General features: G+C 49.4%; 3 protein-coding genes and 1 pseudogene across 10 annotated transcripts; 1 reads left to right on the plus strand and 3 right to left on the minus strand.

Annotated features, from left to right (window-relative positions):
• Nucleotides 1-33713: 33713 nt before the first annotated feature.
• Nucleotides 33714-78234, plus strand: UNC5A (unc-5 netrin receptor A). 4 transcript variants are annotated; one of them, XM_016188680.2, is made up of 16 exons: nt 33715-33958; nt 68689-68910; nt 71461-71604; nt 71723-71826; nt 71911-72091; nt 72435-72602; nt 72959-73123; nt 73712-73900; nt 73982-74284; nt 75352-75439; nt 75595-75763; nt 76054-76287; nt 76390-76539; nt 76618-76782; nt 76920-77098; nt 77231-78233. In XM_016188680.2, the coding sequence occupies exons 1-16, from the start codon at nt 33889-33891 to the stop codon at nt 77394-77396; spliced, it is 2697 nt and encodes an 898-aa protein (XP_016044166.1). In that variant the 5' UTR covers nt 33715-33888; the 3' UTR covers nt 77397-78233. The 4 variants fall into 4 exon arrangements, with proteins under 4 accessions (XP_016044165.1, XP_016044166.1, XP_016044167.1 ...); XM_016188679.2 differs by having other exon boundaries at nt 33714-33958; nt 76390-76782; nt 77231-78234; XM_007524351.3 differs by lacking the exon at nt 72435-72602 and having other exon boundaries at nt 33718-33958; nt 77231-78230.
• Nucleotides 77525-94721, minus strand: HK3 (hexokinase 3). The gene is made up of 20 exons (XM_060197213.1): nt 94581-94721; nt 91395-91506; nt 88237-88399; nt 87909-88063; nt 87700-87819; nt 87524-87619; nt 85517-85616; nt 85251-85434; nt 84630-84785; nt 84236-84469; nt 83744-84039; nt 83506-83645; nt 83308-83427; nt 82122-82217; nt 81827-81926; nt 79252-79435; nt 78894-79049; nt 78547-78780; nt 78285-78467; nt 77525-77540 (listed from the first exon to the last, which is right to left on the minus strand). The coding sequence occupies exons 2-19, from the start codon at nt 91458-91460 to the stop codon at nt 78323-78325; spliced, it is 2745 nt and encodes a 914-aa protein (XP_060053196.1). The 5' UTR covers nt 91461-91506; nt 94581-94721; the 3' UTR covers nt 77525-77540; nt 78285-78322.
• A 5534-nt stretch (nt 94722-100255) lies between these two features.
• UIMC1 (ubiquitin interaction motif containing 1) lies at nt 100256-185276 on the minus strand. 5 transcript variants are annotated; one of them, XM_060197233.1, is made up of 15 exons: nt 185115-185276; nt 180649-180789; nt 177205-177289; nt 165913-166037; nt 164801-164900; nt 163731-164476; nt 152009-152073; nt 149599-149675; nt 135671-135771; nt 127285-127438; nt 108550-108628; nt 105664-105838; nt 102748-102811; nt 101696-101738; nt 100256-100832 (listed from the first exon to the last, which is right to left on the minus strand). In XM_060197233.1, exons 2-15 carry the CDS (start codon nt 180781-180783, stop codon nt 100622-100624), a joined length of 2160 nt encoding a protein of 719 aa, XP_060053216.1. In that variant the 5' UTR covers nt 180784-180789; nt 185115-185276; the 3' UTR covers nt 100256-100621. The 5 variants fall into 5 exon arrangements, with proteins under 5 accessions (XP_060053216.1, XP_060053214.1, XP_060053215.1 ...); XM_060197231.1 differs by having other exon boundaries at nt 177205-177292; XM_060197232.1 differs by lacking the exon at nt 185115-185276 and adding an exon at nt 184477-184841 and having other exon boundaries at nt 177205-177292.
• LOC132540130 (uncharacterized protein C11orf98-like) lies at nt 127594-130556 on the minus strand (annotated as a pseudogene).
• Nucleotides 185277-207432: the final 22156 nt, after the last annotated feature.

A 207432-nucleotide genomic window follows, 5' to 3' on the forward strand; every position in this document is an offset into this window, starting at 1 on the left:
ACCTCTTAAAACCCTCCTCACGCATTTTTTGAGCTCTCACACTTTTCTAAGCTTGCAGTAAATTCTTCAAAGGCAGGCTAGGCTTTCCCACTTGTCTCTCCCTCTGCCCTCCACAGCCCGGCTCTGACTCAGCACCCACCTGTTGGCCCTGCCGGTGTTGGGCACAGTGGCACACCCACATTCTCATTTCTCTGTCAGGTCAGAGAAGAGCAGCTATTTTTCACTTTGTTCAGCCTTTTCTCCTGTTGTTTGGATGGTAGAAGTGACTTTCTTGGTCCTTCTGGAAAGTGTGGGGTTTGTGTCCATCCTCTTGGTGTTTTCTGGTGCCTCTTTCTCAAGTTTTCATGGTGGTAGAAAGGGGTAGAGAAAGAACCCCCAAGTCTATAGCTCTGATCTCCCCAAGCCCTGTGCTGACCTTCTCCCACCTACCCCTCTCTCGGGAACACACTTTTCTAACACGTGTGTCATAGCCTCTGACCTGCTCTTTTACCCTGAGGAGATGCACACATGTGAGCAAATGACTTATGCCCCAAATTATTTGTTGTGGCATTGTATGGAAGAGCCAGAGACTGGACACAGACCAGTTGTCCAGCAGCAGGACACTAGAATGTCCACTGGGAGGGACACCCAGATATGAGAATGACCAAGAAGCCTGTAATCACCAATATGGGTCAGTCTCCAAAGCACAGCCAGGAAAGGAGAAAGCAAGCCAAAGGCCCAGGGCTACATCTCATTCACTGCCATTTGTGTAACACAAAGGAATTTTTTCCCCATGGGTATATGAAACATTCTTCAGAAAGATAAACAAGACATGGGTGGAACTGATCCCCTTTGCAGGGAGAGCTGGTGCCTGATAACAGAGGCTTTTGATTCATGAGAGTGCATGATCACTGTGAGGAGTGAGTGAATGAATGAATGAATGAGTGAGTGGGTGAATGAATGAATGAATGAACGAAATTCTACTTTTCTTTTTCACTAGAGCTCTGCTCAGATCAGCTCTGGCTTATGGTGATGTTGGAAATTGAACCTGGGACTTTGGCGTCTTAGGCATGAAAGTCTTTATGCCATGTCCCTGAAAAAAATTTAAATAAGAAAGAGAGAATAAGAGAAAGGGAGGAAAGGAACAGGACCTAGGAAACCAGCACAGAAGATATATAACAGCTTTTTATTTATCCTTCTCATTTTCTCTCTCTCTCTCTCTCTCTCTCTCTCTCTCTCTCTCTTTCTTTCTCTACTTTTTTCTTTCTCTCACTCTTTTTCTTTACTTTGTAATTACTATGGCTTCATAGGTCTGGGATGACCTTTTTTCTAATAGAGAGATAGAGAAAGAGACTGAGAGAGATACAGAAGGATCCAGAGAGAGACCCGGGCACCAATACTTCCTTCAATGCGGTGTGGGCTGGACTCGAACCTAGGCTGCTCACAAGGCGAATCAGCGCGCTATCCACGTGAACTATTTCACTAGCTCAAAACAGCCTTTCCTGCCTGAGGCTCTGGGGCCCCAAGTTCAATCCCCATCACCACCATCAGCCAGAGCTGAGCAGGGTTCTGGTAGTGATGACATGTTATTAAAAGAATAAGTCATTAGAGAAAAAGGAATATGTGTCTCTTGCAGTAGCCTAGAGGTGGATCTGAGGACCCCGCCCACCCACCCACCCACCCTGCCCCTCAGCGTTCTCCCCTGCAGTGGCTTATCCCCACTCACAGAAGAGGAGGCCTGGGACAGGCTGTGACTGCAGGTGGTTATGGGCCTGCTGTGACCCCAGTGCCATGCAGCTCAGTCCCCTGGAGATGAGACAGGGGGCTTGATCTGGGCTTTGCAAGATGTGCCCAAAGCAGGTCAGTCCAGTGCATACCCTCACTCTCCAGGTGGGGGTCCCCTCTCTTCTTCCCCAGGGACTATCAGCTGCTGGCTGAGCCCCAGCAATCTCACATCCCCCCTCCACCCTGGAAACAAGAGCCAATCTAATTTAGAGAGGGGAAAACCCCCACAAAAGCTATAATACTCGGTTTATCCCTGGAAATGCGATCAGGCTGAAGGAAATAATTAATTCTTAATTCCATCTTAATTACTCCAAGAAGTAAGCTATTGGCACAGACTGGTCCTGGGGTGCCCTGTCTGTGGCCGCCAGGACCTAAGGAGCACCCCTTACCTGGGCCCCCACGAGAATGATGAATTAGAGAAACTCAGGTGTCGTTTTCCTTCAGCTTAATCCCAGGGGTTTTTTTTTTTTTTTTTGATCCCAGGTTTTTTAAGTGAAGCCAAGAGGTTTTTTTCCTCAGAGATTCAAGTGTATATGTATATGTACATGTATACATATATGTATTTTTCCTTTTTATTGCCCTTGTTTTTATTGTTGTAGTTATTATTGTTGTTATTGATGTCATCATTGGATAGGACAGGGAGAAATGGAGAGAGGAGGGGGAGGCAGAGAGGGGGAGTGAAAGAGAGACACTTGCAAATCTGCTTCACCACCCGACTCCCTCAAGTTCCTTTTTTAACTCTTGGCTGGAACACAGCATAGCTCTAGCTATGCAAAGTGTCAGAGATCGAACCTGGATCCTCTCAGCCTACAAGTCCTATGCTTCACCACTGTGCCAGCTCTCTGGCCTGGGAGGTGCATGTTCTTAAAGAAGCCTACAAATCATGAACGGCAGGGAGGTCTAGCTTCTCAGCACCATCCATGTCAGTCTTGGGGTTTTGCTGTAGTGTTGAGGAACAAACCAGGCACTTCACGCATGCACTTCACCTCTGAACCACCCGGCCCCACAACCCCTTTGTGTGCTTTATAAGAAACACCATGGTCCTTGGTGCTCCCTGGATTTGAACCCAGAGCCTGATGGGTGGTAGGCATGCTCTTTCCCCGCTGAGCCATCCCCAGCTCCTCCCATGTGTGAACCCAGACAAGTCATCCCTGTGATCACCTTTCCTGCTGGGGGCTGTCAGTTAAATAGGACCTGGAGTGGAAGGAGGGTGTTTCCAGGGTAGACTGGGAGGCAGGGAAAATCTGTCCGAAGAGTTTGAGGCTGACATCTGAGGAGAGCACACCAAGCAGGAGCGCCCCAAGTTAAAGACAGGGTGTAGAGGTGGGCAGAGCTGGAGTGGCTAAGGGAAGGGAGTGGGTGGCTTTCCACTATCCACCATCATTCTCTGCTTTTTAAAAAATTGCTCCCAGGGCTATCACTGGGGCTCAGTGCCTGCGTGACAAATCTGCCACTCCTGGCAGCCATTTTTTTTCCTTTTTTCTTTATTTGAACAGAAAGAAATTGAGAGGAGAGGGGAAGGTAGCGGGAGGGACGCAGAGAGACACCTGCAGTAGTAGCTTCTTTGCTCATGGAGCTTCTTCCCTGTGGGTGGGGAGCAGGGGCTTGAACCTGGGATTCTGTACATGGTAATGTGTGTGCTTAACTATGTGTGCCACTGCCCAGCCCCCCATTCTCCTCTCTAAAAGATTTGTGTTTTTGTCTTTAAATTGAGAAAGAGAGGGGGCTGGGTGATGACACACCGGGTTAAGCTCACATATCACCGAGCGCGAGGGCCTAGGTTTTAGCCCTCATTCCCCACCTGCAGGGTCTGCTTCACGAGTGGTAAAGCAGGTCTTCAGGGGTCTATCCTTCTACCCCTCTTTGTATATCCCTATCCTCTCTCAGTTTCTCTCTGTCCTATCTAAAAGATGAAGGAGGAGGAGAAAGAGGAGAAAAGAACAAATGGCCACTGGGAGCAGTGGATTCCTAGTGCCAGTACTGAGCTCCTGCAATAACCTTGGTGACAATCAAAAATAGGTTAAAAAAAAAAAGTAAACCAAGAAAGGGGGGAGGGAATTAGGGTACCACTCAGGCACATGCAGCACCAGGGCTCAAACCTAGAGCCTTGGACATGCAAGTCCTATGCCTCACCTGCTGAGCTGTTCCACCCTGAGACTGCCCCAGGGAAGGCCAGTATCTGCACGTGCCTGTACACAATCCGTGTTTGGCGAGTGCTTGCTGTACCCCCCCCCCCAGCTGAGCTGTGTAGGAGCCCCCAGCCCCAGCCAGAGTGTTGAGGGAGGTTCAGACTGTCCCGGTACCACCCTCCCCGCTCCCCACAAGGCTCTCACCAGCTCTGTTTCCTGTGCTAAGGGCTCTTAATGAGGCTCCTAATGAGTCGCTGAAAGTGGCATCATTAGGTCGGAGCAGAACAGTCTGCAGACAAGCAGCCTTTAACCCAGCAGCCTCTCCACTCCACCCCCAGACAAGGGGGGAGTCCCTATCCCTCCCTTGTCTCACAGGGCTGTGATCCCCGTCACACAGGCCTTCACAGACATTTGTGTTACCACCACCACAGGAAACTGTTAGTCTAAGACCTGAGAAAAATGCCTGAGGCAAAATGAAAGGCCTAAGGATTTGCCAGAAATGTCCAGAACATTTACATTTGCTTCCAGCTTCACCTGTATGGGAGATCTCGCCCAAGTGGGAAGCTGGGGGTGGCTTCCCCTAGTTCCCCCGTCAGTCAATATCCCCACATGGTGACAGCCCTGAGCTGGTCAGGCTCTGGTCCCTTTGCCACAGTCACCACCCCACCCCAAGGCCTCCCCATCCTGAGACCAAATGGCAGCCAGCACTTCTCATCCCCGTGCCGTGCCGGCTGTCTTTCTCTATAGATAGTGAGGAAGAAAGGAGTTTCTCCACACACCTCTTCACCAAAAGGAGGACAAGTTAACCCCAGATCAAGAGAGAAAACAATGGCGCTGAGGGTGTGGAGATAATGTTTAGCTCTCAGTGTCATCTTTTTTTTTCATTTTATTCGATAGGACAGAGAGAAATTGAGAGAGGAGGGGAAAATTGAGAGAGAGGAAGACAGATATCTGCAGACCTGCTTGACCGCTTGTGAAGTGTCCCTGCACAAACCTAGGTCCTTGTGGGTAGTACTATGTGCACTTAACTGGGTGAACCGCCACCCAACCTCCTATTTATTTTTATAACAGAAAGAAAAACAGATATTAGAACTCTGGAGACCTCAGATGTGCAAGTCCTATGCTCCACCACTGAGCTTTCTCTCCAAGATTAAGTCATGTCCTTCATGAACTAAAGATTACCTTTTTTTTTTTTTCTCATCTCAGTATGGATTGTGAAGTCCAGGGGCAGAGCCTTACTGACAGGACTGCAGCAGGGGTAGGACTTTGAAGACCTTCTGCCCAAGCCTCGCATGGGGTCCCCCAGTGGTCTGTGCAAAGACAGGTAGCATACAAAGGGCCTTTCTGGGGTGCTCGGAAAGCTGGGTGACTCTGTATCATTTTAAATTTGTAAAATAATAGAATATGTGTTCATGGAAAAGACAGTAATGCTGAGAATGCAAAACAAAAAAGCTTATCAGGGGCATGAGGGTTCATTCTCGCCCATTCTGGTCTCATTGCTTCCTTCCCAGAAGCCTCTGCTCTCCCACGGGACAGAAGTGGCATCAACAGTGGCCCCCAAAGATATTAGTCTCAGGTGCTAATACCTTATTTGGGGGAGGGTGGTGTGTTTGTGGGTTTAATTAAGACAGAAATCTGGAGATTAATAAATTAGCCTGGGCTATCCAAGGGGCCAAGAGAGCAGCCTCATAAAATAGACACAGGCAAGAGGAAGAGGCAGAGGAAGCTCCACTGGTGTGGCCACAAGCCAAGGCAAGCTGGCTGAATGGTGTCTCCCTCCAGACCTCTGGCCTGCTGACACCTGGATTCAAACCCTTGGCTTCCAGAGGGGGGAGAGAATACATTTCAGTTCTTTTGAAGCTGGCAGCCACAGGAAATGAGTGTCTAGTCTCAATCTCTCCTCCCCCCCCCTTCTGCCTTCCTTTGTGGCATCTGCTATGCCCTGGGAAGTCCCTCTTGCTTGTTTCTTCTTGTCATTGAACCTCTTGTTCACAGGTAGCCTCATGTCTCCCTGTGTGTGTCCCATTGTTACTCTTTGCAAATACACACACACACACACACACACACACACACACACACACCCCACAAAGGACATCATCTGTTCCCCCCCCCATAGCTCCCCCCCACCATCCCCCGGAGGTGAGGCCACCAAATTCCCTTTTAAAAAGCACATTTCCCCCATCATTATAAAAGCAATCTTTTAGTAGGATTCTTAAGTGTGATTTGATTACACCCTGTAACCAAAATCTTTTCTAGCAGAGCACAGTCAATGGGAAAATCACATCAATTACCTGAAATTTTCTTGCCAGTCTGGCGGGAGTAGGGCTGAGCTGGGATGGGTGGGGTTCTCCAGAGGTGGGGGGGCTCTGTTGGGGGGGGCTCCAAATGAGAGCCCAGACAGCCACCTAGCAGAGTCATGTGCCCACCTGGAGGGCAGGCACTGGTTGACCAATGTTCCTTTTGTCCTTGTGCTCTGGGAACTGGCTTCTGGCTGGGACAAGGGTAAAGGTAAGGGAGGTGTGCCTCAGTGCCCCCATCTCTTGGTTTTTAGTAAGACCCCCCCACACACACACGTGGGGCTGAGAGCTGGACAGGTCTTTGGGGCCATCTTGTCTGCCACCCCCTCCTCAGGAATGGACAAGGTAGACAAGGTAGGCCTGGAGACTCAACAGCTACCCTCTAAGCCACAGTCACAACCGACCAAGGTCACAGCTCCTTCTGTGGATGAGTGACCCGGATGCCATCCTCCTTCCTCTCCAACCCCCTCTGCACTGGCTGGAAGAGCTCACAGGAATTTCAAATCCTCCTGTTTCTGCCCAGGCCCCCAGAGCACATGACCCCATGTTGTACCTCAAGCTCAGCTCACGGTCACCCCCTTTCCCTCCTCAGCACTGTTTGGCTGGTTCCTCTCCCCCCTTTTTTATTCAGTTCAGGTACCCCCTTTTCCAAGAAGCCTGCCATGATTTCCCTAATAGGGTCAGGCCCCTCCGTTGGGTGCCTGAGCGCATCTCTAAGGCCTCATTTACTACACTGATTAGTGACCTGCTTGCAACTCTTGTGCTCTGCTGCTGTGCAGCCTGCTGGGCCAGGATAGCAAGGTCTGTGTACATGCACTGTCACCTTTCTGGGGCCTCCGTTTCCTCATCTGTAAAGTGGGTGCATTTTGACAGATGCTGAGCATCTGGACAGATGCTCAGGCCCTGAGTGACAGGCAGGGTGTGGGGGGTATGGCAGGTCCCGGAGGTGGCCCAATGGTTCTGCCTCTTTTCTATGTCCCACTGGTTGAAACTTGTCCCAGAGCATGAGTTCACTCAGCTTTGGGGTCAGGGAGGAGACTGAGTCACAGAGGAAGAACAGAGTCATGGGAAGTGTGCGACACCAGGGCAGAGGTCTGTCCCCGTCGGCCATGGGCTGTGATCCTGAGCCAGTCTGGTCTGTGCTCCCTGTCCACTGCTCCCACATCACCTCACTTTCCCCTCAGCCTGGCCTAGGGGTTCAGCTTGTGCATAAACTCTAATGATCACTGCCTCCAGGCTGGCCCCCGTCCTGTACTTCACCTCCTGCGCCCATCACCACAGCCCCCCTGTTCTGGCCTTCCTCTATCTCCTCTTTCACTCTCAATGTTTCTCTGTCTCTATTAACAAAAGAAAGGAGAGAAAAAAGAGGAGGAGGAGGAGAAGGAAGGAAGGAACTGGACACAAGCAGATAGGCATGGGAGCCAGCTGCTGCAGGGACTGGGGAACAGTTGAGTGCCATCTGCAGATTGCCAAGGGCGACCAGAAGTGAGGAGAGAGAGAGAGGGAGGGAGGGAGAGAAGCAGATTGTGCTTTTTTTAAAAAAAAATTTTAAATGTATTATCTTTATTTATTTATTTGATAGAGACAGTCAGAAATTGAGAGGGAAGGGGGAGCTAGAGACAGAGAGACACCTGCAGCCCTGCTTCACCACTTGTGAAGCTTTCCTTCTGCAGGTGGAGAACGGGGGCTTGAACCTGGGTCCTTGTGCATTGTAACAGGCGCTCTTAATCAGGTGTGCCACCACCTGGCCCCAGCAGATTGTCCTTACAGCCCCTCAGCAGGCAAGGACCTCTGCTGTTCAGAATTGTGTGACTATAAATGACTGTTGTTATTACCACAGCTGGGCTGTGGCCACCCTGGGAGACTAACACAAATAGACAGACAGACAGACAGACAGATACAGCCTTAGCACAGCAGGCCAGACATGACAACAGAAAGGCAGTAGGGATTGGGGCCGGGGGCAAGAGGCCCACAACTGACAAAATGGAACTCCTGTGCCCTCATCTCCTCTCTGCCTCTCAACCTCATCCCCTCTTTCTCTGTCTCTCTCTCTCTCTGTCTCTCTCTCTCTGTCTCTCTCTCTCTTTCTCCCTGGCTCCCTCAAGGGAAAAAAACAAGTTTTCAATACAAAATAAAAGGCTGTGGCACCATACTGAACTGAGCAGGACTGACAAGATACAGAACCATGGCCCCTGGCTGGCCTACTGCTTGCTGTGATAAATAAAGTTTTATTGGAGAGTGAGGGAGACAGCATAGGGACTCTACAAAGAGACTCACACACCTAAGGCTCTGAGATCCCAGGTTCAATCCCCTGCTTCACCATATGCCAGAGCTGAGCAGTGCTCTGGCAAAATTAATTAATTAAAAAAATTAATTTGGGGGCCTGGGTGGTAGCGCACTGGGTTAAGCGCACATGGCACAAAGTGCAAAGACCAGCATAAGGATCCCAGTTCGAGTCCCCAGCTTCCCAATTGTAGGGATGTTGCTTCACAAGTGGTGAAGTAGGTCTGCAGGTGTCTTTCTCCACCCCCCTTCTTCCCCTCCTCTCTTGATTTCTCTCTGTCCTATCCAACAACAACAACAGCAATAACAACAACAACAGCAGCAATAACAATAATAGCAGCAATAACAACAACAACAAAATGGAAAAAATTGGCTGCCAGGGGCTGTGGATTTGTAGTACAGGCGCTAAGTCTCAGTGATAACCCTGGAGGCAAAAAAAAAAGTTTGGAGGCCGGGCAGTGGCACAGCCAGTTAAGTGCACACAGTACGAAGTGCAAGGACCCGCACAAGGATCCCGGTTTGAGGCTCCCCTGGCTCCCTACCTGCAAGGGGGTCACTTCACAAGCAGTGAAGCAGGTCTGCAGATGTTTCTCTGCCTCTCTCCCCTTTTCTCTCTCCCTCTCCTCTCTCAATTTCTCTCTGTCCTATCCAATAAAAATGAAAAATGGTTGCCTGGAGCAGTGGGTTTGTAGTGCCAGCACTAAGCCCCAGCGATAACCCTGGAGGCAAAAAATAAAGATAGAAATAAAAAATAAGCAAGTTTTATTGGAACACTAAGGTGAATTAGTTTACACAGCCACCACGTCCACTTGACCCTGCGGTGGAGCTGTCCCACCCCTGTGGCCAACCCTGGCCATACTCAAGGTCCATCATCTCGGGTTTCATAACCTCTGACCTCTGACCTTCAGGGAGGTAGAAGAAGCCTTGGGGAATGAGGGTGTGGCAGTGTCTCCCCAGGCTGGCAAGGGAATCCAGGCTCCCCAAAGTCAGGGTCAGGGTCTGGTCTTCTTGAACCCACTAGTGGTGTCTGCCCGGCCACTCCTCCCACCTCTAGGAGAGTTTTATCCCCTGCCCCTGGTGACAGTGTGTGTGTATATGGCGGGGGGGGGGGGAGTGACATGTGGGCCTCCTGGGTGATGCAGGAGGGACCGAGGGACTGGGGGCTCTCGGCCCTCAGGCTTAAGGGCCAGGTGTGTGTGGGGGGTGGTCTGTGAGCTGGGCAGAGAGATATATCTCTGGAGGAGGGAGGCGGGGAGGGGCTGCTGGGAGAGTTTTGAAGGCTAAGTCTTCTTGGCTGATTTCTCCAGAGCCTTCTGGAAGCCATCTGTGCCTTGTTTTCTTAATCCAGCCCGTGTCCACACCGCAGGCCCAGAGCTTGTTCCTTCCTGGGTGACGAGTGGAGCACCACGGGGGTCCTCCCATGCTCGGGTGTCCTGCAGTGGGGCAGAGCACAGCTGACACAGCTGGCCCAGGAGACTGGGATTGGGGGTCCCCACCTTCTTGCCCCTACACCCCTAGGCATGGAGTGTGTGTGTGTGTGTGTGGGGGGGTGCGTGGTCAGTCTTTGAGTCCCTGCTAACCAAGGTTCCTGCTGTTTCTCCTGAAGGGAAAGGAGGGGAACCCTGATGCAGATAGCAAAGTTGTACAGGGATATCCCATAAATGAGGCTGGTCGCTTGAGTTCCAGAATGTTCAAAAGCAGCACAATGGCATGGCACCGTTTTCTTGACCACAGCTCCTCCGAGAGGCCCGTGTCCTGGTGTGCTTCATCACACCCTGTTATTTTTCCCAGCTGTGTCACAGTCATTATCTGACTCTGGCAGCTTGCAGTGTTGTCTTCTCATTTCCTGAAAACGACTGATTTTGGGTTATTCACATTACTCCATGGTTTGTTTGTTTGTTTGCAAGGGTCAAATCCCCAACTCAAAATGCCTCCAAAAATAATAAATAGGTAACAAGGGGACTGGGAAACTCAAAGACCTCAGATGCAGCGTCAGGTATGGCTGGATCCAGGCGCAAACACACAAGCAAGCATCAGAACTCTGCTCCTCTCTCTCTGGCTCGGTCTTTCCTCTGCACTGGCTTCACATTTATGACAGCTTCCTTCTTCACAGTGGTTCTCAGGGGCTCTAGATTTCTATTCCACAGACCACAGAATCCCAAAAGAAATAAGAGGGTGGGAAACAGGCCTCATTTTTCACAGACGTGATGAATGTCCCCAAATGCCATTCTGTCCTAGAGGAGACGTATCTAGGCACAGGGCGGTGGAGGAAGTTGGGTCTCACCTGGCCAGGAACCCAAAGGCCCCGTATGTTCAATCCCTATCCCCTTTGTCATTGACACCAGTCTTAAGTGCCTTCTATCATGGATGACAGATGCTGGAATGGAGCAGGGTGTGTGTGGGGGGGAGTGAGAAGCAGTGGGGCCAGTCCTCTTACTCAGAGTGACAGTCACTGCACACACCCAGGACACCCAGCCCCATTCCCAGTATGCAAACAGCGGTGATCACCAGCCTTGATAAGTGCTATGTGACTCCTAGCCGAAGCATATAATAGAACCATGAATAGTCTCCCAGATATTATTTCCTGGCTCATAGAGCAGCTTCAGGAGCAGCTAGATCCAGGTGCTCAACAGGCACCCAGGGAGTCCCAGGCCTCTGCCTCAGGTCCAGTCCCCTCTACGTTGGTTTCATTGTCAAGTTCGGCAGCATCAGACTCAGGCATGTCTCAGCAGCTCCTCGATTGATAGAGTCCCCCATTCCTGGAATCCCAGGATTCACATGGCTGAGACTTTGGGGTCCCTCTGTAATTGGGGGACACGCCACCCCTACCCCTGCCAAGCCGTCAGCTCCCAGCCTCAGGGATTGAACAGAGGAGGTGGGGGAGGGAGGGCAGCTGCAGAGGGGGATGCTGACTGCTTGGAAAAACAACAGCTGTCCCTCACTCAGGGAGGGACTGTGAGGAGTGGGGGGGGGGAGGCAGGAGCGGCCCTGTACCGGGTGGGGAGGAGGGGTGCTGAGGGACAGAGGTCCCATGGAGAGGTGGGTATCAGGTGGGGAGCAGAGTGGGGTCACAAGTGCAGTCAAGCAGGTAGACAGCCCCGAGGGTAGGACTGGGGCAGCCAGGAGTAGGGGTTCAGAAAGCTGGGGAGCAGGCTAGTGTGGCCAGAAGTACCTCTCAAATGGGACACCTGCCCTATGCCTCCTCACTCCTGAGGCCCTTGGTTGCTGGCCCTTGTCTCCCTGGGGTGCCCAAGTGACAGACAGTGAAGGGGACACTCCACTTACAACCAGGGTTTTGGGCGCTGCTTGGAAGTCCCCTAAGTGTGACCTGTAGGCAGGCTTTACTCTGGGGACAGGGACACAGCATGATGGGGACACGGGCATGAGGACAGGCTTTGTTTTGGGCCATATCTCTGGAATCAGGACAACAAAATGCTGGCAGTGACTTCACTTCCAAGTGCTGGGTGCCCTCCTTTCTGACCATGTCTCCCACCCCCGTGGTCCCTTTCTGTCAAATGTGTCTAGGGGGCAGAGAGGCCATCTGTCACCAAGTCCCAGCATTACCATCCTCACCCCCTTCCTGCAGCCCTAGTTGCCCACCCCTTCTCCCCAGCGGGGTCCCCGGGATGCCTGTGCTGAGGGCCAGGGCAGGAAGGACAACCCTGTAATTATTGTAAGGAGGGGACTGTAAGTGTCTAGTTTTACGAGGTGGCGGCCTCCCTCCCTTTCAGTGTGAAGCCGCACTCCCCAGATACGAGTTAATTTCCTCAGAGGCTCGTTCTAGCGCAGCCATCATCCTTCCTCGGCTGCTTTCAGGGCAGCCCTGAGCTATACTGAGGTGCAGAAGCCCTGCTCACCCCTGCATCCAAGAACCCAAGAGCATAGCCCTGCCACAGAAGGGGGAGGGGCATGGTGACCTCTGCGGTGGCTGGGCTAGATCGTCCCCAGCCAGCCTGTGACCAAGCTGCCAAGGAATATGCTCAGTCAAGCACCAGCCACTGTCCCCAGTGCCCCAATTAAACCACCAAGATGTGGCCCTGGTAGCCGCAAGGCTGGGGTGCTCTGGTCCACCCCTGTGGGGGCACCTGGAGTGAGTGGCTGTTCTGTCCTCACCTGAGGAGTGGGAACAGTGGGTGGCACCTGCTCAGTGGCACTGAGGGGGCAGATGGTGATCACCTGTGCAATGTCCCCAGTTGGCAGTCCTGAATCAGACCGTCTTTCCCACTTTTTACACAGTCAGGGGAGAGACTGCGATCTTGGGGGAAGACCCGCCAAGAGCAGCCTCTCACCCACGGGAGGCCTGAAAAGGCACATGGCATTGCCACCTGCACCCACGTGCCCCCCGAAGGCCACCATGCAATGCGTGCGAGAGCTGCCAGTCCTATTTGGGGCTGTGGGACCCGGAGCCTCAGAGGAGCAGCTGTGTGCTGAGACCTGCCAGGCCAGACCTCTGGCAGCCTGGGGGTGGGGGTGGGGTACATGATGCAGGCACAGCATAAAGGCAACCCCCTTTTTTCTTTTTCTTTTTTTTCTTTTTCGCCCCCAGTGTTATTGCTGGGGCTTGGTGCCTGTACCATGAACCCACTGCTCCTGGTGACCATTTTTCCATTTGTTGTTGGATAGGACAGAATGAAATTGAAAGAGGAGGGGAAGACAGAGAAGGGGAGAGAAAGATAGACACCTGCAGTCCTGCTTCACTGCTTCTGAAGTGACCCCCCTGCAGGTGGTGAGCCAGAGCCTCAAACAGGGATCCTGGCACTGATCCTAATGCTTTGCACTGTGCACTTAACCCGATATGCCACCACCCGCCCCCCAGGCACCCTTTTTTGAGGCAGTAGACTGGCCATTTTGAGACTCTACCTGACAACCTATGAGGAAGAATGGGGTGCAGGCAAGACAGCCAGCTTGCACTGCTGTGAGGAGGGTGCTATGCATTCAAGCTGACCTCACACCATTGTTCCCCCTATGACCTCCACCAGGCTCAGGTCCCCTAGTCTGCAGGGTTGGGAAACAGTGGCTGCGTTAAGTGGGAAAGGGTGCGGCACCTCAGCACACGAGGACAATGGGAGTAGCAACAGCATCCCCCACTCCAGATTCCCAGGGAGCTGGGGATGCAGCTGGTGCCCAGGTTTGACCATGGAGCTGCCCCAACAGCCACACAGACCCCTGAAAGGCTTGATTCTGTGGTGAGTCTGCTGCCCACAGGTAGCACATGCTTGGGGCTCCTCAGATGGGGGGGGGGGCTAGTGTTCTGAGATCCTTGCACCTCCGAATCAGCCCGTGCATCCTTATTAAGATCCCTGAGTGGGTCCCTCATCCCCCCATTCCCTCTTCTTTGTCTTGGGTTCCAGAGTCCTGCAGGTAGACCCCCTTAATTTATTTTTCTCCACCCAGCAGCACCTGGGTCCACAGAGTGTTCCCACTTAGCTGCATTGAGGGGAAGCCCAGCCAGCCACCCAGCCCCCACCCACAGTGGTTTGCTCCTTGACCTTGGCCCCAGCACCCATCCCTTCCTCTGGAAACAGAGATGCTTGGGAACGCCCCTCTTCTGGCTCAGCCTATGGCTGGCGAGCTGGTACCCCACCCACCATCGCGGCTGACTCCGATAGGCCACTTGGCCTAGCCCCGCCCCCTGGCTGTGGTTATTGGCTCAGAGGTGGTCAGGCAACCCAATCAGAGTCCAGAAGGCGGGAAGTGGCCCCACTAATCAGGAAAACAAGGTCTTTCTGGTCACAAAGAGCTAGCCTAGAGCTGCCCTGGAGGGGAGGTGTATGTGTGTGGGTGTCCCGGAAGTTCTGAGAAGAGGTAGGGAGTGAAACTCTGCATGGAGGTCAGTCAAGAAGGTGGACAGAAATAACGTCTCTGGCGACATCTCTGGAGCTGCTGGATCAAACCTGACCTGATGCGAAACACTTCCCGATTTTAACTGTGCAGCTCAATAGAATCCCCTCGCTGCCAATGTTACTACTTAGCCTGGGCTTTCCTACACATGCAACCACACACAAAGCATTCTCAGTGAGCTGGACCAGACAGAGACAAGATGAGGAAAGAGAGCTCAGGACTCAAGACGATTCGTTCAAAGGATGTGAGACATCAGAATACCCACCTCATTCACTTAGTGCTGGGAAATCCTCAAGAAAAAGTCCGGGCTGAGAGAGTGGGTGGGATTGTTGTTGTTTGGGTGTTATTTGGACAGGAGGAAATGTTGGCTATTTGGAATTCAATTAATCACCAGTCCTGTCCAAGTCTGCAAAGGTTTCCTGAAAGCTAGTCACATGTGTTGCTCTGAGGAGTGACAAATTATACACGGGAACAGGACCGTTCCCTTGGGACTGGGAGGAGGAGAGTCTCAAGGCCCAGACAAAAGTTTACCTTGACGCATGCAAAATGGAGTAAGTGCCGAGATTTGGACCATCAGGTCCTAGGAAGCCAGAAGGCAGGTGAGAGGGGTGGGGAGGGGACTTTTCCCTGCCCACCAAGCACTATATCACCTCCGCCCAGAGAAAGCTCCTCTTCCCCTCATCTGTGCAAAGACTCTTGGGGACCAAGAACAGCCTCAGGTGCCAGCTGTACCCCAGGAGCAGCCTCCTAACCCCACAGAATTCTCCAGAGTCTGTGCTCCCCAGAGCGTGGGCTGAGGACACAGCAGGGAGGGGACGAGAGGAGGTGCCAGGATTGGAGCTCAGTCACACTGTCTCGCTTGGCGGTGAGTAAGCAGCTCCTTCTGCAGCTCCTTCCAGAACCTTCCATGGAAGACCAAGTCTGGCTGGGTGCTGGCTGACCTTCTGAGACCTCCCCAGCACCCCAGCACCAGTTCATCTCCCTTCTGGACAAGAGGGAGCGCAGCCTGAGTCTGTGGTCGCCCCACAGGCAACAGGCTTTGCTGGAATTTTCCTCATGCTGTTTTGTTGTCACGGCATTTATTTTAGCAGTTGACTTCTATTTATGGCAAGTGATATTGACTTTCCATTTATGGAGTGATAAAAAAGCTTGCTTTTACATCTCATCTCTGTAGGTTCTTTTATTTAAAGTGGGGGGACTGCTCAAAAGGCAAATAAATTTTAGACAGTATATAAGGACACAGGACAGACATGGTGACAATGGACAGCAGTGATGAGGGGGCTGGGATGAGCTGGCCTCTGGGGCTCCAGGCCCAGGGATTCTTCCTTTCTTTCTCTCTCTCTCTCTTTGCCTCCAGGGTTATTGCTGCGGCTCAGTGCCTGCACTGTGAATCCACTGCTCCTGGTGGCCATTTTTTCATTTCATTGTATAGGACAGAGAGAAATTGAGAGAGGGGAAATAGAGAGGGAGAGAGAAAGATAGACACCTGCAGACCTGTTTCACCACTAGCGAAGCAGACCCACTGTAGATAGGTAGTGGGGGGGGGGGCTCGAACCCGCATCCTTGCGCTTAGTACTATGTGCACATAACCACATGCACCACCACTCAGCCCCCCCAGGCCCAGGGGTTCTCCACTAGCTGGGTTGCATAGCACAGGGTTCCTGCAGCCCCAGAGCCATGAGTTCAGGATTCAGACCCCCAGCTTTCTGAAATCACTGAAGCCACCAACTTGTGAGCCTCAGTCCTCCATGCCTTTGAACACTGATTTCTGTCCATGATCCATACAACTTGCCAGATGGTAAAAGGGAGGGATTTGAACCCCAGTCTTCCTGCTGATGGATAAGGCTTCTTTATGGGTTATTTTTGGTCCTGGGGATCAAACCCAAGGCCTCAGACATGCAGACTTACATGGAGCTTGTCACATACAACCCCCACCCCATTATTCCTTGCAGTTGCTGTTTCTCAGAGCATGAGGTAGGGTGACACATTGATGCCACATGTACCACTTTAGCCTTGGTGGCCAGCCAGCCCCTGCCATCTTGTCCCTCCCCGCCCCCAATTTCTCTGTAACAAAGGGTAGCTGACAGAGGCTGGGAGGGAGACTCATTCTTCATTCAAGAGCAAGTATCTGTCACTGTATGCCCAGGGCTGTTGTCAGAGAAACACTGTGCAGAGCATCAAACTCAGAGCCACAGGCACACAAAAGTCCTGTGCCCTACCTGCTGTACCTCCCCATCCCCTTCTCCCCCAGATAGGGCAGTTTCCTTTTGAGCAGACCCCGTGTTGGAGTAATCTCCCTGACTCCTGGCTCTCTTCCACCTCAGAAGAAACCTCTGTGGTTTGCAAGCATGAAGGGTTGGGGACAGCATGCTTTTGCTGGCAGAGGCCACAGGTGCTGGAAACCAGCCCAAGTATTTAGAACTTAAAAAAAGAAAAGAAAAGTGAGCATATGGAGTTTGTAAAGTGCACTCCGTCTTCAAGGAAAGACAGGACTTCCTGGGGACCCTGGAGACCATAGGGGAGGGATGGAGCCGCATCTATCAAAAGGGGAGAGGGAGGCAGGAGATGGGGACACACTGGCCCAGGAGCCAATGGGTGGTGCGTTTGGAAGCCCAGAAGAAGGTCCTCTCTGGCCCCTCCTCACCCCCACAGGATTGCCCTGATGACCTCCCTCACTCCAACTCAACCCCCAAGCTCTCTCCACCGCTTCCTCTTCTGCATCCAGCTCTGGGGACAGGCGGCCTGCAGGCTGGTCCTCTGACACACACTCGAGTCTGGCTGCTTCTCACTGACCCCTGTCCACCCTGCTCTCACCCCTGCCTACTCCTCCGCATGGTCCCCTCTGTCCTCCTCAAAGTCACCAGACATATTTCTCCTTCAAAGTCTCCTCATCCCATTTTGGATAGAAGCCCCCATCCCACTCCATGGGCTTCAGGTCCTGCATGATCCAGGCTCTACCTGTTCCCCAGTGTTCTCTGTGAAGGATTCCTTCTCCAGATAGCAATCCAGATGGCATCTCCTCCTAGAAGCCCCTCCATCATTTCAGTTTCCCCAAGAGAAGAACCTTCATGGACATCCCCCCAAATGGGCCCTGAAAGACTCAAGGTCACCTGGTTCACCTAGGCTTCAGCCAGGCACAAGCTGGCAGTACACCCCACCTGGAAGGCCAGGTGCCTGGCTCCAGCCCAGGTGCCCGGCACGGCACAGAGGAGCAGAGATGGCTGGCAGCTTCCCAGTGCCCCCCTTCTGTGCTCCCCCTCCTCTGGCTGCTTCTCTCCCACTCCGCCACGCTGCCCGCCCGGGATGGATTTTCCTGCCTGTGCCAATCTTGCTGCCACCTGTTCGCACCATGCAGGAGCCAGCAAAGTGGCTCCGCTTCAAACCAGAGCAGCTGGGACAGCGCCTGCCAAGCCTGCCAACCCCCCCCCCAAACACACCCCCCTCCCTTTGCCTCTGCCAGCTTGGGCTTCGCCTCTCACACCTGTGGGCAGCCCCAGTCCCCTGCTGATGCCCCAGAGCCCTCCAGGCCTCACTCCTCACAGCCAGACTGCAGAGCAGGGTCCAGACTAGGGCCTTCAAAGCCACACTGCCCCCTCCCTCCAGACTCTGCACCCCCTCCACTTCTCCCTACTTCATTTAGGAATCCCTCAACATTCTGCATCCCAGGACCTCAAGGGTGGAGCCTGGGACCAGGGCAGGAAGAGCCAGGGTGCTCAGCTGCTCCCCCTTCAGCCTGCAGTACCCCCAGACTGAGGGAGCTTCTGGGGGAGGGCAGGTTCTGGAAACTTCCTGCAGTAGGATTCTGACCTATATCACAGACTGGGTCTGGGGCTGCCCCTACCCACCTCCCCACATACACACCCTGGCCCTCTGGGCTCCCTGATGGGGTCCCATCCTGATCCCTGGTTCCTGGGCTGCCCGCCTGCCTGCAGACTCTCCGCTGAGTGCAGCAGAGCAAGCGCCAGCTCCTGGGGGAATAAGGCAGGGATATAATTAAACACATGCGTGGGACAGAGCTGTGCAAACTATAGAGCACAGTGCCGCCCGAGGAGCTGTTTCTGTGCAGGCTCACGGGAGTGGACTGGGTCCCAAGAGGCAGCCAGCCCCCCCCCCCCCACTTGTCACCCCCTGCCAGCATATATGAGAGTCCCTCAGGAAGAGAGAGAAAGAGAGACCAAGGGATCACATCTGCCTGCAGCCCAGGGGCCCATGACGAGTCAGACACAGGAGAAGGCGGACGGGTTGCTGATGGACCAGGCGTCGAGGTTGCCCTGCTGATGGGGACAGACAGCCTTGGGGGACGGGCATTGCCCAGGCCTTTCTCTCCCCACCCCATCTCCCACTTCCTGCCCTGGGTCATTAGCTCTGCAGTGCAGACCCATGAGAATGGGGGGTGTCTACACTGGCATGGCCTGTGTGTTTGGGGGCACAGGAATGTGGGAGCAGGGCAGAGAGGAAACTGCTGCAGATTCTCCGTGGGATGGTGGGGGACCAGGATGCGCTCAGCCTCAGAGCTGAGTCACCACGAGAAGCTGAGGAGGTTGGCGAGAAGCCATGGTGGGTGCCCAAGCCTGCCCACCTGCTCCTTCGCCCAGGCGGCCAGAGCCGTCCATGAGGTGTGGCGGCTGGTGCCATGGAGGAGGCAACCGCAGCCCTGCTTCCTCTCTGCCCCTGCCCTACGTCCTTCCCCAGCCACTAGGAGGCTCCATCCCTTCCCTGCATATGGCCCCTCCAGCATGAACTACACAGTTCACGTCCTCTGTGGTTGGTGGGAGCCTGGGACCTCCAACCTTCAAATCCCCATTCCTGAAGACTTGCCTTGCTTCTCTAAGCAGCTTCCCCAGGACCTTTGCACATACCATGCTCTCTGCCCAGAACACTTGAGGCTCCAGTTCTCTTCCTGCTGGTCTCAGCAGAGAGTCCCCTCCTCCCTGTGGCACTAAACCCCCCTCCCTGAGTTTTGCCTGTGGTTTTCTACCTTGTGTGAAAGTATATCATATTTGTTTGTTGGTTTTGTTTTGTTTTTGTGACTCTGAGGAATGAACCCAGGGCCTCAAGCATGTGTGATAAAGCTGAATTGCCTCAGTCCAGATGTATTTAGAGGGAACTAGAGAGGAAGGATATAGAGGAGGTGAGATGGCAAAGCAACACTCCACCTTCACACACACCCCCTTGGTGCTGTCCATGGCAGGTCAGGCATGGGCTCTGGTGGACGAATTGGCTGCCTCTGTTGTTCACTCCCCATGACAGGCTCCTAATGACTACCCCCACCCCAGGCTGAGTGCAAGGGCCAGACACCCTCACCCCAGAAGATGGTGTGTTTTCTGATCCAGTTCACAGACAAGGCTGTGGAAGTGCAGAGAATCACAAGGTTCCAGAAGAAGAGAAAGATATGATTCATGTTCCACATCTCCCCCTCCCCTTCCCCTTCCCCTTTCCTTTCCTCTTCCCCTTCCCCTCCCTCCCCCTCCCCCTACTCCTCTTCCTCCACCCTGAGTGAGGAGGGATCCCAGGGCCCCATCTGTCAAGCTCTGGCTCCCAGGACATGATGGCCAGGAGAGAGCACTCAGTCACTCTCAGCAGCTCCTGAGTGGTCTGCATCCCGCCCCTGCTCCCCACAGCACACCCAGTCTTCCCACCTCACTGGCTTGTTGTAGGGGTGGGGAGGATGACGCCGAGCCCCCAGGGCTGCCCCAAGCCTGAGCCAAGCATGTCCTGTGTGAGTGGGCGTTTCTACAAGCTCCTCAGAGCTGCTGACTACACATGAGGCCCCACTGACTCCAAGGGCCAGAAAACCATGCCAAACTGGCTCCAGCTCCAAAGGCCTGGGCTCCAGTCCATAGGATCTTGTAATCAAAGCGCTCTTGAGGTGAGGGAGGTTTGGCTTCAGGCATGGCTGGCTCAGGCTGCTAATCGCCATGTCTCCCTGTTAGCTCTCCTCCTCTGGGGCTCCCTCCTTTGGCAGGATGTCTTCAGGGTTCACACACACACACACACACACACACACACACACACACACACACCTGAAGGAGCATGTCTGCTCTGGGCTTCCATATTAGTCCAGGAATGGATTCTCACACCCTGAACCCACCACCATGGGCACCAAGACCCCAGGACCTCGACTGGTCACCCCTGGTCTGGAGGGCAGGGCCAGTGCCATCCAAATCATACCAACTGCAAAAAACGAGATCTTGCAGAGCTGAGCCTGGTGGAGGGTCAGGGGGCAACTGGAAGCCAGGGTGTGGGGAAGGGGTGGTGGGTAGTTAGGTGGACAAGTAGATGGTGGGTGAATGGGTGGGAGAGTGGATGTATTGCTGGGTAGGGGGACACATGGTGGGTGAGTGAGAGGGAGGATGGATGAACAGGTTGGTAAATGAATGGATGAGTGGATGGAGAGACAGATGGATACGTGGGCAGCTAAAGACAGGTAGGTTGATGAATGAATGATTGAACGAGTGGAGGATGGATGGATGGGTGTGTGGATGGATAGTTCGATATTTGCATAAATAGGTGAAGAGTGGATGGGTGAATGCATACATGGATAGGTGGGTAGATGGCTGGGTGGGCTAAGTTCGTAGCTCACCTAGTGTTTTAATTTTTAAATATTTTATTTGTGTATTTATATGTAGAGAGAAATTGAGAAGGAAAGAGGATAGAGATAAAGAGACTTGCAGCACTGCTTGTCCACTCATGAAGCTTCCTCCCTGCAGGTGGGGACCACAGGTTTGAACCCGGGCTTGGTGCACTGTGGTGTATGTGCTTATCCAGGGACCCGCTGCCAAGCCCCTATACCCTGTCTCATCTTTTTTAAAATATTGATTCATTCTTTTTTGTTGCCCTTGTTGTTTTATGGTTGTAGTTATTATTGTTGTTGTTATTGATGTCATGGTTGTTGGATAGGACAGAGAAAAATGGAGGGAGGAGGGGAAGACAGAGAGGGGGAGAGAAAGGCAGACACCTGCAGACCTGCTTCACCGCCTATGGAGCGACTCCCCTGGAGGTGGGGAGTCAGAGGCTTGAACCGGGATCCTAACACCGGTCCTTGTGCTTTGCACCACCTGCACCTAACCCGCTGCACTACCGCCAGACTCCCTAGCCTGTCTAGTCTTAAGTTCACGCTTTAACCAATTTCTTTTTCCTTTCTCTTTCTTTTTTCCCTTTCTTTCTTACTCTCTCTCTCTTTCTTTCTTTCTTTCTTTTTTTACTACAGAAGATTTTGCTGGGGCTCAGTGCCTACATGAATCCACAGTTACCAGTGATCTTTTTCTTTTTTCTCTTTTTGTCAGAGGGTACGACAGAGGTATATACAAAGAGGGAAAGTTAGAGGGAAAGGGGTCAAGATGCCTGCAGCAGAGCACCCTGCAGGCAGAGACCAGGGCCTTGAACCCAGGTCCTGGTGCATAGTAACAGTGCTTTCCATGCAGAGCACTGATGCCTGGGTCCCAGCTCTTGTCTTTAGACTGGGGGCTGATGGGAGCTCTGGAAGATGGGCACCCTCCCCCCTTCTGTGGGCTCAGACTCTGGGGCCCTGGGGCATCTGCTCTGGATGCTGGATTCACCTGACGTCAAAGTTCCTGAGGCCACTGGCTGTGACATTAGTGGAAGCCCGTCTCCTGTATGGGTCACCCCACCATGGAGGCTGCCTTCTGTCAATCAGCAAGAGCCTACGGCCTCTCTTACCTGAAAGCCATACAGGTGAGCGAGTTAGCGCTCTTAACCTCACACAGCTCAGGAAAGGGAATGCTCAGCCCTAGCCCCTCCAGGTCTGGAGGTGGAAAGGGGGGCCCAACCCTGAACTTGGGAGCCTGGCAGTGTTCACCATGGGGTTGTGGCGCGTGCGTGCGCGCGCGCACACACACACACACACACACATCTCCAAACTGGCCTTAGCAACAGGTACTGCAGGTAGAAGGGCCCCCACTGGGACTTGGAGCCTCAGCAGTGAAGCAACGACTCGAGTGTGTGTGGGGAGAGCGGGGTACATGCAGGCAGGGTAGAAGGGCAAGAGCACATTAGGTAAACACTTTGGTGCAGACCCCCAGCCATTTTTAGCATGAGATCCCCTGGGCAAGGGCTCCTACTCTCTCTTTTTGGAAAACCCCACCCAGGAGAAAGCAGTTAAAAAAAGTCATTAAGTAAGTGTTCTCATCATGGCTGGGAGTGTGGGGGTCACACACTGAGGGTGGAAGGTACAGTCAGGTGCTACATTGCGGGCAGCCTAAGAAGGAGTTAGACGGGGACCAGGCGGTAGCACAGAGGGTTAAGTGCACATGGTGCAAAGTGCAAAGACCGGCATAAGGATCCCAGTTCAAGCCCCCGGCTCCCCACCTGCAGGGGTTTGCTTCATAAGCAGTGAAGCAGGTCTGCAGGTGTCTATCTTTTTCTCTCCCTCTCTGTCTTTCCCTCCTCTCTTGATTTCTCTCTGTCCTATCCAATAGCAATGACAACAATAGCAATGACCATAACAGCAATGACAGCAATAACAATAATATCAACAACAAGGGCAACAAAAATGGAAAAAAAAAATGGCCTCAGGAGCAGTGGATTCATGCGGCAGACATCAAACCCCAGCAATAACCCTGGAGGCAGAAAAAGGAGGAACTACACAGTGTCTGTTAGAGCCACCCTTAATGGGGGTGCAGGCAGCCATGACACACAGACTGTAGTATGGTCTCCCCCTGTGTGCCTGGCCCTAGAAATTCCCAAGACTCCAGGCAGACTTATTTCAGTAAAATATTTTATATTCATTTATTTATGAAAGAAGGAGAGAGAGAGAGAGAGAGAGAGAGAGAGAGATTGGGTGCCAGAGCTTGACTCTTGTACATGTGATACAAACTCAGGACCTCACATTTGAGAAACCAAGGCCTCACCACTACACCTAGACTACTATAGTCATAAATAAATAAATGGTATCATGTCTTATATGTGAAATTGCAATGTGTATCTTTTTTTAACATTTTTATATCTTTATTTATTCATTGGATAGAGACAGCCAGCCAGAAATCAAGAGGGAAAGGGGTGATAGGAAGACAGAGACACCTGCAGCACTGCTTCATCACTCATAAAGCTTTACCCCTGTAGGTGGTGAGTGGAGGCTCAAACTGGGGTCCTTGCACATTATAACACGTGTGTTCAACCAGGTGCACCACCACTCAGCCCCTATGTGAATATCTTTAAGGAAATGTCTAAAGGGCTTATATGGTGGAGGTCAAAAACAAGCTTTTGTTTTGTTTTTCTCTTCGGGATTATCACTGGAGCTAGGTACTGGCACTACATGAATCCACTGTTTTCCATTGTATTGGATAGGACAGAGAAAAATTGAGAGAGGAGGGGGAGATAGAGAGGGAGAGAGAAAGAGAGACACCAGCAGACCTGCTTTGCTGCTTGTGAAGCATCCTCCCTGCAGGTGGGGAGCTGGGGGCTCGAACCTGGATCCTTGTGCGGGTCCTTGCACTTTGTACTTTGTGCGCTTAACAGGTTGTACCACAACTCAGTTGCCAAAATAGGCCTTTGAGGGATTTAGGGGCTAAAGTCACAGAAGGGGGTTCAGAACAGCATGGGATGCCCCTTGTGACCAACCATGCCTGAGCTGCCTGCCCAGAACTGAGCCTGCTGACAGCTCCCCTCCCAATCCAAGCTCCCACCTTGGGGTGTTTGAGCAGACTCAGGAGTTGGTTCCAGGACTTGGGGGGCAGGGTGGCCAGGAAGTGGAGTGGGCTCTGGGTGGGGGCAACCGCCTGCACTGATCCCATAATCACAGGTTGCTGGTGACAACGTCCACACTCCTGTGCAAGGGGGGTGATTTTATTAACCAGATGGATTAAGTCTCTTTCTTTCTAATTACCAGTTTAATTAACCTTGGCAGACAGCATGCACCAGCCCCCAGGGACTGAGTCAGAATGGCCGGCTGGGTGTGCAACGCCCATCTGCTTTGAGCTGCTTCTGCCTGGAGGGGCGGGGCAGGACAGCAGCCTCTGGGGTTAGAGGCCTGGGATCTGGTGACCCCAGGGAGGAGCTAAGCATGCAGGGAGGCAGAGGGCTCTGGACTCTGCAAGAGAACCTGGGCCGCCTGCCAGGTGTTTCAAGGTGGCCGGGGAGCCAGCCTGTGCCCAGGTCTCCTTCCAGGGCGGTGTCAGCGACACAGGTGGTCTCTTAATTCCTAAGCCTCAGTCTCCTTTTCTGAAAAGTGAATTCATCAAAACCAAGGTCATGGGTGTGAGGTTCCCCAAGGGGACCAGAGCTCAGGGTCTCTGCCAGTTGCATTCATTCATTCATTCATTCTCTCCACTCAGGCATATGGCACTTGCTGGCTGCATGGGTGGTGGTAAGTGACACAGGGACAAACAGGGAGCAGTTAGAGACTCAGTTGTCTGGAAATTGACAAGGGATTGTTGAGAACCGAGAGTCACCAGCATACACACACACACACACACACACACACGCACACACTGACACACATACCCTCCTGCTTGAACTGTTACCCAGGACACCCACCCACCCACCAGCCACCTCCCAGCACACACTCTCTTTGATACCACAGCCCCCTCTTCCCTGCATGCAGACATCCCCATCACATGAAGCTCAAGGCTAGGGGTGTTGCTTTCATAAGAAGCACAAAGGCCCCGGCAAAGGGGGTTGATGCAATTTATTTATTTTAAAGCTTATTAAAATCCTCACCCAGTCTCTTCCCTACCCGCCAATACAGTGTCTCCAGAGCCCCCATTAGCTGTGTGGGATGGTTGGGGGGGGGCTATGGTGTGCATATGTGTGAGGGAGGGGTGTCCAGGCAGCCATGAGTGTGTGTGTGTGTGTGTGTGACCTGCGGCAGGGTGTGTTCATCTCTGTGTGTGCATGTCCAGAGAGGGGGTGCCTTAGGCTTCTTGGAAACACTCAGCACGAGCAGTGATCCCCATACTATATCTCACCATCACCCCCCAAAACAGCCTCCTAGACATTTTCCCTAAACGCCTCCTCTCTGAAATTGTCATTCCACAGACTCACTTGTTATCTGTTTATGTGGCACGTGTGCATGTGCATATACTTTATATAGAGAAAGGGAACAATTATTTTTTCCACTCATCCCCCCATGAACCTATTTCTGCTCCCTGGAGGGTGAAGCTGTCCCTTCTAAAATTTGTGATGGAGAGTACGAGTCTCTGAGACCAGGGACCTGAGACCCTATACCATATTGGAGGTTTCTGCCCTTAAGGATCCTGCTGAAAGCCTCTGTGAATGCAGATTCCTGGCCTTCTGCAGAGCCTGTGAAGGAACATAGAGGTCCAGTTTTATCAAGCTGTGGGGGGGATATTGCTCTAACAGGTGTTGGGATAGTTGAGAGAGGTCCGCTAGTCTTGGAGGAGAGGGTCTATCTAGAGCCTTCACTTAGTCCCAGAGAACTTGAACTCTCAACCCCCCAAATGCTGCCCCCCCCAGCAAGGCACCATAGACCAGAGCTGCTCAGGGTTCCCCAAAGGCAACTGGGGGGTAGACTGGTGGATGAACTGATCACCCCTCCCCATCCCTGCCGGCCCAAGACTTGGAGAAGGCACTGTCAGCCATGTGTCCCCAGGACAGGGATGGGTAGCAGGAGCCCAGTGCTCATTGACCAGAGATGTCCAGAGCCTCATTTTCCATATGCTCAGTACAGCCAGCTGTGCCCACACTGAACCAGACCCCACATGTGCCTGGCACTGGGGGAGGGGCACACACCATCCACTAGCCTGGGCTCTGGGCTGGGCAGGGGACCCCTATGCTGTCAGGGATCAGAACCCCTGGAGTTGCCAAGAACCTGGTAACAAAACAGGAAAAAAGCCCTCTTTGAATTCCCTTCGTATGGCCCCGCCTTCTGGGGTTCCAGAGAAGGCCTCTGCCTCTTTGGAGGATTGGCCTTGTGCCAAGCTTCAGCCCTGGGAACGATGGATGCTCTGTGGGCAGTGGTCTAGTATGGGACTGCTGGTGGGAAGATGGGGGGGGCAGCATGGTGGCTGAGGAGCTGAAGTGCAGGGCACGAGTGGCATGTGAGGGCATGATGGCGGGAGAGGGAGAGGCAGCAGAGTGGGAGGGAGATGGAGAGCAAGGAGGGAGAGCGGGAGAGGAGCGCCGCGGCTGCTGGGGGAGCCAAGAAGGCATCCTTCTCCCTCTCTTAAGCTTTTAAAGGCATCAGAGCATCTTGCTAATTGTTCATCTCCCAGAGACGCTAATGAAATTAACTCTGCAAAATGCTGGTCAGGTCATTTGTAGAGGGCAGAGCGCCAGGCTGCTGCCGAGTCCGATCCTGCTCCCCACCCAACCCTGCCCCAGATCCTGCCTGACCACTACTGTACCCCTCGCCCCCGCCCACACCGGTTCTGAAGGGGCACCGCACCTTCAGACCTGCCTCAGAGTGCCCAGTAGGGGGACAGGAGCTGGGGCTGTGTATCCAGGGCAACCCCAGAATCTGAGATATTGTGGGGCTTGAGATGCTGGGGAGGATGTGTGTGTATCGGGGTGGGGGGAGTGTTCCTCTCTCGCTCGCTCGCTCTCTCTCTCTTTCTCTCTTTGTGTGTGTGTCTCAAATAATGAAGCCGCAGACTGAACACCCTCCCAGTCACTCAGCAAACCTTTCCTGGGCAGCTTCTGGGTTAGAGTCCTTGTCTCATTGCTCCACAGGAGTGCCGGGGGGCGACAGGGGGCAGCACCCCCTCTCTGTGCACATCGGTTTCTGTGTCTGCGCAATGGAAAGGATGAAAAACACCTGTTGCTCACGGGGTTGTGAGAACCTGTAGAGAAAGCCCCGGGAGGAGCTTGGTCCCTGGTTGGGCATTTGACTCTGGGAGGCGCCGGCTGCTGTCTGTGGTGCTGAAAGCTCGATTTTGCTTTGGCTCCCAATCGCATTCTTGCAGGACAGGAGCAGGGCATTTGGGTGTGCTCTGAGGTGCATAGAGACCAGTGTATGTTATTAACTGTGGTGTCAGGAACAGCATTTGTGCTGTGGGCAGAGTGCTGGTATGCTCTGTGCTGAGTTCTGGGCATAGGTGTAGGGGATTACTTTGGGCAGAAGGGACTGATCTAGGTGTTGCTGGAGGTCTCCCTAAAGGGCAGGGGGCTTGTTTCTGGCCTTCTCTACCCCTGAAGCCCCCACATAACCATCACTTGTCTTGTGACCCAGCTCTCACTCCTCCCCTGACCCCCACTTGGAGGACCCCGATGTCCTTCCACACAGGCAGTGAGCCAAGGAGACAGCAAGATGACTGTGCAAAAGACTCCCATGCTTAAGGCACTAGAGGTCCCAGGTTCAACCCCCAAACACCACCACAGAGCTGAGCAGTGCTCTGGTGAAAATAAATATGTAAATAAATAAATTCTCCTAATGGGTAACAATTAATGCATACTTCCCAAACCTGGAAAAGACTCAGATTTCATAAAGAATGAGTCGGGGGGGGGGGGCATCAGGCGGTGGCGCAGTGGGTTAATACACATGGTATGAAGCGCAAGGATCACCATAAGGACCCCGGCTCGAGCTCCTGGCTCCCCACCTGCAGGGGAGTCGCTTCACAGGCAGTGAAGTAGGTCTGCAGGTGTTTATCTTTCCCCCTCTCTGTCTTCCCTTCTTCTCTCCACTTCTCTCTGTCTTATCCAACAATTATGACATCAATAACAACAATAATGATAACTACTACAACAATAAAACAACAAGGGTAAGAAAAGCGGGAGAAAAATAAAACAGGGGGAGTCAGGTGGCAGCGCAGTGGGTTAAGCTCACGTGGCACAAAGCACAAGGACCGGCCTAAGGATCCTGGTTTGAGCCCCCGGCTCCCCACCTGCAGGAGAGTCACTTCACAGGCAGTGAAGCAAGTCTGCAGGTGTCTATCTTTCTCTCCCCCTCTCTGTCTTCCCCTCCTCTCTCCATTTCTCTCTGTCCTATCCAACAACAACAAGAATAACTACAACAATAAAACAATGGCAACAAAAAGGAAATAAATAAATATTTTTAAAAGAATGAGTCTGGGGGTTGGGTGGTAATGCTCCTGGTGGAGTGAACACATTATCATGTACATGGTCTTGAATTTGAGCCCCTGCTGCCTGCCTGCAGGTGGGGGGGAGGGATATTTCATGAGTGTTGAATCAGGTCTTCAGGTCTCTCTCTCTTGCTCTCTCTCTATCTCCCCTATCCTCTCAATTTTTCTCTGTTCTATCAATAAAAATAGAAAGAAAAACGGAGGGAAATTACCTCCAAGAGCAACAGATGCATAGATCCAGCATCAAGCCCCAGCAACAACCCTGGCAGCAATAAAAAGAGAATAAAGAAAGAGTCTCTATCATTCTTTCAAGTGTAAAAGGGAAAAAAAGCCCATATGGATCTCAACAACAATGATGGTTCGTGTCTCTAGAAGACAGAAGTGTGTCTGGCAGCTTCAGCAGCAGCTGGATCCAGAAGACTTGGAGCATGAGCCAGGGTCCAGCACCTGTCTCTTCTCCAGGCTCCAGTTTTCTCTGTCCAGGCTTTATCCTGGGGTGAGGGTTTCCCACTTGAGGCGGCTCCAGGGTCTCCATAGTCCAGAAAGCAAAGAATTCCTCTCCCTTATTTTCTCTGACAAAAGCCCCCCTAGTCCCCAGAAATGAGCCATTCCAGGGAGTGGTGGCTTTAGAGTGGCCAGGTCTGGAAATGCCACCCCCTGGAACTGGATGGGGGTGACCCCATGTGAGTCTCCTGCACTGATGGGGCATGGTGATGGGAGGGCTGATTCCTCCAAGGAAAAGAGAGAAAGAGAGTCACAACTTAAAGAAGTCAGAGGCTGAGCAGAGACCAGTGAGCAGATGTGAAGGCTGGGACATGGGGTCAGGCAGTGGTGCACCTGGGTGAGCACACGTTACCATGTACAAAGATCCAGGTTCAAGTCCCCAGTTCCCACCTACAGGGAGGGAAAGCTTCGTAAGCAGTGAAGCAGCAGAGGTGTAGGTGTCTATCTTTCTCTCTCCCTCTCTATCCCCCCTTTCCCTCTGGATTTCTTTCTGTGTCCAATAATAAGAACAGCAAATGAATCCTGGGACAAGCAGACAGAAGCATCAACAATTAGCCTGAAGTCACCAGACCAAAGGCAGGAATGACTTCCTGGTTAGTTGAGTCATTGGCCTGGGAGATGAAGGGGATTGTAGAGGAAATTGTAAGAGACTGGGGCTCTGGGAAGTGGTCTTTTGGCTTCTTCTGTGGATATAGCAGTGAGTTGTGAGCGGTCAGAGGCTTCCTGAGAGGGTGAAAGAGAAACTGCCTTGTTGTCCCAGTGGGAGGGACCTCTGGGCTCTATTCTCTGTCCTGCCTTCAGCAGCAACCTGTTTGGATTTAAAGATGTGACTACTCATATCTCGTGTGAGAATGACAGGGAGCCGGAGAAAATAACAAGTGCTGTGTGTGAAAGCCTTCCCACCCCGGGAGGGCTCCAGATGGAAAAGAGGAATTAGACGGGAAGCGATGGGATTGAGTTGAAATGACTTGGAAGCTCTCCATTTCAATGCAGGAAGCCAGCGACCCAACATGAGATGGGGACTGGCCAGTAAACTGTGACAGAGATGCAGGGCTGGACTGCTCCTCCTTCAGGTTGCTGAAGGGCTGTGGGGGGCTTGGTAAAAGCACAGGTTCTCAGAGACCCCACACAGACTGAACCTGCGCCAGATGGGGCATGAACTGGTCACCTGTGTTTCAGAATCACGGGCACTTCTGGCTCATCGAGTAGACCAAGGTCCCACTGTCCAGTGGAGAAAATCCAGAAACAATCTAGTTTTGTTTTGTTTTGTTTTGTTTTCTGGAGGAAAAGAGGAATAGTTTCTGGAAGTAACAGCAGCCAAAGTGAGAACCAACATGCTTGATTCCTACTCTCTGAAAGAGAGGAGGGTTTCACAGCAGGGCAGCTGGGAGTGGGTCCTTCATCCCTGTCACTACAGAGGTGTGTCAGACTGGGCTTGGCCCCTCCCTCCGTGGAAGTCTGGGGATCAAGGCAAGGATATTAGGCTTCCCAGAAGCCCTGCTTCTCTTTGCCCTTGGGGCCTAGCACGAGCCATTCTTGGCAACCCTCCAACCTGACTGGTTTTTTGTTTGTTTGTTTGTTTGTTTGTTTTTATTGTGAGAAAGAGAGGCAAGAAACAGCCCAACTCTGCCACTTTCTGCAGTGCCTGGGATTGAACCCAGGGCCTTATGCACTCGAGGCTTGTGCACTACCACTGAGCCACCTTCCTGGCCTCCGTGCTGGGTTCTGAAACAGAACCAAGGTGAGCCACCCTCTTCAGTCTCTCTAAAGGTGTCTCTGCTCCAAGCACCACTTGGGAAGGGATGACAGAACTGAGGCCTGGGTGACTAAAGGAAGCAGCCAATGGGGGGTCAGAAGAGGGGGTCCCTGGAAGAAAAGCAGCTAGGGTGCCCGGAGTGGGGAGGAGTGTAGGCACTGCAGAGCCAGAGGGATGGAGGATGCCAGGGCCACGGCCGAGGCTTGGCTTCAGGGGCAGGATCATGCTGGTCTGGTGGCCACAGCAGAGGTGCACTCCCTGGCCCTCCAGGACAGGGCTGTGGGGCAGCTCTGGCCCATGATTTGTGAGTGGAAGTGATATGTGTGACCTTCCTGTGTCAAGCTATCAAATGCTAGTGGTGCAAAGTTCAGATTCCCTTCTTATTGGCAAATGTTGGTCTCATTTTCAATACTGCTGTTTCCTTGACTAGTGGTGTCACAGAACCTGGCTACTTTGCCAGCCTGGGCCTCAGAGTAGAGATTATTCAGAGAAAAAGACCCAGGATGGGGGGCAGAGATGGCAACTCAGTGGGTAGAGCCCTGGGTTTAAGCCCATCACAACACTTGAAGGCAAAAGAGATAAAAAGCAAGTGTCTCTCCTTCTCTTTGACTTTTCTTTTATCCCCTTTCTCTTGTTGATAGAGACAGAGAGAAATTGAGAAGGAGAGAATCAGAGAGACACCTGTAGTCCTGCTTCACCACTCATGAAGCTTTCCTCCTGCAGGTGAGGACTGGGAACTTGAACCCTGGTCCTTGCGCATAGTAACATGTACTCTCTACCAGATGTGCTGCCATCTGGCGCCTCTCTCTCTCTCCTTTTTCATAAAAATATACCTGGTGGCAATTTTTAAAAAGAGGACCAAGGAGGTGGCTCATGCATGAGGTCCCAGAATTATTCCACAGCAAAAAGGAAGAGAGAGAGAGAGGTGCATGACAGAAAAGGAGCCATAACCCTTTGTGGGCATAAACTAGTGGGGTCTGGGGACTGTCCGTTGCCATGGCACAATCACATATGTCCCAGCAGCTCTTCTGGATGAAGAAAGAAGACCAGAGGGGGCTGGGCAGTGACACACTGGGTTAAGTGCACACAGTACAAAATGTAAGGATCCGCCAAAAGATTCCAGTTCAAGCCCCCAGCTCCCCACCTGCAGGGGGGTTGCTTCACAAGCAGTGATGCAGGTCTGCAGGTGTCTACCTTTCTCCCCCCCCTCCATCTTCCCTTCCTGTCTCAATTTCTCTCTGTCCTATCCAATAAAAAAATGGGGGGATGGCTTCCAGAAGCAGTGGATTCATAGTTCAGGCTCTTAGCCCCAGCAATAGCCCTGGAGGAAAAACAAACAAACAAAAAAAGAGACATGAGCAGAGCAAACTCCAAATCTCATCCCTAGTTCTAGCCCCAGAACAGAAACTGGCAGAGCAGGAAATACAAGGAGAAATGCTGCTGAAATCAAGCTTCCCAGGGACCCACCCCACTTTACCCTACAATCACCCTGGGTCTCAGGCACCTCCTCCCCTCAAGCATCAGTTGGCGTATCTATATAATGGGCATTCAGTGTCTTTGGATATGACCGTGTCTGAGTCTCAGACAAAATTGCAAATGTGGGCAGGGACATAGCAGAGGTGGGCACTCACACCACCATCATTTCTGCCCAACACCCTATTCCATTTTCTCCACACCCCTCCTTCCTGAGCCTGAACCCCCATCCTGACCATCTCCCCCAAATCCAGAGTCCCAGTCCTGCATCTGTTTCACCACCAAGGTACAAACTGCTCCCCCCACCCTCATGGCCACAACCAGCTTTCACAAAGACAATCCCCCCAACCCCCCACCCCCGACCAAAGCAGAGTTCCCAGTGCAGAAGCTGGGAGACACTGGGGGGCATTTTCACTTGGACTCACATGAAGTGATTTTATCCATTTAAAATGTGAAAGCAGGTTTCACATAAAATGGCTTCTATTGAGAATCTGGAAGCTGATGGTCACACTGCCCCCCTATCCATCCCCCCTCAAAAAAAAAAACTATAACAAAAAGACTCTAGCACCTGGAGCAGTGGTGCTGACAGCCCCAGAGTGTGTGTGTGTGTGTGTGTGTGTGTGTGTGTGTGTGTGTGCAGGGGGGGGTGGGGGGGGTGGGGTGTTCAGTGTCATCCCATCTCTCCCACACAGGGCTGTCTACACAGAGACCTACCTGGGCCTGGCTGCTGTTTTTTTAGAGTGATGAGGAAAGCTGAACACTTCTCATAACCCTTCTCTATCAAAAGTGGGAAACAAAAGACAGACCAAGAGAGGGCCTCGTGCTTCAAGAAATAGAGGCGAGCTGCTATCTCTTTGTGTGAGCAGGGCCCATTCCGCTGCCCTGCGCTCTGCCCCCACCAGACACACACACACCCTCCCGTCACTCCTGGCCCAGAGCGGGACCCTCCCCTATATCCACCCCCTTCGGAGTGACATTCCCCTTGGGTTTCCAGGCCACATTGTTTATCTGATCCCGGCTGTGGAGGAGGGTGGGGCCCGCGGGCAAGGATGCGACTGGCCCAAGGTCACAGGGCTTGCTGCAGCTTCAGGGACCCTACCCCAGCCTCCCAGTGCCCGGCTTTGCCCTCGGGGGGGCGTCAAGCCCTGGCACCCAGCGGAGTGCGCTATGCCCCGAGACTGTCCCCCTGGGCAGAGGGCACTCAGAGGCTGGGAAAGCCTGGGTCCCGCTGGGGCCGTAGAGGGGGCAGCTTGGCTTGAAGTGCGGGGGGCAGATGGGAGGGACCCCGAACCTGGCCTGTGGGCGCCCGGGGGGCGCGTGCAGTGCGCTGGGGGCAGGCGTGCGGATCCCGCGGGCCGGGGTGTCCACAGCCCCGGGGCCACCTGTGCGCGGACTGGCGCCCCCAGAGCCGGGATCTAGAGCCCAGATCCGCGCCAGGATCCAGCCTCCCGCCCAGCCTGGGGAGACGCCGCAGGGCGGTGGGAGACCTCCCCAGCCAGCCCCACGGCCCGCCCAGCCCCGTCCCGCCCCGTGGAAGTCTCAGGAGTCGCAGAGGGGTGGGGGGATCCCCCGAGCCAGGGGAGCGCGCAATGCAGGGGGCTCTTCGGCGCCCCGCCCTGCGCCCTGCCAGCCCCTGCGCCCCGCTCCGCGCTCCAGTCCGGGTTTTGCGGCGCCGGCGGCCCCGCGGCTGCGGGCTGAGCGCGGCTGGCGGGCTGCTCCGCCCCGGCTGCATTGCTGCTCTCGGTGCCGGAGCCGCGCCGCGTCGCGTCGGCTGGCATGGGCCCCGGGGCGCCCCGGACAGGGGCTCTGGGCTGAGGCGCTGCCGCTCCGCCCGCCCCGAGGCCATGGCCTTGCTGCCCGGCCTGTGGCCCGCGCTCCTGGGCATCGTCCTCGCCGCCAGGCTCCGCGGCTCCGGTGAGTCACACGCCAGGGGGGGGGGGTGGGAAGCTGAGGGGCTGGGGCGCGCGAGAGCCTCTCTGCTGGTGGAGGGACCCCAACCCGCACGGCCCGGCCCGGCTGGGAGCCCCTGGAGGCCAAACTTTGCGCAGCCGGCCGGGGTCGGGGGGCTGCCCCGTGGCGCCGCAGAGCCCCGCGCTCCCCCGGAAGCCCCGCTTCTGCCAGGTCGGGGAGCAGCTGACCGCGGGAGTGTAGACCCCCAGCCTGCGGGCGGGCCAAGTTTGCTGCGCCCCCCCCCCACACACACACACACAGAGCAAGGTCCAAGGTTGGATCCGCGCCTGGGGGCGGGGGGGGTCGGAGCTTGACTTGGGGGGCCACGCACTGGAGGCTTGGGGCCCCTTAGCCGCCCAGGAAATCCTGGTTGGCGGGTTTAGGGGAACACGCGGGGGGTGGGGGGTGGCTCTGACGCCTCTTCCCCGGGAGCATCTGCCCGGAGCAGCTCGTCGCCGTCCCCGCGCCTGGCACCTGATCGCTGCCCACGTCCAGAACACAGTGTCCTCCCCTGTCCCCGCCACACGCGCGCAAGCACATCGGCCCGGCCCTCGCCGCCGCCACAGTCCCTGCACCGGTGGCCCCTGGCCTCCCGGGGGGCGGGAGGGGTGCAGAATCGCCTGCAGTGGGGTCCACAGCCCGTGCCTCTCCACTCCTTCCCTCTATCCCCGCAGCCCGTCTTTATGTCCCCATGGCCACCCTAACCTGCCCACCAACTAAGCCTTCAGCCCTCAGCCCACTTCCTGCGTGTGTGTGTGTGTGTGTGTGTGTGTGGTGGGAGGGGGGGGTCCCCTGCATCCTTTGTTCCCCAGAGCTTCCACCTTGGCTAAGCTGGGGCTTCCATATCTCTGCCCACCCCAAAATACACACGGGCACTTAGCTGGACAGAGCTTAGGTGTGTATGTTTGTGTGTGGGGAAGGGGTATGTTGAAAGGGCCTTGGGGCTTGATTCCCGAGCCCTTACAAACCAGGGAGTGCCCCCAGTCTGGCCAGACCACTGTTAGCCCCAGGGATGCATGAGGGGGCATTGGGGCTCCTGCGGTACAGAGGCAGACTGATGGCAGATAACCTGCAGGCCCAGCTGACCACCTCCTCTGGGGGTCTCTGTGTGGCCCATTTCCTCCCACCCAGGCACTTCCCCACTCTGCCCTCTGCCTACCCCACCCACTCCAGTCCCCTTCCCCAGGTACCCCTGGGGAGGGAGTCCCCTTCCCAGTCCCCTTCCCAGCCCTGGGGAGGGAGGCTGAAGGCTGCTCCCCAGCTGTGATGGCTTTGCTCACATGTGCTTGTGCTGGGGGTGGGGGAGGTAAAGCTGCCACCCATGCCCACAGTGGTCTGGGGCCATCCATGCTGCACACACAGGAAGGCGCTGCTGATGGCCCCTGGTAGAAGTGTGATGGGCCATGTGGTCGTGTCTGCATGTCACCTATGTGAGCACGTGTGAGAGCTGCGGGCTGGCGTGTGCCCTAGCCTCGGGTGTGAGTGTGTGAGTGTGAGTGTGTGTGGCCTCCTGCACGTGCGTGCCGGTTGGGGGGCAGACAGGCGAGCCTGTGGAGATGGGGGTGATGGCGCTTTGAGTCAGGACACCACAACACAGGGCTGGGGGTGCCACCTGCAGGAAGCCGGGGTGAGGGGAGCCTGGCTGGTGGTGCACCTGTTGGGGGCTGGTCCCAAGGCCCCCCAGGCAGATATAGTTCACCATGGCTCTGGGCATCAGCTGGAGAAGGAGCCCCAGGAGGAGAGTAGGGGCTCCTGTTCTCACCTGGGGTCTCTGGCTGCCACCTGGCCCCACTCCCAGGCTCTGGGCACCTGAGCCAGGCAGGCTGGCCAGAGGCTGACCCCCACTCCCCATCAGCAGCCTGTGGGTGAAGAAAGCGGCTGTAGGAGGGCGCTCCCATGGGCGGCCAGCAGGGGGCGCCAGGGGCCAGCGCAGTCAGAGACTCCTGCATCCCCAGACCCTGCACCCAGCCTGTCCCTCCAGTGCTCCTCCTCCCCAACACCCCTCTTTGTGCAGGCACACACAGGCACCCCGCTGTCCCCAGGGCTGCCACCTGCCCCTGCCCCTTTCCCTCTGTCCTGTTTGTACCATCTGACCCCCCCCACACACACACACAAACCTAGGGGTCCACAGGAAGCTGAGGCTAGGTGGGGGTACCCTTCAGTACCCCAACAATCTGTCCAGGTGACCACTTCCTGCGGCCTCAGGGACCATCAGTGCACCCTCTCATCCCCCCGTTCATAGGGGGAAGTCATCTTAGTTCTGTGGCTAAGGCCCTTCTTAGTTGCCTTGCCTTGGGGATGGAGTGCAAGGAGGAGAGGCAGGATTTGGGGTACCCTAGATACCCCAGGAAAGGGCTGATCTCCCAGGCCTGTATTGGGAGGGGCTTCCCTTCGGAGCCGGGATTGGCAACAAGCTGGATCACAAGCCCCAACCAACAGGCACAGGCCTGATTCCCACAGGAAGCCTTGATCTCAGCAGAGTGGGGCCCACTGCCTCCTCTACCCCCCATGCCCCTTCCTCCTGCCTGGCACTGCCCTGTGCCCCCACCTGGGGGTGGGAGACTCCTTTTCTAGAGGAATGCCCTGAGGCTGGACTTGGCTGCCTCCCTGGGGCACATGTGACCACACACCAGTGTGCCAGCATGCGCGACCCAGGCCAGCTCCCCCAGCTGCCCCCACTCCCGGGGAGCCCCCGGCACCCCCACCCCCAACCCAGAGCTGGGAATCTTGGTCTCACGGAGCTCTTTCTCCTTCACGCTTCATGTCTAATCTGTCGCCCAGTCCTCCAGCCTCAGCCCGGTTGGTGACATTGCCTGTCCCCATCTCCCTCTGTCACCCCAGCCCCGTTCTCCTTCACCCTTCTCTTCTGGATTGGAGCAGTGGCAACACCCTTCCTCCCAGTGCTCCCCCCAGACTAAGTCCCTGGTGCCTATCTTTGGCTCTCTGCAGGCCCTGGCTAAGCCTCCACACTGTCTTGGGGTTCTGCTTGACTCAGCCCCCCAGCTTTAATCCAGTGTCTTCCCCAGGTCTCTCCAGCTCCTCCCATAGGCCCTTGCATGAACTGAGGGAAGGAGATGCTGATTCCAAGGGCCTGGGAAAGAATGGGGTACAAAGAATGGGGTAGCAACCGCCACCAACTTTGACAGCACCCTCACACCGGGTCCTAGTCAGTCCTGCTACCATATTTCCTCTCTTATTCCCTCAGCTCAAGTTGGGGTTCCTGGACTGAACAGGGAAGGCTATTGCTAAAACTGCTTAGAGGTTGGGAGGTTTCCTTGTTGGCCCCTGGTGGGAAACAAAACCCCTCCTTCTACTCCACGAAGACAGGGGGTGGCTCCTGGCCAGGACCTGAATTGGAGGTACTGTCCCCGAGGGTCACATGATCATGAGGGTTGGGGGAGGGGTGTTGAGCAGGAATCACCTGTCTGCTACCCTCAGCTCAGATGCTCCCATGGGTGGGGGTGTCCTCTTCTGCCAGTAGTGAACATTCAGGCCCCTGCACCTCAGCGTCCGGCAAAGCTGGCCTTTCCTCATCTGCATCCATAGGAGCGGCCTCCAGGGGGGGCCTCCTGCGTTTGGGGGAACCTAGGACACCTCTCTTCCCCTCTTCATCCCATCAGGTGGAATGGAAGGGGTGGGGCCTAGGAGGAAGACAGTTCTGGGGTACAGGCTGAACCAAGGGGCCTCAGACAAGGCACGGTCCCTCCCCACCCTGTTGCCAAGTCTGTGACATGGGGGTCACAAGAAAAGGCAGAGAGGCAACATAGGAAGAGCACTGTAGGGCGACTGCAACATGAAGGGGCTGCCTGAAGCCTGTTTATGTCCTCCCTCCAGTTTCCCATCCTTATCCACCTGCTGTGGACATCTGCTTCCCAGGCCAACTCCTCAGTGTTGGGGTGGGGCAAGAATGTTCTGTGAAGTCATGAGGGGTGCCCAGCTTGTGCTAGAACTATGTGCTGGTGACCAGCCATGTCACAGAGAACATGACGGCAGAGGCCAATGGCTGCCCAGGATGGAACCCACTTCCAGTGTCATTTGGTTGTTGTGTCATCTTCGGCCAGTCGCCTGACCTCTCTGAGCTGCTTGCCTCTTTATACTTGTAAAGATTGGACTTGAAGATATTTCTGGGGCTGAGACTAGCCCAACTGGGAGCCTGCTAAGACCTGCTGTCAGCACAGGACCCCCAGGAAGCGCTCACATACTGCCTGTGTGTGTGTGGGGGGGGGGCTGTGGTCCTGGGAGTCAGGTGGCTGGGGGAGGGGTGAGCACCCAGGAAGCAGGGTGCTGCTTTGGCTGGACAGCACCACCAATGGCTAGAACTGACATGGGGACAGTGATGTCACAGGCCCAGGTGGAGGAGGTGGTGGTGGGCCTGGCAGGTGCTGGGGAAAGGGATGTTGGGGTACAGTATGGAAGGGGTCAATGCAGGGCCAGCTGCTGCCCCCCACAGACACAAATGCCTTCCCAGGAGAGATGTTGGGGAGGGGGCTGCACATAGTAGGCCTCGCTCAGTCAGCAGATGGCACTGGTGATGTGGCGGGCACTGCTTTGTCCTCTTCTTGGGGTGTGGGGGCAGGAGAGGTGGGGGAGTGGAGGGCAGGCCTGCCAACTTTCCCTCTGCCCCTTTTGATGCCCAGAGCAGGGTGTGTAGAAGTCCCCACTGCAACTGAGGGAAGGAGAGATTTGGGAGCGTCCGGGTGGTGGGTGGGGGCACTGTATCCCCAGGGTAGAAGAAAGGGGCAGGAATTAGGTCCTGTGTACTAGAGGGGTCCTGACACCGTCTTACTTGGTCACAGGAGCGTCAAGACCCAGGCCCCCCAAACCTGGTGGCTGAGCCCCATGTCCCAGAGACACCTGGGGCTGAGTCTTGCCCCCCAGAGCTAGGGTCCCCCAACACCTAGTGACTAAGCCCTGCTCCCTAGCTCCCCAGAGCCAGGTGTCCCCCCCACACCTGGTGATTGAGCCCCAGTTCCCCAGCCCCCCAGTGCTGGAGATCTCCATACTTAGTGGCTGAGCCCCACCCCCAGATCTCCAGATCGCGGCCCCCCAACACCTGGTGGCTGAGCCCCACCCTCCAGGCTCCCAGAGTCAGGCCTCCTCACACCTGGTAACTGAGCTTTGCCCCCCCAGAGCTATCCCCCCCACTCCTGGTGATGGAGTCCTGCCCCCCTAGGCCTCTAGAGCAAGACCCCCCCACCTGATGACTGAGCCACGCCCCCAGCCCCCCAGAGCCAGACAAACCACACACACCTGGTGGCTGAGCTTTGTCGCCTGTAAGGCTCAGGGTCACCTTGAGCTCCAGGCTAATCTGTGGCCAAGGTTTGGGGAGGGGGTGTCAGTCTAGACTGTCAGAGTGGGGGTGCTGCAGGGCCCCTGGGGAAAGAGCTGTGGTCCCTACGCATCCTCTGGCCTGACCCTGCCCAGTGCGGGCGGCAGGTGGGGCTCTAGGCCCCGCCCCCGCAGGTGCAACAGAGTCCGCAGTGGGGTACACGTGGCTTCGCCCCCACTTCTCCTGAGGGGGGCGGAGACCGCACGGAGTTGAGGGGCTGCTGGTTCTCCCCATGTCTGAATCTCCCAACCCCCCTCCCAGAACAGGGACAGGGACAAGCACCCGCCAGCCGAAAACCTTCCTTAGAGCTCCCCACACACACGCATACCGCGTGGCTGTGACAGTAGCCAGCCCTCCCAAACCTGCCTTGTCCGGGTAGTGGGCGGGGGTTCTGGGGCGCTGTGGGAGAAGGTGTCCTGCGGGTTGGAGGTCCTGGGGCGCAGGAGTGGGGGTGTCCTGCGCCTAGGCGGAGGTCCTGGGGCGCGGGGGGGGTGCTAGGGGTGCCCTGCGACTCAGGTGGGGGGTCCTGCGGTGCTGGAGGGTGCCCTGCGACTCAGGTGGGGGTCCTGCGGTGCTGGGAGGTGCCCTGCGGTTCAGGTGGGGGTCCTGCGGTGCTGGGAGGGTGCCCTGCGACTCAGGTGGGGGTCCTGCGGTGCTGGGAGGTGCCCTGCGGTTCAGGTGGGGGTCTTGCGGCGCTCGGGGGCGGCCTGCAGGCGCGGTGGCCCGGGAAGGGGCGGACTTCCCCGCCCGCCGCCGCCGCCGCCGCCCGCCCGCCGGATTAGCGGCTCTTTGTTCGGGGCCTGTTAACAAGTTCCCGGCTGAGCGCTCGGCTGCCGCCCGGGGAGCACGTCCAGCCGGCGGGAGGCGCCTCTGCCCCGCCCCGGGTGCGCTCTGCGGGGCCGGCGGCGGCGGGCGGGACAGCGCCTCCTCCCCGAGAGCCCCCTGGAGGCCGGGCCGCCAACTACGCGCTGTCTATGGCCCCAATTCACAGGCGGGGAGGCTGCTCGGACCCGAGGCCGTCCTGGGCGGGTGGGGGGGAGGGTAGGGGGTGGAAGGGCAGGGGCTCCCATCCTGACGCGTTCTCGCTCTGCCAGGAGCGGAGCAACCTGGGGCAAGAGGGGGCTTGGTGGCTCTCGACCCCCCCACCCCGGTTTTATTTTGTTGCACTCTAGGTGGGTCATTGGGTGGGGACACTGGGGAGTGACCGCACTGGGACCTTGTGACTGCTCAGTCTGACCCCCTCGCCTCTCTGAGCCTCATCGGAGATTCCCTGGCCTTGCCAGGTGACGTTTGTTTTCCATATGACCTTGGGCTAACCCTTCCCCTGTACCCCTGACTACACCTGCCGACCCCCAACTTGCCCCCCTAGCCGCGCCCAGGCACCCTCCCTTGATGCCAGAGTGTCACAGGGCTACCTACTTGTCACACAGCTTCAGGGCCCTAGACTTTCTCATGATAAAGGACGGCCCCAAACAGCTCTGGGCTCTTCTATTTGGGGTCACACAGAATGACTTCTTCTTTTCCGTAATTTGGGACAAGGGTCCTTCCTGCCTGACTTTGTCTGCCGTGCCCCAGGCTGGGCTTCCCAACTAAGCACTTCCAAGCTCCCCTCTTTGCCCCCTACTGTGTGTGTGTGTGTGTGTGTGTGTGTGTGTGTGTGTGTGTTTCTCTGCAATCTTAGTGTAACACCCTGTCCCAGTGAGGATGGGCACTGTTATCAAATTCTCAGGCAGAGACACAGGACACCCTGAGGCTCTAATGCAGGGAGCAGTGTTTATGATGCCAGCAGACCCAGCCAGACTCGTTTCCACAAGAGACTGGGCCCCAAGCACCATGGTGCTGGCCCTTTTACATAGTTACCAGCCTTCCCATAGTCACTCACAGCAATAAGTTGAGCAGGTGACTTTTTCTTTTGTGTATACAGAGAGTGCAACTTGTTTGGGTTATCAGCAGACTAGGGCAGAAGTTGCAGTTCACAGATTCTTTTTTTAAATATTTTATTTTTAATGAGAGAGATACAGAGCGAAAGACCAAAGCACTTCTCAGCTGTGGGTTATAGTGATGCTGGATTGAACCTGGGACCTCAGAGCCTCAGACATGTAAGATTTTTGCAGAACCATTATACTATCTCTCCAGCCCAAAATAGCAGATTTTAAGGCTACCAACCAAAGACCACTTTGATTACAGCAGCAGAAAACCCTGTTTATGCTGTGAGGAGAGGGAATATTGCATTTTTCTTTAAGAAGTTAAACCTTGGGGGCCTGGAGGTAGTGGAGCAGGTTAAGCGCACGTGGTGTGAAGCGCAGGGACTGGAGAAGGGATCCTGGTTCAAGCCCCTGGCTCCCCACCTGCGGGGGGGGGGTCATTTCATGAGCAGTGAAGCAAAGGTGAAGCAATGAAGCAGGTCTGTGGGTGTCTTTCTCTCCCCTCTGTCTTCTCTTCCTCTCTCGATTTCTCTCTGTCCTATCCAACAACAACAGCAGCAATGGTGACAATAACAATAAATACAACAAGGGCAACAAAATGGGAAAAGATGGCCTCCAAGAGCAGTGGATTCATAGTGCAGGCACTGAGCCCCAGCGATAACCCTGGAGGCAATATAATAATGATGATGATAAAGTTAACCCTTACTTTTCTCGTTAGAAGTTAACCCTTGCGGGGAGTCGGGCTGTAGCGCAGCGGGTTAAGCGCAGGTGGCGCAAAGCACAAGGACCAGCGTAAGGATCCCGGTTCGAACCCCGGTTCGAACCCCGGCTCGAACCCCGGCTCGAACCCCAGCTCCCCACCTGCAGGGGAGTTGCTTCACAGGCGGTGAAGCTGGTCTGCAGGTGTCTATCTTTCTCTCCTCCCCTCTGTCTTCCCCTCCTCTCTCCATTTCTCTCTGTCCTATCCAACAACAACAACAACAATAATAACTACAACAATAAAACAACAAGGGCAACAAAAGGGAATAAATAAAATATTTTTTAAAATTCAAAAAAAAAAAAAAAGAAAGGTCAGGAGCTATAACAGTCAGTTCCTCATTCTGAGGTCTCTCAGCAGGTTGGTACATGAATTAAGGGGATGACTGCCATCCAAGACTGATAGTCATATTCTGGGATGCAACCCTTCAAAGGTCAGCTGTTTCTCTGCCCTGGAGGACAGGCTCAGGGCCAGCAGGTGAGAGAAGCAGAGACTGAGAGGGTGACCCTGGCAGATAGGTGGCTGTGCCAGGTGGTGAAGGGAATGTGGGTTCTTGAGTGGCCTGGCTCCACTCTCAGCCCCTCCCTTGCCTGCATATCACCTCCTGTGTACCCCACCTCCCATGCACCCCACCAGCGCACTGGATGTGTGACAGACTCAGAGAGCAGGGCAGTGTCTTCCAGCAATGAGAGCCCGTGTGCAAGGCTGCGGTTCACCTGTTCAGCCTGAGGTTGTGGCGGCTAATCAGGTGGAAGCTTCTGGAAGATGCAACTGGAGCAGGAAGTGGGAATGAGAGACTCCTTCACAGGGAGCAGGGGCCTCCTTAGGGCAGCTGGGCAGTGACTGTAGCCCAGATGGGAAAGGGAGACTTGGGGAGCCATTCCAGGGAAGACAGAGGGACACCACAGTGAGGGTGGTGGGGGCCTGAGGAGGAGGTGCTGGGAAAGGCTGGTGGTAGGGCTGCCCCAGGGGAGGAGGCCAGGCCAGCCACTGGGAGCCTGTGCTGAGAAGCAGGGCAGAGCTGAGCTTGCAAGACACAGAGGTCATCAGGGGGTGGGGTGGAATGGGTGGGGTGTGTCAAGATGGGCAGAAGGATCTTGGGGTGGGAAAGGCTTCCCCAGAGGAGCCTTGAACACAGGGATCCACCAGAGAGGGCAAGCTGGCATTAGCTGAGGTCTGTAAAGCATAGCTCCCTGCCCAGAGGGAACCACTGCCTATCTGTGCACAGGGTGAGGGGGGGCACTAGAGGGCTGGGAGACCTCACTGAAGCACTGGCTGTGGGCTCATACCCTGGGGGCTGATGGGAGGTGTTCAAGGACCATAAACAAGTGGGCAGACACAGGCAAGAAGGATGCTGTCTGCAGCCCCGGGGAAGGTGGGCTGGCACACGTGACCGCCACCTTGATCAAGTTGGCTGCAGGTGTGTGGGTGGCTGCAGCCCTGACTGGGAAGGCCTGGCTGCTCTGATACCTGGTCTGGAAGTGGGCATGAACTTGGGGGGCCAGGAGAGCGGCTTCATCTTGTTCTGGATGCAGGGAATAGGGGTGGGGTACTGGGTGAAAAGAGTGCACAGACTGGCCTATGTCCATTTAGGTCACGTGGCCCCTCGGCTTCCAGAAAGGTCTGATCTGATGGGCCCATAGGTGACTGGGCTTGGGGAGGGGCAGACTATATAATTAAGCTGTAGGAGGGGGTGGGTCCCAGTTAGTTATGCTTTGTGCTCAGAGGGTGTGTACTGGGCCAGACTGGCACCTCCAACTCCTGGGGAAATGGTCAGACTCACTCAGGCCTGACCTCTCACAGAAAGACTTGAGGGCCTTGGGATGGAGAGCAGGGAGAGTGCTTCAGCCCTGCCCTGCAGGCTCAAGGTCACAGTCCCCACAGAATGGGCCGCAGAAAGTCCCACGTAGTTAAGTTTCGCTGGCTGCTGCTGCTTCTCCTTCTCCTTCCTCTCCCTCCTTACCCTTGTCTCCTCCTCCTCTTTTTTTTTTTTTTTTTTTGTCTCCAGGATTATAGCTGGGGCTTGGTGCCAGCACTATAAGTCCACTGCTCCTAGCAGACATTTTTTCCATTTTACTGGATAGGACAGAGAGAAATTGAGAGAGGAGGGGTGATAGAGGAGAGAAAAAGATAGACACCTGCAGACCTGCTCTACTGCTTGTGAAGTGGACTCCTACAGGTGGAGAACCTAGACACTTGCGTGGCTTAGTACTATGTGTGCCTAACTGGGTGCACCACCGCCTGGCCCCCATTTCCTTCTTCTAGGATAGAGAGAAATTGAGAGGGGAGAGGGAAGAGATAGAGAGAGACCTGCAGTACTGCTGCTTCACTGTTCCTGAAGCATCCCTCCTGCAGGTAGAGAGCAGGGGCTTGAACCTGGGTCCTTGTGCATGGTAACGTGTGCATTCAATCAGATGCACCACCGCATGCCCCCCCTCCAAGATTTGCACGCTTCTTGAGACCTCATGCACGTGCCCACCATGTCAAAGCTCACAGGTTCAGCCACCCCCTCTGTCAGGTTCATTCTCACCAGCCCTACAGGCAGCAGTAGTGGCACCCATGCCCTCTCTCCCCAGCCCCTGTCAACACCAGCCTGCTATCCCCCCCCCCATTTCCTGTTCCGAAAAGTTCAGAACAGGAGCCATGCAGGGTCCACACTGCTGTGAGTGACTTCTCTAACTTCAAGGGGTGCTCCTGCCCCCACCACCAGGTGTGGTGTGGATCAGCCTGTCTTTCCTCTTCATAGCCGAGGAGTGTTCCTTTGTATGGGAGTGCCTCTGTTTATCTGTTCTCGCCCATAAATGGGGCTGTGTAGGTGGTCGGTCGCTCCTTACCCCCCAGGCTCCCCACAGCAAGGCTGCTGATCTGAGCACACGTGCACATGTGGTCTGGGCCCTCCACTTCAGGTCTCTTGGGGGGGGGGGTCGCATTGGGGATGGAGTTACGAGGCATATGGCAACTCTAGATGGAATTTTATTAAGAACTGCCACCCTGCTTTCCTCGGTAGCGTTCCATCCATGCCCCCCACCCCCTGCAATGTCTGAGGGTTCTGCTTTTGCCGTGGTCTGTGCTAGTTTCTGAAGTATTATTCCAACCATGCAGAAACTGTCTTCCTCCTCTCTTGGGGCTCCAGCCTTGCTGCATCTGGGTCTGCATGGAGCCTACCCACCAGGTCAGCCAACCCTGCCTGTGTGGCTCTCCAAGCCCCAGGCAGGCCTCAGGGGACAGCTCAGGGGAGTCTGTGGCAGCTGGGTGCAGCCCCCAGGCAGAGGGCCAGGCCTTCCTCTACCCCCCCCTTCCACAGTGACGCCCCCAGATAAGGGCTGCCCTCTCCACCCCTCTGCTCTGTTCTGCTCCTGTCTCGTCACTGGAATAAATGCAGCTACAAACAATGCAACGGGCTGGGTGCTAATTTGTCAGACGCAGTGCTCGGCTGTGATTCCGAATACATTAACATTTTCACATGAAATCATTTCAATTTTTAGTGATTAAGAAGTATTTGTTTTAAAGCATCAGGGTGATTTGCTGCAGGCCTGGAGGGTGTTGGGTAGGCGGTGGGGGGGGGGAGCCCCCAGGTGTGATGTCATTCTTAGACACTTGAACACACGGGGTTCATACCACCCACCTCCCCCACCCCCACCCATGATCCATGTGGGCTGGGCCAGTGGGAGGCCCAGAGCCTCAGCACCTCATCTCCCCATCTTCTCCATTGTCGTTCCAGTGCACTCAGGGCCCTCAGGGTGGCCCCCTCCTCCACCCCCAGACTCCAGCATATCACCCTTCACTCTCAGTGTCAGACTCCATGTGGCACTTCAGATGGTAGATGACCTTCCTCGCTGGCTTGTTTACACCCTTATTTTCTGCCCACTTCCATCTGAACATAAGCTTCTTGAGTGACAGTGGCCTGCTCACTGCTGTCTCCCTGTCTGGAGCCATCAATGGCACTAAGAAGAAGGTCCACATGGATGGACGGGTGGGTGGGTGGGTGCACATGTGAGTGGATGAGTGACTACATCATAGATGAGTGAATGGATGGTGGATGGATGGGTGGACAGATGGATGAATGAATAGGGATATATGGATATGTGGATGGATGAATGATTAGGTGAATAGATGGGTGGATGGATGGATAGATGCTGGATAGATATGTGAATAGATAAATCATTAGATGAATAGGTGGGTAAATTAATGGATGAGTGGATGGATGGATGGATGGATGGATGGATGGATGGATGGATGATGGATATGTGAACAGACGAATGACTAGATGAGTAGGTGGGTAGATTAATGGACTGGTGGATGGATTAACTAATGAATGGATGGACAGATAGGTGGGTGGCTGGGAAAGAGAGAAGATGGATGAATGATAGATTGTTCAGGGACACAGAAGACCCCTCACCATCCTTTGTCTCCTGCCATCCTTGAGCCAAGCTCTGTGAGTGAGGGACCAGTCTTTCCCAGACAAGCCACTTCCCGTGTGTCAGGCTCTAGGAACCCAGAAGCACAGGTGCCCCAGCACTGGGCTGATAATTGGGTCTCCCAGGCCCCATCACCCCCTCTTCAGATCCTGTCAGTGCTTCCTCTCCTTTGGGGGTGAGCCACTATGAAGGGTCCCAGAGGCTGCCAGCCCTCTCCTGTGCTCCGGGGGCCCCAAGGCAGCTCAGGCCTGGCACGAGGATGCCCCTGCAGGGAGACGTGTGTGGCTGTCATTGCTGGGGCGCTGGCCAAGTGTGCTGGACATGCTTGGAGCTTTATGAGCTCACACAAGCCTCTCTCCCCACACCTCACCCTTCTGCGCCCCTCAAACTTCAAGGAGGCCCCGCCCCCCACCCGTACCCCCAGACCGGGCTGCTCCCCCCCCACCCATCCCCATGAAAGGAAAATAACTGGAAGCTTTTATAGTTCGGCAGCAGCAACATCAGAAAACAATCATTGTTTTAATTACCTGCTGTCGCCGTACAAGACAGGGAGGTTGTGAAGTGCGATAAAATCTTTCATGTTAATGGACTGCCAGCCTGGGCTGGGGCACGATTTATGGGCCAACATCTGGCAACTCCAGGCGGCTGGTGTGACGCTCCGGGCACCCCACCCCATCCTGGGGGCCAGCTCTCCAGCACCAGGGGTCCCAGTACCCCCTTTAGTCTGTGACACCTCCCCTGTGCATCAGGGACACCCCAGCTCGCAGGCAGCAGACTCCATCCCTGCAGGTGAACCTGGCAGTCCCCCGCTTGCTCTGGGCCCCTTCCTAAGAGAACCCTCATTCTCCCACCACACCAAGCAGGTGCCCTGGGCATCTTGTGGACTCCTGTGCTGCTCAGAACTGGCCCCATTGCCTTGAACCTGCCCCCTCTGTCAACCAAAGCCTGGTCGCTAACTGGAGGCCTCATCTGTCCTCCTGTCCTCAACAGCCTGCACCCTCTGCTGTGTCCTTATCCTCCCAGCCACCGTGGTGGCACCTCCTTGCATGGGAACCAGCTCTCACTTCTCTCTTTTCTTAAAAAAAGTTTTTTTTGTTATTATATTTGTTGGATAGTGACAGCCAGAAATCGAGAGGGGGAGTGGGTGATAGAGAGGGAGAGAGACCGAGAGATACCCGCAACACTGCTTCACCACTCACAAAACTTTCCCCCTGCAGGTGGGGACTGGGGGCTTGAACCCGGGCCCTTCGACATTGTAACATGTGTGCCCAACCAGGTACAGCAACACCTGGCCCCCTTTTCTTTTGCTGATAGGCCTTCGTGCCTGCACAGTCCCACTGCCCCCCTTTTCCAGTTCAGTTAGAGACAGGGGGGAGAAATAGAGTGACAGAGAAATGACAGCACTGTTCCACCATCTATGATGCTTGTCCCTGGTGCTGTGCTTAGTACTCCCAAGAAATTGCCAGGACTCCAGCCCATGGCATGTGGCAAAGTGTGTACTCTGCCAGGCGAGCTGCCTCCCAGTCTGTTTTTCTTTAAGGGTGTCCAAAGGCTGTTTTATTGGAAAGGAGGGCCATCATTCTACTCCCCACTTTGCAGGTGAGGAGACTGAGGTTGGTGGGGTCATGTGAGGGGCCCCCAGCCTGATGCCCAAAAGCCACTGTGAAGCCAGATGCAGTAGGTGGCATGAAGCGGGGCCTGGAGACCATCTCTCTGCTGGCTCAGGGCACCTCACTTTCTTCACCTGTAAAACAGGGACTGCAGCATGGTGAGGTTGAATAAGCCTGGGTCCTGCCTGTTGCCATGGTGATAGAAGCAGCAGTAGGGACCTTGTGCAGAGCCCGAGATGCCACCCACAAGGCCGCTGCGGACTTGAGGCTGTAGGAGGTCTGAGGGCAGCATGTCCAGATCCAAGTTCTCAAGGAGTCACCGTGGCCCCACGGCAGATCTAAGGGAGAACATTCCAGAAGAGGCCAACAGTTCCTACACTGTGACCATGACAGCTATAGCAGAAATGGCCCGGCAGAGTCTGGGACTTGCAAGGGGCTGGCCTCTTCCCAGGTTCTAACTTGTTAGAGCTTCCTTCTCACGCAGTACCAAGCCCAGGAATGGCACACATGGTGGCCACATGCATGTCCAGGACACGGTGGCTGGCTGAAACAGGTGCAGCAGAAACTCTGAGGTCATGACCAAGTCTGGCAGGCAGGGAGCCAGGCTGGACACTCTAAGCCATGGCCTCAGGAGCCTTGCCTTGTCTCTGAGTGGGCTTGAGTGCCTGTCTACCCTGACAGCCTCATTCATTCATGCACTTATCCATCCATCCATCCATCCATCCATCCATCCATCCATCCATTCTTTCATTCCTCAACCTAAGTGTCCAACAATGTAAGTTGGGTGCCCTCTGTGCTGTGTCTGGGATGCTGGAAGGTTCAGTGGCTCCCAGAGATTTCTCTGGCAAAGAGCCAGCCAGCAAATGAAGAAATGAAATAATTGCGCACTGTTGGACAAAGGAGGCTCCAGGCTGCCCCGCCTCTTCCGTGTGCCCATGAGAAGTGGCTGCGGCCACCGGGCCTGAGGAGATGCATGGCAGGCATTAGTGCCTGGCCCGCCCAATCCTTCTCCCTGTCGTGGTCGGATGGCTTGTCCCATTCCACCCATCACTTCGGAACTCTAATCTATTCCCCTGGGCCCAGGAAAGACCATTTGTTTCCAGATCTTTCTGTGGAGTCTTCTCCTTACAGGCCCCCCCAGGAGGAAAAAAATGCCAGGAGGAGCCGGAAAAGAGATCAGGATGGATGAACAGAACAGGGAGGAATGGTGTTGCCCCCCAGCTCCCTGTCTGTACCCCTGCAGGAGCCTGAGCCTCTAGCCTGCCAGTCCTAAGAAGCCGCCCCCCTCATCTCAGATCCCTTATCCATTGTCCCTCCTTCACTACCAGCCCCCTTCACACACACACACACACACACACACACACACACACACACACACTCACCCAAGTGAGCTCTCTGAGGGGTCCCACATGGCCCAGCCACAGCAGGCTCTGTCCCCTGTCACTGGGCCAGAGGACTGGCAGGCCGTGCCCAGACTATGACTGTGCCAAGTGGCTGGGGCAGGCAGTACCAGTATGGTAGCCCCAGGCAGAGTGGAGCAGGTGCACCGTGGGCCCTGGCTGGCGCCCAGAGCTACTGTTGAGAACCTTTCACACCCTATACAAACCCCAGGGCCCCAGCTGGCACCATGGAGATCCCCGCACTATGCAGACAGTGTGGCTGGGCAGAGCAGTGGTCTGGCAGGTGACAGGTGTTGTCACACGTCCTGTAAGTCAGCAGTGGATGTTAGTGCAAGTATTAACCAGCAACAGCAAGTGTGTCTTCTGCTGGAGGTGGCCTGACCATGTGCTTGATGAGCAGGGATGCCTGGCCCTGGGGACTCAGGGCCACCGGCCAGGCCTGCCTGTCTGCTAAGTGTCAGCAGAGGTCGTCTTCCCAGCCCACCGTGTGTGGAGCTAGTGTGACACACATGACGGGGCAGCCCAGATGCCAACTGGGCCACCTGCCACCCCAGCCCAAACTCCAGTGGTCCCTGGTCCCCTCCCAGCCACTCCAGATGTTGCAGAGCTGTCAGTGCGTTTCTCTCCTGTACTGGCATTTCACTGCCTGGCTCCGTCCCCAGCCTTCCCACAGAGGATTGGGGAATCACCGTGCTCCTCAGAGGACAGTGCCTGCTCCCCCCTCAGTGGGCATGGGATACACACCTGGAAGCCTGAGCCTGGCATGGAAGCCCCATGCTTTGTCTAAAGGGACAAGTTGGTAGAAGGTGTGTGGGGGTGTTCTTGCTCTCTCTCTCTCTCTCTCTCTCACACACACACACACACACACACACACACACACACACACACACACACACACACACGCAACGCTCTCAGCACTTAGGCCTGTGGGTCCCTTGCATCCGTGAGTCTTAAAAACAACGAATCTGTCCAGAATGGACTGCAGCTGTTTCCTCGTTGATAAGACTCCGACCAAGCAAGGAAACAAAGGGTCTGGATGAATCAACAGTCTTCGGGATAGAGAAGTGTAAGATGTGAGCTCAGCCAAGAATGGGAGCTAATCCATTTTTTTTAACATTTAAATAAAAGATCTGGGAGAGGCTGTGTACAGTGAAATCACCAAGTTTGCGCCTCAATCTAAACTCTCCCGGGCGGTGGTGAAATGCCAGGCTGGTGAGGGATAAGCTTTAGGAAAATCTTATCTCCAGTGGCAGCAGGCTGGGCAGACAATGGCCAGCATGTGTTGGTTTGGGGGTTGGGAAGGATGCCAGAGGGTTTGGGGGTGCAGATATAGAGTTTCTTTCTGAGGAAAGGACTCAGAGAGCACTTGGAGGCTGAACAGGGCTGGAGAGGGGACCCAGGAACTCTCTTCTTGGCACACACCTGAGTTGTACCTGGCGTCTTAGGGAGCACCAGTGCAGTCTAAAAAGGACCTGGGACTGCTTCTGACCAATGTGACTGGAGTCGTGATGAGAAGGGTGTTGTCAGATCAAATCAGACCTGCGCTCCTGGGTCAGCTCCCGTGGGAGAGCTGGGTGAACAGGGATAACAGGGGTGGATATCTCTGAAAACCAGGAGAACACAGAAGATTCAGGGGCCCCCCCCTCCACCTCTCACCCCTGTCAAATCCCAAGAGAGGCAAGTCTCAAACCAGTCGTATGAAATCCTGCTGCACTCAGCAGGGAATAAACTGGGAAAATCATTTCCCCCAGAGGTGATACAGGCTGCAAATATAAATTGCTTCCAGAAAGACTGAGATAAGATCATGCATGGCAGATTCAGAGCTGGGCAAAATTAGAATGTTGGGGAGGCCTCTATCCTGGGAGGATGACGTCACAGAGGAAGTCCCTTTCGGGGGCCAGTGCCCAGTCTAGGCCAGCACCCCTGGACCTGGTCCCTAGTCCCCTAGCACCTGTATTTACGACCCACCTGTCCATCCCAGGGGAGGCTGGCTCACTCTCTCTTCTCCACATCTGTTCTGGAACAGAGTCTGTCCCTCTTCCCTGCTGCTGTGCCCAGCCCTGGCCATGCTCCGTTCCAGAGTCCCCCCTAATCCACTCCCAGATTTCCACTCTCCCAGTGCCTCCAGCCTCTGTCTCTCCAGCTCGCCCCTGTCACCTCACCTGTCACCACAGAACAGCCACCCCTCCCTCTGCACACTGTCTTCTAACACAGGTACATTGCCTGGCAGTGCCCATGAGCTGGGGGTAGGGGGCTACAGGGTGCTCCTGCCAGGCCCTCCTGTGAATACTGCTGGCACTCTGCCTGTCTCCGGCTGCCTGCCCAGACCTCGTCTCTGCCTGGCTGCCTCTCCCAGGGCCCCCAGCAGAGACCAGCTGGATGGAAGCTGACGTCTGAGCCCTCTGGGGATCCACGAGTCTGGAGAACTTGGGCACCTGAGCCTGGACTGATACCCTCTCAGGGGGCAGAGTCAGCATCAGGAAGCAGACCTGCCTGAATGTGTGCCAGGTTATGCCCCATGAAGAAGGTGGAGGGGAGGGAGGGTGGCGGTGGGATTAGCAGGGCAGGCAAGGTTATGGAGTCTGCATCCACTGTGGTCTCTAAGATGCTCTGAGCACCTTCCGAGTCGTCTGGCTGGACTGTGTAGCCTGGTGTGTGCTTTGTTTTAGCACCACGGACAGCGGTCCTGGGCACCCTGGTTGCAGCACCGTGGACAGCCCCTGGCCATGTGTGTATTTAGGACCCACAACATAGCTGGTGCTGTGTGGCACTGGCTTATGAGCAGACTGTCCCTCGCCTTTGTTAAGCTACCTTCTGCTCCCCTGGGGAGGTTCCCACTGCCACCTTCAGAGAATGCACTTAGCCACTTCTAAGATTCATTGAGGACCACCTACTAGTGGGGAGTGTTACTGAATGAAACAAAGATTCATGAGAGTGTCTGTTCTTTGGGGTGTGGACTCTCGTCCCAAAGACTTCTACTGAAGTTCCCAGAGTGTGGTCCAGGCATGGTGGCCCCACAGACCCTTGGAGAGAGAAGAGACTGCACTTTCTTTTGAACCTAACTGTACCACTGAGCTCTGGTGGCAGGAAGCTGGAGAGATAGGGAGTAGAAGCTGGTGAGAGCCCATTCAGATGTTATTTTAAGAACTCAAGGAGTGGGGGGGCCAGTTGGTGGCATACTTGGTTGAGCACAGACATGTTACAGTGTGCAAGGACCCGGGTTCAAGCCCCTGGTCCCCACCTGCAGGGGAGAAGCTTCACAAATGGTGAAGCAGTGCTGCAGGTGTCTCTCTGTCTCTCTCCTTCTCTATTACCCCCATCCCTCTCAATTTCTGGCTGTCTCTATCCAATAAATAATTAAAGATAATTTTAAAAAATTTTAAATAACTCAAGGAGCAGGACTTATGGGAGGCACGGCCAGGGAGCAAAAGGGATCAGATTGGTTCTCCCTCCAAAACAACAAATAAATATAACAAGAAACCCAAACAGAATTCACCAACTACAACTGAAACATCTGAAGCCTCAGACAACAAGTTACAGATGCTCCCATGATTCCATCTTGACTTCTCTGGGCAGATGACCTCACCAATGTGTCCTGAACTTCACCTCTCCAGAGCCCTGCCCTACTAGGGAAAGATAGAAACAGGCTGGGGGTATGGATTCATCTGCCAACACTCATGTCTAGTGGAGAAGCCATTGCAGAGGCCAGAACTTCTACCTTCTGCACCCCAAAAAACCATTTTGATCCATACTCCCAGTGGGGGAGAAGTGATAGGAGGAAAAGGATGAGAGGCCTCTGAACTCCAGCTCCATCAAGACCCATAGAGAGAAGAGGAAAAAGGGAGGGGGTAATGGGGTCATGAATAGACTGGACCTGGAAGAAAAAAGGGGCAATTATGTACAAATCTGACAGATAGTTGTAGAGATGATAGTTAACCCATGTCTGCATCCTTGGGAGAACTGCTATGGTTTGCGATGGAAGGAATTGGAGATTCAGAACTCTGGTGGTGAGAGCGGTGTGGAAGTACACCTGTTAACGTGTAATTTTGTAAATCAATGTTAAATCACTAATTTAAGAGGAGCCCACTATGATCCAGTCATGCCCCTAATGGAGAACCTTCCATGGCTCCTCAGTGCCTGTGGAAATGAAACTGCGGCTCCCCAGCCTGTCAGCTGGGTCTCCTGGTAAACCACTCTGGATCCATCTCACAAGTCTGGGCTTCTTACCTCCTACATGCCAGCCAAGCTGGCTTCTCAGTTAAGCGTCTTCTGGTTGCAATATGACAGAAACTCAACACAAACAGACTTAAACAGTAAGTGGATGTTATTGACTGTCGTAACTGAAAAGCCCAGCAGTGCTGCTGACTGGGGGCGAGATGGGATCCTCTGGCTCAGACGGTGTCACTTGGCACCACCTCCCCTCCCTAGTGGCCTCCCTGTTGCAATCAGGAAATGACCGCTGACCTGGTCCCCCCACAACCTTGCCCTGTACCACTTGGGAAATACAGGGACCTGGATGACAGGCTTCTATGTCTCCTGCCAACCCATCACCATAGCCAGGACAAGAAAGAGTATTGGTGGCCAGGGAGATAGCATAGTGGTTATGCAAAAAGACTTTCGTGCCTGAAGTGCCAAAGTCCCAGGTTCAGTCCCCCAAACCACCATAAGCCAGAGCTGAGTTGTGCAGTGGAAAAAAAAAATCAGTTTAGGTCAATCAATCAGAACTGATTCCTGGAGCTGGAGTGGGGGGGGGGAGCTCATTTCCACCCAAATTTCCTGGGTGACTGAAGTACAACAGGGGATTCCCTCCACACACACCCCCAAAAATGGGGTTATGTTTTGAAGGCTGGGGAGATAAAGACTGGAGAGACACTCCTCAGGCAGTCAGGCAGGAATCCAGGCCTCACTGCTGCTTCTCCCTCTTCAGTTTTCCCCCTGGAAGTTGGAGATTAAATTGGCTCCTAGAACAGTTGGGAAAGTGTCAGCAAAGAAACTTTGCTGTTATTTACGTGTGTGTGTGTGTGTGTGTGTGTGTGTGTGTGTGTGTGTTTCTGTTTGTACTGTGACTGTGAGTGTAAAACTGTGTGAGAGACTGTTGAGAGAGAAACTGTGTTTGTGTGTGACTGTGTGAGGGAGACTGTGTGTGTGAGAGGCTCTGTGTGTGTGTGTGTGTGTGTGGGAGAGAGAGAGAGAAAGAGAGATACTGTGGCTGTGTGTGAGACTATGATGTGTGTGTGTGTGTGTGTGTGTGTATGTGTGTGTGTGTGTGTGAGAGAGAGAGAGAGAGAAAGAGAGATACTGTGGCTGTGTGTGAGACTATGATTGTGTGTGACTCTGGTGTGTGTGTGTGTGTGTGTGTGTGTGTGTGTGTGTGTGACTGTGTGTACATATGCCATCACTGAGTGTGCCCTTTTCCTTTCTGTCTGTGACTTGGCACCTGCCGGTCCCTTGTGCCACCCTCGAGGGCCTTTTCCACTCGGCCTAGGTCACTGCTGTAGGGCTGGTCTTCCCCTTCTTCCCACTCACTCTGCTCACTTCTCGCCACCAACCAGGGAGGGGACATGAGTCCCAGGACACATGTGCTGGTGCTGGCTGATGAATGGCCACTGTCACCTTGGCTCAGTGGGGTGGGATAACAGTGTCACAGAGCCATGGGTGGGCCAGGCTGTGTGGCGTTCAGGCCACACACAGGGCAGTCCACTGCCACCGCCACCCAGTGACAGTGTGGTTTGCCCAGTGGACAGGTTGTGTCCTTGTCTTCAAAGCTGCGGTGTAAGCCAGGCCAAGTGTGACAGGAGTCAAAGCATGTGGGGGGGAGGCAGCCTGGGTGTGGAAGGGCTGAGGAATAGCTATCTAAAGGGAAGAAGAGGTTCCTGGGTTCAAGTCTTCAGTCTCCACCTGCAGGAGGAAAGTTTCACGAGCGGTAAAGCAGGACCGCAGGTGTCTGTCTCTCTTCCTCTCTATCTCCCCTTACCCTCTCTATCTGGCTGTCTTTATCCAATAAATAGAGTTTTAAAAAATGAAAGAATGGGGGAGTCGGGCTGTAGCGCAGCAGGTTAAGCGCAGGTGGCACAAAGCACAAGGACCGGCATAAGGATCCTGGTTTGAACCCCGGCTCCCCACCTGCAGGGGAGTCGCTTCACAGGCGGTGAAGCAGGTCTGCAGGTGTCTATCTTTCTCTCCCCCTCTCTGTCTTCCCCTCCTCTCTCCATTTCTCTCTGTCCTATCCAACAACAACAATAATAACTACAACAATAAAACAACAAGGGCAACAAAAGGGAATAAATAAATAAAATAAATATTAAAAAAAAAAAAAAAGAAAGAATGGCTTCCAGGATCAGTAAAGACATGCAGCACCAAGCCCCAAATCTACAAACAGCACCCAAGATGGGTCAACCGGCCAGGGACACGCTCAGGCACACATGGCGGGCCACCAGCAGCAATGAAAAGGTACTAACTTCCCAAGTGACGGTGTCCAGGACCCTTGAAGGTGTGGTGCTGAGGCAGAGGAGCCAGCCACTGTCTCATTCATTTCTAGAGCATTCTAGAAAAAAAAAAAAAAACAGAACTAGAGTGAAAGAATCGAGTCCTGAGGCTGGGGTTGCCAGCTGAAGGGTTGGGGCTAGGGTTGTTTTTTGTTTGTTTGGGGGCTACAGAGGAGGTATATTTGTCAAAACTCACTAAACTGCAGATTTAAGGAAAGGGAGGAGCTTAATTTTATAAGCTTCAAAAAACTGGTCTGTGAAGAAGCAGCAGGGCTTAGTAAGCACTCTGAGTCTGAGTGTGAACTCCGGTGATGTTCAAGGTGACCACTGCAGGGTTGGCCCACCTGCTGAGTGAAATGGGGTGGGCGTGCAGAGAGTCACGCAGGGGGTGGGGTGATAAGTGGGGTCCCACGGGGCACCAGAGTTGTCTGTGTGGGCCAGGGGAAGACTTGGGGTCCCCCTCTCCCAGAGCCCCCAGCCTTGTTCAGCCAGCGGGTGAGCATTGGGGACACAGGGGTGACATTTCAGATGAGGTACCCAGCACCCTCGGGAACAGCAGGTGGGACAGCCCCAGGCAGGATGAGCTTGGAGGGCTGAGCAGTGGATGGCAGGCCTAGAGAGTGGAGGGGACAGGCCTGTGACATTTAAAGGGACAGGAGAGAAAGAGGCAGAGCCAACAATTGCACAGTGGGCCAGTGAAAAGGCTGTCTGTACCACAGGAGCTTGGGGAAAAGGGTTGCACCTTGTTCCCATTTGGGGGGCAGCCACACAGGAGGGCTGTGGCTTGGGAAGCTTCCTGGGGTGGGGGCCTGGGGCTTTGTGCCCTGACATTCCTCACAGAAGCTGGAGGTAGGAGCCCCACAGGCCAGGCCAAGAGGGGCTGAGCAGAGCAGACCTGGGGCTGGGAGGGAAAGGGAAGGGGTGGCTGAGGCTGGAAACAGAATTGAACCAGTGACTTTCAGGACTGGCAGTGGCACACCTGTTGGAGTGCACACGTTACCATATGCAAGGACTCAGGTTTGAATCCCCTCTCCCCACCTGCAGGGGGGACACTTCATAAGTGGGGAAGCAGGTCTGCAGGTGTCCATCTTTCCCTGTCTATCTCCCCCCTCTCAATTTCTCTCTGTCCTGTCAAATAAAATACCAAGGGAAAATGAAAAAAAGAAGAAAGAAAAGGCTTCTGGGAGCAGTGGATTCATAGTGCTGGCACCATTTTCTTGTTCTCTTTGGAAAAGAATCAGACAACTTGGACACTCTGGGCCATCGCCCAGGGTTCCTTTCTGTTTATTTTTTTCCCATTTTGTTGCCCTTATTGTCATTATTGTTGTTGTTGCCATTGATGTTGTTGTTGTTGTTGTTGTTAGAAAGGACAGAGAAATCAAGAGAGGAAGAGAGACAGAGGGGGAGAAAAAGACCTGCAGACCTGCTTCACCTCTTGTGAAGTGACCCCCCCTGCAGGTGGGGAGCTGGGGGTCGAGCCGGGATCCTTACGCCGGTCCCTGCGCTTTGCGCCACGTGCGCTTAACCCACTGCGCCAGGTTTTATTTTTATTTATTTATTTTTATTTATTTATTTATTGCCTCCAGGGTTATCACTGGAGCTCAGTGCCAGCACTGCAAATCCACTGCTCTTGGAGGCCATTTTTCCCTTTATTTTTTTTTTGCCCTTGTTGTGGTTGTTATTGTTATTGTTGTTACAGTTGTTGTTGGACAGGACAGAGAGAAATGGAGAGAGGAGGGGAAGACAGAGGGGGAGAGAAAATAGACACCTGCACACCTGCCTTACCGCTTATGAAGTGACCCCCCCCCTGCAGGTGGGGAGTCAGGGGGCTTGAACCAGGATCCTTAAGCTGGCCCTTGTGCTTTGCGCCATGTGTGCTTAACCCATTGAGCTATCACCCAGCTCCCTTATTTATTTATTTTTACATATAGACAGAGAGTGAAAGAAATCATAGCATGGAAGCTCCTTTCAATGCAGTGGGGGCCAGCTGAACCTGAACCACACACATGGCAAAGCAGCACACTATCCAAGTGAGCTATTCATACATCCCCTCATTCCCCCCATTCATTCATCCATTCATTCATTCATTCATTCATTCATTCATTCCTCCTGTTTCCAATAATGTGGGTTGAGTGTTTTCTGTGTTGCATTGGAGTTGGACCTGGGATGCTAGAAGGTTCCATGGTTCCCAGATGATCTCTTTTTATTTTAAGAAGGTATTTATTTATTCATGAGAAAAACAGGAAGTGAGAGAGAAAGAAGCAGACATCACTCTGGTACATGTGCTGCCAGAGGTCGAACTTGGGACCTCATGGTTGAGAACCCAATACTTTATCCACTGCGCCACCTCCCAGACCATGAGCTGATGATCTCTACCATCTAATAGTGCTACTGCCTCCTGGAAGCCCTCCTGTGTGCCTCAGATTAGGCCTCCCCCTCCTCTATTACCTGCTCTCCTACCCCCAGCTTTTGCTCTCCGTTAACCTTGGACTTGGACTTTAATGCTGCCCTCTATGGGGACTCAGGGCCCTTGAGGCACAGTTCTGGCATGAAGGCCCTGGGGGAGCAGAAGCTGCTGGGGAGGGTATCAAAGGCCCAAAGTAAGGTCACGATGACCTTGAGGCAAACGGGCTGTGGACTGCTGGGCTCACTGACATGTCAGGCCCGGGGAGGGGGAGGAGTACGGACACCCCACAGACGCTCTGCCCTGCTGTCAGACCTGGGATGGAGGGGACACGCCATTCCTTCCTGCCGGGGGGGGGGGGGGGGGGGGGGGAGGGGGGGCGGGGGGGGTGACAGAAACAGAACTCGCACTCTGTGGTGACCTGATGGGGGCACCCTAGTTCTGGTCTGGGGCGCCAGGTCCAGCTGGGGTCTATGTTGGGTGCACAGATTCTCCATGAGACCCCCCCCACCTCCCCCCCTGCCTCCCTTCTGAAAAGGGGCTTGAAGACAGGACGGGCAGGGCCAACTGCATGTGATGGGCCTGTGAGCCCCAACCTGAGCACCAGCCACCCAGAGGGAGTTCTGGAGGGGGGGGTGCAGGCAGAAGTGCGGGGGTTGTCCCGGGCCACCTCTCTCACTCCCTCAATTCATTAAGGCCCGTCCATTTTCTCATGAATACACTCAGTTGGCTTTCAGGAGAGCCACTACGGCGTAATTGCTGCTAAGTTGCGCTGACACCCTCGGCTGGCTGTGTGTGATTTATGTCTGCGGGGGGCGGGTAGGGGGCCTCGGTCTCTGCCCATCACCCACTTAGCCTCCATACCCACTCTTCCGAGGTCCAGCCCTATGGCGATAAATACTGGGCCAGGGAGATTCGCCAGGCCCTGAATTTCTTTTATTAAGATTTAAATATTCATGCAAATTATTAGTGATTTATTGAGAGCTAATGACCCCTTCAAGAGGCTCTAAATCTTAGCCTAAAGACACCCTGGCTCCCCGCTTCCCCTTCACCCCATCTTTCCTTACCACCAACACCCCCCCAAAGTCAGGAACGTGCTGCTTCACCCTGGTGACATCACAGCAGCGGCCACGTTTCCGTGGCAACCACAGGCAGGTGTAGAGGCTGGGGCTCGAGATCCAGTCCAGGCAGGAGCTGGGGGGGGGGGGTCTTTGAGGTGTGCTGGGGGTTGCTGCTACTCCCTCCCCCATCAGGCCCGGTGCAGAGGGGTTGAGGCTGCTCTCTCCATGCCCTCACTGACCAGCAGACCTGGACCCTGCAGCCTCCTCCAGGCTGGTCTCCAGGAATGAATGCCCCCTCCCCACCTCTGTTTCATTCCTCCTCTCATACATGTCTTGGTGTCTATCTCCTTGGATCCTTGGAGACGGGGGCCAGGGACTTCTCTCTCCCATGTTACCCCCCCCTTTCTGTGAGTTTCAAGCCTCTCCAAACGGACTGCATAGAGAATGAGAAGGTGTGCAGGGACAGGGTTCAGAGATGGCAGCAACCTGCTCCAGGCTGCACAGCATGGACCTGGCTGCCTCCTCGCCCTCCTCATTCCCTGACACCCTTTCCCACCCACCCACCCACCTACCTACCCACCTACCTCCTCCTCCATTTTCTCCAAGACCTCCAAGTGCATTAAAGGGGCAGGAAAGATAATGAACAAAGCAGGGAAACATGAAATCAATACCAGGAGGAGAAAGGACCGCCGCCATTAAGTGAAATAAACAAGCGGGTAATTATTTGGACAGCGGGTAATTAACACGGGGTGAGGGCTCATTACTGACTGGGGGTGTGGGGCGTGGCCAGACACCCTCTGCTCTGCGGGAGGGTCACAGCCAGGTGAGAATTTCTGCCCTCCCAGATTTGGGGGGCCATCAAGGGGGATCATCCCTGGGGGTGATGCCCCACCCTTCTGGATCCCCTGTCTCCAGCCACAGGAGAGTGGGCAAGGGGCCCAACCCACTCTCCTGCCCCATTCTCCTGAACCCCACTGGTTTGCCAAGCAGAGGGCCACTGAGACCCTTGGTCTCTGGGTAGTGCTCTCCAGCCTCAGCTAGGATTGGAAATCTTACAGGAGAAAATGAAAAAAAAAGACATTTCCAGCCTCTTTCACAAGAAAACTAGCCTGCGCCTCTGAGCCTCGTGACCACCCATATGGTGACATTTGGCTGGGCTAAGTGGGGCTTTCAGCTCCTACTTCTACTGGGGTCCCCTCTAGCCCTGATGGAGGTGACCCCACAGAAGGTCTGGGAAGCACTTTTTGGGGAGTGTAGGTTGAGCTGGGTGGCCATGAATCGAGAAGGTGGGTACGTCGGAGAGACTGGGGGTCACACCAAGCTTTTGATAGGAAACAGCCAGGGAGCACATTGAGGACAAATCCTAACAGCAGTTGGGGGCCCCACCGAGCCCTGTTTGGGACATATCCCGTGTGAGGTTCTGGTGTCCAGAGACTGATGGAGCTCAAGGCTGCGGAAGTGGGGGACAAAGGACAAAGGACAAAGAAGTTGGGGTGCCAGGGGTCAGGCGGTGGCGCAGTGGGTTAAGCGCACGTGGCGCAATGCGCAGGGACCGGTGTTGTATGCTTTACATTGGGTTGTTCTAGCTCTCCCCCTGCCAAGAAAATTGGATCAGTCCTGCTAGTTTCGTGGGCCCCCTTGGCCCCGCCCCAGGGAACCCCGAGAGAGTTCTAGAGTTCCAGAGTTAGAGAATGCTTGGCACTGCTGCGGGGGTAAGAGGCAGCAGAGTTCTGTTTGGTGATTAGTTTGTCTTAGTTTATAAATCGTTGATCTTAAATAAAGAAATACAGCTTCCCTGCCCAGCCATATGTCTCTGGTCGTCTCCGTTACCCGCCCGTGAAGCTAGCCCGGCCAGCTGAAGCCCCAAATTTTAACAACAGACCGGCGTAAGGATCCCGGTTCGAGCCCCCGGCTCCCCACCTGCAGGGGAGTCGCTTCATGGGTGGTGAAGCAGGTCTGCAGGTGTCAGTCTTTCTCTCCCCCTCTCTCTCTGTCTTCCCCTCCTCTCTCCATTTCTCCCTGTCCTATCCAACAACAAAGCAACGTCAACAATGGCAATAATAACCGCAACGAGGCTGCAACAACTAGGGCAACAAAAAGGGGGAAAAATGGCCTCCAGGAGCGGTGGATTCATGGTGCAGGCACCGAGCCCAGCAATAACCCTGGAGGAAAAAAAATAATAATAATAAAAAAAAGAAGTTGGGGTGCCTCTGGCCACTGCTGCTCCAGGGACTGGCAGAGTACCCCAAGTGGGAGAGGGTCTCTGCCTGGGGAACTGGGTATTTTGTGGGTCCATGGTGGGAGGGGGGTCCAACAGAAGGCCAGCATCGAGAATGAGAATGGATACTACTGACTGGGGGTGGGGGGCTCTCCCTGCCTCAGGTTCCCCCCTGCAAGTTAGCTCCTGGAACAGTAGGGAGAGTGTCGGCAAAGACAGTTTGCTGTTGTTTCAGTGTGTGTGTGTGTGTCCGTGTGAATATGTGTGCGTGACTGTGTGTGTGAGAGACTGTATGTAACTGTGTGACTAACTCCATGTGTGACTGTGACTGTGTGTGTCTGTAAGACAGTGTGTGTGACTTTGTGTGTGAGACTGTGTGTGTGTGTGTCTGTGATTATGTATATAACCGTGTATGTGACTGTGTGACTCTGTGACTGTGTGACTCTGTGTATGTGTGTGTGTGTGTGTGTGTGTGTGTGTGTGTGAATGTGTACTCCATGTATACTGTGTGTGTGAATGTGTACTCCATGTATACACATGCTAGTCAAGGGCAGGTGGCTGCATGGCCTCTTCCGGTCTCGGGGCTAGGCCCCTGACCAAGCCAGTCTAGAGGATCTGGATGGCTGGGCCCTGACCCTGGCTGGGCTGTTGTTAAACCACTGAGCCACACAGCAGCTGGACACAGTCTTTAATTAAGTGAATCACCAGCAACATGGTAAATTGCTGATGGGTCATAAACGCATTGGTGATGCGGCTCATTATCCCCTTGGACTGGGGTGGGGGTACTGGCCTGAAATGGGGGGGAAGTACAGCAACCAGGGCTGGGGCCACAGGGAGTCAGGGGGAAGGGGCCAAGGATGCTTTGTCCTCTGCCCTCAGTTTAGCCAGTGAATAGAGGGGCGTTGCTGGGCTGGGGAACAATCAGTCACTGTCCTGTCAGTGGCCTGAGAACCTGTCCTATCCAGGTGCATGTGGGTGGCTTCCCCTCGGGGCTGTTTCTTCCTTAGCAGGTCAGGCCGCCCCCCTCCCCCTGGCTCCTGAGCTCCCTGCCACTGTGTCTCTGCTGGGGTGGGTGGGGGCGTGGCTAGTGGGGTTCAGAGCCCAGGTCACCTCCCTGTGGGGCTGGCAAGAGGCCTACGCCTACGTCATCCGCCTGCCTCTGCCAGTGTCAGGTGGAGGGGACACAAGCCCCCAGGAATGCGCCCACGGTGCCCACACTGGGCCGGAAGGTTCTAGAGATGCCCCCCACCCCCCCCAGCTCTCCGCCTGTGTGACCACATAATTAGCCCAGATTCCATTCTATCTAATTGCAGCTTATTAAATTCTAACCAGCCAATTATCAGCCACAATTACGATTTAATTCAGGGACACAATAGCTATTTTATCGTTTGTTAATCAAATGCTTATTTAGACCTCCGCTTTATTAACTATTTCTCAGTCCTGAAGTAAGATTCCCCCACAGCAGGAAGGGGCCCAGGGTGGGGGACTCCCAGGGGCCTGTCCCCCCATGGCCATGCTCTCACCCTGCAAATCTGCATAGTTTGGGGCCCCCTCGGTGCTGGGCATGGGGGATCCTAGTGGTGGCAGGGTGCCATCTGCCTTGGGGATGCTGGGTGTCAAGAGGGGAGACCAAGTTTGAGTGTTTTTGGGTTTTCTGTCCAACACCTGCTGTGCAAAGAGCTCTTGTCCTGAATCCTGGTTGGAGTTGCAGACAATAACATAGCGACAAAATACACATGCAAAATGGCTTCCTGTGGTGCTGAGGGCTGGGAGAGGTTTGGGGCTCTGCAGGGGAGAAAGGGATCCTTTGAGGAGCTGAGGCCTGAGGTTGAGGAGGCAAAGGAAGGGGTAAGTGCAAAGGCCCTGTGGCTGTGGGTCTGAGGAGTGAGACCAGGGGAGCGAGCAGAGGGTTGGGCCCCATCCAGAACACCCAGGGCCCTGTCCCCAAGTCTGGCTCCTATGTCCAAAACTCAGTCTGCCCTCTGGCCTGTGACCTTGGGCAGGTCTTTGGTGCCACCTTCATCTGTCAAAGGTGAAGGCGCCCAGTGCAGGTCCCAGTGACAAGCCCGGCACGTGACGGGCAGTGGCAGCTGGGTGACTGTCTCGTGAGGGGAGGGGACATCTGTCCTGCCTTTCTGCTCCACTGCTGAAGCCCAGCCTGTCACCTGTCCTTCTCTGTCCTGTCTGTCCCTGTGACCCAAGCCCAGGCCCCTGGGGAGGAGAGGGTGACTTTGTTCTTGTCTAGGGGAGGTGGCTGCAATTCCTATCACCATGGAGATGGAGAGCCAACTGTAGGTGTGCAGAGGTGGGGCCTGCCCTCCCTCAGAGGGGCACACAGTGAGGGCTCTATCACACCCTCCTGTCACACCCCTTCAGTCCTAGGCAGCAGAGACCTCAGCCACCCCCAGCTCAGAGACCACTGGGAGTAGCAGGCAGCAGGAAGGAGAGGCCCAGCCTGCGGAGTGACAGCCCTGAGCCCTTTCTCTGTGCCTAGGCTTAAGAAATGGGGGAGACGCAGTGGTGCACACTATTGAACACACATGTTATGTGCAAAAACACAGGCTCAAGCCCCTGCTCCCCACCTGCATGGGGAAGCTTCACAAGTGGTGAAACAGGTCTGCAGGTGTCTCTCTGTCTCCTTCTATCTTCCCCTCTCAAATTCTCTCTATCTAATAAAATAGAAACGGGAAAAATAGCCACCAGGAGTGGTAGATTCATAGTATCAGCACTGAGACCCTGGTGATAGGAAGGGAGGAAGAAAGGGAGGGGAAAAGAGAGGAGAGGAGAGGAGAGGAGAGGAGAGGAGAGGAGAGGAGAGGAGAGGAGAGGAGAGAGGAGAGAGGAGAGGGGAAGGGAGGGAAGGGGAGGGAAGGGAGGGAAGGGGAGGGGAGAGAAAGAAAGGGGGCAGGCAGAACAGCATAATGTTATGCAAAGAGACTCTCATGCCTCAGTCTCCAAAGCCCAAATTCAATCCCTGCATAAACTTAAGCCAGAGCTGAACAATGCTTTGGTGAGAGAGAGACTGACTTTCATGCCTGAGGCTCCAAGTCCCAGGTTCACATCTTGCACCACCATAAGCCAAGTTCTTAGTGCAGACCCCAGATCTGTCCTGGGGGCTCGCCTGCTCACCCCCACCTGCATCCCTGCTCCCCATCACAGAATGGTTCACCTTAAATAACAAATTACTCAGGCCTGAGAGATAGCTCACCAGGTAAGACAACTGCCTTGCCAGCCTCACGGGCCAGGATGAAGCCCTGGCACCACACAGGAGGTGCTGTGGTACTGGAGGAAGCTCTGGCACGATGGCTCTGGATCAAAAGTCAGCCTGGGCTCCACAGGAAATAAAGCCTCCTGAGTCTTAGGGGTGGCTGAGCTGTAGAGCACAGGATGTGCACACTTGAGGACCTACCAGCAGCGTCAGATGCTAGAGCTGAGCCATGCTCTGGTGTATGTCTCCTTAAAAATTATTTTTATGGGAGTCGGGCACAGTGGGTTAAGTGCAGGTGGCGCAAAAAACGGTTCGAGCCCCCGGCTCCCCACCTGCAGGGGGTTCACTTCACAGGCGGTGAAGCAGGTCTGCAGGTGTGTCTACCTTTCTCTCCCCCTCTCAGTCTTCCCCTCCTCTCTCCATTTCTCTCTGTCCTATCCAACAACGACGACATCAACAACAACAATAATAATAACTATGACAATAAAAAAAAACAACCAAGGACAACAAAAGGGAATAAATAAGTATTTTTTTAAAAAGTATTTTTATACAGTTGTATTATTGGACAGAGACAGAGAAATTGAGGGGGAGAAGGAGATGCAGAGGGAAAGAGACAGACACCTGCAGCTCCACCACTTGTGAAGCTCCCCAGCAGGCGGGGACCAGGGGCGTGGAGCTGGGTCCTTGCACACTGTAAATGGGCATTTACCCAGGTGTTTCCGCCTGTCCCCCTGGAGCACTCGTCTAGCTCTAGCGTTAGCTCTCTCTTAAAAATAACTCATAAGCCATGTCTAGCTACAGCCCTGGGATCCTACAGGCCTTCTCTGGGATGGATTTGTGGGTGGGTGAGGGGGTGGAAGGATGGATGGATGGATGGATGGATGGATGGATGGATGGATGGATGGATGGATGGATGGATGGATATGTAGAACTGGCAGAGGGCCAGATTTGAATGTCAGCCATTCATACCACACCCCTTCTCTGGGCTCTGATCCCCTCAAGGGACTAATGCTCATTTAGCACTCTCTGGGCATTCCTACATCGGCAAGGAGTGAGGGAGTTCCTAAGTCCTGACAGATTCAGAAATGGGGCTGGCATGATGTGCCAGGTGCTCAGGTCAGTTCTCGGTCTGCGGGTAGGGGGTGGGCAAGCTCAGAATGATATGCCTGGCTCAGTCACCACCACCCCCGCAAGAAACTGGAGCACTGCTCCACCTTTTGGGGTGCTCCATTTGCTTCTGTCAGTCTTGCTTTCATGCCATGTCAGGTCTGGGCCCTCACAGGCTCTACCTCTCGGTGCTCCCAGCCTGAAGGGGTGCTCTGAGCCAGCCCCAAGGAGCACAGATGGGTAGTGGGTGCCGTGAAAGGACTCTGACTGGCTTCACCCAGAACCAAGAGTTCAGGGCTCCTCTGCCTACCACCCCCCACCCGCCACCACAGGGGCTGGGCCTCAAACATGGCCAGGACACATTGGTCCCTCCACACCCTCCTGTCCTCATCCCCCCAGGCCCCTACTTTGGAGCCTGGGTGCACCCCCTTTCTCCCCAACTCCCTGTGTCCCTTTAGACCCAGCAGAAGGAGGGGTGCTGTTTTCTTGGGACCCCATCTGTGGGGCATTGCTCAGGGAAGTAGAAAAAGCAGGAATAGGGGCCAGGCAGTAGCACACCTGGTTAAGTGCACAAATTACAGTGTGTGACGACCCAAGTTCAAGCCCCTGGTCCCCACCCGCAGGTGGAAAGCTTCGCAAGGGGTGAAGCAGGGTTGCAGGTGTCTCTCTGTCTCTGTCCCTCTCTATCTCCCCCTTCCCTCTCAAGCTTTCTGTCTCTATCCAGTAATAAATTTAAAAAGGTATTTAAATTTAAAAAAAGAGAAGGCAGGGGCAGCCCCTCTCTGTGCCCCCTCAGAGTACCCCCACCCTGGGCCATCCTTGAGGAGCAATGTGCACCCCCCCCCAACAAGGCCACAAGACACCCTGCCCCCACCCCCACCCCCCTTGCTCAGTCAAACCTGAGTTCATTAATAGCTTGATTAATCACACCTCATAGCTCCATGGTGCTTTTAAAAATAAAACATTCGAAAGTGCTTTCACACCTGCCCTGGGCCTCAGAGCTGAAACCCCACCCCCACTCCAGCCCACCCCCGACCGCAGGTGAGAACCTAGGAGTGGCATCCTGGCCCGGGGAAGCCCAAGGGACTGCAGCAGAGCACCCTCTGGGGTGCTGGCCAGAGGATCCTAGGTCACCGCACACTGGGCTGCGCTTCCCTGGGGAGAGGCTGGGTGGGCACACAGGAGCACCCCCTGCAGGCCACAGGAGGCAGCAGAGTGGAGGGAGAGCAAGAGCCCTAGCAGTGGAGGAAGCTTCCAGAAGCCCTCAGAGGACACCTGCTGGGGAGGGGGGTAGATTTACCTCCCCCCATCACCACCACTCCCGCAGGGTCCTTGCTAGAGGGCAGAGCTGCCGGCCAGAGGGTCCCCCCTGGGTGCACCCTGAGTGCCCCCCAGTGGGGGGGAGGCCGCGCCAGCCTGGCATGACGGAGGCCGAGCAGTGAGCGATGTCCCTTACTGGTCACAGTACATTTCTTTTTCATTAGCAGTTAAATGCAGACATGAGGGATTGCTCGGGGTTCAGCAGGCGGCTGATGCGGACCATGCTTGGCACTGCGACGGGTCCAGGCTAGGGGGTCAGGAGCACCCCAACCCCTTCTTGACCCTACACCCCATCTGGTGCTGGCCAGGCCTCAGGCACTCTGGAGACTGTGACTGCACCCCCACTTTCCTCGGCCTCACAGCCTTCTAGAGAAGGTGCCACAGCTGAAGTGGGGTCCCCAGGAAGCTTGTGTGTCATCCCTGGGATGACATTCTGTGCCCTCCCCTTTATCCTCACAACTGCTCTCAGGAGGGACACTGTCTCCCCAACTTTGCTGGGGGCTCCAGGGGCCTCATCTGAAGTCCCTGGGGATTTTCAGCATCTCACGGGCCTTCCCAGCTTCCCCTACTCTGGGCTGGCTGCACAGCCAGACATCCCACAAGACCCACAGGTCCCCACAGTCATGGTTGGGGGTGGCAGGAGACTGAGCACCCACCCACTGAGCCTTGGAAGGAGAGGATCTCTGTGCAGCATGGGGGCCCCCTACTGGTGGTGGTGGTGGCTCCAGTACCGAGAACAAGGTCTCCCCCTTGCAAAGCCACAGTGGGAGAGGGGAAGGACAGAGGACGCTGGGGTCCCCTCCAGACTCCCCCATCGGGTGCCGGGGCCTCAGGGCACAGTGTGGGCACTGGCTCAAGGTCGCCCTGGAGGAGCAGAACAGGCAGAGCTAATGGAGTGCAGGGAAATCCGCCTGTGGGGGTGCTGGGGAAATCCAGGTAGCCCTGCAGGGGCCAGACCCTTAGGGAGCTCAGGGCTGAGAGCACCCCCAGCCCCCTCTTCCTCCACCCCCTTCCTCACCCCTGCTAGAGTTCTGCTGGTGGGCAGAGGGTCATCCTGCTGAGGGGGCTACCAGAAGTGAGGAGCTCCAGACATGAGCTCCTGCCCCTGCCCCACAGTCTCTCTCTCCCTTCCCCTCAAACACTGGGTATTTCCTGAGCACCTGCTACGTGCAGGGCCTGGGGCATGGAGTCACGGACATGGCAGAGAAGTGTGTCAGAGAAGGGGAATTCTGTCCCCCAGCCCAGGCTGCCCATGGGGGGGCCTCCTCTGTCCACCTGCCCCCCAGGACCACCCAGGCATGGTGTGCTATGGCTGCTACAGGTGGACGGGTCCCTGTGACTGCTTCTCCCCCCCACATCACAGCAGGGGACACTGAGGCTCAGGGAGCCCCCTCCACCACCTCCCCGCTGCCCATGATCTTGAGCTTGCTCCTTGTGTCCTTTCTGCCACAGGTGCCCAGCAGAGCGCCACAGCGGCCAACCCCGTGCCAGGCGGGCCCCCCGACCTGCTGCCCCACTTCCTGCTGGAGCCCGAGGACGTGTACATCGTGAAGAACAAGCCGGTACTGCTGGCCTGCAAGGCCACGCCCGCCACGCAGATCTTCTTCAAGTGCAACAGCGAGTGGGTGCGCCAGGCTGACCATGTCATTGAACGCAGCGCAGACGCGGCCAGCGGTGAGACCCCCGGGGGGCAGCCTGGCCACATTGCCCAGAGCAGACAGCCGACGGGCAGGGCCCCACACCTCAGATACAGGACTTACACGGAATACCCCCCAGCAGCCCTCAGGCCCCCATCCCACTCCAGGAAGCTGTGGACGGAGGCCGCAGCTGGGCAGGGGTGGCAACAGAGAAGGGATATTTGGAGGGAGAAGGTTCCCCACTGTGCTTTCCCATTCATTCATTCATTCGTTCATTCATTCCTGGAACATCCACTCCCATACTGGGGACACAGCCCCCAAAGAAGTGGGGATTCTTTTAGTGAGTCCAGGGAGTCATGGCAGCAAAAGGAAATCAGGACCAGCAGTTTATTGTGAGAGGACACAGCCCCAGTTAAGGCTGTGGGAGAAGGGAGGATGTGCAAGGGACCTGGCCCATCCATCAGACTCAGGAAGGACATCCCAGCCCCCTAGGGCTTCAAGCCAGAGAGGTTTGACCAGGCTGGGGGTTCTGGCAGGGTCAGTGTTGCCCCCCACAAGTATCAGGCCCTGGTCAGTGCTTTCCGTTTCCTCAGCCGTGAGAGGGAGGGGATGAGGTGTGGCCCCCTGAAGGCTGGCAGGCAAGCTTACACTCTCAGCCAGTGTGAGTCCAGCTGCAGCCTGTCCCCCTCCACCACCACCACCACCACCACAAGCTTCAGTGTCACCTGCCCAGTGGGTCCCCTGGGGAAGGACAGGTTGGGGAGGAAGCCACTGCAGCTAGGACCTGCCTATCCGCCATCCCCTGGGATCTTGGAGGAGAGCCCCAGCCTAGCTTCCCCATCCAGGGCCCCCCACACACCCTTCTTCCCCTATTGCCCACCCCCCCGATGACTGGGATCCAAGCCTTTGTCACTAGCTGTCACAGGCAGGCAGGCCCCCCTGCACCCCAATAATTCTCCATCTTCCAAAAAACACTCAGGACGCTATCCCTGGCTGCCCCCCACAGGGTGACATTCACAGCCCTGCTGATACCCCACACACTCCCAGGACAGCAGGCACCCCCCCTTGGCATCTGTGCAGATGGCCAGCTGTTCACCCACCTGCAGGGTTGGGCCCAGACACCCAGCAGGGATGGAGCTGGGTCTCCCCACCCCTCTCCCCTCCCACACACAACACACATACATCCCATAGGGCTCAAGGGCGTCCTCAGCCTAGAGCTGGAACATGGGGACAGACTTAGGTGGCATTCACGGCGGCAGGAAGAAGAGGAGGAGGTGGCGGGACAGAAGGGGGGAGAGAGGGAGAAAGAAACCGAAACCAGTGCTTAAATTTAGTGCTGTTCTCTCCAATCTGAGCTGCCTGGGCGGTGTGTGAGCCCCTCACCCACCCCAACCCCCACTCCTGGGGGGCTGGAGCATCCCAGGAAAGGAGAAGTTTCTAGTTAAGAATGTTCTGGAAGGCTCCCACAGCTAACCCCAGATACCCCAAGATCCTTCTCCTACACATGGATCAACGAGGGATCCTTGGTTCTCAGTCCCCAGACCCCAGCCAGGGTGTACACACACACACACACACACACCCCTAGTCTCCAATCTCTGCTGAGCTCATACTGGGGCCAGGGCAAGTGGTAGCAAAGGTGGGGGGACAGGGAGCTGGAGAGATTGGTGAAGAGGGGTCTGGGCAGAGGTCAGAGAAAGACACGTTGAAGAAATTAAGAAAGAAAACAACCTTCTGGCTCCTTCTGGCTGGGAGAGCCCAGCCCTAATTGAATTTCTCTGTTAACAATAGGGATACCTCCCAGACGCTGGCCTGGCTTCCTTTCTGATAAGCCAGTGACCCAAGGGAAATTGGGGTCAGGAGGAGGAAAAATTGGAAACAAACAGTCTTTTCTCACTCCTGAGGAACAGGAGCTTGGGGGAGAACTGGAAGCCCCCCTTTCTGAGTCGTCAGAGGGCCAGACCCCTCCTCCACCAGCCCCCTAGGCCCCCAGGTGCCATGTGACCCAGAGCTGGTGGACTGGACTGAGAAGTGCCCCCCTAGAATGCACACACCTGGGGCTGCTCCCATACTGCCCCAGTGCTGCTCCCTGTGCAGAGGCACCCCCAGAGCCTCCAGAACACACTGGGCTAGACAGCCCTGGGACTTACAGCAAGCAGTTTCCTCTCCCAGCTTCAGTTTCCCCATCTGCAGAGTGGGAGCAGTTGGTGGTGCCAGGCAGGGCGCAGCAGGCACTGGGGAACCCTGGCAAGACCCCAGGCTTGATGATCACACTCAGTAATCGCAGTCATTATGCCGTTAATATCTGTTATTACATTATCACACTGGCAGAAGCTACCTGTTAACCCCCAGAGAAGGAGCCAGATCCTCCCAAATTTCACCCACAAGGAGGGACACTTAGGACCCACCCCATCCCCAGCCTGGGGGTCCTGGGAGGCCAGCCCTAGTGCTCTGTGCTGAGGTCTCCTGGCTTTTGCGGGGAAGGAAAGGGGGTCCCCTACCCTGCAGACCGAGGCTGCCCCCAGCCTTCCTGCCCAGTGGGTGGCTCTGCCCCTACTGGCCTGGCCACTGTGCTCTGGCCCTCCCACAGGGCTGCCAGCCATGGAGGTGAGAATCAACGTATCCAGGCAGCAGGTGGAGAAGGTGTTTGGGCTGGAGGAGTACTGGTGCCAGTGCGTGGCCTGGAGCACGTCGGGTACCACCAAGAGCCAGAAGGCCTACATCCGCATCGCCTGTGAGTGCAGGGGGGGGGGGGCAGCCAGGTGGCGGGAGGGAGGGGGCGACACTCTTACCGGCGGCAGGGTGGGGGGTGAGAGGGACCCCCAGGCTGAGCACTGCCACTCCACCCCCAGACTTGCGCAAGAACTTTGAGCAGGAGCCGCAGGCCAAGGAGGTGGCCCTGGAGCAGGGGGTTGTGCTGCCCTGCCGCCCACCCGAGGGCATCCCCCTGGCCGAGGTGAGCGGGGCTTCCCCCCAGCGGGCGGGCCCCAGGTCCCAGGTGGCCTTGGTAGTGATGCAGTGCCCGGCCGGCTCCCCACAGGTGGAGTGGCTGCGGAATGAGGACCCGGTGGACCCGGCGCTGGACCCCAATGTGTACATCACGCGGGAGCACAGCCTGGTGGTGAGGCGGGCACGCCTGGCGGACACGGCTAACTACACCTGCGTGGCCAAGAACATCGTGGCCCGCCGTCGCAGTGCCTCGGCCGCTGTCACCGTCTACGGTGGGGTCCCATGCAGAGCAGAGATGAGGGGAGAGGTGGGGGAAAAGGGGCTGCAGGCAGGTGCTGGCACCCAAGGCCTGGCGACAGCGCCGGGCTTTTGGAAGGGGACCGGCTGGGGCCCAAGGACAGGCAGATACCACTGAGCCCCATCCCCCGCGGCTCACCCAGTGTCCCCTGCCACCCCGGGAGCAGGCAGGCAGGGGAGTGGGAGCTCTCTCCAGGAGAGAGCTGGCCATGGCGTCCCAGGTTCCCCTGGCTCTGGGGACAGTGGGGCAGTGGCCGTGGCTCCCAGCACAGCACCCGCACCCCGCTCCCTGACCCGGGTCCTTCTCTGTCCGGCCAGTGAACGGTGGGTGGTCGACGTGGACCGAGTGGTCTGTCTGCAGCGCCAGCTGTGGGCGCGGCTGGCAGAAACGGAGTCGCAGCTGCACCAACCCGGCGCCTCTCAACGGGGGCGCCTTCTGTGAGGGGCAGAATGTGCAGAAAACGGCGTGCGCCACCCTGTGCCCAGGTACCCGCGGCCACACCGCCCGCCTCGCTCCTCACCGCGCCATCTCCGCCGCCGCCGTACCGGCTCCATCGCGCCCGCCCGCCCACCAGCCTGCCCCCCATGGCGCCATCCCACCGCCCGCACGCAGGGTCTCAGCCGCAGGCCGGCCCCGAGCAGGACGGGGCAGGAAGGGGCGCCGCTCGGTGGGGCTGCCTGGCCTCATAGCATGCGTCACCGCTGGCTGGACAACAGGGGGCGCCCGGGCCCACAGCCCAGGGGCTGGACGACCTGTGGGGCCACTCCCACAGACTGGCCGTCTGGGCAGGCCGCCCCTAGCTGACGGTGCCCCCCTCTCTGCCCGTCTGTCCCCACTTTAGTGGACGGCAGCTGGAGCCCTTGGAGCAAGTGGTCAGCCTGCGGGCTGGATTGCACGCACTGGCGGAGCCGCGAGTGCGCTGACCCGGCGCCCCGCAACGGAGGCGAAGACTGCCCAGGGGCAGGCCTGGACACCCGAAACTGCACCAGCGACCTCTGCGCGCCCAGTGAGTGACCGTCTCTCCCGGGGAGGCCACCCCTACACACACACACACAACCCAGACTGGCCCCTATGCCCAGTCTTCCCGGGCACCCTGTCCTCTGAGGTCCCAGGTGTGCTTCAGGGCTTGAGGGCTGTTAATTACAATTAACATCTCGGCTGGGTTTTTTTTCTCCCCCCTCTGGTATCCACCTTCCCCGGGTGTTTCAATTAAAAACCTAATTATCTGTGTCAATTCCTTTCTGATGCATGACACAAAGCCTCTCTCAGATCAATAGCTCTCAGCCTGGCCTGTCGATCCCCCTCCCTGACCCATCCATCCCCCCTCTCTGATCTTTGGGTCCCTGCGCCCTGTCCTGGCCTCCCACCGCAGCCCCAAGTGCAGAGACTGGCCAAGAGCCAGACTCAGAAATCCCCCGGGGAAGCAGACCTCTGCTGTGGAGACCCTGTAGAGTCCTCACTGTCCCTGCTCCCTCCCCCAGTGGGTCCAGCCCCAAGGGAAGTGGCAGGTGCAGGGCCACAGTGCAGCCTCCCTGTCCCCTGCCACCCGAGGCCTCACCCCCTGGGGTGCAGACACCCCCCCTCCTGTCTGCAGCCACATCCGGCCCCGAGGACGTGGCCTTATACGTGGGCCTCATCGCTGTGGCCGTGTGCCTCCTGCTGCTGCTGCTGGTGCTGGTCCTGGTGTACTGTCGAAAGAAGGAGGGGCTAGACTCCGACGTGGCTGACTCCTCCATCCTCACCTCGGGCTTCCAGCCCGTCAGCATCAAGCCCAGCAAAGCAGGTAGGACCCAGCCCCCGCACCCAGGGCCACCCTCGGCCGCCCCACCACACTCCCTGACCTGAGCCGCCTCCCTCCCTGCAGACAACCCGCACCTACTCACCATCCAGCCCGACCTCAGCACCACCACCACCACCTACCAGGGCAGCCTGTGCCCCCGGCAGGATGGGCCGGGCCCCAAGTTCCAGCTCAGCAACGGCCACCTGCTGAGCCCACTGGGCAGTGGCCGACACACACTACACCACAGCTCCCCCACCTCCGAGGCCGAGGACTTTGTTGCCCGCCTGTCCACCCAGAGCTACTTCCGCTCCTTGCCACGAGGTGTCAGCAACATGGCCTACGGGACCTTCAACTTCCTGGGGGGCCGACTGATGATCCCCAACACAGGTGGGTCAGCCTCACCAGCCAGGCAGGGGCAGCGTTGGAGAGGAGCTAGTGGTGGCTGAGAGCTGGTGGCTGGGGCTCCAGGCACAGGACACCTAGCCTCTTGCTTGCTGATGGCATGTGCCCCGAGTCCTGAGGGAGACTGGGAGGGCAGGTGCCAGTTCCAGGGAGCTGGTGAGAGGGCTGGGAGACCTGAGGCAGGGCCTTACAGCCTGCCCTTCCAGAATAACCCCCAGGCCGATCCATGAAGTCAGCCCCTTCTCTTGGCCTTTCTTCCTTTGTGACTGCCCACTGGCATCCTGAAGTTGTCCCTCTCCTCCATTTAGACCTCCCCTGTCCCCCCCCCACTGCTCCCTAAGTGTCCAGCTCCAAGGTGGGCTTCCCGAGTCCTATCCAACTCCTGGGTCAGTCTCTGCACCCACAGAACTCACCCCTGCCCCCTAGTCCATCCCCCAGCCATGTCCTGGGGTGTCCAATCTGGATCTGAAACAGCTCTTGCGCCCTCCCCAAAAACATCCTGCTCTTCCCAACTTCCCCACCTCTGAGAGGGGGGACGCACCTCGAGGTGCTCAGGCCAGAAACTGAGGGTTACTTTGATCACCTGGTTATCCCACCTGCTTGCTCCTCTCCACACCAGCTTGTCACCCTAATCCATCATCTGTCACTCTTCCCCCTCAAACACTCCTGCCCCCTGCCTCTGGCCCAGCGCCTCTTTGCTTTCTGGCCCAGGCCCACCTCTCATATGTGCCAATCCAAGGAAGCCAGACATCATGTGTCCCCTCCGGGACTCCCATTGTCCACTGAAGGCCAAAGGCCAGTGGGCCAGGGAGGGAGAGGTATGCCTGACACCTTTGGTTCTAGAGTTTTCTGAGCCTGGGCACTCTCATCCCAGCTGAGGCTCTTGGGGACACGCCAACTCAGCTCCAGGTCTGAGAGAAGGTGGCCCAGAGGTGGCCTTTCTGACCCCGGACTGGGCAGGCTCCAGGCAATCACCCATGGAAGCTCTCAGGGGAGCCCGCAGGGGTGTTGGAGGCTTTACTGCTCCCTTAAGGGTCCCCACTCTGTCATAGGCGTCAGTCTCCTCATCCCCCCAGACGCCATCCCACGGGGCAAGATCTACGAGGTCTACCTCACACTGCACAAGCCGGAGGACGTGAGGTGTGAGCCTGCCCACCCCACCCCTCCCAAACCCCCAGAACTTTTCTCACCCAGGGGAAGGAGGACCCTGGCTCCCAGCCCCACCCTTGGGTGCCTTCCCACCTGGGCCAGCCCACTGATGCGCTCCCCTCCCCACCCGTGTTTCCCCACTTGAGGTTGCCCCTAGCTGGCGGCCAGACCCTGCTGAGTCCCATCGTTAGCTGTGGGCCCCCCGGGGTGCTGCTCACCAGGCCCGTCATCCTCGCCATGGACCACTGTGGGGAGCCTGGCCCCGACAGCTGGAGCCTGCACCTCAAGAAGCAGTCATGCGAGGGCAGCTGGGAGGTGAGTCATGAGCTCAGCACAGCCACCCAAGAGCTGTAGTAGTGGGTGGCGGTTGACCTGGGCCCCGTTCCCTTGGGTCACCACAGAGCTGTAGTGGGCAGTGGCCAACCCTGAGCCCTGTCCCCTTGGGGCTCCCCAGAGCTATGTGGTAGGTGGTGCCTGACTCAGGCCCTGTCCCCCTAGGTCACCCCAGAGCTGTGGTGGGTGGGTGACCCCAAGCCCTGTCCCCTTGGGCCACCCCAGAGCTGTGGTGATGAGCAGTGGCTAACCCTGAGCCCTGTCCCACTCAGGACGTGCTGCACTTGGGCGAGGAGGCGCCCTCCCACCTCTACTACTGCCAGCTGGATGCAGGCGCCTGCTATGTGTTCACGGAGCAGCTGGGCCGCTTCGCCTTGGTGGGGGAGGCCCTCAGCGTGGCGGCTGCCAAACGTCTCAAGCTGCTGCTGTTTGCGCCACTGGCCTGCACCTCCCTGGAATACAACATCCGGGTCTACTGCCTGCATGACACACATGAGGCGGTCAAGGTACCGTGCACCCACCCCTGGTGCGGTGGGGTGGGTGGGGCTGGGAAGGGGCACAGGCCAGAGTTGGCTGACCCAAGGGCCGGGCCTGGGCCGGTGCCGCAGGAAGTGGTGCAGCTGGAGAAGCAGCTGGGCGGGCAGCTGATCCAGGAGCCTCGTGAGCTGCGTTTCAAGGACAGCTACCACAACCTGCGACTGTCCGTGCACGACGTGCCCAGTTCCCTGTGGAAGAGCAAGCTGCTCGTCAGCTACCAGGTGAGGGGCTGTGCCTGGCATGCACGGGGCTCGGGCACGGCTGACCCATCTGTCCATCTGTGTGTCGGTTCCCCGCAGGAGATTCCCTTCTACCACATCTGGAATGGCACGCAGCCCCACCAGCACTGTACCTTCACCCTGGAGCGCGTCAGCCCCAACACCAGCGAGCTGGCCTGCAAGGTGTGGGTGTGGCAGGTGGAGGGCGATGGGCAGAGCTTCAATATCAACCTCAACATCACCAAGGTGGGCTCCCCACACACACCCCCACCGAGCTAGCAAGCCCCCCCCCCACCAGGGAGGCAGACAGTGGGGGTGGGAGGGGAGCTCCGCAGTGGGCTTGGAAAGTTCTGCCAGGCACCCTCACCCCTCCCGGCCCCCAGGACACGAGATTCTCTGAGCTGCTGGCGCTGGAGAGCGAAGGAGGAGTCCCAGCCCTGGTGGGGCCCAGTGCCTTCAAGATCCCCTTCCTCATTCGGCAGAAGATCATTACCAGCCTGGACCCACCCTGCAGCCGGAGCGCCGACTGGCGGACTCTGGCCCAGAAACTCCACCTGGACAGGTGGGCGGGAGGCAGCTGGTGGGAGAGGGGTGTGGGGGGGCTGAGATGCACCCAACGGCACCCAGGGGTGCAGGCTGGCCTGAGGGCTCCCACCCCTCTCACTGAGGGCTCACCCTCCTGTCTCCCCTGCAGCCATCTCAGCTTCTTTGCCTCCAAGCCCAGCCCCACCGCCATGATCCTCAACCTGTGGGAGGCGCGGCACTTCCCCAACGGCAACCTCAGCCAGCTGGCCGCTGCAGTGGCCGGGCTGGGCCAGCCAAATGCCGGGCTCTTCACAGTGTCGGAGGCCGAGTGCTGAGCCATATGGCCCCGCACCTACACTTCACCAGCTTTGACACCACCGGGACAGGCCACACTGGGAGAGCTCCAAGGCCCCTCAACACTTGTCCCCAGGGCCCTGCCCGTGCTCCCATCCCCTCAGCCACTTGCTCCGAGTGGCTCCGGCCGGGGAGGACAGTGCCTGGGGCCCGGGCGCCCGGCCTACATGTGTGTGTGTGTGTCTGTGCGTGTGATGCTACCTCTCCCCACCCCCCCGCACCGGCCGGGGCCGCATGCTCACGGCCACGCACGCGCAGCTGGGCTCAGACCGCCAGGGGCTCCCACCTGAGCTGAACTTTATGCAAACATTTCTGTGCCTGCAAGTGGGGGCACGTGGAGGCGCCCAGCTCCCGGCCATCGGGGACCGAGGGCCACAGATGGGCACAGGGACAGGGCAGCCTCTGGGCTCAGGCCCATGGCCGCCACCCGTCTCCTGCGCACACCCCCACCCCACGCAGCACCCCTGCCACTCACACTCACGCATCTCATGCTGAGCACCCGGGGGCGCTCACGTCCCACAGCAGCCCACACCTGCCTCTCACACGCTGCCCCTCTCCCCGCCCACCACCCACCCAGGGATACCCTTGCCCCCAGTTGCGAGGAGCCCCGCCCCACGGGGAGTGTGAATATGCAACGGGCTGGCCATGGCGAGTGTGTGTGCCGCGGAGTGAAGCTCGTGCCCTGACTGTCTCGAGCGCCCTCGTGCGCTCACACTTGGCCTTATGTCCACAGCCTTGCCGGCCGCTGGGGCACGGAGGGATTTTAGCGGACGTGAATGTAAATAAATTATATATATATATATATTGCTAACCTGCGTCCCACTTGTCTTGGGGACAGCCGGGGCGGGGGGAGCCAGGTCTGACTGCATGGGGGCCTGGGCACTCGAAGCTGGTGCCGGGGGTTTCTTCAGACTCGGGTGCTCTGGGCCAGGCGGCAGGCGACCGCAGTGACCAGGGCTGCGCCTTTGCCAGAGCCGTCCTCTGACTGCAGGAAGGTGACAGTGCAGCGAGGGGCCAGCTCCCGCACGGTGGCCGCCACCAGGCTGGAGAAGCTGTGACAAGAGGGACTGGGTGAGGCAGACCCAGCCACCCCTGCCCACCCAGCCACCCCCACCCTGCGCCTAGACTCACTGTGGGTGCAGCTTGTAGAGGGTCCCGTCCACCCCCACTGACACGCTGAGCTCCTCCAAGCCCCGGTTCTCCCGGATCTTCTCCACCACGGCCGCCACCCCTGCCCCACACAGCCGGGCTGCCCGCTGGGACACTGCCTGGCAGACCTCCAGGACCATCAGCGCATCATCCGAAGTCAACGGCAGCCCCAGGTCCTCCAGGATAGCCCGGACCTGCCTCAGGGCCAGGCTGTCGCTGGGGGCGGGTAGGGCAGAGCAGGAGGGTCAGACTTTGCTGGGCTCTCCCACCCCATGACCTCCCTGTCCCCAGCTTGAAGTGGCAGGCCACATGCAGGCCATAGCACTTACCTTTCAATCTCTGAAAGGAATTTGGTCTTGAAGATGTCCCTGGCCTGGAGGCTCTGTGTCTGCTGACCCCGGAAGAGCACGCCTAGCTGGGTCAGGTGCAGGAGGATGTGGCGCACGATCTCGCCCAGGTACATGCCACTGATCATCTTCTCAAACCTGCAGGGAGTGCACGTGTGCGTGTGTGTGTGCGTGTGCGTGTGCATCTGTGTGTGGGAGTGTGGGTGCACGTGGGTGTGGACATGTGTGCACGCACATGCATGTGCCTATCGTGTGCGTGTTTACGTGTGTGTGAGCATGTGCATGTACGGCCCACAGTCCGTGTAGCTCCTCCTGCCGCTGCCCCCACCGCTGCCGGCACCTCTGCTTCCCAGGGTTGATGGAAGCCTGGTCCACACTGGCATCAAAGGAGGTGCTGAGAGCATCCAGAGAGCCATCATCCCCGAAGGCGCCCCACTCCATGTTGATGCACATGTGGCCTGAGTCTCCGGCCACGGCCGCCACGTTCCGCAGCTCCTCCATGTAGCAGGCGTTGGTGCCCGTTCCTGCAGCCACGGCAGGGCCCGTTCCTGACCACTCCATGCCCCCAGAATGCCCCTCTTCCTCACCTCCCCAGCAAGGCTGCCAGCCTCCTGTACCCACCCAACACACCCACAAGCACTTTCCACGCCGGGTTTGGTGCTGCCAACTTTGTGTGTCATTTCCAGATTCCCGCACCCTGCGGTGACAGGTGGGCCCTGGGACTGGCCTTCCTGGCCACCACTCAGACCTGCAGGTGCCATGCCCCAGGCCTGAGGTTCAAGCTCCAGCATCACCTGGGAGCACAAGGAGAGCAGCCACAGAACTCCATGGGTGGGCAGAGCTGTGTTTTGGTGTCTTATCTCTTCCTCTACTATGCTCAGAAGAGATAAAGAGAGGCCAGGGAAAAAGCATAAAGGTAATGCAAAAGGCTTTCATGCCAGAGGATCCAGAGTCTCGGGTTCAATTAACCCAGTGTTCTAGTTAATTAAATGATAATACAAATGATGAAGTGAAGTGTGTTTTTTTTTTTTAAGTGGGCCAGAAGGTGACTTGACAGTGGGAGTGTGAGGTCTGGGTCAGGACCCCAGGTCACACATGCAAAATCAAAATCAAAGGGCACTATGGGAGCCCCTGCTCTGGCAAATCCTCTTGCTTAGAGGATTGGGAAAAAGTTCTGAGAGTGATTTTGAGGTTTAAGTGGCGGCACACCTGCTTGAGCACACAATTACCGTGAGCAAGGGAGTACCAGAGTTTGAACTCTTGCTCACCACCTACAAGGGGGACGCTTCACAAGTGGTGAAGCAGATCTGCAGGCGTCTTTGTCTCTCCCTGTCTTCCTCTCCCCTTCTCTCAATTTTTCTCTGCCTACCAAATAAAATAGAAAGAAAGAGAAGAAGAAAGATAGGGAGGAAGGAATGGCCACTAGGAGTGGTAGATTGTAGATTCGTAGTGCTGACATCAAGCCTTAGTGATAGTCCTGGAGGCAATTTAAAAAAAAAATGGGAGTCAGGCGGTGGCGCAGTGGCTTAAGTGCATGTGGCGCCAAGCGCCAAGGACCAGCTGAAGGATCCCACTTCAAGCCCCCGGCTCCCCACCTGCAGAGGAGTCCCTTCACAAGTGGTGAAGCAAGTCTGCAGGTGTCTATATTTCTCTCCCCCTCTCTGTCTTCCCCTCCTCTCTCCATTTCTCTCTGTCCTATCCAACAATGACGACATCAATAACAACAATAAACACTACAACAACAATAGAAACAAGGGCAACAAAAAGGAAATAAGTATTTTTTTTTAAGACTTGGAATCCGGGCAGTAGCGCAGTGGGTTAAGCACAGGTGGCACAAAGCACAAGGACTGGCCTAAGGATCCCGGTTCGAGCCCCCAGGATCCTTAGGCCCACCTGTAGGGGAGTCACTTTACAGGCAGTGAGGCAGGTCTGCAGGTGTCTGTCTTTCACCCTCTCTGTCTTCCCCTCCTCTCTCCATTTCTCTCTGTCCTATGCAACAATGATGACATCAATAACAACAACAACTACTACAACAATAAAAAAAAAAAAAGGCTTTAAGTATTTTTTTTAGAGTGACCTTTTGGGTTGTCCTGGGCACCAAGGGGCACAGGAAAGAAAGGTGTCCCTCCTCCCCAAGGGCAGCCTGAGGTAAGTGCGGTCCTCGTCAGCTGCCAGTGCCCAGTCCCCTGGGAGGCCCCCGAGCATCTCAGGCTCTAAGGGACCAATGCCCAAAATGGGAGCCTGTGCTCTCCACACGCCCAGCCAAACCCCCTCTCAAGGCTTTCTTTCTAAGCCCACAAGTACAGGAACCCTTCCCTGCTCAGCCCCCACACCCACACAGCAGACCCTCCTCTCTCTGACTGCCACATGTTGTTGAAGGACTCAGTGCCCCCCTCCAAGTGGAGGGTTCACATTCCAAGAATCAGGAAACTATCTCTATGTCTCTCTTTTGTGTCTTCCTGTCCCCCTATCTGGCCATACGACAGGTGCTTAGTAGACTGGACACCTTGCCCCCAGCACCAAGTGTACCAGGAGAAGACAGGGACTCTGGTGGCCAGCGGCTTGGCCCAGGTCATAGAGACAGAGGTGGCAGAGGTAGCACAGACTCACTTGACAGGCAGGTGAGGGCTGGGAACACAACTCAGTGTGAGAGCACAGGACATGCGTGTGTGAGGGCCTGGACTCTGTCCCCAGTGTTGCCATAAGCCAAACATCCTTGTTAAAGTTAAAAGAGAAGCAGGCGGGCAAGCAAAGGTGCCAGTGGACTGGCAGTGACCAACCTGAGCCCAGATCTCACCCCGTGGCAGGTCCCAGGCCCCCAGGTCAGAGAAGGGCATGTCATTAAGGAGCCAAAGGGAAGGAGGTGACGGGTTCACATGAGGCCAGGGGAACGCCAAGGGGTAGGGCCTCCTCACCGACGATAAGGCCGACCTCGCAGCGGGAGTCCTCGTAGCCACAGGACATCATGGTCCCCACCGTGTCATTGACAATGGCAACCACATTCAGCTTGGCTGCCTGCACACGAGGACACTGTCGGTTAGTTGCCCGGCAACGTGGTCGTCACAGCAACAGGCACCAATGGCCACAGAGGTCTCTCTGCAGAGGGGCCCCCTGTAGGGGAAGCAGGAGAACCTCTACGCCCCTCCAGGCCCCATGCAGCCGCAAATCCCCTCCCCTCCCCACCCCCTCTGGGGCAGACCTCACATCTACCTGTCTGCGGTGGATGGCTTCCCGCAGCAGCTTCACCACGTCCTGGCCCTCACAGTCAGAGGCTTTGAAGCCCTTGGTCCAGTTCAGGAGGATGCCCTGGGTTGGGGACAAGGCAGTATGGGAAGCTGTTCCCCTCAGTCATCTCACTCTACACATCCCCCCAAAGGCCCACACTCCTCCCAAAGTGAAGGACTGTGCCCTCTGCCCCCAATAGCTGTGTGTGTGTGTGTGGGGGGCTTTCAGTGTGAACACACCTACTGATAACCCCCAACCTAAGGCCTCTGTTCTGCGTGCTGGAATGGTCCATGCCCCTAGCCGTTTGCCTAAAAGCAGTGGCCCCTGGGCTTGGGACAATGAGTATTGTGTGTGAGGAAAGCCCGTGAGGACTAGCAGCTCTTTCTGAAAGAACCAGAGCCACCAGCTGCAGAGTACAGTGTTCTTGTGGCTGAGGAAAGAGGACAGAGCATTGGGGGTAGGGGAGCAGAGTCCATGTTCCAGCAGGGAAAGCAGGGTGGCTGAGGCCTGGCCTTAGCTGTGAACTTGACCCCAGGGCTGGGGAGAACTGAGGGCCTGTTCAGCTGTTTCCCTGTGGACAGCAGATCTGGGATCCTTGGGGCAGGAGATCTCACACACGCTAACGGTTGTCCACATCCTTCCCTTTTCTCCCTTCCCCAAGCTGCAGTGGCCAGAGTCTCAGAAACAGAAGCCAGAAGGCGGAGTGCCTGGCCTAGAGGATAGAGTCGGACTGAGGTTTAGGGTGCTCCTTGTTGCCCACCTCAAAGAATGTGGACTCAGAGCAGAAATGAAGTGAATTTCAGGGGAGAAAAAGAGAGAAAGGGAGAGGAAGGAAGGAAGGAAGGAAGGAAGGAAGGAAAGGGTATATAGGTCAGGGTTTCTGTTCTCCCCGCTCTTGAGCCCAAGACCCACCTGCCTCTCCCACCTGACAAAGGACAAGAAGAAGGCCCGGGACTATAGTCTGGAAGAAACTGTGCCCACAGATCTGTGCCCTGGGCACTCTATCACCCCCAGTTCACATTGCTGTACCCTGCATCTGGGGACACCCCACCTGGGGAGACTAAGGCTGAGTTCAGGCCCCTTGGTGTCTCTGTCCGTCAGCCCTGTCCTTGGCCCCCTGCCCACCTGCAGTACCCAGCCCCCATGACAGCCACTCCCTGGCCCTGCTCACCTGGTCCAGGCCCAGCTGCTGGCAGGGGAAGGAGAAGGTGAAGCCCAGGGGCAGACTCTGCCCACTCAGGCCCTGCTTCCTCTGGAAGTCCACAATGCAGTCCACGATGTGGTCGAAGAGCTGCGGACAGGTGAATGGGTAGTCAGGGGGCTGCCCCAGCTCTCCACCCACCGAGCTTCCCAGGCCTGGCCTGCCTACCTGCTGCCCGGAGCCCTGGGTCACACCCTCGGGGATGGAGTAGACCTGGTTGGTGATGCGCACGCCCTGGGCCGCCACGCGCACCAGCAGGACCCGGAAGTTGGTGCCCCCCAGGTCCAGGGCCAGGAAGTCCCCACGCTCTGTGGGGCAGGACAGGTCTGGGCTGAACCCCCACAGGCGCTGACCCCCACTCCCCGCAGGTCACCCCCACCTCCCCAGCCTGCAGCTCAGGCCTCACCGCTGCCGTCCGGTGTAGCACGCACATAGGTGGGCAGCATGCGGAGGGAGGAGGCTTCCCCATGGAGCCCCCGGGACATGGCCCCCCGCATCTGCGCCTGCACGGCCTCCAGCTCTCTGTGGCCCAGCCGGAACGGAGCCAGAGTCTCCTCTAGCAGGCGGCGGTGGGCGGCCAGGCGGGCGGCCACAGCAGTCACCACAGCCACACCTCGGCCGCCCCCATCCTCAGAGGGGGTGAAGGACACCTCACACTGCGGGGCCAGCAGCTGCACGGTCTCCCGCAGGACACTGAGGAACCTGTGGGCACACACCAGGCACCGAGACTCAGGCTCAAGCCCCTGGGGGGCTCGAACCCCAGTCCTGTGGCTTCTTGTTTCAGCCCCAAGCCCACCTGTGCCCAGCCTCTGCCCAGCACCTATTACATCGTAGGAGAAATGTGGCCGCTCCCCTCCACCACCCAGCCCTGATGGATCACCATGTGCCCTCCCCGTACCTGGGCAGCCGCTCGAACACCTGGCCTCCCGTGGCCACAGCCACCCGAAGCGTCTGCAGTTCCCGGCCACGCTGGAGGCGGGCAAGGACAGCAGACAGGGCAGCGGCACAGAGCCGGGCGGCCCGGGTGCTCACAGCCCAGCCCACCTGCTGCACCAGCTTGGCGTCCACCATCCCTGTGCTCAGGCCCAGGTCTTGCAGGAGTACGTGTGCACCAGCCTCCCCAGATGAGGGGCTGTAGGATGAGGAGCTGCCTGGGGGCTCAGGTAGCCCAGAAGCTCCTGGCCTGAGGCCCGAGGACACATGCACACACACGCGCACGCGCACTCACACACACGTGCACACACGGGAACAGACCACCCTGCCTCCCCCCTAGTCCCCTAACCCGCACTCACTCCTCCATCGCAGCCAGGTGCTCTAGGAGGATGCTGCCTGGGCACAGCAGGGCAGGGGAAGGGCAGCCGCCAAAGAGGGCCCTGCGTTCAGTCAGGTGAGCCAGCACCAAGCGCACCAGCTCCCCCAGGTACAGGCCCCCAATCATCTTCTCGAATCTGTGGGTGAGGACAGCAGCTGGGCAGAGCCCTTCCCACCCCTGCCTGCCTGGTCACAACTTCAAGAGCGCTGTAGGCGAGGAGGCATTTGGGAGACCCCAGACTGGAACTTTCAGAAAGAAGCAAGCCACCTCCCAAGAGATGGGTGAGTGTTCAACCAGTCCCCCTACCCTCTGCTTCCATCTGGCTCAGGGGGCTCCTGGAGGCTGGATGGATCTGAAGGAAGGAGGGAAGATGAGGTGTTCTGCTCAGACATCCCCCAGCCCAACCCACAGCTGGCCAGAGCTCAGCGGCAGAGTGGATCTGGCTTGAAAAGTCTGGTTCTAGAACCTTGAGCCCAGCCCAACCCACCCATATCAGTAAGTGGAGACACTTGGGTGGAGAGGAAAGACCCGAGTCTGAGTATGAGACAGAAGAGGTGTGGGAAACAAGAGAGTTGTGGGGCACAGCAGAAGCTCAGGCTACCTCTGTGCCCCGGGATTCAGGGACCCGTGATCCAGCACATGGTCAAAGGTGGTCAGCAATGGGCCCAGGGCCCCGGCGTCATGGAAGGAGCCCCACTCGACGCTGACACAGACACGGCCACGGTCCTCATCCAGCACCGCCACGTGGCGCGCCTCCTCCATGTAGCAAGCATTGGTGCCCGTGTCTGGGGCATAAGGGGACCCCAGTGAGGGCCGGGCAGCCAGGCAGCCCCATGCCTCGCCTCCCAGCTTCGGCTTTCCACTCACCGACCACCAGTCCGACTTCGCATGGCCCAGGGCCCAGCTGGCCACCCATCATGGTGCCCACTGTGTCGTTGACCACAGCCACCACGTCGATGCTGTAGGCCTGAATGGTGGGGAGGGTTCAGGGCGGGGCAGCCTTAGTGAGGGAGCTTCAAAGGGGACACCCCAAGGCCGCTGACACACAGCTGTAAGCCCCAGGTGTATGGGTGCTACCCCACCATCCCCTCCCTCCTCCGGCCCCATGGCTCCCAGTTTGGGCTCTGCAGTTCTTGGTGTCCACCCCCCACATACACACACCTGCAGCGCTGCCCTTCTGTCTTTCACCAGAACACTACTCAGATCTGGTTTATAGATGTGCAGTGGATTGAACCTGGGATTTTGAAACCTCAGGCATAAGAGTCTCTTTGCATAACCATCATGCTAACCACTCCCAGCCAGCTCTGGCCAGCTCTGGCCTTTCAACGTTGAGGCTTCATTCTAAATCCCCTTAGGCCTGAAGGGATCTCTTGGGTGGACCAGGTGTACCATTACCTGACCCTATATCTGACATTTCTTAACCTCTGCGTTCTTGCATATAAAAGGAGAGGAGGGGGCCAGCTGGTGGTGTATGTATCACCATGTGCAAGGACCCAGGTTTGAGCCCCTGCTCCCCACCTGCAGGGGGGATGCTTTAAGAGCCACAGTGAAGCAGGTATGCAGGGACCTATCTTATGCCATCTCTATCTCCTCCTCGCCTCTCAATCTCCCTCTGTCCTGTCAAATAAAATAGAAAGAAGAAATGGGAAAAAAAATGGCCACTGGGACCAGTGGATTTGTAGTGCTGGCACTGGGCCCCAGCGATTACCCTGATGGCAATAAAAAGGAAGAAAGAGATAAAGAAAGAGAGAGGGAGAGAGAGAAAAGGAGAAGCAAAGAAAGGAACAAAGAGATAAAAGGAAGGAAAGAAGGAAGGAAGGAAGGAAGGAAGGAAGGAAGGAAGGGGAGAAAGAAAGCTAAGGAAGAAAGGAATAAAAATAAAATGGGTGCTGTGGCCCAGGAGGTAGACATAGGATAGAGCATTGGTCTTGCAATCTCAAGGTCCTGGGTTCAATCCCCAACACTATGTGTGCCAGAGTGATGCTCTGGTTCTCCCTCTCTGCGATAGATAGATAGATAGATAGATAGATAGATAGATAGATAGATAGATAGATAGATATATTTTTTCTTCCAGGGTTATTGCTGGGGCTCAGTGCCTGCACTGGGATGCATAGGATCGACCTTCCCGTGGTGCATCCCGTGAGTACCCATTCATTGGGGAAACTGACGATCCTTCCTAGCCGACTGAATCCACATGGATCCCAGTCACTTTCAAAGCCATTAACTGGCTACGGAAGAAGGGCAAACGCTAGAAGAAGAAGAAGTGCCTGCACTATGAATCCACTGCTCCTAGAGCCTATTTTTTTCCCTTTTGTTGCCCTTGTTGTTGTGGTTGTTACTATTACTGTTGAGATATATGTTTTTTCTTTATTTTTTATTATTTTTTTTTACTAGAGCACTTCTCAGCTCTGGTTTATGGTAGTGGTGGAGATTAAAGATGGGACTTTCTTTTTTCATTATTGTAGTTATTATTGTTATTGTTATTGATGTCATCGTTGTTGGATAGGACAGAGAGAAGTTGAGAGGAGAGAGGAAGACAGAGAGGGGGAGAGAAAGACAGACACCTGCAGACCTACTTCACCGCCTGTGAAGTGACACCCCCTGCAGGTGGGGAGCCGGGGGCTCGAACCAGGATCCTTCAGTCTGTCCTTGCGCTTTGTGCCGTGTGCACTTAACCCGATGTGCTACCGCCCAATCCCATATGTGTGTGTGTGTGTGTGTGTGTGTGTGTGTGTGTGTGTGTGTGTGTGTGTGTGTGTTTAAGAGGGATGACAGCTCTGGCCCAGGGTTCATGTGCATGTGGGATACAGACAGAAAAGGGGGAGCCAGGCTTCCCAGAAGTGCCATCCCCCAGGCACCATGGCCCTCACTCACCCCCTGCTTCCTAATGGCATCACGCAGCATCTGGACAACATCCTGGCCTTCCATGCCACTGCACCAGAAGCCTTTGGTCCAGGAAATGAGGGTGCTCTGGGGAGGGACAGAAAGGTGGGGTCACTCCTCCATGGCCTGTAGGGGCAGTGCCCCCTTCCCCTGCCCACAGCGCTCACCTTGTCCAGGCCCGTCTGGTGACAAGGGAAGGAGAAGCTGAAGCCCAGCTGCAGGGGCTGCTGGCATAGGGGGAGTGTGTCCAAGAACTCACACAGGCAGCGAGCAGCGAAGTCAAAGAGCTGGTGGCGGGGGGCATGTGGGAAATCAGCTTTAGGGGTCCCCCAGTGCCCAGGGCATCTCCAGGTATGGAAAGGGAGAGAGGGCTCACCTGCTGCCCAGGGCCCAGCATCACCTCCTGGGGGATCACAAACTCCTGGCTCCGGGGCTCCAGCCTGGGCCCCTCCGTGCCTGTCAGGGTCACCCACAGCACCCGCAGGGAGGCCCCCGTGGCTCCCAGCTCCAGCACCACAAAGTCACCTTGCTCTGGGGACAAGTGGGTTACAGGCTTACAGGCAGGCTGAGAGGGAGACAGAGATCCCTCCAGTGTCCCCCACCTATCTCACTGGGGTCCACAGAGATGCAGACAAGAAGAAGGACTCACCCACACCCCAACACCCCTGTCAGAGCCAGCCCCCATGTGAGGCGGTGCCACCCACCAGTGCCATGTGGGATGGAGCCCACGTAGGTGGGCAGCATCCGAACGGCAGAGGCAGGGCCCTCCGGGTCTTGCAGTGCCTGCTCCATGGAAGCCAAGAGGGCCGCCTGGATTTGCTGCAACTGAGCATCCGTCACTGTGAAGAGCTGCAGGCATGTCTCCACCTGTGGGGACAGGATGCTACCAGCAGGAGCCGGTCACACCAGGGGCTCCCTGACTCCACCAAGACAGAGGCAGCCCTGCCTGATTCATACTCCCATTCTGGTTCCCCAGCTCCCAGAGCACAGCTGGCATGGAAGCCAACAGTACAAACAGGGAAATTGAGGCCCAGGGAAGGACTGCCACTCCCTAACCCAGCCAAGGCAGCTGCCCAACAATGACTCCTGCAGACATCCCTGCACTCTGGTACAGCCTTTAAAAATGAGCAATTTTATTTGGAAGCCACCCCAAGTGAAGGAACCCCACAGAACTGGGGCTTTGCCTTGCCACCTCAGGCTGAGGCCTGCTTGAGTGACACGAGAGAAGTATGGGACTCCGAGAGAGCAGAGACTCAGAGTGGTGATGTCAGAGAGCAGAAACACTCAGTGTGGTGACGTCAGAGAGAGGAGTGGGGTTCAGACAGAGTGTGGTGTCAGAGGCCCCCCAAGCTGGAGCCAGGTCCTGCCCATGGCTCCTGTGGAGTGGCCTCTGGCAGGCTTTGGGCAGGACCTGGTGACAAATGGACAATGATGGAGTAGGAGTTAAAGGGAACAGTGGGTGTGAGCACAGTGTAGCTCAGATATGTTTTCTAATTGTTCACAAGAGCAGAGCGATGGAGAAGCCCTCAGTTTTCATCCTTTTCTTCCTGTGTATAAGAAGTGACTAGGAGCCGGCAGAGTAAAAGGGATGAGGACCCCCTGACCAGCTGGCAAGGGTGAAGGTGCAGGGCATGGCAGCCAGGAGACACTGCTAGAGCTTCAGGTACCAGGAGGAAAGAGCTCGGAGAGAGGGGAGGCTGAGAGTGGTTCCAATATGACGCCAACACTGCTCCTTCAAGCCACTGGCTGTGGGAGGGCCTGGGCCCTTGCCCTCACTCCCTGAGCAGGCTTCCTCCTCCCAGAGAGTAGGGACAGAGCCAGCAGCCCCCCCCCCCCCCCGAGATACTTTTTGCCGAGGCTGCATGTGGGTGAAGGGGAGCAGTGGTCTAGGGAGCACACCAATGGAATGTGGACTCCGTTCCTGTAGAGTCCAGTCCAGCAGGTGTCAGAAGGAGCATTAAAGGAGAGAAATGGAGCTGAGGAGACAGTGTAACAGTTCTGCAAAAAGACTTTCATGCCTGAGGTATCAGAAGTCCCAGGTTCGATTCCCAGAAACACCATAAGCCAGAGTTGAGCAGTTCTCTGTTCTATTTCCTCTCTCTCTCTCTCTCTCTCCTATTTTTCTCCTCACTAAAAGAGACGGAGAGCAGGAGAACCAGCAGGAATGATTTTCCAGGGGCCTCCTCATCCTCAGGCCCTGGGCTCCGACAGCTCATGGCAGTGACTTCATTCTCCTCAGCTTAATGATGAGCAAACAGACCGCCAGATGGGCAGCGGCATACCCAAGGCTTCCTGCCCCAAGGTGTGGTGGGCAAGGCACAAGAAAAAGAGATGTTAGATTTAGATCTGACACAGGACACAGGAACTGTACAGAGCCCTCACCCCCAGGCCACCTGACTCCCCTGCCCCATGCTGGGTTCTCCATGCTGTGGAGAGACGTGGAGGAGTCACCAGCAGTGGCAGGGAGGTGACTCGATGGTAGAGTGAAGGCCTCACATACAGGAGGTGCTGGCTTCCATTCCTGGCACCGTGCCTGCCAGAGCAGAGCAACAATCTGTCCCCCCAGTCATTTCTTCATTAAGTAAATCTCTATTTTAGGAGGCTGAGGAGACAGCGTAACCATTCATCAAAAGATTCCGTGCCTGAGGCCCTGAGACGACAGGTTCTAGTCCCAGTATGGTCCTAAGCCAGAGTTGAGCAGTGCTTTGGTGTCTCTCTCCCTACATCTTCCTCTCTGAACTTCTCTCATCAAAGTACTTTAAATAAGCAAACAAGTCTGTATTTTAAGCAGTCCTGGGGATGAACCCAGGAAGTCACACACGCCAGAGCCAACACCACCACCCCTAAATTGTCTCCCTGAACAAATTATTTATTTATTTATTTTAGAAAGTCAGAGAGAAGAGAGAGAGAGACAAAAAAGAGAGGCACCACCACACCACTCATGGAGCTCCCCAATGCCATCTATGATGTTCCCATGTGATATCAGAGCTCAAACCCAGAGCCTCATGTGCAGCAGAGTGTGGGCCCCTCTGGGTAACCAGCTGCCCACCATATATATATGCCTCCAGGTTGTCACTGGGGCTCGGTGCCTGCACTATGAATCCACTGCTCCTGGAGGCTATTTTTCCCTCATTTTTGTTGCCCTTGTTATTGTTGCCACTGATGATGTTGTTGTTAGATAGGACAGAGAGAAATGGAGAGAGGAGGGGGAAGACAGAGAGGGAGAGAGAAAGACAGACACCTGCAGACCTGCTTCACTGCCTGTGAAGCGATGTCCCTGCAGGTGGAGAGCTGGGTGCTCCAACCGGGATCCCTACAACGGTCTTTGCACTTCTCACCATGTGTGCTTAACCTGCTGCGCTACCACCCGACCCCCCTAAATAAATATTTTTTAAAATCACAGCTAGTGACCTGGGAAGTGGTACAGTGCATAATGCATTTGACTCTCAAGAATGAGGTCCTGAGTTCAGTTCCTGGTATTGCATATGACAGAATGATGCTCTGGTTCTCTCTCTCTCACACACATAAGTAAATCTCTAAATCATCATCATCATCATCATCTCAGCTTTCCAGATGGTAGACTCACTTTTGTTCTTGCCTGCCCTCCCCATGGGGATCCAGAATCATACAACTTTCTACTAGAACCCCTTGGGAGGGAGTCTTTCTAGAAGAATCAAGCCATTGCAGGCCTATGTGGAGCCCATGTGGGCTCCAGCTCAGTGGAACAGCGCCCAGGAGACTGCGAGAGAGACACAGCATAAACACAGGCCCTAAGCCTGCAGCCCCTCTCAGCCCTTTGTCCTGGCCTCAGCCTTTAGGCTGTGAGGGACCTTTGACAAGGAGGAGGTGGGACCCAGCTTACCAGTCGGATACTGTCCTCAGGGCAGCCCAGGGCTCCTTCCCCACTCGGGGATGCTGTGGGGTCCATGAGGCTCCACTAGGGGAGGTGGCCACCTGTGGAAACAAGGAACAGCCTGGGGAGGCTGGGACTCAGGTCTCTGCCTGCTTCTTCTGAAGGTGGCTGGAGGGATGCTTCAGGCAGAGCTGGCCTCTGAGTGGTCCGGATCCTTTAGCCACCAGCCTGGAGACCCTGTGACAAAGGAACACTGGGAGGACTAATTTCTCTCTTTCTTTCTTTCTTTCTTTCTTTCTTTCTTTCTCTCTTTCTTTCTTTCTTTTTTAATTTTCCCTTTTGTTGCCTTTGTTTTTTATTGTTGTAGTTATTATTGTTGTCCTCGTGGTTAGATAGGACAGAGAGAAATGGAGAGAGGAGAGGAAGGCAGAGAGGGGGAGAGAAAGATAGACACCTGCAGACGTGCTTCACTGCCTGTGAAGCAACTCCTCTGCAGGTGGGGAGCCAGGGGGCTTGATCCAAGATCCTTGGGCTGGTCCTTGCACTTTGCCCCACGTACACTTAACCCACTGTGTTACCACCACCTGACTCCCAGAGGGCTGATTTCTAAACCGGATGCCATTCAGTCAGCCAGCCCAGCCATTAACATTCCTGGCTCCTGTGGAGTTAGATGCTGAGGTGCAGAAGACCTGGGCCCTGCCCTATGAGACCTCAGGGCCTGACCAGCAGAGGGCCAAAGACCTGTGGGACAAGCTATCAGTGCATTCTGGTGAAGCCGAGGTACTTGGCAGCCACCTGGAGGGGACAGGAAGTGTGAATGGGTCCATCTGGATAGAGCTTCCACTAACAGAGCAGTTTGAGAGTATTATCTACACCTGCGCTGGATGCCCGCTTCTCCCTGGATCGGAGCAGATAGGGCTGGGGGAGAGGTCAATGGAAACACACTGAGGGGTGGTGCTTTGGACTGTCTGTCTGTAGGACTCCATTCCCAGGGGCCAGTGTACAGAGCTGAGGGAGCCCCAAGCTCAGAGCTCCAGTGGCTCTGGGTCTTGCAAGCTGAGCCCCAAAACCTGTCCTTCTGCCAAACAGGACACGAGCCAGCTGATCGGAAACAGTTCAGTGTGTGTCTGAGGGATGGGGGGGAGGCACTCTGGGTGCAACAGAACCTTGCAGGTTCAGTTCCCTCACGGGGCCAAACCCATCCCTCATGGGGAGATGCAGGAGCTAAGGGCGCCCAGTGCCCACTGTCTGCAGTGAAGGACAGCAGGCATGGCTGGTGGTGTGCTCACTCAAGCTAGAGTGGCATTGCTGTTCCGGGAAGCTCCCAAGGGAGCCTTCTGTGATTCAGGTGTTCTTCAGGAGGAGGAAAGGGAAGTGGAAGGGAGGGGAGGACAGGTATCACTCAGCACAGAACCTTCCCACCCCTGCAGCTCCCCACCTCCTCCCTCAGCATACCCTGCTCCAGCTCCCCATTCGAACCCCTGGCTCCTCTGACCCCTGCCTGTCCCACCCCCAACCTAGTCTCAGTACCCTCCCTGTAGCCCTGGCTAAGATTCACTTTTTGGGGGACGGGTGGGTGGGTGGGGGGAGACAGACAGAAATTGAGAGGGAAAGGAGATAGAGACCTTTAGGGGGCCAGGTGGTAGTGTACCTGGTTAAGCTCATACACTGCAATGCTCAAGGACCCGGGATCAAGGTGAAGCAGTGGTGAAGTAGAACTGCAGGTGTCTCTGTCTCTCTCCCTACCTCCCCCTCACCTCTCAATTTCTCTGCCGCTACCCAATAATAAATAAAATTTTACAAAGAGGAGAGATAGAGACCTGCAGCACTGTTTAACTGCTTGTGAAACTTCCCCCTACAGAGGGGTACTGGGAGCTTGAACCCTGATCCTTGGTAACATGTGTGTTCAACCGTGTGTGCCACCACCCAGCCTCGCAAGCCGTTCTTTGGTCCTTTGACTTTAACGTCCAGTCACTCCTCGGCTTCCTTCCTGGGTCTCTCATAATCTGTGGCAATTCTTCCCCATCAAATGAAGGGGTCCTCACTTGCTCTTTCTCTCATTTCAGCCCAAGTTCCCACCAAAATCTTGTGCTGCCTCCTGAGTCCCAGCATCGTGGTAAGCATGGAGTGCAGGTGTGGAGGTAAGCTGGACGCCAGAGCCGCAGTCACGGCCACCTTCACTCCCCTCTCCCCCACGAGCCCTTCCCTCCTCCACCACAGCTAGAGACCAGACACTGCCCTCACACAGCTTCCCCGAGTCCCATGGCCTGTCATTCTAGTCCTCACCACATCCCTGAAACCAGCCCTCAGCCAGTCAATAAAGTGACTCTTAGAAAACTGACTTTATCATGTGGTCCCCACCTATGTCCCTGGAAAGAGAAAGTGAACGGCTCCCTCCGCAGCAGAGAAATCCTGGCTCTGGGTCATGGCACTGCCACCCTCGCCCTCTCCTTCCTCCCCCTGGGCTCTCTCTACTCCCCTCCTTGCTCCAGCCTCAGTAGCTACCATTTCCTCCATCTCCTGCCCGCCAGCCATCATGGCTGGTGCTCTCTGGGGGACCTGGCATAGGTCGTGTTGAGACAGCTCTGAGAAACTCGTGAGGGGCTGGCTGTTCGTATACAGAGAGCCAAGCAATGTTTCTGGCCAAGCTCCCCAAAGTCACATGCGCCTTCATTCAGCTTCCAGATCTGTCAAAATGTTAGTTCCCCTCCATTACAGATCTACTGCAGAGATGAAATAGTGTGGCCAGAGGAATTGCTTCTGGAGGCCCAGCTAGCACAGTCATTCATTCATTCATTCATTCACGCACTGGCTCTTACCCAATCCCTCTTCTAGTCAACATTTATTCAGCATTCCTGCACACCAGAGACTGTGAAACTTCCCTCAAGACTCCCGAATATTTACCCTCTTGGCAAATGTGTTTCTTTCAGCTGAGAGGCCCTGTGGAGAGACACCTGTCTCCCACATGGCTCACTCCCCAAGTCCAGCCCAGCAACCTGGGCCTATGGGCCTAACTCCACTGAGGGGGCTCTGTGCAGTGAGCCTCCCTTCTGGAAGGTCACCCAGGGCCCCTAGCCTTCCAGATGTAGAAGTCACGGAGGACAACCCAGCTGGGTCTCTCCAGCCTTGGGCCCTGCATGGAGAGATGAGGGCAGCTGAGCCGGCACAGGTGGGAGCTGACCAGGAGGCTCTTACCTGGAGCAGCAGCAGAGGGCTCCTCTCCTCTGGCTTGAGCTTTTCTCTCAATGTGAAGTCTCCACTAGCCTGGCTTGCACCCCAATGTAAATTAGGGTGACCGGAGAATGTCCTCCAGTCACACCCTGCTCCTCTCTGCCGCTTACTAGACACCAGCTAGCTCAGGAAGTTGCACTTCCTTCTGAGTTTGCCCTGGAGGAGCAGGGGAGGCAGGGCTGGGATGTTAAGCAAGATGACCGCTGGAAGTGGGACCCTCTGCTGGGCATGTGCACATGCTGAGGAGCTGAGCCCTGGGGTGGTGGCCCAAGCATGTTTCCCAAAATGTGAAAGTACCCAAGGAGGCAGGCTAGACAGAGGCTGCTGAGCCAAGGAGGCAGGATGGGGGTACTGTGCAGAAGAGGCCCTGACCAAGAGACGGACACTGGTCACGTGTGCGGACCGCAGGGCAACTCTGAGCGGACTGGCCAGGGAGGCCATGCGGGGAGGATCTGCCAGGCCTGAGTGGTGCCTTCAGTCTGCAGGCCAAGGGGGGTGGGCAGGTTCATAGTTGGGGTCCCTTCTTCTGGAATGCAAGTCTTGGATGGCAATGGAGTCCCTGGCCACCTCACTGGCCTCCCCTGAGTTAGTCTTGATAAATTTGGGGCATCGGTGTGTCTGCTATGGTCTGACTGTGTCCCCCCAATTCTGGTGTTGATAGCTCAACTCTGTGTGAAGGTGTTCTGGGGAGGGGGGGCTCTGGGAGGTGACCAGGTCGTGAGGGCAGGGGCCTAAGGAGTGGGATTCCAGTCCCAATAAGAGGCCCTAGAGCAGGGCCAGGAGATGGTGCACCTGCTGGAGGGCATACTTTACCAAACTCGAGGACCTGGGTTCAAGTCCCCAGCCATGACAAGGGAGCACCATGCAAGGAAGAAGCTGTGGCATCTCCCCTCTCTCTGTCTCTCCCGTTTGGGGAGAGTCCGCAGGGGAGCTGTGGAATTGCACAGGCAGGAAGCCCTGGCAGAGACCCTGGAGCCCTTCTGCCTGTCACAGCTGCCCCCACAGGCAAGTCTCCCCTGACCACTCTGGCACCCTGGGCTCAGACTTGGCAGCTGCTGGCCTGGTGAGAAAGAAGCCTCTGCTCACAAGCCAGTGGGGAGTGTTTGCTTCAGCCGCCCAACTGACTCAGCTGGGACATGCTGCGCTGCTTCTCAGAGGAACTGCTGAAGACGTCCTTCAAAGCTCTGGCTCTGTGCCAGCAACAGCCCTGCCTACGTCCTTGGTGTTCGCAGCCTCCACACACCAGTATGGGCACTCAGGGTGCTGCCTCCTGTACTGGTTTTGGCCTGACACTGGAAGCTCTGGATGGCAGGACAGTTGGGGTGGGGTCAGGTGGCACGTGCTGGGCAGGGGTTCTCACCCACAACACAACCTCCTGCCTGGCCTGGGGTTCCCGCCTCTCTTGAGGGCTTTGTTTAGACAATGTGGAACTGGAACAGAATGTGAAAGAACCCCAATCTCCTGAGTCAGGATGAGAGCAGACATTGTGTCTGTTCTGGAAATCCTGTGTCTGCTGTCCCCCGCAGGAGGCGTCCCAGCACCCTCGCCCTGGCATCAGGGCCAGTGGAGGCGGGAGGTGGGAGGCAAGCCTGGATGTGTGGTCTGGGAACAACCATGCCAGTGTCAGCGCCTGGCCAGGAAGGACAAAGCTGCCTCAGAGTCCATCTCCAACCATCAGGGGCCAAGCAATAGAGAGGAGCTGAGAGGAGGGTGGACTGAAGCTACAGCCCGCCACCCCTGGGAGCCACATCCTCTGCTTGAAGCTGGGCACAGCCATGGTGCCCTGCAGCCAGCCACTCAGCCCCCCGTAAGAAGCCCCAATCCCAGCTCTGCACCCCTCCTCCCACTGGTCAGGCCACTGCTCATGCTGTCTAGGGTGGCTTGCTTTTCGCCCACCCCACCCCTCACACATACACCAGTGCTTCACTGAACTTCCCTTCTTCCATTAAGTCACACCCCAGCCTCCCCCCACGAGCCCTCCAGGCCTAACCCCAGCTGAGAGTGACCACACTGGCCACACAGCATCCTGGAACTCATGCCACTGCACTGACAGCCATCTCGCCCACTCGCCTGTCTTCCCACTGTACTGGCATTTCCCAGAGGCATCTTACTCATCTTTGGGGCCCTGAGACAAGATGTAGACCTGGGGCCAATTTGGTATCAAGTCAACTCTGGATAAACTGAGGAGCCCTGCCACAATCTCAGCATTCAGAAGTATATGACAGTGAGAGAGATGGGAGTCGGGTGGTAGCACAGCGGGTTAAGCGCACATGACATGGAGCGCAAGGGCCAGCTAAGGATCCAGGTTCGAGCCCCTGGCTCCCCACCTGCAGGGAAGTTGCTTCACAGGTGGTGAAGCAGGTCTGCAGGTGTCTAACTTTGTCTCCTCATCTTCCCCTACTCTCTCCATTTCTCTCTGTCCTATCCAACAATGATGACATAAATAACTACAAGAATAATAACTACAACAATAAAAACAAGGGCAACAAAAGGGAAAATAAATAAATATTTTTAAAAAACTTTAAAAAGAAAGTGAGCGAGAACAAGTGGTCTCCTCCTGCAGCCTTCCCTCCCAGTATGGGTCTTCACGTCCTGCCCTCCTCACTGTACGGTCCTCCTATCCCTTACTATCCGCCACCCTCCCACCTCCACCCCCACATCCCAGTGCCCATCAGCAAAACCAGCTTGGGGTCAAAGCTGCCCTGCATTACAGGGGAAATCAAGTTCATTCAAAGCTGAAATTCCGAGACTCATGTAGGTAGCACCAGAAAGCTAGAAAGCTGGGTTCAACTCTCTCCCCACTGAAATTCCGAGACTCATGTAGGTAGCGCCAGAAAGCTGGGTTCAACTCTCTCCCCACTTGCCCACCCTATGACCAGAGGCAGATCTGCTCTCTGAACCTTGGCTCCCCATGTCTAACACAGGATGATTCAGTAGGTAGGGGCCCTGCCTTCCAGGCATGAGGCCTAGAGTCAACCCCTGGCAGTATGTGTGGGCACCTTGAATGGCAGCACCAAGGACTAGAACAGGCTGTGGAGAAATGCTTTGGTGTCCCCAGCCCCAATATATATATAATTAGGCAGGGTGGCAAATTCATAGTCATGTATGCATGAGGCCCTGGGTTTGACTTGGCACTGCACTGAAGCAAACAAAGACTAATTTCTCCACAGGATTTGCCTGAGGTTGGACTCCACGGCTGACATAGTTTGAGGACAAAGAGGTTAACTGGGAAATGATCTAGGCCAGGACTGATGTAAGTTAGGTACCTCAGGACCAATGTGAATAGGTTCTCTGTCCACACAAATGCCAAGCTTGCCCTCACATGAGCCCAGGGGAGGGTTGCTCACCCATGGGGGGGGGGGCTGCACTGAGGCGGGGAGGGGGGGGAGGGAGCCGGTGTGTGTGCTGTTCAATTGCTGCTGGGAGCTCGAATGTACTCACCTGAGGGAATGCCCCCGAGAGGGGAGAAGGCTGGGCTACTCAGCCTCTAACGTCCATCTTCCACTAGCTAAGGGCTGCCTCGAGGGACTCAGCGCCCAGTCCCTGCCACACACAAGACTAAGGCAGGCACTGCAGGCTCTTGCAAAAGGACCCTGCGGTGTGTAATAGAATGGTAAGCACCCAGGGGAAATGGGCAAGGCACAGCCTCCTCTGATGAGCTGTTGCAAGGATGAAATGAATTTCATCACAACCACAATGCCTCACAGAGAAGTCTCCTCTTTCCCAATTTGTGGCTTCCCAGCTCTCCATGACACAGCAGCACCAAAGGACAACTGGGTTCCATCCTTCAGAAGGAAAAGCAAACCGTGGTCCCAGAACTCTTAAAACGCCCTGGGTCAGAGCTTCCCGTGGAAGGCAGGTGATGAGGCAGCTAGCGCAGCCAAGGCACATTCTGAAAGCCATCTCCTCTAGCTCTGCCCCTCACCCTGGGCTTTGCCTCTTTTCAAAGAAATTTTATTATATATATACTTTTTTTGAGAGAGAGAAATGCAGAGACGCACACATACACACAGAGAAACACCAGAACACTGCTCAGCTCTGGTTTATGGTGGTGCGGGGGATTGAACTTGTGATTTAGGAGCCTCAGGCATAGTCTGTTTGCATAACCATTATGCTGTTTCCCCCCTGCCCGACTTTGCCGTCACATTCCTTACAGACAAAAAGAGAGCACCACACTGGCAACGAGGCAGCCACTCTTATTTGTGTGTCGTCGTGTCTTTATGCCCATTATCTTTAATTCTTAGACCCTTGTAGTAGGGATAAGAAAACTCAGTCTCAGAGAAGGTCATTTGTAGCGTGTGTTGGGTATGAAACTCGGGTTGACAGAGACTGACATGTCAGTCACTACACTGATCTTCTTAATGCCGTTCCACAGGTCTAGCATCAATGGACGAGTCGGGCCTTTACAGACTGGGACAGGAGGAAGGGGTGTCTAGGGAGCTGGCCATTTCCTGACTTCCCATCAGTCAGTCCCAGTCCCACTGCCCCACCCGTGTTCCAGGGAGACGACACAGTGTGAAGCTCGAGTCCACCTTCTAGAAGCAGCACCTCCCTTGTCTTACCGGCAGGGGAGGTAGGCGTGCTGTCTACGCCACCTACAGAGCTTGCCTTCCTCTTGGATCCACCACTAGTGAGAGTGGAGACTCGAGAGAGTCAAGTTGATGAGACGTAACTGATAAACCACTTTTCAAAACAGAGCATTTTCTTTAGAGCTGAAAAAGAGGGTCACTGTGGTCTCACTGCCATGGGGAAAAGATGATTTTACTTGTCGCTCTCAGTCCTTGTGTTTGTATCTTAAAATCGGGAAGGACAACAAACACATAAGGGTTAAATGAGGCATACACACTGGCCACCTACAGGCGTGATGATTCAAAACAGTGTCCAGTATTACCTGGGTGACAACAGTGTCCCCACCATCCAACACCACGTCAGATGGCATGGACAGTGACCTTGTATGTGGTCATCACACAGGAGACAGCACTGTGTACCTCCTGTCCAAGCTATCTTCAAATGCCCCAAGCTAGCCAATATTTCACTTCCACTTAAAGTGAAGGGGAACTCTGGATTTGGCAGGTCAGAAGGTAGGAGAGTCTGAACAGAATCCCCAAGCTAACAGGAACAGCCTCGCTTGGTCATCTCACATTCAGCATACTCTCATCTGTAGTGCATCAGGACAGGCCACATCTCTGTCCACGGTGGACTCCCCTGGCCAGTGCGCCTGTGAATGTGCACGTCACTAATCATGGACTGAATCAGAAGCTGTTCCATGTGGCCGTTATCGCCCCTTGATAGCGAGGAAACCAATCTCAGTGTTTAACAGATGAATATGCCTGGCATCCCCAAGAGTTAATCTAGATATTAAGAAAATAAGAGTACTGGCTTACTAACTGCTAGAAAGGATAACAGGATAGATCTCTCAAAGGATTTCTACTCTGGCTAAGAAAACATAACTGAGTGAGGCAGCCAGATGAAGTGACAGGTCACCGTGTGGGAGGGACAGCAGAATAAAAAGCAGGATTCACTGCTCTGGCACCTTCTAGAATGAGATCAGAGAAGATCAAGAAGTGACCACACAAGTTAGGAACTATGCACTACCCATCCAGTGAGTACAGGCAGTAAGTCAAAGATCAGTAATGGAATTCATTTGGAAACATGTAATTCATGGCTCTGAGAGCTAGGCTTCACAATTAAAATATACTCTCCCAAATCCCACAGTACAGAGAAAAACAAAAGAGAAATCGCCATCTTCTTGAAATAAGATTCCATACATAGATAAATATATTTCCATTTTCTTTTAACTATGAGAACTCAAACAGTGTTATAAAACAGGAGACTATACACAGTTGTCTGTATAGATCATAGAAAACAGAGAAACCAGAATGCTGAGTGGGTGCTGGTGGTTAGAACTGCAGAGCTGAAACTTGCTCAACAATGAACTCGAGCCCTCGAAGGCTTAATGAACACCCTTCCCCTGACGGTGCTGTCCACCTCCACAGCCTACTCATTCAGGATTTCCTCCTCCTTCCTCTGCCTGCCCTGGTCCGTGTCTGGTTACCTGGCCGGACAGAAAGCTGTTTTTTAAAGTCCACTAAGCAATCTGTGGCTTCAGAAATGGAAACGAAAGACTTGATTGGAGACTCGTCTAAGTCGAAGTGTGCAAGCGAACTCTGCATGTCTCTACTGCAGCCTGCCACTCCCAGCCCCGGAGAGGGCTCCCTAGAGAGAAAAGGAACACTTTGAATTCAACAGCAACCGACCACTGAGCACTGAGTACATGCTGGGTGTTTTACCAGTCTTTCACACAGATAGCATCACTCCAAAAATTCTTTATAATACTCCAATCAGATCAGTAATATCATTCCCTTTCCAGAGATGTGAACACTGCTTGAATGCCTTATTAAGAAAGGGTGTAAAATTAAGCAAAAGTAAAGGCATAAAAAGAAAAAAGAAAAATGAGTGTGTGTGTGTGTGTGGGGGGAATAGCATAATACTAATAATACTAATAATAGCAAAGACTCTTATGCCTGAGGTTCCAAGGTCCCAGGTTCAATCCCCCACACCATAAGCCAGAGCTGAGCAGTGCTCTGGTGAGGGGAGGGGAGGGGAGGGGAGGGGAGGAGAAACTAGAATTTGGTAAGGATGGATAAGTGAAGAGGCAGCTTCTGCACTATTTTAACACCATGAGTGAACTGAGTTGCTCATTCTTAGCCCAAATATATGGAAGTCACAGAGAGATAACACAATTCCAGTCATTTACACTTCAGCAGTCTGAATACCACACTGTACAGAAGTCAGGACCAGATCTGTACACTTTTTTTTAAATATATTTTTAAAAAATTTTAAATTATTTTTACTTATTGGACAGAGATGGCCAGAAAACAAGAAGAGGGAGCTAGAGAGGGAGAGTGGCAGAGAGACACGTGCAGCACTGCTTTACCACTTGTAGAGCTTTCCCCTTGCAGGTGGGGACTGGGGGCTTGAACCCTGGTCCTTGTGCACTTAACCAGGTGTACCAGCACCTGGCCTCACCTATACACTTCTAGAACTGCCGGCAGCCATACTGCAGCACCGCAATTTACCTGCAGACTCCTGTTTCTGGAGATTTGGTCTCTATGCCGGCATCTGTGACAGGAGAGAGAGAGTTACAATGTTGCCACGAGTGCTGCTATCAGGCCACTTCTCATTGACAGCATGCTTCTGTGGCCAGGGCACTGCTTTTCCTCAGGCTCAGCCTGGTATAGTTCAGATCCCCAAGCCCCCAGACCTGTGGAATGGGAGCATTAGTCTCCAGCAGGCTCAGCTGCAGAAGTACTGAGGTGAACACTTCTGACTGAATCCCCTCAGAATAAACCTTCCTGAAACCTGGACTCAAAGAGCAAGGTGTTGCTGGGGGAACCTGCCTCCTGCAGACTCACAACCCGCTGCTTTGGAGGCAGCACACAGAGTGGGACAGCTGCCTTTCTGTCATCAGGAAGGCACAACACACTGACTTGGTGGGGGTGAATTATCAGAACAAAGACAGCAAGCAAACCTCATCAGGCTTAAGCAAAAGCCTCTCTTCCATCTGCACCTAGAGAACTTTAACAATAGCAGCTAGTAGCCACAAAAAATAATAATACCAGCAAGAATTTATGGAGACTCCACTTATGGCAGGGACTCTGGAGTTTTACATGTATGTATGTAACAGTCCTTCTGGTCTGTGAAGTCAGTGAAATGCTCTCAAGCACTCCACACCACACAGCCCTGAACTAGGCCGACGGAGGCAGACTTCCTCCCTTCAGCTGCTCAGGTACAGCGGCTGGGAGACTCAGTTAAAGGTAAGCTATGGAGCACGAAGCATTAGAAAGACGCAGCAACTGTTTGGGGTTGCATTTCATGCCTGTTCCTTTAGAAGCTTGTGGGGACTGTGTCATTCACTGAAATGAAACTGATGATTTATAAGACAGGGCACCCCACACCCCCACCACCTGTCTTCTTTACCGAAGGAGGACCCAGCACGAGTCTAGACGGCTGGCTTGGCCAGTTCACACACACCCACAAGACTCCACCAAACAGGGAGTTAGCAGTGGTAACTTTCACTGGAAGGTCTTAGGCAGAAGCTCAGCAGACCGGTCCCGGGGTCAGTCCTCACCTGCATTCTTGTGCTCAGACTGTTCCAAACGACTGAGGAGTCGCCCTTCGTTGTGTCTTTCTTCCTGTGGGAAAAACACACACAGAAGGATTACCTCACGGCAGTCAAAAATATTACTTCCTCGCCCAGATCACACCTGTCTCCAAGAGAGAAAAGGTGTGGGGACAGAGCTCTAGGAAAAGTCTTGTGCTTTCTAATAAACGATGTTATACACACATTGAAAGGTAACCATGATGACTAGAGTTGTGTCTTAATACTAAAAATATCATCCATGAACAGAAATCAGAATCAAAGCAAACTGTTCTAAGATCACAGTGAAGGATAATAGCCTCTGACCTGTGACAGAAGGGAGAGATTCAAAATGAAAAGCAACAGTTTGAAGGTAGCTTCTAGAGGCAGTGACGCCAGGAGGATTAAACTGTTTTCATGGTATAAGCTCACCTGTTAGTCCTCATGTCAAATCATCAGCTCAGAGTCACCCCACAGAAGGTTTTGTTGTTGTTGTTGTTCTCCATTTTATTGAATAAGACAGGAGAAACTGAGAGGCGGAAAAGAGGTAGACAGGAAGAGAGAAAGATAGACACCTGCAGGGGTTGGGTGGTAGCACACCAGGTTAAGCACACATAGTGTGAAGTGCAAGGACCTGAGCAAGGATCCCAGTTTGATCCCCCGGCTCCCTACATTCCCCGGGGGGGGGGGGGGGGGGTGTCGCTTCACAAGCAAAGAAGCAGGTCTGCAGGTGTCTTTCTCTCCCCCATCTTCCCCTCCTCTCTCAATTTCTCTCTGTTCTATCCAACAAGAGCAACAAAATAAAAAAAATGGTCACCAGGAGCAATGGATTCATAGTGTAGGCACCAAGCCCCAGCGATAACCCTAGAGGCAAAAAAAAAAAAAAAAAAAAAGACACCTGCAGACCTGCTTCACTGCTCAAGAAGCATCGCAGCTGTGGGTGGGGAGCAGCTAACTGCACTTAGTACTATGTGCACCTAACCAGGTGCACCACTGCCCAACCCCCAGAAGGGTCCTTTTCTTCAAGCATGACAGATAATGATTTCCCTATCTTAAGTATAGTGACAGGTATGTGAGTAAGTTTGCTGAAATAAGGAGCTACTATTTAGTCTTTCAGCTCTAATCCTAGATTTGCTCCTCTTAGTATTTTTAAAAACATTTTATTTGATAGAGAGAAACTGAGATGGAAGGAGGATGGAGCCATATATGTGAAGTGGGGAAGAGAGAGACCCACAGCACTGCTTCACCACTTGCAAAGCTTTCCCCCTGCAGGTGGGGACTGGGGGCTTGAACCCAAGTCCTTGCGCATTATACCACGCGCACTCAACAGGGTGCACCACCACCCGACGCTGAGACTCGCTCTCAGTCTCTAACCAATAGCCCAGAACGCACCTCTGGCTTCCCAGTGACAGAGCCCCAGACCCCACCGCTTCCTTAGGCCAGGCACACATGAACTCAACAGAGTTGATCTCAAACAGGTTCCTGGCAGAGGGGGGATTACTGGATCTATTTCCTAGAAAGCAATTTGGCAGCATGTTTGGGGAACTACCACAATGTTTATTATATCCATTGTCCGGAGAGTCCTACTTCAGGAACTCTAAGGAAGCAATCAGTGTTACAAAGACTGATTGATGTTTTAAACAGTCTTATAAAACAGAAGAATTGAGAAGAACCCACATGCCGAACAGCAGATGCTTATGTAACTAACTATGGGACACACACACTGAGCGTAACTCCAAAACTCCTTTCCAGGCCAGAAAAAAGGGTTAGCAGTAGTGCACCTGCCTTGCATGTGTGAGGCCTTGGGGTTTGATCCCTGACACCACCAGCGAAGGCTCCGTGAGTAAAGCTACTCGTAGGCATGGAGCAGACGGTGGAGCAGCAAACACTCCTGTGCTGTCTCACACTCTATCTCACTCTGTCACTTCAAAAATGCATTTCTTTCTTTATTATGAGAAAGACGGTGAGAGAGACCAAAGCACTACTCAGTTCCGGCTTATGGAGGTGCTGGCGACTAAGTCTGGGACCTCTGAGCCTAGGGAGTGCAGTCTGCTGTGTAAGCTACTGTGCTGTGTCCCTAGCCCTCGCCCTCAGCAGATACTCAGCAAGGCCGGGAAAGTGGCGTGAGGACAGCGCAGGGCTGCAAGCTCGAGACCCAGGGCTCCACTGCCTGCACGTACATGCTTGAGCACAGTGTTCTCATGAAATAAATTTTAGAAAAAAAAAAATTAAAACACACCTATGAAGGTAGTATACTGTGCTACTAAATTAACAGCAGCACACATGGTATAAACTGCATAAAAAATCCATAAAAAAGAAAATTATTTTAAAAAGACAAAAATAATGAAAGTTGCTGAGTAGCTAAAGTTCCTCATTCATTTCCCGATTCTTTATATTTTCTGACTTCCTACATGAGGTTTTTGTTTTTTTCTTTTTGCCTCCAGGGTTATTGCTGGGGCTCAGTGACTTCACTATGAATCCACTGCTCCTGGAGGCCGTTTTTCCCTTTTGCTGCCCTTGTTGTTTTTCAGTGTTATTATTATTGTTGTTGTTATTGCTGTCATCATTGTTGGATAGGACAGAGAGAAATCGAGAGAGGAAGGGAGGTCAGAGGGGGGAGAGAGAGACAGACACCCGCAGACCTGCTTCACCGCCTGTGAAGCGACTCCCCTGCAGGTGGGGAGCCAGGGGCTCGAACCCGGGATCCTCAGGCCGGTCCTTGCGCTTTGCGCCACGTGCGCTTAACCCGCTGCGCCACCTACCACCCGACCCTCCTTCCCGCGTGTTGTACAATTACTTTAGTTAAAATAATATTGAAAAGCATGTATCTGGCTTCAAGAGAAGCAAAGAGAGGAAGAGAGGGAACAAAGGCCCCGGGAAGGAACCCAAGACATAACCCCAACATACCTTCGGGCTCCTCGGCCATGGCTGCTGCTGCTGCTGCTTCACAGCTGAACACCCTGCCTTGCTCTCCTCCACTCCGGCTCCCTGGTCACTCTTTGTGAGCTGGAGACAGGATTCTACATGGCAGTGGTACTCTCTGAACGGAATCAGGGATTTACAGATGTAACATTTCTCTTTCCTAGCCAATCAGAAGAAAGGGGGAAAAAGCAGTTTTCAAGATTTGCTTTTGCCTCTGGGCTCCTGGATGTATCTCAAATTGTGTTTTATGTTTCAAAGTTATTCTGTGGAGGAGACATGTCAACCAATGCAGGTCTGCTCAGCAGGGTGGCCAATAAAACGAAGCCAGTGCCAATCAAAAGGACTGAGTGATTAGTGGTTTTCCCTGGCTGTTTCTCTGTACCCTGCTGTTGCAGCAGTGGGATAGTAATGAAATCAGCTCTTCTAACTATCTGAAACAATACTGATTGCTCTTCAGACACAAAATATTCTGTCAAACTCTTCTGAAATTAAGCGTAGTCGTTTTTTTCAAAAAGAAGTTAAAATTTAGATAGGAAAGAGAACACCAAGAGCATTAAATCAAGATGACATTTTTACCAGGGTGGATGAACTTGTCTGATTAGTAAATCAAGTCTGTCTCTATAGTGATTTCCTTAATTCCTTAAACCTGCAGCATGAACTAGGAAGCTACCCAAACCATGTGGTTCTGCCAGAGGCTTTAGCATAATTTCACGTACACAGTTATTTTTAGAGAGAGAAAATTGTGTCCTTGAGGTAACGCTTATTGGACATCAGGGAAAATAAAACTGCTGAGGACAAAGGGAGTGGGGGGGAGGAATCTATTAAATACTTCCTATGGCTCAGGGCCCGGTAATGCACCTGGTTGAACACGTGTTACAATGCACAAGGACCCAGGTTCAAGTCCCTGGTCCCCACCTAAGGGTGGTAAGCTTCACAAGAAGTGAAGCAGGGCTGCAGGTGTATCTCTCTCTCTCCCCTCTTAATGTATTTTAGGTGATGAGAACTAGTATAAGACCCTTTGAGCAAATATCTCAATTAATTCTTTATCCAAAGGGTATTATTCTCCCTAAGGTCCTACAGCTAATTATTGTCAGCAGTCAGATCTACTTGACTTACAAGATCATCTTAGTTGTTTTGTTTTTAAAAGATTATCTTGGTTTTAAGAAGCTAGAGAAAATTTTCTAAAGATATATCTTTCTAGAAGGCTGTTACAGCAAAGGAGATTTAGATTAGCTGAGGAAGAATTTCTTTGGAAGTTTTTAAAACAGGGGAAATAAGTCTCTTGAGAATTTACTCATATGGGAAGATGCAAGTAAAACTGCCCTATGAGGAAAGCCAGTGTACCTCTCGAGTGCTTAGCTTACCAATCCCCTGCTCTATGAAGGCAGCAGCACTGTGAGGAAGCATACTTTTTTCCCAGTCAGGTAGATGGTGGAAGGTCTGGCCGCATGATCTTAGCTCGTTAAAATTTTACTATCAATCTTTTAAAAAGAAAGAATAGCTACCTTATCTAATGTTGAAAGATGTAAAATAAATCAAGCACTTAGCACAGTGGCTGGTATAGATCCAGTGCTCAACAAACAGCTATTACAGTTACTGCTGCCTCAGACACATTTTATTAGATGCTGGGGATATTAACATGAATGAAGACAAATACTTGCCTTCAAATAACTCAGAGCCTAGTCAGAGACTGAAATATGAAAGGAAAGGGAAACTGAAAGAAAGGAATGAATGAATGAATGAATGAATGAACGAACGAACTGACAATGAGGTATAGTCAATATAGGTTTAGAATACCCACATCACAGCAGGATTTCAATGGAGCAAGCGGTCAGCTCTGCTCAGCTGAATTAGTGAAGGCAGCCCTGAAATCAGGATCTAAGATCTATTTTCAAACTGGGTATTTCTGAGCTGGCAAGAGAGACTGCTTGAGTGGTACCCTGCTCTGCCATGCCTATGATCCAAATTTAAGCCTTGGTCCCCACCACACTGGAGGAAACTCCAGTGCTGCACTCTTCTGTCTGTCTGAAAAAAGTCAGTCCTGAATGGTTATGGCCGGGTGATGACAAAAATCAACTGGGAGTCGGGCAGTAGCACAGTGGGTTAAGCGCATGTGGCAAAAAGTGCAAGGACCGGTGTGAGGATCCCAGTTCGAGCCCCCGGACCCCCACTTGCAGGGGAGTCGCTTCACAGGCGGTGAAGCAGATCTGCAGGTGTCTATCTTTCTCTCCCCGTCTTCCTCTCCTCTCTCCATTTCTCTCTGTCCTATCCAACAATGACATCAATAACAACAATAATAATAACTACAACAACAATAAAAAAGAGCAACAAAATGGAAATATTTTTAAAAATCTTTTTAAAATCTTAAAAATACTGTCATTAAAAAAAATCAGTCAATATTTCTGTCTGACTATTGTACTATGCTGTTAATATTTTTACTTTTGGAAAGCAGCACGTATATCTATGCCACTCTGAGAATGCTTGACTTCCTTAGTTCAGCTGAAACTCACAACCCAAGGGAGGTCTTTCTGTGTTGCCCTGGCTTCAGCAACTCCTGGGCCATTAAAGAGCACAAAAGCTCGCTGCTTCCCAAAAGCACCAAATACCAGTAAGCGGACTGAAATAAAACAGAAAACCTGACAGCAATGTGGAAGTGGAGTGGGTGGCGAGATTTTTTTAGGGCAATGAAAAGGGAGAGGGAGGCCACCTACACTGACACGAACTGGGAGTAAGAGAAGAAATGCAGGCAGCTAAGCAGCCAAGTGGCTTGGCAGGTCAAAGCGACACGGGTGAGTGAGCGTTGGTTTCCTCATTCAGCCCAAGCAATGGCATGTGAACCAAGAGCAACATGAACACAGCACACCTACTCACTTGTCAGTGTCAGAGGAAGTCCGGGCAGCTAGCCCGCTTTCATTCTTGCTCCTGGCCTCTCTTTGGCTCCGAGTCAACACTTTCAACAACAAAAAAAAAAAAAAAGAAAGAAAGAAAACAAAATAGAGGAGATGTGTTAGTTGCCAGTAGACTCTGAATATAAAATACAAAATGTCTAGGAAGAAGCCTAGTTGGAAACCCTATTCCCCTGGGAGAAGTAGACTGTCTGAGAAAGCCCTCTAGTACAAAGGATAATACCTGTGATGTATGTGACCTATTTCCCCCTATTTGCCATAAAAGCTAAAGATAAAGGTTTCTGCGTACTACTCCAACCGCAGCACTAAAGATGATGAAATCTGCGAGTCGGGCGGGAGTGCAGCAGGTTAAGTGCAGGTGGCGCAAAGCGCAAGGACCAGTGTAAGGATCTCAGTTCGAGCCCCCGGCTCCCCACCTGCAGGGGCGTCGCTTCACAAGCTGTGAAGCAGGTCTGCAGGTGTCTTTTTTTTTTTTTTGCCTCCAGGGTTATTGCTGGAACTCAGTGCCTGCACTACAAATCCACTGCTCCCAGAGGCTATTTTTTCCCTTTTTGTTGTCCTTTTTTTAAAAAAAATTATTATTGTTGTTGTTATTGCTGTCATTGTTGTTGGATAGGACAGAGAGGAAGGGAAAACAGAGAGGGGAAGAGAAAGATAGACACCTGCAGACCTGCTTCACCGCCTGTGAAGCGACCCCCCCGCAGGTGGGGAGCCGGGGGCTCGAACTGGAATCATTAAGCCGTCCATCTTTGCACTTCATGCCTTATGTGCTTAATCCGCTGCGCTACCACCCGGCCTGCAGGTGTCTATCTTTCTCTCCCCGTCTCCCCCTCCTCTCTCCATTTCTCTCTGTCCTATCCAACAACGACAACAATAGTACCTACAACAATAAAACAAACAAAGGCAACAAAAGGGAATAAATAGATACTTAAAAAAAGAAGACGAAATCTGTACTTCCCAAACAAAAGTCCCAATTAATGAGGTGACTATGAGACACAGTAATGTCAGCAGACAACCTGTGTGGCCACAATGATTCCAATCTTTACGCAACTCTGCAAAGTAACCCAGAAGCTAGAGTGCAGAAGAGTCAGCAGCAGCAGTCTCCTCCGTGGTGGGGACTACCAGGGCTGACTCTTAATTCCAGTTGTCTCGAGAAGACAGTTTTAGCCCCACCAGCATAAGAAAACATTGGTCACACCAAAAAGCAGCTGTTTATAAATATTAGTCTTCTAAAGGGTCTTGGGAGTTATTTAATCAAGTGTTTTTCCCAGTCCTCATTTCTCATAACGAGAAAAACTCAGACCATCTTATTTCAAACCCTGTGTTTTTCTCCTGGCACCTGAAATTCCCATGGAAGGTATTTAGGAAATTCACAAGACTAAGCTGTGAAACATTTATCTAGTTCAGAGACCAGCAATTCTTCCTGGTTTTCTCTCTTTTCCCTTCAGCTTCCCTCCTCCCTTCCTCTTTTTCCATGGCCACCAGGGTTATCACTTGTGCTTGGTGCATACATGACAGATCCACTGCTCCTGGTGGCCGTTTTTCCTTTTTTTTTTTTTTTTTTTGCCTCCAGGCTCAATGCCTGCACTACGAATCCAGTGCTCCTTGGCAGCCACTTTTTTTTTTTCATTTTATTGGATAGGACAGAAAGAAATGGAGAGAGGAGGGGAAGACAGAGAGGGGGAGAGACAGAGAGACACCTGCAGACCAGCTTCACTATTTATGAAGCAACCCCCTGCAGATGGGGAGCCAGGGGCTCGAACTGGGATCCTTGTGCTTCATACTTTGTGCGCTTAATTAACCCATAGCACCACCGACTGACCCCCTCCCTCATTTCCTTCCTTCTTCCTTTCCTTCCTTTCTTTTTGATAGGACAGATAGAAATGGAGAGGGATGGGGAAGATAAGAGAGGGAGAAATAGAGAGACACCTGTAGCCCTGCTTCACCGCTCATGAAATTTGTCCCGAGGATAGGGAGCAGGGCCTGGTCCTTGTGCATAGTAACGTGCACTCAGCCGGGTTTACCACTGCCCAGCCCCCTGCAAATTTTCCTGTAAAGTCACGTAGTAAGTATTTTGGCCTTGGCAGGTCATACAGCCTCTGTCACAACCACTCAAACCTGCGCTGCAGCAGGAAAGCACTCACAGAAAACATGCAATAGATAACCAGGTGTGGTGTGCTTCAGTAAGGCTTTATTTATAAAAACTGCTCCCAAGCTAGTCGGCTTGCCTGCCTTTCTCATCTAATCACTTACTCATTAAAATTAAAAACAAAAAAAAAAACAAAACTTTTTTTTATAAACATCCCTGGAAAAGTAATTATACAATATCAGCATTCACTGAGAAGTCCATTCCATGTAGGACCATGTTCAACTGCTACACAACAATCTACTTTGTTCTGTATTTTTAAAAGTTTCTGAGTACAATAAGCCTGCCCCCTTTCCCTCAAGTCAGTTCTTTGAACATCTAATTAGCGGAAATTATAATCTTGGCTTTAGTCAGTTATCTGCACCACTAAAATGTAACTTCCTTCAAAGTAGGGAAGAGCCATTAAATTAATCCCTGATCAAGCTTGGGCTACAGAGCTTTTTGAGTGCTTAAGTTAACTCTGATACTTAAAACTAAACCCAGAGTGGTATTATTATATTATATTATATTATTATTATATAGGTATGGATCAAACTCAGAGGAACTGATTTGCCAAGTTATCACAACTAGATAGCAGTAGAACCCGCAGGTACAGTGTAGATGAGTCTGATTTCTATACCTCTCATATGAACTTCCTCTTGGTAAACCTGATTTGTCAGTTTTTATTTTACTTTTTTTTTTACATTTATTTATTTTACCTTTTGTTGCCCTTGGTTTTTATTGTAATTATTATTGTCGTTGTTAGTGATGTCATCGTTGTTGGATAGGACAGAGAGAAATGGAGAGAGGAGGGGAAGACAAAGGGATAGAGAAAGACAGACACCTGGAGACCTGCTTCACCACCTGTGAAGCGACTCTCCTGCAGGTGGGGAGCCGGGGGCTTGAACCAGGATCCTTCTGCTGGTCCTTGCACTTCGCGCCACGTGCGCTTAACCCACTGCGCTACCACCCGACTCCCGATTTCTCAGTTTTTATATGTTGTACCCTAAAGTGAGCCCAGTACACAAAATAAGCAATCTGACTAGTAAAGAGAGTCATGTCCTGCTAATTCAGCTAAAGCTTCTGCTTTATTTAGGGTCCTGATAGACTACTGGCTTAAAAAGGGCTTAAAGGCAATTAAGAGCCATACACTGCCCTCACAAACCACGTTAAAATCAAGTGTTCACACGGGCCACTTAATCACTAAATTGTTGAGTATTTTCCCTTCTCAGAACACAAAGACTTTATATTTGTTCCTGTTCTTTTCAGCTGAACATTCCAATCTGTTCAGCTCATCTGTAATCTTGATTCTGTCATCTGATTACTAGTGGATGTCTATTCCAATTCCTTGTCATCTGCATACATGACAAATATGTTTTCTCCACCCTCATCCAAATCACTAGGGGGAAATGGCTAAAAAGGATTATGACCAAGAACAAAAAACTGTGGCAAGTTACCAGAGAAGCCTAACTTCTCTGTGGTCCAAGTGCCCTTTAAATAATCAATTAAGCAGATATTTATTGAGAATCTTCAATGTAAAAGTAATCTAGGGAGATATAGGAAATTAAAGAGCTTACAATTTACCAAGGAGACAGTACGTACATGCAATAACTATGACTCCTGTGGAAAGAGATGTGTGTAATAAAACCAGGGCATACAAGTGTTTATCCCTGGGAAGGTTGACAAGGACAACTAGAAACAGCAGTCCTAGAAGAGAGGCAGACTTCTCACTATTACTGTTCTATAGAGCTGAGTGAAAAATTAAAAAGAAAATCAAAGGAAATGACTATAGAGAGGTCTATGGTCCCTTCTAACCAAGAGACTGTGTGAGTAAAGTACTGCAGGAGACAAACATCCCAGATGGAGCTACATAACCACCTTCAGAGGCCGACCTCCTAGCCCACCAGCAGCCCGCGTTTCCCAATCTTCCGTAAAAGGACTTCACAAGAGATTGTATCAAGTGCCTTACTGAAATCAATTCTTATAAGGTAAGATTACAGAAGCTTTAAAAGGTCATCTTCCCTCCTTCTCTCTCTCTCTCCCCCCATCCCATTCTGCATCTCCCCCATCTTGACTAGCAAGTATGTTTCTGAGAGAAATACTTAAAAACCACTCCACAGACAAGGCTGGAAAGAGATTTAATTGCATTTAGCAATTTACATATATACCTTTATGGCCCCTGGTGTATGCTGGTCTACTTTATACACCATGAAACATTCTGAACTCAGAAATTCAGGACTTTTGATCACTTCAGCATCTTCAACTATATATATATTTTTTCCTTTTCTTTTTTTTTATCAGAGCACTGCTCAGTTCTGGCTTATGGTCTTCAACAACATTTTTTTTTCTTTCTCATTTTTGTTTTTATTTTGTCTTACCAGCGTACTACTCAGCTCTGGCTTCTGGTGGTGTGGAGGATTGAACTTGGGACCCCAGAGCCTCAGGCATGAGAGCCTGCATAACCATTATGCTCTCTCCCTGACCCCTCAGCAAAATCTTACACAGATCCGATGCTAGTAAATATTTGCCAATGAGTGGGGGTAGATAGCATAATGGTTATGCAAAAAGAATCTCATGCCTGAGGCTCCAAAGTCCCAGCTTCAAACCCCACACCACCATAAGCGAGCTGTGCAATGCTGTGGTAAATAAACAAATATGCTGCTTCCCCTATCATAAAAAATATTTGCCAAGTTAAGTCATATGCAATGGACTTGAGAGGAAAAGGTTCTATGAGGACCTGTAGCAGAGACTTAATATAATCTGTCATGCTTTGAAAACCATGTGATGTATATATTATTAGCTTCATTTTAAGGATGAAGAAATACCGACGTACCTAATATGGTCATAAAGTTAAAACAACATCAGAGAAACACGGCACCAGGATCGCAATACACGTCTGACTTTAAAGAGGGCTAAGTTTTTCTACAAGAACCAGTTGTCTCTCCTAGGAAACAACAGGGTCAGGGACGGGAAGGGGTGAGCGGGAGGTGAGTGCGCAGGCGGGTGAGGTACTGAGGAAGAAGTGCAGACGTGTCTTCATTTGAAGCCTAAGGTCACTAAGAAGGAGCAGAAAAGGGTAAATCGATCTAAAGGGGCTCCCTGTTCTCCAGTTTGTAAAGGCTGAGAAACTATTTCAACTAGTTACAGACAAGAGAATTCAGTTAGAAACTTAAATCCAAAACCCAGCTGCGATGACAAAAACTATTTTAAAGGTGAAGTCTGAGAATAACTACTAGGAAGCCGACTACTAGAGCATAAGAAAGCAAACTGGAGGCAAAAAAAGAGCCACCTGCAACCGTGACCTCACCCTTTATATATCAATAGAGAGAAGACACCTTAAGGGGACAGGAAAGAACCTAACACTTCAGCAAAGGACTTTCATGCCTGAAGCACTGAGCTCCAGGTTCAATCCCCAGCACCACCATAAACCTGGCTTTAAAAACAAAAGGGGAGTCGAACGGTAGCGCAGCGGTTCATGCGCACATGGTGCAAAGTAAGGATCCCGGTTCGAGGCCCCCCCCCCCCCCCCCCCCCCCCGCTCCCCACTTGCAGGGGATTCGCTTCACAGGCGGTGAAGCAGGTCTGCAGGTGTCTGTCTATCTCTCCTCCTCTCTGTCTTCCCCTCCTCTCTCCATTTCTCTCTGTCCTATCCAACAATGATGACATCAACTATAAATAAGGAAGGAAGGAAGGAAGGAAGGAAGGAAGGGAGGGAGGGAGGGAGGGAGGGAGGGAAAGGGATTAGGGCAGTAGTGCCTGTGGCTCAAAGTGTAAGGACCAGAGTAAGGATCCAGGTTGGAGCCTACTCCCCACCTACAGGGAGGGAGGGGGTAGCACTTCACAGGCGGTGAAGCAGGTCTGCAGGTGTCTTTCTCTCTTCCTCTCTGTCTTCCCCTCCTCTCTCCATTTCTCTCTGTCCTATCCAACAGCAGCAGCAGTAGTAACAAGGACAACAAAATGGAAAAGATGGCCTCTAGGAGCAGTGGATTCGTAGTGCAGGCACCAAGCCCCAGTGGTAACCCTAGAGGCGAGGGGTGGGGTGGGGGGAGATAGCATAATGGTTATGCAAAGAGACTCAGGCCTGAAGCTCCAAAGATCCAGGTTCAATTCCCCTGTACCACCATAAACCATAGCTGAGCACTGCTCTGGTGAAAAAAAAAAGGGGGGGGGGGAACGCACTCTAAGGGAGATAAGCCGGACTCAGGATTTGACTTGGTACTAAATAAATAACAATTCGATGGTGTACTGCACCAGAGTAAAAGACTCTGGGGGGGGTGGGGGGTGGAACTTTAGGTCCTGGAATAGGATGGCAGAGGACCTAGTGGGGGGTTGTGTTGTTATGTGGAAAACTGAGAGATGTTATGCATGTCCAAACTCCTGTATTTACTGTCTACTGTAAAACTAATAAAGAAAAATATTAAAAATAAATAATTCGAGCCACTGATAAAGGGCCTTGGTAATAAGGCACAGACAACAGTCATCCCTACTCAGAGACCTCTCTAACTTTGAGATCCTTTCTGGGGCATACTCAGATAGCTGCATTCCAAATTGCCTTTTTGTATGCTGACTCGGCCAAGGAGGTGGCTCAGTGGTGTAGTGCATGCATGCATGAGGCCAGGGATTTGCTCTCCAGAAAACATTCTGCCCATTCTGTTTTTTTCATCTCAACTCTAAGCTAAGACTCACTCAGAGCCAGCCACACCAGCGACAATACCTAAGGAGGCTCTGCCGATCCAACACCCCAATCCAACACTCACAACAGGTTCTAAGTGTGTATCTGTCACTGAACATCTCACACAGCATTCCAATTACTGCCTTACTTATTCATCTCCTCAGCTGACTGTCTCTCAATCACTTCCGTATACTAATTCCCTAACTTAAAGCTGACGCTCAATATAAAATAAATATATATTTAATGAATCAGTTTGGCAACGAATTCCACAAGTTTGGTGGAGTATTTTCTTGACTTTGATAACAAAAGGATATTTTCTTAACTCAAATAAAAATCTCTCGCGCAACAGGTTAAGCGCATGTGGCGCAAAGCACAAGGACTGGTGTAAGGATCCCAGTTCTAGCCCCTGGCTCCTCACCTGCAGGGGAGTCACTTCACAGGTGGTGAAGCACGTCTGCAGGTCTCTATCTTTCTCTCCCCGTCTTCCCCTCCTCCCTCCATTTCTCTCTGTCCTATCTAACTACAACGACATCAATAACAATAATAATAAAAAGGGGCAACAAAAGGGAAAATAAATAAATAAATAAATTTTAAAAATGTCTCTCTCTAGAGTCCCATCTGAAATAACTCTTGGAACAGGTCCCATCTGCTTCATCCTATTCAATAAAGAAATTCTAGAGGGGCCAGGTGGTGGTGCACCTGACTGAGTGCCCATGTTACAGTGCACAAGGACCCAGGTTCGAGCCCCCGGTCCCACCTGCAGGGGGAAAGCTTTGCAAGTGGTGAAGCAGGGCTGCAGGTGTCTTTCTGTCACTCTATCTCACTATCTCCCCCTTCCCTCTCAACTTCTGGCTGTCTCTATCCAACAAATAAAGATAATAAAAAATTAAAAAATAAAAGAAATCCTTGTTTTCTTAGGCACTAGACCGGACCATCTTACTCTACTAGAGATCTTTTCTACCTCAGAACCTTCTATGATTATGTTGACAGTTTCTAAATATCAAGTCAAGGACCTATGTTGTATTTTTAATGACTATATACCACTTGTACCAAAAGCCCTAAAAAGGCAGACACAGATGACTCCATTTTACGAGTAAATAAAGATTCGAATTTGTTCCAAGCCTGTTGCACTCCAACATCATAGTAGCACACTGCCTTCCTCTGCTAGAGAAGCCAAAGGCCCCCCCATCTCTCCTCAAACTGTGGCAATTTCAAGTTTATAAAGACGCATTCTTTCTCAAGTGGTACATTTAAATGTTGAGTTCCTGACCTTAACCTTTCAGAGCAGCTGTATAGTTTCTGGATTTGAAGTAAGCAGATTTGTTCAGCACCTCTCCATACAAAGATAAAAGTACTCAAATACAACTATTCTTAGCAGTAGCCCCCAGAATAAAAGGAAGATTCACTACTGAGAAAATGTACCTAAATTCAATTCCTATTTAGGATACAAAACTGAAAGGGTACTAAAAGGTAAAGAACTATTATGTTTTTATCAACAAAGTTTCTTATGAGGCACTGAATAATTTAGAAGTCTTAGAAAAAGTGTCTAGTTCCCACTAACACTTGTGCATATCTACAAAAATATGATATAGAGAGAAATATATAAATTGTATATTTATAGCTCAATCTACTTTGGGAACACAGTCTTAGGGAATCTTCAGAATTTAGACACTATATCTGAGCAGTATTTGTAATAATGAAAATGTAAATGTATAGTTGAGATACTGGATGCAACAGCAATGCCAAAATACAGATTGGTCCCGAATGAAGACTGAAGGTAGCACACCAAAGCACTGAAAAGAGGGGGGAGAGACACTGAATGGGGAGGTGATTAGTAAAGATAATTACATTTCCATGTTGTTCATTTTTTAGTAAGCATATGCCACATCTATGACTTAAAACACTAAGTATGGCTAGACAACCTTAACTGGATAGAAGATCTAGGCAATGTATGCTGCTATCACTAATTCCTATAGAAGAATTTTTTAGCATCTCAGACCCAGCAAAGTCCAAGCAAATCATCATTCTCTTTGGATTGTGGGGTAATCTGGAAGTAGGTGGGCAGGGTGCAGGGCTCTAACAGGACTAGTCTGTCATATCTTCACAGAATGCTCATGATCTATGGAATATTCTGGGAAATCAAAACGGCAGGCTAGGAGACCAGGGACACAGACAGCTCAAATGGCAGAGCACTGAACTTGCATGGCTGAGGTTCCTGTCCAGGATGGGGCTCTGGTTTGTCTCTTTGTCTCCTACGTGATAAATATAAACCTTAAAAAAGAAAACCCACAGACCAGGGATGGGCAAACTATGAGATGCCCACTGCTTTTATAAATAAACTTTTATTATCACACACTATGTGTGGCTACTATCATGCTGCAATGGCAGAGACTGTATGTGCAAACAAATCATCCAATTTAGGGCTACTAAAGATCATTTCCAAAGATGATTAGCAAACTGTAGACTTTCTAACCTTACTCTGCTACCATTCACCTGCACCAAAAGAAGCCTTTTAGTGTCAAAAGTGTGCTAACATTAAGTTGATGTTATACAAATACAATTTTATTATACATTCTTTAAACAATATAGACTGTTGAGTATTCTAAAAGTTGTTTTTTTAATTATTTATTTTCCCTTTTGTTGCCCGTTTTTTATTGTTGTAGTTATTACTGTTGTTGTTACTGACATCGCCGTTGTTAGGACAGACAGAAATGGAGAGAGATGGGGAAGACAAGATGGAGAGGGGGAGAGAAAGACATTAGACACCTGCAGACCTGCTTCACGCCTATGAAGCAACTCCCCCCTGCAGGTGGGGAGCCAGGGTTTCGAACTGGGATCCTTACGCCAGTCCTTGCACTTTGTGCCACATGCGCTTAACCTGCTACGCTGTCACCTGACTCCCAAAGTTGGTCTTTTAAAACAGGTATTAATTTGTAGAGAGATGCAAACAGAGTGAAAGACCACTAATACGAAAGCTTCCTTCAGTGCACTGGGGACCAGGCTCCAACCTGGTCTCACAAATGGCAAAGCAGCACAACGCACTAAGTGAGCTACTGGGTACTGTAGAGGTCATGACATGTTTCTCTTTTTCCTTTTTTTGCCTCCAGGGTTATCACTGGGGCTTGGTGCCTGCACGAGGAAGCCACTGCTCCTGGCGGTCATTTTTTTCCCTTTTTTATTTGGATAGAACAGAGAAATTGAGAGGGAAGGAGAAGACAAAGAGGGGGAGAGACCCGCTTCACCACTTGTGAAGTGACCCCTCCCCCCAGAAGGTGGGAAGCTGGGGACTCAAACCAGGATCCTTGCATGGGTCCTTGCACTTCGTACTATGTGCACTTAACCTGGTGTACTACCACGCTGTCCCACGTGTTTTTCTATGCAAAAATGTTGTGGTTTTTCTGACAACCCAATTTTTCACCAGCCCAAACCTGGTCTCCCTTGTTCCTTTTTTTTGTCTGTTTGTTCGTTTTTCAGGGAGGTGAGCATTTATTTATTAGGGGAAAGTAAGGACAGAAAAGGAAAAGAAAGTACAAGTCATGCAGGCATGTAGACCCCTGAGAAAGAGAGCCTTGTTATTACTTTTTTTTTTTTTTACCAGAGCTCTGCTCACCTCTGTCTTATGGTGCGGAAGACTGAACCTGGGGGCTCTTCAGAGCGTCAAGCATGAGAATCTCTTTGCATAACCATTATGCTATCTCCCCTAACCGCCTTGTTACTTTCTAGGTACTGCAGGGAAATTAATTTCCTAGCAAGTCTGTTTCTTCTCTAAAAGTAGAACAATAAAGTAGAATAATATCTGCTTCAAAAGATTGTTGAGTGGTCTGGGAGGTGGTGCAGTGGATAAAGCAATAGATTCTCAAGCATGAGGTCCTGAGTTCAATCCTCAGCAGCACATGTACCAGAGTGATATCTGGTCCTTTCTCCTATTTCTCATGAATAAATTCTTTAAAAAAATATTGTGAGAACTAAAACAAAATATGAAAAACACAGGTCCTGGGAGATAGAAAATACTCACGAATGGCAGCTGTTGGTTAATACTAGGTATGATCCATAAAGACTTAACAAATTAAATCTGTTTACTTATGAGAAAATGTCATCTTGCTTTAATTTTGAAAATTTTTATTTTAATTTTCATCTTTCATTTAGTTGGCTCCTTAGTGGAAACCAAGTCTGGGCGTGGCAGATCTTCACCGCCACAAGCCAAGTCTGACAGTAATCTGCTCCTTCAACTTGGCACACACGTCTCTGAGGTGACTTTTATCAACAGTTTGCCGGCAAATTGTCCGAATCCATCAAATTGTTTCTTGCAGATAATTGAAAAGCTGACAAGGTCAATTCTGATCAGATCAGATTTTGCTGGCCTTCTGCGGTGAAGGAGCCTAATCCTATGCCTTCCTAAAACTGACCAAGGTATCTATGGTCTTTTTAGGCTTTGTCCAGGCTGTGTCTCTGTCTCTGCACAGGAAAGACAGGCAGAGCACAGCTATGGAGAGTGCTATGTCAGGGAGACCTGGGCTCAGGCCTCAGTTCTGCTGCTTAATTCCTGCCCCATGCTACTAACAATCTGAGACCTAACAATCTGAGAACTAACAATCTGAGACCAGCTTCCTCTGGGGTAAAATGAAGATAACAACACTTACTCTTTAAGGTAATTATAGTATTGATTGTGGCTCTAAGACAGTTCTAATGCAGATGACTGATCTAATATTAATTCCTTGAACTTTTTCTTTCTTAAAAATGCCCTGAGATACCTAAATTAAAAAGTGTGACTCAATCGTGAAGTGAGAGAACTTCTCTAAAGTGATTTTTAGCTGTTAATAATCCTTCAACACGTAATGCTTTGGTGCTAATAAGAGCTATTTTATTTTTCAAGGTAGGAATAAGCACATCTGGCAGAAGAAAGCTGCTAAAAGAAATCATGAGACCTGGCTCTCTAGCAGCAGTGCACAATGAATGGCAGCAGCTGAAGCCAAGTCAATGGGAAGAGGAGCAAGGCAGGGGGCTGGGTGGTGGCGTACCTGGTTGAGCGCACATGTTACAATGTGCATGGACCCAAGTTCAAGTCCCTGGCCCCCATCTGCAAGGGAAAAGCTTCATGAGTGGTGAAGCAGTGCTGCAGGTATCTCTGTCCTTCTCTATCTCCCCCCCCCTCTAGATTTCTGGCTGTCTCTTATCTAATTAGAAAAAATTAACATAAATAAAAAAATTTAAAAAGAAATAAATTATAGAGAAGAAACAAGTATGAAAGTGATAGGAATAAAACTCATCAGTGAGACCCCTAGAAATATTTTGGTGTGTTTCTTTATTCTTTTTGGATGGGGAATGAGGGAGCAAGCACCTTTGTCTTCCATTTTTGAGACTAGTGTTAAGCAGTAATATTCTTTTAACTCTGGAAATGCAGTGAAGAGTAGTGTCAGAATTAAACCTCAGCACTGCTCAGCTCTGGCTGATGGTGGTGCTGGGGATTGAATCTGGGACTTTAGAGTTTCTTCAGGCATGAGAGTCTGCTTGCATAACCATTATGCTATCTTCCCCCACCCTGGGAATATTTTTTTGACAGAGCAAATCAAATAATAGAAGCAGCTTATAAAATGAAACGGACTTGAAACCACAAAACTCCTAGAAGAAAACATATGGGGTAGAAAGCTCCTTGAGTGACACTGGTCATTATATATATATATATATATATTTATATATATATATATATATATATAATATATATATATATATATATATATATATATTTTTTTTTTTTTTTGCCTCCAGGGTTATTGCTGGGGCTCAGTGCCTGCACCATGATTCCACTGCTCCTGGAGGCCATTTTTTCCCCCTTTTGTTGCCCTTGTTGTAGCCTTGTTGTGGTTATTATTATTGTTGTTGTTGATGTCATTCATTGTTGGATAGAACAGAGAGAAATGGAGAGAGGAGGGGAAGACGGGGAGTGAAAGATAGACACCTGCAGACCTGCTTCACCGCCTGTGAAGCGACTCTCCTGCAGGTGGGGAGCTGGAGGCTTAAGAATACTTGTATTTTTTTTTTCTTTTTTAGATTTTATCTTTTTATGAGAAAGACAGGAGGCAAGAAAAAACCAGACATCACTCTGGCACATGTGCTACTGGGGATTGAACTCGGGACCTCATGCTTGAGAGTCCAAAGCTTTACCACTGCGCCACCTCCCGGACCACTATTTTCTAACACTTGCCTCTAAAAATATCATATTCTACACAAAGCATTTACTTGCCTTGTAGTTCAAACACTTGCCTCTAAAAGAGCCCTATACACTACACGGGAGTAAACACACCACTGATCTCTCATTCTGTCCCAGATTAACCCCCCTAAATTACAGGGGTCACCACCCCCAGCTGCCTACCCTTAGTCTCCTATTTCCTCTCAAAATCTTAAGACTACGATCACACTTGCCCTTTCCCATATGCTCTTCACATCTTTCCATGTGATTTTTGCCCACTGTACTCTTATTTCAATGGCCTTACTCTCAACTGCTAATTACACTTCTTCTGAGACACCAAAGGATCTTCCATGTCTGTGTCTTTTTTTCCCCTTTTGTTGCCCTTATTATTGTTGTTGTAGTTATTGTTGTTGTTGATGTCGTTGTTGGATAGGACAGAGAGAAATGGAGAGAGGAGGGGAAGACAGAGAAGGGGAGAGAAAGACAGACACCTGCAGACCTGCTTCACCGCCTGTGAAGCGACTCCCCTGCAGGTGGGGAGCCGGGGGCTGGAACCGGGATCCTTACGCCGGGTGCTTGCGCTACATGGCACGTGCGCTTAACCCACCACTATCGCTCGACCCCCTCCCCGCCCCCATGTCTGTGTCTTACTAGTTTCGGCCTTGTGTTCTAGTCCTCAGGTGCAGGAATCTTATCTCCCACCTGTCCTATACTGTCAGTGAGATCAGGCTGTGTATGGATTTGTCCAGTTCAGCCCAGGATTCCAAAGTCCGTATTATTTCTACTAATCTGTGCTGTTTCTCCCCCTCAGCAGTTACTTATCAATCACAGTATATTTCATCTAATTGTCAAACTCCACCTCAATTATCAGTTAAGATTGAGTGAGGGGCAAATTACATGCAGATAGGCAAATACAGAGACATAAAACAAGAAAGCCAATGCTGTCTAATTTAATTTAAGAAACATATTTTACTCAAAGGTACTTGGGTCAGAGAGGTGTTTGCTGAGTCATCTGTCAAGTCTATTCTTGGCCTCGGCCCTTCTCTGCTAGCTCTCCCACAAGTTTCTAACAAGGACTTTAGCTCTACCCACCCACTCCCCCTTCCTATTTCCAGGAGTTACCTGTGAAGAAAATCTACTCTTCGCAGCCTTCTGACTCTAAGACACAGTTCTGTATCTCGGCCCAAAGTGTTTCCTTTAGGGTCCCTAACTCCCACGACCACTCACTCACTAGCTTCCTCTTCACCATTTGACTCTCGTTCCTTTCCTTGTCTTTCATCTTCCCCTCAGCTCAGTCTGCTCGATGACTTAACCTTTATACACTAGCACACAGAGACACAAACCTCTGAAAAACTAGACAGAAGAAAAACAGTCAACAATAGCGGTTACAGATAATTATGATGTGTACACCTAGCACTCGTGCTTTAAAGATGTCTCTGAGTCTCGTGACAGTCCTAATGCGAGGCTAACAAATCACAGATGAGACATCTGATCTCAAAGAGCTCCTTTGTCCATATTACCCAGCTGAAGTTACAGCTGGAATTTACCTTCAGGTCTGCCTAGCTTCGAAGTCTGTTTTTTCCTTTTCTATCATACTGCCAAACATACAATGTTGACTGTTCTCCTGGTTTCTACCTTTTCCCCCACCCCAATAATCTATTCTCATAGTAACCAGAGTGATCCTTTGCTCAAACAATAATTCTTTACTCAAACTCCTCTAATGGTTCCTCCTTTGTTCAGAGTAAATGCTAAAATCCTTTTAGCACAGCCCAAGAGCCTTCCGTGATACGCCTGCTCATCCCCCTCCCCGGCGACCCCTGTGGTCTCATTTCTCTTCCTCACTTACTCCGCTCTAGTCAGCCTAGGTACGTGGTCATTTCTCATACACAGCAAATCTATTCTCACCTTGGGATCGCTGTGATCAGTGCTCCCTCTGCCTGTAATACTCTCCTCTCTCTCGGCTTATTACTTCACTTCCTTGAGGTCTCTGCTCAAATGTTGCTTTCTCAATGGAATTTTCCCTAGCCAACTATCTTAAGTATTTTTTTTTTCTTCCAGGGTTATTGCTGGGGCTCGGTGCCTACACTACGAATCCATTTTACCCCCGATGTTTGGGAATTTGCCCAATCTCTAAAAGAGGGCTTGACATCTCTCAACCCTATTAATTGGCTACATATTCTCATATCACTGGGAGGCATTGTTTTTGTACTAGCAATTGTTCTGCTTATTCTTCCAGTCCTCTTCAAGCTCCTCTCCAGATCCATCAGACAGCTCCAAACCGAATTCCACCACTTTAAACTAAATAAAAAAGAGGGAAATGCGGCGCCCCCCCATCACGAACGCCAGGGAGCCTGGCAGGGTCATCTCCTCTGGACCTGCATTCAGACTTCAAGGAAGCTGGGCAGAAAGGACGAGAGTGGGATGACGCATTCTCCCCCCATTATTATTACAAATAATTATACTGTCACAATTGATTAATGGTGCTTTGGCAGTGCCTGGTGGGAATGGAGAGTCAGAAGCACCCCCTCTCCCTTACACAGGGGCATATCTGAAAGTTACATTATAAAGTGGGGAAGGTGGGCCAACATAGACGGACAAAACAAGTCATGTTATGACCTGCCCCTCAAAGAAAGAATACAGAGATTGAGGCCTCCCAGGTACAAGTTGACGTATTGAAACAAAGAAAGATTAATAGTTAAACTGTACCAGACCTAGCTGAGCAGTGGTCCACGACTAGGCAAAGATCTGTATGCCCCCCCCCCCATAGAAGATTAATGGTAGAGATAGCCCTCCGCAAAAGTCTAAAACAATTCTGGGTATGACCTCCCCTGAGAAAAGAACGATACTAAGCATTGTGCCATTCTTTACAGTTATAGGGGAGTAACATATAGCCTGCCAGAAAAGCCACAAGACTATAGTGCTTACTGCTACTTCCTTATGAGCTGGTTGTTTAGGCAACCTGAATGTAACCTGAAAAAAGTATAAAAGCTAATGCAGTTTCCCTATTAAAATGAGTCCAGATTCACCCTCCAATAGAGTGTGGTGTCTATCTGTTCTCCCTTGCCGACTCCTGACCCACCGGGGAGGTTGCCTTCAAGACCCCTGACCCTCCTGCTGCTCATCCACTGTGGTGGTCCGCAGCAGAATACTACTCAGCTATTAAAAAACAGTAACTTCACCGTTTTTAGCTGATCTTGGATGGAGGTTGAAAAAAATCATGGAAAGTGAAATAAGTCAGAAACAGAAGGATGAATATGGGATGATCTCACTCTCAGGCAGAAGCTGGAAAACAAGATCAGAAGAGAAAACACAAGTAGAACCTGAACTGGAATTGGCATATTGCACCAAAGTAAAAGACTCTGGGATGGGGTGGGGGGAGAATACAGGTCCAAAAAGGATGACAGAGGACCTAGTGGGGGTTGTATTGTTATTTGGAAAACTGGGAAATGTTATGCATGTAAAAACTATTGTATTTACTGTTGAATGTAAAACATTAATTCCCCAATAAAGATATTTAAAAAAAAAGAAAAAGAGCTAAGTTAATATTTCATCTAGAATACTAGTCCTCCAGTGCTTACCCATTAGAGGAAACTGATGACCAGACTTAAGTCCTTAGTTTTTACTATACCTAAAAAACTATAATGCTATGCATAAAAACTCTTAAAAGTTGCAACCAAGGGGGCCATGTGGTGGCGCTGGTTAAGCGCATAGATTACAGTGTACAAAGACCCTGGTTCAAGCCCCCACCCTCACTCATAGGGGGGAAGCTTCATGAGTGGCAAAGCAGGGCTGAAGGTGTCTCTCTGTCTCTCTCCCAATCTTTCCCTCCCCTCTAAATTTCTGTCCCTAATAATAATAGTTAATAAAAAATTTTTAAAAAGTTAAAGGTATTCTGACACTAATTCCCACCACTGAGAATTACAGAAGATAAAAGTTCTTAAGTACTTACTAAGTACTAGTCAAAGTACTAGTCATTATATTTAATATGTTCCTTAAAATATCTTATTTAACTTCAAAAGCAAAAAATTAATAAAGTCAATACTATCATTTAACAGATGCAAAAAGGGAGACTTGGGAACTGTTGGGTTGTCGGGAAAGTCATGAATTATTTTTGTGTTTTTATGCATCATGACTTTTCCAACATGCCAATAGCACAGGGTCACACATTATAAGTGACAGAGGTGGGATACCACTTCAGAGTGAGTGGAGTCCAGAACACATCCTTTTTAACTACTACCCAAACATGATCTAGAGATAGACTGGGGGGGGGAGGGGGTCAGTCCCAAAATATAGACACAACTTTAGACATAAAGAGACTGGTGTCATGTAAGTATAATATAGCAAGTTTCAAACCTTTAAGTGCATAATAGTTAAGTCAATGAAGACAACAGAGGTGACTGAAATGATTTATCAGAAGGGATTAAAAATATTTTATATCCATTAATTTATTTTTATTTGATAGAACAGAGAAATTGAGAGGGGAAGGAAAGAGCAGTCTGGAAGTTGGTGTAATAGATAAAGCATTGGACTCTCAAGCATGAGGTTCTGAGTTCAACCCCAAAAGCACATGTACCAGAGTGATGTCTGGTTCTTTCTCCCTCTCCTCCTATCTTGCTCATTAATAAATAAATAAAATATTCTGAGAGAGAGAAAGGAAAGACAGAGGGAGAAAGAGACACCTGCAGCACTGCTTTCACCACTCTGTGAAGCATCCCCCCCACAGGTAGGCACCAGGAGCTTGAACCCAGGTCCTTGTGGATGGTAACACGTGCACTCAGCCAGGTGCACCACCACCCACTCCGAAAACCATCTTTATACCTAACTTTTAGTAACACTTGGATAAACTTTTAAGTAGAAAAGTCCAAATCTCTATGTAATCTAATGTGAACCAGGTAACAAATATATGCACATAGAAAGATCTAAATTTAATCTAAATTTAAAAGGCAAGCTGCTGAATAATACATATACAGTATGATCCCATTTATATAAATAGTGTCTGGCTTATTTTAAGCAGTTAATAAATTAAGCTATTATATTATTACTATAATAAACACATTCCACTTTGTAAAAAATAAATACATCTGTTTAGATTGTAAATTTGGTAAGGTATGGTACTTCCTGACTTAATAAATAAGAAATACATTACTTTGGAATTACTTTCTGGGAAATCTTAACTTATGAAATCCTTCACAATTATACCATTCCAATTATCATGAGATTCAAATAGCACTGAGAAAAATGGTTCAGTGTTTCCAATCACTTGAGGTCCGATTACGTTCCGCATGCTGAAGCACAGTGAGCCGTGCTGGTATTACATTTGAGTTTAAAGCCACAAACACACAGGCACAACAGGGTAGGGATTTCAAGGGTTGGAATGAACTAGCAGGTTCTCTTGGCCACTATCTCACACTGCAATGGCTATTGGTCTACCTATCTAAGGCCAGGAAGAAGTTGAAACGTTAAAAGATGAAAGATTTCCCCCTTTCCTCTTTTCCTGATAGGTGTATAAAATAATATACCCAGCAAAGTAACAAGGAACTTGAGAAATACTCAATAATTAACTTGGTAATGGGGGGGGGGGACACAGGCACACACAAACCCAGTAACTGTAACACTCAAGAACGCTGTCTGCTTTTGCTTATGCTGCCCTGTACACAATCACAAAGCCCCCACGTGCACAAAGAAAAGAGTGGCCATATATATGCTAAGCCTTTACCTGTATCTTGACCCTTGAGCCCATTGCAGTACATGGCATGAATCTCAATCCTTGAGAGTGGGAAGCCCTGGTCACACAGTGGGCAGGATACCTGGGAACTGGGTGAGAAGGCAGAAGCAGGCATTTTCTTCTCAGCATCTGCTCTGTTGCCAACCTGAAAATAAGACAAACAGTAATTTTAATGACTTTAGTTTTTTTTTTTAATCAGAGCACCACTCAGCTCTGGCTTATGGTGGTGTGAGGGACTGAACCTGGGACTTTGGAACCTCGGGCATGTGTCTTTTTGCATCTCCAGCTGAGACACTTCTGCTATAAAGGATGACGAGCCACTTGGCTCTTATCTTCAAGGTCTTCCATGTCTACATCCTGGGTGACTTTTGCCTTTTTAAAAAATTTATTTATTTATTTTCCCTTTGGTTGCCCTTGTTTCTTATTGTTGTTGTAGTTATTACTGTTGTTATTGATGTTGTCGTTGTTCGATAAGACAGAGAGAAATGGAGAGAAGAGGGGAAGAGAGAGAGGGGGAGAGAAAGACACCAACTTCACTGCCTGTGAAGCAACTAACCTACAGGTGGGGATCCTTACGCCAGTCCTTGTGCTTTACACCACGTGCACTTAACCCACTGCGCTACCACCCAACTCCCGGCTTTTGCCTTCTTTTGCCTTTTGAGCTATGATTCATTAGTCCTGGCTGGCTTGAGAGGAGCTTCCGCTTCCATGGAAGCTTTCTCTTTCTGGGAAAGACGGATCTACTGGAGGAGTTTTCTGCGCTTCCTCCTCGACGTCGAGTCATGTTGGCATGTTCACTGACACCCACTTCTTGAGGTGGTGGTGAGTGGTCAGGCCTTCGTCAATTACAGCCCCAACCACCCAGTGTGCTTCAGTCATAGCTCTTAGTTCCACTCTCACCGGTACTTAAAGAGTTTTGTCTTCAGCTCCATTCGGGTTGGTTAATCTTGCCACCGGGCCCCACAATGGCTATGCCAGAGACTCAGGCTCTGGGTCTAAGATTCCACACTCTGGTTGATGACTTTACTTTCTAGCATATCATTTCTTCAAAGAACAGCAAGACTCTCCTACAATTCACTGACTTTCACAGAGACAATAGCAATCAATGTGTCCTATTCAGGGCTAATGATTTCTAGGTAACCGATACAGTTTTCACTTAGTCTGTGCCTGCTTACTGTGTGCCAAGCACTTTGCATGTGTTCTTCATATAATCCTCACAACAATATTCTAAAGGTATTAACACATCCTTTTCACGTGTTAATAAAAAATATTAGGGAAGGGGTAGACAGCATGATGGTTATGCAAAGAGACTCTCATGCCTAAGGCTCTGAGTCCCAGGTTCAATCTCCTGTACCACTAAAAGCCAGAGCGGATCAGTCAGTGTTCTGGTAACAAAAACAACAACAAAAATGTTAAAGACAGTAAAGCAATTTGGCCAGAATTACAGAACAATTAAGTGTCACAGCTGAAATTCAGGCTAAGGAATACCTGCTTACAAAATCTAAGAGCTCTCCTCTCACGTACTATCCTCATTAAGTGGGTATGCAGTGTCTGTTGTGTTTCAGTCCATACATCAACAGCATCATAAAGACTTTTTTTTTTTTTTGGGGGGGGGGCTGGGCGGTAGTGCAGCGGGTTAAGCGCACGTGGTGCGAAGTGCAAGGACCAGGATTGTTGGTATGCATGAGACCCTTTCTGTTTCATTTGGTTTAAATCCCCCCTGCTTAACACTATTCTATTTACATAACCACTTCATCTATTTACATAACCGCTGTTAACAAGTTCCACCCTCCCTCCAGGGCATTTGTGGTTCAGTGATAGGATTCTCGCCTAATCTGCCCCCTCCTTGTCACACTCTGATTTTTACCAGTCACTTTTCTCTCCACCCTCTCTATGTCACATCCTGTTTCCACCCTACTTGGCAAGTATATATAAAGACAGCATTGTGAGTTTTACTGTACTTGAGTTTAGCTTAGTTCATCTTAGGTTGTGCTGCGCCCTGCATGAATAAAGAGATACTGCCTACAGCTCAACCATGAGTCCCTGGTCGTCTGTTACCCGCCCGTGAAGCCAGCCCATTGAAAACAACATAACCTGTCGAAAACAACACAGGATAATGATCCCGGTTCGAGTCCCCAGCTCCCCTACCTGCAGGGGAGTCACTTCACAGGCGGTGAAGCACGTCTGCGGGTGTCTTTCTTTCTCTGCCCCTCTCTGTCTTCCCCTCCTCTCTCCATTTCTCTCTGTCCTATCCAACAATGACAGCAATAATAGTAACACCACCACCGATAAACAACAAGGGCAACAAAAGGGAAAAAAAATGGCCTCCAGGAGCAGTGGATTCGTAGTGTAGGCAGTGAGCCCCAGCAATAACCCTGGAGGCAAAAAAAAAGAAGATTCTGCCAAAGTCTTCCTTATACCTTCTCTCCCTTGCTCCTCTCGGCATCTTAGAGTCATCATTTCTCCTACAGCCGACAGTGCTTCTCACAGGCAGCTTTATTTTACCTTTATAGGTCAGAGCCAAGAACTCTGCAGTGATTAATTCAACAGTATGCGTAAGCACTGCAGCACTGCTGCCTAACACTTGCTTCAAAGTACAGCATGTCCTATCCAATCAATGTGAAACTGTCCTGCATAGCTGCTTCCATTTAAGAGCACGGAGCTCCCGAACTGTCATCACATGCCACTACAGGGGGAGAAAAAATAAATACAAGTCAAGATAGGGCCCAAAAAACGCAACTCAATAGATGGTTTGAGCTCTGAGTCAACTGGGATTTGGGGTTTTGTCTGTCTCTTAAATTTAGGCCATCCATAAAAATCCACTAGCTGTGAAGAGAGAAAGAGGAGAAAGAAGCCATCTGACTACCAAGTCAAACAGTCTCAACATCTGCCAGAAAATGTCATTTTCAACCTGACTTTCATCTAAAAAGACACTCTCAGGAAGGGAAGAAGGAAGGGAGGGGTAGTGGGAGGGAAGGAGGAAGGACAGACTAGCAGTGACTGAGTTCCTCCACTATGCCATGCTTAACCGAGGCTTCTCTTTACCCATGTTCAAACCCATCCAAATAGCAGAGGTCATGGATCAACAGCTCCAGTGCAAAAGCAAAGTGAAGTCTGCAAAAGCAAAGGAACCTGCTGATCACAAAATTCACCAGCAAACAATCTAGACCTGCCTGGGGTCAAAGCCTTAACTGGACCCTTTCACACCATGCTGTGACAAAGGCCAAAGGCACCCCATCACTCTGCTTCTGGAAGCCAGCCATGCCAACTATTGGGAAACTACTGACTCCAATTCTTCTGGGGGTAGGGGGGGTAGGGGGGGATGGGAGAGTCAAATGGGTCTGCAAGTTCTAGGTGTGATTTATTCTAAGTTTAGTCACTCGACTTCTCACAAATTCAGGCTCCTCTGTTCATAAATCTTATAAAGTTATCTTGTGCATGCAGGGCTGTCTGAGCAGATGGAAGAAAAAAATCAATACACCCTAAAATTTGCAAGTAGTTTTGAAATCCTAAAAACTTGTGGTGACTGAGCTCAATAAGAACAAAAACATGGCATGTGACTGGTCCTCCAAGCCAGCACATTCCTCTGTATTCAGCACCATCTCTGTAAGATGCGGAGAATGTACCTTCACTATTAATATAGGCAAGAGGTATAGTCTATTATTGTCTTATTATGAATACAAGGCCACTTCCAATCACATTCACAGGCAACCCAGAAGGTTTCTGAACATTTTTATATTAAACTAAGGCTTTCTTCCAATATGATTTAAAAGGTCTATTTAAATATAAGCCACAACGCAACAACCTCAAGAAGGAAAAAAATACAGAAGTAAAGCAGCTTCTACTAGAACAATGCAACCAGAGATTTTTGTCTCTGCAGAGCTTCTTCTCCTTCCTTTAAAATACTACACAGTCATTTCTCCAAAAAAAAAAAAAAAAAAGTACTTGGATGCAAACTGACCTCAAAAAACCTCATCTTGCAGAATGAACCCAGTGAGGGGAAAAGGCAAAAAGAAAAGAAAAAAAACCTACAAATCATCAATCCACTCCTGTCCGCCCCCTACCCAAGTTATATGTAACTTACAAAACTGATGTGTAGATCTTTTAGTTTTAACAGTATACTTTAGAAACTATCTGATTCCAAGTAACTTGTTTTAGAACATAGTTTTTAGTGACAGATGCAGAAAGAGAGACCAGAGTGCTGCTCAGCTCTGGTTATGATGGTGCTGGGAACGGGACCTGGGATGCCTCAGTCTTGGGCATGAAAGTCTCATGTGCTACCACTATGTATCTCCCCTTCCTTGATCCTGACTATCTTTTATTAGCTCCTCAGATAATAGCTGAGACTCCAACAACGGGAGGCTTATGCAAGATATTGAGAAACCTAACTGGCCCAAGAAGCCGGACCAGTGCAGCAATTTAGATCACAAGGAACCACAGTTCTGCCACTGGCACTTCAAACATCTCAAATACTGTGGAGCCATTCACCTCTGTAAAAAGCAAGTATCATATGAGTTGGGTGGTAGCACAGCAGGTTAAGCACAGGTGGCGCAAAGCGCAAGGGCCGGTGTAAGGATCCCGGCTCAAGCCCCCGGCTCCCTACCTGCAGGGGAGTCACCTCACAAGCAGTGAAGCAGGTCTGCAGGTGTCTATCTTTCTCTCACCCTCTCTGTCTTCCCCTCCTCTATCCAATTCTCTTTCCTATCCAACAACAATGACATCAATAACAACAATAACTGCAACAACAATAAAAAACAAGGGCAACAAAAAGGCTAAATAAATAAATAAATATAAATTTTAAAAAATCATTTAAAAAAAAAAAAAGTATCACAGAATGGCCCAATACATTAAAATACTAGAGGTCTCTGAAACTCAACTCCATAAAGACCTAGAGAAGAGGAAAGAGGGGAAAAAAAGAAAAGAAAAAAAAAAAGGAAAGACATTTGGAAGCAGTAGTAATAGGTGTTGATGCGACTTAAAAAGGAAGAGAAAGGAGGAACACAGGAAAAAAAAAAAGGCAAAAAATATATAGACAGGCAGTTATAGAGACAGCAGTCAATCTTGGGAGAGCCACAGCAGTTTCCATTGGAGGGAATGGGGACGCAGAGCTCTAGTAGTAGGAACAGTGTGGAACTGTACCTGTTATTTTGCAATTTTGTAAATCACTAATAAAAAAAATTTAAAAAAAGGAAAGACACTTGGAAGTGGTAACAGGTGTAGATGCGACTTAAAAAGGAAGAGAAGGCAGGGCCACAGGAAAAAAAGACATCAAATAATATAGCTGGCTCCATATGCGCGCTTCTGCTTGTACCAAATCTCTACCTTGTATGGTCTTTAGCTAATTTAACCCTCAAGACAACCCAGCAAAACACAACACTGTCTGATAAGGGGAATGGTCATTCTGCCTTTCACACAGGAAGGCCTGATGCTGGATAAACCTTCTTCCATTCTCCCCAATATCTTAGCAGTCACTATTACGTTTCTAAGACCAGATTATAGTTACCTGTTTATGTAGCTGTCTCCTCTCTTTCCAAGCCTTTTGAGGGGTCTTTCTTTTATTATTTATTTATCTTCCCTTTCGTTGCCCTTGTTGTTTTATTGTTGTAGTTATTATTGATGTCATAGTTGTTGGCTAGGACAGAGAGAAATGGAGAGAGGAAGGGAAGGCAGAGAGGGGGAGAGAAAGACAGACACCTGCAGACCTGCTTCACTGCCTATGAAGCGACTCCCCTGAAGGTGGGGAGCCGGGGGCTCAAACCAGGATACTAGCCAGTCCTTCATACCACGTGCGCTACCGCTCGACTCCCCTAACAGATACTTAGATACATCCACAGACAGCAGCAACAGCAACACCAAAAAGACGTCCACTCAATGTGACATAGCCACTGGATTCCATTTGCTTGATGTGTACTGATGCAAACATGTACACTATAAATTCTAAATAGGAGAGTCTAGGGGCTGGCATAGTGGCTAAAGTGTTGAAATCTCAAGTGTGAGGTCCCAAGTTCAATCTCTAGAAATGCATGTACCACACTGACATTTGGTTCTCTCTCATAAATAAAGTCGGGGGCAGGGGGTGAATGAATGGTGAGTGGCGTAGTGGTAAAACTGTAAGTAGTATATGTTGCAATGTGCAAGGATCCAGGCTCAAGACCCCAGCTCTACAAATCCACCAGTCACACCAGCTAGGGGAAAGCTTCAAAAGTGATAAAGCAGTGCTGCAGGTCTCTCTCTCTCTCTCTCTCTCTCTCTCTCTCCCTCCCTATCTTCCCCATAACTTTTAATTTCTCTATCTAATAAATAAATAAAAATTTTAAATAGTTAAAAAATACAATATTAGGAGTCGGGCTGTAGCGCAGCGGGTTAAGCGCAGGTGGCGCAAAGCACAAGGACCGGCATAAGGATCCCGGTTCGAACCCCGGCTCCCCACCTGCAGGGGAGTCGCTTCACAGGTGGTGAAGCAGGTCTGCAGGTGTCTGTCTTTCTCTCCTCCTCTCTGTCTTCCCCTCCTCTCTCCATTTCTCTCTGTCCTATCCAACAACGACAACAACAATAATAACTACAACAATAAAAACAACAAGGGCAACAAAAGGGAATAAATAAAATAAATATTAAAAAAATACAATATTAACTTTAAAAAATAGTAAATAAATTCTAGATAAGGTTCCTAGTCTTTTTTTGTTTATCGTTGTGTATCTTTGTTGTTGTTGTTGTTGGATAAGACAGAGAGAAATGGAGAGAGGAGGGGTACACAGAGAGGGGGAGAGAAAGACAGACACCTGCAGACCTGCTTCACCGCCTGCAGGAAGGTAACCCCTTGAAGGAAGCCACCCCCTGCAGGTAGGGAGCCGGGGGCTCGAACTAGGATCCTTACACCAGTCCTTGCACTTTGTGCCATGTGCGCTTAACCCACTGCGCTACCGCCTGGCCCTTAAGTTCCTAGTCTTTATTTAACCCAAAGAGCAGCCCTCTGTACAGTCATGGATGGGTAAAAAATAGCCCTGATTAACTACCTTCAGAGCTTCTTCTGCAAATTAGGATAGCCATGTCAATAATACTGTGCCCCCATGCTCATTTATGAAGTTCAAGCCCCACCTGGGGCAGAAGCCAATGTGACATTATCCAGCAGAACCTGCCTCAGTCCCTCTGCTGCAGGAAGTGCCATCATCTTTCCAGCAACCACTGGCATTAGGGAACCTCGGCCTGTCAGTTGTGACAGATCAGATTCCAGAGAACCAAACAGTGTGTATGATTCATGAAAGTAGAATTTCTAACAGTTACCTACAATGCAGTTACTAGGAAAGGGATCCAACATCTACTATGAAAATTGTTCTAAAAGGAAAAAAAAAAAAAAGACTGGAGAATTAAAGAGAGGGAGAGAAAAGGCTCTTAAAGAGGTTAGCATAGTATAGCAAAATGGAGCCAAAATATCTCTACAAAAAAAATTTTTTTTTAGTTTAAGTTTGACAACAAAATCCTACTTTTTATAGAATTTTAGTAGATTTTGTTAGACTCATTATGGAAAATATGCAGAGATTTCTTAAAGTGGTATACTGTATTTATCAGTCAGCTTTCTGGCTGATGCCAGACATGCAAAGTTTTAAGGGGCAACAATACACATGCGAAATGTGTTCAGCTTATTGTGCTATCCTGACTACATTTCTGACCCGGCTGAAATCAGGGCTGAAGGACTACAGAGATAGCACAGCAAGCTGCCCATCAGACTTTTTTTTTTTTTTTTAACAATTTACTTTATTTATTTCCTTAGCTATGATGGTCTGCGGGCTGGGTTTTTGTGCAGAACACCACACTGGCAAATGCGGTGCTGGGGACTGAAAAAAGAACCTCATGTCTGTCAGCCCAAAGCTCTACCACTGCCATTTCCAGGACAACACACAGGAGACTTCTGTGCCTGAGGCCTCAGAGGATCCAGGGTCAGCCTCTAGCGCTACCAGATGCCAGAGCTGAACAGTGCTCTGGTCAGTGAACCTCAGTCTCTCTCATACAAGAATTAAATATAATGACGTTTCCAAGATTAGTCATCTCTGCTGCTTACCCACATATGAAAGTATCCCACAACTTAAGAGAGAAATCTGTATTCAAAATCTAGTTCTACCATTAGCAATCTGACCTTAAGGAAATTACCTTAAACATTCTAAGCCTTATTTTCCCATCTGTAATAGAAATACTAAAGCATATTAAAGTAGTTTAGCAACGGGAACTGCTGTTCTTTTTAGAAACAGTGCTGCACTGAAATTAAAGAGTCTGAGATAAATGTCCCCAAAGTTCCAACTCTTTGTCACTTAAATCTTTCATGTTGTATTAGAGAGATTACCAAGAGAAAGAAAAGCACTACAAAAAAAATCACAGTGCTCACCTCCTTGTCTGCCATTATTTCCCCTTGATCCGCGGCCTCTCTGCTGCCTGGAGAGACTTCTCTGACAAGGTCAGAATCTTCAGGGGAACTTAACTGTGTCTCTACAATTAAAAACAATTTAAAACCTCTTCAATTTCATTTTGCATTTTCATAGTTAAGAAATCTAGGAATCTAGAGATAGCTCCTGGGGTAGAGCACACACCTTGGCAGGTTCTAGCCCCAACACTATAAAGAGTACCATGGACAGGGCTGGGGAGATAGCATACTGGTTCTGCAGAAGATTCTCATGCCTGAAGCTCCAAGGCCCCAAGTTCAGTCCCTGGCACCACCACAAGCCAGAGCCAAGCAGTGCACTGGTGCCAAAAATATATGCATATGGATTTCTTTAATATAATCTTTATGCAGAATCTGTTCACATTAATCCTAAAGATTTACTGAATAATAAAGCTACTGGTACTACATAGGCTACTAGCACTATAAAGATGTAAGATGAGGTCCCTGAGTCTAGTTTGGGGCACATTCAAACAAGTTTGTAGGTCAATCTGCCTGTTAAAAGTTCTACCCTGGGAGTCGGGTGGTAGCGCAGTGGGTTAAGCACAGGTGGCACAAAGCACAAGGACCGGCATAAGGATCCCAGTTTGAGTCCCCGGCTCCCCACCTGCAGGGGAGTCGCTTCACAGGCGGTGAAGCAGGTCTGCAGGTGTCTGTCTCTCTCTCCCCCCGTTTTCCCCTCCTCTCTCCATTTCTCTCTGTCCTATCCAACAACAACAATAATAATAACTACAATAAGGGCAACAAAAGAATATAAATAAATTTTTTTTAATATTTATTTTATTTATTCCCTTTTGTTGCCCTTGTTGTTTTTTATTGTTGTAGCTATTATTGTTGTTGTCGTTTTTGGATAGGACAGAGAGAAATGGAGAGAGGAGGGGAAGACAGAGAGGAGGAGAGAAAGATAGACACCTGCAGACCTGCTTCACCGCCTGTGAAGCGACTCCCCTGCAGGTGGGAAATTTTTTTTTTTTTTTAATTCTATCCTGGGAGTCGGGTGGTAGTGTAGCGGGATAAACGCACATGGCACAAAGCACAAGGACCAGCATGAGAATCCTGATGTAAGCCCCCAGCTCCCCACCTGCAGGGGAGTTGCTTCACAGGTAGTGAAGCAGGTCTGCAGGTATCTTTCTCTCCCCCCCCCCCCGTCTTCCCCTCCTCTTTCCATTTCTCTCTGTCCTATCCAACAATGGTGACATCAACAACAATAATAACTACAACAACTAAAACAAGAAGGCAACAGGGACAGGGAGGTGGTTCCCTGGTATAGCACATGTGTACAGCCCTGACTTTGATCTCTGGCATCATACTTAAAAAAACAAAACAAAACAAACAAAAAAAAACAATCATACTGCCCACCAACACTAAGATATCTGCTATCCATCCAAAAAGATCTGTGTACACATATGTTCTTGGCAGCACAATTTGTAACAGCCAAAACCTGGAAGCAACCCAGGTGTCCAACAACAGATGAGTGGCTGAGCAAGTTGTGGTATATATACACAATGGAATACTACTCAGCTGTAAAAAATGGTGACTTCACCGTTTTCAGCCGATCTTGGATGGACCTTGAAAAAATCATGTTGAGTGAAATAAGTCAGAAACAGAAGGATGAATATGGGATGATCTCACTCTCAGGCCGTAGTTGAAAAACAAGATTAGAAAAGAAAACACAAGTCGAACCTAAAATGGAATTGGAGTATTACACCAAAGTAAAAGACTCTGGGGTGGGTGGGTGGGTGGGGAGAATACAGGTCCATGAAAAATGACGAATGAAATAGTGGGGGTTGTATTGCTAAATGGGAATCTGGGGAATGTTATGCATGTAAAAAAAACAAAAAAAGGAAGAAGAAGTAGAAACGCAAAGCAGAAATTGACTGAGTTTGGAGTATGGCACCAAAGTAAGAAAGCAGAAGTATACTAGAGTTTGCAGTGAGTACCTCCCTAATACTTCCTCTCCACTTTTCCAAGCTTTGGGTCCATGATTGCTCAACAATTTGTTTGGCTTTGTATGTTAACTCTCTTTTCAGTCACCAGGTTCCAGGTGTCATCAGGATGCCAGCCAGACTTCCCTGGATTGAAGACACCACCAATGTGTCCTGGAGCTCAGCTTCCCCAGAGACCCATCCTACTAGGGAAAGAGAGAGGCAGACTGGGAGTGTGGACCGACCAGTCAACGCCCATGTTCAGCGAGGAAGCAATTACAGAAGCCAGACCTTCTACCTTCTGCAACCCTCAATGACCCTGGGTCCATGCTCCCAGAGGGATAGAGAATGGGAAAGCTATCGGGGGAGGGGGTGGGATATGGAGATTGGGCGGTGGGAATTGTGTGGAGTTGTACCCCTCCTACCCTATGGTTTTGTTAATTAATAAAAAAAAAAAAAAAAAAAAAAAAACAAAAAAAAACAATCATACTGCCCACCAACACTAAGATATCTGCTATCCATCCTGTCCTTTACTAAAAAAATATACCAAACTCTGATCTAGCTACAATTTTTCTTAAATATTTATTTATTCCCTTTTGTTGCCCTTGTTTTATTGTTGTAGTTATTATTGTTGTTGTCACTGATGTCATTGTTGGATAGAACAGAGAGAAATGGAGAGAGGAGGGGAAGACAGAGAGGGGCAGAGAAAGACACCTGGCTGTATCTATCCCATAAATAAATAAAGATAATTAAAAAATTAAAACAAATTTTAAAAATGTTCAAGGAGTTGGGTGGCTGTGCAGTGGGTTAAGCGTGGGTGGTGCAAAGTGCAAGGACCGGTGTAAGGATCCCGGTTCGAGCCCCCGGCTTCTCACCTGCAGGAGTGTTGCTTCACAAGCGGTGAAGCAGGTCTGCAGGTGTCTATCTTTCTTTCCTCCTCTTTGTCTTCCCCTCCTCTCTCCATTTCTCTGTCCTCTCCAACAACGATGACATCAATAACAACAATAATAATAACTACAACAATTAAAAAATATTCAACTACAAAAACAACTTCAAGGGGTCATTCATTTCATAAAAATAAACAATGCAAATAGCATATACAACATGGTCAATATGGCTATAAGCCTACTTTTTCAACAAAGTGAGCAACTAGAAGATGTTGTTTTATTTAGAGCACAGGATTTGCATGTCTGAAGCACCAGGGTCCCCAAGTTCAAGCCCCAGCACCACCATATGCCAGAGCAATGTTCTAGGTGCTCCTTCATAAAACCAAGTAAATAACGTGTGTGTGTGTGTCTGTGTGTGTGTGTGTCTGTGTGTGTGTGTGTCTGTGTGTGTGTGTCTGTGTGTGTGTGTGTCTGTGTGTGTTCTGTGTGTGTGTGTCTGTGTGTGTGTCTGTGTGTGTGTGTGTCTGTGTGTGTGTCTGTGTGTGTGTGTCTGTGTGTGTCTGTGTGTGTCTGTGTGATGTCAAGGCCCTGGAACCATCAGAAATGTAAGACAAAAAGAAAAAGGCTGAGCTACAGCCTCCGCTTCTTCCTCCATTTAAAATAAATTCATTGGCAATTAAGATGCACATCTCCAAAGTTACATGTTTTAAGAGACTCGGGAGTCTGGCTCCATGGAGAAGTACTTTCACTTTCTTAGCATGAGGAACAGTAATGTTATGGAAACCTTTTGCGATCTCATTTAGAAGTAGTTTATGTCAGCAAACAGTTGGACTTAATTAGCAAGCTAATGACAGCAAGTCATGATCATAAAAATTACCTAACCTCAGTCATGAAGGGCTTGCTTTTCCCTCTCCCATTAACTAAAGCTTTCAAGACTACTGTATTTGCAAGTTCCTCCTGTGAGATCCCAGGGTGACGTCACATGCCATCATCCTAAATCTGAAGGCTTAGTGGCTGCCCAGCAGGATGGCATAAGTCAGTGATCCCAGGCAGAGAGGGGGTAAAGCTTTCTTTGCACAAGGAGGGTACAGCATTTCTGAGTGCTGCTGCCCAAATCAGAGCCCTTGGTGGTGAGCTGTGAGAGTATCATTAGGCAGTAATCCAAATACACTTTGAATGAATTAAGAAATCACTTTCAATAAAAACCAACATAGTTAAATTTAAAAATAAATAAATATATGTCTTTATAATGATACTGCCAAGTGTTTGAAAATATGTACAGGGACCTGGGAAGTGGGAAAGTGGATGGAGTGCTGGATTCTCAGGAATAAAATCCCATGTCCGAGCCCTGGTATCTCAATGTGCCGGAGTGATGTTCTTGGCTCTCGCTCTCACTTTTCTATCTACAGGACTAGCATATAAGGTCAGTGTGAGCGTCTCTGAGGAAAAAACTTGAAAGAAACCGAAGAGAGAAAATTCTGAACCTCTCTGACTCTAACATATGATATTGGTGGGAGAACTGGCTAAGACACTTGGTAATTTTTTTTACTTTACTGGCTGCCCAAAGAGTTTAAACATTAACGGGAACCCCCCTCAGCTTCACATACCCAAGGTTACTGACAAATACAAAAGGTTTTAGGAAAAGCTAAAAGAACAAATATAAGCAGAAACAAATTCTTAGAAATAAGTCTGTATCAAAGTAATTCTTTAAATATACAATGATTCTACTCACGAATTCCTTTAATGGGTATCTTAGTTCACTTCACACTATTTGGGGGATCAGGAGGTTCACCCAGTAAGGTGTACATTTTGCTACGTGTGGGGCATGGCTTCAAGTCCCCAGCTACCACATGGGACACCATGCAAGGGGGAAGCTTCACAAGCCATGGAGCAGTGCTGTGGTGTCTCTCCCTCTCTCTTAACCTCTATCTTAAAAGAAGGGGAAAAAAAAAGTGTCCACCAAGAGCAGGGGAATCCTGCAAGAGCTACTCTCCAGTGAAAATACTGGTTGGGGAATTTGACTTCCGGAGGCAGAACTACGAGCAGCAGATCGTCTTCTCTCCTCTCCCGGATCAACTAGGAATACCAAAGGAGATCACCCGGGACCTAAACAAGACAGGACTAGAATGACCACAGGAACCCAATAAATCACCGGTGAGTACAAACACGTGTGGCTGGTGACAGAGAGGAGAGAGGAGCCTAAGGAGAGATTAAGTGACTGCTAACAGTTCAGCAGTTTCTCAATTGAGACACCACCTCCACTCTGTTCCACCAACAAGGGGATAGCTGAAGGGAGGAGAGGACTCCCCAGAGACTCACCAAGTGCAACTCTGAGTCTCCATTGCTACTACCCTCAGAATCTGGAGCAGTGGCAGGGAGGGACACCAGGGGAGAGAGATCTAACCAGGAAACTCAGAAGACCTATACCTCGGTGGCATAGCTGAGGGGCTGTGAAAGTTTCTTTGCATAACCACTGGATTCTCTCTGCCACACCCTGCTTTATCTCTTGATCAGGAGTCAGTGATTAAGCTAAGAAGCCTATTGATAGTTTAAAAGCCCTCAGGCTCCCATAGCTTACAGGGAAGGAAAAAAGAAAAAAGAAAAAGGCTTTTAAACCACTGAGCTCCAACTCAGGGATTGAAATAACTGTTAACTTCCACCACTGTGAACCCTTTAATTAACTTACTTAGACAAAAGTCAATCCAGGAAATAGTGATCAATAATTTGAAAAGTACTGATAAAGGGAACTCATAACATAATATATAAAATGGGTAAAACAACAAGAAAAAATATTGGAGAATCGAACCAGGACAAGAGTCCAGCTAAAAGTCCTCCAGAGGGTGAAGCACAAAACAACGAGTTCAACATCCAAACATTAGCTAAGGAAATAATAACAGGAGTGAGTAAAGAATTTGAAAAAATTGTAATCAGAAATGCAGGAACAACAAATGAGAATATGGAAGAAAATACTAATTATCTCATGGTTATTAGAGAGCTGAAAGCTGAAATCGCTGAACTAAGAAGGCAACTAGCTGAACAAGCTAAAACAGTATCAGAGCAGGGCAACAAAATAGATGAACTCCAGAAAACAGTAGAGGGCAGAGAGAATAGAATCTATGAGGCTGAAGACAGAATTAGCAAGATTGAGGATGAATTAGAGACAACTAAAAAAGAAGTAAGAGATCTCAAAAAGAGATTAAGAGATGCTGAAAACAACAATAGAGTCCTATGGGATGACTTCAAAAGAAACAATATACGCATTATTGGCATACCAGAGGAAGAAAGAGAAGGAGAGGAAGAAAGCATTTTCCAGGTCATAGTAGCTGAAAACTTCTCTAGTCTAGACAACATCAAAGACATAAAAATTCAAGAAGCCCAGAGGGTCCCAAACAGAATTAACCCAGACCTAAAGACACCAAGACACAGCCAATTTAGAATGGAAAGGAATAAGGATAAAGAAAGGATCCCGAAGGCTGCAAGAGAAAAACAAAGAGTCACCTACAAAGGAAAACCCATAAGATTAGCAGCAGACTTCTCCATACAAACACTACAGGCCAGAAGAGAATGGCAAGATATCTATCAAGTGAGTGCTCAATGATAAAGGCTTTCAGCCAAGAATACTATATCCTGCTAGACTGTCATTCAGACTAGATGGAGGCATCAAAACCTTCTCAGACAAGTAACACTTGAAGGAATCCACCATCACCAAGCCTGCCCTGAAAGAAGTTCTGAAAGGTCTCCTATAAACAACCAGACCACCACAAATAGGACAATATATCAAAACACTCTAAAACTCTACAAGAATGACGTTAAAATATCTTCAATCTTTGATATCAATAAATGTCAATGACCTGAATTCACCTATTAAAAGACACAGAGTAGGAAGATGGATCAGAAAACACAACCCAACAATATGCTGTATACAGGAAACCCACCGAACTCAACAAGACAAACACAGACTTAAAGTGAAAGGATGGAAAACTATCATACAAGCCAATGGCCCACAAAAAAGGGCAGGAGCAGTTATTCTCATATCTGACATGATAGACTTTAAAATAGATAAGATTAAAAAAGATAGGAATGGACACTACTTAATGCTCAGAGGATCAATCAAGAGGACTTAACAATTATTAACATCTATGCACCCAATGAGAAGCCATCTAAATACATCAAACTTCTACTGAAAGAGCTACAGCAATATATTAACAGTAACACAATCATAGTATGGGACTTCAACACCCCACTCTCTCAACTTGACAGATCATCCAGGCAGAAAATCAATAAAGACATAAGGAAGCTAAATGAAGAGATAGATAAACTAGAACTATTGGACATTTTCAGAGTCATTCATCCCAAGAAACTGGAATACACATTTTACTCAAATCCACATGGGTCATTCTCAAGGATAGACCATATATTAGGCCACAAAGACAGCATCAGCCAATTCAAGAGCATTGAAATCATCCCAAGAATCTTCTCAGAACACAGTGGAATTAAACTAACACTTAACAATCAACAAAAGATTAGTAACAGTCCCAAAATGTGGAAGCTCAACAGTACACTTCTTAACAACTTCTGGGTCAAAGAGGAAATCAAGGAAGAAATCAAAATGTTTCGAGAGTTCAATGAAAATGAAGACACAAGCTATCAAAATATTTGGGACACAGCTAAAGCAGTCCTAAGAGGGAAGTTCATAGCTATACAAGCACACATTAGGAAATAAGAAAAAGCACAAATAAACAGCCTGATTGCACATCTTAAAGACCTAGAAGAAGAACAACAAAGGAACCCTAAAGCAACCAGAAGGACAGAAATCACTATAGTTAGGGCAGAAATAAATAACACTGAGAATAGGAAAAACATACAAAAGATCAACGAAAGTAAATGTTGGTTCTTCGAAAGAGTAAACAAAATCGACAAACCTTTAGCCAGACTCACAAAAGAAAAAAGGGAGAAGACCCAAATAAATCGGATAGTAAATGAAAGAGGAGATATCACAACAGATACCGCAGAAATTCAACATATCATGCGAGCTTCTATGAACAACTATATGCCACCAAGCTAGAGAACCTGGAAGAAATGGACCATTTCCTAGATACCTACCAACTTCCAAAACTAAGTAAAGAGGAAGTGGATAACATGAACAGGCCCATCACAGCTAATGAAATTGAAACAGTTATCAAACATCTCCCCAAAAATAAAAGTCCTGGACCAGATGGTTTTACAAATGAATTCTACAAAACCTTCAAAGAAGAACTAATACCTCTACTTTTAAAAGTCTTCCAGAAGATTGAAGACACTGGAATACTCCCTGCCAGCTTCTATGAAGCCAACATCACCCTGATACCAAAAGCAGACAGGGACACAACCAAAAAAGAAAACTACAGACCAATATCTCTGATGAACACAGATGCGAAAATATTAAACAAAATTCTAGCCAGCCGGATACAGCAGTATATCAAAAAGATTGTTCATCATGACCAAGTGGGGTTTATCCCAGGCATACAAGGTTGGTTTAATATACGTAAATCAATCAATGTGATCCACCACATCAACAAAAGCAAGACCAAAAACCACATGGTCATATCAATAGATGCAGAGAAAGCCTCTGACAAAATACAACATCCCTTTATGATCAAAACACTACAAAAAATGGGACTAGATGGAAAATTCCTGAAGATAGTGGAGTCTATATATAGCAAACCTACAGCCAACATCATACTCAGTGGTGAAAAACTGGAAGCATTTCCAATCAGATCAGGTACTAGACAGGGCTGCCCACTATCACCATTACTATTCAACATAGTGTTGGAAGTTCTTGCCATAGCAATCAGGCAGGAGCAAGGAATTCAAGGGATACAGATTGGAAGAGAAGAAGTCAAACTCTCCTTATTTGCAGATGACATGATAGTATACATGGAAAAACCTAAGGAATCCAGCAAGAAGCTTTTGGAAATCATCAGGCAATACAGTAAGGTGTCAGGCTACAAAATTAACATTCAAAAGTCAGTGGCATTCCTCTATGCAAACACTAAGTTAGAAGAAATTGAAATCCAGAAATCAATTCCTTTTAATATAGCAACAAAAACAATAAAATATCTAGGAGTAAACCTAACCAAAGAAGTGAAAGACTTGTATACTGAAAATTATGAGTCACTACTCAAAGAAATTGAAAAAGACACAAAGAAGTGGAAAGATATTCCATGTTCATGGGTTGGAAGAATTAACATCATCAAAATGAATATATTACCCAGAGCCATCTACAAATTTAATGCTATCCCCATCAAGATCCCAAGCACATTTTTTAGGAGAATAGAAAAAATGTTACAAATGTTTATCTGGAACCAGAAAAGACCTAGAATTGCCAAAACAATCTTGAGAAAAAAGAACAGAACCAGAGGCATCACACTCCCAGATCTCAAACTGTATTATAGGGCCATTGTCATCAAAACTGCTTGGTACTGGAACATGAATAGACACACTGACCAGTGGAATAGAATTGAGAGCCCAGAAATGAGGCCCCACACCTATGGACATCTAATCTTTGACAAAGAGGCCCAGACTATTACATGGGGAAAGCAGAGTCTCTTCAACAAATGGTGTTGGAAACAATGGGTTGAAACATGCAGAAGAATGAAACTGAATCACTGTATTTCACCGAATACAAAAGTAAATTCCAAGTGGATCAAGGACTTGGATGTTAGACCACAAACTATCAAATACTTAGAGGAAACTATTGGCAGAACTCTTTTCCGCATAAATTTTAAAGACATTTTCAATGAAACGAATCCAATTACAAGGAAGACTAAGGCAAGTATAAACCTATGGGACATCAAATTAAAAAGCTTCTTCACAGCAAAAGAAACCACTACCCAAACCAAGAGACCCCTCACAGAATGGGAGAAGATCTTTACATGTCATACATCAGATAAGAGTTTAATAACCAACATATATAAAGAGCTTGCCAGACTCAACAACAAGACAACAAATAACCCCATCCAAAAATGGGGGGAGGACTTGGACAGAATATTCACCACAGAAGAGATCCAAAAGGCCGAGAAACACATGAAAAAATGCTCCAAGTCTCTGATTGTCAGAGAAATGCAAATCAAGACAACAATGAGATATCACTTCACTCCTCTGAGAATGTCATACATCAGAAAAGGTTAACAGCAGCAAATGCTGGAGAGGGTGTGGGGTCAAAGGAATCCTCCTGCACTGCTGGTGGGAATGTCAATTGGTCCAACCTCTATGGAGAACAGTCTGGAGAACTCTCCGAAGGCTAGAAATGGACCTACCCTATGACCCTGCAATTCCTCTCCTGGGGATATATGCTAAGGAACTCAACACACCCATCCAAAAAAATCTGTGTACACATATGTTCTTGGCAGCACAATTTGTAACAGCCAAAACCTGGAAGCAACCCAGGTGTCCAACAACAGATGAGTGGCTGAGCAAGTTGTGGTATATATACACAATGGAATACTACTCAGCTGTAAAAAATGGTGACTTCACCGTTTTCAGCCGATCTTGGATGGACCTTGAAAAATTCATGTTAAATGAAATAAGTCAGAAACAGAAGGATGAATATGGGATGATCTCACTCTCAGGCAGAAGTTGAAAAACAAGATCAGAAAAGAAAACACAAGTAGAACCTGAAATGGAATTGGCATATTGCACCCAAGTAAAAGACTCTGGGATGGGTGGGTGGGGAGAATACAGGTCCATGAAGGATGATAAATGACATAGTGGGGGTTGTATTGTTAAATGGGAAACTGGGGAATGTTATGCATATACAAACTATTGTATTTACTGTTGAATGTAAAACATTAATTCCCCAATAAAGAAAATAAATTTAAAAAAAAAAGAAAATACTGGTTGGTAGCCAAAAAACCAAAAATACTGTTTATTAAAATCAATCCAGGGGCCAGACAGTAAGTAGCAAAGCAGGTTAAGCACATAAAGTGCAAAGCGCACAGACCGACATAAGAATCGCAGTTCGAGCCCTCAGCTCCCCACATGCAGGGGGGTTGCTTCTTAAGTGGTGAAGGAAATCTATGAAGCAGGTCTGCAGGTGTCTATCTTTCTCTCCCCCTCCTCTCTCGATTTCTCTGTCCTGTCCAACAACAGTTTTAGCAACAAAGGTAACAAAAATGGGAAAAATGGCCTCCAGGAGCAGTGGATTTGTAGTGCAGACACCCAGCCCCAGCGATAACCCTGAAAGCGAAAACAAACAAACAAACAAAAAATCCATGTGCAACTCTGAATGAACACCTTACACCTAAAGTAAGTACACATCTTTTCATCTCTACAATGAACAAAAAGGAAAAGTGCAGTTTTAAGTATTCTGTCTAAGATTTAAAATAAGTCAATGAGGGGGCCTGGTGGTGGCACAACTGGCTGAGCACACTATACAGTGCGCAAGGACTCAGGTTCGAGCCCCTGGTCCCCACCTGCAGGAGAGACACTTCACGAGCAGTGAAGCAGGGCTGCAGGTGTCTGTCTATCTCCCTCTCTAGCACCCCCTTCCTCTTGATTTCTGGCCTCTATCTAATAAGTATAATTAAAAAATAAAAATGTTGATGAGAGGCTGGGCAGTAGTACACCCAGTAGAGCACAAACATTACCAAGTACCATAACAGGGTTCAAAACCCAAAGCCCCAGCACCATCTGGGGGGGGGGGGGCGGGTTTCAAGGTGGTTTTTTTTTTTTTTTTTTTGTGGCCTCCAGGGCTATCGCTGGGGCTCGGTGCCTGACTAGGAATCCACTGCTCCTGGAGGCCATTTTTTCCCCTTTTGTTGCCCTTGTTGTAGTTGTTACTGTTGTCATAGTTGTTCTTGTTGGATAGGACAGAGAGATAGATAAGACACCTGCAAACCTGCTTCACCACTTGCGAAGCAATCTCCAACCGGTGGATAGATGGGGGCTCGAACCAGGATCCTTTCACCGGCCTTTGTGCTTTGCACCATGTGCACTTAACCCAGCTCCCAAGGTATCTCTTTTTTTTTCTTTTTTTTATATTTTTTAATATTTATTTATTTATACCTTTTTGTTGCCCTTGTTTTATTGTTGTAGTTATTATTGATGTCGTTGTTGGATAGGACAGAGAGAAATGGAGAGAGGAGGGGTTAGACAGAGAGGGGAGAGAAAGACAGACACCTGCAGACCTGCTTCACCGCCTGTGAAGCGACTCCCCTGCAGGTGGGGAGCCGGGGGCTCGAACCGGGATCCTTACGCCGGTCCTTGAGCTTTGCGCCACCTGCACTTAACCCGCTGCGCTACAGCTGGACTCCAAGGCATCTCTTTTCTATCTCCCCCTTCCTTCTCAATCTCTCTGTCTCTATCAACAAAAGAAGGCGGGGGATGGCCACCAGGAGCCGTTTGTTATGTCAGCACTAAGTCCCAGCAATAACCCCAGTGGCAAAAAAAAATCAGAGAGATTTTTAAATAGTATTAATAATGATGATAAAAGAACTATGCATGGGGGTCGGGCGGTGGCCCAGTGGGTTAAGCGCATGTGGCGCAAAGCGCAGGGACGGGGTAAGGATCCCAGTTCGAGCCCCTGGCTCCCCACCTGCAGGGGAGTCGCTTCATAGGCGGTGAAGCAGGTCTGCAGGTGTCTGTCTTTCTCTCTCCCTCTCTGTCTTCCCCTCCTCTCTCCATTTTTCTCTGTCCTATCCAACAACGAATTGTGTCAACAAGGGCAATAATAATAACCACAACGAAGCTACAACAAGGGCAACAAAAGGGGGAAAAAAATGGCCTCCAGGAGCGGTGGATTCATGGTGCAGGCACCGAGCCCAGCAATAACCCTGGAGGAGGAAAAAAAAAAAAAAAAAAGAACTATGCACAAAATTAAATTTCTGGTTTCCCTATGCAGGAAAACCTCCTGAGTGGGGCAGGAGTGACAGCACAATGGTTATGCAAAAAGACTTCAAGGCCCGAGGCTCGAAAGTCCCAGGTTCAACCTCCAGTCCCCCATAAGCCTGAGCTCAGCAGGGCTTTGGTCTCTCTCTACTCTTTCTTCTCTATCATTAAAATAAAATATACTTTAAAAAAAAAGACCTCAATACAGCCCTGTGAAAACTAAGTAAAAGGGTCTCATACAACACCCTGCATTAGGACAAACAGCTTAGAGGACTTTGAAAGCTCACAAACCAGCACGAACTATGAAGTGCGTGCCATCCCCGAAGCTCTCCTGCCCTCTCTCTAATAAAGCTGCTACACCAACAAGGGTCAATGTCCGTGAGAAAACCAAGGCGGGAGCACATCTGCAGAAATGCCCTTCCACCCGCCCCCAGTGAAATAAGCTTTGGCTGTTTTTGTTTTGTTTTTTGCCACCAAGGTTATTGCTGAGGCTTGGTGCCTGCACAATCCACCATTCCTGACGGGTTGTTTTGTTTTGTTTTGCTTTGTATTAATAAAGAAATAGAAGATATAGAAATTGAAAGGGGATAGAGAGGAAGAGAGATACCTGCAGTCCTGCTTCGTGGCTCATGAAACCTCTCTTCCGCAGGTGGGGACCAGGGGCTTGAACCCAAGTCCTTGCATACTGTAATATGTGCGCTTAACCAGGCATGCCACCAGCTGACCCCAGACTGTTTATTTTTTTTAAGGATTTAACTTTTTTCCTACCAAAGCTTCACTGGATTTCACATCTGTGTGATTCTACTGTTGCCAGTGATCCCCTTTTGATTTCCCTTTTCTGGAAAGAGACTGAGATAGAGAAAGGGAAAGAGACAGATATATAAATAGAGAAGATACCACAGAACTGCCTCACTGCTAGGGAAGCTTCCTTCCCTTTGCACAGTGCTTCCATATGTTGGCAGGAGCTCTAACCCAGGTCCTCACACACAGCACACTGTGGGCACTACCAAGCTATCTATCTCCTCGCCCTCAAGAGTGTGCTCGCATGCATGTTTGCGTCATATATATATATGTATGTCAGAATGTAAACATGCGAACACACAAACATGAAGATGGGTTGGCAAAGTCTACAAAACTCATGAGCACAGAGAGGTAGAGAGCTGAGATAAATTCAGTCAAAGCAAAGTAAGGTACTTACCAGGACACACAGTGATTTCGTCTGCAGAACACTCGGGCCTAAGAACTGAACTTCTCTTACTGGTCAAAGCAGCAATGCTAGGAAAGAAAAAATAATAAATAAAATAAAAATAAACAAACAGTGAGAACTCTAGGCCAGAAACTGAGAAAACAGACATGCTGATTTCAGTGCCAGTGAAGTCATTAAATGAATGCTGCTTTCCCCCCCCCACCCCCCGTATCTTCTCGGAGGAAGGTTGATGGGTAAAGACTATCTACAAACACCACTGGAGACAGAAGCTCAATCCTACCTGAGGGTGGCAAGGGAGTCCACCCCAGCCTTCTGAAGGCCTAGAGCTCTGTAAACTCCTCAAGAGAAGACGTGGGGATGCTCCTGGCAACACACTAGCTTCCCCTCAACTTGCAGCTGAGCGTCCTCTTTATCTCAAGATGTGGCTTCTCAGGCAACAAAACAACATACAGCTCCAAACGGCCCTCCAGTAAAAAATCTGCCCACACAAGCTGAACATCCCTTCCGATAAAAACATAATTATGACTTGCTCCCCTCATCCAACCTCTGCTTTGCCCTGTTTGTGGACTGCAATCTCTTCCTGACACACGGACACAAGCCTGAGAGATCTGAGCATTTAAGAGAGGCCCCTCAAGCTTCATAGAGTTTTTGATGAGTTTGATCAACTATGCAAGAGGATGCTTAAAAAGCACAAATCCTCACATCAACCAAGGACCACAGAGAAGAGAGAGTAACCACAGCTGCTGATTCATGATAAGTAACTCAATCCTGATAGGAAACCACAAGTGATTTCTCTTTCTAAATAAAACATCTTACAGCATTCGTTATACATCCAAACCAGTTTACTCTGCATGTAACATTTGGGTTCTATTCAAAGTGTCCCTCACAAAACAATTTGCCGACATTTATAAAATGGACTAATCAATTTGAAGTCAAACCACATTGCCTGTGAGTCCAACTCTCTCCTGGTGACAAAGTGTATAATCATTTATTAAAACCTACATCTGCTCTACACAAGGCTCACCACAACAAAGCAGAGGGGCCTGCGGGTAGCAGAAGGCCTACTCAGTTAAAGTTTTAACAGCAGGAGAATGAAACCAAAACCATATTCTTCTTCTCACAAAGAAATACCTAGTAGTATCAGCCTAGCTAAAAGCCTAAAAACCCCATCTAAATTACAGCAAAAAGCAACTCAATTTCCATATGGGAGACAAAGGCCACACAACTCGAAATTAAGCTCTTGAGTGATTTCCAAAGGTCACCTGCTGCCCCAGTATATAGTGCAGCCTGTAACCCATCAACCACTATATACAATTAATGTGAAAAGACACAAGACCCGGAGGCTGGGTGGTGGCGCACCTGGTTGAGTGCACATGTTACAGTGCGCAAGGACTCAGGTTCAGCCCCCAGTCCCACCTGCAGGAGGAAAGCTTCATAAATGGTGAAGGAGGGCTGCAGGCATCTCTCGGTCTCTCGCCCTTATTTTATTTTATTTTTTTACCTGAGCACTGCTCAGCTCTGGCTTATGGTAGTGCAGGGGATTGAACCTAAGACTTCAGAACCTCAGGCATGAGAGTCTCTTTGCATAACGATTATACTATCTACCCCGTCCTCTCACTCCCTCACTATCACCCCCTACTCTCTCAATTTCTGGCTGTCTCTATCCAATAAATAAATAAACATAATAAAAAATTTTTTAAAAGTGGTCTGGGAGAAGGCAAAGTGGATAAAGCATTGGACTCTCAACCATGAGATCGCGAGTTCAATCCCCAGCAGCACACATACCAGAGTGATGTCTGGTTCTTCCTCTCTCCCCTATCTTTCTCATTAATAAATAAAATATTTAAAAAAAGAAAAAAAGGACACAAGACCCCATCAATCAACTGACGAGAATAACTAGGGAGGTATTGCAAACACAACCATGTAAGGGAAAGATGAGATACAACCAGAGTAAAGGTGTCACAGAACAGACAGAGAGAGAGAAATGCGGGCTGAATGTGGCTTGAGTAAACAGAATGCTCCAAAGAGGATATAAGTCTTAGGGGCATATGAGAAAGATGTATATGGTCGGTTACAGAGACAAAATAAACAGAACCAGGGGAGCAAAGGTCATGGGGAGATCAGGTAAACAGGACTGGTGCCTAACCCTAACCCTAACAGCCCCAGCCCTAGCCCTAGCCCTAACCAGGCGAGAAAGTCTCTAAGAGTTCTTCCACCTTAGTAGTCCAAGTCTCTCTGAGATGCATATTTGAGTCAGAGGCAACAATGCTTTCTCTTGGACTCTGCTTGTCAAAACTAGTTGCAAAGCCCCTGGCTATCTATATAGTCCCACCCATGTGGTTTATCTCTTATTCAGGCATTAGAGAATTCACACCCAGAATAATGTTACTATTAGTCTTACCTTTGTGAGTCAGGTACAGAGTTTCCTTCTTCAGAAGTTTTCTCAACAAATAGTCCTTGGCAAGACTGCAAAGAGACACGTGACACTCTAAATATACAGGCAGAGATGAACTGACTTCTGTTCCTCTTTTAAAAATGTAATTGCTCAACACTGTCACTCAGAATTAGCAATAAGAATAAAACATTTCACATTAAGTAAGCTTTAGTAAAAAGGGTAAGTAGAGCCTGAGCAGCCAAGAGACTAGAATTTAAAAAACAGATGAAACACCTATCAACTTTGTAACCCCAGATACGTCACACCTAAATCTGTTTCCTCATCTTAAAATATGTATGATCATCTCATAGAGTGTTAATGTGAGAATTAAACAAGAAAAACACATTTTTGACACTGTGAAATCTAAGACATTTAATACTGGTAATTCAAATGAATGATGATTTCAGAAAAGTATAGTTTTTGTTGTAAAAGGAGGAGATATACAGAAAAGTTGTTTTCAACAAAAATACTGAGTTGGGAAAAACAAGCCCAACCAAATCATACATTACATAGGATAGGACATCTCTAAGAGAAGGCTACCTGGAATCCTTTGCCACAAGTCTGCCATTATAGTTTAATATCTGACCACATGGGGGAGGGGAGAGAGAAGAGAAAGAGAAACTGAGAGGAAAGGAGATGAGAAAGAGGGAGACACCTGCAGCAGTTCTAATGGAAAAAAAAAAAAAAAAATTTTCATGCCTGAGGCACCAGAGGTCCCAGGTTCAGTCCCCCCACACCATCATAAACCAGAGCTGAGCAGTGCTCTGGTAAAAAAAAAAAACAAAAAAAACACTGCTTAAATAAAGTGATACTCAAGTTGGGAGAGACAGGCTGAACAGTGCACCAGGCTACATACTCCAGCACCTTGACTCCTCACTCTGAATTGTACTTGTAAAGCACTCAGTCAACAAACAAACGTCTGGGAGCTCACAGCATCCTGCGCTGTAAGCTAAGAGTTCACAGGTACACACGTCCTGCCCCGCAGTACTCCCAGGCTACATTCAGGACTGGGGTGCAGCATTCACAGCCTGTCTACTGGGCCACTGCAATCAAACACTGATTGTTAGTAAGGAAAAGCAGGTCATATATCCTAACTACGCTAAGATTCCCAGAAGGGTAGAGGTGAGGAAGCATCTTTTTCAGTTTGATCTCAAGAAAAAGCTAGTAAAGTCCTAAGTGAACATTTTTTTTCTGAGGAGAAAAGAAATACAACAAATAGCAACTGGATAAGGAAAAGATGATTGTCTATGATTAATGGTACAGTTGGTGTGTCAACTCATTAACTGCAGATGCATGAAAGAGCACGGAAAAAACAGTTACTGCCACCCTGGGGAACTGAGGAAGTGCCAGAGCTGTGAGGCTTTCTCCAGCTGATGTAAAGCCACTGGCTGAAGTTTCCAGGGTTTCCTAACAGGATATAAATAACCTCAACAAGTTAGGCATCTCTCTAGCACTCACATAAATGATGAAATATACAAAATAACGAGGAATAGCTGAGATGAGCCTTCAGTCAAACGGAAGACAAAGCTGTACAATGATTGGGAATGGAGTCATCATGAAAAATGAGGGCTGAACAAAACTGTCAAAAGGACTAAAATACAACAGCAATAAATACTTCACCTGACTATTTGTTTGGACCCGATAGTGACAAAACACTGCTTCATTCCTGAAATAGCAAATGAGAAAAAGGAAAGCAAATACTGACACCTAGTGCCCATTTAAAGGAACTTTACCTTTTCCGAATCACTGGAGCTCAGAAGCAGTCATGGCGCTGATGTGTGTAAGATATCTATCTCCACCTACTCTGGACTAAAGCAAACCCTTATCGTGCTCACTGTTAATTATTTTTAATTATTGTACATGTACTAAGTGCCAAATATCTGCTAATCATGTCACATATACTGTCTTCTTTCCTCACAACAATCTCTTGAGACAACAAGTACTGAGTTATTTTAGAAATGAGCAAAGCTAAACTTTAAAAAGCTAGTTTACGGGAGTCGGGCAGTGGCGCAGTGGGTTAAATGCAGGTGGTGCAAAGCACAAGGACCGGCGTAAGACTCCCAGTTGGAGGCCCCGGCTCCCCACCTGCAGGGGAGTCACTTCACAAGTGGTAAAGCAGGTCTGCAGGTGTCTACCTTTCTCTGCCCCTCTCTGTCTTCCCCTCCTCTCTCCATTTCTCTCTGCCCTAACCAACAACAACAACATCAATAACCACAACAATGTTAAACAACAAGGGCAACAAAAAAGGAAAAATAAACAAACAAATTTTAAAAAGAAAAAAAAGCTAGTTTACAGGTGGGGGAAGATAACATAGTGGTTATACAAACAGACTGTCATATTCTGAGGTGCCAGTTTCAAGCCCCTGAACCACCAGACCACCATAAGCCAGACTGAGCAGTGTTCTGGGAAAGAAGAAATGAAGAAATATAGTTTTCAAGAGGAGTTTAACCCTCTAACCACCACTGCAACACTGTTTACTCAATGATCTTCCCAACTGTTTCAACAGGGAGTTCCAAGAACGTCTTCATTTTTTTAAAATTTTTTTTTGTTTCTTTATTTATTGGATAGAGACAGCCAGAAATTAAGAGGGTGCTAGAGAAGGAGCGAGACAGACACCTGCAGCACTACTTCACCACTTGCAAAGCTTTCCTCCTGCAGGTGGGGGCCGGGGGTTTGAACCCGAATGTCTTCATTTTAAAGAATTATTTTTAATTTCGAAACTTACAAGTCAATGGCCGTTACAGGAACAGAAGGAAAAACTGAGATTGTTCCAGAACATGGAAACATCGCAAAACAAGCAAACTCTGAAAAGAATATTTCAATCTAAGGTGGACAGGGAAGCATGACAGGAATGTAATTTTAACTAAGAAATCATGACATTGCAGTGTTCCTGCAGAAACATGTTAATGGGAAGGGAATAGTTCATAATAAATCTAAAAAAAGAAAAATCCAAAGATCTGGAATCAAGCAGTGTCTTCAATACCATGGCCTAGAAAGAGAATGCGCACATCATCTGACCACCACAGAAATGTCCTCTGCTATTGATAACTCATCGAATCTTTCCAGAACCTAATGAATCATGCCTTAAAATTTCCATTTTCTGATTACTTTTGTAGTCTGACTACTATTTCAGCCTTCCCGATAGTGAGAACATTGGTTAGTCAAAGTCAGTTTTCACACCCCCACACAATCTGGTCATTTCTGGGAAACAAAATTCCAGTATCTAAACTTAAAAAAAAAAAGCAGAGGGTCAGGCAGTAGCGCAGCGGGTTGAGCGCAGGTGGCACAAATTGCAAGGATCCCGGTTCAAGCCCTCCCCCGCCCCCCGCCTGCAGGGGGTTGCTTCAGAAGCAGTGAAGCAGGTCTGCAGGTGTCTCTCTCCTCCCTCTCTGTCTTCCCTTCCTCTCTCCGTTTCTCTGTCCTATCCAACAACTACAACATCAATAAAAACAATAATAACTACAACAATAAAACAACAAGGGTAACAAAAGGGAATAAAGGTTTTAAAACTTCTTTCAAAAAAAAAAAAAATTAGAATCAGACCCTGAAGAGTAGTGACCTGCCAACATACTAGCCCTCTACCTCCCTGCCTTCCAGCCAGCAGGATGGTCTCTCATTTTCATTTACAAGGTCACTATCATCTAGGGTTTGAGTGTTTATTTTGTTTCTGTTTTCCAGGACACTGCTAAACTCTAGCTTCTGGTGGTGCTGGGGGTTGAACTTGGAACCTTTGGTTCATCAGGCACAAAGGCTTTTCTGTATAACCACTTTGCTATCTCCCGAGTCTAACTAAAGAAGAATATTTATTTACTTTTTACCAGAGCACTGCTCAACCCTGGCTTATGGTGGTGCTGGGAATTGAACCCAGGACTTTGGAGCCTAGGCATGAAAGGTCTTTTTGCATAACCATTAAGCCCTCATCTAAGAAGTTTGCATGAAAACCTAAGTTTCTCAGTCCCTGGTCCTGGGACTCTTGCTAACTATCAACCAGAAGTCCTGAATATTGGCAACTCTAAGAAAACTATATAATCAATAAAAAAATAATATATTTAACAAGCACATTCAATTTTTTTTTCCAACCAGGATTTTCACTGGGGCTTTGTGCCTGCATAATGCCACCATTTTTTGTTCGTTTGTTTTTTCTTGGACAGAGATGAAAGACAAAAGCAAATGAGAGATACCACACCATTGCTCCACAGCTCATGAAGCTTCCCTTTGCCTGGTGCTCCCAAAGTAGCAGGCAGATGGAGGCTTGAACATAAGTCCTGATGCATTACAAAGTGTGAAGGATTCACTTATAAAATTAGTAAGTTTAGTGGGTCCGGTGGTTGTGCAGCTGGGTGATTACACGTTACCATGCGTAAGCCCCTAGCACCTGCAGGGGGAAAGCTTCACAAGCAGTGAAGTAGTGTATTGGTATTTCTCTTTCTCTCTCCCTATCTCCCTTTCCCTCTCAATTTCTCCCTTTCCCTATCCAATAAAAATAAAATATGTAGGGTCAGGTGGTGGTGCACTTGGTTGAGCTCATGTATTAATTACAATGTGCAAGGACCCGGGTTCGAGCCCCCGGTCCCCACCTGTAGGGGGAAAGCTTTACAAGTGGTGAAGCAGGGCTGCAGGAGTCTCTCTGTCTCTCTCCCTCTCTATCACCCCCTCCCTCTTGATTTCTGGCTTTATTTTCCAATAAAGATAATTTTTTTAAAAAATTTTTTAATTAATGTAAAAAAAATAGTAAGTTTGTCTCCTTAGACATTACTCCATACTGACAAGAATGCAATGAACAAGGTAATCTCAAAATGTTGGACAGAGTACAAATGGAAGCAACCTTTCTGGAAAGTTGTTTGGCAATAATTAACAAGTCTCTTCTTATGGGAACGATGACGGGGATATGGAACTCTGGTGACAGATGTGGTGTGGAACTGTACACTGCAATCTTGTAACAAACTGTTAATAACAAATAAAAAATTACTAAGAAAATCTTTCTTTCATGTTCACTCTTTAACCCAGCACTAAGGACACTCATTTTAATTTTTAAAAAAATTGTTTTTTAAAAATAAAATTATCACAGCCAAAATAACCAGTTAAACTTCTAAAATACTGATGAGATCTTCAGATAGCTTACTTACTACATAATGATAAAAAGTAAAATCTATAAATCATTTTGGCATCATTTGGAAAATGATGGCATAAATAACTTATAAAATACAAGGGGCTGGGGCAGGGCAGATAGCATAATGGTTATGCAAAGAGACTCTTGTGCCCAAGCCTCCAATGTGCCAGGTTCAATCTCCCACACCACTGGAAGTCAGAGCTGAGCAGTGCTCTGTTTAAAAAAAAAAAAAAAATTTTTTAAAAGGAGGTGGGGGAGATGGTGGTGCACCCAGCTGAGGAGATGTTTCAGTGCTCAAGGATGAAGGCTCAAGCTGCTGGTTCCCACCGGCAGGGGGAAACTTCACAAACAGTGAGTGATGCAATGCTGCAGGTATGTCTCTCTCCCTCTCTACCCTCGTCCCTCTCAAGTTCTCTGTCTTCTCAAAACAACACAAGTAAAGATTATTTTCTCAGGCAGAAGCTGAAAAACAAGATCAGGAAAGAAAACACAAGTAGAACCTGAACTGGAATTGGCGTATTGCACCCAAGTAAAAGACTCTGGGGTGGGTGGGTGGGTGGTGGGGGGAATACAGATCCAAGAAGGATGACAGAGGACCCAGTGGGGGTTGTATTGTTATATGAAAAACTGGGAAATGTTATGCATGTACGAACTATTGTATTTACTGTTGAATGTAAAACATTAATTCCCCAATAAAGAAATTAAAAAAAAAAAGATTATTTTTAGAAGTACAAAAGCAGAAGCTGAGGAGAGATCCCACAGCACTGAGGTGGTCCTGTGGGTACAGCGCACGCCTTGCTTGCATGAGACCCCAGACTTGTCCCCTGGCGCCATGTGAGAGCACCACAGACAGAGACGGGTGAGACTTCATGAATGGTGAAAGGGTGCTCTGGTCTGTCTCAGAACAGGAACAATGCACTGAGGAGGCTGCTCGGCAGGAGAGCACTGGGCTCATCCCAGGCACTGGGGGGGGGCAGGGCGGCAACTAAGATTTCTAAGAGGCGCGGTAATAAGTGCACTACATGCCTACAGGTTTGTCTGCCTGGTTCCCTCCTCTCTGACTCCCACCCCTCCCTCTTACAGAAGGAACCATCCATCACCCCTCCCACTGCATTCACAGGCATTTGTACAATTTCGCATACTGCCCCTTCAAGTCACCACCACCCCTGGTAAGGACTACTAACCCCATGTGGCCCATAAATCCTTTCCTAGAAGTTTGAGCATGGAATTAGAACAAAGAGTACATCTCCTTTATAGTCAACAATACTTATACCCCTTTCCCATATCAGGGAGCTACTCTCTTCCTTGATCCAGCTTTCTGGTCCTTTTTTCCAACCATGACATCATCTCCCCAGACAATAACTTGGATCCACCTGCATATCAGATTTCAGGCTCAAGGGAAAAAAGAAAAAAAAAAAAAAACTAGTATAGCCACAGGCCCTTTGGAATGTAACTAAAATATGCCTACTAGCTATCTACAAAATGGAGCCCCCCCCCCCAAACTCTTCATCTGCACTATTCCAGCCTTTTGGTCCATGACTGGTCAACAATTTGTTTGGCTGTGTATGTTAACTCTCTTTTCAACCACCAGGTTCCAGACGCTAGCAGGACGCCGACCAGACTTCCCTGGACAGACAACCCCACCAATGTGTCCTGGAGCTCCGCTCCCCCAGAGCCCTTCCCCACTAGGGAAAGAGAGACAGGCTGGGAGTAGGGTCGGCCTGCCAATGCCCATGTTCAGCGGGGAAGCAATGACAGAAAGCTGACATTCAACCTTCTGCAACCCACAATGACCTTGGGTCCATACCCCCAGAGAGTTAAAGAATAGGAAAGCTATCAGGGGAGGGAATGGGATACAGAGTTCTGGTGGTGGGAATTGTGTGGAGTTGTAACCCTCTTATCTTATGGTTTAGTCAATGTTTCCTTTTTATAAATAAAAAAAAAAATTTAATAAATTAAAAAAAATAAATAGAAAAAATATCAAGAGGGGATTGGATACAGAGTTTTGGTGGTGGGAATTGTGTGGAATTGTACTCCTTTTATCCTATGGTCTTGTCAATAAATAAAAATTTAAATAAGTAAATAAGAATTGAAATTAAAAAAAAAACAGTAAATCTCCTAGGGCATGGGAGGTAGTATAATGGTTATGCACACAGACTCTCGTGCCCGAGGTTCCCAGGTCCCAGGTTCAATCCCCCACATCACCATAAGCCAGAGCTGAGTAGTGCTCTGGGGAGAAGGGGAAAGGAAGAGAGGGAGAAAGAGAGAGAGAAGTAAAATGAAACTTTTCTAGCCTACATTTAGGTTTGGGAGCTAAAGCATCAGTTTACATCCACCAAGTGAAACTAAGAAGCAAAGGAAGCCAGTCTGCAGGAAAAAAGCTGGGGGTAGGAGGGGAACACACCTCTTTTTGTTTCTCACCGTGCTGGGCCAACTTTCTTTTTTCTTTTTTTTTTTTTTAAATCAGAGCACTGGTCAGCTCTGGCTTATGGGGGGGGGATGAACCTGGGACTTCAGAGCCTCAGGCACTGACAAGTTTGTTTGCACAACCATTATGCTATCAACCCCACCCCCCACTGGGCCAACTTTCATTCAGAGTGGGAGAGAGACAGACAGTCCAAGAGAGAGAGATATCATAGCAAGAGAGCTCCCCTCAGTGCCACCATAACACTTTCCATATGGTGTGCCAGGTCTTGCACCCAGGGCCATACATGACAGGCAGGCTCCCCATGCAGTGAGCAATTTCTCAGTCCCGCACAGATCATTGTCTAGACTTACCCTGCTCTAGACTTGGTTACGTCTAGACTTAGTATTCTTTTTTTTATGGCTTTTTTTTTAAATATTTATTTTATTTATTTATTCCCTTTTGTTGCCCTTGTTGTTTTATTGTTGTTGTCGTTGTTGGATAGGACAGAGAGAAATGGAGAGAGGAGGGGAAGACAGAGAGGAGGAGAGAAAGATAGACACCTGCAGACCTGCTTCACCACCTGTGAAGCGACTCCCCTGCAGGTGGGGAAGTGGGGTTCGAACTGGGATCCTTATGCCGGTCCTTGTGCTTTGCACCACCTGCGCTTAACCCGCTGCACTACAGCCCGACTCCCTAGACTTAGTATTCTATCTGAGAATTTAAGAAGCATTCTGCCTTCTTGTGATAGGCTTTTTTTTTTTTTCACCAGGAGAGCTTGATTTGTTTTAGCTCAATGGTACCAATTAGTAATACTTTCCGTAGTACTTGTGGTCTGTTCATGATGTTAGAGAACTTCAATTTAATGAGGTCACACATGACAGTGGCCTAACTCCAAAGGTACTGCTTGCTTTCAAACCTCAAAGCTTGATGCATTTCTGGTTCCTGGGACTCTTTCAAACTAACAACTCAAGTTCATTAAGTGTTCACTTATTCCCATAGAAGAAGCATCTCTGAATTGCAAAGAACACACATTATCATAAACATCTCTAACTTTCATATGGAAAAGGGAGCTGCTAATAAAACTGCCTTCTTTCCATATTGCAATCTTTCAAAATGTGGGTGGAGAGGGCTGCTAAGGAAAGATGATTCCCACAGATCCCCTCAATGACTGTCCCTCAGAGAGAACTATCATCCACTGAGTGCCTGTCATTTCCATCTCAGCTGGCATTTTACATAATTCACTTTAACCATTTTTTTCACTTTAACCATTTATTTTTTTTAAATATTTTTATTTATTCATTAATGAGAAATGATAGGAGAGAGAGAAAGAACCAGACATCACTCTGGTACTTGTGCTGCCGGGGATTGAACTCAGGACCTCATGCTTGAGAGTCTAGTGCTTTAGCCACTGCGCCACCTCCCGGACCACACACTTTAACCATTTAAATGACTCAAAGACAAACTCTACTATTCTCATTTTACAAATGTAAAACCTGAAATTCAGGAAGGTTAAAATGGCTTGCCAAAAGGCAACACAGTCACCTAAAACACAAAATTGAAACTTCAAACTCCAAATCCAAGCTCTCTAAACAATACTAAGAAATTTCTCATAGTTGACCTTTTTTGAATTCAGCATAAGACACAGAAAGTAACAAAATTCAGAGTCCAATAACAGAACTAGCAACAAAATAAAGCATAATCATAAAACATAATACCCTTTAAAAAAAATCACTTACAATTATGTGACTGCTTTTACAATATTCAGAGAGAAAAATAAACTTTCACATAAAATACAATCTAGATATGTCAGAAAGAGACTAAGAAGGCAGCCTAAGTGTTCCCAGATGAGACTGTTCTCAGTACATTATACAAAGCCACCACAAGCAAAACACATGCAGCATCATGGGGGGGAATAAACAGGAAAACTCTGTGCGTCATATCCCAACAAAACACCACTTCTCGTGTATAAAGCGTGTCCAGCTAATGAAAAGGCTCAATAAAGAAGAAAAATGCCTGCACGGCCTAAACAGACAGAAAATACAAATGGGTCACATCTACAGGTAGAAGAGATATGCAAATTGAGTGCATTAAGACACTATTTTCCAGCTCTCAGACTGGCAAAGAGCAAGAATTCCAGATAACACCAAACTGGTAATAGGTATGCGGAGCCAGCACTTATAAACTCAAATGAGTGTAAATCTGCAGTTGTGCAGAAGGAATTTGGCAACAGCTAAGAAAATTGCAAAGGCTTGTATTTTGATCTACCGATTAAATGCAGAACTATCCTACAAATAGCTTCTACACTAGAGTCATCTCTAAGTAAAGTTGCCAACAGAAAATGCTGGAAAGAGGATCAGGGAGACAGCATATGGGTTCTGCAAAAGGTTTTCACGTCTGAGGCCCTGAGGTCCAACGTTCAATTGCTGGCACAACCACACACCAGAACTAAGGGTGATCTCGCAAAAGAAAGTAAACATGTACAAAGAAAATGCTTAAACAGTGGACTGGGAGGTGGCGCAGTGGCTAAGGTACTAGACTCTCAAGCATGAGGTCCTGAGTTCAATCTCCAGCAGCACATGTACCAGAGTGATATCTGGTTCTTTCTCTCCTCTTATCTTTCTCATTAATAAATAAATAAATAAATATCTTTGGGGGGAAAAAAAAAGAAAAGAAAATACTTAAGACAACCTAAACACCCACCAACAGAGCTGGATACACTAAGTTCATTAGACATGCCATCTTAAATATTCAAAATAAAAGAATAAGCCCTTTACTATCACAGAATGCTCTCACCACAGACATAGGGGCACCAAGTGGTGAGTAATATGCACGGTACAGTCTCATCTGTGTAAAATAAGATTAGGTCGGGAGTTGGGCTGTAGCGCAGCGGGTTAAGTGCACATGGCACGAAGCGCAGGGACCGGCATAAGGATCCCGGTTCGAACCCCGGCTCCCCACCTGCAGGGGAGTTGCTTCACAGGCGGTGAAGCAGGTCTGCAGGTGTCTATCTTTCTCTCCTCCTCTCTGTCTTCCCCTCCTCTCTCCATTTCTCTCTGTCCTATCCAACAACGACAACAACAATAATAACTACAACAATTAAAAAAAACAACAACAAGGGCAACAAAAGGGAATAAATAAATAAAATAAATAAAAATTTAAAAAAAAATAAAATAAGATTAGGTCAAGAACATGTACACGTTTGACTTAGTGCCTCAAGTATTTTGTAATTATACACTAGAAACCAGTAACAAGCACTGACTCCTAGAAGGGGTTCTAGTTGCCTGGGGATGGGAACAGAAGAGTAGTCTTTTCTGTTTTTTCAAACCATGGGGGCTTTGTGCCTGCTCAAATCCAGAGAGATGAGGGGCACCATAGTACTGCCCCACTGCTTGTCAAGTCCCCCGCTTAATGCCCCCAAGTGGTGGACAAGGGCTCCAACCCAGTCCTTCTGGCCCCCTTGTTGTTGTTTTTTTTAATATTTATTCCCTTTTGTTGCCCTTGTTTTTTATTGTTGTAGTTATTATTGATGTTGTCGTTGTTGGATAGGACAGAAATGGAGAGAGGAGGGGAAGACAGAGAGGAGGAGAGAAAGACCTGCTTCACCGCCTGTGAAGCGACTCCCCTGCAGGTGGGGAGCCGGGGGCTCGAACCAGGATCCTTGTGCCGGTCCTTGCACTTTGCGCCACGTGCGCTTAACCTGCTGCGCTACCGCCCGACTCCCCTTACTTGTCTTTTTAAGTTGAATCATGTGAACATTTTATTATTTAATCTTTTAATTATTACCTCTTCAAAACACTAACTTCTTAGAAATATGAAATTTCATATACAACCAATGATTTACGGTACATCCCACATGACAGAACAATGTTCTCAACTATACTTAGCTGAAAAGTATACAGGATAAAATAAACCATGAAGTGAGAGAAAGACAAAGTGCTCTCATTTCATTGAAAATCTTTTTCTCAGACAGAAGTCATGATTGTCTCTTGATGTTAGGATTATGCTTAATGGTTTTCTTCTTAGACTCTTCCACACTTTTCTAGTTTTCCATAATGAGCATGTGTTCATTTAAAATTCAGGGGGAAAGACCGTAAGAAGGTAAGACAGCTCAAAAGAATCCTTGTGCAACCTGTGAATAAATCATCCTTAATCACAGCATCACTGACCCTTACCTGACCGTGACTGGTTGTTGGTTCTTCCTCCAACAAAAGTTTCTCTTTCAAGCTTTTAATTGTGCTTTCTTGGAAGTCCTTGGTTTCTGAGTGCCAGTCAGATGCCCTAGACTCCTGACTGTCCTCTTTTGAGTCTTCATCTCCCATATCTTCTGAGACACCTTCATTTTTCTCACTAGCCTGATCCCCTTGGTCATATTCACTCTGCATCAGAGAAGGTAGTCTAGGTAACACTGGGTCCCCAAACTCTTTCTTTTTTAAGAGCTGCCTCTGAGCCATTTTCAGGCTCTTTTGATAAACCTCCAGCTGGCAGAGAATGACCTTGGTATATTGGTTAGGATCTACTCCAGCAGGGCAGAATGGAATACCCCAAAAGTAGTGCACAGTGCCCCCACCATCCTGGAGACTTTTAGCATCTTCTGGGGTAGGCAGACAGTGCCTAGGTGTGTGCTCCCTGCCCTGAGACGCTTTGTGAAAAGCACACTCCCTGCCAGCACTTTCCTGTGGCTTCTCACACTGGCTGTGCTCAGCCAAGTGGCCAGTACAGTTGTCAGGACACTTAATGTTTCCATTCTCAAACACTGGCTGGCTTGACTGGTCCCAGCCTCCTGAGCTGCCAGAGACCGGCTCCTCTTCCATGTTTCCAGTGTGGTCCCCCGGCTTCTCTCTTTCCTCAGTCTTGTTTCCCTGACTGATATGTGAGCCTTTTAACAGTGATGGAGGTACCAGCTGCAAAATGCCTGTAGGTATTTAAGAAAAAGTAGGGCCAAGGACAAACTTTTTTTATTAAGAGGGCTTGGTAAATTATCACTAAGATTTACATAATTTTTTATGGTTCTTCTTTAGCTTTATGAATCAAATGCCAGGTTTTTTGTTTTTTTTTTTCTCCTTGGAGTTCAAAGTATACTTGCTGGATATTAGTGAGGTCTCAAGTACTTTCTGATTAAACCTCCTTAATATCACTAAAGGGATTTGGGGACCTTCTGTTTATCTACTCTTAGCATAAGATCCCTGTGGTACAGTTACACTTGATGAGTGGAAGGAGTCAGAACGGGGAGACATGCCTTCAGTGGTCCCAGAGTCTGCGGTTTTCTCTTGCTGGGACTGTGAAGACGATCCGGTAGCCAGCGGTGGAGATGTAGTAGCAGACGCATCAGAAGGCCGGCAGCTCTGAAACAAGTGATCCCACACCAGACCAGGTTGATTATTAAAACAGCTACACATGAGGCATAGGAAGGACACAAAGAAGAGGCCCCTGTCGCTAAGAGACTGTCCTCTCCAGAACATAGCTGCTCCATTCAATGTATCTCAGCAAGTACCAAGTGTCACTAAGTACAAAGTGCAGCCCACGGTGACTGGGCTACATTAGCCCCTTTCCTAACAGAGAGAAGGTGAGGGGCGTACGCGGTGGCTCAGAACCTGCCACCGGCAAATATCCTTCCCGTCGAAAGCATTTCAGCGATGCATATTCAAGTTACAATCTATCTTATTTGAAATTTTTTTAATCTTTCTTTTCTTCTCTCCATAAGCCACTTCCATTTCTTATTCTCTCTGCTCTGCCCACAAAACAGGAAAATAAGCTCATTTGGTTTCTAGGTGCTTGGTAAATCTCTCAGAAGCTGTCGACTACTATAGTTCTCACAAGTCAGGGACTAAAAAGGTGTGCGATGGGAGAAACCAACACAGATTTAAACAGAACACTTCTTCAAATTGGGCTCACCAGCAATTTAGCACAGAAAATATTTGTTTAAAAAAAGCAAAACCTATGAATTGGGGGCCGGCAGTGGCACACCAGGTTAAGCACATAGTAGCAGCGCAAGGACCCGTGCAAGGATCCATGCAATTCAAGCACCCGGCTCCCCACCTGCAGGGGAGTCACTTCACAAGCAGTAAAGCAGGTCTGCAGGTATCTTTCTCTCTCCCTCTCTACCTTCCCCTCCTCTCTCAATTTCTCTCTGTCCTATCCAGTAAAACAGAAAACGTGGCCACCAGGAGCAGTAGATTTGTAGTGCAGGCAGCAAGCCCCAGCAATGACCCTGGAGGCAAAAACAAAACAAAACCAAAAAAAAAACGAAACAAACTATGAATTACTAAAGCTATTGACAGTTCCTAACGCCACCACCAACACGCAGAAATAAAATACTGATCACATCCTCAGACATTTGTAACACAGCATATTTACATTCAGGCTCTCAGCGATGGCTTTCCTCAAGAGTGCCTCCTCCTCTTCCTCTTGGCTGTTCACCTCTCTAGCTTCCTGTTCGCTCATTTTCAGAGCCAGAGCAAACTGTTCTTCCTCTGTCATCTCTGTGAGAGAATAGGGAAGAGAGAAGAGGAACATGATGAACACTGAGTAAGCATGGAGGCAAAAAACAGAATCATTAAAATTTTCTACAGAAGACAACTTAGCTGAAAACATTATCACCCAGAGCAGTGAAGCCCCTCAACGACTGAAAAGAAACACACACACAGTCTGGGAAGTGGCACACTGGCTGGAGTACTGAAGCCAACAGTATGGGGTCCTGAGTTTGATTCCTGGCATTTCCAGTTCGATCCCCAGCATCACATGCACCAGAATGGTGCTCTGGAGCTCACTCACTCGGGCTCTATCTCATGTTAATGAATAAATAAAAAATCGTTGATAAAAAGCAATTTTTGAAAACTGAGACACAAAACAGAAACTCTGAACAGCCATACAACTATTAAAAACTGACTTTTTTTCCAGCTACCAGGTCTTCACTGTGCTGGGTCAACTTTTTCAGAAAGAAACAGTGAGAAACCAAAGGAGTGAGGAAGGGATGCCAGTGCATCAAAGCTTCCTCCAGTCTGGAAGGGCCAAACTGAAGCCTGGGTCAAGCTTATGACAAAACGGGATACCATCCAGGTGAGCTATCTCGCTAGTCCTAAAATTGAATTATTAATTAAAAACATTTCCACTAGGGGAAGGGGAGAGCACACCCAGTTGAGCACATGTTATGCACAAGAACCTGGGTTCAAGCCCCCAGTCCCTGCCTGCAGGGAGGAAGGTTCACCAGTGAAGCAAATCCTGTAGGTGTTTTTCTATCTCTCTCCCTCTCAAACTCTTCCTCCCCTGTCAATTTCTCAAAATCCTATCAAATAAAAGGAAAAAAGGGAAAAGATAGCATAATGGTTATGCAAACAGACCCTCAAGCCTAAGACTCCAAAGTCCCAGGTTCAATCCCCCACACCAAGAACTGAGCACGGTTCTGGTTTAAAAAAAAAAAAAAGAAAAAGAATATTTCCACAACAGATATAAACTAAGAAAAGGCAAGTACTCGGGTGTCAGGCGGCAGTACACCAGGTTAAGTGCACATGGTGCAAAGCACAAAGACCAGCCTAAGGATCCCGGTTCGAGCCCCCAACTCCCCACCTGCAGGGGGGTCATTTCACAAGCGGTGAAGCAGGTCTGCAAGTGTCTTTCTCTCCCCCTCTCTATCTCCCCTCCTCTCTAGATTTATCTCTGTCCTATCCAACAACAGCAACAATAACAATACTAATAGCAATAATAATGATAAAAAGGGCAACAAACAGGGGAAAATAAATAAATAAATAAATAAAGGCAACTACCCAGATTATACAGACAACCCCTACAATTCAGTACAGGTAGGAGGAGATAGCACAATGGTTCTGCAAAGAGACTCTCATGCCTGAGGCTACAAAGTTCCAGATTCAATCCCCTGAACCACCATAAACCACAGCTGATAAGTGCTTTGCTTTGATAAAAAAAAAAAAAAGAGAGAGAGAGAGAAAGAAAAAGAAAGCAAACTCATATTTTAAATAATGAACAGTAAGTCCAGACAGATACTTGACCAAAAAAAACTACTGAAACAAGCAAAAGCATCCGTAATAGTCATCAGAAAACTCCAAGTTAAAATAACAGATCACTGGAAGTGTTAAGATGAAAAAGACTGGCATTCCTAATGGAATCATCAGTTCATCCAGAAAAAGCTAATTACATCCTGGATGTTCAATTAAGAGAAACAAAAAAATGAAGCATGGGGCCGGGTGTGACGGTGCACCTGGTTGTAGACAATGCTCAAGGGACCGGGTTTGAGCCCCTGGTCCCCACCTGCAGGGGGAAAGCTTTGTAAGTGGTGAAGCAGTATTGAAGGTGTCTCTCTTCCTCTCTCCCTCTCAATTTCTGACTGATCCAATAAATAAAGATTAAAAAAAAACTTTTTTAAAAAATCATGTCTATGAACAACTATATGCCACCAAGCTAGTGAACCTGAAAGAAATGGACAATTTCCTAGATACCTACCAACTTCCAAAACTAAGAGGAAGTAGATAACATGAACAGGCCCATCACAGCTAATGAAATTGAAACAGTCATCAAAAATCTTCCCAAAAATAAAAGTCCTGGGCCAGATGGCTTCACAAATGAATTCTACAAAACCTTCAAAGAAGAACTAGTACCTCTACTTTTAAGTCTTCCAGAAGATTGAAGACACTGGAATACTCCCTTCTAGCTTCTATGAAGCCAACATCACTCTGATACTAAAAGCAGACACAACCAAAAAAGAAAACTTCAGACCAATATCTCTGATACTAAAATACCAATATCAATAGATGCTAAAATATTGAACAAAATTCTAGCACGGATACAGCAGTATATTAAAGTTCATCATGACCGACCAAGTGGGGTTTATCCCAGGCATACAAGGTTGGTTTAATATATGTTAAAAAAAAAAAATCAACGTGATTCACCGCATCAACAAAAGCTAGACCAAAAACCACATGGTCATATCAATAGATGCAGAGAAAGCCTCTGACAAAATACAACATCCCTTTATGATCAAAACACTACAAAAAATTGGAATAGATGGAAAATTCCTCAAGATAGTGGAGTCTATATATAGCAAACCTACAGCCAACATCATACTCAATGGTGAAAAACTGGAAGCATTTCCACTCAGATCAGGTACTAGACAGGGCTGCCCACTATCACCATTACTATTCAACATAGTGTTGGAAGTTCTTGCCATAGCAATCAGGCAGGAGCAAGGAATTAAAGGCATACAGATTGGAAGAGAAGAAGTCAAACTCTCCTTATTTGCAGATGACATGATAGTATACATGGAAAAACCTAAGGAATCCAGCAAGAAGCTTTTGGAAATCATCAGGCAATACAGTAAGGTATCAGGCTACAAAATTAACATTCAAAAGTCAATGGCATTCCTCTATGCAAACACTAAGTTAGAAGAAACTGAAATCCAGAAATCAATTCCTTTTACTATAGCAACAAAAACAATAAAATATCTAGGAGTAAACCTAACCAAAGAATGTATACTGAAAATTATGAGTCACTACTCAAGGAAATTGAAAAAGACACAAAGAAGTGGAAAGATATTCCATGTTCATGGGTTGGAAGAATTAACATCATCAAAATGAATATATTACCCAGAGCCATCTACAAATTTAATGCTATCCCAATCAAGATCCCAACCACATTTTTTAGGAGAATAGAACAAATGCCACAAATGTTTATCTGGAACAGAAAAGACCTAGAATTGCCAAAACAATCTTGAGAAAAAAGAACAGAACTGGAGGCATCACACTCCTAGATCTCAAATTGTATTATAGGGCCATTGTCATCAAAACTGCTTGGTACTGAAACATGAATAGACATACTGACCAATGGAATAGAACTGAGAGCCCAGAATTAAGCCCCCACACCAATGGACATCTAATCTTTGACAAAGGGGCTCAGACTATTAAATGGGGAAAGCAAAGTCTCTTCAACAAATGATGTTGGAAAAAATGGGTTGAAACATGCAGAAGAATGAAACTGAACCACTATATTTCACCAAATACAAAAGCAAATTCCAAGTGGATCAAGGACTTGGATGTTAGACCACAAACTATCAGATACTTAGAGGAAAATATTGGCAGACCTCTTTTCTGCATAAATTTTAAAGACATCTTCAATGAAACGAATCCAATTACAAAGAAGACTAAGACAAGCATAAACCTATCGGACTACATCAAATTAAAAAGCTTCTGCACAGCTAAAGAAACTACTACACAAACCAAGAGACCCCTCACAGAATTGGAGATCTTTACATGCCATATATCAGACAAGAGGCTAATAACCAGAATACATAAAGAACTTGCAAATCTCAACAACAAGACAACAAATAACCCCATCCAAAAATAGGGGGAGGATATGGACAGAATATTCACCACAGAAGAGATCCAAAAGGCCGAGAAACACATGAAAAAAATGCTCCAAGTCTCTGATTGTCAGAGAAATGCAAATCAAGACAACAATGAGATATCACTTCACTCCTCTGAGAATGTCATACATCAGAAAAGGTAACAGCAGCAAATGCTGGAGAGGGTGTGGGGTCAAAGGAACCCTCCTACACTGCTGGTGGGAATGTCAATTGGTCCAACCTCTGTGGAGAACAATCTAGAGAACTCTCAAAAGGCTAGAAGTGGACCTACCCTATGACCCTGCAATTCCTCTCCTGGGGATATATCCTAAGGAACCCAACACACCCATCCAAAAAGATCTGTGTACACATATGTTCTTGGCAGCACAATTTGTAATAGCCAAAACCTGGAAGCAACCCAGGTGTCCAACAACAGATGAGTGGCTGAGCAAGTTGTGGTATATATATATACAATGGAATACTACTCAACTATTAAAAATGGTGACTTCACCGTTTTCAGCCGATCTTGGATGGACCTTGAAAAATTCATGTTAAGTGAAATAAGTCAGAAACAGAAGGATGAATATGGGATGATCTCTCAGGCAGAAGTTGAAAAACAAGATCAGAAAAGAAAGCACAAGTAGAACCTGAAATGGAATTGGTGTATCCCACCAAAGTAAAAGACTCTGGGGTGGGTGGGTGGGGAGAATACAGGTCCATGAAGGATGATAAATGACATAGTGGGGGTTGTATTGTTAAATGGGAAACTGGGGAATGTTATGCATGTACAAACTATTGTATTTACTATTGAATGTAAAACATTAATTCCCCAATAAAGAAATAAATTTAAAAAAAAGAAAAGAAAAGAAAACACAAGTAGAACCTGAACTGGAGTTGGTGTATTGCACCAAAGTAGAAGACTCTGGGGTGGGTGGGAGAGTACAGGTCCAAGAAGGATGACAGAGGACCTAGTGGGGGTTGTATTGTTATATGGAAAACTGGGAAATGTTATGCATGTACAAACTATTGTATTTACTGTCGAATGTAAAACATTAATTCCCCAATAAAGAAATTTAAATAAATAAATAAAAGAACAATACAACCCCAAAAAATAAATATTTATTTATTAACATGACAGAGAAGGAGCAAGAACTAGAGTATCACTGGCATATGAGGTGCTGGGGACTGAAGTCACAACCTCATGCCTGCAAATCAAATGCTCTACTTCTCTCTCTTCCTTTCTTTCTCTCTCTCTCTTTTTCTTTAAAAAATCAGAGTGGGAGTTGGGCAATAGCATAGTAGGTTAAGCACATGTGGTGCAAAGTGCAAGGACCAGCATAAGGATCCCGGTTCCAGCCCCAACTCCCCACCTGCAGGGGAGTTCCTTCACAGCAGGTGTCTTTCTCTCCCCGTCTTTCCCTCCTCTCTCCATTTCTCTCTGTCCTATGCAACAACAATGACAATAATAACTACAACACAAAACAACAAGGGCAACAAAAGAGAGTAAATAAATAAATATTTTTAAAAGGGGGAAAAAAATCATGAAACGCAGAAGAGTTATCTGCACTTCCTGCAATATTCTACTTCTGAGAACACTCCACCCCCTAAAGGTTCTCAAGAGATGAGACTCTGCCATACTGTCTACCCTAGTGCCCTACCACTGAAACTAAAACTTGGAATTCATAACACACTGTGATTCTGCTTTTCTAAAACCTGGGAAAGAGGGAGACTCCAGAGCCAGACTGTCTGGGTCTAAGCTGGAGCTTAAAAGTGATCTGGGGAAAAAAAAAAAAAAAAAAAAAAAAAACCTGGGGCTGGCAAAATAGCTCAGTTGAATAGTGCAGCCACCCAGGCTTAAGCCTGGCCCCCCACCACATAGGAGGGAGCACCAGTATTGTGGTGCCCCTCCCTATCTATCCATCCATCCATCCATCCATCCATCCATCCATCCATCCATCCATCCAATGATTCCCACCTGGAAACATACTGCTGTAAGGAGAATGTTAACAAGTATTAACCTGAGAAGCTCCAACTGAATTGACCTGACTCAGCTTATCAGACAAATATGCTGAGATAAATAGTTGTACACAACTTGCATGAAGCTGATTGTGCTGGTCATAATTTATGATGATTAATGTCTCCCAACATTCCCGTTAGCCTCCCACTGAGATGTGCAAAGAGGCTGTTAATAATCCAGAAGACAAAACTGGAGAGATGCACAGTGAACCTGTATAATGTGTGGGTATTTAAAATGGCTAAAAGACCATTACATTCAAAATAAACAAATTATTTTCCTGCCAGATCTTCTGAGGGCTTTCCTCTCACACAATTCTGCAACTATAGTAAAGCAGATTTACCTTCATGTAGCCAGTACAGTGAGCACTCATCCAACACTTTGTAAAGTCTTAAGATACTGTGTCAAAACACTTACAGATAGGTGTGATACCACTTCTGGAAACTTACCCCCAGGTGACCACCGAAAAATGCCACACATGAGGAGGCCATCACAGCCCAGGAAGTAGCACAGTGAGGAAAGCACTGGACTTGCAGTTCTGAGCTCACGTCAGAATGATACTCTGGTTTCTCATTCTCTCCCTCCCTTTCTCCCTCATAAATAAATAGAAGGAAAGGTAGAAAGAAGAAAGAGGGTGGGGGGAGACAGAATAATGGCTATGCAAAGAGACACTCAAGTCTGAGGCTCCGAAGTTCCAGATTCAATCCCCTACACCACCATAAGCCAGAGCTGAATAATGCGCTGGTAAAAATTAATTAAAGTCTTTTAAAAAAAATTCTACAGCTATGAAAACAGCTTAATTGGTAAACCTTTGAACTTACACACCTGAGGTTTCTGATTTTACCCTAGCACCACACATACCAGAATGATGTTCTGGCTTGTCTCTCTCACTTTTTTTTTTTTTTTGCCTCCAGGGTTATTGATGGGGCTCAGTGCCTGCACTACAAATCCACTACTCCTGGAGGGCATTTTTCCCCTTTGTTACCCTTGTTGTTTTATCATTACTGCTGTTATTATTATTGTTGTTATTGCTGTCGTTGTTGGATATGACAGAGAGAAATCGAGAAAGGAGGGGAGACAGTGAGGAGGAGAGAAAGACAGATACCTGCAGACCTGCTTCACCACTTGTGAAGCGACCCTCCTACAGGTGGGGAGCCGTGGGGCTCAAACCGGGATCCTTCCGCCGGTCCTTGAGCTTCATGCCATATGCACTTAACCCACTGCCCAGCCCCCCTCTCTCACATATTCTCTCTCCTATATGTAACAGAGCAAATAATAAATAAACATAAATACCCAGCGAGATAACTCACCTGCGAAAGCACCAGCTCTAACTATGCTCACAACCCCCGTTCAAGTTCCCACAACTCTGAGTAGGGAAGTAGCGCAGCAGGTTAAGCGCACATGTAGCAAAGCTCAAGGACCAGAGGAAGGATCCTGGTTCGAGCCCCCAGCTCCCCACCTGCAGGGGAGTCGCTTCACAGGCTGTTAAGCAGGTCTGCAGGTGTCTGTCTCTCTCTTCCCCTCTCTGTCTTCCCCTCCCTCTCTCCATTTCTCTCTGTCCTATCCAACAATGACAACAACAATAAAAAAACAAGGGCAACAAAAGTTGTCAAGACTCGTGGCTCTGGAGGAAGCTTTGGTGCTGTGATTTCTCTCTCTCCCTTCCACTTGAAAAAAGCAAGTCAGGACTATGAAGCCCTCCTCAATGACATAAACAAATACAGGCTTTGCAAAAAAAAAAAAAAAAGCAACAAGAAGATATCCACCACACTGTCAAGATCCAAGCAGACTTCAACACCTGAAAAGACAAGGCAATGAGAACTCAAAAGACAGCTCACTTGCCAGGCAGGAAGCCCAGGTTAGAGAACCAGCATAACATGTGAGGAACTATAGCCTGAAGGGAAACTGCTGCTGTGGTCTCTCTCCCTCTGCTTAAAAAGCAGTCCAAAGCAAATCATGTATGGCAACTCAGTGCTACCAAAGGGAAAAAAGAAAAAAAAGTCAATGGTTAAGCAGCAATAAACTAAGCATGTTAACTCCAGAGGCTCAGAGTGTGGCAGGGTCCCCACTCCCTTAGCATAACTGACTCCATCTTGACCTGAACCTGAACCTGTACAACCGCTTTACTTGCCAACAAGAAGTAGATCTTAGTGTTCTGAAATTATTAATTGTTGATTGTTTCCATAATGGGCTGTCCTGACCTGACTGCAGTAACAGGCCACCCTAACCACCGCATGTTTGGCTTCCGTAACCTAGCTTACTTTCTGTGCTTGCCCCCTATAAGTGGTTGTGCTACACTGAACTCGGGGCTGCACTCTGAGCAGAGCTTTTAGCGGTTGAGTGTAGTCACCAGGCGGCTTAATAAAGACTCAAATTTAACTGAACTGGTCTCAGGTGGTCTCTGACACTTACCCCACAACAAGAGTTGTTACTCTAACGTCATGTGGTTCAGCAGAGTACAGGACATGCATCTGTGAGGCCTGGAGCTTGATCCCTGATACCACTTATGTCAGTACAGTGCTCCGTGCACTCTCCTGCTCTCTTTCACTCATGAACTAAAGAAATAAACGAATCTGCTTAAAATGCTAGTCATGAAGACATGTAAAAATGATAAAATGGAGACAGCACTAAAATATATGAGGAACTCAAGTGACTGCCTAATGGGGGTGACACAATCAATTCCTGGCTTTACATGTAAAGACCTTACAAGCTGCCAGTCTGACCAACTAAAAAGCTGACTAGAATGAACAAGCAACACCTCTTCTTGGCCACATAAGGGAGGGTCACAGGGCAAACTGCAGCCTCCAACACTCAGTGACAGACAGATCTGGAACACAGTGGCTCAGTCTGCCCAAACAGAGATTCAGATTCAGAGAATCTGCCACAGAGACCAGCGTCATGACCTGAAGCACAAGCACCAGTGCAGGGATCCCGGTTCAAGCCCCACCTGCAGGGGGTCACTTCAGAGGCAGTGAAGCAGGTGTGCAGGTGTCTATCTTTCTCTCCCCATTTTCCCCTCCTCTCTTGATTTCTGTCCTATCCAACAACAATAGCAACAACAACAGGGTAACAAAATGGGAAAAATGGCCTCCAGGAGCAGTGGATTTATACTGCAGGCACTGTCCCCCAGCAATAACCCTGGAAGCAAAAAATAATAATAATAAAAATAAGAAACTAGTGTTAAAGTAGGAAAACTTAATTGTAATTGACATAGTGTTACGGTTCAGTGAGCTAAAATCTCCAGGGGGACTCAAGCCTTATGAAGCACCAACACTTTTGTGAGTTTTACCTACAAAAGCTAATCTTGGTTTGCACAGTAAAGGCAGGGGAAAAATTACTAGAGTGCCCTGCAAGGGAAAGGGAAAAAGAAAAAAGAACAATTTTAACGAACACCTGAGTATGACTCTGTTCATTTTTTTTTTTTTTTCGTCCAAGGTTATTGCTGGGCTCGGTGCCTGCACCATGAATCCATCGCTCCTGGAGGCCATTTTTTTCCCCCTTGTTGTTGTAGCCTTGTTGTGGTTATTATTATTGCCATTGTTGATGTTGTTCGTTGTTGGATAGGACAGAGAGAAATGGAGAGAGGAGGGGAAGACAGAGAGGGGGAGAGAAAGACAGACACCTGCAGACCTGCTTAACAGCCTGTGAAGCGACACCCCTGTAGGTGGGGAGCCGGGGGCTCGAACCGGGATCCTTACGTCAGTCCTTGCACTTTGCGCCACATGCGCTTAACCCACTGCACCACCGCTCGACCCCCAACTCTGTTCTTTCAACAAGGTGTAACTGAGGAAAAACTAGTTTGACACACTAAACTAATGGGATATTATCAGAAAGTCCGAGAATACAGAAGGCCACTCCTACACTTACCCACCATGTTACTAAAGGCTGTTACAATGGTTAATTTTACCTGGAACCTCATAGTTGGCCATTAAGAAAAACATCACTAGTGGTCCGGGAGGTGGCACAGTGGATAAAGCATTGGATTCTCAACCATGAGGTCCTAAGTTCGAGCCCCAGCAGCACATGTACCAGAGGGATGTCTGGTTCTTTCTCTTCTATCTTTCTCATGAATAAATAAACTATTTTTTAAAAAAAGAAGAAAAAAGAAAAATATCACTAAGTATACCAACTAGCAAAAAAACAATTTGAGGGGGTGAGGGTCAGAGGTGTAGCGGGTTGAGTACAAGGCGCGAAGTGCAAGGACTGGCACAAGGATCCCGGTTCGAGCCCCCAGCTTTCCACCTGCAGGGGAGTCGCTTCTCAGGCATTGAGGCAGGTCTGCAGGTGTCTGTCTTTCTCTCCCCGTCTTCCCCTCCTCTCTCCATTTCTCTCTGTCCTATCCAACAACGACAGCAATAACAAAGAAAAAAAATGGGGAAAAATGGCCTCCAGGAGCAGTGGATTCATAGTGCAGGCACCGAGCCCCAGTGATAACCCTGGAAGCCAAAAAAAAAAAACAACAAACAAACAATTTGAACAAGAGACAGAATAAGCAACTGAACCAGGCATAGCAGAGATACAGGATTTTTCAGACTGGAAATCTAAAACAACTACAACTAGTGACCAGGGAAATAGTTCAACTGGTAAAAAAAGAAAAACAAAAAACAAAAAAACCTTTTCAAACTCTAATAAGCATATCTTCTTAATACTTGAAAGATGCAAACTATACACTCTACTATATTCCAATTTAAGTGAGTTACCTCCCCATATTGCGCATGTGCAAGTCCTCAGTCCCTCATCAGGCACTGCAGAAAACAGTAAGAGGAGGAGAGAGAGAGGCCAGAGGGGCACTCCGACATGTGCAGTGTCAGGGACCTCATGTTCCTAAGGTTAGCCCCTGTATCACCTCCCAGGCCATGACTCCCCCAAAAAATCGAATGGGACTCAGAATAAGAAACACATAAACCCACATTCATAGAAATCTCTTCCTGGGAGTCGGGCGGTAGCGCAGCAGGTTAAGCGTTGGTGGCACAAAGCACAAGGACTGGCGTAAGGATCCCGGTTTGAGTCCCCTGCTCCCCACCTGCAGGGGGGTCGCTTCATAAGGTCTGCAGGTGTGTCTTTCTCTCCCCGTCTTCCCCTCCTCTCTCCATTTCTCTCTGTCCTATCCAACAACGACGACATCAACAGCAACTACAACAATTAAAAAAAAAAAAAAAAGGGCAACAAAAGGGAATATATTTAAAAAAAAAAAAATCTCTTTCTAATGGGGAAAAAAGAAATCCCTGTCAATTCTATGAGTTGCAATTTTCAAACCGTTATCAAGAGGAAAATGAAGCCATACGTGCGATTTTTCTTTTGGCCAGACACCTTGATCTATTTGGTGGTTCTGTCTTTGTTTCTTCCAGTCCATTCTCCTCCTCTGGCTCCTGCTGCAAAACAAGAGAATATGATCGGGTGGCTCCCATTAATACTTTCTCCCTCCTCTGGAGATAAAACGCCAGCCTCTGAAGAATCTGTGTTTTCTGTGGTCGGGGAGGTGGCACAATGGATAAGGCACTGGATTCTCAGGCATGTGGTCCCAAGTTCAATCCCTAGCAGCATCTGTACCAGAGTATTATCTGGTTCTTTCTCTGTACCTCATTAATAAATAAATAAAATCTGAAAAGCCTTTTTCAGAATAACACTGACAAGGGGTGAAAATATTTATTTTTCTACAAATCTGTGTTTGTGCCAGAGTGATGCTCTGGTTCTCTCATTAACAAACAAAAAAAATTTTTGGTCTTTTCAAAAAGTGTACACAGAAAGGAGAGACACGGGAGTTGGGCGGTAGCGCAGCGAGTCAAGTGCGCATGGTGCAAAGCACAAGGGCTGGCGTAGGGATCCCGGTTCGAGCCCCCGGCTCCCCACCTACAGGAGGTTGCTTCACAAGCAGTGAAGCAGGTCTGCAGGTGTCTTTCTCTCCTCCTCTCTGTCTTCCCCTCCTCTCTCCATTTCTCTCTGTCCTATCCAACAACAGCAGCTATGACAACAACAACTACAACAAGCACAACAACAAAGGCAACAAAACAGCCTCCAGGAGCAGTGGATTTGTAGTGCAGGCACCGAGCACCAGCAATAACCCTGGAGGCAAAAAATAAAAAAATTAAAAATTAAAATTAAAAAAAAAAAAGAAAAGAAAAGAAAGGAGAGACACCTCAACAATGCTCCTATCCATGGAGACCTCTCATCCCCATATGCCATGTAATGCCAGAACTTAAACCTAAGACTTCATACACAGTAAGGCATGGTACATCCCCTGTACCTCTAGAAGCCAGAGCTGAGCAGTGCTCTCGCTAAAAATTATATATGCACACACATATATTACGTATTATCAAATTGGGAATAGCAATAGTTTTAGCAAAGGACAAGAAAACTAACAGACTGCTGCTGCTATGAACAGAAATGACAAATTACGGGGTTTCTAACAGATAAGCCATCTTAAAATTCTCAACTGACTGAGAAGGAATTATGGAATATAAAGGGAAAAAAAAAAAAACACTTAAGCACAGGACCCAAAATCTGAATTCTTGCACCCAGGGAAGCTGTTATGGGAGTAGTCGGCATGCTTTGCCTACATTGGGCTCCAGGACCAGTTCCCAGGCCCACACAGGAAAAGGAGTGTTCTCAATTTTCTCTTTCCTCTTTTTATCACTCTGTCATAAAATATATCTTAAAAAGGAAAAATCTGAATTCTTAAATGAAAGTTGGCACAAGCTAAGTGAAATATAAAGAGAAAAAAAAATGAAGGTAGAGGACCAAATTCAGTCTGTTTTAAGAACTCAAGTAACAGACTAAGAAACAAAATGGAGAAAAGCTAGCTCTGAGTGTCACAGAAAAGATGGTGGTGTAGCTGCCAGGCATGCCGAAGACCCAGATTCCAGCTCCCAGTCCCCACCTGCAAGGGGGAAGCTTTACAAGCAGTGAAAGAGTGCTACAGTATCTCTCCTTCTCTGTATGTCTCTCTCTCCCCCTTTCCACTTCTGTCTCTGACCCTCTAATAGAGGAGGAGGGCCATGACAGCTGGGAGCTGTATGCAGGTCCTTATGCAGGCACCAAGCCCCAGTGAAAGCCCCGGGGGCAGGAAAATCAACAATCTAAAAATACTTTTTGAGGAAGATAATTCTGAGCCTCCTAACATGAGGGAAATGGTGGCTCTACCAAATGAAATACAAAATAAAGAGAAGTCAATTTGGGAGAGAAAAAAAAAAGTATCTTAACTCACTACCTAATGGCTAGGATATAACCTATAGGTAGGAGGCAGTCTCCCACACAAAAGGCGATGGGGAACAGAGGAGAGGTTAAGATCTAAAGCAGTGCTTTCCAAGAACCTTTCTAAATGGGAGGAGTGTTCGATAGCTATGCTATCTAATGCAACAGACACTACACTACTTATAATGTGGCCAGTACAAGAGAGACACTACTTTTACTTTTAATTAAATAGCTATAGGTGGTTTTACTGGACAGAATATATCTCTAGGCAGCATTTATCTTGCTTCTCTCATTTTCCAGACACACAAAAATTAAGATCTGCATTTGACTGAGATCAGCTTTAAAAGGTCACCTTGGGTTCATTTATTATAGAAATGAGGAACTGTGGTCCAGGACGGAGCACAGTGGATAAAGCATTGGACCCTCAAGCATGAGATCCCAAGTTCAATCCTCAGCAGCACAGCACATGTACCATAGTGATGCCTGGCTCTTTCTCTCTTTCCTGCTATCTTTCTCAATAAATAAAATCTTTAAAAAAAAAAAAAAAAAAGGGGGAGTCGGACTGTAGCGCAGCGGGTTAAGCGCAGGTGGCGCAAAGCACAAGGACCGGCATAAGGATCCCGGTTCGAACCCCGTTTCCCCACCTGCAGGGGAGCCGCTTCACAGGCAGTGAAGCAGGTCTGCAGGTGTCTGTCTTTCTCTCCCCCTCTCTGTCTTCCCCTCCTCTCTCCATTTCTCTCTGTCCTATCCAACAACGACAACAACAATAATAACTACAACAATAAAACAAGGGCAACAAAAGGGAATAAATAAATTAAATAAATAATTAATTAATTTTAAAAAAAAAAGAACTGAGGAACTATGATCCTCACTGAACAATACTACTCAGCTTATGGTATTGCGGGGGACTGAATCTGGGACTTTCAAGCCTCAGGCATAAGAGTCTCTTTATATAATCATTATACTATCTGTCCCTGGCCCTGATTAGTTTCTTTTATGTAATTCTTATCAACTTACAAATCAAAGTGAAGTTGATTAAAAATGGTAATGTTTGCACATAAGGATCCCGGTCCAAGCCCCCAGCTCCCCACCTGCAGGGAAGTCGCTTCACAGGCAGTGAAACAGGTCTGCGGGTGTCTGTCTTTCTCTGCCCCTCTGTCTTCCCCTCCTCTCTCCATTTCTCCCTGTCCCACCCAACAACAACGACATCAATAACAATAATAATAACTGCAACAACAAAACAACAAGGGCAACAAAAGGGAATAAATATTTAAAAAAACAAAAAAAGAAGAAAACAGTGGTCCGGGAGGTGGTGCAGTGGTAACGCATTGGATCCTCAAGCATGAGGTCCTGAGTTCAATCCCCATCAGCACATGTGCCAGAGTGATGTCTGGTTCTTTCTCTCTCCTCCTATCTTTCTCATTAGTGAATAAATTCTAAAAAAAATTTTTAAAAAAAGAAAGAAAAAGAAAACAAACCAGTTGTGGACAGAGAGGTCTAGTGTGAGACCGAGAGCACTACTCTTCAGAACACTGACCTCTCCATCGCTGTCAGATATCACAATGAACGCATCTTCGAGTCTACGCTTCTTCCTCACGCTGACAGATTCTGCATCCTCCTCCGGATTCTGAAATTCCAGTGGCTCTTTACCTCTTTTCTTTCTCCGTGGCATCTTTCTCTGAAACAGAGGGAGACAGTCTAAGTATTAAAAAAAAAAGAAAGAAAACAAATATTTACATAAATGAGGGCAGGGTAGATAACAGTGGTTATGCAAAGAAACTCCCATGCTCCAAAGTCCCAGGTTCAGTCCCTGCACCACCATAGCCAGACTGATCAGTGCTCTGGTTAAAAAAAAAAAAAAAATCTAAATAAATGCAAAGACATCCTGTGTTCACTAACTGGAAGACTTGCTATTATGACAGCAAAATTGCCCAAACTGCTCTGCAAACACATAATCCCTAATTTTTGTGTGTGGAATAAGACAATCGAATCCTTATAGCTCACCTGGGGAAAAAAAAAAAAAGGGCCCAAGATTACCCAAAGCAATCTTGGGGGAAAAAAAGAGCAAAGTTGAAGGGCTCAGGTATTCCAACTTCAAAACTTAAGAGAGCCAGGAGATAGCTCACCTGGAAAAGCACAAGACTCAGCATCCACAAGACTGCTGGGTTCAAACCCCAGCACCGCTTGGGAGTACCAAGGCACCAGAAGTTCCACTGACAATAGATCAATGTATTCTCTCAGTATTCCCTTCCCCCTCCCCCCTCCCCTCCCCTATCCCTCCCCCTCCCCTCCCCTCCCCTCCCCTCCCTTCTCTTCTCTACTCTTCTCTTCTCGCACTCTCTTGCTCCATCTATATGAATTAAGTTTTGCGACACTTCACAGGCAGTAAAGCAGGTCTATAGGTGTCTGTCTATATTTTCCCGTCTGCCCCTCCTCTCTCCATTTCTCTCTAATGACATCAATAACAATAGCAATAACAACTACAACAACAATAAAAAAAACAAGGGCAACAAAAGGGAAAATAAATAAATAAATAATTTTAAGTCTTCAAAAAAAAAAAAAACTTTTTCGACAAGGGGCCAGGCAGCGCAGCAGGTTAAGCGCACATGGCAGGAAACACAAGGACTGCTTTGAGCTCCAGGCTCCCCACCTGCAGGGGGCTCGCTTCACAGGCGGTGAAGCAGGTCTGCAGGTGTCTATCTTTCTCTCCCCCTGTCTTCCCCTCCTCTCTCAATTCCTCTCTGTCCTATCCAACAGCAATAGCAATGGCAATAATAATAACAAGGGCAACAAAATGGAGAAAATCCAGGAGTGGATTCAAGTAGTGCAGGCACAGGGCCCCAACAATATCCCTGGATATTGTTGGCAATATTGAGGCAAAAGGCAAAAAAAAAAGTTTCGGTGGTCAGGGGCACAGTGGATAAAGTATCAGACTCTCAAGCGTGAAGTCCCGAGTTCAGTCCCCGGCAGCACATGTGCCAGAGTGATGTCTGGTTCTTTTACTCTCCTATCTTTCTCATTAATAAGTAAATAAAAATAAAATAAAATAAAATAAATAAAATTTTTTTAAAGTTTCGGACTTGGAAAGTGGCTCAGCTGGCAGTGTCAGGCTTAAATGCCTGAGGTTCTTGATTCAATCCCCAGCACACTTACCCACGCTCTCAAACTTCCCTCTCATACAAAACTCTTCCTCTTACATGTAATAAATCTTTATTAAAATTATAATTCTTGGGACCAGGTGGTGGTACCATTAGGTTAAGCGCACATAGTACGAAGCACAAGGACCCATGCAAGGGACCCAGTTCAAGGCCCTGGCTCCCCACCTGCATGGGGGTCACTTTACAAGAGGTGAAGCAGGTCTGCTGGTGTCTATGTTTCTCTCCCCTTCTATACCTTCCCTTCCCCTCTCAATTTCTCTCTGTCCTACCCAATAGGGGAAAATTTTTTTTTTAATTTTAAAAAGACCTGCCAAGAGGAGCAGTGAATTTGTAGTGCCAGCGATAACCTTGGAGCAATATATATAATTTTTTTGCCTCCAAGGTTATTGCTGGAGTGTATGGTGTCTTTCCTCTCTTTAAAAAAAAAAAAAAAAAAAAAACTCCAGGGGCTGGGCAGTAGCGCAGCAGCTTAAGTGCATGTGGCACTAAGTACAAGGACAGGTGTAAGGATCCTGGTTCGAAACCCCCAGCTCCCCACCTGCAGGGGAGTCGTTTCGCAGGCAGTGAAGCAGGTCTGCGGGTGTCTTTCTTTCCTCCTGTCTTCCCCTCCTCTCTCCATTTCTCTCTGTCCTATCCAACAACAGTGACATCAATAACAACAATGATAACCACAACAATAAGCAAACAAGGGCAACAAAAAGGAAAATAAATATTTTTAATTTTTTTTTAATTCCATTAACCCTGGTGAACAAAAAACTTATGTAGGCCAGTTTCCACCTTATTGAACTAATATGCCCACATCCAACAGGAAAGATACCTGTCATTTTAAAAATATTTTAACAAGAGAGAGAGAGAGATAGCAGAGCACTGCTCAGCTCTGGCTTATGGTGGTGCCGACGGCGAATGGTGCCTGTCACTCCTTAAAGTTTTGTCAACAGGGACTGCGTGGCGGCGCACCCAGTGGAGCGCACGTTCCCATGCACCTGGCCTGAGCACCCTGGGCCCCAGCTGCAGCGGGGGAGCAGTGCTGCAGGTGCCTCTCCTTCCTCTCTGCCCCCCCCATGAGAAAGGAGGGTCCCCAGGAGCAGTGGAGCTGCTGTGCAGATACTAAGCCCCTGGGGCAAAGAAAAGTGTGTAAATAACTGAAAACCTTTCTTCCCCAGCACAGAACCATCTGCCGGCTCAAAGTGGGATTTTAAACAGTCACAGCAGAAAAGGGATCGATAAAGAACAGATTTAAGATCCTTAAGATCACTAAGTAGCAGTAAGTAGTATCACCCACAGACACAGACTCCAAAACTCAAGTGCTTCCTGTGACTCAAGTCACAGCACATTCCACTCAGCCCCAGTAGTTTTTTGGGGTTTTTTTTTAAGATTTTATTTATTTTATTAATGAGAAAGATAGGAGGAGAGAAAGAACCAGACATCACTCTGGTACATGTGCTGCTGGGGACTGAACTCAGGACCTCATGCTTGAGAGTCTAGTTTCTTAGCCACTGCACCACCTCCCAGACCACCAGCCCCAGTAGTTCTAACAGTAAAGAAAAGTCACTGGGCAGCCAGTTTATTCAAGCTGGCCGGCGAAATCATCCAATTATTAATTTATTCAAGTTGCTACCCTTCAAAAATAAAGGCTTCAGTGAAACAGCTGGTCCTCAACTACTGGAACTGAGACCAAAGGAGGGGTAGGACTTGGATGTCAAAAACCAGACCCCGTAGTCCGGGAGGTGGCGCAGTGGTAAAGCTTTGCACTCTCAAGCATGAGGTCCCGAGTTCCATCCCCGGCAGCACATGTGCCAGAGTGATGTCTGGTCCTTTCTCTATTCTCCTACCTTTCTCATAAGTAAATAAAATCTTTAAAATAAAATTAAAAAAACCCAGACCCCAAGACTGAGCCGCCGGGCAGGAGAGTCGGCATAACGGCTCTGCAGACAGACCCTCCACCTGGGACCCAAAGCCCCAGGTTCAATCCCCGGCACCACCACCAGCCAGAGCTGAGCCGTGCTCTGGTACAAATAACAATAATTATAATAATCATCATGACGACTGAGTCGTTATTCATGTCGCTGACGATGCCTTCGGCCACGGCCTGGGAAAGCCTCCCACTCGGGCTCCCGGCACATCCACCACCGCGCCGCGTGGGAAGCACACTCCTCCCGACAAGATCGTTTGCAATCTCTTCCCCCCCCAAAAAAAAAAAAAAAAACCCGTCAGAAGCTGTCTTGACAGCGCGGAGGCACGGACACCTCCACCGTCATCCCGCGTCCAGGACAACCGGTACCCGGAACTCCTAGTCCGCGCACTAGCGGAGCCCGACAGTTAAAATAAAATGTTTAAAAATAAAATAAAATATCGGAGGCCCGGGCGCGCTCGGGTCCGGCGCCGCGACTCCCGCCCCGTCCCGCGAGTCCGCGACCCCGTGACCCCGCCGCGCGGCCGGGAGTCCCTGCTCCCCGCGCCCCGGGAGCTGCCCGGAAGTCCCGCCGGGCAGGGGCGACACCCCGGGTCCCCGCGCCCCGACGCCAGGCGGCCCTCGGCCCCCAACCGGGCGCCCCCGCACGACGCGCCGTCTTCGCACCCGGGGCCGGAAGGGCGCCAGTCCGGCGGAAGCGCGAGCCCCTCCCCTCAGGAGAGTGCCGGGGTCCCCTACCGGAGAGCCCCGCGAGGGAGCGGGCGCGGGAGCGGGCGCGGGAGCGGGCGCGGGGCCCCGGAGCGGAAGCCAGTCCCGAGGCGCCCGCCCGGCTCTCAGCGCAGCCCCCGGCGTCCCAGGCGCCACCCCCCGAGTCCCGCAGCGCCCTACCGCGGCGTCCCGAGCGAGGCGCGCCCTCGGCGCCCACGGCCCTACCTCGGCGTCTGAACGCCCCGAGGACTCCGGAGGGCGACGAGGCGGCGGATACCCGCCGAGCCCCGACTCCGGCGCGCGGGGTCGCGGGGTCGCGGTGGGGGTGTGCGCGCGTAGCAGGGGGCGCGAGTGGAGGCGCGCGGGCAGTGCGCACGCGCAGACGGGGTGCCGGGCGGAACCACGCCGCATGCGGGGGGAGGCACCGCGGGGATATACCAACTGTGCGCGGGGGGGGGGGCAGGGGCACCAAAACCGCAAGAGCCCCTTCCCCACCCCTGCCTTCCCCCTCCCCCCCTTTTTTGCATCTATCTGAGTTTTACTGAAATCACCTGTTCTTAAAGATGCCGTGACAAGTCTCCCCCTTATGGTCAGTATTTAAAGCTTGCTCACCTGCTGGGGCTTGGGGGGGGTGGGCAGTCTTAACCATGTCAAGTGCAAGTTTAACATTCCAACAGACCTGTTTAAGGACACCTCGAAAAAGTGGGACTGAATGAAGCAACTTAACGTCTGGAAGAATACAGAGACTCCTACAGGTGTGACAGGCATGATAAAGGAAGCCAACTTCCTTGCAGAAAAATGTAAACAATGATCCATAAGACATGTAAACAAAAGGTAACATGTTCCCACAATAAAACACTACGAGGAATGAGTAACATTGGATAACTCCTACCATATTACTGAAATAGTAATGTACGTTGTGAAATGACTTGTGTAGAACAAAAAATACATAGATTGGGCACGGGTAGATAACAGCATGGTTATGCAGACTTTCATGCCTGAGGTTCCAATGGAGTCCCAGGTTCAATCTCCGGCACCACCATAAACCAGAGCTGAGCAGTGCTCTGATAAAAATTAAAATAGGGGACAACAACAAGAAAACAACAAGGGCAACAAAAGGCAATAAATAAATATTTAAAAAAATAAAATTAAAATAGAGGATTCGGTCGGTAGTGCAGTGGGTTAAGCACAGCGAGTTAAGCGCAGGTGGTGCAAAGCGCAAAGACCCGTGAAGGATGCGGTTCGAGCCCCCAGCTCCCCACCTGCAGGGGAGTCGCCTCAAAAGCAGTGAAGCAGGTCTGCAGGTGTCTATCTTTCTCTCCCCCTCTCTGTCTCCATTTCTCTCTGTCCTATCCAACAACGATGACAACAATAACAACAACAATAATAACTACAACAACAAAAAACAAGGGCAACAAAAGGAAAAATAAATATTTAAAAAGAAATCACAATATCTGTGTCATGAGTCATCCTTGGTGTTACTGCAGTAGATAGTCTCCTTATATAAACCTGAACAGCTGAGGTCCTGGAGGTGGCATGGTGGCTTGGACTCACCCATAAGGTCACAAATTCAATCACTGTCAGCGCATGTACCAGAGTGATACTCCTCTCTCTGACCTCTCTCTCTCTCTCTCTCTCTCTCTAATTAATAAATACATAAAATGATAAGCTATTTTAAAAGATTTATTTTAAAAATTAAATAAATAAAACCTGAAAAGCCATCAGTAAAGAAATTATATTTTACCCAGTATAGTATAGTATAGTCACATGATAGCAGAAGTATAAAAGAAGTGAACCAGGTCTAAATGTGTCATCATAGGAGTCATTTCCAAAACATGGTATTAACCTTAAAAAGCAAGTGGCAGGATGATGCAAACACCATGAGAACAGGGGCTTTATTTTGTCTATTACTCTGTCCCTAGAACTTTGAACAGGGCCTAGCACCTAGCAGAGAAGAATCGATGGAATTTCATTTATGTTGAGATTATTACACACAGTATCATGATTTTTATTATTTATTGTTTATTTGTTTTGACAGAACATTGATCAGCTAGCTCTGGCTTATTGTGGTACTGGAATTAAACCTGGGACCTCTGGGGCCTCAGACAAGAGACTCTGTTGTAGAAACCATTATGTTGCCCCCCACACCAGTATCCCAGTATCATGATTTTTTTTTTTTTTTACCAGAGCACTGGTCAGCTCTGGCTTATGGTGGTGCGGGGCATTGAACCTGGGACTTTGGAGCCTCAGGCATGAGAGTCTCTTTGCATAACCATTACGCTATCTACATGAAAAAAAGTCTTTTTAAAAAACATTTTTATTTTTAAAAATTTTGTGTTTATTTATTATCAGATAGAAACAGAGAGAAATTGAGAGAGGGAGGGGATACAGACAAGAAGAGACATAGACACCTGCTTCACCACTCCTGAAGTTTTCCCCTGTAGGTGGGGATTAGGGGGTTAAACCTGGGTCCTTGTGCACTGTGACGTGTGTGCTTAACCAAGTGCACCACTGCTTCGTCCCAGAAAAAAAAAAATCTTTTCATAGACCTAAGAGGATACATGGATACACAAGCACAAAAATAAAGAATAGGGGCTGGGTCCCAGGTGGCACACCTGGTTGAGCACATGTTACAAAAATTAAAAATCCTTCTGAAAAGAGAGTTAGATGTTCAAAAATGGTAATAACAAAGAGAATCTAAACATATCCATAATCCTCTGCTTACATTCTTGGAACTACCACTGTGTAATTAAAAATGAGTAAATTCCATATTTATGAAGCACACTAAGTAGTCACCAAGGCCCTGGAGATTGCTGCATCTAGTTACCTTTGGTGTGCTCCTTCAAGCCTCTCTTGCCATTTCTGCAAAGAACTTCTCGCCACTTCTTAAGTGGATCATTGATTAATATTGGAAGAGGACTTATTTACAGCTCTTCAAGGGTCATGTGGGAACACTTGGGTCGCTGTAACAACTCCTTCCTCTCCCCCCTCCCCACTCACTCCTCTGAGGAAGACTGGCTTACAAGACCTGTCCTTCTCAAAGAAAGAACATGCTTCCTCCAGCGCTCCTCCCATCACCCCCTCCCAGATCAGCTCCCCACAGAGAAAGACACATTCCTCCTCCTCCACCTCCTCTGCAGGTTTTCTAGCACATCATGCCGCCCTCTCACCTCTCTCAGTGCCACCAAGAGAAGCTAAGGCTGTGTAGTTAACTACTGCAATGGAACACATTCATCCAATTCATGGCTGAGGTCTAAGCAACTCCACAAAAATCCCTCAGCTGGTTTCAATACTGGGCAGGGAACAAGAGTGGTTCATTAACCTCCTCAGATCACACTAAGAAGTTGGGGGCTAGGGAGATAGTAATATATATATATATAGTAAAAAGACTTAAAGTTCAGCAACCTGGGAGGTAGCAGAGTGTCGGACTGGGGAGAATGAGGTTCTGAGCTCAACCGCTAGCATCACATGCACCAGAGTAATAATCTGGATCCCTAGATCTCTTTTTTCTCTCCCCTTGTTAAGGAAAGAGAGAGAGAGAGAGAGAGAGAGAGGGCAGAGAGAGAGAAGGATGAAAGCATTTGGTCCTTCCTTCCTTTTTATTTTTTTGCCTCCAGAGTTATCACTGGGGCTTGGTGCCTGCACCACGAATCCACTGGTTCTGGAGGCTTTTCCCCCCACTTTTTGTTTTATCCTTCTTGTGGTTATTATTGTTGTTGTTATTGATGTCATTGTTGTTGAACAGGACAGAGAGAAATGGAGAGAGGAGGGGAAGACAGAGAGGGGGAGAGAAAGATAGACACCTGCACACCTGCTTCATCGCCTGTGAAGCGACCCCCTCCCCCACAGGTGGGGAGCCAGGGGCTCGAACCGGGATCCTTAAGCCGGTCTTTGTGCTTTGTGCCATATGCGCTTAACCCACTGCGCTACCGCCCACTCCCCCCGCTCCCCGTTCCTTACTTGTTTCCCACCAGGGCTTCGCTGGGACTCTGCATCTACTGTGGGGTCTCTCTCTTTAGATAAATAATGAGAGACAGTGCAGAGAGAGAGCAAGAGAGATGGGCTATAGCATTGCTCCACCATTCAGGAAATTTCACATCTGCATGGTATTCCCACTGAGAACGATCATATCTACCTCTCTCTCTCTCCCTGTATCTTTCTCTATATATCTCTTTCTCTCATTAAAATAAACCCAAACTTGAAAAATCCATTTATGTGGACTGGGAGGTGACGCAGTGGATAAAGCATTGGACTTTCCAGTGTGAGGTCGTGAGTTCAATCCCCAGAAACACATGTACCAGACTGATGTCTGTTTCTCTCTCTCTCTCTCTCTCTTTATTTAATTATTATTGGCCCCCACACCTATGGACATCTAATCTTTGATAAGGGGGCCCAAAGTATTAAATGGAGGAAGGAGGCTCTCTTCAATAAATGGTGCTGGGGAAACTGGGTTGAAACATGCAGAAGAATGAAATTGAACCACCTTATTTAAACAGAAACAAAAATCAACTCCAAATGGGTCAAGGACCTAGATGTTAGACTAGAAACTATCGAATACTTACAAGAAAACATTGGTGGAAAGCTTTCCCACCTAAGCTTCAAGAACATCTTTGATGAAACAAACCCAACTGCAAGGAAGACAAAAGAAGAAACAAACCAATGGGACTACATCAAATTGAAAAGCTTCTGCACAGCCAAAGAAATTATCACACAAACAAAGAGACCCCTCACAGAATGGGAGAAGATCTTCACATGCCAAACATCAGACAAGAGACTAATAATAACCAAAATATACAGAGAACTCAGCAAACTTAGCAACAAAAAAGCAAATGAGGGAGTTGGGCTATATAACACAGCGGGTTAAGCACAGGTGGTGCGAAGTGCAAGGACCAGCTTAAGGATCCCGATTCTAGACCCCAGCTCCCCACCTGCAGGGGAGTAGCTTCACTGGCGGTGAAGCAGGTCTGCAGGTGTCTATCTTTCTCTCCCCTTCTCTGTCTTCCCTTCCTCTCTCCATTTTTCTCTGTCCTATCCAACAACAACGACATCAATAACAACAACAATAAAACAACAAGGGCAACAAAAGTGAGTAAATAAATAAAATTAAAAATAAGTTTAAAAAAATTTTTTAAAAAAAGCAAATGACCCCATCCAAAAATGGGCAGAGGATATGAATAAAACATTCACTTCAGAGGAGATCCAAAAGGCTAACATACATATGAAAAATTGCTCCAGGTCGCTGATTGTCAGAGAAATGCAAATAAAGACAACATTGAGATACCACCCCACTCCTGTGAGAATGGCATACATCAAAAAGGACAGCAGCAACAAATGCTGGAGAGGCTGTGGGAACAGAGGAACCCTTCTGCACTGCTGGTGGGAATGTAAATTGGTCCAGCCTCTGTGGAGAGCAGTCTGGAGAACTCTCACAAGGCTAGACATGGACCTTCCATATGACCCAGTAATTCCTCTCCTGGGGATATACCCCAAGGATTCCATAATGCCCAAACAAAAAGATATGTGTACACCTATGTTCATAGCAGCACAATTCATAATAGCTAAAACCTGGAAGCAACCCTGGTGCCCAACAACAGATGAATGGCTGAGAAAGCTGCAGTGTATATATACACACTGGAATGCTACGCAGCTATTAAGAACAATGAACTCGCCTTCTCTGACTCATCGTGGATGGAGCTAGAAGGAATTATGTGAAGTGAGCTAAGTCAGAAAGATAAAGACGAGTATGGAATGATCCCACTCATCAACAGAAGTTGAGAAAGAAGAACAGAAAGGGAAACTAAAAGCAGGATTTGACTAAATCTGGAGTAGGGCAAAGTAAAGACCCTGTGGTGAGGGTGAGGGTGGACATTCGGCTTCTGGGGCTGGGGGGGGGGGTTGGGTGGGGGGGTGGGATGGGACATCGTCTTTTGGTGGTGGGAATGTTGTTTATGTACACTCCTATTAATTTGTAGTCATATAAATCACTAATTAATATGAGAGGGGAAAAATTGATTGTATGTCTCAAACTTTTTAAAGCACAGACTGAATCTTTTTAATACATAGGCTGAGTCTTTGATATGTTGACTCTCTCAAAAGCCTAGACCAGGTAGAACAGAAGCAACCAGTGGCACAGCTATATACAAGATGCTAGATATTATACAGCAAATCCTAACAAAGGGACTTTTCAAATTTAACCCAATTACCAAATAATGTGATGATAACAAGAACTATCTATTGTCTTCTTGAACCCTAAGACAGCAGGAACCTCACATTTCCACCATAGAGCCCAGTCCTGGAACCTTAGGGTGGGGTGCACTTTCCTGCATGCTTCTCTCAATTCATACCAAATAATATTGCATCTGCCGGTCCCAACCTAATCAACTCAATGAGTGCCACCTCAGCATGTTTCACTTTGGACTGTGTCCGGAGACTTCAGCCACCAGGTTCCAGATGCCAGCATGATGTCGACCAGACTTCCTTGGACAGACGACCCCACCAACGTGTCCTGGAGCTCCACTTTCCCAGAGACCCACCATACTAGGGAAAGAAAGAGGCAGGCTGGGAGTATGGATCAACCAGTCAATGTCCATGTTTATCAGGGAAGCAATTACAGAAGCCAGACCTTCCACCTTCTGCATCCCACAATGACCTTGGGTCCATACTCCCAGAGGGATAAAGAATAGGAAAGCTATCAGGGGAGGGGAGGGGATATGGAGATCTGGTGGTGGGAATTATGCGGAGTTGTACCTCTCCTATCCTTCGGTTTTGTTAATGTCTCCTTTTTTAAATAAATAAATTTTAAAAATTATTATTGGGTAGACACAGAGAGAAATTAAGAGGAAAGGGAGATAGAGAGGATAGAGGGAGAGAGACAGAGAGACACCTGCAGCCCTGCTTCACTGCTTATGACGCTTTCCCCTGCAGGTGGGGACGAGGGGCTTGAACCTGGGTCCTTGTGCTCTGTAATGTGAGCATTTAACCAGGTGCACCATCACCTGGCCCCTCTGGTTCTTTCTCTCTCTTGCTTTCTATCTATCTCTCTCTCTCTTCCTATCATTCTTCATGAATAAATAAAAAAATTATTTAAATAAAAGAAAAATCCATTTATTATGTATATATTTAAAAGAAAAAAACATGGCGCACAATCTCACTGCTGACAATGTATGACTTGAATATCATAATGTCATTGAAGAGAGGCTAAGACAAATCTAAGCTGGGGGACACACTACAGAATCAGTGCTGTCTGGGAGTCAGGCAGTAGCGCAGCGGGCTAAGCACAGGTGGCGCCAAGTGCAAGGACCAGCATAAGGATCCTGGTTCGAGCCCCCGGCTCCCCACCCGCAGGGGAGTCACTTCACTGGCGGTGAAGCAGGTCTGCAGGTGTCTGTCTTTCTCTGCCCCTCTCTGTCTTCCCTTCCTCTCTCCATTTCTCTCTGTCCTATCCAACAATGACGACAACAATAATAATTACAACAATCAAACAACAAAGGCAACAAAAAGGGAATAAATAAATAAATAAATACATATTTAAAAAAAAAAAAGAATAAGTGTTGTCTGTATTCTTACCATGGCGTGATAGTGGAACATTGAGGAATTCTATCAGACCAACGGAAGCTACAGAAGCATGACAACTGAATGGCATGTATTATCTGAAATTTTCCTCTGCTATAAACAAAACTATTTTTTATTTTAAAAAATTAAATTATTAAATTAAATCAAGGGAGGAGAGGAGACTGGTGGAAGGCCCACAGTCACAGCTGTAAGCAAAGTTGGACACACAGTTGTGTCAAGCACACAGTTAACTGACGAGAGAAAGTTAACAAGAAAAAACCACTAGAAAAAAAAAATGTTCAGCAGCACTAATAAAGAAACACAAAACTCCCACAGCACATTTGTTAAATTAGCAAAAACAAATAAAACAGACAAAACTCAATGCTAACAGGATTGTGAGAAAGTCATTGAATTTCTACAGTGGGAATGTTCCATAAACAAGGATAAGCCTTGCAGACAGAAAGTTGGCAATAGCTGTCAAGAATCATAAAAATGATCACACTCTCTAACTGAGTAATATCCCACTGGGGACTACATCTCAAGGAGATGATACAAAAGAGAGAAAGAACAGATTTGAACAAAGATGATTATAGTCAAACACTATGTTACAGCTTAAAAACTAGGAACTATCCAAATGCTCCCCCATGGGACAGAAGCTAAATTGAAAGAGACCCGGGTAGAGTAACACACTAACAGATGACAACATGACCACTGGGAATATCAACAGCACTTGCAGCAATGTGGCAAAACCTTATTAAGTCAGGGTAAGCTAGCAATAATAGAATAACAGGGAAGCCAAGCCCATACACCATACTGATACACAATTTAAAAAAAAAAAAAAAAAAGATTTGACTTATTTACTGGTGCAAGGTAGAGAGGAGTGAGAACTAGCACATGGGATGCTGGGGATCGAACTCAAGACCTCATGTTTCTAGGTTCAGTGCCTAACTCACAGTACCACCTACAGGTCTGGCATACAATTTGTACCTAGACTGTGTGGCCTGTGAGGTGGCACAGTGGCCAGAGTGCTGGATTTACAAGTACGAGGGCCCGAATATGATCCCAATACGACAAATGCCAGAGTGATGTTTTGGTTCTCCCTGTCTTTTTCTTTTCTTTTTTTCTACCAGAGCACTGCTCAGCTCTGGCTTATGGTAGTGCCAGGAATTGAACCTGGGACTTCTGAGCCTCAGGCATGAGAGTCTGTTTGCATAACCATTATACTATCTACCCTCCACCCAGCAGTCAAAGTTTTATGCCAAATAAAATACCTAGTTCATTTATATATTTTTGCAGTAGTTTATGGATACGTGTGAACATAAGGTCTCTCTCACAGAAACTGGTGTATATCTAGGTTTTGGGACTTTGTTAGAAAGTGAACCACCTGAGATGAAATTAGAGTGTACTATAAAAGGAAAGGTCTCACCTGAGTAATGAAGCTGAAGGGTTGTCATTCCACACGTGAAGTCTCTGGACACAGTCTGAGGTGAAGCATGTTGAGGTGGCAATCGTTGCACTATTCGATGCAATATTGCACTAATCGATGCAATATTATTTGGTATGGATTGGGAGAGGCATACGGGAAAGTGGGCCCTATCCAAGGGTTCCAGGACTGGGGGAAGTAGGGGCTCTATAGTGGAGATGTGAGGTTCCTGCTGTCTTAGGGTTCAAAAAGACAATCGATAGTTAATGTTATCATCACATTATTTGGTAATTGGGTTAACTTTGAAAAGTCCTTTGAAATATATACCTTTGAATATATATACTTTTGAAAATATATACTTTTGAAATATATACCTGAAAGCACAAGTACACTAGAGTTTGCAGTGAGTACCTCCCTAACACTTCCTCTCCACTATTCCAAGCTTTGGGCCCATGATTGCTCAACAATTTGTTTGGCCTCGTATGTTAACTCTCTTTTCAATCACCAGGTTCCAGATGCCACCAGGATGCTGGCCAGGCTTCCCTGGATTGAAGACCCCACCAATGTGTCCTGGAGCTCAGAGACACACCCTACTAGGGAAAGAGAGAGGCAGACTGGGAGTATGGACCGACCAGTCAACGCCCATGTTCAGCGGGGAAGCAATTACAGAAGCCAGACCTTCCACCTTCTGCAACCCACAATGACCCTGGGGTCCATGCTCCCAGAGGGATAGAGAATGGGAAAGCTATCAGGGGAGGGGGGGTTATGGAGATTGGGTGGTGGGAATTGTGTGGAGTTGTACCCCTCCTACCTTATGGTTTTGTTAATTAATCCTTTCTTAAATAAAAAAAAAAAAAGAGGGCGGGAGGAAGGCCACTGAAAAGTGGATTTGTAGTGCTGGTACTGAGCTCCAGTGATAACCCTTTTGGCAAATAAATTAATAAATGCATTTTATTCTTTCAGTCTCACTCCTAAACTTCTTTAAACACTGGAAAATATTCAAGAACTTTGTTACTAATATTAAATTACCAGTAAATGTCATCTTAGTATAGTAGCAGTAAATATTAGTTATATGTCCTCTCTTAAATTAACAAGATCAAAATTTAAGGAAAAAAAATACTGTAAAGGTTGTTGTGTTTTCCTGACTAAATGGAAATAAAGATAAAGTGAAGCCAAATGAAGAACTGAATAAAACAATTACTAACATTGTAAAAAAAAAAATACCTAGTTCATGAAGGATGTTTAACAAACTTGATAAATTTACAAAGGTAGTGCACTGCTTTGCTGTGTGTGTGACCCAGGTTTGAGCCTGGCCCCCACAGTGCTGAAGAAAGGGAGATTCTCTCTCTCCTCTCTCTCTCTCTCTCTCTCTCTCTCTCTCTCTCTCTCCCTTCTCTGTCTCTATTTTTTAAAAAGGCTGAAGAGAGGGAGTCGGGTGCAGCGGGCTAAGGGCAGGTGGTGCAAAGCACAAGGACCAGCGTAAGGATCCCGGTTCGAGCCCCTAGCTCCCCACCTGCAGGGGAGTCGCTTCACAGGCAATAAAGCATGTCTGAAGGCGTCTATCTTTCTCTCCCCCTCTCTGTCTTCCCCTCCTCTCTCCATTTCTCTCTGTCCTATCCAACAACAACAACATCAACAACAATAATAACTACTACAACAATAAAATACAACAAGTGCAACAAAAGGAAATGAATAAATAAATATTTTTAAAAAAGGAAATACAAAGTTAAAAAAAAAAAGGCTGAAGAGATATCACAATGGTTATGTGTCGGGAGCCATAACGACACTGCACATCACGCCCCTAAGATGGCGCCGGCCATGTGGTGGCTAAACCAGTAAAGTGGTAAACAACTTTGCGGAAGTTGAGCTGTACACGTGAACTGTTTTATGATTGGTAGAAGGCTGCATGATCTATGAATGCTGTATGCTTGCTTAATGCCCATTGGCTGACTATGTAACAGTGAAAGGTACTTAAGGTGGCCATAAGAAGGAAATAAAGGAAATTGAGGAAGAAGACTCTGGTGTCCGTGTCGTTGTTGCGGGCCGACAGTGACAGTTATGCAAAAAGATTTTCATTCCTGAGGCACCAAAGGTCCTCAATTTCAGGTTCAATCCCCAGCACCACCTTAAATCTGAGCTAAGCAATAATCTGGTAAATAATAATAACAAATAAATAGATAAAGTCTAACATCCAAACATCAACTACCATTTACACTCACCAGACTGGCAAAAGATACAGCATTCTGACAGTACCAAGTGGAGAGGAAGAGCATCCATGGGAACCCTTGGTAAACTCGTGTCATTGACTTGTAAGTTTAGCATGCATACACTCGATCATTCATAGATGTTTGTCCAGAGTAACTCCTGCCCCAGGACACCAGGAAAGAAGAGTCAGAAGACTCACAGTACCAGGTTCATATCAGCAAGGAGTAGCACACTTCAAACGTCTACCTCCAGCAGAACAGATTAATAAATAATGGCATATTCACACAGCGGAATACTACCCCACTGTGAAAATGAAACAACTAGAACTTACACCAACATGGATACTAAAAACTTAATGCTGAGTGAAAGGGGAAGTTGGAGGGGGGAGGCTGTAATATTGTGTTTATACGTTGGAATGAAATCAACATTGGACAGCATGTTAAGGATGCACTTCATTGTCTTTGAGTGCACCATTCCTGGAGACACTGCAATGTCTGGTCCCACCCCTGATACTTCCCCCAAATCTATGTAAGCAGCATGAGAGCTGGCTCAAGGCCAGAACCTTCCATTTCTGAGACTGAGGTCCCAAGTCTGATCCCCAGCATGGCATATACCAGAGTGCTGCTTGGGTCTTGCTCCTCTTGAGCTCATGGAATCAGTCTTCATAAAAGAGAGGTGGTAGAGTGGTAGCGCAGTGGGTTAAGCGCACATGGTGCGAAGCGCAAGGACCTGCGCAGGGATCCCAGGGATCCGGGTTCAAGGCCCTGGCTCCCCACCTGCCGGGATAGCCTGAGGGTGCTTCTTCGGAGCAAGTGCTCTCTGGGTTGGAGAGAACTCAACTGGAGCCAATCTAGGCTGCTGCGTGGGAGAGGGATCAGTGTTAGAGGCAGTTTTAAGTATAGTTGCTTTTTGCCCTCCTGCCCAGTGAGGTGGAAAATTCCTTGCCCTTTTCCCCTTGACAAACAGGACCTAATCAGTGAAGGCCATCAGTTATTTTGCAAGCTGCTTGAAAGACCCTGCATCGGGCAAGCCTTATCAGGGCCTTTGCATAGGGTTTGAGGAATGCTGTTACCGAATAGTTACAGCAGATGGCCGGGTGGTCCCAGCAGATAGCAAAAGAATGTGGCGACCCCCACTGTGGCCGGGTCCTATTGGTCTGGTTCATGGTGTGATGTTTAGAACTAGCTCATGCTTTGCTCTGAATGGATCATGCTTTTGCTGAGTTTGAAATGACTGGATTTTGCGTTTTCTATAGCATGTTATTGGATATAGGCTGATAAGGTGATGTGTTCCCCCTCCCTGAGTGTAGTCTGAATTCCTATAAATTGTGTGGTTTGAGCCTTGTTCAGGGTCGAGCTGGTGGACTGCTGTCAGTTGCCACTCGGCCCAGATTCAAATTCGTTAATAAAATCTTTTGCTTCCTTGCAGCGGATGGTGGTTTGATTTTGCTCGCTAACAATCAGGAACTCGTGCAAGCTAATGTCGCAAGAAATACACTCTGAACTCAGGAAAGCAATTCCAAGTGTTTTTACTCAGAAAAGCAGCTTGTATATACACTATCCAAGTAGGGAGGAAACAGGGTGTGACGTAGAGAGGGTGGAGCGAAAAGACAGTGGTGGAAATCAGGGTGACTACGAGAAGGAGCGGAGCAAAAAGACATCGTGAACCAGTGGGGATTAAACCAATGCCCTGGAGGGAGGGTGGTGCTTAGTTAACAGTGGTTTATGTAAATAGACCGCAGCTTTAAGTGGGATCAAACCAGTGCCCTGCAGTCATGCCGGTGCTTAGTTAAGCAGGATTAGAGACAGAAGCTTTAAACTGGACAGGGATAGATAGTATAATGGTTATGGAAAGAGACTCTCCTGCCTGAGCTTCAAAGTCCCAGGTTCAATCCCCAGCACCACCATGAGCCAGAGCTGAACAGTGCTCTGTTAAAAAAACAAAAAAAAAGAAGCTTTAAGCCGGGGGAGCTGGCATACTACCCAACACCCACCTGCAGGGGAGTCATCTCACAAGTGGTGAAGCAGGTCTGAAGGTGTCTGTCTTTCTCTCCCCATCTCTGTCTTCCCCTCCTCTCTCCATTTCTCTCTGTCCTATCCAACAACAATGACAGCAACAACAACAATAATAATAACATCGACAATAAACAACAAGGGCAACAAAGGGGGAAAAATAGCCTCCAGGAGCAGTGGATTCATACTGCAGACACCAAGCCCCAGCAATAACCCTGGAGGAAAAAAAGAGAGAGAGAGAGGAAGAGAGAATGGGGGCCAGTGAAATAGCTAGCTTGCATAGTGCCATGTGCACAACCCAGGTTCAAGCCTGGCCCCCACCACACTGAAGAAAGCTTCCAGTGCTGTGGTCTCTGTCTCTCTGTTGTTGGTTTTATTTGTTGTTTTTACCAGAGTACCTGTGGTCTCTGTCTCTCTGTTGTTGGTTTTATTTATTGTTTTTACCAGAGCACTGCTCAGCTCTGGCTTATGGTGGTGTGAAGGGACTGAACCTGAGAACATGGAGCCTCAGACATTAGTCTATTTGCAGCACCATTATGCATTAATCCCCTATCCTTTCTCTCTCTCTCTCTGCCTCTCTTAAAGACAGAAATGGGTTCAAGCCCCTGGCTCCCCACCTGCAGGGGGGTCACTTCACAAGCGGTGAAGCAGGTCTGCAAGGGTCTGTCTCTCTCCCCCTCTCTGTCTTCCCCTCCTCTCGGTTTCTCTCTGTCCTATCCAACAACAATGACAGCAACACAACAATAATAATAGCAACAACAATGATAAACAAGGGCAATAAAAGGGGAAAAAATAGTCTCCTGGAGCAGTGGATTCATAGTGCAGGCACTGAACCCCAAGCCCCAGCAATAACCCTGGAGGCAAAAAGAGAGAGAGAGAGAGAGAGAGAGAAAGTGAGATGGGGAGGGAGAGAGAAACAAAATATATCCAGTTAGCATATTACCCTTGGCTGGAGAATATCTCCAGCTGGTAGAATACACATGTTACCATGCACAAGGACTGAAGTTGAAGCCCCCAGTCCCTACCTGCTGGGAGAAATGATCTGTAATACTGCAGGTATCTCTCTCCCTCTCTATCTCTGCCTTCCCCCAATTTCTTTCTATCTCTATCAAAATCAATCAATAAAATAATTCTAAAAATAAATTAAACAAAGTTATATTGACACTGTTGTCTAGCAGGGAGATATGCTGACACTTGAAGCGCTGACCGCTTGCCTATCAGAGAAGCTCACACATGCCCGAGAGGCCAAGGGCTCTATCTGGCATCAGGCAGGCAGGCAGGCAGGCAGGCTGCCCCTCTCTGCCCTACATGTCCCCAAACTGCAGCCTTTTAGGAAGAAAGCAGGTGGTAACAAATCACATCATTTGCACAGCATTTGGGCCCAGGGAGTCACTCCAGTGTGTTAGGGAACTGAGAAGCTTTCCTGGGATCCAGATGCCCAGAGGCCAGTCGAGGACCTGCCTTGAAATCAGGCCTTTGGAAGGACAGCAGTCACCAGTGTGCTGTGAGCTTTCCTGCATTAACAAACTGAGGTGTGAAGTTTGCCAATAGACAAAATGGTAGGGAGCAGTAAGGCAGAGGAACTGTCTGTGCAAAGGCAAAGAGGTGGGAAAAGAGGGCTCGTGAGAGGCTGGTGTGTGTGTGTGTGTGTGTGTGTGTGTGTGTGTACACAGTATTCTGTTGATCCTGGCTAGAGCACAAAGCATCTTGATCTTGGGAAGGTGAAGATGAGGGGATGAAGAGGGGAGGACTCAAACTACAAAGGGTCTCTTAGACCCACACCAGGACATTTCAAATTTTTTCTACAAGTAACAAGGAGCCAAGGAAGTTCTGTAGGTCAGGGGAACATAGTACAGAGCCCAGATGCCATAAGCAGAATGCGTGGCCCAGAAAGTGACATATGCTAGAGTGATGCCCTGGTTCTTTCTCTCTTATTAATAAATACATAAAGAAATAGGGCTGGGGAGACAGCACACTAGTTACACAAAAAGACATTCATGCAGGGCCGGGTTATGGTGCACCTGGTTCAACGGACATGTTCAACCACCTGGGTTCGAGCTCCCAGTCCCCAATTGCAGGAGGAAAGCTTTGTGAGTGGTGAAGTAGTGCTGCAGGTATCTCTCTGTCTCTCTATCTCTCTTCCTATCTCCCCTTCCCTATCAATTTATGTGTCTATCCAATAAATAAAAAAAATAGGGAGACGGGCAGTAGCACAGCGGGTTAAGCCACTTGGCACAAAGCACAATGACTGGCTTAAGGATCCAGGTTGGAGCCCCTGGCTCCCCACCTGCAAGAGAGTCGCTTCACAAGCGGTAAAGCAGGTCTGCAGGTGTCTGTCTTTCTCTCCCCCTCTGTCTTCCCTTCCTCTCTCCATTTCTCTCAACAACTAAGACAGACAACAATAATAACTACAACAATAAAACAAGGGCAACAAAAAGAGAATAAATAAATACTTAAAAATTAAAATAACAGTAAAAGTAATAATAATAATAATAATAAAAGATGTTCATACCTGAGGCTCTAAGTTCCAGGTTCAATGCTCTGGTGAAAATACATATATACATACTCTTTTTTTTTCCCCCTTTTGTTCCCCTTGTTTTTTTATTGTTGTTGTAGTTATTTTTTTTAATATTTTATTTATTTATTTTCTCTTTTGTTGTCCTTGTTGTTTTTCATTGTTGTTGTAGTTATTATTGTTATTGACGTTGTCGTTGTTAGATAGGACAGAGAGAAATGGAGAGAGGAGGGGAAGACAGAGAGGGGCAGAGAAAGACAGACACCTGCAGACCTGCTCCCCTGCAGGTGGGGATCCGGGGGCTCGAACTGGGATCCTTATGCTGGTCTTTGTGCTTTGCACCACCTGAGCTTAACCCACTGAGCTACAGCCCGACTCCCCGTTGTTGTAGTTATTATTGTTGTTGTTATTGATGTCGTTGTTGTTGGACAGGACAGAGAAATGGATAGAGGAGAAGAAGACAGAGAGGGGGAGAGAAAGATAGACACCTGCAGATCTGCTTCACCGCCTGTGAAGCGACTCCCCTGCAGGTGGGGAGCTGGGGCCTTGAACCAAAAGATTACGCCAGTCCTTGCGCTTCTCACCATGTGTGCTTAACGCGCTACGTGCCGACTCCCACTTTTTTTTTTTGTCACTAGGGTTATTGCTATGGCTCAGTACCAATACTACAAATCCACAGCTCTTGGCAGCCATTTTTTTGTTTCTTTTTCATTTTTCTTTCTTGTTTATTTTTATCCAATGGGACAGAGAGAAACTGAGAGGGGAGAGGATATAAAGAGACAGAGAGACACCTGCAGGCCTGCTTCCCCCTACAGGTCTGAAGCATATCCCCTGCAGATGCACCCCTTAAGCACACATGCACTTAACTGAGTGTGTCACCACTCAGACCCCATACGTACATTTTTAAAAATAGATTGGACAGGTTCAGTAGGTAATGAGTAGGGCACTGGACTTGAGGTATAATGTCCCAGGTTCTAGTCCCAACATCTCATATACTGCAGTGACGCTCTGGATTTCTCTCTTTCTCTCTCTCTGTCCTGTATAAATAAATATAATAAATAAATTTGGGGCTGGGGAGACAGCATGATGGTTATGCAAAAAGACTTTCAAGCCTGAGGCTCAGAGGTCGCCGGTACCACCATATGCCAGAACCAAGCTGTATTCTGGTAAAAAAAAAAAAAAAGTAAATAATTAATTACTTAAAATCTTTTCTTTTTAAAAGAACTTCTCTTTTTATTCTGTTTTTATTTTTTATTATTTATTTGTTATTGGACAGAGACAAAGAGAAATTGAGAGAGAAGGGGGAGATAGAGAGGAAGAGAGACAGAGAGACACCTGCAGACCTGCTTCACCACCTGTGAAGCGACTCCCCTGCAGGTGGGGAGCCGGGGGCTTGAACTGGGATCCTAACCGGTCCCTATGCTTTGCGCCACGTGTGCTTAACCCATTGTGCTACCGCCCGACTCCCACTAAAATATTTTCTAAAAGCCTGGGATCAGCAAGATCATTCACCGGGAAGGGAGCTTTCTTTTCCTAAGCACATAACTCATGTTTGTGTTCAGGCCCTCGTTGCACTGGGGGAAACTTCAGTGCTGTGATGTCTTTCCATCTCTTCCTTTATCCCTATTTGAGGAAAAAAGAAAAAGAAAAAGGTCAGCTTTAAAGGATAATGCCTTGGCAACAACAATGACAAAGAATAAAGAAATAAACAAGTTGAATGTTTAAGTCCTGCCAAAACACACAAGATGAAATTAGGAGATGGGAGCCTTTGGGAAGTGATTTGGTGATGGTGATGGTGTCCTTGTGAACAGGATTAGCGCCCTTTATGGGGCAGGCTCTGAAGAGCTCTCTGCCCATCACACGCAGTGTCTACCCAACAGAAACACGTGCTGCACTGAGACCAGTTCCTTTCCCTCAGCAAAATACTTCCCTGGAGTATTCTTCTCCCATAGCAGTGATACACACTAGAACCTGTTGGGAAATAGTCACTTACTGTGTAAAAAAAAAAAAAAAAAAAAAAGCCCAAAGTCCCACAAAAATAAGGTATCAGCTGCATTGGCAGGGCTCTATAAAAAGTTGAGATCTGGGAGTCGGGCGGTGGCGCAGTGGGTTAAGCGCATGTGGCGCAAAGCGCAGGGACCGGTGTAAGGATCCCGGTTCGAACCCCGGCTCCCCACCTGCAGGGGAGTCGCTTCACAGGCGGTGAAGCAGGTCTGCAGGTGTCTATCTTTCTCTCCCCCTCTCTCTCTGTCTTCCCCTCCTCTCTCCATTTCTCTCTGTCCTATCCAACAACAAAGCAACGTCAACAATGGCAATAATAACCACAACGAGGCTGCAACAACTAGGGCAACAAAAAGGGGGAAAATGGCCTCCAGGAGCGGTGGATTCATGGTGCAGGCACCGAGCCCAGCAATAATCCTGGAGGAAAAAAAAAAAAAGTTGAGATCTAGGGGGCCTGGTAGCACATGACACCAAGCACAAGGACCAGTGTAAGGATCCCAGTTCAAGCCCCCAGTTCCCAACCTGCAGGGAGTCACTTCACAAGCGGTGAATGCTGGGATATTGTGCGATGCAGTCACATCTGCCATGTTGTCCCCTCAGGCTACTGCTAGTTCCCGCGAGAGTTGGGACATTCTCGGAGTGCCTGTTCAGCCATGTTGTGCCCTCAGGGCACTGTCTATATCCCCGATATTTGGAGTGCTTTGGTTACTCCTCCCCCCTCCCATTCTCATGAGAGTTATCATCCTATCCTGGAGTGCTATGGTTACTCCTCCCCCTTCCCATTCTTGCAAAAGCTGCTCCTATAAAAGCCTTTCTTCTTCCGCACCTCGCTCTCTTGCCAGCGCTTCACTCCGGTGTTCAGACGCAGGAAAGATTACTGCGTGAGGCGGCCATTTTCGTTACCTCCATGTGGCCCAACCTGCTTCTCTAGCACCCAACTCTGAGGTGCCAGCGCGAATAAAGATTTGTGTTTCCTCTTCGCTCCGGACCCTCTGTCTCTCTCTTCTCCACTGCCCGCGCACAACAACAGGTGAAGCAGATCTGCAGGTGTCTTTCTCTCCTCCTGTCTTCCCCTTCTCTCTCAGTTTCTCTCTGTTTTATTCAACAATGACAGCAATAACAACAATAACAATGATTTTAAAAAGTTGAGATCTGGGTCATTATTGCAAGCGCTTACACAAAGATATAGCAATAAGATGATTAGGAGGGCTAGTCACAGAGGACAAACCCTTATTCACTGGAGAATAAATGGAAATTATTTTCAGCGTGTAATTGGGTTGGGAGGGAGGGTACTGTTTTCCAATAATATGGATAGCATCTTGTTGTTAAAATTTCGGGACGGCTCCAGCTGGCCGGGCTGGCTTCACGGTGGTGAACAGAGACGCGGAGACAACGGCTGGGCAGGGAAGCTGTATTTCTTTATTCAGGAACAACGATTCACAAACTAAGACAAACTAATCACCAAACAGAACTCTGCTGTCTCTTTGCGGCGGCGCAAGCACTCTTTCTTTTACTCTGGAACTCCGGAACCCTCTCCCTTACTCTCGAACTCAGAAACTCTCGCACTCTCGAACTCCGGAACTCAGGAACTCTGTCACTGGGGAACTCAGGAACTCTCGGACTCCGGAACCCTCTCCCAGGGTCCCTTGGGGCGGGGCCAAGCAGGCCCGCGAAATTAACAGGACTCATCCAATTCTCTTGGAGGGGGAGGGCTAGAACAAGCCAATGTAAAGCATACGACAATTCCCCCTTTTCTTTTTAACTAAATGACTATAGTATCAAGGGTGTGGGGTGAACAGAAACATATATAACCAAAACCAGCATGTTGCCAAGGGAAGGCCTGAGGGGGCCATATCTGAAAAAAAAAAACATTTCTTGCCTCTGGGGGGCTACTTGCCTCGACGGGCATTTGCATGGGGGCGGGGAACGGCCTAGGGTCTCAAAGGCAGCTGGCTGCAACTTACTTACTATGAAACAAAACTTGTTATTAGCATATCTACTGCACGATCTAACATTTTTAATAGAGAAGGAATTTGAGACTTTTACATATCAACAACGTCTTTTAACCTTTTGTTACACCCATTCAAGATGGAGACACACCCTAGGTGTGGGCCGGAGAGGAAACCTCAGGCATGAGAATAATTAGCATAGCCATTGTGCGATCTACCATTTTTAATAGAGAAGGTAGTGTTTTACATATCAACAAGTCTATTTAACCTTTTGTTTAGACCAACTTAGTTGAAATATATTGATTGTTAACTAATTTTTACCTCAGACTTTAAATGTAAGTTAATTTTTATCTTTATGAGAATTACGTTGAAAACCTTTTTTATTTATCTTTGACTAGTAAGAATTTAGCCTTAAAGCTACTGTTTACCAAACTTTAAACATACACATAAACATAGTCATTAATACACGAGGAGAGAAACCTTTGTTACGAAGACATGTCATTTTAAACACGAATTTAAATCTATATTGTCTTAGTTGTTAGGGGGGGTTCACCATCCGGAGGTGGCTTCCCGCGCAGCTCCACTTCTAGGAATTGCAGGTTGCGATCTCTGCACAAATCTCTGCATACTCTAGCTTGTCTGTCTTCAGACCGGACCGGCGGCTGGAGATCTCGTGTGCCCAGTTTTGGCAGGGAGCCCGGGGGTCTGGGAGGCCCGGGATGGTTCCAGAATTCATAGAAAGAGGGCAGGCAGGCCATCTTTTTAGAAGGCGTGAGCCTAGGTGCCCAGGGGTGGCGGCCATGATAGAACGCCGCGGCCCTGCCCCATGGCCCTGCCATGTCTGCTGCCCTGTTCGCAGTGGCCGAGCAGCGTGGAGGGATCAAGCGTCCAGTGCCCTGCACCACGCGGTGGAGAGCCGGCTCCTGTGGGCTGGCCTCAGGCTCCAGCATGTTGGTCTCAGGCTCCAGCATGTTGGCATCGGGCTCCAGCATGTTGGCATCGGGCTCTAGCGTGCTGGCATCGGGCTCTTGCATGGTGGCATAGGCCTCCTGCGGGCTGCGGGGCTGCGGGGTTGCTGGCGCGGTGTGCGGGGTTGTCTGGGCGCAGCCGGCTGGCTGGCTGTTTGACCAGGTGGAAACAGCAGCTCCGCGCCTTGTCTCCCGCCCGCTGGCTCTTCCCGCTGGCTGTTCTGAGTTCGCTCGAGCGAGTGGAAACCACAGAGTGGTCCAGAGATAAATGTTCCAGAAACAGCAAAACAGTCTCGTGAAGAAAGAGCAGAGGCCTTTGGAGATCTCTTCACAAGCAGAAGAGAAGGCCATCGTGCATAGGTAGCCAAATTGTCTTTACTTATCTGAGAGATGCGCAGGTCAGCCCCACGTTGGGCGCCATTTGTTGTTAAAATTTCGGGACGGCTCCAGCTGGCCGGGCTGGCTTCACGGTGGTGAACAGAGACGCGGAGACAACGGCTGGGCAGGGAAGCTGTATTTCTTTATTCAGGAACAACGATTCACAAACTAAGACAAACTAATCACCAAACAGAACTCTGCTGTCTCTTTGCGGCGGCGCAAGCACTCTTTCTTTTACTCTGGAACTCAGGAACCCTCTCCCTTACTCTCGAACTCAGAAACTCTCGCACTCTCGAACTCCGGAACTCAGGAACTCTGTCACTGGGGAACTCAGGAACTCTCGGACTCCGGAACCCTCTCCCAGGGTCCCTTGGGGCGGGGCCAAGCAGGCCCGCGAAATTAACAGGACTCATCCAATTCTCTTGGAGGGGGAGGGCTAGAACAAGCCAATGTAAAGCATACGACAGCATCTTTTATTGTTATTGTCACCAGTGCTTCACAATTCCAGGTTGACTTTTCCATATATATATATATATATAGAGAGAGAGAGAGAGAACCACAGAATTGATATTTCCTCTAATGTAGTGGAGACCAGGCTCCAACCTGTGTTGCACACCACACAAAGCAATGCACTATCTAAGTAAGCTATTTTGCTTTGCTGGCTCTGTGTAGTTTTTGTTGTTGTTGTTATTGTTGTTGTTGTTTTGCCTCCAAGGTTATAGCAGGGGCTCAGAGCCTACACTACAAATCCACTGCTCCTGGTGGCCATTTTTTCTGTTGTTGTTGTTGTTGGATAGGACAGAGAGAAGATGAGAGAGAGGGGGAGAGATAGATAGACACACCTGCAGACCTGCTTTGCCGCTTTCAAAGTTACCCCCTGGAGGTGGGGAGCTGGGGACTCAAACCAGGATCCTTGCACAGGTCCTTGTACTTTGTACTATGTGCGCTTAACCCAGTGCACCACCACCCGGTGCTCTCTGCATAGCATCTTAAATAGTATTCAACTCCCAGAATTCACTCCATCATTTATATATATCCATATCTAGAGTTGGGGGACTTTAACAAAAATGCCTAGTATTGACAAAAGGACATAGCTTTGCAGTCCAAGGACCAGTGTTTAAGCACAGGCTCTTGCCACTAAATAATTGTGTGACAAAACCTTCACTCACCACTCCCTATCTGTTTCTTTGTAGTCAAATAAGACAGAATCCTTCATGGGAGAGCTAAAGATTACACATTGCAATGCATATTAAATGAATAAACTGGGAAACGCTGCAAATATCAGTCATCAATTGCACTGGTAGCCTGAGCCTGTCCTGCTTGAGGGCTGACAGAGATGGTGCTCGAAATCATAGTGTTGAAGAGCAAAGCCCACCAATAAACTGTGTGACCTCAGAAAGAAGAATCCTTGCCTCTAGTTCTCACTTTGATCTCCTCTGATACTGCCCCCACCCCCGCCTTGTTCACAAGTTCCAGCCAATCCAGCTCTTTCTCCTGTTCCTCCAACAACAAACACATTCCTGCCCCAGGAGCTTTGCACC

Source organism: Erinaceus europaeus, chromosome 9, assembly GCF_950295315.1.
Source record: "Erinaceus europaeus chromosome 9, mEriEur2.1, whole genome shotgun sequence".
Lineage (NCBI taxonomy): Eukaryota > Metazoa > Chordata > Mammalia > Eulipotyphla > Erinaceidae > Erinaceus > Erinaceus europaeus.

What these genes read in the sequence shown, in the direction of transcription:
- UNC5A (XM_016188679.2), top strand. Translation starts at nt 33,889, where the DNA reads ATGGCCTTGCTGCCCGGCCTGTGGCCCGCGCTCCTGGGCATCGTCCTC. An exon ending in ACTGATGATCCCCAACACAG is followed by an intron (nt 74,285 to 75,351) that starts GTGGGTCAGCCT and finishes ACTCTGTCATAG; the next exon opens with GCGTCAGTCTCCTCATCCCC. An exon ending in ACACACATGAGGCGGTCAAG is followed by an intron (nt 76,288 to 76,389) that starts GTACCGTGCACC and finishes CCGGTGCCGCAG; the next exon opens with GAAGTGGTGCAGCTGGAGAA.
- HK3 (XM_060197213.1), bottom strand. Translation starts at nt 91,460, where the DNA reads ATGGACCCCACAGCATCCCCGAGTGGGGAAGGAGCCCTGGGCTGCCCT. An exon ending in CTGAGGACAGTATCCGACTG is followed by an intron (nt 88,400 to 91,394) that starts GTAAGCTGGGTC and finishes CTGTCCCCACAG; the next exon opens with GTGGAGACATGCCTGCAGCT. An exon ending in ATGCCATTAGGAAGCAGGGG is followed by an intron (nt 85,617 to 87,523) that starts GTGAGTGAGGGC and finishes CCCACCATTCAG; the next exon opens with GCCTACAGCATCGACGTGGT.
- UIMC1 (XM_060197231.1), bottom strand. Translation starts at nt 180,783, where the DNA reads ATGCCACGGAGAAAGAAAAGAGGTAAAGAGCCACTGGAATTTCAGAAT. An exon ending in TATCTGACAGCGATGGAGAG is followed by an intron (nt 177,293 to 180,648) that starts GTCAGTGTTCTG and finishes CTTGTTTTGCAG; the next exon opens with CAGGAGCCAGAGGAGGAGAA. An exon ending in GCTCAAGGGTCAAGATACAG is followed by an intron (nt 108,629 to 127,284) that starts GTAAAGGCTTAG and finishes TGTTGTTGAAAG; the next exon opens with TGTTGACTCGGAGCCAAAGA.